Raw genomic sequence first — 288,358 nt, forward strand, 5'->3', positions numbered from 1 at the left:
ATCTCGCTCCATTTTCATGTACAAATGCACTCATCGCTTCTTAAATCCCTCAAGACATTCACGTCAACTAAAAAAAGTGACAGAAAAGAGGACAGAGATGCCTCTCCTCATTACTTCACATTATAAAACAACTATTTCTTAAACACAAATAGTCTGCTAAAAACAAAACTAAATTTTATACTTAAAAAGGATTAAGATTAATGTAGTTAATTGACTTCCCGTTAGTTATCAGAAAGGGCACTAAAACCCTATACTGTAAGCTGGAGTGAGTTATGAGAGGGGGTGGGGACAGAGAGGGGAAGAAAGAGGAGAGAGGTTGTTATTCTCAGTCTTTTATTAACCAGTTTCTTTCATCCTAGTGTGTCTTTATTATTTAGAAAAATAAAAATGATCTGTGACTCTATCCATTCTCACCTAAAATCCTGGAATAGGTGATGACTGTCTACAACCTGGTCTAACATATGCCCCAAAACTAAAACAAACAAACTCATTTGCCATACAAATTGTTTACGATTCATTAAAAAGCAAAATTGCATATCCTGGTGCTGGCAGCTGAGGCCGAGTCTCCACGGGCGGAGGGGGCATTCACTGAGTTGCCTTTGTATGCTGGGAGGACCAAGCCGGAGGCTCCCACTATGAGCCTGGAGTCTGTGCAGCCAGATGACGCATGAGGTAATTTTAAAGCTTTATTTGCCTTTAGTGTGAAACTCAGATCTTGTACTGTCCTTTGCTTAAAAAACCATATCAGCCAGGGTAAAGTTTAATGTTTTTTCTCAGTTGGGAAAAATTGTTTGGATGAGAATATGGAGAGAGAGAAGAGAGAGAGAGAGAGAGAGAGAGAGAGAGAGAGAGAGAGAGAGAGAGAGAGAGAGAGAGAGAGAGAACTATTCAAGGAAAGAGATCTAAGAGAAAATGTGAAATTTGTATTATTTTAATTAGTTCTCTCTCCCTCCATCAAAATTCTTCCTCAATTTCCCATCAAGAATGGGAAATTTACATTAGAATTATTTGTAACTGGTAGATCTAACGGGTTATAGTGTGCGGTCACCTTTTAGGGAAACAAACAAAAATTTTTTTTTTAAAATTTATTCCCTATGGTAATTTCTACAACTTTTTAAAAGAGTGGTCTGCTCTGGTCTGATTTCTCACACTTTTCAAAGCCAAGATCTAGAAGCGCTGAAGTTGAGAGAAACTTCCTTGTAACATGCAGTCCACACAGCAGCATGTGAGCTTTCAGCATTGTTTATTTTTAGTCAAATGCAGTGCTGAATGTTTCCACCACTTTTATATGTTATATTACTGGCGGTAAAACATCTGTAAAATAATTTTAAATGAAAATCAACTTCCAAGTAAACTTTACAAAAAAGGAATTACAGTTTTCCAAGTTTTCAAAAAGAAGCATTTGGGGATCTTTGCAAGAAACAAAAAAGATGACACAATTTGCCATAAAAAGTAACAGTCTATAAAATCTAGGAGCTCTTGAAATACAAGGAAGTAGAATGTTTCACCCAGAATATGACATCAGAAAGCAGTTTTTTTTTAAAGCTTACAACTTGGCCTAGAAAATAATAGCCAAAGCAATCAGTATATTCATTTTTAGTGTTTAACAAGCTGTGTAAGTCGAAGCAATAGTCAACATCAATGCATACAAGTAAACCTTGTTCTTGCTGGCAGAAACTCTAATTGGAAAATAAATGCCCTGAATAAAAGTTCAGGGCCAAAATGGATAGTCTATAGCCAGTCTCATTAGCTAAAGCTTCAAGTAACATTGTCCCAAAATCACTAGTAAAGTTTCTGATGTCTAGTTAAAAAATTGCAAGTTAAGACACACATGTACACACATACGCACAACACTTTTACTCAAGCCCTTGGAAAGGACACACCGCATCCCAAGAAGCAGCCGGATAGAATCCTGCAGTAAGTAGCTCACTTTTAATAGCCTCTCAGTCCTCCGAATTCCTAAAACTTGCCAAAATGATACCACCGTTGGTCCGGGAAGGGAAAGGAGAATTCTTTCTGCAGATCATACAGTGAAACCAACCATGCCCTGTTTTGTAATTCCATTCGCCAGTCTCTCCCTTCAGCATCACTCTCTCTCTCTTTTTCTTAAACTGATATCTATGTGAAATGAGCAGAAGTTCACGGTCCAGTTAGGAACGGATAATACATTCATTGTCCTGGCAGCAAACTTTTTTTTCACTCCCTGGAAGAATTCTCGCTTGCCGCAAGAATAATAATTACAGAAAACTAGAAATGCACTGCTCACAAATTAATCCTTAACGGACACCACCCTAACGAGGACAGTAATGACTTGAGGACTCTCTTCCTCACAGGACTTGAGTCTCCTGTGACAATGAGCTATTGTGCATCCTCCCAACTCACTACCTCTTATAGATCCCAGAAGTCAAAGGTTGCCTGGCCTCGTTCACCATGACATGTGGGTTAACTCCTTCTGCTGCCTCATGATAGAACTTTATTAAAACTTTATTTGTACTCAGAGTTACTAAAAGAAACGGTGTGTGGATCATTTCCACGCAGAGCGCAAGTTCCTAAGACACTGAAGACCTGCTCTGACATAAACTAGAGGGGAAAGTTAGATGTGATCTGAGTCCCCTGATGGAAGATGAGGAGTGGGGACACATTACTCTCACAGGTGATTTCAGGCAATCCAGTTACTGCAGCACGACCAGAATTCACTGAGGACTTGCTTGCGTCTTCCCAGTGTCCAACACGCATCCTCAGAAAATATCACAGCCAAGGAAAACCATGCACCCAAAAGTCCCCGAAAACAAAAAGGGCATGTGAAACTAGAGAGAGGGGACAAAACCTGAGGGGCAGGACAAATGTTTCCTTTTCTATTCCAAGATTAGCTTGGTTAAAATACCCACTTCCATCTTAAAACTTAAGTCTTTAAAAAAAAAAAAAAAGAGAGAGAAAACTCCAAATACTGTCCCCTGGAAAACAAGGGCAAGCATTTCTGGGAATTCAAGTTGCAGAGTGGCAGAGAGAGGGAGGGTGGCAAGAGGAAGCAGTGTGAGACTGCCTCACTGAAGAGTGTGAAAAAAATCAAATGTGAATTTGATGAATGTGAGGTCTGGGACATTTTGTCAAAGAGGGAGGGAAAGTAGAAAAGGAAAAAAAAAAAAAAAAGGCAGTCCTGGCTGCCAACTCACCATCCACCAAGTTCTGGCCGAGATGTCGTAGCAGAGCTGCCATTTGATGGAGCCGTCGGAAGCTTTCCCTGCCATTACGCTGTCAGCAAGCTTCATCTGATGCTAACTCACGGGAGATAAGACACCTAATTGAGAAAACATTTGCAGTAGCATGTGGGGTAACATGTAGTCCGGTCCATACCATATGGAATCATGGGTAAAAAAATCTCCTTGACAATGAACCAATCTCTCACAGACCCAGTGGCAAGGTGAAGTGGAGATGAAAAGTCTGCTGCTAGCACTGTCTTCTCCTCTCTCCTTTTTAAAAAACAAGAGCCCACTGCTCCACATCAAAGGGAGGTGGTTAAAATTAGGGCTTCATCACTCAGATGATTTTGGTCTGCAAGGTTTTTCCTTTCCTTCCAACAACCAGTTCCCCCCTCTTTTTTTTTTTTTTTTTTAAGGAGAATAAAGAGATTTAATAGGACAAAGGCAGGTAGTGGACTGCAGAGGGAGATCGCCACAGGCTATTAGCCTAAAATTTCTGCTTGACAGATGGAACTGCTTAGAGACTATCATGCAATGTTTTGGGCTTTTTTTTTTTCTTTTACCCCCCCCTTCGACTTTAAGTCTGATTCAGTATCTGTTTTTCACAGCCACTTTTCTCAAGTACGTGAGCTGTGCATTTAAAAAAATGTTTAATTCAGTTTTGCTGTCTTACACATCCCTGTTGGAAGCAAAGCAAAAAGTCTAAAACTAAATCTAGGAATAACTGAACAGGTTTTCCAAGGAGGAAAAAAAATTCCAGGGAAAATATTTCTCCTTCTGTACCTTATTTTTTTAAAAATTAATTCATTACTTAATGTAGTTGTGAAGGAACCTAAATATGAAATGACGATGTTCGGGTTCCTTGATTTTTGGTTCAGCTGGCAATGTGTTTCAATGCATATTTTCATGTGAGTAAATAAATACATTACTGATATGTTACAAGTTGTACCCAAGGCCAGGCTAGGCACCATCTAAGATTTTAGCGCCTTTAAAAAATTAATTCTGAACTTCTTATTCTTTGTGAATAAAGTAACTCGTCATTATCAATTCAGTTTAACACAATTCAGGCTAAACTTGACAGGAGTGCCTCCTTAATCAGGGAAAATCACCTCTGATTTCCTTACTGTAACTCAGCCATATTCTTTATAGGAATGTTAAAACAACATCCTTTTCTTTCTTTCTTTCTTTTTTAACCATGAAACAAAAAATAAGCTACAATATGGACTTACCAATAAGAAAGGCTATAAAATGATTTTTTTTTAAAGTGAGAGAAACTCTAGACAACTGCTGAATTTCAAGTCATTTTTATTCAAGACTAAAGAAGGAGAGAAGGGAAGAAGGCAGTAGGCAGAATGACTTGCATTTGGTGTTTGGTTCTTTCAAATTGGGTAGCATTAGGAGCAGTGGATATGCCATTAAAAGAGCAGCATACCAAACACATCCTGATTTTTTCAGCATATAGGTGATCCTTTGACTTGTAAACTTCTACTAGTGAAATTGTATTCTCTAATACAGGCCCTGAATGCAGGCACCCCGGATCATGGGAGAATTCGTCTGCCATCATTTCTCAGGGCAAACAAATTATGGTCATTAAAAAGTTATGTATTTACAGCCCAACTTCCTAATGGATTTTTTTCTAATCATATTTTCAAATAAGTAATATTTATATAAACTTTTGTGAGTCTTATTTTAAGTCCTAAAGTGGTTAAATTTGATGGTTTTTTGCTTTCTTATTTCTGATCTCTTCCTTAGTAGAAGGTATTATTTTAACCACTTAGCATCATGGTCATATATGTAATAGAGAGCTGTTCTGACAAAAATAATTGCATTAAAACAAGTCTTATCCAGTTGCACCAGAAATGTTTCCTAATCACAAGTGTGGCATGCAGACTTCGTCTAGGAGTGAACTATAAATATAATAAATCAGGCATTTCTTCTTTCTCATTCCCCATTTTCGTGTGATCTCTTCTAAGAATGGGGGCAGGGTATGACCGTGGGAATTATTATCAAATGTAGGTCTTGCTACATTTACTAGGAAGCCTTCTTTATTCTGTATCACCTTGGCTTCACCTCTCTTTTCCAAAGAGTTTGCAGTAGCCCAGGAAATACTGGTTAGCTTCAGTACCCTTGACTGGCCATGGTCCTTCTAGCCAAAACATTTAGAGACTTCTGTAGCTGCAGCATCTTACAATGACCTGAGTTCTCCATTTGGAAAAAGATAGAGAAAGAAGTTACAAATTATACATGCAATGTAAAATAGTCCCCACAAAAAAGGGAAAAGCAAAAGAAGAAAAGAAATGGGGTAATATTCTGTCTTTGAGTTAACCTCCTCTTCCATTCCATCCATCCCTACTTGCCTGTGACAAGCAGAGAAAACCAAAGTTTCCTTGCTTTTAAGCTCTCCAGCTTCCTCCCAGGGCATAAAGGCAAATGGATATCTTTGACTTGCGAGCCCACTGCTTTATAATTTCTAAGTCTGTCCGGCAGCAATGTGTGAAGTTGAAGGTGCCTCTTGTGCAAGCCGCTGCATTTCTGAGCCTCAGAACACCCATTATTTATGAATGAATGAGGCACAAGGCATACTGGAGTGCAGATTTCACTTTGTGAGTGATGGAATACCTGGGAAGGTTTTGCAGAGATGACCCAGTAGTTTTGAACAAAGACATGATAAATATTATTGCATAATAGTGTCTTAAATCCAGAACAATTAGGACATTTAACCTTATCACTGTTTTCTAAGAGGCTGGTGGAGGCTGTCTTTCCCTATATAGCAATCAGTGTTTTCACAGTGTGGCCCCTTCCTAATAGCTTTAAAACAAGATTAAATAAAACATGTTAAATATTGCAATTATTGTGGGAAATAAAATTATTTGGTGAGCATAATGGGGAGCAATTCAAGCATTTAACATGATCCAGGAAATGCTACTCCAAACAATTGCGTTGCTTTATGCATTTTTCCCCTTTGATTGCTGACAGATGCCTTTTTGGAAACAAACATCTAAATGGTTTGCCTTCAGTCAGAAAAAAATATAACAGAAAGTGACTACATGTTTTGAATTTAACTCTTGTCATTTGAATACTTCCAAGTGCACGTGAATGAATCTAAGGCAAAAACAGCACTCTCGTCAGGAAATGAGCGCATCAGCATTTGGGCTTTCTTTGAGTATATTGTAAGAAGTGAGAACACCCCTGGCCATGGAGTCCAGTGGTGAGGAGCAAGGTCTGGGCAATGGCGAGGGTGAGGACATATTAGAAAGGGAACTGATTTATTATAGGAAGCCTCAGGCAAAGTGCAAGCCACTTTCCAGCCTCTCTCTGGTTGTTGTGGCCAATGCTTCCCAAATAAACTCTCCCCTTTTGTTCAGTGGGAAGAGTCCAGAGTGCTGGCAGGCTGGAGGATTCCCTCTGGGTCTTTCTGCAGTACATATGGAAAAAAGGCCTTAGAGACTGTGCTGCCAACAGGTGTACACCACCGAGGAGCGGGTTTGGTTTTTGTTATCTGCCGCTGAAAGACAACGTGTGCTGGGATATTAATGATTTTCAGAGGCTTGGATAGTAGAACAGTTGAGAGCATTGTTTCTAAAGTCTCATATCCTGATTCTGCTGGTTACTCATGACCTCTCCCAGGTTACTTAACCTCTTTCTGATTCTCTGTGTCCTACACTAATCAGGAAAATAAAGACAATAGCATTTATTTTGTGAGCGGCATATATATGTATGTATAAATATACATGTAGTTATAGTTATAAGCAAAAAACATCCATAGAGTTATAGTCCCTGACATGTAATAAGTGTTCAGCCAGTTACTGATGTTTTGTTTCTATTATTCCCCTGTTGAAGGAAGCACTCTTTTTTCCCTTTCTGGTCCTGTCTTGTGAGACTGGGTTAGTTTCCTCCCTCTGTTCTCTCGTAATAACCTGTGCCTTGCTCCATTGCAGCTCTGAGCACCTGTTCCTGGAATCTCCTTTCTCCCAGGCTGTCTTCCTTTCTGCACCTTGATATTCTTTAGGGCAGCAACTGTGTTTTACTCATCTTTGTGGCTACAAGTACTAGAGAAATTGCAGGGACTCCTGAAATGATTAAAGAAATATAGTAACAAGGCACAGAACTCTAGTCTATTTGAGATTCTGTAGCATTCTCCTCACATATACACAGCTCCTTTTTTTTTTTTTAATTGTCTCAAGCTCTTCCCCCCTCCTAGAACATGAATGTGCCTTCCCAAGTTAGCACCCGTGGCCAGGACATCCCTGCACAGTGACCAACTCCTGTTGCTTTCCCTGTCTGTATCATGTATCATATAGACTAACTGTATTACTACCTGTCTTTGATGAACATGTATCTATTATCCACTCATTCATCCATTAAATAGTGATTTCTACAGTGCAAGTAATTAATTTTTTTCTCCTTTTTTAAGCTTTGTTTTCAGGATCCTTGGAAATGTGAAACTGTAGAAGAGAAACTTGATTTTGAATGCAGAATATAATAACAGCTAAAATGTTTTGAGTGCTTCCTCTTGACAGGTGCTGTTCCAAGATCTTTATGTGGTTTTTTTTTCCAGGTAGTTTCAGGTAGGTTCTTAGGAGACAGGACTTATTATTAACCCCATTTTACAAACAAAAAAACAGACTCCAGAAGGTGAAGCAACTTGTATATGGTTCCAGAGTTAGGGAGAGAAGCAGGATCCCATGAGTCCACAGCTATGCCTCCCAGATGTTGCCTCCTAGACCATGAAAGGATGGAAAGAGCAGGATTCAGCATCTGCTATGTACCAGGTACTTCTTAAGGTACTTCTGGGTATGATATGCTGTGAAACCTTTATAACTCTAGGAGTTGTTGTTTGCAGGTCAGAATCAAAAAGGTAAGAGTCTTACCTAAGACACATATAAAATAAGAAGAGCACATGTTTGCTGGGAGTGGTGGCACACACTTGTAACACCAGCACTTGGGAGGTGGTGGCAGAAGGATCACAAGTTCAAGTCCAACCTGGGTTACACAGTGAGACCCCATCTCAAAAACCCAGCCCCCACCAACCAAAACAAACAATAAACCTAAAACAAAACAAAACTCACCAAGAAAACAAACAAAAAAGCAAAGATTTAGCCCTAAATCTGCTTGATCAAAAAAAAAAAAATCTCAAGCTTTATTTGTTCCGACCAGCTATCTCTCAGAATACATTTTGTATTTCTTTTATAGACTTAAATGTCGGGCTTGACAAATGTGTATGGTCTTGAATCACCAGGATCTTGGAAATGATGAAATTCGAAATGTAGTCTGTTGCTGAAACTGTGGAGAAGTTTAGTTTAGGGTAATGAATATCTAAGATTTAAAAATAAAGAAAGGAAATAAATACTGATATTGAAGAAGGATTATCTATTATTAATACCTAGGTCTTTCCTCTAACTGTAATCAGGCAGAAAAACCTAAAATGGTGCTCAGGACATCACACTTAACTCTTCAAATGAGCATGGTCTCACTGGTAAACTTTGGGATACGAGGAAAAATCAACATAAAAAATTAATAAAAAGCCCAGAAAAAAATGTAAAAATGAAAAAAAAAAAAAAAAGCCCAGAAAAATGCCCACCTCTTTGGGGAATAATTTATCCTTTTTTTTTTTTTTCTTTGTGAAATTGGTAAAATCCTCTGCACAGCTACACGTCATTACTGGGTGTGAGTGTGGTGACTTAAACAAACTAGTGTCCCAAGTCACCTGGCATGATTTTCTCACTGTGTGGCAGAATTGAATGCCACAAAGCCGAAAAGGACGGTCTTGAAGAAAATACCAGGGGGTCCAGACAGCCCCATCCATTTTAACTATATGCCCAGAGACTGCTCAGATTTTTTATTTTGTGTGTGTATATTTTTTTCTTGAGAAAAATATTGATTTTTTTTTAGCAGAAAATCAACTGCCATGTCCTGCAAATAATAATTTTCTTCTTGGTGGCAGTTCTTGCACTTCATTTCCGTTTCAAAATTCTTTGACTTTTATTCTCCCTTTGCATTTTCTGTTAGCCAGCTGCCACCCAAGATTGTCCTAAACCCTCTCCCCTTGCTAAAAAGGAAAGGAAAAAAAAAAAGAAAAAAGAAAAAAAGAAAAATACACACAAACCCAATCCTCTAATAAGTATATTCACAACTTTTATGCAAGGCGCCTAAGAAAACTAAAAGGTTAATATATTCTAACTAGATGTTAGGTATAGAATGTCAGATCTGTCAAATTTCATTATAACTTGCTGCTCATTGGAAAAGATTTGATTTCTTTTGCCACTGTCCTACTATGTTCAAGTCACAGACGCCAGCAGCAGCCCACTGAAGACCACAGGCTGGCAGTGAGCGGGCTCGAGTGGGAAACCAGCCGCAAGGACCATCTGTTTCCGATTTCTAGCTGAGCCAAGATGTGCAGTGAAGTGCATTCCATTCACCAGGCCAGCTTCTCCCCTGCTCAAGTTATTAGTGTTACAAGTGAAATGATCTTTTCCAAACAGCGGGGGAGCTATAAGCCTTATGGAAGAGGACTTTAACACACACACACACACACACACACACACACACACACACACACACATACCAGTTAGACATCTTTTGTTAAAGTTGTGAGAAGTGCTGCTTATAAATTTAATTACAGCATTCTTCATGGGGTTCATAAAGTATGTTTTATTAAGCGTGATAACCTTGGAGACCACAGTGTATACATTGGCCTCATTTAGTCTAAGTGAATGATCAAATATCTTTGGGATGCTTTTTGTGGGAATAGTTAAAAATGATAAGAAGGAAGTATTTAAACTACCTTAAAATGAACTGGCTTTCAAAAGTATAATGGGATTTTAGGGTAATGGATAGGACCTCTTGCTCATCCAGCCCAGGTGAACCAATCTTATTCAAGGAGCCAGTGCTGAGGCTCCTCAGCTAGCCATTAAATCCCAAAGGTACCAAATGACTAGGATCACTGTATAAGTTGGGAGAGATAAGCTATGTCTTTATTATTTGGGGTTGACCTTCTGCCTAGCTCAAGATTGATTAGTTTTAGAAAAAATTGGAGATGAACTAGGGATGCTGGTTGATTGACAACATGGTAGAAATGGCAAGAGAAATTGACACCCTAAGTAAGTATGTATGAACGTGTATTTAGTAACAGGTGATTGCTACCCTCCAGGTGCTCAGAAACAAAGAAGAAAGGTATGGGGTGTGTCTCAAGGAGCTCACCAGTATTCACTGAGGAAGCAGATGTAGGAGCAGGCCCATTTTTACAGTGTGACAGAACCATGGTAAGGTAGCCTTGATTCTTCCACATATGTGATGCATGGCTCTGGGTTGTCACATGTTCTCTGTAGGCATCATCTGAAAATGGGGATGGTGAGGGTAATGGCTGACTTTTGGGTACTGCTGTTAGAATTAAATGAACTACAACCTATAAAAAGGAAAAAGGATCCTAGTAAACACTTAGCAGGTGTTCAATCTATGTTAGTTTCTGTTCCCTTCCAGTTATTCTTCAAATACTAGAAAACCTTATACATTATGGCAGGTTTCTCTTTTGTGGATGACAAGTATGTTGACTCTAGCAAGGCTGCATCAGTGGTAATTCCCTGCACCTCAGGCAGCTTTAGACCACAGCTTTTCCAAGGCCAAGGTCTGCAGAGGGCACTGTACAAAATCATGAATAATCAGACACCTAATGCATGCTTTTGGTTCATGGTGAATGGGAGAATGATCTTTCCTAAATTGAACTTACCTTTTTTTTTTTTTTCAAAATAGAGATCAAAGGCTGGGTGCCAGTGGTTCATGTCTGTAATCCTAGCTACTCAGAAGGCAGAGATCAGGAGGATCAAGGTTTAAAGCCAACCCTGGGCAAATAGTTCAAGAGACCCTATTTCGAAAAAAACCCATTACAAAAAAAGGCTGGCAGAGTGGCTCAAGTCGTAAGGACATCTGCCTAGCAAGCATACAGACCCTGAGTTCAAACCCCAGTGCAGCCAAAAAAAAAAAAAATAGAGATCACATACATTCATTTAATGTTTGTACATTAAGAAAATGAGTACTAGCAGAGTATTTGGTGTCACGGAACAGTTAATGGCAGGCACGGGCTCCAGCCTTGGGACTGTAATTATCAGTGACTCTGTGTGCATGATGGTTTCATAGTGGTTGAAGAACTAACTGTGTCCTGAATCTGTAATTGACTTGCATTCAGATGCATGTGAGCCCTGCCACTGCTGCTGCTTCTGCTGATTGTTTTATATACACCTGCCAATTGGATCTTTGCACTTCACTCATATTTACAGACAGAAATGGAGGTCATCTGCTAGCTCCCTTATTAGAGATGGAAAAGCTGGAACCACTGTTTCAGGTAGGTTCCCTGAAAGCAAACTGACACTTGTGTGAGACTTTGAAGGCTTGTGTGCAGGAGTTCATTGGGTTGACTGTCAGGATCAATACCTGCAGAGAGGTGAAGGAAGGAGGACAGGGCAGGGGGAAGAGTTAAAAATCATTAAGTTCTAATAAAGGTCCAGTTAATCATGCAGGGAATGTGGAAGCTGGAGTACCTTTGAAGAACTACCCCAAATTAGACCAGGGCCTTGTTCTCCTGCAATGACCAATCAACCATTGAATAAGAGTTGTCTCGGGGAAAGGGAAGAACCTGTAGGCTAGATGGCAAGCAAAGAAAACCCATAGGAGTTTCAGCTGAGAGCTGTTAGCCACCAATGTTCCTAGTAGTTGGCATAGCACCTGGATGGTATGTCAGGGACCCATTCATATCCAGAGAAGTTACACTGCCTACTTATGGCTGGACCATATGGTTCATAGATCTACTCATTTCTTTCCCAAACGACAGGAGGTCTTCATGCTCCATTTTAACAGAATCTACCTAATAGATGTAGTGACATCCCTTCTTCTTAGGAAACACGGTGGGGGGAGGGCCGACAAAAAAGGTAGATAAAGCAATGAGAATAATCCTGGGTATTTTTTGGCTTCTTCAGTGTCCAGTGATAGGTGCCTCTCATGGCAAATACAAAGGTTCAGTGAGTGAAGGAAAGGGAGATCGGGAGTGGGGCTCTCAATCCATATAGTCAGATCTCTCTTTGAGCCTCTATGGTAGAAGCAGGTGTTGGGACATTCCTGGGAAGTTGCAGCTGTGGAGAGGAGGATTTGGGTGAAAGGGCAGGGAGGGGGAGGAAAGGGCAGCAGTGGGGTGAAATTGGTGCTTCTTCTTCCACATTTACCTCTCAAAGTAGCTCTCCCAGTGAGTACCTGGACATGAAGAAACAAAGAACCCTCCAAATCTGAAGCATGGTGTATTATGACTAAACTCTCTGCTTCAAATGGAGAAATGGAGAATAAATCCAAACTCCCATGATTTCTTTACAAGAAAAAAAAATATGTCTGGCATGGAGCTGGAGGCTTTTAGAATTATCTACCCCCTCCTAAACCTCCCCATCAGCTCCTTAATTTCTTTTTAAATTTTGTATCCTCAGTTGGATTCTTTTACTTGCTGTGGTATATTAAAAAAGAACCATCTTAATTTTTGAGCTGTCACCCCATTTCTACATGTCATTGGCAGTGAACATGATATGAATGACTTGGAAATCCACAGGGCGCATCACAATCTCTAGTTGGTACTTTTTCCCTGGGCTTGTATGTGACAAGTTTGAGAAACTTGTTTCTGCCTTGTTCTTCTCTGTCCCAACACAAGGGACAGCCCCTTCTATAGAGATCATGGGCTGGGAGTATAGCTCAGTGGAAAAGCACTTGCCTTTTAAAGAGATCATGGACAGCCCCTCAAATGAATGAGATTTCCACATCGACTTTGGGCATTTTCTTCCACTTATTTCTTAATGGTCACATGTAGTCTCCTCCTCTTCTCTCTCTGCCTCTCCATGTCCCATTGAGAGCTTGTATTAATTTCCCTACTTGCCTCCCTCCCTCTTGCCTTTCCTTCCATGTTTTTCTAGCTCCTGTCATATTGCATACACAATGCTCACGACTAGGCAGTACAATTGTCATCGAGACAGAGCCAGCCTTCAAGGCACTTGTCCTTGGAGCAGACAGATAACCTAGCCATTCCAATTCAGTGTGATACACCCTACTTTGGGTGCTAAGGGAGAACAGAAATGGGCTTCTAACAGTACAAGGGTAGTGGTACGTGGTTGCATTTTCTGCAAGAAACAAGAATGAGGTTTGGCTTCAGGGATGACATGGAGTATGACAGACAAAGGCAGATATTTGGAGGAAGTTATGATAGTGGGGGTGTTGTAGACCCAAAGGATAACACAGAAGAGCCCTAAAGGAGAGTCCGGTAACATTATGCTCCTGAAAATTAGCTCATGGGGGTGGAGATTTGCACATTTCCTCATGGTTTCATGGTCATATTCTCTCTGCAGATGGATCTATAGTCCACCAGCTGTTTTCTATGGCCCACAGGCTAAGAATAGTTTTCATCTTTCCAAATGGCCAGAAAAAAATGAAAAGAAGAAGAATATATTGTGACACATGTGTGTAATAAAGTTTATAGGACACAGTCATATTCATTTATTATATGTATTGTTTATGACTGCTTTTGTGTTACAAGGGCAGAGAAGTGTACCTATGATGGAGACTGTGTAGCTTGAAAAGACTAAAATATTTAATATCTGGCCCTTTACAGAAAAAAGGTTTAATGATCCCTGGCTTAGGAGATGGGACTTAGGGTAACAAGCTTGGATTCAAATTTTGGCTCTTCAACTTCTGAAAGCTGTGTGACCGTCAGCAAATTTCCTAACCTGTCTATGTCAATTTGCTCATTTGAAAATGGCAATAATGATACTTTGCAAGCTTGTGAAGATTGAAGATGACGAGCTATTAATAACCTTTGTGATAAGATAAATATGATAACATTGTGAATTGCTATATTCATTGCCATAGTGACTGTTATGGTTTGGGTCTAAAATGTCCCCTAGAGGCTTATGAATTGAACAGCGCAGCAGTGTTCAAAGATGGGACTTTTGTGAAGTGATTGATCGTCTCATCAATGGATTAGTTTATTGATGGGTTTGTAATTTGATGGGCTAGTGAGAGATAGCAGAAACTTAGGAGGTGGGACCTAGTAGAAGGGACTGGGTCTTTTGGGGCACGCTCTAGTGACTATATCTTGTCCTGGCCTCTAGCACTCCTGTCTCTCTCTCTCTCTCTCTTTCTCTCTCTCTCTCTCTCTCAGCTTCTCAGCCACCGTGATATGATCAGGTTTTCTCCTCCACATGCTTCCTGCTATGATGTTCCACCTCTTTTCTGAAATCAAGAACCAAAAATCCTCCTTTAAGATAGTTACCTCAAGTATTTTGTCACAGTGACAGAAAGAATCTAACACAATGATTACTCTGGGAATTGTCAGTCAAAAATGTATTTTCTGTTAATTGATCAATAGGGAACATTTGTGAGAGAATAGAAAAATTGTCAGAACTCCCTAAAATAATGATAGCTTAAATTAATTGAGTGCCTACTACGACATGATGCTAATCATTCTTTCCATGCATTGTCTCTGATCCTCACTTCAGATCTCTGAGGTAGCTACTCTTGTCATTCAGTTGTGCAGATGAGGAGACTGAGGCTCGGCAGGTTAAGTAAGTTAGCTCAGATCCCACGGCAGAGTCGTGACTCAAACCCTGGAATGTCTGATGTCAAAGTTTCTGTCTTAACCATTCTCCTTCTGCATGTACCTGATGAGAAGCAGAAATTCAAGATTCAGAGACCACAGCTGTTCCTGCTGGCTGGCAGGTTGGAGTATCAGTCCTAGTCAAGTTCTGTGTAGTGTCAACACTGTTGCGACTGCCTGTATCCACTTTTGAGTCAATTTCTAGGAGAAACTGGTGAGAGCTGCAACCAAGATGACTTCTTGAGCATTGTCCTATTGGAGTGGTCCCACATACAATCGATTTCACACACTTGGGTGTGGGGATGTGCATATGGCTGTCTGGAGAGTAGACAAACAAGACTGTGTTTGACTATATTGCTGGGATGATGTGCAGTGATGAATAAATAAAATCTGCTTGGTTTTCAAGTATTATTTACTGACATGGGAATATGCTCCCAAATAATTCTACCAAGGACCAAACCATCAGAGACTCACACACATCTGATCTCAGTTTTGCAATTACCTGTAAATTATGTGTGTATTTTTAAAAAGATGGTAAAGGAACATACCAGAATATTCAGTAGTTGTCTGTCTCCAAGCCTTGAGGGAATAATGGTAAATATTATTATTTATATCTTTAGTTGTGTTTCCACAATTTTAAAATGTTTGCATAGGTGTACATAAATAAAATATCTGAGCAATTTGATACTATCAAAAGACTTAAAAAACTTCAAATTCTTTGACTCCCTAATTCCATCCCTGGTATACTACTATAAATGTGGCTGAGCTATACATGTCTATTTTAACATTGTTTGATATGGTGAAAAAATTAGAAAATAATGTTACATGTGGTATAACTACATCAAAGCATATTATGCAGCTATGAAAGAAAATGTTGCTAATGAATGGAAAATGCTTGTGCTGTAATAGTGTAAAAACAAGCAGGGCACAAAACTGAACATACAGAATGAACACAGTTCAGTGAAAACCCAACAATCTATTCATTAACAGACAGAAAGAAAACACATTCAAGTGTTAATAGTTGTGTATATAATTGATAAAATTACAAATTTTTCTTCTTTTTTTCCTTTTATGCAATTTCAAAAGTTCCTTGAATGATTGGATATTATTTCTAGAATGGAAATAAGTAGACATTAAAAAACTATTGAAATTGGAAATCTGTGTTTGCTGGTGAATAGTCTTAAAAACTCCCCCTCCCTCCACAGCCCATCTCCTATATCTTCATCTCCAGGGATTTCCCAAGTTAGGCACAAAAAGCTTAATGAGAACGCAAAAAACACCACACTGAGAACCAGGAGATGTGGATTCCAGCCAAGGCCATGCCACTGACCCACCTGCATGCTCCAGGGTGAATCTATTTTCCTCTCTGTCTCAGTTTCTTTATCAAGTGATCTTGTTCCTGGCTGCTTAGTGTGAGCTGTCTAATATCTGGGTACCTCTTAAACAACCCAGCTCAACACAAACAGTTCTACTTTTATGGTCTCCTTATTGGCTTTACAGAAAACTTTTAAATGAAGAATGATTCCCTTGTTAATTAAGTCTCAAAACCAATGGACTGGATGATCTAGATTGTGTCTAGATAATTAACTGCTTTAGAGTGCAGCTGCTGTTCATATCCTTTTTAACAAGTTTAAAATTTATTTTTAATTGTGATAAAGAACATATAACATGAAACTCACCTTCATATTTTGTTTTTGGTGGAATTGGGGTTAGAACTCAGGGCTTCATGATTGCTAGGCTGGCACTCTTACTGCTTGAGTCACTCTGCCAGCCCAAACCTTAAAATTTTAAGTGCATGGCACAGTATTGTTAACTACACATATTGTTGTACAGTGGTGCTCTAGAACTTTTTCATCTTGCAAGACTTAGAGTCTGTACCCATTGATCAGCAACTTCCCACTTCTTCCTATTCTATCCCCTGGCTATTGGAGCCCTGCTTTTTGCTTCTAAGAGTCTGACGACTTTAGGTATCTCACATAAGTGCAATTATGTAGCATTTGTCTTATGACTAGCATATTTCACTTACTATAATGCCCTCATAGCTCATCAGTTTTTAAAGACCAAATGATATTCCATTGCATGTCTGCACTGTACTTTCTTTTTCATTCATTCCTCAATAGACATTCAGGTTGTTTCTACCATTGACCTTCGTGAATAATGATGCAATTGTCAAGGGAGTGCAGATATCTCTTTGAGACGCCGATTTAAGTTCTTTTGGGTAAATACCCAGAACTGTGATTGCTGGAACTTTGGTAGTTCTATTTTCAATTTTTGGGAAACCTCCACTCTGTTTTCCATGGCTGTGATACCATTTTACATTTCCACTGGCAATGTATAAACTTTCCAATTCCTCCATGTCCTCCCCTGTACATGTTATTTTCAGGTGTGAGATGGTATCTCACTGTGGTTTGATTTGCATTTCCCTCATGATAAATGATGTGGAGCATCTTCTTATCTTATCTTGTGTTATAGTTATTTGTATGTCTTCTTTGCAGAAAGAATATTTAATATCTTTGCTAGGTTTGCAATTGATTTTTTGTTGTTTTTATTGAGTTGTATTTCTTCATACATTTTGAATATTAAATTATTTTCAGATTCATCATTTGCAAGTATTTTCCCATAATTTAGGTTGTCATTTCACTCTTTTGTTTGTTTCCTTTACTATGCTGAAATTTTACAGTTTGATGTAATTTCATTTAAAAAGTTTTACTTTTGTTTCCTCTGCTTTTATTGTTTTAGTCAAGAGAACATTACCAAAGTCAATGGTGTGGAACTTCCCCCCATGCTTTCTTTTAGTTTTATAGTTTCAGGTCTTATAGTTGAGTCTTTAAGCCAAATTGAATTGATACTTTTTTTTGTGGGTACAGTGTGAGATAAGGGTGCAATTCACTCCTTTACATACAAATGTCCAGTTTTTTATTTGATGAAGAGACTATTATTTTCCCATTTTGTAGTACATGCAATTTAACAGGGGACAATCTAATCATCATATAAGTGTGGATTTAATTCTGGGATCTCTGTTCTGTTCGTTTGGCCATATGTCTATACTGATGCCAAAATCATACTGGTGGAATTACTGCAGTCTTGTAATACGTTTTGAAAGTGTGAGGTCTCCAGCTTTGTTCTTTCTCAAGATTGTTTTGGGTATTCAGGGTTCTTTTAGGTTTATATGAAGTTTAGAATTGTTTCTGCCATTTGTATAAAAAGGGTGCCAGTGGGATTTTGATAGAGACAGTACTGAACCAGTAGGTCTGTTTGGGGACCTAATGATGTTGTTTTTTTCAACCTGTGAACATGAGATGTCTTTCAATTTTCTATGCTTTCTTCAATTTCTTCTAGCAATTTTTGTAGTTTTCAGTATTTTTCACCTTCTTAGTTGAGTTTATTTCTAAATATTTTATTCTTTTTGATATTATTGTAAATGGGATTTTATTTCTTACTTGCCTTTTTTTGGGGATGTTTGTTGTTAGTACAAAAGAATTCATCTGATTTTTTGGATGCTGATTCTGAATTTACTGAATTTATTAGTTCTAACAGCTTTTCGTGGAATCTATGGTTTTCTACATATATGATCATGTCATCTGTAAATAGAGATAATTTTACTGTTTTCCTGATTTGTGTGCCTCTTAGTTCCTTTCCTTGGCTAATTGCTTTGGCTAGGATTTCCAGTAGTGTATTGAATAGGAGTGCTAAGAGTGGGTGTCTTTGCCTTGTTTTTGATTTTAAAGGAAAGGCTGTCAGCTTTTCACCATGAGCTATGATGCTGACTAAAGGCTTAGCATATGTGGCCTCTATTATGTTAAAATTATTTTCCTTCCATTCCTATTTTGTTGATTGTTTTGAGTGAGTGTTGAATTTTATCAAATGATTGTTCTGCAGCTATTGAAATGATCATGTGATTTTAATCCTTTGTTCTGTCAATATAATGTATAACATTGATTGATTCCATAGATTAAATTATCTTTGCATCTTGAGAAAAAAGACCCCACTTGGTGTTAGTGTGCGATTCTTTCAATGTGTTGTTAATTCACTTTGCTAGTATTTTTGTTAAAGTTTTTGCATCTATATTCATCAGATATATTTTCCTGTAGTTTTCTTGTAGTGTCTTTGTCTTGTATCAGGATAACACTAGTCTCATACAACAAGTTGGAAGTATTCCCTTCAATTTTTTTGGAAGAGTTTGAGAAAGATAGATGTTAATTCTTTTAATGTTTGCTAGAATTCTTCAATGAAGCCCTCTTGTCCTAGGCTTTTCTTTTTTTGTTATTTATTTGTACATAATAATTTACAGGTGACATTTACGTATGTGTTTACAGTATATCTTAATTAGATTCAGCTCTTCCATCATTCTCCCTTATCCTTGCTTTTTAGAATCATTTCAGCAAGTCTCATTATTCTATTTTCATACACAAATATAAAATATACCAACCATATTCACCCTCCTTCACCTTCTCTGTTAACTTTCCCCTCTTCCACCAGTACCCACACCTGGACAGGTCCTGTTTTACTGATTGCTCAAGGGGTTTTGAGTTGGCATTTCAGACATGTATATAGTGTGCTTTAAACAGATTAACTTTTATTATTTTCTCTTTCTCTATCACCCTGCTCTCTTATTATTCCACAGCTTACAGTGCATTATGTACAATATCTTTATACACAGATACATTGTGTTTCACTATTGTTCACTCTCTTTCATTCTCTTTTCCTCTCCTCTCTCCCCATAGTCCCCTCAGACAGATTAGCATGATCATGTTGTTTCTTTCTCTCCTTTCCTTCTCTTTCTCTCTCTCTCTATTTATATGTGTCTAAGATCATCTATGTGTTTATGTGTACATTTATCTTATAGGTCTAGCTTCCATGTATGAGGGAAAACATGTAATCTTTGTCCTTCTGAGCCTGGATAACTTCACTTAGCTTGAAGTTCTCCGGTTCCATTCATTTATCTGCAAACAATATCATTTCATTCTTCTTTATGGCTGAATAATACTCCATTGTGTATATATACCACATTTTCTTAATCTAGTCATCAGTTGTAGGGTATCTGGGGCTATTTCCAAAGCTTAGCTATTGTAAAAAAACACTGCAATAAATATGGGTGTACAAGTGGCTCTATTATATCCTGGCCTACATTCTTTCAGATACATGTCCTGTTTTTTTTTTTTTTTTAACTTGGAGACTATTATTTCTGATTCAATTTCCTTATTTGTTAAGATTTTTCTCTTTCTTTGTGATTCAGTCTTAGTAGGTTATATGGTTATAGGAACATCCATTTTTTTTTAGGGTATTCAATTTGGTGGTGTTTAATTGTTCACAGTAGTCTCATATTTGTTTTTGTTTCTGTGATATCAGTGGTAATATCTCCTCTTCCATTTCTTATTTTATTTAACTGAATCTTCTCTCTTTTTAGTTAGTCTAACTACAGGTATGCTATTTCTGTTGATCTTTTCAGAAAACTGATTCTTAATTTTATAATTTTTTTCTATGATGTTTTATTTTCTTTCATTTAATTCTGCTTTAATCTTTTTTTCTTTGATTTTTGCAGTATTGCAGTTTGAACTCAGGGCAGCTCTCTACTGCTTGAGCCATGCCTCCACCCCGTTTTGCTTTGGTTATTTTTGAGATAGGGTCTCACTTTTTGCCCATACCTACCTGGATGGTCCCCCTATTTTAGGCTTCCTGCAGTAGCTGAGATGACAGGCTGTACTACCATGCCAGCTTTATTCTGTTGAGATAGGAGTTCACAAGCTTTCTTTGCCTGGTACCAGCCTGAAGCCATGATCTTCCCCATCTCAGACTCCCAAGTAGGTTGAATTATAGGCATGAACCACTGGTACACCCAGCTTGCTTTAATATTTACTTCTTCTGCTAACTTTGGGCTTCATTTATTTTTATTTTTTGTTCTACAAGGTATAAAAGGTATAAAGTTAGGTTGTTTATTTGAACATTTCTTCTTCTTCCTTTTTTTTTTTTTTTTTTTTGCTAGGCAGGTGCTCTTCTACTTGAGCCACTCCAAGCTCTTTTTTGGTGTTGGATATTTTTTGAGATAGGGTCTCGTGAACTATTTGCCAGGGCTGGCTTTGAACTGTGATCCTCATCTCTGCCTTCTGAGTAGCTAAGATTATAGGTGTGAGCCACCAGTGCTTGGCACCTGGCTCTTTCTTCTTTTTCCAATGTAGGCATTTATTATTTTGAAGTGCCTTCTTAGAATAACTTTTCTGAGTCACGTAAGTTTTGGTATGTTGTGTTTTTGCTTTTACTGCTGTCAAAATATTTTCAAATTTACCTTTTGATTGCTGTATGGCTCATTGTTTGTACAAGTGTGTATTGCTTAATTTGCACATAGTTGAGAATTTCCCTGATTTTAGTTTCATTTCATCATAGTTGGAAAAGATGCAATACTAGGTTTGATTTCAATCTTCTTAAATTTGTTGAGACTTGTTTTTTTCCTGACATGTGATCTACACTGGAGAATGTTCCATGTACACTTGGGAGGAGTGTGCATTTTGCTGCTACTGGGTGGAATGTTGTTTATATGTCTGGTCAGTCCATTTGGTCAACAGTGTTGTGCAAGTCTACTGTTTTCATACTGATTTTCTGTCTGGGAGTTCTATCCATTATTGAAAGTAGAATATTGTAATATCATACTATTATTATGTTGATATGTATTTCTCTCTTCATTTTGGTTAATGTTTGCTTCATATTTGGGTGCTCTGATGTTGAGTATATATTCATAATGTTTATATATATTTGGTGAATTAATCCCTTTTTTCATTATATAATACCATTATTTGTCTCTTGTCAGTTTGCTAGCCCCTTATGTTAATTAAAGTCTATTTTTCTAATACAAATTTAGCTGCTTCTGCTTCATTTGCACAGAACATCTTTTCCTGTACTTTTACTGTCAGCCTATGTGTATCTTTAAATAAAGTGAGTCTTTTATAGATAACATAGTGTTGGATCTTGATTTTTAAAATTCATTTAGCCACTTGATGTCTTATATTTGGGGAATTTAATCTATATTTAAAATAATTATAGAGAAGAACTTACATTACCATTTCATTGTTTTCTGTCTGTCTTGTACCTTTTTGGATCCCCTTTTTCTTTCCATTATGCTTTGATGATTTCTTTTGTAGTGACATGCTTTGATTCTTTTCTCATTATTTCTCCTCCTTCAGGAGTGGCCTTGAATGGGATCCTCCTACCTTCATCTCTTGAGTATCTGGGGCCACAGATACGTGCCACCATACCTAACCCTTTGTGTATCTTCTACAAGTATTTTATGTGTGTGTGTGTGTGTGTGTGTGTGTGTGGAGACAGGGTTTTGCTATGTAGACCAAGCTGACCTAAAGCTCACTATGTAACTCAGACTGGCCTTAAACTTGTGATCCTTCTTTCTGCCTCCACCTTCTAAGTGCTGTCAGGGCTGGCCAAGCAGCAATTTTTTTTTCAGTCTTCAGAATTGAACTCAGGGCCTTGCACATGCTACACAAACTCTACTATTGAACTGTATCCATATTTTTCCATGGTTACCAGAAACAAACATCTTGTATTTATAACAATTAACTTTAAGCTGATAACAACTTACCTTTGATCATATATAAAAACTCTATCTTTTACTTTCCCTTTACATTTTATTAATACAGCAAAACACATTTTTAATATTGTACCCATTAGCATATTTTTATAATTGTAATTGTTCTCATACTTTTGTCATTAGTTCTAATGCCACAATTAAAAGTAGTTTATTTACCATAATTACAGTATCACAGTATTCTATATTTGACTATATGCTTACCTTTACCTTTGAGATTTCTTCTTATGCTTTTGTGTTTCTGTCTAGCATACTTTTGTTTCAACTTGAAGGACTTTAGTATTTCCTGTAAATCAGGTCTAGTGGTGACAAACTTCTTCAGCTTTTGCTTCTCTGGGAAGGTATTTATGTTTTATGTTTGAAGGACTGTTTTGCCAGCCATATTGTTGGTTGGCAGGGTTTTTTTCTTTCAGCCTTTTGATTGCATCACCAGGACTCTTCTGGTTTGCAAGGTTTGTGATGAGATATCCATTAATATTCTTAGGGAGTCTCCCTTGTATGTGATAAGTCACTTTTCTTTGCTGCTTTCAAAATTCTCTGCCTTTGAATTTTGACAACTTGATTATAATTTATCTCAATATGTATTTCTTTGGACTAGTCTGACCTCGGGTTCTTTGGGCTTCTTGAATCTAGATATTCTTTTCTTCCCATAGATTTTGAAAGTTTCTACTACTATTTGCTCATATAATCTCTCTCTCTCTCTCCCTTCCTCCCTTCTCTCCCCTTCTTTCTTGAATTCCCATAAATGTAAACATTAGTTTGCTTTATGGTGTCCCATAAGTTTCTTAGGCTTCCTTCTCTTTTTTTCACTCATTTTTGTTGCTGCTTCTCTGACTGGCTAATATTAAATGACTTGTTTTAAGTTAATTGATTCCTTCTGGTTTATCAAGTATACTGCTTAACCTCTCTAGTGAAATTTCCATTGTATTATTGTGTTCTTCAGTTCTAAATTTCTGTTTAGTTATTTAAATTTTTTTAACCTCTTGTTGATATTCTCATTCTGTTCACTATCTTTCCTGAACTGTTATGACATCTACATCATTATTATTTGGAAATCTTTGTTAGGTAATTCATATACATTTACTTCTTTACAGTCCATTTTGGAAAATTTATTTTGTTCCTGTGATTGAGCCATGTTTTCCCATTTCTTTATGTTCCTTGTAAGTTTGTATTTGGAGTTATGCATTTGAAAACAGTCTATCTCTTTTAGTCTTTACATACTGGCTTTGTATAGAGAAAGCCAATCACCACAGCTACAGATTCTGGGGCCCTCTCAAACGTTTCTGGAAATGCATCTTTTCTGGGTTTATATATGTAATATCCCAATGAAAGTGCTTTGCTGGTTTCTTTTACAGAGGTTGTAGTCTCTTGCTCCCTCTAGTGTCTTTATGCAGTATTACAAATTTTATAGTGCTACTAGGTTTGCCATTAGGTCTTTGGGTCAGGTAATCCAGAAATCAGTCCCTCAGTATGCTACCAGAAAGATGAACTGTTTTACACAAGTTCCACTCATCTCTTTCTTTCCCCAAAGCCACAAGCTATGCACTTATTCCTGATTGTGGCAAGTGGTGTTGGTGTCTATCTGTGGGCCTTACAAGTTCTCTGGCACTACCACAGTTGCTGAGCTCACTTTTACTATCTGTGACATAGGCATGAATACACTAAACTAGGTGAGACAGAAATTAGTTCCTCAGACAGTTCTCCAAAAGAGAATGCTTTGGGCATACCGTCTACTTGTCTCTTCACCTTCCAAGGGAGAACCTGCAACTCTGGCTTTTCCCCTCAGAGATGTGCTAGCTTGGGGGAGGAGATAACATAGCTTATCCATTTTTTTCTGGCCTTGGACTCAAAATGATTCTGTGCTTCAGCCTGCTGAGTAACTGGAATTACAGGTGTGAACCATCACTCTGCTTACTCAGTTCTTTTTTTTTTTTTTTAAACTCAGAGCCTTACACTTGCTAGGCAGGCACTCTACCACTTGAGCCATGATTCCAGCCCTTTGTGGTTTAGTTGCTTTTCAAATAGGGTCTCATATATTTTCCCAGGCCAGCCTGGATTTCCATCCTTCTATTTATGCCTCCAGTGGAGCTGGGATGACAGGTGTGTTGAATTCAGGTCAGTGGTTGTGATGAGTTTCTTGCTCACTTTTTGACTAACTGACCTTGAACTGTGATCCTCCTGATTTTCACCTTCTAATTAGCTGATATTACAGGCATGAGCCACTGCACCTGGCTCTCTGACTTACCCATTTCAAGGTAACTATTATTTGCTTTGAGCTTGCTTGTGCTATTGGAAATTCCCAATTGATTTCTGGAGGTCTCATAAAAGCTTTTGCCCTTATATTGTTTTTCAGGCAGTTTTTCTGTGGGGCAATGGACTCTAGGGCTTTCTATTCTGCCATTTTGCTGGTGGTACTCTCCTATATCTCTTAAAAAATAAAATGAAAACGTACTCTACACTCATATGTATAATGACAAATATCATCCTTTCCCTTATTCTCTTATCTCTAGCCATCATTTTCTTTACATAATCATCTCATCAAAGTGACTTTTCCTCAACACTTGCCCAGCCAGTGTGCCTTGAGTTTCCATGGATAGATTTAGTATCATTTTAGTTGCAAACCATTGGGGCTCTTGCTTTGGACCTTGCATTGGAGGGCCATATATATCATAAACACAAAAGATTTGTTCAAAAACACATGGGCACCTCTGTTGCTGTGGATCTGGTGTTGAGGGCTCAAATAATCAACTAAGCATATGTTCTCATGACTAACACCTTGCAGACCTCAAGGGAAAACTTTTTAAAGCAATTTTTACTGTATAGTCTCAACACATGCCTTGAGCTTTATGATTTATGTCACTACAAATGTTAAAGACTGTCTCTAGTTTCTTTTTCAGAAATATATGGCAGATTCCTGTTCAATAAATAATTATTTTCCAGTGTGTGGAGGGTCCTTTTTCTTGCTTCTTTGTCTTTTAATGTGGCTCCTGAAATACACCAATTTATGTGCTATTTCTAACAGTTTCACGTGGCAGAAAGAGAACAATTTGTGATAGTTAAAATTCTTACTACTTTTAAATTCACTTATCTTCTATCAATCAATCTAATTATTTTTGGCTGTTAGGGTTTGAACTGAGGTCAGGGCTTCCAGCTTGCTAAGCAAGTGCTCTATTGCTTAAGCCATTCCTCTAGCTCTGGATATTATTTTTTAAATGGTGAAAATTATAGATAAGTGATAACTTATATAATGAAATTAAAACTTTAAAAATTTTATATATTAATTTATATGTAGTTATTTTATCATGTTTAAATGTCATTTATATAATTTGCATACATTTTAAAATCTAATTATTGCTTTCATAATATTATTGATAATCCCACCAACTTCTGCCTCTGAAGAGTGAGTTTTCCCCAAATTAAAATTAATATAAATTTAAGAACTAAAGTGACTCAGAATGATCTTGCAAGTTGGCATTACTTTTAAAAAAACAAAAGTTATGGAACAATTTTTATTATAATAAGTAAAGATTTTGCCAAAATGAAGGAAAGAAAAGTAAGTTTTGTGGAATTAATTTATACCAATTCATAAATCATTATGTCTTTACTGTAGGACTTGACAAACATCAACTGCCAATCAGTAGAACAGCCAGATATGAACAATAATAATTAAATTCTGTTATCTTTGATGTCTTGCTTATTTCAGTCATATAGAACCATAGCTTTACATATGCTGCTTTGATTTTTTTAATTTATTATTTATTTTTGTGGTATTGGAGATCAAACTCAGAGCCTCATGCATGCTAGTCAAACACTCAACCTCTGAGGTAGACCCCCAGTTCTTTTTTACTTTTGTTTCTATCAAAATGGATATGGAATAATTTTTATTGAACATTTTAGTAGCTTGATATGAATTTTAAATATTTATTCATATGCTACGTGGGGGTCCAGCTATCCTCTTGTCCTGAACTCATATCAAGTTCAGGGCTGCAAAAGACCAAAAATCGTACGTTCTCCCTCATAAGTGGACATTAGATTACGGGCAAACGCAACAAGGGGACTGGACTTTGATCACATGACAAAGTGAGAGCACACAGGGAGGGGTGAGGATAGGTAAGACACCAAAAAACTAGATAGCATTTGTTGCCCTCAATGCAGAGAAACTAAAGCAGATACCTTAAAAGCAACTGAGGCCAATAGGAGAAGGGCACCAGGAACTAGAGAAAAGATTAGATCAATAAGAATTAACCTAGATGGTAACACACATGCACAGGAAATTAATGTGAGTCAACTCCCTGTATAGCTATCCTTATCTCAACCAGCAAAAACGCTTGGTCTTTCCTATTATTGCTTATACTCTCTCTTCAACAAAATTAGAGGTAAGGGTAGAATAGTTTCTGCCAGGTAGTGAAGGGTAAGGGGGGGTAAGGGAGGAGGGGTAAGGAAGGGAGTGGCGGGAAGGGGGGAGAAATGACCCAAACATTGTATGCACAGATGAATAAAATAAAAATTAAAAAAAAAAGTTCAGGGCTGGATTGACTAGGTTGTGGCATGATGGTCAACACTTGGTGCCCTCCCACAGGACTCCCGCGTTACAACATGGAGCGGTATTGAACTTCCAGCTGCTTCTGTCTATGCAGCTATTTAAGGAGTGCTCTAGAAGCAGTGCTCACCCAAGGATAGGGCTGAGGGAGGGGGATGTGGTTGAGCGCCCTGGTATAGCAACTGCTGGTTGTAGAGATGCTCTTCAGTTATATCTGATGCTTCGCTTCCCTTGTGACCACTGTCCTCTGAATGTCCTCCAGCAAGCTACAGAACGACAACTGCAATCATACAAGCCTATGCACACCTTTGTCACTTTTTAAAACATTGGGTTTGAGAAAGTTTGGTTGATGTCCATACCCATTCACTTTTCAAAAGAAATTTCATCTTTACCTTTGCCAGTGAGAGAAGAAAAGAGGGCTCCTAGAATTTTATTTTTTTACAAAAACCAACTCAAAATGGATTAAAGACTAAAGTGTAAGAACTGAGACTATGAAACTACTAGACCAAAACCTGGGGGAAGGCTTCAGAATAAGGATTTCTCTTGTTAAAGATCCAAACACAAAAGTGAAAATAGACAAAAGAGATTACATCAAGCTAAAAAGCTTCTGCACAACAAGGTTACAATAATAGAGTGCAGAGACAATCTACAGAATGAGAAAAAAATTTGCAGACTATACATCTGACAAGTGATTGATATCCAGAATATATAAAGAACTCCAAAAACTCAATAGCAAATAATCAACTAATATTTCTCAAAAGAAGACATACCAAGGACCAGCAGGTGCAAAAAAAAAATGCTCAGTATCAGTAAATATCAGGAAAATGCAAATCAAAACCACAGGGAATATCAGTCTACCCCAATATGGATGGTTAATTATCAAAAAACTCAAGAAGCACTGATGAGGATGTGAAGAAAAGGGAATCTCTGCACACTATTTGTAGGAATGTAAATTAATCCAGCCATTAAAGTTTTACTTTTCATTGACAAATATTAATTATATTCTTTAGCTATGATTTTAACTGTTTCACTTTTTTTTCTTGTGGTACTGGGGTTTGAACTCAGTGCCTACACCTTGAGCCACTCCACCATCCCTTTTCCCTGATGGATTTTTTTCAAGACAGGGTTTGTGAACTATTTGCCTGGGCTGACTTAGAACCTCAATCGTTCTGATCTCTGCCTCCTGAGTAGCTAGGATTACAGCTCACATTTTTAATAGTTGTAAAAGTTGCTTAAATTTTTGTCACCTATTATAAAAGATGCATTTTTCATAGGATTATTAAAAGTTTGAAGAGATTTAAAAAAAATCTTGTTCAAAAGCTGCATATAATTATTTTAAGCACAAAAAGTCTGATAATGAAGTTCTAGTTACAGAAGCAAGTTTCAGTTTTGAATTGTAATTTGTAAAAATATTTTTAATGTTTTCTATAAATTATAAATTTGTAATCATCCTACTATCTTTAAATATAATTATATAGCAATGAAAATGTATTTTCTAAAAATAAATCCATATTTCCATAGGACAAGCACCCAAATTTCCTTCAATTTATCCCAGTGTGCATTGCAGCCATTTTCAATGAGTGCAATGACATAAAGAATCCATGCAAACACTACTTGACTACACTCTGTGCTAAACAGTAGTGCTTTACAAAGCACTCAGTCCCAAGTACTTGCACTCAGACTAAGAGTCTGATTGAATCCGTCTGCTCTGGGGCAGGATTGGAAACTCAGTGTTCCCTTTGTTCTTGGTGTGGATCTGAATGTCAGAGTGGGCAAGAAAGCTTTGACAACACAGATGCCTGACCTTCACTGTAGGCCACTGGGTAAGTATCTCTTGACCATGGGTTTTGGGCACCATATTTTCAAAGAGAACCACTGTTCAAGGTAGTGTCCTGCCCTTTTTTTCCATGTCGTAATAAGTCTAATTACTTAGCCTTCTACAAAGTGAGAAATGGAATGATTTTGGTTTAAGGTCTACAAAATACTGTCTTTTTTTAATATCCAAAGACTTGAGTCTCGTGTCACAAAAAAAATTAGGGGCATTGGGGCTGGTGGAGTGGCTCAAATGGTAGAGCACCTGCTTAGCAAGCATGCGGCCCTGAGTTCAAATCCCAGTACTGCAAAAAACAAACAAAACCCCAAAGAACTTAATGCATGTATCTATGAAGTTTTCATAATGCAACTCCCTTGTGCTATTAATGATTCCTTAAAAATATATTAGGAGTATTGGAGACTGAGTTAGTGTGATGCCAGTTTCTTTTCACTGGTGGATTCTGATGACATAAACAGTGTTTTCAACTCTGGCTGTACTCTACAATTCACTAGAGAGTTTTAAAAAAGAAAAACATACAAAGAAAAAAGAGCAGGAGGGTGAATAAGGTGCAAATGCTGTGTACCCATGTATGTAAATGGGAAAATGAGACCCATTAAATTTTTTTAGGAATGAGGAAAGGGAGATAAAGGAGAATGATGGAGGGGATGAATTCAACTGATATATTTGATATATTGTAAGAACTTTTGTAAATATCACAATGTACCCCAGCACAACAATAATTTTAAAATATTAAAAAAAACCCATAATGCCCGAGCATCACCTCATACCAATTAAGTGAGAGTTTCCTAGAGATTTTTTTTAAAACATCTTAACATGATTTTAATGAGAATACGAAATTGGGAGCAACAGGTGTAAAATAAAGGGGTGGGACTTGACTTCCAATGATTTCTGCTCCCCTATTTGTCCATCCCACTGTTCACTCAGTGTGCAGTGTCTTTACCTACTCTGAGCTCTGGTTCTTATTGATAGTAATGACATGGCCTTGCCATCTGCCCTCCTCACACAAGCCGTCTCAAACTTTTTTGGCTCAGCTCCTGAATGACTTTCATTGCAGTCTCCATTTATTGCCCCAGATTTCAATGACTGCTTCTGCAATTTCTTCCCTCCATTTCTCTCTCTTTCTCTGTACTGGCTTTTAAACTTAGAGCCTTGCACTTGGTAGGTGAGTGCTCTACCACTTCAGCCACACCCCTAACTCCTTTTGCTTTAGTTTTTCATTTCTCCAGTAGGGTCTCTCATTTTTGCCTGGATTGGCCTCAAACCACAATGCAGCTATGTTCACCTCCCAAGTGCTGGGATTACAGACAGGTGTGAACCACCATGCCTGGCTTGTTTTTTGAAATAGGTTCTCACTAACTTTTTGCTCAGGCTGGCCTCACACCATGATCCTCCTATCTCTACCTTCTGAGTAGCTAGGATTATAGATGTGAGCCACCACACTCAGTCCCTCTTCTCATTTTAATACACATGTCCACCTGTGGGAGCAAAGTCTACAATGGTAAATTTTCAGGAAATGCATGCTACTGCTCTTGCTGATTGTGCTTGCCTTAGGGATGGAGCAATAGAGAAATCCAAACTCTCATTAATCTCTGTTTTCCTCTTTCTATTTGAGGCATCTTTAGTGAAGGTGAGAGGCCAGGCTGTTGGAGAGGGATTCTATAGTGGCAGATCTCCTATTTTACCATCCTTCATCTATCCAGTATTTGTTAGATGGGGTGCAAAATTCATTATAGTGATATGTAACTTAAGTTAAGTATCAAATCACTGCCCTGGCTTGGGGAAGAAGGGCCTGGAATAACCACAGCTTGGGAATATATTTATTTCTCCATCTCCTTTGGCACCATCTGAACATCTGATGTTCTCTTGCTTGGAGAACCATTTTTCATATTCATCAGAATATAGCCCAAAGCTCATCAGAACCATTTTTCATATTCATTCCTTCATCTATTCATGGTTTATTGGTTGAGCACTTTGTGGGTCAAGGCCTTCGTTAGAAAGAGTCAGTGTCTACAACTTTCAGAGCTAGGATTTACAGACTAACAACACCATAGCTCTTTATGGAGTTTTTCTTCTTCTGTTAAACTCATTTAATTTATTAATGAAACACTTTAGCCAAATAGTGCAGGCCAAACACATTTTGAAGAATGAATCTTTTACCTAAAATTTAAAAAAAAGTAATCTTTGTGAATGTTTACTACTATAAGGTAAATAGATCCATATTCATGCAAACATGGACCTATAAATACGATGCATATGCACATACAATATGTGTCCTAATGCATATGCACACCCTTGTAACGTGTCCATTTCAACACTAAATATTTAAATTCTCCTCAAAGATACCAACAAGTTGCTAATTCATGGTAATTTCATTCTGCTGTAAAAGATTACAAGAGTTCCAAGTATAAGTGGTACATAATTTTCAGTGCTGATAGTGAAGCCTTAAGTTAGTAATTGGATAATTATCTGTCATTACATGGCTGTTGATACCTATACACATTGATACTGGCTGGAAAAGCACTTGGTTCATTTGGTACACTTATAAATTATTCACCTGTTCTGCTGGAGTTCTTAAATTTGCATTCATATAGTTAAATATTATTTTATGAATATTTGCACATGACTGAAAAATGATACAGTCTAATGAAAACAAAACCAAGACATTGGTCTTTGCTTCACAATGTTTCTGAGAAGTGAATCTCATTTTTAAAGTTATTTCTAATCTCTAGATCTCTTGGTGACCTAATCAATTCATTTGAAATTTGGAGGTTGATTTTTGTTTTTTGGTTCTGGGACTGACTTAGGTACAACAGACATAGCTCTATGAAAACTTTAAAAGGAATACAAACAGAACTACATTGAAAATACAGGCAAAGCAAAACGCATCCACCTTGGGATGCTACCATTCACTTGTATAGAGGGCATTAATTTTTCCCTGCTCATTAACCTCTGTACCTTCAGAGAACTATTCTTCCTCCATGACTTTTTGTCCTAGTGGGAATACCAACAAGGTGCTTTGGCAGCCCCAGGTTGCACATGAAGAGGCAGTCTACACTAATGCAATCTCAATACCATGCTCGAGAATTTGGATCTTCAGTGGAATGACAGAGGAATGAAAAATGAGTGGATTCATCATGTAGGCAGTGCCTGAAGAGACCAACCTACTGATAAGATTCCCCAAAAGACTGTGGTTCTTAGAGTTTCCTTTTGTTTATGTCTTTCCATATTCTTTCAACACATTAAGTATTCTTTGAAAGAGGTAGAGTGTTACACTATAGTGAGTTTGTTTTTGATTTTTGCAATCCAAGAACCCTAACAGAACTTTGAATATCGGAGCTTTTCAAGATTCTTGTTTTTTGGTGCCGGTGGTTGAATTCAGGGCCTTACACATGCAAGACAAGTGTTATACCACTGAGCTGCACTACCAGGCCTTGGTTTTTTGAGACAAGTTTTGGTTTGTAGTCTAGACTGTCCTCAAACTTGTGAGTACTGGGTTTGCAAGTATGTGTCACCATGCCAGGTGCACACAGATTTTTATATCTAGAATACACTCAGGAGATCATTTAGTCAAATTTTCTTATTTTCAGGTAAAGACATAGAAACCCAGAAAGGTTAGCTGACTTGTCCAAGGACATTCATATATTTAGTGGTAGAGAAAGAAATATATTTGTTCAGTTTTACCAATATGTATTATTGCAATTAGATCCAGAGATTCTAAAGAGATATTAAAAATTAAGAGAAACCGATACATTTATTCAATTGTAACTATGTTTTATTACCATCTTAGGGGTGAGCTGAGACTAAGCATTTGTGACTTGCACAGTTTTATCAAGGTCAGATGTTTTTTATTTTCAGTCCATGCCTATTCAGATTTTCCTCTGGGGATTAATCTCCCACAAGTTCTTAGTCCAGTGAGATTGATCCTACCCTCAGGGAGGGATACTTGAACTAGGTCTAGCCAGTCAAAATTCTGCATTTCTCTGGCCACAGTTATGGTGATCATATGACTAAAGCTATGACATGATAGCCAAAGATTATCAGTCTTGAGCCTTTTAGGGCATTGGGAAAAATTTCTTCTTATTTTTTTAAATCAGTATACCAACTGAACAGATGACACATTCAAAGTGGATGACTTAGGGAAGGCCTACTTACAAAGGGACTTCTACAAGAGTACTATAAGGGAAATTTCACTGTTCTGGAACTGTTGAGAGAAGAGGAGGAGCTGTCAAAGGAGTGAAGGAAAAGAGCATTATAAACAATCAGACGGAGAGAGTCATACAGAAAGGCCATGTTTGGTCATGAGATACACAGCCCAAGATGACCTTCTGGAAAGGAGCCAGTGTAATGAATACCTTGGCCTTGTTTTTGTCCCTCTCTCCTGCTACTACAGCTTGTTATTAGCTGAATCTAGCCAAGAGCTGGAGGACACAGGGATCTCTTTATATAGTCCATTAAACACAGCCTCTCAGGGCATAGAACAGGGTGAATAGGTTGGAGAATGGAAAAAATGGAGAAAATAGAAGATAACTGATGTAACTGTAGATATTAAGCTGTTAAGATTAATTTTGTTGGCTATTTGTGTAGGAACTCACTTAAAACAACTTCAGAGAAAGCAGAGTTAATAGGCAGGGTATATAGAAATCTGTGGTAGCTAAAGATCTAACTGGAAATTTTGTTCTGAGCTTTGTCCTGTCCATGAACGAGTAAAACTTTCATTTTTAGGGCAGTTTGAGTTTGTTAGTCTGGATATGAGTCCTAACTGATATATAAGGGGCCCTACAACTGTTAACTGTACCAAAAGTGGGATGAAAGCCATGCCAGAGCAGCACTGGGAGGCATTTTGGTCAACTATTCATTGTGTGGTTGAATCCCTTGATCATCACCCTGTTGGAACACTTGAGTGGAGAAGAACTTGCTGTTGTAGTCCTTTCCTTCTCACAGAAAAGATTATTAGAAAGTTCTTCCTTAGGCTGGGGATGTTGCTCAGAGGTAGAACAATTATCTAGCATTTGAGAGGCGCTGGGGTTCCATCCTCAGCTTGGGGGCAAGGGAGACAGTTCTTCCTTAAAAATGAGTCCAAACCCTATCTTTGATAATATTTTCAAATCCTCAATGTATTAATTTTGGGGACTTGGGAATAAGCAATCAGAATTCCTGGATATTCTCAACAGCTCATGGTACTTTTGGATTACTTCTAACATTCCTCATATTCTTTATTACTGAGAATATCTAAAAATGTGTTAATAAAAAGAAACAACACATTTATTGTCACTTACAAGGCACAGTCTATCTGAATATTAAACACTTGGAATCACCTGTAGAAATTACTGGAAGACTGAAATAACGTGACATGAGGATCTCCTACCAATGTTGAAATCAGTACACAAAACCATCTGTCAAAATTCCCAATTTAGGAGCTTATTTTGCTTTCTTCCAAAATTATGATTTCTTGGTACACCAATCATAGGATTTGTGTAAAGATTTATACTATGCATATAAAATTATTAATGATTATTTTCAGGGATGACTTTCCACTAGCATCAGAAAGAGCCACTGAAGAACACCTGTTAAATAATGTTGGGTATAAGGAAGACTGTTAGGCTGTGATCATTCCTCTGTGATGTGCTTTTGCCTTGATTCCCAGAAATGTTCCTTTGAATGTGACACCTGTAGATTCCTTTAAGTCATAACATCTCCATGCTGATTGTTAAACTTTCATTCTTATAGGAGAATTATAATATTCTTTCCCAGTTTTTTTTTTTTCTTCACTGGTTTTCTTGGAATTTAGGATTTGGAAAAGCACCACTTTCTCCAGAAATGCAAAGAAGGAAGTCTGTCATGGAAACAGTAGTGTATACATCATGTCTACCATCACAAGTTCTTGCTTAGGCAAAGAAGCAATATTTCCATCCATATTTTTCATACAACATGCATTTCAGTCATGCTTTTCTCTCGAAGTATTAGTGAGGAAGTGTTCCTATTGGCAAAGGATGGTCAGAAGAACTGAAGTTTAAGGCTCCCATTTTCATTGGACTCTGCTCATATGTACCATCTTCCTTTCTTTCTCATTCAATCCTTAACTTAATATAAGAGCCCCTATGAAATTGTGATACATTTTGTGTTGTAGTTCAGCTATCTTTAGTATTAGATTTTTGGTCTTGTTTTCTAATGTAAGAGACAAGGGTTTCTTTGAGTGTAGTCATAGAGCCTTTTTTTTTTTTTCTTTTGTGTGTGTGGTGCTGGTATTTAAACCAAGACATTATGCATACTAGTCAAGTGTTCTACCATGGAACCATGTCTCCAGCTACTTTGAACTTGGAGTTTAAAACTTAAAGCTCATCATTCCCCCCTAAAGTTTCCCATCACTCTTAAGAACAACAAATCAAGTCTTTGTATTTGCTAAAATGTTTCATGGTAGCAGCTAGTTGGTTATCCAAAGACTCCTTTTCTGTAGACACTTGGCTTTTGGTGCTGCAGATGGTGGTGTAGGAACTGTTTTCCACTTCATGCTATGAATTAGCAATATCCCTGTTATCACTGACAATTGAGTCATTAATGCCTTTTAATCTGGTCAGATAAGAGAAGCAGGTCATAGGCTAGTGGAGAGAAGTGCCTAGAGTGTAAAATGGAAGGAGGCCTTTGCCTACCTTGAGAGTGAGTGCCTCCTTAACATTTACCTCTAAGTAATCACTTGCCGTATCTTAGTCTCTGTACTCCAGATAATAAATTCCAGATTTCCATCTGCGAAGTTTTAGTTCCCTTAAACCAACTCAGTTTTCCATTGCTGCATAACAAATCACCTAAAAATTAGTGGTTTAGCAAGTAACTATTTACTTATTCATGATTCTGTGGGCTGGAAATTCAGATTGGACCCATCCGTGTGATGGCTGGGCTCATGCAGGTAGTTCCAGTTAACTGGTGGGCATCTAGGGGAGTGGCTGGGTTAGATGGCCTCATTCATTTAGCTGGGGCTCATCTGAGGTGGCTGAAAGAGTTGGGATGATTAGTTTGCTGCTCTTTGTTTTCTCCCTACCATGTGGTCTTTCATCTTAGGAAGGCTAGCCTGGGTTTATTCAGATAGAGGCAATATTCTAAGAAGATAAGAATGGGTTGGGCATTGCACAGTGGTGAGAGTAGAAGCAAAAAAACAAAACAAAACAAAAACAAAAACAAAGTCACAAGACCATAGATAAAAGAGATAGAGAAGTGGATTCCTTATCTTATTATTATTATTTTTTTTGGTGGTACTGGGGTTTCATCTCAGGGCCTGCATGCTTCCCAGATCAGTGCTTTACCACCTGAGCCATGGCCCCAGTCACCAGCCCTTTTTGCTTTAGTTTATTTTTCAGATAGGGTCTCATGCTTTTGCTTGAGTGCCAGCCTTGTGATGCAATGCTCCTACCTACATTGTCCTCAAAGATGGGATTATAGGCATGTACCACCATGGCAAGCTTGTTTTCTGAGCAACTGTCTTGCTAACTCTTTTGCACAGGGTTGGCCTTGAACCATGATCCTCCCATCTCCACTTCCCACATAGCTGGGATTACAATTGGATTCTTTATCTTGATGGTAATGTTGGAATTAAAGACCCTCTGGTGCTGAAAACAGATACACAAGACACAGAGGAAATCTTGACAAGGCAATTTCTTTTGATCAAAAGTATGTGAGCACATACTCACTCCAGCTGAGCAGACACACAACCACAAAATGGCCAACAGTGGCTCCTCCTTATATCCCTGACACAGTTGTACCTGCCCCTCACCTGGGATTTGTCCAGGTCAAAAGTTTACAATCTTTTTCGATTGGCTAAAAGGCTTGAGGAATGGGTTAGGGCACGTAATTTGGTAGGCATTTTTTGCAGGCAATGGGGCTATACAAGAATCTGGAAGAAGTAACAAGATCCCTTTAAACAATGCAAGTCACCTAAGATGGTGACCTGAGAATTTTAAGTAATCTAAGAGGGTGACATATACTTTGTTAGAAAAGATCATTTTTCTTACAGTAAGGACTTAAAAAAATTTGTAGCAATTCTCATCTTCCTCCCCTCACCAACTATATTCTCTGGTTACACTTATTTACATTACTCCCACATAAAAATATATCCATCCTCTCCAAAGATCATCTGAAAACTCCCTCCCACTATGGCATAGACTCAAAAGTCCATTATCTCACTATTTGCATCAGGTCTAGAAGAGATAAAGTTCCTTGACTGTATTCCCTGGGGGTGATTGCTCTTGATTCAGAGATCTATGAACTAAACAGGCAAGATATTTTTCCCTAACTCATGCAACATACAATGGTGGTGTCAGGACAAGGTAATTGCAAAGACATTCACATCAAAGAAAAATGATGAGGGGCAGAGAGCAGCAGCTGATCCATAGGAACTCTGAAATTCAGCAAGGCACATGTTGTTAGAGCACCCTATTCCAGTGATAGAGGCAAATGCCTTGACTAGAGTTCAGCTTTGCTACCTGAGTATAGTTTTCTAGTCGACCATTCTCTTTTGCTCTTGACTCTCTTCTTTGATAGAGTCCTTTGAGTTCTTTACTTTTTAATAAGAGATGGTTTGTGTATGCATCTGACTACATAATTAGCTTGCTTCAGTCCATAGATATATTGGGGCACAGAGTCATTTTGAATAGTTTCTTTTACTTTTAGTCTATTTTGGCAGTGCTTTTTATTTTTATTTTTTTAGTACAAGTCTCTTAATTTTTTTTTGTGGGTTTCCAATTTATCTTACTTGGGTTTGATTCCACTGGGGTTTAATTCCTTTCTGATAGCCATATTGCTGAGTGTTTTGGAGATATGCATCTGTTATGGGCAAAATGTTATTGGGTAATGCATTTAAGAGTTTCAAACCCCTCATGTTAATTGAGAAAAAGCAATTAACCATTCATTTAAATTTTCCTGAGATATTATTAATCATCTTTGCTGATTGGAAGGACTGAGGGAAATTTTATCTTCCAACTCAGCAAATCCTAAAATACATATGCATGTGCACACACACACACACACACACACACACAAACATACAAGTATTTATTTATAGCAATTTTATTTGCTATAAATTCAAAAACAGTTTTGCTTAAAACAGTTATTTATGTTCTCAGTTCACTTCTCTCTCTCTTTCTCTCAGACTGGGGCTTGAACTCAGGGCCTTGTGATTGCTAGGCAAACACTCTACTAGTTGAGCCATGGCTCCAGTCATATCTTTCTTAATGTATTTTATTGTTTAGATAAAAAAATGCCAGTTGGTGCTTTCAATATCCAGCTTGGTGGTAAATGGATGGAATTGGAGAACATCATTCTGAGTGAGGTTAGCCTGGCCCAAAAGACCAAAAATCGTATGTTCTCCCTCATATGTGGACATTAGATCAAGGGCAAACACAACAAGGAGATTGGACCTTGAGCACATGATAAAAGTGAGAGCACACAAGGGAGGGGTGAGGATAGGTAAGACACCTAAAGAGTTAGCTGGCATTTGTTGCCCTTAACGCAGAGAAGCTAAAGCAGATACCTTAAAAGCAACTGAGGCCAATAGGAAAAGGGGACTAGGAACTAGAGAAAAGGTTAAATCAAAAAGAATTAACCAAGAAGGTAACACACACGCACAGGAAATTAATGTGAGTCAACTCCCTGTATAGCTATCCTTATCTCAACCAGCAAAAACCCTTGTTGCTTCCTATTATTGTTTATACTCTCTCTTCAACAAAATTAGAGATAAGGGCAAAATAGTTTCTGCCGGGTATTGAGGGGGTGGAAGGGAGAGGCAGGGGGTGGATTGGGTGGTAAGGGAGGGGGTGGGGGCAGGGGGGAGAAATGACCCAAGCCTTGTATGCACATATGAGTAATAAAACAATAAAAAAAAAGAAAAGAATATTAAAAAAAAATCCAGCTTGGGAAGTTTTAAAGCCAGATCTGCAAATTTATTAGGCATATAGTCTATCTTTAAAATTACCACAAGTGACAGTTTTGCCATTTTATTTTTTCACCATCACATAATATGTTCTGCCCCTTATCTAGCCTCCAATATGATTTTGCTGCCAGATTTTTTAGCCTCCGCAGATAATGTCCCAATTGCCCATCCAATCTGTTTTGTTGCCCAGTCTTAAAGGTGACACATATTTTAGGTTTTATGTTATGGCTTCTGTGTTTTATGCAGAAATTTTCCTATAAGCCAAGGATCAGTAAGGAAAGCAGAACTCATGTGCTTGGATAAGGGTTTAATTATAGAAATTAAACTATACACTGCTCAGGAGGTAGAGATCAGGAAGATCACAATTCGAAGCCAGCTGTCCCACCTCCTTGCAAATAGTTTGCTGGACCCTATCTTGAAAAAGACCCATCACAAAAAATGGGCTGGTGGAGTGGCTCAAGTGGTAGAGCACTTGTCTAGCAAGAATAAGACCCTGAGTTCAAACCCCCGTGCTGCCAAAAAAAAAAAAAAAGCTAATCTCAAAAACCTATACACAATTATGAAAGGTGTTAATGAAGTGAAGGTACAAAAGGAAGATTGAAGTATCAGAGAAATATGGCACTATTCAATGTTTTGAAGCATTGGTGCAGATGGACAAGTTAGAGCTCTGAAGTACCTGAGGAGCCAAGCAAAACTAGCCACTGAAGTTGGATGTCAAGGGAGCCACTTGTGGTGAAATCAATGGGAAGCAGTTGCCTCTGTGTGGGTCTGCCATCAAGTCTTTAAGCAGTGAGCCTAGGGCTACTGCTGTTCAACATAGCCTATGGTGAAGAAGAGCTGGGGATGGAGTGAAGAGTGGTGACTAATTGGGAATCACTGGAACCTCTGTGTAAGTCTGTCATTGACCATAATAAGAATCTCCAGAGAGTAATTGTCCCATTTCACTTCTGCTGTTTAAGCCTTACACATGTTTCTTTTTTTGGCAGACTCTAATTCAGAATCATGTACAAAGGGGAATTCTGGGAAACAAAGTTCCTAGTCTAAGAAGTTAACAATAAAACAATCCAGCTAAACTCATTCGTATCTTACGCCATTAATAGTTACTACATCTATACACAGAAAGTTTTGAATTTCCCCCTGCTGTTAATATAATCTCCAACTGCACATATATCTCCTGTTTTGATTACTAAGACGTAAACTCAATGTTGGAAATCTTTCCATTGGAGAAAAAGGGCTATCCTTCATAAGTAGCCCACCAATTTTAATAGCACCAAGAGTGAATTTCTGTGTATTATGTACTCTCTGCTGGTACCCATTCAATTCTGAGTCCACAAATAGAAATGTCCAGAAGAGCCTCTCTTTCTATCTTAATTGAAAATTAAGCCATTTTACAAGGGTGTTCTTTCCTTATTTCCTCTGGGAGAAAGCTGCACTTCTTTTGCTGTAACCAGTTCCTCATTTAGTCTAAGGAACAGCAGAGGATATTATGCTTTCCCCATTATCTTCCTTGTGGTGAAAGTTCAACCTGCAATGAAGAATCCCTTCCCACTCCAGGAGTGATTTCAGAGAAACACGGGGCTTGGAAGGACCTCAGAGAACACCTAGAATAATTCTTGATTTATATAGAAGAGGAAACTACAGACCAGGGTGGCACGGCAACCCCACCAAGTAGGTATTATCATTCCATTCTTCCAATGAAGAAAGGCAGGATAACAAAAATTAAACAAATTGCCCCAAATCACATAGTCAGGTGCTGGTGAAGCTGGGCTGGGGCCATCGTGTTTGCTTTAAGAGAATTTTTAACTAACCCTTGCACTTGAACCACCAGCCTTCATTTCCACTCCTGACATACCTGAGCTATGTTTTGTGTAGACAAAGGATCCTCCCATGAACCCAAAACTTAGGGGTGGCAAGAGTAAGGTAAGCATTTTGGAAGTGTTCACTCTTCTTGCTAGAACCCTCCTTAGCAACTTCTAACTAGGTAACCATATTATGACTGACTGAATACTTTGCTGGTCCCTAAATTGTTGGCCTCTAGGGGATCTATTGTTCTAGCTATTCTTTGAATATGTTTGATGGTGTTTTATATTCTTTCTTTGGTCTTTGTGCCTGTATTAGAGTGGATTGTTTATTTAGGGTCTTAGACAACTTTGATACTACAAGCAATTTCCCCAAAACACTTCTTTTTGGTGATAGTTGGGTTTGAATTCAGGGCTTTGTACATCCTAGGTAGGTACTCTGTTATGTGAGCCATGACACTAGCCCTTTTTGCTCTTATATTTTATTTTTATTATTGTATTATTGTTTCCTGGGGGTATATTATGACATTTACAAAAGTGCTTACAATATATCTTAAATTCAGCCCCTCCATCATGCTCCTTTATCCCTTTCCCCCACTTAGAATAGCTTCAACAGGTCTCATTTTTCCATTTTCATACACAAGTACAAAATATTTCTACCATATTCTTTTTGCTATTATTATTTTTGACACTGTACTGTGATCTTCCTATTTATTGAACTTGCTGTAGCTGGGATGATAGGCACATACTACTACACTCAGCTTTTTCTGTTGAGATTGGGTCTTGTGACCTTTCTGCCCAGGCTGGCACCTCAAACCATGATCCTCTGATCTCATTCTCCTGAGGAGCTAGGATTATAGGTATGAATCACCGTGCCTTGTTCCTAGAAAACTTTTGTGGAATCCACAGTTTGAAATAATGTCCCACTTTCTGAGCATAACACATTTTATCTTTTATTTTAATGATTCAGTTAGTTTTCTGTCTACAGCTCAGATTATGAACTTCTGCAAGACAGGGATTCTATTCTCCACTTTTGCCTCCTCAGGATTAAGGTTAGGCCTGGCCCCAAGTGTGTGGAATAAATACTTACCAATGTGAATGGGCACAAAATACATACTCAACCAAGTCAGACTGGTCAGTCTAATAATCATTGTAGTGGACTTAGGACTTGTACACTGTTAGAACTTCCTCATTCTACAGATGAGGAGGCCAAGACTTGAGCTGAAATAAATGACTCAAAATCATACAACTGTATCTTTTTGTTTGTTTGAGATAGGGTCTCACTACGTAGCCCAGATTGTTCTCGAACTTATGATCTTTCTGCCTCTATCTCATGAGGGCTGGGATTATAGACATGAGCTACATATCCAGTTTCACATTTATATATTAACAGAACTGAGAATAGATTCTTTTCTAGATGGAGCCCCAACTCATAGAATCTTTCTGCAGTGATTATGTTTTTCAACCTTTTTAAAAATTAGCAAAGAAAGTCTTTGTTATAATGAAATGGTATCGAGTACACCCCTCAGAGAGCTGCTCTGATTGTTGTTGTTGGTATTGTCCAGGGTGAGGGAGGCAGATGGCAGGGCCTGGAGTCACATTTGCTGCTCTTATCAGCCCCGTCCTCCGCCTCCAGCCTTGGTGTTTTCAGCCTTTGGAAGGGTTCCAAGGAATATAGTTTGAAAAACACTATTCTTCATTATTGGCCTTATTTGCTTTCTTTTTCAGCTCTATAAATTGCTAAATAAATTCATGAGGGAAAAAAAATCTCTCTCTCTCTCTCACACACACACACACACACACACACACACACACACACACAGCCTATGATCCTTCTTCTCAGCAGGAAGTTGTGCCCACTTGGTAGCCCCAGCAGGGATCAGAAGAGTGAGTGTCATTTTCAGCCAGCAGTACAAAGTGCCCGTTCTTGCACTTTGACCGAAGGCAGTGCAGCCGGGTGGGTCTCCCTGGACACATCTGCAGGGCTGTATCTCACAGGAAGTGGTGCAGTCCTCAGAGATAAGTTTCACTGGGGAACAAAGAGGGGTTTTGTTCACTGCTTCAAGAGTAATGCATTGAACCTGGACCTGGACTGAGCTTTTTGATTCACGCAGCTAGAAACAAGGCGAAAACAAACCAACCTACTTCTTTTGTCCTCCTCTCAACTTGGAGCAATTTCCACATTCTCCTCCTTTTCTCTTCCAAAAAGGTTTAGAAAGGATTCTCTCCTCTTTGTTATGGCAATCATTTCTGTCTCTCTCCCCCACCAAGCTCCTTGAACTCACACTTGAACATTTACAATTGTGCTTACTTCACATATTTTTCCCCTTTGTAGAATCTGGAAAGTTCAACCTGTTGAAAATAAGATGTCCTAAATTGTGGAAGCCACTGTCAAGGATTTTTGAGCCTACTGTTTCTAGCAAAGTACCATAGAGTTGCACTGATACTGAGTTTTTTGCTTTGAGGAAAGTATGTTTGTGAATCAAGACAGAATTTGGTTTAAAGTCCGAATGCCTTTGGCTACATATTTGACCCTGACTTTGAGCAATTTTCTAGCCTCTCTGCTCCTGACTTTTTTAGTTTGCATTTTGTAGTTGCAATCCCTCTCTGCTGGAGATGTGGACAGGTAGAGTGGTTTGCCTGATATCCCACAGCAAGTTAGTGCTGGGCTACCTGGGCAAGGCCCTGTATGTGCTCTGATGGAGCGAGCACATGATTCTCAGCATTGAATCTCCATCCTGCCTTCAGAGGCACAGGTTTGACCACATTTGAGTTTCCAGAAACTGTACATTTCCTGTGAGATAATGAGATGTGGTATGGACGCAGGCAGGATTTATATGGCAGTTAAATGTAGTTTGGTATAAAAAAATATGATTGTGTTATTCACTGTGGCATAGCAGAGATCACCTCTGCCCTCTCTCTTTTGGCTGCATCAGCAGATGTAGACTATGATTAAGGAAACACTGTCAAATATTTCTTTATAGTCTAATTTTCATCTTACTCCCCATTGCCTGCAGTGCCCTTGCCTCTGGGGAAAGTGGTAAAATAAATAAGCCTTTTCTTGTTGTCTTTATCTTTCCTGCTTTTAGGGAGTGATTTAGGAGTTGAGTTTGGCTTGGCCCTGGGGGAGGATTATCATCTTTGGCATGTTGCATGTAGAAATAGGTTTGCTAAACAGGGATTGAGAATCTCCAGTCAAAAACCAAAGATTTTTGGCCTGCTGAGCTCAATGTCATAAAATGGGGAGATCACTTGCTCCCACAGCACCCTATTTCATTTCCAGAATGCTTTCATGGTTACAAGAAAGCACTCAATAATAATCAGAGAAGTTTCATGATGGATTGGGTGAAATGTGGAGATTATGAGCGCTTGGCTTTAGGAAGTGACAAAACATAAACAGAATGTTCCCTTTTCAGTGAAGCTATCAAAGAGACTCCTGCATGGACGTTAGGCAGTACTAGGTTTAAATATTAATCCTGATGCTGCTAAGTATTATATGCCCTAGTTTCTTCAAATGTAAAATTAGGCTAATACTGCTTACCCTATTGTGCTGTTCTAGAATAAAGTGAGACAGTCTATATACAATGCATATCATCTACTCCTCGATAAACATAGCTCTCTACTTCCTTTTTTATAGACATAGATATTTGATCTTTTTTTATTTTTTTAATTTTTTTATTATTCATATGTGCATACAAGGCTTGGGTCATTTCTCCCCCCTGCCCCACCCCCTCCCTTTAGATATTTGATCTTGAATTAAATAAGTTTACCAATGGAAATAATTTGTAAGGGGAGAGGTTTTTGAATCTGTGAGAAGTAGATTGGAAAATCATTGGGAATGATAATGAGAGGGTATGTGCCTGAGATCAAGTCTCCATGCTGGATAGAATAATCCATTTCAACCGTCTCGGTCAATGCAGAGTCATGTGATGCTCAGCAGGCCCAGTGGTGCAGAAAGTCTGAGTCTTTGTTGATGGATGGAGGTATTTATATAAGAGTGATACCATTAACTTGAAGTTGATTGGATGGAGTTTGCTTGGTAGGGTACACAGGATGAGAAGAAAGATCTTGTTGTGAACTTTTTAAGAAGAGTTTGAATTCTATAGGTCTTTATCACCTTTATACTTAGAGTAATTAGCAAGAAAGAAAATAAATGGGTTGGGAAAATAAAAAAGACAATAATGTGAAAAATCAGAGTTTATATTATTGTAAACAAGAATGAGAAAGAGGGAATGAGGAAGTTACACCTAGGACTTCAAATCAAAGTATTTGTGAAGAGAGGTCAGGGTTTTAGGGAAGAGGGGCCAATATTGCACAGCATAATCAATGTAACCAATAATAACGGCAGCAGAGACAGGGCATATTCTTGTAGAAGATATTCATGAGCATCGTAAGGGAAGAAGGAAGAGCAGGAGGAAAAGAAGGTAAGGGCAGAACAAATTTAACTTCCTTTCCTATACATGACAGTTACACAATATTTGAGATACAGTTAAAAGTTTAACTGAAACAACTTGTTAGGTAGGTATTACTGTTCTATTTACAGATAAGGTATTGAACTTCATAAGCAGAACACAGTTTAGTGTCACAAAGCTAGCAGAAAAAAAAATTGGCTTTGAAATGTGGCATGTGTAACCCCAGAGCCTATGCTCTTTCCATGCTGCTTCTGAGCTACATAAATCTCTAGAGTAGCTAAGGGGAAAGGACCAATGACAGTCTGTGGACATGTGGGTGGTCTCCTGAGTGAAGGAAAAGTCACTGTGCTCCCACCTTATGTAATTAAGTTGCAAATGGAGAGGGAAGGTGAAATCCATCCTGTTTGGGGAAGAAATTCCTCTTAGATCTGTACTCTTTAAAGTGTAGTCCCAAGATCACTGCCCATCACTGGTCTGTGATGGGAAAAAGACCTTGAGATAAACTAAAAATCAATTTGGTAGTCAAGCATCTGCTTAATTCTACTAACATACCTTTCTGTAGCAAGACTTTGTGCATGAAGCGAGCAATGCATGGATTTACATTGTACTTTTTTTTTTTTAAATCATGTCTTAGAGAAACATTTGACAGATTGAGTACTTTGCAAAAACTCTTCTTGCATCATTCCCTCACATGGACATGGCCGGCATCCTACCTAAGGAATAAGACCTCAGGTGCTCTACCATCTCTCTGTGTTGGACAAACTTACTGTGAGAAGAGTTCAGATCGCCTATGAAATAAGTAAGACTGGAGCTGGGGACCTCAAGTTTGTGTTAAGTCTCCGGAGAAATACAGTTTAAGACTGTGTGAAATGAGTGATTTCAAAGGGCCTGGATTTTCCCTCAAGTAAACTCCCACTAACTACATTAACCTCTCAATTTTATTCCCATTGTGAACAAATCAGACAGACTGCAATGTAGCCTGTGATTTTTGAACAGTGTCTTTCATTATTTTTAAAGCAGGAAGAATAGAGAATGTATAAGAAGGCTATTTCTCCTAGGAAATTTTTTTGAGCAGATTGACATTGAGGGCTGGCTGATGATCCTTCGTGACGGTGGTATTTTTTCCCTTAAAACAAACAAAGCACGTTAAGGCTTTGAAGTATTTTGGGGGTCAAGACAAATGCTTAAATGATAAGATGGAAGGCAAATGTATGCTGTTTTCAGGAGATACAAAGATGGGGAAAGAAATTCTATGTCAGATAATAAGTTCTGAGTTCAAAATGGTTTTGAATGACAGATTGGGAACTGACTTCCTTGAGAAAGTATTGTAGGAGAAAAGAATATAAAATCTTTAACTGCGATTAGCCAAACCTTTTCTCATCTTGTGGAGTTGATTTGCAGTGGGTCAGAACTTCATGCCCTTCTCTCCTTGCACTCTGGCATTTCCTGCTTTTGTTTCAAGATCCATCGTAAAGTTCACCTTCCCTGTGAAATTTTCTCCTTACCCAGGGAGAACACCTATCCTTGGCACCTGGATTCCTGCATTACAATACCATCTCAGAAGACTTTTACATTGACCTATGTGTGCTCTGCTAATCATGAACTATACCAAACATAGAGAAGATCTGTGTGGGTTTGCATCCTTGGTCTGAAAACAATGTAACTATGAGTGGCTTGGTCATTTAACCTTGGTACTTGTCATGCCACAGCTTACTTATATATAAACTGGGGGCAGTAATGGTGTCTCTAGTGTTTGAGGACATAATATGATAAATAAGGTGTATAAAAGACCTAGCTCATACTTAAAAAATAAAAACAATTTAATAAAGGTTAGTGGCCATGCTTTTGCTAATAATGATGAAACTCCAGAGAGCAGAATTGGGATCAGTAGTTAGTAGTCTTACGCAATTTATTTCAACAAAAGGGTAATGAAGAATTTTCTAATGAGAATTCTTATTCTCATTGGATAGAGAGAATAAGGGTATCTGAACTCTGAAGAGACTACCATTAAAAGCAGTGAGTTAAAATAATTAAAAGAGTGTGTAAAGAGAAGAATAAAATTGAGTCCTGAAATAAATCCATACACATAAAGTCAATGGTTGTTGGCAAAAGTGCCATGAACATTTAATGGAGGAAATAATATTCTCTTCAACAAATGGTGCTGGGACAACATGTATCTATGTGAAGAATGAGGTGGGATCCTTCCTCAATACTATATACAAAAACTAGCTCACAGTGAGTCAAAGATTTAAACATAGGAACTAAAAATACACAACTCTTAGAAGAAAACATAGGAATAATCTTTCTGACCTTGGCTTTGGCAATGATTTCTTAGACATCACACTAACAGCAAAACCAACAAAAGAAAAAGTAGATGTTAGTCTTTGTCAACATTAAAAAAAACTTTATTGCATCAAAGGACCCTATCAAAAGAGCAAGGACTCAGAATGGGAGAAAATATTTGCAAATCATATACTTGTAAGGGTCTAATGTTCCTAAAATATAAAGAATTCTTACAATTCAAAAGCAAAAGGACATTCAGTCTAGTTAAAAAAATACGGAGAAATAACTTAAAAAGAGATTTCCAAAGAAGATACTATAAGTAAATGGTCAATAACACACAAAAAGACAATCATTAGTCACTAGAGAAATGAAAATCAAAAACACAGTGAGATACTACCACACATAAGGATAGCCATAAATAAAAAATAAAGCAAAACAGAAAATAACAAGTTCTAGAGAGGACATGGAGAAACGGGAACCATCATCTATTTCATACATGTAAAGTGGTACAGCCGTAGTAGAAAACAGTTTAGTGGTTTCTTAATAAAGTTAAACATAGACTTACTGTTGAATTAACAATTCCACTCCTAAGTATATAGCCCAAATAACATTTTAGGTGTCAAAAAATGTGTGTAAGACTATTGGTAGCAGCACTGTTCATAACAATAATAGTTAAAAAGTGGACACCACATAAATGGCCACCATCTGACAAATGAATAAGTAAAATGTGATATGTCTATACATTAGAATATTATTCAGTCATACAAAGGAATGAAGTACTGACACATGTCAGAACATGGATGAACCTTGAAAACATCAAGTGGAAGAAGTCAGACACAAATACAGTATGATTCCATTTATATGAACAGTCCACATTCAGCAGAAAATAGAGATAGAAGCCAATTGGTGCCTGGGGGAAAATAGGAAATGACAACATAATGGGTGTGAAGTTTCTGTTTGGATTGGTGATGATCTCCTGCAACTGGATAGTGGTAATGTTTATACATGTTCATGAATACACTAAATGTCAGTGAACTGTATTTCACAACATGATAAATTTTACATGTATTTCAACCTAATAGAATAAAGAATTAGCAGGCTTCTTTTCATAGCAGGTATTTAAACTAGGGCTGAGAAGCTGCTCACTGGCTTATGCTGTCCAGAGACTGTACAGAGTGCTGAGGCTTGGAGAAGATGACTTCAAAGAAAGTCAGTGACTTGTGAGGAAGCAAGAGCCCTACTGTGGCATTGGTAAGCTGGGAGCCAGAGTGCCACTTACTGGCTCTGTGACCCCAGGAAATTTCCTTACCCCTCTCTGAGCTTCATCTGTAATGTGAGGACAGTAATTACAGTGTTGTTGGAAGATTTATGGTGAGAGCACGATGTCTGACAAATGGAAAGTGCTCTATTAAGGCCAATCCTTCTTCTGGTTTTGAGATTCTATAATTCCTGAAAGGAACCTTCCTCATAATCAAAAATACATTTTCAAGATAATAACGAAGTGTCTTGAGTGCTGAGGGATGCTCACAGAAATCAGAATAAGGTAAATCCCTCCTTTCTCATCTTCTCCTAAGGAAACCCAGTGCCACAAGTTTTCCTTCCGGCAGTTAAATATTGTTGTCCCTCATCTTTGTCTGTCTTTGCTCTGTTTTTTTTTTTTTTTTTTTTTCCAGTATCCATGTCTGGGTGAGAAGACAGTGGACCAAGACACTGTCAAGCCTGTAATGAGAGCACCTTCTTAGTTCCTTCACAATTGGTTTCTGGAAAATGTTTCTAGTTCAGCTTGCCTTGGGAGTCCTAGGGCCTTGTGTTTTGGCTTCATGGTTTCTGTAATACCTGGATTTCTTATGACCCTGATTGATAGTGGTCAGTCATTTTTACTTTCTCCAACTAATTACATCTGCAAGGACTTATATAGGTCTATGTCATTTTCAAAGAGCTCACACTTACAGATTTACCAGACACTTGCAATAGAAATTCAGAACACAGACATCTCTGACTTCTTAATTTCCTAATTTACAAAGGGAAAATATCCATGCAAGTTTGGCTCATGCTGGGCAAGTTGCTGGGGCAAGTGCCCTCTATGTAGTCTTGGGAAGGAGAACATTTCAACCTGTCCCTCTTCTCTTCTTACCGTGTAGACAGTTGCTGAGGAGTTTATAAAGGGGATTGAAGGGTGAAGGAAGACTGTTCTCTTCCACAGGATTCTTTGAGAACTCTGCATCTCTACAGGCATTGCATAATGATCCTCTATTACAGAGCCTGGAATTTTGGAATCATAACTGATTAGAAATCTGGCTATAACTTTAAAATATTATGTCTTATAACTGTGTTTCCTCATCTCTGCAGGCTTCAATTTGTTCATCTATAATGTGGAAGATAAATATAATTATCTTTACAGGTCGTGGCAAGGATTAAGTGAGATAAACATGTAGCATAGAACCAATAGTAGCTGACTTTTATTTAGTGCTTACTACATGCCTGGAACTGTTCTATGCATTTTGAAGTAATAACTTATTTAATCACAACAACATTAAGAGCACTCTTTGAATCCCCACTGTATAGATGTGGAAGCTGAGGTACAGAATAAAGAAATATGCTCCAATGTTCAAATCTAGAAAGTGTTTGGAGTCAGGAGTCCATACCTTGGCAGTCGGTCCTGGTACCCATACTCTAACTACGAAGTGAAGCTGTCTTTTCAGACATTCTTTTCTTTATACAAGAGATGATTTCCCACTATCTCAAAGTTTTCAAAATTGTTGTCAGGAGAGAGAGAGAGATGAGATATGTTTCTGAGATTCCTAACCTTAGTGCTGAAACATTTTTGCCTGTATTAGCACCTGGGCTTCTCTTGACTTTTGTGGGTCCTAGTGGGAGTCCAAATTGTGTTTACAGTATTATAGTTATGGAAGACTCATTGGCTATTCCAGAGAACAGATTCATACAAGATATTTTTTCACTAGTACTTATAGTAGTAGTAGTGTGATATTGGAGCAATTTTTTTCATTGTTAGTAAAGGGCAATATGTTTAGCATCACTTTTTGCTCTCTTAAAACATTAGATGCAGAGGGGAAGTGGAAAACTGGTTTTGGTTTGCTTTTCTGAAAGCAGAAAACAATGTAATTAGTGGGAAATTCACTTATAATCTTGATCTTCAAAATCTTCTGCCCTTTCATTCCATTAAGAGTATTTTTTTTAAAGGAAGGGAAAAAACAAAACATAAATATCCAGGCTACTAAGTTCTCTTTAATGACTGAAGCTAATAAGAAATGGCTCTGGTGTTTCATCCAGCCTCGCAAATAATGGCTTTGTTGTTTTGATCTCAAAAGTGTAAGGGAAGCTTTGTCCTCGGGGATGGACATCCCTGCCTCAAGCACCTGAGAGACTGCATTATATATTTGAAAACCATTTTACAATGTCCCTTCCCAGAGTGTGAGGCCATTGAAGCTTTGATGTGGCTAAGTAATTTAGTACAATCATGTAATAGATTAAATTAGATTTCAGCTTCCTTGAAAGTTTTGAAGAGTACACACAAAATGAGTGCGTTTGTAATCTTACTGCATTGGGAGCGTTTTCCCTTTCTCTATTTCTTAAATTTTTTTCCATAGTGAAGTACTAGTAGAGGAGGCAGCAGTCTCCCTACCCTTAATTTTGAGTAGAAGCAAAGCAGAAATTGCTGAATTTGCTTCTGAAATATCCATATGTGAATGGGAGAAAGAAATCAGTGTGGAGAAGAAAGGAGATTCTTTAAAGATAGAGTAGAACATAAAATGAATGTTATATGGTGTGTGTGGGGGGGAGAGCAAAAACTTTGTGTTTTTAAGTAGATGGATCTGAGTCTTAATCTTGAGTAACAGTTTTTTTGTTTCATTACTCAGTCTCCTTGAGTCTGTTCCCTTCTCCATAAAATTGAAATCACAATATTAAGCTTGAACTGTTACTGCAGGATTAAATGATATGCCACAGATAAAATGACTGTCAGAGTCAATATTTGGTAAATATTGTCTCCTTTCCCCTGATTCTAGATTAGCTGGATAACAAACATGTATTGAATATTTATTTTTGGACATACATTGTGTTGGGTGCTGGATACTGTGTTGAATAAAACATATTAAACTATCCACCTGACATTTCCAATTAGAGAGTTTAGATTCACCCAAACTTAAATATTTCCAAATGAACTCATGATATTCACATCTGTCAGTGTTCTTCAGTTTAGCAAATTGCCTCCTCTTCACCTGGCTGTTAACGGAAAGAAAGTTAGGAATCATCCAAGAAACTTCTCTTTCTCTCCCCTCTTGTAACCATATTCATCACTGGGTCCTGCTGGTATTTGTCAAAAATATTCTCAGATCCATTAATTTCAGAGAAACTTGTCCAATTTGACTCTTAGCCATGTCTGGGTAAAGCAAAATTTGCCCCTTTACCTGAGTCACAGCTATAGCCCTATACCTCTTCTTCTTGTATCTCTATTATCTTTCTCTAAAGTATTCTTTACAGAATTTCCATAAATGTAAACTTTACAATATTACTTCCCTGCTAAACACTTTTAAAAATTTCCTATTGATTAAAAGAGACAAAAATATGTTTTGTTTATCAATGTGTTACCAGTTCCCTAGCATTAAAGCATTGCACATAATAGTAAGTCACTGAATATTTGTTTATTTATTTATTTTTAATTTATTTTATACATATGTGCATACAATGCTTGAGTCATTTCTCTCCCCTTCTCCTGGCCCCCTCCCTTTCCCTCCATTACCTCCCTCTTCCCCCCTACCCCCTCACTACCAGGCAGAAACTATTTTGCCTTTATCTCTAATTTTGTTGAAGAGAGCGTATAAGCAATAATAGGAAGGACCAAGGGTTTTTGCTAGTTGAGATAAGGATAGCTATACAGGGAGTTTACTTGCATTGCTTTCCTGTACATATGTGTTACAACTGAATATTTGTTGAATGAATGTGTCTTTTTTTTAAAGATTGGTTTGACTGTTATGCAAAGAATGAAGTGGAGGAAAGTAAGAGAGCAACTGTTAGGTAGCTATCAATATGAAGAATGCCACGAGATGAAGAGATGAGGATATTCCACAAGGAGGAACATCAAGAGCAAAGATATGGAGTAAGAGGAACCAGGGTTCAGTGTAATGGAAGACAAAGTTTAAAGAGTCTAGAACTCTGGGATTATATTAAGGGCTGACATCTGACCTTTTGAAGCACCTTTAGGATAGTAACAATCAGTGTCTTTACTGTAGATTACTTAATTTACATGTGCCTACTCTCTGACTCCCCAAGATTTTCATGTTAATAAATAATCTGAGAGGCAATGTAAAAAAGTAAGTTATTATTTATTTTCTAGTGAAAAATCTGAGCTGGACTCCATGCTTTAATGTCATAATACAATGCCTGATGACATCAGGATAACTTGATAATTACATTTTGTTAACATTTTTCTCTTTATTTTCTGTTTATTCTCTCTGATAATTTGTTATGTTCCTTCTTATTTTCTTTAGACTGATGAGTTTTATTTTCAGAATTCAATTGAAATTTATCTCTTGTTTTTTTTAGTTATATCTCTTCCTATTGTCTTTTTAGTGAGTTGCTGTAGGAATTACAATATACATTTGAATTTTTGTTATTAAAATATTTTACCACTTCATCTCAAATGTAAAAAATGTGTAGGTCGATCCCACCCACTGAGACTCTAGAAGCTACAGTTTTTCATAAATATTTTATAAACTCCATAATAATAACACCATAGCTTTTGTTTTAAATGGTTGCATATAAAGAAATTAAGAGGAAATTAATCTTTTATATTTTCCCTGGCATTTAATATTTCTAGTAACTTTTTATTTCTTCCTGAAGATCTGAGTTTTCATGTTTTTGCTGCTTTCAGTCTGAAGAACTTTTGTGAGATTTAAAAGTTCATAGTTTTTTTTAATCTAAAGACATCTTATGATTGTATGTTCTGCATTTCTAGAAGTAGGTTAACTCTTGTTTTCAAATTGTTATAACTTTAATAATATTTTGAATCTGTCCTATAAAATTTGTTTGGTTTAAACATCAAAAGTCATGACAATTTGTTCTTTGACATGATTGCATTTTCCCTTTCTTCTTCATGTAAGATTTCAATAAAACTCAAAATCTGTTCAAAAAACAAACAAAAACGTTGTCTTCATTTTGTTTACATCCATGAAAGGTATTTTTGCTACGTTAGAATTTTCTTTTAGTACCATGAGGAGGTTGGGTACTGTCTTCAGGCTTCTGTTATATCTGGTGAGAGTCAGTAATGGTCTGAGTCATTTTCCTTTTGGTGGCTATGGTCCTTTCATTCCAGCTGCTGTCAAGATGGCCTCATCTTTGTCTATTTATTAGTTTAACCTTGACAAGGTCAAGGTGAGATTTTCTTCATATTAATTCTGCTTTGACAAAGGGAATGCGTAATATATTCAACAAAATAATAACGGAAAATTTCCCAAATCTAGAGAAAGATATTCCCATACAGATGCAAGAGGCCTCCGGGACACCAAACAGACCAGATCAAAATAGAACTACTCCACGACATATCATCATTAAAACAACAAGTTCAGAAACTAAGGAAAAAAATTTTGAAGGCTGTAAGAGAGAAAAAACAAGTAACATACAAAGGTAAACCCATCAAAATCACAGCAGACTTCTCAACAGAAACATTAAAAGCAAGAAGAGCGTGGGGTGAGATCTTCCGGGCACTGAATGAAAATAACTTCAACCCCAGGATACTCTACCCAGCAAAACTATCATTCAAAATAGATGGAGCAATAAAAGTCTTCCATGATAAGCAGAAACTAAAACAATATGTGACCACAAAGACACCACTGCAAAGGATTCTTCAAGGGATTCTGCACACAGAAACTGAAACCCAACTTAACCATGAAAAGACTGGCAACACCAAACCACAGGAAAAGAAAAAGCAAGAAAGTAGAGAGTAACTTCCACTTAGGTACACACAATCAAACCTTCAAACAACTAAGACAACTAAATGACAGGAATCACCACATACCTATCAGTACTAACACTTAATGTTAACGGACTTAATTCACCCATCAAAAGGCACTGCTTGACGAAATGGATTAAAAAGGAAGATCCAACAATTCGTTGCTTACAGGAGACCCATCTCACTGACAGAAATAAGCATAGGTTAAGGATGAAAGGCTGGAAGAAGATTTACCAAGCCAATGGCCCCCGAAAACAGGCAGGAGTGGCAATACTTATCCCTGACAAAGTAGACTTCAAACTTACATTGATCAAATGAGATAAAGAAGGACATTCCATACTAACAAAAGGGGAAATAGACCAAAAGGAAATAATAATAATCAACCTGTATGCACCCAATGTCAACGCACCCAATTTCATCAAACATACCCTGATAGACCTAAAAGCATATATAAATGCCAACACAGTGGTTGTGGGAGACTTTAACACCCCATTATCATCAATAGATAGGTCATCCAAACAGAAAATCAATAAAGATATCCAAGATCTAAAATATACAATAGATCAAATGGACCTAGTTGATGTCTACAGAATATTTCATCCAACCTCTACACAATATACATTCTTCTCAGCAGCCTATGGAACCTTCCCCAAAATAGATCATATCCTAGGGCACAAAGCAAGTCTCAGCAAATATAAGAAAATAGAAATTATACCATGCATACTATCTGATCACAATACAGTAAAAGTAGAACTCAACAACAAAAGTAAAGACAAAAAACATGCAAACAGTTGGAACCTAAATAACTCACTACTTAATGAAGAATGGATCATAGATGAAATAAAAGAGGAAATTAAAAAGTTCCTGGAAGTCATTGAAAATGAAAACACAACCTACCGGAACCTATGGGACACAGCTAAGGCAGTCCTGAGAGGAAAGTTTATAGCCATGAGTGCATATATTAAAAAGACTGAAAGATCCCAAATCAATGACCTAATGATACATCTCAAACTCCTAGAAAAATAAGAACAAGCAAATCCCAAAACAAATAGAAGGAGAGAAATAATAAAAATAAGAGCTGAAATCAATGAAATAGAAACCAAAAACACCATACAAAGAATTAATGAAACAAAAAGTTGGTTCTTTGAAAAAATAAACAAGATCGATAGACCCCTGGCAAACCTGACTAAAATGAGGAGAGAAAAAACCCAAATTAGTAGAATCAGGAATGCAAAAGGGGAGATAACAACAAACACCATGGAAGTCCAGGAAATCATCAGAGACTACTTTGAGAATCTATATTCAAATAAGTTTGAAAATTTTAATGAAATGGACAGATTTCTAGATACATATGATCATCCAAAACTGAACCAAGAGGAAATTAATCACCTGAATAGATCTATAACACAAAATGAAATTGAAGCAGCAATCAAGAGTCTCCCCAAAAAGAAAAATACAGGACCTGATGGATTCTCTGCTGAATTCTATCAGACCTTTAAAGAAGAACTGATAGCAACCCTCCTTAAACTGTTCCACAAAATAGAAAGAGAAGGAAAACTGCCGAACACAATTTATGAAGCCAGTATTACACTTATCCCAAAACCAGGCAAAGACACCTCCAAAAAGGAGAACTATAGGCCAATCTCCTTAATGAACATTGATGCAAAAATCCTCAATAAAAAAATGGCAAACCAAATTCAACAACACATCAAAAAGATTATTCACCACGACCAAGTAGGCTTCATCCCAGGAATGCAGGGTGGTTCAACATAAGAAAATCAATAAATATAATAAACCACATTAACAGAAGCAAAGACAAAAACCACTTGATCATCTCCAATAGATGCAGAAAAAGCCTTTGATAAGATCCAACACCATTTCTTGATAAAAGCGCTAAGAAAACTAGGAACAGAAGGAAAGTACCTCAACAGTATAAAAGCTATATACGACAAAGCTATATATGAAAATGGTTTCAGAAAAACTGAAACCATTCCCTCTAAAATCAGGAACTAGACAAGGATGCCCACTATCTCCACTCCTATTCAACATAGTACTGGAATTCCTAGCCAGAACAATTAGGCAAGAAGAAGGAATAAAAGGAATACAAATAGGTAAAGAAACTGTCAAAATATTCCTATTTGCAGATGACATGATCCTATACCTTAAAGACCCAAAAAACTGTACTCAGAAGCTTCTAGACATCATCAGTAGCTATAGCAAGGTAGCAGGATATAAAATCAACATAGAAAAATCATTAGCATTTCTATACACTAACAATGAGCAAACTGAAAAAGAATGTATGAAAACAATTCCATTTACAATAGCCTCAAAAAAAATCAAATACCTAGGTGTAAACCTAACAAAAGATGTGAAAGACCTCTACAAGGAAAACTATACACTTCTGAAGAAAGAGATGAGGAAGACTATAGAAAGTGGAGAGATCTCCCATGCTCATGGATTGGTAGAATCAACATAGTAAAAATGTCAATACTTTCAAAAGTAATCTACATGTTTAATGCAATTCCCATCAAAATTCCAATGACATTCATTAAAGAGATTGAAAAATCTACTGTTAAATTTATATGGAAACACAAGAGGCCACGAATAGCCAAGGCAATACTCAGTCAAAAGAACAATGCAGGAGGTATCACAATACCTGACTTCAAACTATATTACAAAGCAGTAACAATAAAAACAGCATGGTACTGGCACAAAAACAGACATGAAGACCAGTGGAACAGAATAGAGGACCCAGATATGAAGCCACACAACTATAACCAACTTATCTTTGACAAAGGAGCTAAAAATATACGATGGAGAAATAGCAGCCTCTTCAACAAAAACTGCTGGGAATACTGGTTAGCAGTCTGCAAAAAACTGAAACTAGATCCATGTATATCACCCTATACCAAGATTAACTCAAAATGGATCAAGGATCTTAATATCAGACCCCAAACTCTAAAGTTGATACAGGAAAGAGTAGGAAATACTCTGGAATTAGTAGGTATAGGTAAGAACTTTCTCAATGAAACCCCAGCAGCACAGCAACTAAGAGATAGCATAGATAAATGGGACCTCATAAAGCTAAAAAGCTTCTGTTCATCAAAAGAAATGGTCTCTAAACTGAAGAGAACACCCACAGAGTGGGAGAAAATATTTGCCAACTATACATCAGACAAAGGACTGATAACCAGAATATATAGGGAACTGAAAAAACTAAATTCTCCCAAAACTAATGAACCAATAAAGAAATGGGCAAGTGAACTAAACAGAACTTTCTCAAAAGAAGAAATTCAAATGGCCAAAAAACACATGAAAAAATGCTCACCATCTCTAGCAATAAAGGAAATGCAAATTAAAACCACACTAAGATTCCACCTCACCCCTGTTAGAATAGCCATCATTAGCAACACTACCACCAACAGGTGTTGGCGAGGATGTGGGGAAAAAGGAACCCTCTTACACTGTTGGTGGGGATGTAGACTAGTACAGCCACTCTGGAAAAAAATTTGGAGGGGCTACTTAAAAAGCTAGACATCAATCTACCATTTGATCCAGCAATACCACTCTTGGGGATATACCCAAAAGACTGTGACACAGGTTACTCCAGAGTCACCTGCACACCCATGTTTATTGCGGCACTATTCACAATAGCCAAGTTATGGAAATAGCCAAGATGCCCCACCACTGACGAATGGATTAAGAAAATGTGGTATCTATACACAATGGAATTTTATGCAGCCATGAAGAAGAATGAAATGTTATCATTCGCTGGTAAATGGATGGAATTGGAGAACATCATTCTGAGTGAGGTTAGCCTGGCCCAAAAGACCAAAAATCGTATGTTCTCCCTCATATGTGGACATTAGATCAAGGGCAAACACAACAATGGGATTAGACTATGAGCACATGATAAAAGTGAGAGCACACAAGGGAGGGGTGAGGATAGGTAAGACACCTAAAAAATTAGCTAGCATTTGTTGCCCTTAACTCAGAGAAACTAAAGCAGATACCTTAAATGCAACTGAGGCGAATAGGAAAAGGGGACCAGGAACTAGAGAAAAGGTTAGATCAAAAAGAATTAACCTAGAAGGTAACACCCATGCACAGGAAATCAATGTGAGTCAATACCCTGTATAGCTATCCTTATCTCAACCAGCAAAAACCCTTGTTCCTTCCTGTTATTGCTTATACTGTCTCTACAACAAAATTAGAAATAAGGGCAAAATAAGTTTCTGCTGGGTATTGAGGGGGTGGGGGGGAGAGGGAGGGGGTGGAGTGGGTGGTAAGGGAGGGGGTGGGGGCAGGGGGGAGAAATGAACCAAGCCTTGTATGCACATATGGATAATAAAAGAAAAAAAAATTCTGCTTTGAGTTCATTGAGTTTCTTGAATCTGTAAATGTATGTCTTTCAGGAAATATGGGGGAATGTGACTCATTTTTTTCTTTAGTTCTTTTTTTCTGCTTCTATTCTTTCCATTCTGCAAGTATAATTACATGTTTGTTAGGCAAGCTGACATTGTCTTATATGCTCTCAAAGCTTTATTTTTTTCTATTTGTTTTTCTTTATCTTCTCCAGAATGTAATTTTTCTATGTATTTGTCCTCAAGTTGGTTGACTTGACTGTATTCTCTATTCTGTTTTTAAGTTAATACTATGAATTTTAAAATTTCAGATATTGCATTTTCAGTTCTAGGATTTCCTTTTGTTTCTTTTTTATAGTTTCTGTTAATTTCTAATATTTTCTATTTTGTACCCTTGGACACAAACTATGATAATTTTTAAAAAGAATTCTAACTTCTGGGTCATTTTAGGGTTGGTCTCTGTTGATTGCCTTGTCTTGAGAATGGATCACATTTTTTTGTGTCTTTGTATGCTGCTGAGTGATTTTGGACATTTACATTATAAATACTCTGGATTTTATATATTCTTCTGAAAAGTGTTATGTTTTCCTCTGATAGAATTTAACTTAATTGTGCTCAAACTGAGAACTCTGCCCCTTTGTATACTTTGCAAACTGTAGTTCTGTTTTACCTGCCAATAACTTGCCATGTGTTCAGGATTGAGTAGTCAGCCAGAGTTTTAACAGTTTACAAATAGATTCTGTGGTTTCCCATTCTTGCCACTTGTTCTTTTCTTTTTGAGACATTTCCATACCAACAGGCATAGTTACAGTGAACTCTGTTCTCTAGTTCTTCAGGACAGAAAGACTGTAAGTTTTTTTTGGGGGGGGCTTCTAAGAGGGCTTTAGATATGTAGTTGTACCAACTCTGGCCTGCCCTCATGATTAAATCAGTTAAAAAATTAACTTCAGGTAGTTCTTTCTTCATCTATTGTATAGATGATATGCTTATCTGCTGCAGGATGGCTGGTTCATTTGGAGTTCATTCACACATACCACAAGAATTCCTTTATAGCAAACTTTTTTTTTTTTTTTTTGCAGTACTGGGGTTTGAACTCAGGTGGCTGCTCTACCACTCCACCAGTCCTTTCTTTGTGTTGGATATGGTTGAGATAGGGTCTCTTGAACTATTTGCCTGGGCTGGCTTTGAGCTGTAATTCTCCTGATATTTGCTGCCTAAGAAGCTAGGATTACAGGCATGAGCCACCAACACCTGGCTATGTAAAACTTTGAATGGTTCAAATTCACAGACAATAAAAATTAAATGTTACCACACATTAAAACATGTGGTTATGTATATATCTGATTTATCAGTGAAGTATAGGTTATTCACATTTGAGCTATAGTATGTTCATGTCAGAGTCTAACGTAAGACTACCAGATAATAAATTATGCATCTATCTATCATTAAATACTGCCTGGTTAACAAAACAATCCATAATATATTAAATTGATGTTGCTGCTAAACTAACAGTAAATGATAATTACAAAGCAAGAATGGCAGAAATAAAACTATGATCAGCTGAAAGCAATGGAAGTGATGCAGTTAACAAAGTTCCCTTAGTACACCTGTGAATTCAGGTGTTCTATTGATTTTTGTGAGCTACCACAGGAGCTGTGCAACATTGGACACACTGAGGAAACCAGCCTGGTTAGTAGAAAATGGAATTCACATCCTTGAAAAACTGTAGTAGTATGCTAATTTTAGTTTATTAATATTAAAATTTAAAACCTTTAATATTTTACTTAGTAGATAATTTAGTAAATTGAATACATGAAACTTTTACCCTTAAAAAGTATAGAAAAGATAAGTATTTTGAGGAGGTAGCCATCTAGTCACTGGGCTATCTCTAACTTGGGAAATTCTAGACTGTGGGATACTTTCTCAGTTTGGTACATCTTCCTTGCTCTGGGCTGAGAGGTCAGATAGGTCAAGGGCCTACTTTCACTGCACAGGCTTGAGAACTGAGGAGAGTAGGGTCAGGCAAATTAGAGTTTAGACTAAAAGGTCAAATGTATGGGAATATATGAAGAAAGAACTACTGAAGTTACTGGAGAATGAAAAACTGAAGAAAGATTCTGACTCTCTGACTTATGCCTTCTCTACTCTCAGTGAGTCTCTCCTTGACTTTGTTAAGAATTAAGAGTTATTAGTTTGCAGTAAGAAGTAGGCAAAGAGTAGTTTTCAAAGAGTAGGCTCTGGAATCAATTGCATATTTAAGACCATTCTCACCATATAGATGTATGAAGTTGACATTTCATTTTTTTTAGGGCCATTTTTCATCTGCAACATGGGACTGGTACTGAGAGGATCCATCTAGGGAGTTATTTGTATGATTGAATGAGCTAATGTGTGTAAAGCAGGGCTCCACTAGACTCTGTCAAGGCAGAGGGCACCTTAGCCTTGCTCACTTGCAGTGATCTTCTGGGTGTTTGGCACATGGTATGTGCTTAGTAAGTATTTAGTAATTAAGTCAATGAGTAAATAGGGCAGTGTTTGAAACAGGATTCATAATAGATGGAAGTTCTTTCCCTTTCCAACCAACTAGGGACACAGTAAAAAGGATAGCATTTGGGTAGGCACTGGTAGGACACATTTGTCAGATATGAGAAGGAGCTGGCTGCCATTCAAAACTCAGGGCAGAAGCAGCTGGCAATTGGCACCAGGAGGAAGACAGATCCAGACCTATGATGCTGGCCCCAGGCAAAATCGTGATAAATGTTAATCATTATTTTTTATAGCACCTTGCATGGGTATATTTTACATCTTTTAAAGTACTTTTTACAGTTATGATTTTGCTTTTTTGTTTGTTTGTTTTTGAGGATGGATCTGAAAGAAAAGCTGATGGCATTTCATAGACGCGTCTATGAGCGTATTATGTCTCTCTCTCATCTATATCTATATCTATATCTTTGTTTTTATTTGGCTTACAGTACTATGAAATATGCACAGGACTGAAGTCAGAGAACTTAAATGGTTTTGGCTCTAATAACTTTGGACAACTTATTTGATGTTTTGGTGGAATCATAGGTCTTATAAATGACTATAAAATCTTGGAAAAGATAATTCCTCTGTGCCTTTATTTCCTTATATGAAAACTGTAGCTAGTAGCATATATTTCATAGAGTTGTTTAGTTACTTAAAACACATTTATTAAGTGTTTTTGTATACCAGGTTACAGTCTAGGAGCTTGGGGGTATATTATTGAACAAAATGGGGTGAAGACTATTATAGGGTTGAATGGAGTTAACACATGCAAAACATTTATATCAGGAATTGTCATAGAAGAGCAATCAATAAAAAGTATTTATCTTAAAAAGGTACAGTAGTATTTTCCATGGTCTAAGTCAGCCTGAGTTTTGATATAAGAACCGGGAACTATTATAATTCAGAAAAACTATTTTTGTCTCACAAGTCCTGGCTTTTAAGAGTACTGATTTGCTAAGGATTCAAGAAAGCCAGTTTTGAGTCTATAAAAGATCAATTTCTTATAGTTTATTTCTTCTTTCCTGGGTTGATCTTTCTTACTTAGCCTCAATGTGATTTCCAGGGCAAAGAGATTTTTAAGGGAGTGGAAAAAACGAACAATTTAATAAGATCTCTATTATATCATGCACATAGTAAATGTTATTTGTAGTTATTTACAACTACAATATTTATTTCTCTTAGGAATTCCTAAAAATAATATAATAAAACCTCTTAAGACTTACCAATGATAGGACCCTTTGGCAATATGGTTCCTTGTTAGGAGGTGATTATTGAGAGTAATAAATATTCATAGGAAACCATGAAACATACTACAAAAGCCAATGGTCTAGCCAAAACTGAGCCCTGTCTCAGGAAATGGTCATCTTTCCCCAATAGACAATCCAATGAATTAACCAGGAATGTGTGGGAGAGGCAGCAAGTTCATAAATTTTGAAATCTCCTTCAGCAAATTGATTTACCCCTGTATTTTTAAGGCATTTCTACAAAGCACAGTTTAAGTCAATATATTTGACTTCTAATTCAATACAAATACCAAAGTTTTTGAACAATTTAATATCCATATGCAGATGAAAGCATTTGCTTGTTTTCTGCTATACTGGAAATTTAGAGGTGTGTTCTAGAAAGCAGTGATGAGGTTCCATGTATTTCTGGACTACTTTGCTGGTTATCTGCACAGGGGGCATCTTTGTGATCTATGTATTTTACTGAAATGCCCTCAAATTGTCTAAGTTCCTCTCCTTAGTTCAAATGACTAGTGTTGGCCTGACCTGTAGGCCATGTATACTAGATCTGAACAGGAAGTTGAGTGTGATAAGTAAAAAGAAGTCCCTCAGTATGCTTGGAGACTGGAATATGGTTCCAAGGCTGGGAGAACTGTGGACACCGGCAGGTTGAAAATAAGTGATAGATAGTCCACTTATTTTTGGAGTAATATATGAGAGCTGTCGTTAGCCTTCAAGTGTCTGCTTCAACTTGGTAACTGGGAAGGTGGGATTTTTTTACTGCTCTAGCATGAAATGGACACAATGGCGTTATGCTTATTTAAAAATTTTCCATTTAGCTATTTTTCACCATTTCTAAAAACCAAGTGGGATCTGTGAGTCCCATTTCTTTTCACAATTTCCCTATGATGAAAGGAACATATTTGCATGTAAGAACTTGCTATGATATATAATTATTTTTTTTTAGTAAAAAAAGTAACAATGGGATTGGGAGTGGTGGCAAATGCCTATAATCCCAGATACTCTGGAGGTATAAGCAGGAGGATTACTGTCCAAGGCTGGCCCTGAGAAAAATTGCCAGACCTTATCTAAAAATAAACTAAAGCATAAAGGGCTGGAGGTGTGGCCCAAGTGGTAGAGTGCTTGCCTTGCATGTGTGAAGACCTGAGTTCAAACCTCAGCATTGCCAAAGAACAAAACCAAATCCAAAAACTCAACAACCACAACAGCAATAAAAGTGAAGACTGGCATCAAATCCCATCTATCTGTGGAAAGCAAAGTGCTTATTCACACCTGTGAATAATGCCTCATGCATGAAAGACTCTCACTGGAATGTTAGGCAACAAATTCCTTCCACTGTAAAAGGAAAACAACTTCTGGGGCCCTCAGGGTTTTGGGGCGATTTAATACAATTGACTATTGAAATAAGAGTGGATGGGACAACAACCTTGCAGAATAAAGTAGTGGTTTCCAAATTTGTCTAATCGTCAGAATGGCCAATGGCCTCTTAAAATATAGATGCCAGACCCCACTCACGGAATTACCATCTCTTGAGATGGAGTACTCCTAAATTTGTAGTTTTGACTCTCTCTTTTTTAGATTCTTAAGCACATAAATGTTTAGGAACTAACGAGACAGTACATTGAAGCAAGTCCTCTCTATTTGTGTTTCCCCCAGCGTGGCCTCCAGTCCAACTGCATCTGAGTCTTGGGGTGCATATTAAAATGCAGATTCCTGGGCTTCATGCTAATTCCGCTGAAACTACATTTCTAGTGAATGCCTCAAAGTGGTGCTCATGTCAAAACAGTTTGAAAATTATGGCTGTGAGTTTTTCTGGGAGTGGACCATGGATGGGGGAGATTTGCATACTTGAATTGACCCTAATGACCAATGGGGTGGGAAATGTGTCATCTAGAGAAAGAGGAGGGAACAAGCTCTGTTGAGAGCTTACTAAATCCTAAGAAAGGTGCTTAGAAATTTGTCAATGTAATATAATTGTTTTTCTCGATAGCCAGGTTATGAAGTAGGTGTTAGCATATTCATTATAGTGGGCCTTATTTACAGTCTCAGAACTAGAACTCAAATCCATATAGTAATTTGGGTCTAATTGACATCAAAGCCTCATGCCTGTATACATTATATCAAATTTCTACTGAAACTATAGAAAAGTATGTGTAAACCTGAACTAATCCATATTCCCACTCTGATGGTGTCTGCCTCTGCAGCGTTAGCAATGTTTCTGGACCTCAGTTTTATCAGTCTTTATAACTTAACTGTTATGTAAAGGTATGGCTCTATTTTCTACAGGAGTCTTCCTTCTTAAATAGCTAATAAAATACATCGGATCTCAAAATAAAATCTCTCAGAATAGAGCTAGTATCTGAGGGTCATACCATTCTAGTCTCTTCTAAATAAGTTTATTAAGCAATTTAAAAATGTTTAAAAAAGAATTCTCTTTTCCACATGGGTACAAGCAGACTGAGATGGAAATCCAGTGGGTTGAAGATGTATTGGCATTATTTATTTATTTTTATAATTTAGAATGCTCCCAGTCACCTGCCCTCAAACCATGTATATTATCACCCCACAGAATCTCAAGAGAGTCTTCAGCAAGACTAGGAAAATAAAAAATGGCCTTGCATTTACTATGACTATTTGCCCTCTACATTCCTGGATAAATGATGGTCAGCCTCTGGGACCTTCTGTACACACTAAAGGTTAAGAGCCTTTTTTCCCCCTAGAACCCTGTTTTATTTATTATGGTGGCCGCCATAGTCTCTAGAACAAAAAGCCTCTGGGAAGCATCAGCAGTGGCAATCAGGAAGCCAGAATTTTTTTTTTCTGATGACTTCTGAAGTTATTTCTAATTGTGCCCACATGATTCTCAAAGCGATGACTGAAGCCATGACCCAGGATGCATTTCATGTCTTTAAGTCTGGCCCCCCACCATTGCATTTATACCCTAGGTTTTCTTAAGATCCTTGGCTTAACTTACTTTTTCATCTCCTTGCATCTCATTTTCCTTCCCATGACTCCACAGGATGCTGTCCATGCTAGTGTTCAGTGTTCAACATTCAGTTGGTGATTGACTTTGTTAGTTTCCCAACTTTTCCACAGCTCCCTGACCATCGGGTAATAAGATAGAAAGAACTCAATGAAGATGAGGATAACCATATACTGCTTTACCAGGAATAATTCTTCTTTACTTCCTTTCCTTGGCAGATTTATTAATAATATTCCCTTTCACTTTCAAAATGAATGATTAAATTATGTAGTTACTTCATATATAATGTTCTATGTTCCATCCCAGGAAATGGTCTTGTAGTCTTAAACTACTCTCAGTGTCCAAAAGATGCAGAACTACACAACAAATGAAAATTCTGCTCCTGATTAATTTTCATGCATTATGCAGCTTTTAAAAACAGAGGAGCTGTTTTTAGCACAGTTCCTGGTGCATTGCAGGTGTAAATTAATGGTCGATTGTGACATTAGTTGGTTAGTGTGGATAGCAAGCCCACAGTGGGCCAGCCTAGCCCAGCATCTGTAAGTGGTCACACTCATTTCTATGGTGCATGCAGAGCTCTGTGTTAAAGGAAGACTCCAGTACGTAACTTCCATTTTCAAACTCAGTGTTAAACTTTCCTGATTACTTTATACCTTCCATTTTCTGTTGCCTGATTGTCTGACTTACCAATTCTGCAATTTATCTTTTAGATAAAGATAAAATGACTTAAAATACTGTTGCATAAAAAAAGAACCAGGTGATGTGTATCTAATAAATGTTTAGTAGCTGAAGCAACCCAAGGTTAAGGAAGACAGCACATGAGAAGAATATCTACTAGAGTTTTGTTAGTAATGATAATTTAATTCCAAAAGCAGAGAATTCAAGGTGAAGGGGGTAAAAAAGATGGGGGAAGAGCTTTGCAAACCTTTTTTGGTTATTATTTGTTTTGAGATGTTTTTGGTTCCAGTAATAACATCTGTGTTTCAGAGGGTACAGAAAAAGGGTTCTCCCATCTTTGGCCCAAAGGAAGTGTGTGCTATCCAACTCTGCCAAATTCCAGTTCTTGGAATGAATGATAAGCCTTGGAGCAATCACATGTCCTCTGCTAGGAATACATTCCTGGAAATTTGTGGTCTCCCCATCTGGGTCGCAGGTGATGGATTAGAGCAAGGAGAAGGAAAAGGCCCATGAAGGGTTCTGAGACCCTGGACTCAGCAGGGGATCTAGCTAGATTAACAGGAAGGCTGTAGTCATGGCTAGGCAGCAGAATTTCCAAATCCTAACTGCAGTTTTCTTGGGTCAAGTGCTGGGAGCAGGTGGTGGCAGACTAAATAATCATGGAGGAGCACCTGCAATTTCAAATTAGTAGATTAGAAAACTTCCTAAGCAGCAAATGTCATTTGGAGGCAAGAGCAAAGTCACTAATAAAGAGACATCTTTTGGCTAAAATTAGCCCCATATTCTATATTCTGTGCCAGAACTAGTTACTTCAAGAAGGCTGCCCTTAAAAGGATTGGGTTCAAGTCCTAGGTCTGCCTTTACCTTCTTAAATGGATTTGAATATATTCATTTGGCCTTAAAGTTTCTCCAATTAAGAAAACTCCATATTTGCATGCTGTCAATATGGAGGGATACATGACTATTTAGTTTAAATTAGTTAAATTTAATTAAATGAAAAAAAATTCATTCCTCAATTACATTTCAAGTGGTCAAAGCTACAAGTGGTTTGTGGCTACCATACTGGACAGGTTATAAGCAGAACATTTCCATCATTACAGAAAGTTCTTTTGAACAATGCTATCCAAGTTATGTCTAACACGTTTCAGCCCTGATTTTCTCTGGTTTAGTTTGGGACGCATGAATCAAGCGACTATATGTCAGGAACTAAGCTAGCTGCCATTCCTGCCCATTCCCTCTATGAAAATGTTTGCAATAAAGTTCCTGCTTGGGCTGGTGGAGACTTTCTTGTGCTAAACCACCTAATCCTGCAGCAGAAGACTACCCCTGCTTACTGCTTCTTTTTCTCCCTTTCTCTTTTGCAGTCATTGCTCTCCATAAATCTCTTATAGTTCTAACACCATCTTGGCACCTGATTTTTGGAGGAGCTGAACTGACATGCCAGGTGATGTTCATGACAGACAATTAGAGTTTCTGAAGAAGTGGCCACAGTCATGGTCTGACCAAGTAATCAGGCTTTTCTGATTTATTAAGAGACCTTCATGGCACTTGATACTCTTCCCAGCCATGAACTAACTTCCTCCCTCCCTCTCTTTCTTTCTTTTCTTCAGCCCTAGGGCTTGAATTCAATGAACAATTTCTTACCTCTCCTAGTCTTTGTCTTCTGGGCTCTCTTACTCTGTCTTGCCTAGTCTCTTGGAGTAGATTCTATAACACAGAGCTCACATTTGATCTCAGACCACTATCTTGAACTTGATATTTTTCTGACCATATTTTTTTTTTTTATCTAAGGCCTACCCTTGCTCAGGTTAAAAATCTAAATTCTCCTTTCCTTTGAATTCCTTGGTTTCTGCCACCTGGTTTACTTATAGTCTTGGGTTTTTTAAATCCTGGTATATTAGTTACTTTTTCATTGCTGAATGAAAGATTTACTTTACCTCACAGTTTCAGAGGGTTCAGTCCATGATTACTTGGCCCCATGCACTTGTGCAGAACATCACTGTGGCTCAAGTGAGTAGTGGAGGAGAGTTTTTCAGTCACTTCATGACAGACAACAAAGAAAGGGGGGAGAGAGAGAGAGAAAGAGAGAGAGAGAGAGGTGAAAGTGGGTGGGTAGCCAGGGACAAGATACACTCAAATTCTTCCCCAATGATCTACTTCCGCCAGCTAGGTCCAATGTCGTAAAGTTTCTAAAACCTTCTACAATAGCTCCATTAGTTGGTGACCAAGCTCCAACACATGAGCCTTTTGCGGGGATACTTCATATCCAAATCTTAATACCCAGCTTGGACAAATCAGCAGAGACCTTCTTGCCTGGAAGGAAAGGTGGACAAGCCTGCAAGTGACACTCTATGCAAGAAAGTGGAATACCCCAAAAGACGAATGAAAGTCAGATATACCACTCCTGAGAAGCCAGTTGAGCCACAGAGGGTACTCAGAAGGGTACACACCAGTCGATAGGACTCCTAGTCATTGGAGCAGATGCTGGGAAAAACATGAAAGACCTTGGTGGAAGGCAATGATGGAGTGTATATCATTCATTCACTTATTTTCTTATCACATTTAATGATTATTTGTGCCATGCTAAACCCCCTGTTAGCTGGGGATGGAAATACTAATTAACAGAATCTATCCCATGGTGTCCATGGACTAGACTATGAACAAGATTAGACATGAAAACGAGCAATGAAATTGGAAGAAAACATCCTAAACTATGGGCTAGAGAGAACTGAGGCTCAGACCTAGGGGTTCGCTACCCCAAATCTCCTATCTCAGCTTAGGGTTTGCACTTGGGGCTCTGAGCAGCTCCATGTGGGAGAGACAAGAGCTGCAGAATCCAAGATCAAGGAAGCATCCAACAATAGAGATGCTACAGATTTCATACTGTTACAAACTCTGAGTGACATGCAAGCTATTGGAGACTCCCAGATGGGCTAAACTGTCTTTCTGATGATCATCCCATCACAGCTAGTGTTTGGAGATTTCTGCTATTTGTAATAATTGTCAACCGATTTGTAGAAGTATAACACTATAGACAGCAGTAAAAGGATATTACTGCATGTAATAGAAACCCAAGAGGTATATGTATTTAGAGGTTAAATTCTCTTTTGCATAAGTATTCTCCTGCAGTGTTGGCTCTACTTTATGCACTGATGAAGGGAGGAGCCAAGATCTTCTCTCTTGTTGCTCTGCAACTCTCAAACATGGTTCTTAAGCCCATAGTCCAAGCCTGTTCACTGCCAAGCTTGGATTCTACCTAGAAGAAGCGGGGATAGGAAGGGGTGAGTGTATCCTTTCCCTTTGGAAAATATCCCTGGATGCTACGTCTGTGCTCAGATCCTACTGGCCATGATTTACTCTCAGGGTCCTTGGAAGAGGCCATGTGCCAAGGCAAAGGTAGCAGATACCTTAATTCCAGGGGATCATTTCCTCTAGTCATGTACATGTCTGCTTGCTTAATTTACACAGTATGGTTCACTTCCAGCCCTGCCCTAGGTGGAGTTTCTAAGCTTTCTTTTGCCATCACAACCCTTCAGACTTATGTCTACCAATATCCTTTCACCCTGGATCATGGCTCTATGTTTATTCATTTTTGCCAAGTAGAAATTATTTGTGTCTGTTTTGTGCCACATTTGCCACAAAAATAGATGCTCAAAACACAGGATACCTGACTCAATAAGTGGACAGTGAATGAATGAAATCCTTTAGACATGAAATGTTACAAAATCCCTGCACGAAAAAAGACATTCAGCAAAAGTCTCCACCCCTCCCTCCTTTCCTACTAGGATAGGCTGGGTTCAAGCACACACACACACACACACACACCATATATGTTTATATATTTGGCAATTTTGGAGGATTAAAAAATATCATTATGTATTATGTGCTGATGAAATATCTCACTAGATATGGAAGTCAGGGATTTGGCATCCGTGTTTGCAAAGGTCACTGTGAATTTTATCCTCAGACCTCTCTAAGCAAGCACCTTCCTTCCACTCCTCAGTGGATAGGGGTTGGGCAGCTTTTCTTGACTTGGTTATACCAAGTGAAAATAACATCCTTTCCCACCCCCTGCCACATCAAAGAGGCCCTTGGAGCAGGGAGGAGTGTTATTGTGGCTTTTCACTTCAGGAAGCAAGTATAATGGTGCTATTCATGGCATTAACAGCAAAAAACTATCATTAAGTCTTTGAATGTCTTCTAATCATAGGGAAAGGAGCTAATACTTTGGAGCTCCAGAAATGCCAAGCACTTTTCAAACCACCGTCTCTTTTCATCTTCTCAATATTCTATGAGAATGGTAATTTGAATCTCCATTTTGTAGATAGGGATCATCTCAGAGATAAAATTATGTGCCCAGAGAAGTACTAGTGCTGGGGTTGAAACTAGGATCTGCCTGTCTATATTAAGTGGCTGTCCCTTATATTCCTAGAGAAGTCTGTAACATATAAAGTGCTTTTATAACACCAACTCCCTTGGACTTGACACCGATCCTGTTAATATGGTGGTGGGGTTTTTGTCTGGACTTTGCAGATGACGAACCCCGGTTTGAAGAGATTCATTAATTGACTTACTGCATTTCAATGCACCAGTAAGTGATGGCCAAAACAGGTTTTTAAGTTGAAGGCTCTTTTTCCTGTCCAGACCTACCATATGAAATGTATGTGGTTGACAGGAGTAGAGGAAAGAAGCTCATTCCTTAAAAATACCAAACACTGTCAAAATGGAGTCGGAAGGTGAACAACTCATCCTGACTTTCTAAGACTTTCTTGGGAATAGTAGTGAAAGTCCTGTGCCCAGGATTACCCTTAGTCCTAGGCAAACTGGACTACTGGTCCCCCTAACTGGTACATTTTTGTTTGAATCTCATAAAAACCAATAATTTTCTTTGACAATGTCATATTAATGGAACAGCATCATTATGACACTAGATTTCTGAAGAATAATGTAGTCATCATTGGCCCAAAGTTGTCTATTAAAAATACTTAATTCCAATATTTCACATTTTGAGAACTTTCTCTCAGCTCAGCTTTATCTTGTGATTGTCCTTCTGTCCCCTCAGTCTTTATCTTAGAGCCAAGGACACTTTGTTCTGCCTGTGGCTTTAGCTATGAGTAATCCTTAATGTTTACTTTCCATAGAATCAGGTGGAGAACTTGTTAAAACACTAATTGCCCTGGCCCCAAAGATTCTAGGGGTGTAGCTGTGAACTGGTCCCTCTAACAAGATCACAGGTGATGCTGATGGGCCAATTATAGAGCAGTCCGTGACCAGTCCATTGTCCTGAACTGGGAGTGCAAGGCAATCCACTGGGATATGGGAAGAAAAGGGAACTTTTATATATTTTTTCTTAAAGTTAACATTTTGTGACTAAATAAGTGTAGTATTATAGTTAAATTTATGTGTAAATGACTATTCATAATCGGAGGTGCATGTCAAAAATAGCTTGACTGAATTAAACAATCAGTACTTCTCCCATATGGCAGGGTACACATCAGAGTCATGTCTATGTTCTGAACTTGAATCTGGGAGAAGAAGGAGTGCATTTTTGACTGGCTACCTGACTCTAGGCACACTTAAATTTGAGAGCCCTGATATAAATTCTGGAGTCCTTTTTTTGGACCATCAGGTTTCAAAGTATGGCCCTTAAGCATTAGCACCATCTAGCAATGCTAAAATGTAAATTTTCAGGCCTTGCCCCTCGCATACTGAATTGAATGCTTTGGGGTTGGGCAGATAATCTGTGGTTTAGCAATCCCTCCTGGATATTCTGATGCATGGTCAAGTTTGAGAAACACTGCTCTGGACAGGGGTCCTTCTAGGAGACTTAGACCTAGCGATTCAGTAAGGGTTGGTCTTATGGTCCCACTGCTTCTGACAGTTTAACTTACAGTCACATCTCTCTCGAAGTCTGAGTTTCCTGAGAACATGAATTCCTGGTGACTTTCTTCTATCCTAATTTCTGGCTACTTTCTTTGGATTTCAGTGTAGCTCTGAGGAACTGCTTTTTGTTTGCTGAATGTGTTTTCTCTCTCTTTGAGTTTGGGGTTGCCAAGTTAAGTTTGAAGACTACATAACCAACAAACAAATTTTAGTACAACTGTGCTGTGCAATATTTGGGATATACTTATGTTCAAGAGTTTTTATTCTGAATCTGAAATCAAATAAAAATTCTATTCTTTTTCTTTTTCCTTTCCCTGGCTATGTGCTTCCCTCCTACAAGATCACTGTCTCCTTTGGTGTGCCTTCAAACACCTTCAGGCCAAGACTAGTTCCCCTGTGTTGTGTGCCTCAGGATATCACTTTATTGAAATTCTTTATTTGGCAAATTTTCTTGCTAGATGGAAGCTTCCTAAGGGCAGGGACTGGATTCTTCTTATTGGTCATGGTATCCAGTATCTAGAAAAGAAGTGCAGATATTCAAGTTTTTGCTAGGTAAATAAATGGATGGTCCTTTGTGAACCCTGGGATTTCTAGAAGCAGAAGCAGATGCTGGTGGCACTCCTGATGCCATCTGCCTGCTACTACCTGCTGAGCTGAGATCATGGTCCTGACTGACACATGCAGTGCATGTGCTGTGGCAGAGAGAACTGATGGCAGAGGCAGGAGTGGAGTAAAGGCCTTTGTCATGTGATCTGCCAAAATCTAGATGAGTCTATTTTTGATCTGTGAAGTGGTAGAGTCCTAATAATATCCTGATTGTGACAGTTCCCTGAGACAATGGGTAAGGATGAGGTTTTGACATCATAAAAAACTGTGATTTAATGCATGTTAATAAAAGTAGCAATAAAAGCAAATTATGAAAATACTAATTTTTGATTTTGAGTTCTGAATTTCTGGCTCACAGTTTGTTCATTTCTCTCATCATGTTCATCTCTACTTACATTTTCTAATTCTTTTATTCTATCTATAATAGATAGCTTTTACCATTGTGTGCTAGGCACTCTGATACAGTTTTGCATGCATTATTTTTAATCTCTACCAACGAGAGTGTATCTCACTTTATAGACAAGTAGACCCAAACAGTTTACATAATTTTCCGAACAAATAGAAGAGCTTGGGTGTAAACTCAAGGATGTCTGACTGCAGAACCAACATACTTTGAGTCACAGAATATAAAACCCTGACTCTGGTTGCCTGATTAGAGAGTTGACCTTGCTTGTCCCTTCAGAGTCCTACCTCCCTTAAGGCAGCCTATCTTCTCTGGCTCTGAGCTCTGGTTTGGACAATGTCTTCGGGATTGGCCTTACCCATTGGAGTCAGCTGATGCCAGAAGCCTAGGAGAAAGACTGTAAATATCACTGCTGTACTCCAAAGCAGTTGCATTTACAGTTCTGCCTCAAACCTCATCTGAAAGTTTAGATTTTAAGAACTTTGTCTTTCTATTTTTAGCACAACTCACACAGCCTTGGGAGCCTGTCCTAAGCATCTTAGGCTGCCTTCTATTCTACTCCTTAAAGTGGTGAATGCCATGCTGTAGCACATTGGCTGCCCACCCCACAGCTGTTCCCCTTCGTGCTGCAAGAACCTGATTTTGTTCAGCCGCTGACCTCTTTCCCAAGTAAGTCAGAAGAAACTCCACTCAACTCTAGTAGTAAGTCATGATTGTCTGTTCATGGCAGCTCCATTCTTCTTTCCAGTCATTGGGTTAGGGGTGGCTGTTAATATAGTAATGGCCACTGGCCTAAGAGGACAAGTCTTCTGAGGGCTTTGGGGAGAAAGAGAGACATACAAGAAGATATGACGTGCTTCCTCTGTTCCTCTGCTTCCTCTGTTGACTGTATGTGGGTTCTCGGAACTAACACAACCACATTATCTTTACAAAAAGAGATAGCATATTGGAATTCCAATATGCTGAGACTGGAAAGAAGCTGAGTTTTTATAATATCGTTGAGACATTCATAAACCATTCTCCAAAGAATCCTACCTTGAACTTGGAGGAGTTGATAAAAGCTCCATAGGGATCAAGTTACATTTTCAATGTGGGTTTGTATTTCCATTATTTGTGACTAGTAGCACTATAACTGTCCATTTTCTTCTCTGTCTCCACACTAGACTTCTGAAAAACAGGGAGTTTTTTCATGTTTAGAGTTATGTACTTCACATTTAATTGACACACAGGTGGTGCTCATCAGATATGACTGAATAAACGAGAACTCTGTTCTGGAAATTCAATGTGAAAATTCTGTGAGTCAAGCCGAAATCAAAGCTTGAGGAGGTGTATGTAGACCTGTGTATTAGTCAGCTTTCCATAACTATTACAAAATATCTGAGATAATTAACTTATGAAGAGAAAAGGGTTTATTTTGGCTCATAGTTTTAGAGGTTCTAGCCCATGATCAAGTGGACTCATTGCTTTTAATTCTCTGCAAGAGGTGTCAGATGACAGTGGGGAGTTCATGGCAAAGTAAACTGATTACTTTATGGCCAGGAAGCAAAAGAGGAAGAGAAAGAGCAGGTTCTGATAATCCCATAATCCTCTTCAAGGGCACACCCCCAATGACCCCACCTCCTAAAGATTCCATCATCTCCCAATAGTGCAACCTTGGAGGCCAAGCCTTTAACACATGGACTTTTGAGGAACATTCAACGTCCAAGCTATAGCAGCCAGTGAAAGTTTCTGCTGGATGATTCTCATGTGGAGTTGGAGAATTCTTGAACAGCAGAGCAGGAAAGGGTCTTGCATGTAGCTATGCTAAATAACTTAAAAAACAAAGATAAGAAAATGAGTCCCAAAGAAGGTAAAAAACTTGTCCAAAGCATGTATATTTTCATGACTCTGTTCTGTTAACCAGCTCAACTCTTACCTTGCTACGTGACTGGGATCCATCACGTGTTAGTATGTTTTTTCCAACATACTAACAGAAGGTAATGATTCTGGTTTGCTGCTTCCAAGTTCCTGCTAAAGACAAACATCGTAACAGAAGTGGAAGAGTTATGTTAATTGCAACAGACACTAAATATATGTGTATTGAAGTATAATGAAGGAAGGAGCTGTAAACAGGGCTAATAGGCCTTGGTGGCATTTTTAGGGAGCATGAAAAGACTCAAACAGAAAAGTAGAATGAGAAAAAGGTTGGAATGCAAAATTGTCATTGAGAGTTGGTCCTGGGCCCTGTGCTAGACACAATTTGTCGACTATTTTGTAAAATCATTCCACTAACCCTGAGAAATAGGTGGTTTAGTCTTTACCAGTGAGGAATCTGGGGATGTGAAAGTTCCAGTGGCTATTGAGATGGCAGATGTTTGAGTGGGATTCATACCTTCATTGCCTGGCTCAGCATCCAGGATTTTTCTCCCACCCTCTGGGTCACTCCAGAAACACAAGGGCATTTATCTAGCAACCCAATGTGAGGTTCTTCTGCCCCCGAAATGTCAAGGCTCTCCACTCTCCCATAGGTCCTTCCTGACTGCGCAGAGATGTGGATATTTCACAGATCAGCATGTAGATGTTCATGGTGTCAGCAATTGCAATCTCCCCCCATCCCATTGGCCTAGTTCATAAGCACCTTGTCATGGATAATCAGTCTTTTTCCCTTTGTTTCATAGGTCATGTAATTTGTCTTCACTTTAGTTGTGTTTGATCTACAAATATGAGCCCTGGGACAAGGACAACAGGAGCTAGTGTTTGTGACTCCAACTCAGGCCTGGGTTTAAACCTTAGTGCTCCTGTTGCTCATTTGGTGGCTGTGTGAAGATGTCTTATGGGTTTTAGTTTACTATATATTTTTTCTGTTACTATAATGAACTAACCAAGACTATATATCTTATAAAGAAAAGTGGTTTACTTAGCTAAAGTTTCAGAGGCTAAAATTCCAAAGAACATGGCACTGGCTCTGGAGAGGACTTTATGGCCTCCCACTGGAGGCCTTCTTAAAGATCCCACTCCCCTTTAACAACACCACACATGAACTCTTGGGGAACAAACTCAAGGGTGTCCAAAGATAGCATTTGCTTACCTTATCATGGAGAGAATATAGAGAATATCTTCTTTGTTGTATTATTATCTGTAGTGACGTTGAATGTGGTTTCCACATACAGTAGATACTCAAGAAATGATAGGCATGTTTTCTATTTGTAGAACAAAAGAAAAAAAAATCTTTTAAGCGTTTTCCCCTCCCTGTTAGTACTCCAGGTCCTTTAAATGCAATTTTTCTCCTTTTTTCTGTCTCCGTACTTTGGTTTTGTTCTTAAGTCAGTTTGTGTTTCCCACAATTATGCTGTGACAGGTCCTTCTCCATAGGCCTCTGCTTTCCTTTCCTGGTTCATGTGCTTCCCCAAGTGGATTCTTTTGGCCTTGGTGCACCCTCTCCCCTTGCACTCTACAACAGGGGTCTTTTCACCTTGGGCCTCTTCGGTTTGGTTATGAGGACCATTGTGTTTGCCTTTCACTTGTTTCCAGCTCCAGTCAGCATCCAGCCTGCTCTAGGAATTTTTGAGGCCAAAACATTTGGCTGCGGAAGTGACTCCCATGGCATCGCTGAGGTGCATCTGGATTCTGCAGTTGCTTTGAAGCCCCACAATGCATCTGTTTGCGAAGATTTTTGGCCAAAAAGGAGCTCAATTATCTATGCACTTTTTTTCCCCCAATCTTTCTTTCAATCTGTTAAAAACATCCAGATTTCTGGGGTTCCATTTAGAATGCAAAACTATAACCACTTGGGAACTGTGATAGTAAACCTTTGCTGGTTCCCCAGTGCCTATGGGATGGATGCTAAATCTCTCTGCAGGCAATCAAGGCCCTGAGTCCAGCCTCACATAGAGCCTTTAATCAGGGGTTCTTAATCTGGGGGTTGAGAGTCCCTTGAAGTTCCACGCAAAATTATTTATGTACACTTTTTGCTATTCTGGATAGAAAATCCAAAGCTTTCATCAGTTTCTCAAAGGGGTTCAAAAATCCAAATGATTAAGAACTCATTAATCCTTGCCCTTGATTCAAGTCAAGGCGTGGACATATTCAATTCTCATTTTATAGCTTTCATTCCCATGTACTTGTCCTGCTGCAGCCATACATCTGCCGTCCTAGTCCCCATCTCCCACCTCCCCTCACTTCCCTGTTTTCCTCTCCATAGCACCATCCTGATATTCAAAGCTGACCATTAGTTCTATTTCTTGATAATGACTAGCTTGTCTCTTTATGACTATTTCCTGATACTGTCTTAGTTTTTGCTTCCCCGCAGAGGCAGACCCTGGGACTCTTAAGTCAGGTGCAAATGGTATACTAGAAAACATCAGAAAGGGAGTGGAAAAGTGACACAAGGTAGAAAAGGAAGCTGATGGAGAATCATTATCAAGCAATTAACAATGCTAGCAGCTGAATGAGTCCTGCTGGGCAGCATGTGCCTCAGGGTTTCCCCTCCCTGAGTAAGGGTACTGGGGTATTTGTACACCATTAATTATTGCTTGGGGAAGGGACAGAGAAAACAGCAATTCCTTAGCATTCTGCCTGCCCAGGATGGGGGGCAGTGGGCTCTGGCAGCCTCTCATAGGGGCTAGCAGTTGGAAGTTGGGCATTGAAAGGCATAGGCTAAGGGGATACTGGTGGGGCCCAACAATCTTAATGATCTCAACTCTTCTGATGACCTAGACTTTTAATTTTTATTTTTTATTTTTTCCTGTACTGAGGATTGAACCCATAGCCACTGCAAGGCGAGCAATCTTATTACTTGAACCATGTCCCAAGCCCATGAAGATCTAGACTTTTCATAGCTCTGGATAAGTTCCCTTTTAAGTCTGGCCTAGTTATTGGGCTCCAGTTCTTTGCAGAATGAAATACTCTTGGGTTTGCTGTCTCTTACTAATTCCCAGATGCAAACTATTGCCTTGCCTCTCTGATTTCTCATGTTGTTCCCTTTGCCTATGACTTACTTATCTCTCCGTTCCTACCCAAGACTGAGAATTAATACAAGGCCAGGCTCAAATGCTGTCATTTCCATGAAGCCTTCACAGATCTACCTAAAATAGCCTCAAATCTGTCCTACTTGTTTTATTCCTAAACATTTCACATTTGCTTCCCTGCAGTCAGATGTATGACTGTACTCTTTCCTTCTCTAGAAAGTGAAGTCCTGCAGTTAAAGATTGCTTGATCAATCTGTGACCAGGAAACAATGCAAATGTTTGGCACACAATAGGTAGATATTTGAAAAAGATTTCCTGAGATGAAATTAACAATATCCAAGAATACAGTTCTTGATTAAACTACATCATGGCATTGGAAATGGACTGTATCATTTGTTCTCTGAAATCTGACTCCATGTGTGGTTCAGTTGAAGGAGAAAGATTTTTGTTCTTGCATTAATCTATTGCAATTATCTTCATATTTAGTTGCTTCTCTGGAAATCAGTGCTTCAGGATTGCCCTAAATTTAGCCTACAGAGCAGGTTGTTAATTAGCGCAACAAGTATTTACTTAGCCTTAACTCTATTCAGGCACTGAAAATCCCCACCTCAAGCACTTTCAAGGAACTCTGTGTCTTTACTACTTTTTACTTTTACTTATATGAACATGGATAAGGAAAATTTTACCTGCCGACTCACTTTTCTTTAATAGCATTAAGTTCTCTCTCTCTCTCTGTCTCTCTCTCTCTCTCTCTCTGTCTCTCTCTCTCTCCCTTCCTCTGTGTGTGTGTGTTTTGTTGATCAAATCGAGAGTCTTGCACATGTTAGGCAAGTACCCTACCACTGAGCTATAGGGGCTCTGATTCAATAACTTTTTAGAACTCTGGCTCAGAGACATTCTTGATAATGCTTAGAAAGATACTTTCTTTGTTTCTTTTATCTCCTACTTTTCTTTTCTCAATACCACACCAAACTTACATATTTAGAACCACAGTGTCTAGCCTGTACTTACAGTCTTGTACTGCTCCTTTTAACTGCTCTGTGTGTATATAGAAGTCTACTCTATATGGCCAGATTAGGAACTCATTATAAAACTGCATGCCCCAAGAATGCATGCTCCAGAATGCATGCACTATACTGAGTTATTATCAAATGAGGGACTAATCTCCACATTTTTTTCAGTGCTGGAGACTGAATTCAAGGCTGTTTTCATGCTAGGGAAGTGATGTACCACTGAGCTATGTACCAGCCCCATACCAATAATTTGTACAGAGCTTTCTAGGTTCTGTTAAGATGTGTCCTTTGGGTGCCTTGGAGCATTCAGATTGGGTTGGGAATATATGAAGTGGACTTTTAGTATCTGGTAATCACTATTTATATTAAAATGGTTGGCTTTATTTCCAAGTGTTCAACTAACAGATACTTGAGGTCAAGCGGCTGTATTTGGATTTCTTATGTAAGTTTTCAGTCACTGTGAATGACATTATGCTCATGTGTAGATGCTTTCTCATTTTGGGAGGAAAATTCCAGCGGTAGGTGAGTTCCCCAGAAGGCCTGCCTTTAACATCTTCCTCTCCCCTTCGTCCATTCAGTCTGTCACTGCTTTCCTTGATTGATTTGTGGAATAGGTTACACAGAAATCTAATGAATCTTCCTCTCCAAAGTTCACAGTATGTCTAGGGATTGCTAAACCTACTTAATCTCAAGACATAATTGTTCACTTTTGTTCTTTTATTCAGAGAAGGAAGTGCTTTATGTTTTCTGGAGAGGTGAGAGAGAGACTCCATGTTATTTAATTGAAAGTAAGTTGGTGAACATAAAACCTTGATGAAATATGGTGGGGATGGTTATGCAATGTCTATTTTCTGAGTATTGATTATTTTAGAATTTGGATGGATTTTTAGCTTTTGATTTGTCTTGAATCATTTTATGACCTTTTACATAGTATTTCCTTTGGTTTTAATTTATTTCCCTGTGATTTTCCATGCTCCCAAACATTTTGGTGCTGAATTTAAGGGTTTAAGAGTATGTTTAGGCCTTGTCTGTACCAAAGGATGAGCGTGACAAAGAAGCCTAGGCTGGATGTTGAGATCAGTTACCCAGGGAAGCCAGAAATAAGATGGTCAACAAGGAGAGGAGCAGAGCCATCCAAGGTCAGGATACCTAGGTCTCTTTATTACAAAATGGCACTATAAGTGGAATTGGGAGGGGAGACAAAGGTACGAACATGAATTAAGTATCAAAATAAGATGACTACTCTGGATGGAGCAGTGGGAAGTGTTAGCACAGAAAATAGAAAGTAATTAAGGAATAAAGTCTTGAGTGGAAGAAGCTACTCTCATACAATCCATTTAGGTGATGCTGCATTTATGATGTAGAGGTAGGTACAGTACTTTAAAGAGATCCTTGTCATCTGGACAGAAGATGCAGACAAAAGGTGGCTATTGATAGGGTTTGCCATCACTCCATGGCACTTTTGACCCCAGAAATCTTTTCCAAAGTAGAGTGTTCTGTCTGTGGGGAGAGTAAATATTTTAGGCAGTCATGCCTTTTATGATTTTCCTCTAACCTCTATTTCCTATGCATTTGGATTTTACTTAAAAAAAAAAACCACAGATCTACCATGCTTGTACTTCTGTGTGGTTTGTGAGCCTGTGGGATTGCTATGAAAAGTTAAATATGAAACAGGTGCTCAGGCACTGAAAACACGGAAAAGTAATGCAAAATTGATTCCAGGACCATGCAAGAGACACCCCTCCTTCCAATTTAACCCCAGATGCTGCCTCTCTAGCCACCATCCCTCTTGTTGTGGCTTTGACCCTCCCACACATGTGATGCATGTTATGGGTTTGCAGAACTCACAGGATGGGTTCAGTCCCCATGCAGTTTAGCTCTCACAGTTCAGCTTTCTCTTCTCATACCAATGCTGGCACTACTGCCTGAAGAATGAGTGCATGCTTCTATCCCAGATGGACCACAAACCCACATTCCTTTTTAATATTTAAATTTCTTCCCTCACAAGATGCTTGTCGAAATGCATGCAACCTCTATATCCATTGTCTATAAACTTGTTGAGCTATTCATCAACATCAACTCTAATTTGTCTATCTAATAAATGACATTAATTGATATGCAATTTCTGAAAACCGTGGACCAAAACCCAAGACCTTAACTTAGTAAGTGGCTCTTAATTTTATATGGGGAGTGAAATAAATGGAAAAAATCCATGTCTGTCTGCAGGAAGCTTAGTCTAAAGTGATTCAATGTACGTTTTCTGAACATAGGTACAGTTAGGGTCTGGGAAGACATCAGACATGGTTTAGACGTGGGTCCTGACTTCCAGGAGCTCACACTCTTATGAGGAAGGTATTTGAGGGCATTGTCTACAAATACAACATGGCTGGTCTTATCCTTTTGGAGGAAAAAGTAAACATTTCCAAATTTCAATCCTATGTGTTGCAAGAAGGATTTTCTTATCAACTCAGAGTCACTCTTGCAATTAGGTCAAGGATTGAAGGAGCTTGCTTATTTCGAGGGATTAGTCTTGATAACTGTTACCTTGCAAAGAAAGGATAAGAAATTCTGAGCAGTAACCTGCATGGTCCTGGTGTCTGCTGAAGTATCCTTATGGAGTATCACTGCTAAGATAAAGCAGTTTAATTATGTATGAACTGACCACTGCAGAGTACTGTGGGACCATAGACATAGTCATGAGGACCAGAGGCACCTGTCACTGGGAGGTCAGGCAGTCAGGTGTAACGGAGAATTGTCTTTCTCTCTCCTCACCATTGTTGCCTAATGGGCATAAAGCTGTCACCAGTTTTGAGTTTCTGGAACCAAGAAGGTAATGTCTTTGATGTTTCTTCCATATTAAGGAGACCTTCAGATTGATCTAAATGTTGAAGTGGAATTGCTGTGAAGGTTTTCCAAAGACAAAAATACTGCAAAAGGCTGGGTGTGGTGGTTCAGATATATAATCTCAGCCCTCAGGAGTCTGAGGCAGGAGGATAGGAAGTTCAAGACTGTCCTGAGCTATATAGCTCTTAAAAAAACAAGAGCCGGGGATGTAACTCAGTGGTAAAGTGCTTGCCTAGTATGCCTAGGGCTCTTTGTTTGATCTCCATCATGGCAATCTATCTATCTATCTATCTATCTATCTATCTATCTATCTATCATCTATCTATATTAAGTATCTATATATGTACTGCAGAAGGTACAGAATGGAGGGACACAATAATAAGTTCAGTTTTGGTCATATTGATTTAGAGACCCATGAAACATCTGAGAGCAAATTTTTAGCAAACATTTGGATATAAAGGCCTGCAGCTCAAGAGTGGATGAGCTACAGATAAAAAATTATGTTATCCTGATCATTTTATTAATTCTATATTATAAATGAGGTTAAGTAAGCTGCTTATAGTTGTACAGTTCCAGAGTTTCTCCTGCATCTTACCTAATCTCTATCTCTCTGTCTCAGTCTTTCTGTCTCTATTTCTGTCTCTCTCATTCCTGTGTCCCTTAGTGCCTAGAAAAGTGTGTTTCATACAGCAAATATTTTCACATATGTTTCCAAGAAATATGGGGCTTGTATGAGGTCCAAGGGCACTCGGACAAACGGGGAAAACAAGTCTTTCGAGTTGTGGTTAATGTTCTGCCTGTCTGAAGACCCAACCCACTATTACCTTATGTCTGAACTACTGGAACTTTAGGATACTTGTGTTTAGATTTCATGAATACAAGTGTCAATATTTTTTTCTTAGTTTGGGTAAATAAATCCTGGTTCAATGTCTTCAAGGCTCATAATGTGAATTGGAGATGGGCTTCTGGGTTTGGAAATTAAAGACTGGCTTTGTATGTTGCTTATGACCTCTAGATGGATATGACCTTGGGCAAGTAACTCTAGTTTTCTGAGTTCTGTTTCTTGGCTCCTAACAGGATTAACATCACTTTTCTCCTGGGGTAGCAGTGAGAATTTAGTGAGATGGCCAGTGTGAAAGCACCAGCAGGTTTAAGCACTGCAATAATCCACTCCTGCAAGTTTTGGGGAGCTTAATTCTTTTTGCTCATTTTCAGCTGGGGAACTTCTTGTCCCACACTTTACACTGTCCATGGATGAATGGAATGGCTCTGTTTAAGACAGTGCACCTGAAATAAAACATTAAATCACCATAGTTGTCTCAGATCGCTCTGTCTCTCCATAGTAGCCCTTTCTTTGTTGGTAAATTTCCTTTGCTGTCATGATGTGTTTCAGTAGAGACCCTTGGCCCTTGACTTAAATGATTTCGAATTCCCAATCCTTTTATCCATACTTGTTGATATAGGAATGTGCACAGGATCCACGTGGGATCCAAAGTCTTTCTTTGGAAATTTTAATGACCCCAAATCTCTTCAATTTTTCTCCTTTATACCTTAGTCTCCTTCTTACGTCAGTTTCAACAGGTTTAAAAATTCTATATTCATTCTTGTATAGAGAGTACATCAACCATATTCACCTTCTTAACTTCCTTCTTTTATCATCCCTCTCTCATATGTGACCTCCCTTTAGCGTGACCTGTTTTTCATAATATTGCTGTATTTGTATTAGGTCTATATTCTACATAAGAGAGAAAACATGCAGCTTTTGGCCTTCTGAACCTGGCTAACTTCACTTAAGATGATGTTTTGTATAGATACCACATTTTCTTAATCCATTCGTCAGTGCTGGGACATCTTGGCTGTTTCCATAACTTGGTTATTGTGAATAGTGCCGCAATAAACATGGATGTGCAGGTGCCTCTGGAGTAACAGTCTTTTGGGTATATCCCCAAGAGTGGTATTGCTGGCCATTCACTTTCTGGCAAGCAACAAAATTTCATTCTTCTTTGTGGCTGAATAAAATTTTTTTGAATATAAATACACATTTTCTTAATCCATTGATCAGTAGTGGGACAGCTTGGCTAGTTCCATAACTGTTGTAAATAATGCTGCAGTAAAAATGGGTATGCAGGTGCCTTTATTGTAATCTGACTTACATTCTTCAGATATATCCCTAGGAGTGGAATTGGTGGATCATATGGCAGATCTATTTTAAATTTTTTGAAGAGCCTCCATACTGTTTTCCATAGTGGCTGTATTAATTTATATTCCCACCAACAGTGTATGAGGATTGCTTTTTCCCGCATCCTTGCCAACATTTGTTATTGTTTGTGTTCTTGATGATAGCCATTCTAGCAAGAGTGAGGCGGAATCTTAACATGGTTTTGATTTGCATTTCCTTTATGGCCAGGGATGTTGAACATTTCTTCATGTGTGTTTTGTTCATTTGGACATCTTCCTTTGAAAAAGCTCTGTTCAGTTCATTTGCCCATTTCTTCATTGGGTCATTGATTTTTCTGGGAGTTTAGTTTTTTGAGCTCCTTGTATATTCTGGTTATTAATCCCTTGTCAGATGTATAGCTGGGAAAGATTTTCTTCCATTCTGTGTGCAACTTTTTCAACTTAAAGACCATTTCTCTTGTTGTGCAAAAGCTTTTTAATTTCATGTAGTCCTATTTGTCAATCCTTTCTCTTAGTTGCTGAGTCATATATATATATGTTTGTAATAGTGGAACTGTTTCAAGGGTCTAGGGGAGGAGGGAGAGGAAAAGAGGATAGATAGTGAATAACCTTGAAACACATTGCATCTGTGTAGGAATATGGCATAATGAAATGCACTGAAAGCTCTTGAATAATAGTTGTTGCATAAGGGTAAGCGAGAATAATGGGAGGGATAATCTAAAGTACAAAATATTCACAGGTGAAATACCATGATGAAACCCCTTTGAACAATGAATATACACTTAACAAATGAAGGACAGGCTGGGCGCCAGTGGCTCATGCCTGTAATCCTAGCTACTCAGGAAGCAGAGATCAGGAGGATAGCAGTTCAAAGCCGTCCCTGGGCAAATAGTTTGTGAGACCCTATCTTGAAAAAAACTCATCACAGAAAAGGGCTGGCGGAGTGGCTCAAGCAGTAAAAGCACCTGTCTAACAAGTGTGAAACCCTGAGTTCAAACCCTAGTGCCACAAAAAAAAAATGATGAAGGACAGAAATGTAAAATAGGTCCTGTTAGGGGGTTGATACAAGTGGGAGAGGGAAAGGTGAATGGAGAGAGTGAAGGAGGGTGAATATGGTTGGTGTAATTTATATATGTCTATGAAAACAGAACAGTGAAATCTGTTGAAATTGTTTTAAGTAAGGGGGGAAGGGGATGAGGAAGAATGATGGTGGGGGTGAACCTAACCAAGGTACATTGTAAGCATATATAGAAATGTCACAATGAAACTCCCTGTGCAACTAACATATGTTAATAAAAAAATTAGAAATGAAGGTTATTGGATGAAAGCAGATGGAACATCTTCAAGGTTAGGTGGAGTGGGGTGAAGCATGCTACATTTCTGAAGCTTCTCTGACCTCATAGCTCCCTTTCTTGAAATTCACATTTGTGCTATTGTCCTGTGGCAAATAATTTGGAAGTGAGAGCACTTTTAGTGGTCTTACCTAAAGCCTGGACCACTGCCTCAATGTCCCTGTGGGCATTCCTGGTCCTTAATTGAAAGCTATTGGTAGAAACTCAGAGAATCTAGCTTGGCTTTGGCTAGAACTCTTCTTCTGGGTGCTTTATTCTGTGTCAGACATCTCATGGATGGACATTCTTCTCCAAATTGCCTGAAGCTTTCAACAATGATGCCAAGTGTCCACCAGAATGTGAGAATCACCCATTCATCAGATTGGACATAAACCACTGTCTGCTCAGTGTTTCTGTGCTAGCTGGACTCTTCCTGACAACTAAAGATAAAGCTAGCTATCATTTACCAAGGAATTATCCTAGTCATGTCCTGGGTTAAAGTAGTCTCAATACTTAATATTGGCTTGAACCACATGAAAGTACTATTTTTGTAGATTGGAAACAGTTAAACGTTGGAAATTCTGTTGTTATACCTAACTCTTACTCTTTATAATGTTCCTGTGAGTGAAACCTTAGTTGGGTCAGATCAAGGGCATTGTGGCAGACCAATATTCTGTGCCTTTTTGAACTGATCATCTAGCACTTACAGAGTCTGAGTGTAGTTTGGGGGAAGTGAATAAAGGGAATTCCTGTTGGCCACACCAGCCATCCTCATATTTTACACAACAATTAAGCTCTGGCCTAAGATTTCATAAAACCCTCTGCTAAACAAAAGTCTTATTGTTCACTAAACACACCTGTCCTTAGAAGGTGGCTTAGTAAATATATATTGTTACTTAATACCGTCCTGCTTCTCCCTGCAATTAACTAAAATAATCCTTCCAGCTAGAGATTCTACTCTTTGTGAAAGAAGTGCTAGGAAGTATTTTTTCATCTACTTCATTCCATTTTCAATGATGTTTAATGTATCACAAATAACTCAGTGGAAGTGTAAGTCCTGATAGATTTCCCCTGGTTCTGGGTATATTATTTGCATTTTGTGAATGAGGAACTCAGAGTTCAGATGGGTTTTAATGAACTTTGGGCTACACTTTGAGTATGCATTTGAAATGGAGGACTCCCAGTCCAATTATTGTCTTAATAATACAGAGTTCAGCTCTATCTGTCCACAGGCCTAGTTTCCCTAGGTAAGTTACCTAAAAATATGGTGTTTAAGAGTCTGATGAGCCTGAGCTTGAATTCTGCTCTATCACTGACTAGTTGTGTATCTTGCACAGTAATTACTTAACCTCTGTATTTCAGTTTCTTCATTTGTGAAATAGAGATAATAAAGATATACCTTTTATAACGTTAATGAAAATCTGATGACTTAAAAGATACTAGCTATTGTTACCATTACTGTTACCTTTCCCCACACTACTTGTTTCTATCTTTTTTGCTTTTTCCATTAACTTGTGCTGCCAAAGATCCAGGATGTCTTGGGCTAGACTTTACTTGATCTGGAGCCAGGCTATTTGACAACCCAAGAAATTGCATCCTTATTCCTTTCTTCACTTGCAGTCGATAGCCAGGAATTCTGACTGGCCACCATTAGGGGATTGGATGATACAAATTAAACAGCCACCAACAGTCCTCTAGTGTTCACTTTTTAGATTATGTCAAATATTTGCAACTACAAATACAAAGAGCAGAGACAGTGATCAGAAAATGACTCAGACAATTAAAAGACTAAGAATCCGAATATGTAAGTAAACCAGGGACAGACCTTATATGACAACAGATTTCTGACCTACAAGCTCTGCAGCAAGCAACTTGGAACACCAAACCATAACCTCTTCAGCATCTGGCTCAGGACTTCATCAATAACTGCCAACTTCCCTAATTCCTTGGCCCCACTTCTAACTCAGGACCCACAAGTGAAAGTCAAATATGCTCCCCAAACCAGTGACATAGGTGTCTTTCTTCTAGTTAGCCTGTCTTATGCTTTCTATGCTGACAAGTGCCAGTGAGAGCCTTTCCTGTTTTTATTACAAAAATTTCCCACTTTCCTGCCTGTCATTGAGTCTTTACCAAATTCAAGCAATGGCTACTGAATCTCTTACTAGACACACTGTTAATAAGTAGATGCTGTTTGTTCTAATCTGAGAAGTCTTTATTTCTATAGTTTTTCTGATGGTTCTATCCATATATGGGCTGCACTGCCTGTCATCTTGGATCCCAGGCTTCAGCCACCTGTTGTACACACAAAAGCCCTTATTCTTGTGCTCTCAGCTTGTCTAGTCAATGCCTCCATGGAAAGTCAGCTCTGGGTCTGAACTGCACACTTGAGCTCCTTGGCTGTCTATTCTCAGGTTAGAACCCAAGTTCTGTTGTTGATTCCCATTTGTTGAGCATCCTTGATATAATCAGACCCTCCTTTTCCCAGCTCTTTTTTTTTCTCATTATTATTTCTTACATATAACCATAGGTATATTGCTTGAGCCAGCCTCACAGACTGGTGAGTTTGTGGTTCTCATCAGATCAGCATCCATACTAGCAAATTTAGCTGTGTGTGACCAACAAGACTGAATAACACTCTCCTTTCATCTAGATTTTTTTTTTGCTCCAAGAGCTTGGCTTTGATCCAGAGATACCTTTTCTCTGGTTCTATGCCTGCTGAGGGTGCTACCTGAACTTAGATGCAGCTGTCAAGTTGGTGTCCTGAAGTATGTACACCAAGTCCAAAGGCATCATCTGACTGACTGTTGCTAACACTTATGGAGTTAAGTAGAAATTCTTTTCAACTTCAGGACAAATCCTGTACCCTATTTGTGCTTTTATTATAATTCTAATTTTTGTACTTATGTCTCTAAATAGTATAAATTTAATAGGCTTATTTGTGCTGTCACTGGCCACTCCATGGAATTTTTGAACTGGAACAATATTGTTCATCAGAGGGATGCTTAAGGGAGGTTAAAAGGAATTGATGCTTCTCAGGCCTGATGGGTAGTATTACTTTTCCACAGTCCTGGGAAATGAACCTAGGACTTTGTGCATGTTGGCAAGTTGTTAGCACTTTTTGCTCAATTGGTATATAGAGGTGCCTGAGACATGCATTTTACAAGAGCCATTATAAAAGAACTCTATGAGACATTATTAAAGCCTCAAAAAATGAACTGTGTTTGCCCCCCAAAATTTCCAGAAAGTTCGAAAGCACCAATGACACCCTTCTATTAAACTTGGGATAATTAGAAAAGCTTTCAATAAATCTTGGGCTCCCATGGCCAAAGGTACTTCTACTAGAACTTATGGCCAAATAGTCCATCCTCTTGAGGACAATAAATTATCTCTTATGAACTGGTAACTGGAAAGCCCATGAATTAACGAATTTCACTTCTAATACTTGACTCTGCCCAGTTGCATGAAGACATGGCAAAATATTGCAAGGGGCCCATCTTCCTACAACATTTTCCTAAGTGAGTCTTTTTGTGATTTCCAACTAGGGGATCACATCTGTTGGAAGAGAAATAAAGGAAAATCTGTACCTGAACTCCATTGGAAGGTACACTAACAACAACAAAAAGAACAACAGTGCAATTCTTTGAAGTTTCCAACTCTAAAACATGGTCATCCTTGATTATATAGGCCCTCTACTTGTGAGAATTACTTATTTTTTTATGTGAGCAATCAGAACAGGGTTCCCAATGATGAGAATCAGACAAATGTAGAAAAGACTGTAAGAAATTTACCACTAACTTTAAGAGAAGTTAATACCATTCTTGTCCTAAACAACAATAGATCTTGTTGGCAGTAGTAACAATGGACAATTGTATTGTTCTACATTTCTTACTGGTTATCCATGGTGGTGTTTACTCTAGTGCTAATACTTCTTATTTACTTAGGTTAAGAGAGTAGGCAAGGTAGAGTAGATTATACTTCACCTTAAAGAAAAATTGACTATGGTTCATCCTTAGGCCTCTGAGATTTGTTCTCTTTGCTTGAGGTGGACAGTTGAGGTTCCAATGTCAGCCATCTTAAAAGGACTATTACTTGTTCTTGTTTTTGTCCTGATGGTTATAACATTGGTTCATTACAATCTATTAAATGCCTTCTTTTGTAGTTAATGTTGGGGTTTTTTTGTCTTACAATGTAGCCTAGGCTGGCCTTGAACTTGCAGTCCTTTTACCTCAGTCTGCTGAGTGCTGGGATTATACACATCGACCACCATGCTCAGCTTTTCTTAAATGCTTCTGTGCAGTGGTCCTTTCATCAACCAATCCTCATGATGATACAATGATAAAAAGGTCAAGATTTTGTGATAGTTGACTAAGGAGACAACTGGATAATATACCATTGATAAAGGTCTGTATCTCTTATATTCCTTGAATTTATTAACTCTTGCAAGTGAGACAATGACTGGAAGGGATAACTGAGGGATCTATTCTATACAAATGGACAGTGGTCAGATCATATATGATATTACAACCCACAACCTCTGTAGCAGTTGGTCCAGGAAGCCAAACCTCAACCTTTGTCTCCAAACAGTCAAAATTTTGTTCAAGGACTATAGCTTCCCTGTTTTGTCCCCAGTTATAGCTTACAGCCAACCAGAAAAAACCAAATATGCTTCTCCCCCCGCAAATCACACAATACATCCCACTTTTAACTACCCTGGTTTCCTTACTCCAACAACCTCCACTTAGGACTCACTTGAATTCTTTCCTTGTTCTATTTTTTTCACTGTAAAGTCTTCCCACTCCTCTGCCTGCCTTTGAGGGCCTGAGAAATGCAAGTGAAAGTGGCTGACTCTCTTGCTATAGCAAACTGAATAAGAAGCTTCTGTTTGTTCTAATTTTGGTGATCTGTCTTCACTCCTACAAGAAAACAATAAAACCTCCTTGAAATTGTGTAAAATGACCCAAAACCTTAAAACACCAGAAAACTGCTATAATGACATATAGAAGGACTAAGTTATTCTTCATTTAATATCAAGTAAATAATTTTGTTTATGGTGCTGTGATAAGACTAAGGTCTGATCATCTTTTGTTAGCAGGGCTGCTTAGAAGAGCCTTAGGCATCCAAAGGCAGAGAAGAGTTTCTCTTCAAAAATCATGAAAGAAGAAAAATATCTGGGAAGACGAAGCAGTGGGCTATAGCCAGTATGTGTAAAAAATGCACTGCTCTGGACTCCACAGCTTTAACTACAAATGGAAGAATTTCTTGACATTTGTACACAAAACAAGTCACATTGAGTCCATCTACAGGTGGTGTGCAATTCAAATTTGTTTCATTTGGTATTCCCTGAGATCAATTCCTGTGTCAAATAAATAGGTGGTAATATTTTTTGCCTGAAACCAGCCCTGGCAAATAGTTTGTGAGACACTACCTCAAAACAATCTATCACAAAAAAAGGGTTGGTGGGGTGGCTTAAGTGGTAGCATGCTTGCCTAGCAAGTGCAAGGTCCTGTGTTCAAGCCCCAGTACCACAGAAATGACTTTTTTGCTTATTTATTTATGCTTTTGGGTAAAAAAGTTATTAGACTGCAAAAGAAGACCTTGTATGATAAGGAGTATATAATTTTTCATGAACTGTTATGGAAGAGTGTGAACACTGAAATCATTATGTTAGGTCAGTTGACCATTTATAGCTGGTTGCATAGCTAGTAACTGGCAAAACTCAGATGAACCAGATTTTCTCTGAGCTGTTAAAATGTTGCATAATGTCTCCCTACTACCCACTGGAGGACATTCATTAGTTTGCCTTTTGCTCACTAAATACCCTTGGGATCTTAGGCAAATAATTTGATTAGTTTAACTATGTTTTGAGAGCTGTGAATATGGAGATTGGACTTGATTAGAGCTTAGAACAGAGGTCTGCCAACTTTTCTATAAATGACCAGAGAGCAAATGTTTTAGGGCTATGTAATTTCTGTAGCAACTAAAACAGTCATAGACAAAAGTAAGCGAATGGTCATGGCTATGTTCCAATAGAACTTTACTTATAAAAACAGGTGGCGGTTCATTTGACCTACTGGCTGCATTTTGGTTTCCTTCTCTATAAGTGAAAAAGTCTCCTGAGCCTTCGTTGATAAGCAGAAAAAAATAGAAGGGAAATCACATCCACAGAGTTAGTACTATGGACTAGACATTGTATGCAGGGCTTTCATAGGTATATCATTTAATCCCCAGAACTTGGTCCCTGTGCTGTAGATGAGAAAATAGAGTTTCAGAAAGTTGCAGTAGATTGTCTACAATTACACAGCTGGTGGAAAGCAGGAACTCGGGACCCAAAGGGCTCTTTCTTCCCATCATTGCAGCTTCCCTTATTTACTGTCTGCATCTTCCTAGCATCTGTGTCCATACTTCCTTCTGACTTTATGATAGCATGGAAAGTGGAATAATTATAATTGCAGCTAAGCTTTATTGATATATATATGTATATAAATCTCTACAAATCTCTCTGTGTATGTATATATTATGTCTTCACAAGGCTTTTAATGATGTTTAAGTACATTCTCCCCACTTCACAGATAGTGGACACCAAAGTCACAAAACTGGAAATTTGCAAGTCCAGGACATGAACTTCCATTCCCTAACTTCACTTTATTTCTCCATCAAAATTTGTTTGACACAAGAGGACATTTTATCCTCCCTGGACCTTTCTATTCTGATGAACAGAAGTAGCTGAGAGTGGATTAATGGTTTTGGAGGGAATATCAAATTCAAGCCCAATGCAATGGAGTCCTGTTAAAGTAGTATGGATTGGTGTCCAGGAATTATCCAGAACTCTTGTGCTTTGTTAAGAAATTGGCTATCCAAGTTATGGAAACAGCCAAGATGCCCCACCACTGACGAATGGATTAAAAAAATGTGGTATCTATACACAATGGAATTTTATGCAGCCATGAAGAAGAACGAAATGTTATCATTCGCTGGTAAATGGATGGAATTGGAGAACATCATTCTGAGTGAGGTTAGCCTGGCCCAAAAGACCAAAAATCGTATGTTCTCCCTCATATGTGGACATTAGATCAAGGGCAAACACAACAAAGGGATTGGACTTTGAGCACATGATAAAAGCGAGAGCACACAAGGGAGGGGTGAGGATAGGTAAGACACCTAAAAAATTAGCTAGCATTTGTTGCCCTTAACACAGAGAAGCTAAAGAAGATACCTTAAAAGCAACTGAGGCCAATAGGAAAAGGGGAACAGGTACTAGAGAAAAGGTTAGATCATAAAGAATTAACCTAGACGGTAACACACACGCACAGGAAATCAATGTGAGTCAACTCCCTGTATAGCTATCCTTATCTCAACCAGCAAAAACCCTTGTCCCTTCCTATTATTGCTTATACTCTCTCTACAACAAAATTAGAAATAAGGGCAAAATAGTTTCTGCTGGGTATTGAGGGGGTGGGGGGGAGAGGGAGGGGGTGGAGTGGGGGGTAAGGGAGGGGGTGGGGGCAGGCGGGAGAAATGACCCAAGCCTTGTATGCACATATGAATAATAAAAGAAAAAAAAAAGAAATTGGCTATCAAGCTGAAGACCACCAGGATCCTTTTGAAGGAACTCCCCAAGTGAAAAATGACTTCTCAGAACATCTGATTCTTAGACTTCCTAGAGTTCTAGGCAGGAGAAGCCACTGTCTTTGGCTGCCTGTTGCCAAAATATAAGCTCAGAGGTTCAAATTATTTTAGTTTTTAAAGCAGCCTCAAAACTATTCCCAGTTGACCCTAAAACTCTTTAGCCTTTTTCTTTGCAGCCCTATGCTGGGCAGTTGTTTGCTCTGACTTGAGGAGAGCATCCGAAGGAGAAAAAAACATGCCTGTCTGTGGCCTGGACCTCCTAGGGCTGGTCTCTGAGTCCCAGAAACTGGCTCAGATTGATAAAGCAGGGAAGGTGGTCAGTAGAAGGGACTGAGTATCTCACAGTGTTATAGACTGCCACCTCACAGGTCTGCAAAGTGACTTTCATTGGAACAAGGCTGATGAGGAAAGTGCTGTCTGACCTCCCAGCACTGCTCAGCTATGTTAGGCTCTGACATTGCATGATCAGGACAGCAGAGGGAAGGGAAGGAGGAAGAGGGAGGCGAAGGGGAAGAGAAGAAAGGACAGGAGAGCAGACACGTCCACTTGTGTTCCTGAGATCTTTGTTCCATTCTATGTTTTAGGTGCAAATAAGCATTTCTGCCTTTTTAAGGAGAAGCAGTTTTATCCTCCAGCAAGATCCATACCAAGTAGCCAACTTACATGATTAATGGCCATGGCTGTTTCATGCCCCAAAGCCTTGGTCTTTACAAACTCTTGTTTTCTAAGGAATCCTCTAGTAGCATTATTTCTGGAGGACAGCCTGAGCCCTGAGACTTTCTGTCTTTGTCTTCTAATCCTCAGAACCCTTCTCTCTTGGGGCTAATGAGTATCCACAGACTCCTAGAATCTCTGCCATGGAATCACCAGATGGTCACCTAGATCAGGGTTTCCAAACATTGCTCTGAGTAACCACAGAGTTTCCTTAGATGAAACTCTTCTTCTCTTACTCTCCTCTCCTCCATACATCTGTTTCCATGTGAAGCAGATCAGCTTGAAACTATTTTGCACATAGTTCTTTTTTTTTAAGGTCATATTAGGGTTTGAATTTAGGGCCTTGTGCTTGCTAGATAGGCATTGTACCACTTGAGCTATGCCCACAGCCCTTTTCACTTTAGTTATTTTTCAGGTAGCAGCTCACATTTTTGCCTGGGGGAAAAATGGAATGACAGGCATGTACCACCATGCCCAACTTTTTTGTTGAGATGGGGTCTTGATAACTTCTTGCTGGAACTGACCTCAAACTGTGATCCTCCTAATTTCCACCTCCTGGGTAGCTAGGATTGTAGGCATGAGCCAGCATGGATTTTTGCTCTTTTAAAGAAAGATGTCATGTTTAAAAACATTTGGTATTCACTTGTATAGACAAGCCCTTCTAATGAATGTGTCTCATTCATTATTTTAACCATGACTCTTACCATGGGGCCTGATACAACAGAGGTGCTTAATAAATACTTGTCAGTGTCACAAGTAAATATTTCATTCTCTCATTCATTCACCATTCATAGGAGAAACACTCATTCAATTCTTATTGGGTTGTGAGCACCATGTACCCATCATGACTATTGACTGCCAGCCAGCCTTGAGACTAGAAAGTGTCTCTTTCTTCCTTCACTGCAACATCTCTGTTCAACCCAGGCTGCATTTCAAACCAAATCAGCCTGAGAGTTAAAAGTGAGGTCATGCTAACGGTGACAAACGTCATTATCATTAGTTTTTGCCTGTCCCCCCATTTGCTATTGCACATTTTCTCTAGTTGGTTGTCCTCTTTTCTCTTTGGGACCTGCTTTACTACCAGCCTTGTCTCCTTACTAACACAAGAAGTAGTAGGAAGTACCTCTTGTTGCAAAGACTATGGTATTTTAATAGAATGTGTATTTCAAAGTAAAGGAAACTTTGAACAAAGGAAACTTCTCTTTGAGGACCAGAGATTGTTATTAAGTAGGGCTACACACCAGTACCTGGGCACTTGTGAGAAGTTTAGGAAGCAGAAAGAAGATATTTATCCATAATAGTTCATGTTGTTAAAAAGTACTTCATGGACAAGTCTCAGTCAAATCTTAGTCTTCCCTGGAGAAAAGCCTTAGCGACTTATGGTGTCTTTATTTGGTCCTTTATTGAGCTATACTGTGACTCTTTGCTTTTAGCTCACATTTAATGAGTGCTTTTTAATGTTTCATTGGTTCATCCATTCACTGATTCATTCCACAAATCCTTTATGAGTTCCTGTTATGTGCTAAGGGTTAGCAGTAAGTAAACAAACAGGAATCCTGGCCCGTTGGAGCTTATGTTATAGTAGTGGTGATGCACAGTGAAAAGAGATAAAGTTGTAGACATAAATGGAGTAGAACAGAGAAGAGATGGAGGGAGTATTGCGGAGGGGAGTGGGATGGGTAAGTTAACATGGCCTAGATAGGAAAAACATCACCACAGGGATGACAGCAACTCTAAGAACTAGGTGTTGGTTCTTTTTTAGATATGAAGCACTTTGACACAAGTTGGTGAAGTGACTTGGTCAAAGTCACTTAGGGAGTTAGTGGCTGAGTAAGTTTTTGGACCCAGGTATGTATGACCTCAAAGCTAGGCTCTTTCCTAATACTAACCACTTATGCTTTTTCAACTATTAAACATTATGCTGGAGGATCTGGGACACAGAGTCTGTCCCTTCTGACTTGAACACTCCTTGCAACAGTGGATCTTTGCTGAGAGACGCAGAACATTCCTCCTTGCTATCTGATGCACTGTTTCCCCTCTCCTGCTCACCTTGGAGTAATTGCTGGCTAGAGATCTGGTTTGAAAGTTAGATCCTCAACTTGCAGACAGTCCTGAAAACTGAAAGTGGGAGGGACTTCCTGATGTTGAATGATGCTGTTAAAATTTGCCACTGTGGGAGGCTCCATTGTCATTTATGGCAATTTTCCATGAAGACCCTAGAAAAATAATGCTGAAGAATTTTAAATACACAAGATGCTAGGGAATTCTGGAAAGGCTTTGGTGGGGTGTTAGAGCACTGAGGGCCAGTGAATCCTTATATAGGCCAGGTCTTATGTAAAGGGCACACTGTTGGCCACAGAGCCTCCAGAATCGTAAACTCCATCCATGAGGACAGGGGGTCTTTTCATTCATCTCTGTTTGCTAATACCTGATGTTCAAGTAGAGTTTTAATATGTGTTTAGTGAATGGTAATGACAAGGAGACTCCAAACTATAGAATACAAAGGATAGAAGAGGGCATTGAGAACATATATTGCTTTTTTCTTATTTCCTTATCTACTTCCAAACTTCACTCTTGCTTTCTAGGATTACCTCCTAAACAAGTGGCTAGAACACAAGCCTTTCTTTTAATTCTGTGTTGCAAGGCAAAATAAACTAAGCCACTATTTAATCTCTCTGTCTTCCAACTCTTATCTTCATCTATACATTGATTCATCCATCTAACTGTCTGCTGCCCTTCTATCTGATGTGTGTGTGTATGAGAGAGAGAGAGAGAGAAAGTTGCATCCAAACAGTAGATCTGGTCATCTCTTAAAGAAATAAATGATAATAATTTGAAAAGCCTGACTGTCTAGTATTTTCATTAATGCTTTGCTAATTCCTATGTTGTCATATGCTATGAAAGCCCTATTAAAAGCTATCCAACCCCCTTTTGAGCTTTCTCACAGCTAAGTCATTATCCCTTGATTGATGGAAAAGTAAGCACACCTTGATTGCTCATGTAATTTTGAATTTAATTACATTACTTCCAGATTTGTATATTATTGAGGGAGGTGCTTATTGACTCGTTCTGATTAATGTATAATAACTTTATGATATACATAGAGGCTTTAAATGCTTAAGATATTATAACTCCCAAGGTTCCATTCATTCCTTCATTCATTCAATTGACAAATATTTATGAAAGTTTTAGTTGTCAAGGTGCTTTGGGAGCTTGTGTGGTAATGTAGAGAATGTATAATACCTGTTGCCTATATCCTAAGATGGGAATGAAAGACATACAGATAACCACAAGTGAAAGGACAACATAACTACTTATTTTCTGTAGTTGTCTTCATGTGAATCAGCCCAAGTAAGGAAAAAAAAAAGAATACTTTGAAACTCAAAGATCTGCAAGAACAGGAAGCTCCTTTCTCCTGTGGTCCAGAGGAATCCAAGGACAAGTGTATTCTGAAGCCAAAGGGCAGAGGTCACCAAAGAAAATAGGGTCATGGCAGACTAGTGAAATAGGAGCTGGAGCCTTGGCAATGATGCAGCTCTTGAGCATGGAATGGATCTGAAGCAAAATAGCCTGAGATTTGCACAGAACTCTAGGATTAATTACTGCTTAATTCACTTAAGTGCAGAAAGAGTGTTCCCACCCTGCAGAAACTGCATACAAAACCTTCCCTTGGCTGGGGAACTCTTAGTATGGTGTGTGTGTGTGTGTGTGTGTGTGTGTGTGTGTTTGTCTAATGTGCACACCTGAGACAGGGTGTGGGTGAGATTAGACAGACAACTATCCTAGAAGAAAAGAGAAACACAGATTTCTCCCAAGTAGTGGATCAAATGGAGATGATCCTGTGGCAAGCTGTCTGCCATCAAGGAAAGAAATTTGGAAAGTGAGACAGAGGATCAAAACTTACTTTATGATTAAGCTGAGGATCCAATCATTAAAGGAGTAAAAATACAGCCATACTGGGAAATACTTAGTAGTTGCTAAATCTATTAATGAATTACTTCACCAAACATCATTTAAAAATTAGCTATGAATTATGGACCAGGTCAGGTGTGGTTACTGGTGATAACATGAGTAAGCACAGACTCTTGGCCTCAGGTATTTTATAGTCTAGTAGGTAAGAAAGATGTTTATTTTTATAATAATTGAGAGTGTGGGTGAATACTAAGTGTGATGAAGTACAATAATGGAGCTGTAATGGTGCAGTTTAGGGGATGCTGATCTCTCCTGGAGGTCAGGGAAGGCTTCCTAGAGGAAGAAGCAAGTTACCCGGAATTTTTAAATATCACAGGGCTAGGAATAAAAAGTAGGAAGAAAGTGTGAGGAAGAGTGTTACAGGGACAATAAAAGAGACCTGCAAAGATCCTGGGAGGGGACAGTCATTCCAGAGTGACAGGATGTGGTGAGAAGCAGACTCTTTCATTGGAGTTTTTCAAACAGTTTAATCAGTGTGGTTGAGGGGTCTCATATCACACCTTTCAGTAATCTTTTAACCCTAAAATCAAATGATTTACAGCATTTAATGGCTTCCAATGTTGGGTTCAATCCAAACAGAGACACTTTGAGAGATAAAAGAACAGTGTGTGACAATGTGCTTTGGTAAGGAGAGCATAACGAGTTGGGTAACCACTGTGACAGCACATGGTTAAGTACTACAGTGAGGGGTCCACATGACTGGGAGAACCGGGGGTCAGGGAGGAAAGCAAAGTAGGATGGGGCTTCCTGTTGTCACGTCTCCTGATCAGACAGCTGGAATTCTCCCCTCTGTGAGAGAGGGGCTGACTGAAAAGGAACATTCTTGGCAGCCAGTGGGTAATCCACGTATCAACTGTCAGCTGTGCAACTGTCAGGAAGGAGCAAGGACACTGGGAGCATTGTTGTCGCTCTGTGCCAGGTGCTTTGTATGCATTGTCACAGTCTCCAAACAAACCCAGGAGGCCCAAGTACTATCATTCCCATTTTTCAGATAAGGAAACTAAGATTTAATGATTTAAACCACATGCCTGTGGTCACACAGTTAGGAAGGGGCTGACCTGGGATTAGAACCTGCTTCTGTCTGGTTCTAACTCAATGCTCCTACTACAGTCCTAGACATTGTTTTAAAACTTTTTTTTTAAACAAACAAACAAACAAACAAACAAACAAACGTGTGTGTGTTCTTCCTTTTTCTCCTATCTGGAATATCTGTTCTTAATGGAGGAAGATGAAAGAGTACATGTAGAAAAGAAGTTTTAAAAATCTGTTATGCACCAAATGATATGCATACTAATTACATAGAATATTTCTCTTAATGTTCACACAAACTGCATGCTATGTATGATTCCATTTTACAGATGAGGAAACTGAGTTAAGAGTTTGGTCTAAAATCGTTCATTTATCAGGGGAGCAAGCTACGTTTGGATTCCAGGTGTGTTTGACTCCAAATTCCATGTTCTTTTTAGCCTGTCACAGTGTTTGGGCCTCCATTGTGTCACATGCTTCCTAAAGTCCAGTAAATGTTTGCTCATTTATTTATTCATTTAGGAAACATTGTATCTCAGCTCTCTGGAGGCAGAGGCAGGAGGATCAAGAGTTTGAGGTCAGCATTGGCTGCATAGTGAGACCCTGTCTCAAAACAAACAAACCCCAAAACAAACAAACAAACATTGTCCTGAACACTGTATTAAGCATAGGGAGTGGATTCCAGTTTTATTCTTTCAGTCAGTGCAAAACTGTGTGACACTTACTTGTTCTCAGACTGTTTCTTGAATTTTTCTTAGTGTATATTAGAAATTAAAGTCAATTTAAATATCATCTAGTTAACGTTTCCATGCTTTAAAAATTCTTGCAATCAAGGCAAAATTCCACATGAGATACTGCATAGAAGAAAATAGCAACCTATTGACGAATACTTCATCACAAGGATAAGACATTATTTCAAGAATCTAAGGGAAACACAGTATAAAAAAATGAATGTTAATAAAACTCTTCATAATAATAAATCTAATGACAAAACCTCTGCCATCATTCTTCATAAACAGTGGAAGACAATTGAGTAACTCAATGCCACAAGTATCTTTACACAACAATTATATAAATAAAACATTATTATATGTGTAATCACACTATGCATATGTCTATATGCATACAATACATAGCACACACTCCTGAAATTATACCAAAGAAGAGCTGAACAAATAGAAAAGCACATACCACTTGAGTAGGAGACTCTACTTATGAAAGAGGTATTTTTCTACATAAACTTATAAATTTAATTCAACACTAATAAAATACCAAAATACATTAAAATTTTAAACATTGTTATTAGTGTATGATAGCTATACAGTGGGTTTCGTTGTGACATTTCCATATGTACAATATTAGACCTCAGTTTGTTTCATCCCCTCCATTATTTCCCCTCCTACTCCATTCCCCTTCTTAAAATAACAAACAGGAATCAATGTTCCTTTTTCATAGATGTGTAGAAAGCATACCAACAGTATTCATCCTCCTTTATCCTCTTCATGTAGCCTTCCCATCTCACTAGTGCCCTCCCCTTAACATGACATGTTTTACATTCCTGTCCTTCATTGTGTTTCTGCTCATTGTTCAGTGGAGATTTTGCCTTGGTATTTTACCTGTAAATCAGGTAACCAGTCTTAAATCAGTCTAACCCCCCACCTCCAGTACTCTTCCTCACTCTTTCCCTACCCTGTATTGTTCAACAGTTTTCATTGTGTTTCCTTGTGTCTTGTTCCTACACAGATGTGATGCATTTCATTATTATTTACTCTCTATCATTCTTTTATTCCTCCCTTAGTCTCCTCTAACAGTCCTACTTTTGGAAACATGTTCTGTTTATATGTATTTATACGTAAATATGATAATGCTTGTTTTTGTATTGGATCTACCTTCCATATATGAGAGAAAACATGTGACCTTTCTGAACCGGGCTAACTTCACTTAAGATGATGTTCTCCAGTTCCATCCATTTTCCTATGAATGACAAAGTTTCATTCTTTTTCTGTGGCTGAGTAAAATTCCATTGTGTGTGTGTGCATGTAAGTGTATGTATATATATGTATACATATGTAGATCTATTTGTATACATATATAGGTCAATATATGTATATATATATATATATTATATATATATCACATTTTCTTAAACCATTCATTATAGAAAAAGAAACAAGAGTACCCTGAAAACATAGGAAAAGAAGGGCTGTGACGGAGTACCTCTTATAGGAAATATTAAAACATGTCATAAAGCTTTAATAAAAAGCAAGATATTTGCTGAAAAAGAAAACCAATGGAACAGAGTAGAAACCTATGTATGGAACTCAAGCACATATGGAAATTGATATTCTATATTATAAATATAATATACATTATATATAAGAAAATTGGCAGCATAAACTAATGTGCATGTGTGTATAAGGGAGGACTTGGGGACAGACTAGTTTAATTACAGCAAATGGTTGGCCATTTAAAAAATTATATTCACGTTCACACTGTATATTGACATAAATTCCAAATGAATCAAACATTTAATATGAAAAGTGAAATCATAAAAGTAGTAGAAGAAAACATGTGATAATTATTACCTAGAAATAAGAAAAATCTTTTCAACTATTATATAAAATATGAAAGTCGGAGAAAAAACCTGATAGGTCTTACTTTATGTATTTGAAGTATGCATGCCAAAAGTGCTACAAGCACAGTCAAAAGACAAACGACACTACACAGAATATCTGAAACTTCTTACAGACAAATGTCTAACATCTCTAACATAGAACGCTCTTACAAATCAATATGGAATAGATCATCAACTCACTGGGAAAAATGGGTGAAGGATATGCATAGACAGTTCAGAGGAAAGGAAAATTCAAAGCTGGAGACTTTTATAAAAGGGAAAGTCATTTGACTCTTTTGCATAACAGAGGAAATGGAAATTAAGATTATGCTCATATACTATTTTCCCCTACCACCTGGTTAAAACTGAGATATTTGTGATGTCTCATGTTGCCAAGAGTGTGTGAAAACATTCAGATGCTGCTGGTGTGAAGTAAATTAGTACAATTTAAACAGTGTCAAATGAAATTACAAATGCATCTATTTGATCCTATAATCCCACTGTTAGAAAATTAAACTATAGATGTATTTGCCTTGTGAAAAATGATATGTGAAATATTATTTTTCATAGAAAAGGATTAAAGATATGGTAAATATTTGACTGAGGCCTGGTCAGATAGAAATATGGAGCTGACACTCTTTAGGAATCAATATAGGAAGATCTCTGACTTGCATTTTTGGGTGAAAATCAAGATGCAGCCTGATGTGTATAGTAAGGGAGGAAAATGGTAATAGTAAATATGTTTGCTTCTACAGTCATTAAAATATATCTGAAAGGACAGGCAAGGAACAAATGATAGTGGTAAGTTTTTTGTTACTATTTTGTTTTGATTTTTTCTTTGGAGAAAAGTATACTCAGTAGGTGAAGCATGTGAATAGGAGAAAGATTTTTTATTTGATAATTTTTTTTTTTACTTTAGGAAGTTTGAAGCATGGCTAATATATAATTTAAAAAAAATAAACTCTAAAAATATATATGAATGAACAGCTCTCCAAATTTCAGATTCTCTTTCTGCGAGAAGTTTGGGGCATGGTCTCAGTTTCATCCAATTAACCCTTTTCACTTTTTTTTGTGTGGTGCTAGGGATCAAACCCAGGGCCTTCTGCATGCTAGGCAAGCACTCTACTGCTGAGCTAGCTCCAGTCATCCCCTTGCCCTTTCCACTTCAAAATGACCTTATAGCCTTTAAAACCAACTTTAAGAATCAGATTTAGTATGTACAGAGCAACAAAAGACCTGGTGCATAGTGATTATCTTGTCTAAATGTTAGCTATTATTTTTATTTTTAAACTTTGCAAGTGAGCAAATTGAGTCATACAGGTAGGCAGAAATAGTCAACAAGACTTAGATCTTCTTTCCTAGTTCTCACACGGCGCTTATCAATGTCTGGACACATAGTAGTTAGTAAACAAGCATGTGATGATTGATTACCTTACTCTGTGGTACTGTCAGTGATTAATAAAGGAAATATTGTGGGGGGAGACCAATGTGGATGAAGGTAATAGATGGCAAAATGTAGTAGCTTGTTCTGCTGGGGGCCTGAGGATCTTCACCTCCTCAGAGAAGGCTATTATTGAGCAGGCAGACTTTCATTTCAAATCACAACCTAAGGAGGCACCATGGCATGCTGGAAAGTACAAGGAATTTGGAGGCAAAAGATCTCATTTAGTTGGTTCACGATTCTTTCACAGAGTAGCTTAGGAGACACTGGATAGGTATTCTCACCTGTGTCAATCCTCAGATCCATCCCTGTGATATCTGCCTCCTCTCCTCATAGGTTGCCATAAAGCTTTAAAGACCTCACTGTACTTGAAAGCAGAACTGCAAAGTATATAGACATGTATAGTAGAATACATGACCATTTCATAAAAACATAGGGCCCTTTGCTGACTCTTTCTGCATAAATGTTGGAGGATTTGTAGCTGGTGAGGACAGTGTTAAATTTACAGAGCAACCCAAGGAGAGACTCACTTGCCATAAGGGGAGACCCAGGACTGATGGTAGGCACTTAACAGCATGTTCCAATTACAGCATTTAAATCTAATTGCATACTCTGTTAATCTCTGTCAGTGCGGCATCATTTAATATCATCACGGCAGCCTCTAATATCATGAGCAATGTGAGCTGAGCTGAGACTATTGAAAAAGTTCAGTCCCAGGTCTTCATATCCCCTTTAATTCTCTCTGTCAATTATGCTGCAGCCAAGAGTTCAAATAAAGGTCTTGAGATCCGGGGTTGGAGCTACCTTTTGAAGAGAAGTCTCCTATAAATATACAGATTGTATCAGGAGCCTCCAATTCCTTGCTCTGGGTATTTTTGACAGGTTAGTTGTGGTGACTAGTCTCTGGGGTATAACTTACCATAGGCTTCTTTCAAACAAATATTCTAAATGCAATCTGTTCTGTAGTTTATGATTCTGGAAATAATGTGATATCACTTGCACATGTGTTTTTCCCCTCTGAAATCCTTCTGGCTCAAATAGAGGTGGTGGGGAAAAGACCAGACACCTACTCAGCCCATTTCTTCGCACCTAGTAAACTTTTTATGCTTGTTTATTCTTATTATAAACGACAGTCGATTTAGCATAAGATCTGGTCAGAGACTAGGATTTTAAAGTGTAACTCTTCAATCATAAAACCAAATTTATGAATACCATAAGCTATTTAAATCCTATGTGGGATTCCATGAATTATTGGCTTATTTGAGGTTCCTGGCAGCCCTAGAGTTAGATAACATTGTTATCCCATACTATAGTTGAGGAGACTGAAGCACAGAAAATTAAGTATTTTGCCCATGGTCTGACAGCTGGGAAATAAGAAGCAGGGATTTAACCCTAGGAAATAGGAATCCATAGGTGTGTTCTCTGAGAATAACTCCATGCCTTCAAGGAGTGTTGATCAAATCTTGCTGGGGAGATGAGACTTACCAAAAGGAATAATCAATCAGCCAAACTCATTCATGTATAATTAAATACCAAAGAAATTGGTGTCAATACAGAATGTTAGAGAAGGAAAGAAAGGGCAAAATTTATGGATACCTGGAAAGAAGAGATGGGACATGAACCAAGTATGTCAGTACAGGTAGAATTTACAAAGAGAAAGAGGGGAGAGATCAAGTCAGGCAGTTTTTTTTATAGAACAAGGGACTGGGCATGTTTATTGGAAGACTGTGAGACCAGTTGCTCAAGTGCACCGAGAAAGAGACCCTAAATCACATGATGGAAACATGTTTTTCTTTCAAAGAGTACTGAACTGTCCAGTCTCATCTGCTTTACATGAGAGCTAAATTCCAGTCTTGGGTTTTTCCCACTTGGTTAACACAATGTGCAGTGTAGCAGCTGTGTCAACCACTTTCTGCCTGTGAAAACTTGAGCAGGTTATTTTCTCTTTGTTAAAGTTTTCTAATCTGAAAACTAGGTGTAATTATATATTTTTTATGCATGTACATCTTAGGTCCTAAGCTCCTAATGCTGAATGGATTGAGAGGCCTTTGCAGTGTTGGTTTGGGGTAGATGATTTGGTCAAAATAAATTAAAAAGTGGATGAAAGGATGATTTTTCTCTTTAGAAAATTTTCCCAGAACCTTCCTGGTTGGGGTTTCTTTTGGACAGGAAAGGAAAAAGAGGTTACAAACTCTCATTGTGCTACTTCTTTAAGGACTGTTCATTACTCTTCAGTGCTAAGGTAAGAAGATTGTCTCAAGCCTCCTCTTCCTGAGGAGGTAGGACCCTATCTCCAAAGTTATTTAATGAGGATGGAACTCATTAAATAAGCTTGGAAATGGATGCTCACGTCTGAAAAAGATTTGGGAAATATCACAGACAGTTGAAAGGGACTATGCTAATAATGGTGTGGCCTTCAGTAGGGGTTAGTGAGGGATCATGGGGAGGAGGAAAGAGTTAGAATCTGTGGATTCAGGACTTCCATTTGGAAATCCAGCAAATTCTAGTGTCTCTCATTGATGAAACCAACAGAGGGTTTTGCAATTATATCAATAGTTGTTCACTAGGGCCCAGAACAATTTTGCAGGCTGTTGTGAGCCACTTCAGTGCATTCTGTAAGCCAAGGTCTTTCCTGAGGACAAGGAAGAACTCCATGAGCTGGCCATTTTTTTTTAACCTCACCTAGACTGGGGCAACTCCCACAGGAACTTGATAACATACATTAAAAATTTTTAACATCCTCCTGTTTGCTGTTTTGATAACTCCTTGCCTACTTCTTGTCAGTGATAAGCAATTAAAACCTCTATAATAAAAAGAGCTAATAAGCCTGCCTTCTGGCAGCAGCATATATTTAAAATAATATTTAATAATATAAACCGAGTGAGAGGTCATTACAGAAAGGCAGAGGTGACTCCACAGATGAAGGAAGATCTGTAGTAGTAGGTTTGGGATGAGATAAAATAGTAGTGGCAAAGAAACAAATCATCTTGCATTTGAATTTTACTTTGGAATTTATTATCTGCGTGATGCTGAAAAAATGATTTAACCTGTGAGAAGCACAATATCCCCATTTATAATAAGTATCTAATCATCATTATTATATAATCCTATAAAATGCTTATCATAGTGCTTGGTCCACAGAAAAATATTTTATGGGGAAGTAGAATAGTGTGGGGGAAGTTCACAGTTACTTTGTAGATGAAGCTCTTCAAAATCAAAGAAACACCTGCTGTTAATGCCTAGCACTGGCCACATGTAGGCTTTGCATAGCATGACAGAACAAAAAACTGTATGACAACCACTCCTCATTGTCTAAACAGTGAAGTGGAGTAGGATGGGGAAGCACTTTGGAGGATTAATTTCATGGGGAATGTTAAAGTTAGCCTTCTTTCTCCTCTGTAATTGGGACTTCTGCAGGAAGGGATAATTGGTTCATTCTCCAGATGGTTGTCTACTAGGTTTAATGCATATCCCTAGGACCCTGGAGTTAGGAGACAGAGTGGAACAGAATCTTAGAATGGGGCAAAGCCATGCCACCTATTATCCTGTGTTCTTGAGGAACAGCAGAAAATTCCAACTGCTTCCAGAGGTCTTGAGTTTGGGATGATGAATGTAAAGAGATTGTTAGTCTACAAGTTCACTAGCAACTAAAATGGATATTAGAGAATACAGGTTGAAGTCAGACTGAAGAGGTTCCTAAGTGTCTTGAGGGGTCACCTGCTTAGGGTGACCATCCTGGCTGAAGCAATTAGTGCCTACTATTCTAGATAGAGTGTACAGGCCATGAATGGATAAGCAGTGAGAAACAATGAAGATTACTGGAACTCGTATATTTGCCCTCACATTCTCCTGGGACACAGACTTATCCCCTACCCATCCTATCCCCATATTAGCATAAGACATGAAGGAGAAAGAATTTCATAGGTATAAAAATGAATGACCCAGGGAGAGCATGCTCCCCTCCTCTCCTGTTCCATCAGTCTGTGCAGTAGCCTAGAGGAGGATGAAGGGATGGGAGAGGATAATTCATGTAATTGAATTCTTTCCTGAAATGAACTTCAGCTGATAATAATTGGATCAATCCACAAATTGCTGAATTAGATTGCATTATTAGAAGAAGTAAGATACTACTGGCAACCTTAAGGTATCACCAAAACTCCAACCCTGTGCTAGCACATTATGGTGGTACTGATACTTGAAGAAGCAAGTGCAGCTATTAGAAAAAATAAAACAGTCTCACTCTGTATTTTCTAGAGTAGATGCTTCTTGGCTATAGGTATTTCTCAAGAACAAATTAAAATTTAGCTATGATTTTTTGATTGCTATTGTTTATCCTTTCCATATTTATTAACAGCCCAATATTTGTCAGGAACTTTATTATTATAGGCTAGGAATAGAGATAAAAGGTTAGAGTGTTTGCTTCAATGAGCACCTCACAAACCTGAATAACCAGAATATAAACAAAAGATTATAAAAAATGGGAAAATAGTGTGATAGAAATCTGTAGGGGTTACTATAGGCAAGTACACAAGCCGAAAGTGAGGAACTATGCCCATGGACTGTGTGAGTACCACAGTATGGCTTTCTGGAAAGAAAGCCCTGATCTGTAGCATTTGCCAATTTCTGTGGTATAAATATTCCTAACATAGCTACCAATAGGATGTTACAAAATGAGGAGCTGAAAAAAAATGTGAGTGAGGTACTTCCAGTACACAGTGTGTGTGTGTGTGTGTGTGTGTGTGTGTGTGTGTTCATGCCTCTGCATGTCATTGTCCTTTCTGGGAAAAGTAACCCTTGATGTGAGTCTGAAAGTATGAGTAAGAATAATCCAGGCCAAGAAAGGTAGGAGGGACACCCCAGGCAGAGGAACAGTAGGAACAGAGAAAGGAAACATAAAACATCATGCTTTATTAAAGAAATATTCAGAATACTTTCTGGTGGTTACTGATGGACAACCTGTATTCAATTATGTTCTTTTATTGACATAAGTGATATGCATGCTAACTCAAGTAAGTTACTGTCACATTTAAATCTACTTATCTTATTGATTCATCACTCAATTGTTTAAAACAACAAACATTTATGAGAGCCTATGTCATGTAAGTAAAGACTGAAAGATGAGTAAAGCCAGTGCCAGTGGCTCACGCCTGTAATCCTAGCTACTCAGGAGGCAAAGATCAGGAGGATGTGGTTTGAAGCCAGCCCAGGCAAATAGTTTTATGAGACCCTATCTCAAAAAAACCCTTCACAAAAGAGGTGTGGTGGAGTGGCTCAAGGTGAAGACCTTAAGTTCAAGCCTCAGTAGCCTCTCCCCCGCAAAAGTAAACATGGTACCTGTCCTGAACACACTCATAGTGCAGTTGGGGGCAGATCATTATGAGATACGAATAACACAGCATGGTGGGTGCACTAATTAAAATATGCAAACATGATTAGAGGTGGTGATAGGCTGAGTAAAGGACTCCAAAGATGCCAGCCTGTGAATTTTGCCTTACATGAAGAATGGGACTTGGCAGATGTGATTAAGTTCAGGGCTCTGAAATGAGGAGTTATCTGGGATTGTTCAGGTGGCATCTAAATGTAGTTGCATGGTCCTTGTGAGAGACAGTGAAGATGTAAAGGAAGAGGAAGAGAAGATGTTACATTCTGGCTTCGAGGATGGAAGAAGAGGCCATGAGCCAAGAAATGTTGGCAGACGCTACATTTTGGAAAATGTATGAAAGCAGATTTTCTCCTGGTGCATCCAGAAGGAACACCTTGATTTTAGCTCAGTGAAACTAATTTCCAAATTCTGATCACCAGGCTACCAGGTAACAAATCCATGTTGTCTTAAGTCACCAGATTTGTGGCAATTTGTTACAACAGCCACAGGAAACCCACATAAGGGTATTAAAGACAAAACATAGTGATTAAGAATTTTGATCTGTTATTTAGATTGCATCTTTCACAATCATGACCTTATCTATTCACAGTTTTGTAATATTGGGCAATTTATTAACTCATTTTCTTTATCTGTAAAAGGCGATAATCTTGCAGGGTTAGAGTGTGGATCTGTGATATTATGTCATATTGTGCTGAGCACATAGTGGGCAAACTGTAAATGTTACTTATGCTTTTCCTTTTGACTCTTTCCTTTTAGACTATTATTAAATTTCCTCCTCTTCTCTAAACCCTGATCTAGGTAACCATCTCCCAGGTTGGTGAATATAGCCAAATATGTTGAAGATTAAATAGACTTTTTTGGTTTGGGATGGATAAATGGATACCACTTCCATTGTCATTTTTATGGGCAAATATGATGTCAGTTAGAAAAACCAAATCCATAATAAATTTTGGAGCTATGAAACAGTTTTATTTCTAAGTACTGTCTCACTTCTTGAAAGTAAACCATCACATTTGATCAAGCCAATAAAAGGGTTAAGAGTTTTGTATCTTTCCTATCTCCCTGCCACCCAGCCCCCAATAAAATCCCTTTTTGTGCACCTTCTTTTTGGCTTAGTGTTATTCTCCATATTTGGAGTCAGCCTGTCTGTCCCCTTACCAAGTAGGAGCAGCTGAACAGCTGTGAAAACAATGGAGAGCCTAGGAGAGCTATGATTAGCGGAGACGTGGGGCAGTCTGGGAGCCACTAGGCTCCTTTCCCATGTCAGTGTGCAGCCATGGAACCTGAGTATCACATGGCCTGCTCAGCCTCGGTGGGCCTGCTCCCAGGCTGGGGCTCCCACCGCTCACCCTGCTCTTGGGCCTCCAGACACAGGTTTTTGTTTTCTTTCTCTTTTTCCCTCCATGTCCTGGGGACCCTTGCATAAACATAGTGTTGCTAGGCAGCTTTAAAGCCTGCTTTCATCCTGGATCCCAGGAAATTCAGTTCAGGCAAATGCACCAGAGTGGAGTGTATACAGCTGAGGTTGTTCTCTGAGCCAGTTCTCTCTGGCCCCAGGTTTTTCTAGTAGCAATTCCCAGTACCCGTCTTGTACATTAATTAGGCAGGTTTAAAGATCGCCCTCCCCTTCATTAAGTGGCCCTTAGTCTGGGGGCTGTGAATATAAAACACCTAGCTTGATCATAGCCTGTGCGAATCAATCCCAGGTTTAATGGAGAACAAAGAATTTCCTTCACTGCTCCATTGAAATACGCTGTGACCTCCTGAGTTCCCAATTCACTCCATTTTTTTCTCTTCTGCAGAGCTCACCTTTGTGATTTATTTTTAAAATTAGTTTTTTAAAAAAAATCACGTATTTTAATTCCAAGTATTTTAGTATAGCTACAGAGTTATATAATCAAATCAGAATCTGATTTTACCTATTTAAATAATGTATTTTACTTATTTTTAAAGGGTAAATAATATTTGTGTCTGTTTGGGGGGTACAGTATGACATTTTAATCCACATCTGTGTGATGGAAAGAATCAATCAAACTCATGAACATAACCGTCACCTCACTCATCATTTTTATGTGGTCACATTTTTAAGCTTACTTTTGCCACACCTCCCATGTGCCTGCTCTCTCCTGGTTTTCCTCTCAGCAGTGCAACAGTGACAGTCTTTCTTAGGCCCTGTGTTCTCTTCCTAATCCACAATAGTGTTGCATTGCAGCAACCAGCACAGAACCTGGGGCACATGTGCTTCAATAAGCATTCTTAGGGCAAAGGAGTGACAAAAGTACTGTTTCTTATTGGTATTTTCATTTTCCCTTTGAAGCATAATGTTGAAAAATCTTGCTACCATCCTGACCTAGGATTAATATCTTCTCTTCTGGATTGAGCTATGATTATTCCTAGTTCCTAGTTGATAAAAGTAGAATCTACATATATTAAAATGTTGATAAATAATTATTAAACATTAAAATAGAATTTTACAAAAAAGTCTCTTCTTGAGGAGATGAATGGATATTTTTCCTGTGTATTTTATGTATCTATGGATGGACACAATTTAATCTTAAAACAAGAAAGGCTTCTATTATAATTTTCTGCTTTTAAAATATTTTATGTCATTGGAACTGAAATTTCAAGCATTCAGTAAGTAGAGAGACTAGTATAATATAGTTATCATTTGTTTTTTGTTTTTTTTCTTTCAGTACTGGGTTTGAACTCAGGGCTTTACACTTGCTAGGCAGGTGCTCTACTGTTTGAGCATACCCCCAGCCTTTTTTGTTCTGGTTATTTTGGAGATAGGGTCTCACTTTTTGTCCAGGCAGGCTTGGACCACCATCCTCCTATTTTAGGCTTTCTTCTGCTCCTGGGATGGCAGGGGAGTGTCACCACCTGTTGAGATGGGGTCTTGTGAGCATTTTTCTTTTTTGCCAGGGCTGGCCTGGAGCAGTGATCATTCCCATTTCAACCTCTTGCACATAGCTTTAGGATGGCAGACACGCCTCACCACACCCAGCTATTGGTTGAGATGTGGGGGGGCAGCTCATGAAATTCTTCCCAGGCTGGCCTTGAATTGCAGTTCTCCCAATCACAGCTTCCCAAGTAGCTAGGGTTACAGGTGTGAGTTGCCAGTGCCTGGCTTTATTTGCTTCTTTCTATGGTTGCCTATAAATTGTACTGTCTAGTTGTATATAAACTAGTTAGTGTATGTAAGTTTTGATCAGCTAACTTGTACTGAGTGCATGCTCTGAACATCCGACCTTATTTGACCTCTTTAACTGTTGTACACAAAATGCCACTCTTTATTAGACTGTTGGAATGTTAACTATATGACTACATGTGTGACAATAGGCCAAATAGATAGCCTCTTTGCCCTTATTCCTTCTGAGAGGCCTTGGTAGATAAATAAGAGAATTGTTTTCTGCTAGGCTTCATGCAACTCAAAATCCTTCTTAACATGGTGCTCTGGGCAACTCATACCAACCATCCAGGATGGATGTGACAGCTGAAATCAACTTTATTTTGATTAAACTTGTATCAAAATATTTTGTAAAAGAATAGTGTCTTTCTTTTTACCAGTATGGTACATGGCTAAGAATAAAAATTAAGCAGTAGTGAAATGTTCATAGAACTTTCATCCTATTGTGTCTTTTTCCTTGTTATTATTCCCCAAACAAATATAGTAACTATTTATATAGCATTTACACTGTTAGATATTATAAGTAATCTAGAGATGACTTAAAGTATGCAGGAGAATGTGTAGAGGTTATATACAAACACTATACCATTTTATTTAAGGCACTTGAGCATCTGTGGATTTTGTGTATGTGGGGAGTCAAGCAACCAATCCTTGTGGATGAGTGATGACTGTAATTGTATAAAAATGTGATCTTTCTGCAAGTGCCATTTAAATAAAATATATAAATTATTTATTTTTTTTCTTGAACCTAATGGAAGGAAAAATCAAAAGAGATCACTGAGTCTTTGAATGCTTCTTTATAAGGAGAGGTACCATTCTTAAAAGGGTATGTCAAAAGCCAACAAAGTATTATGAAATACATTAAGGCAATGAGGAAAAGTTGTTTTTAAGTTACATGATTCAGATTGGGCAGTATCTGTTAGTTCAATTTTATAAAATGTGATAATACTTGGCCATCCATGTCTCCTTATCTGCTCTCCACACCTGCAATTTTTCCTTAATAAAATTATGTTACATAGCTGGAATTTATAATATTTATATCCGTAGTTATTTAACCTTAATTCAAACTCAAGCCCTTTCAGTGTTCAGTACCAGCCCTTGGATCATGGCTTTTCTTCATTGAAGAGCTCTTTTATTTTGAAGCATTGTTGGTTTCCTGGTTTGTGATCAGATACCTTTTTCAATAAAAGGCTCATAGGTATTGTATTTTGAGGTTTGACTGTATTTGAGAATGGCGTCATCTTTATATTTGAAGGAAAGATAATTAAATCACCTCCATGATTCTTTGATCCAGACAACAAAATGATGGTTCTATTGCTTTGTGGAGTGACTTAAGAATGGCCAACCTAAATTCTCAGTGTCAAGTGATCCTTGGAATTCTGCCTATGGTTAGGAAGGGGTGAACCTCTTGCTCACAATGAGCACAAGCTACATTGGGAGTTCCCCTTCATGTTACTGTCTCTCTCCAATCCTCTTCCTGCTCTTGACTCAGACAAATACTTTTTCTTTCTTTACTATGTGTGTCATAATTTTGGTCTTACTCCATCCATTGTGAGATTTAATTTCTTTAGCACCTGCTCTTGAAAGATCTTGTTTGTCATAAAATTTCCTCTTTCCTACTCACAAGGAAAATGCATTCTGTCTTTGGAACCTCTGAAAATTGAAATAAATAATATCTACAGGTTTGGCTACTTATTCCATTAAGATATTAAGTTTTTCCTTGTTATTTTCCTCTTTAGCCAGGTTCATGATCTAGCTGCTTGCCTTAAGCAGTTGTAAAAATGAGGTGTTTATCAGAAACCTGTTCCCCACAGTTCTGTGGTGTTCAGTGATTCAGTTTCGTGACTGATTAGGACGTATAACTTGGTTTCTACCTTGGGCTCTTGTTCTCTAAATTAAATAACAGAGGCCTTTTTCATTAGCATAGTAGAAATTCAAAATATTTTCACCACAATCTAATTTTGGGCAGTGCCTGCTTTGTTAGTCTAACAGTGAAGACAGAAAGAGAAAGATTACTTTCACTGGATGACAGGAGGAGGAGGTGGGAGAAGATGAGTCAAATCTGTTAGGACTTCAGGGAAGATGTCAAAGGATTTGCTGTTTGGAGAGAGACTTGAAGATCAAGTTAGAGTTTGTCAGGAAGTCATGCTCCTGGGAAGAGTACAGTGAAGAACAAAGGATGCACAAAGTAGTGGCACCAAGGAGCAGTATGGTGGTCTGTGGGTACCAGCAATTGGTTGGTAAGGCCTGGAAGGAGGTGAGCTGCGCTCTGTGGCTGATGAGGTAGGCAGAGCCATCTGTACCATGTAAAAGAGTTTTGATATTATTATGAAGCAAGAGAAGACAGGAGATAATTTTTAAAGGGGAATTTGATACAATCAGATTTATATGTCATGGTGGTCACTCCTGTAGGAGTGGGGCCATTGTCAGAGAGTGAGCCTGGAGATAGTGAAACAAAAGGCTACTGTTACTATGTAGGTAAGAGATGACAGGTGTGCAGGTGACAGGTGATGGGAATGACTGAGTCTGGCTGACCAGGGAGGTAGTGGATGTGGGGGAGAAGATGAAGCCACTGTGAAAGACTTTTCTTCGTTGATGTTAAGGACAGAAAGTGAGGCATCACAGGAAGGACCAACTCTGGTTATATCTGACTTGTGTGGCACATTGGCCCTGCCCCTCATTGACTGTAGGGTCATGGGAGACTTTCCCCCAAATCTCTTCATCAGTACATAGGGATGCACATGCTCAACCAGAGATCATTATGAATAACATATCTGAGGCCCTGGAAAGAACACTGCCTGGTGACCCTTCAAATTGAGTCGGCTCCACCCATCCCCACTGCCTTGCCATATGAGGTCCTTTGTCTCTGGGACAAATTATATTGTCAACCCTCTGAACAGTAGAATGAAAATTCTATATTCTGGGCTATCCTAGAATTCATCTGATATTGCTAAATAGTTCAGACTATGTGTTGGAAACATGAAATCAATCAAATCCTTGCTGAGTAAAATTTTTATATTACTTCCTATTAGTCACAGGATGAATAGCTACTTCAAACAACCTCTGTTTGCAGTTTCTCAGGGCTGGAACCCAAAAGGAGAGTAGAGTGGGAAGGAAGCATAACTACTCACTATTATGCCATTACCAAGGGCTAATGTTTTGGGATCTAAAATGTGCCATGCATTGTGTGCCAGATATTTTAATAACTTTATGTCACAGAATTGTCACAATAAACTTAGGAGTAGGAATTGATAATCTACTTTATGGACAAAGGTATTGAGGCTAAAACACTGTGAGTAAAGTGCTCAAGGTCTTGACTAGAAAATATAACTCTGTAGAGGGAAATGTATCCCCTAACTTTTGTGGAATCATGAGCCATGCTGAAATGTGGTAGCTTCAAATAACTTCTATTTATTATTAATTCTGAGTCTAAGGGCCAGTTGAGTATGCTGATGGTCCAGGTTAAGCGTAGCTGATATTGCTAGGCTTGATGCTCCATCTGGGCTCAAATGGGGAACTTTCAGAGACTGCCTCATCTTGAATGGCCTCGCTGGCTGTTGGCCAGCTACTGACTGGAACCGTGGGGATGTCTGGGTCTTATCAACAGCAGGCCAACCCAGAGTCATTCATGTGGTCTACAGAGAGCAGTCCAAGACCAAGAGCAAATGTGAGTAGATATTTTAAGCCCAGGCTCGGAATGTTTTTTTTGCTACATTCTTTGGCCAAAGCAACCCAAGTGCAATAAAGTTATAAAGGATGGAGAAGCAGATCTCACCTCTAGCCGGAAGAAGTGCAAAGAATCATAGACATTGTTATTTACATAAGCCTAGGTGCTTGGGGCTCTAAAGTCAATTATCCCACAGAATAGGACTTTATCCTTATTTTAAAGAAGAAAAACTGAAGTTCAAAGGTACTAAGCACCTGGATGAACGTCTCTTGGCTGATGAGTAGCTGAACCATGATGTGAAGCCAGACATGAATGACTCCAAAGCCAGCACATCTTCCCTTTTCTGTCTCTCACCTTCCTTCCTTCTTTCTTTTTTCTCTTTCTTTTTCTTTTCTCCCCTCTTCCTTCCCCTCTACCTTCCCCCTCTCCCTTCCCTCTCTCCTTTCCCTCTCTCCCTTCCCCCCTACCTTCCCCCTCTCTCTTCTCCTCTCTATTCCCCCCTCTCCTTTTCCCCTTTCCCCTTCTCCCTCTCCCTTCCCTCTTCTCCCTCCTACCTCCTCTCTCTTTCTTCCTTCCTCTCCCTTTCCCTTCCCATCTCTTTCCTTCCTACTCCCTTTTCTTTTTTGGCAGTACTGGGGATTGAACGCAGGGCCTTGTGCTTGCTAGGCAAGCTATAACTTCAGCCACATCCCTAGTCCTTTGTAATTTTTTTAGTTTGTTTTTCAGAGAGTGTCTCACCTGCCCAAGCTGGACTTGGATCATGATTCTCCTTCTTCAGCTCCCTAGTACCTGGGATTGCACACATGAACCACTATACTCAGCTTGTTTTTGAGATAGGATCTCACTAACTTTTTGCCCAATTGACCTCAAACTGCAATCTTCCTGTTTCCATCTCCTCAAAGTCATTAAATTTCTGCTGTGCCTGGTTGTTGCGGGTTGGAGATCAGTCTTTGAGATATAGAGCCATTTGTTTTTGGTGGAGGGAACATTGGAGGTTGTCTGGTCCATTAGCTGATAGGTTTTTGAATTTCATAGTCCACTATAATTTTAAAACACATATTGGCAGCCAACACAGAGTTGTCAACCCTTTTTTAATGCCAAGTAAAGGCACTAAAAAAAAATCATTTCCTATTACCCTCATTTCATTAGAACAGGGAAATTTGAACATCAAAAGCATAATTTTTGAAATTATTTAAATTGAACTAATACGGCATTGTGAAACTTTCTATTTTGTCTCATTTTGTTGTGGGCCAATGATAGCTTTACACTGGTCCAAGGACTAACATTCCAGATCAACTGATCTAGCACATTATCATTGTCTGCTGGAACTTGAATCTCCAACATTCATAATATGTTGCCTTCCACTCATTGCCTGCGTACTTCTAGCCCCAGAGAGTGCACTGTTATCCCTCTTTGGACAGGATCCTTTGGCAGGATTTTTGAAGCAAAATCCTTCTTTCAGTGACTGTATCCATTAGCTAAAGTTCATCTTTTGGTGATCAACTAGAAAAGTTGAATGCATCAAGGTGACTTCCCTGTGTTGTCATTAGTCTTTTGGTCTCTACTTACATAGCATTGGTTTTGAGCACCATCTGCTATTGTTTTGTTCTCAGGCTCCAGCTATATTGGTCTCCATCTGCCTGCATGTGGATGTGGAGCCCAGTTGCAATCTCTGGTTTGGCCTAGTTCACTGTGGTAGATTAGGCCATCCATTGTTTTTTTCTATGTATGATTTTTTGTTCTGTTAATGAGACTTAAGATCATATTAGCCTTTGCAAGAAATCTTATCAAGCTGTTGACTCAAGGCTCAAGTTTAAGCTTCAATTTGTATATGAACAAAATGTGAGCACCATAGAACTATTTCCGAGACTCAGTAGGTACTTATCAAAACCCAACACAGCTTCAGAATCATTTAAAGATATCTATTATGGACTTGTTCCCTTGATAGATACTGTGAATTTAAAGAAGAAAAGTCAATTTCCATTCTCAAGAAAGTCAAAGTAAAAGAAACATGAAAAAATAATCAAACAACAAATTATCAGGTTTTCCAAGTGAGGTGGGGGATGGGAAAAGCAGCATGGATGCCTCTGGGGTTTGTCGATGAATATGTAGCTAGCATCTGACCCAAGAGTTGGAGATGGTGTAAGATTGGCCAGGTTTCTCTCCTTTGGGGGAGGTAAACACCATAGAGACTAAAGAGCACAGGCTTTGGAAACAGCTAATCTGGGTTACATTCTTAGCTATGGCACTCTCATGGGTTAAATCACCTCTATGAAACTTCCTTCCCAAAGACATTGTTGCTCCCTTTTCAATGTTGTGAAGTTCTTGGCTTAATTCTGGTACAAATATGTGATTATTCTAAATGACATAGGTGACTCAAATGCCAAATACTCCCAGCTCAATGGTGGAAGTCCTTTAACTCTTACCTCTGTACATGGCAGTAAAGAATGCACCCAGACTACCTTCTTTATTTCTCAGGATCTTAAGAAAAAGGCTTTGGAAAGAACACAGAGGTAAGCCAAGAGCAGCTGTATTTAGAAGTGCTGATATATATAGTCTGAGGCAATAAAGTTCACATTTCTGTTCTGAAATGTGAACAGAAACCCAACATGTTTTTTTTTAATTCGTTTATTCATATGTGCATACATTGTTTGGGCCATTTCTCCAAACAATGTATGCACATACCTACCCCTTCCTTCTCCCCCACACACTCCTCGCTTCCAGGCAGAATCTGTTCTGCCCTTATCTCTAATTTTGTTGAAAAGAAAGTATAAGCAATAATAAGAAAGACAAAGCGTTTTTGCTAGTTGAGAGATTCCTAGCATTGCTTCCATGTACAAATGTGTTACAACCCAAGTTGATTCATCTCTAACTGACCCTTTCACTACTTCCTGATCCCCTTCCCATATTGACCTTGTCACTTTAAGGTTTCTGTATCATTTCCTCTGCAGTGGGGACATCAAATACTATTATGTTTTGGGTTTCTTTCTTATCCCCATACCTCCTGTTTGTCCTCTCCCCTTATCGTGTGACCCAAGTCCAACCACATTGCTGTATTTTCCCTAGATCTAAAGTCCACATATAAGGGAGAACATACAATTTTTGGTCTTCTGAGCCTGGCTAACCTTACTCAGAATAATGTCCTCCAGTTCCATTCATTTACTTGCGAATGATAAGATTTCATTCTTCTTCATGGCTGAGTAAAATTCCATTGTGCATAAATACCACATTTTCTTAATCCATTCATCAGTGGTGGGACATCTTGGCTGTTTCCATAACTTGGCTATTGTGAATAGCACTGCAATAAACATGGGTGTGCAGGTGCCCCTGGAGTAACCTGTGTCACATTCTTTTGGGTATATCCCCAGGAGTGGGATTACTGGATCATATGGCAGATCTATGTTTAGATTTTTAAGAAGCCTCCAAATTTTTTTCCAGAGTGATTGCCCTAGTTTGTATTCTGACCAGCAGTGTATGAGGGTTCTTTATTCCTCACATCCTTGCCAGTACCTGTTGTGAGTGGTGTTTTTGATGATGGCTATTCTAACGGGGTGAGATGGAATCTTAGTGTGGTTTTGATTTGCATTTCCTTTATGGCTAGAGATGATGAGCTTTTTTTCATGTGTTTTTTGGCCATTTGAATTTCTTCTTTTGAGAAAGTTCAATTGCCCATTTCTTTATTGGTTCATTGATTTTGGGAGAGTTTAGTTTTTTGAGTTCCCTGTATATTCTGGTTATCAGTCCTTTGTCTAAAGTATAGCTGGCAAATATTTTCTCCTACTCTGTGGGTGGTCTCTTCAGTTTAGAGACCATTTCTTTTGTTGTGCAGAAGTTTTTTATTTTATGAAGCCCCATTTGTCCATCCTTTCTCTTAGTTGCTGAGCTGCTGGGGTTCTGTTGAGGAAGTCCTTGCTTATACCTATTACTTCCAGCATGTTTCCTGCTGTTTCCTGTACCAACTTCAGAGTTTCGGGTCTGTTATTAAGGTCCTTGATCCATTTTGAGTTGATACTAGTATGGGGTGATAAATGAGGATCTACTTTCAGTTTTTTGCAGATGGATAATCACTTTTCCCAACAACATTTGTTGAAGAGGCTATCTTTTCTCCATTGTATATTTTTAGTGCCTTGTCAAAAATTAAGTGGGCATAGTTGTGTGGTTTCATATCTGGGTCCTCTATTCTGTTCCACTGGTCTTCATATCTGAATTTGTGCCAGTACCATGTTGTTCTTATTGCTATTGCTTTGTAATAGAGTTTGAAGTCAGGTGTTCTGATACCTCCAGTATTACTCTTTTTGCTGAGTATTGCCTTGGCTATTTGTGGTCTCATGTGTTTCCAAATGAATTTTAGGGTAGATTTTTCAGTCTCTGTGATGAATGTTATTGGGATTTTGATGAGAATTGCATTAAACATGTAGATTGTTTTTGGTAGTATAGCCATTTTTACTATGTTGATTCTACCAGTCCATGAACACTGGAGGTCTCTCCACCCTCTGTAGTCTTTCTTGATCTCTTTCTTCAGGAGTTTGTAGTTCCCCTTGTAGAGATCATTCACATCCTTTGTTAAGTTTACTCCTAGGTATTTGGTTTTTTTTGAGGCTATTGTAAATGGAATTATTTTCATATATTCTTTCTCTGTTTGTTGTTGGTGTATAGAAAAAACTAATGATTTTTGTAAGTTGATTTTGTATCCTGCCACCTTGTTGTAGCTGTTTATGGTGTCTAGGAGTTTTTGGGTAGAGGTTTTTGGGTCTTTAAGGTATAGGATCATATCATCTGCAAACAGGGATATTTTGACAGTTTCTTTACCTATTTGTATTCTTTTATTTCTTCTTCTTGCCTAATTGCTCTGGCTAGGAATTCAGTACTATGTTGAATAGTAGTGGGGATAGTGGCACCCTTGTCTCATTCCTGATTTTAGGGGAAATGAAATCCAACATTTAAAAAAGCCTTAAAAATTGAAAGAGAGCTGAGTGTGGTGGTGTACACCTGTTTTCCCAGCTACTTGTGGGGTAGAAATTCGGAGGATCATGGTTTGAGGTCAGTTCTGGCAAAAAGTTTGTGAGACACCCCCCCATCTCAATCACCAAGCTGGGCATAGTGGTGCATTACTGTTACCAAGCTATGCAGTAAGAACAGACCGAAGGATCATGGTCTGAGGCTAGCTCTTGCCAAAAAATGCGAGATTCTATCCAAAAAATAACTAAAGCGAAAAGGGCTAAGGGGTGCATCTGGAGTTGTAAGCATCTGGGAAGCAAGTGGGAGGTCTTGAGTTCAAATACCAGTACCACCAAAAAGAAAAAAGGACAAAAAGAGAACAACTGCAAACCTGAAGAAAAATCACAATACGACTGTGCAAATGATTCCCATGTGCCGTTTTACCCAGATTTCCTGTCGTTAACAATTCTCCCTGTTTGCTTTGTCATTTCCCTTCCTTCCCTCCTTCTCCTCCTCCTCCTCCTCCTTCTTCTCTCTCTCCCCCCTCCCCAAGTGTTTGTCTGTCTTTCTCTCTCTCACACACACACCATTTGAGGGTAAATTTGTATATATTGTAGTCGTTATCTTAAATACTACATTGTGTATTTGCTAGGAATAGTGCTGTTTTCTCTCATAGCCACAAAGAGGTTGTCAACTTTACTGAATTCTGATATCATTCCTTGATATAATTACTATTTCAATTTTGTCAATTGACCCAATAATATCTTTTATAGCAATTTTAGCTCCATTATAGGATCCATCCTAAATTCGCACATTGCATTTAATTGCCATGTATCTTTAATCTCCTTAAATCTGAAACATTTCCATCTTTGTCTTTTATGATAATTGTCCTTTAAAAAAAACACAGCTTCCATCTCTAAAATAGAAAGTACCTAATTTGAGAGATGACTGATGTTATATTTCCTCATAATTAGCTTCAGCTTATGCATTCCAGGCCTGAACCCTACAAAGTGGTGCAATGTCTTTTACAGGCCTTCCACTGGGAAATGTACCCTATCCTCATCCGTCTTGGGGGTGTTTACTCTGGTTACTTGATCAATGCAACATCTAGTTTCTCTGCTGTCTAGTTAGTATATTCTTTTTTGTCTTGCTAATTAGCAAAATGTGGGGAGGTATTTTCATGACCATGTACCTTTCCTTATTAAAAATTTCCCACTGACTTAATATCCATTGATGATTCTTTGCCTGATGCAATCTTATATTGATGATTACAAAATGATTTTTCTAAATTCAGAACTTCATATCTATCTATCATTTATTATCAAAATGGAGTAATAGATTCTTTTTTTTTTGAGACAGAGCCTCTCTCTGTAGCCCAGGGTGGCCTTATACTCATGATCCTCCTATGTCAGCCTGCTAAGTGCTGGGATTACAGACATGTACTACTATATCTGGGGCTCAAGTTATCCCATATTTGGTCAGTGGGAGTCCCTTCAAGCTGGCTCCTATTTACTTATAACATGTTCATTATCATTTTTGAAGAACTCTTTACTTCCTGGCCTGTGTTTTTCCAGGCTTATATTTTTAATGCACATATCCTTTTTATTGAATTGTACACATCTTGTGTCAGCTTTGAAATCAGCCATTTTTCTCTGGTGCCATTTCTTTCAGTAGAAAATGGTATTAGAGACCATAATCTGGGTGCTTATACATGCTTATTGCTGCAGGGGTATCTTTGCTTTTTTTTTTTTTTTTTTAGTGGAAGTACTAGGGTTTGAACTCAGGGCTTAGCACTTGTTAGGCAGGTGCTCTGTAACTGGAGCCACACCTCCAGCCCAATTCTTGGCCTCTAGAACAGAAGGAGTTGGGAAAGGTATGTATGTGCCTATACATATATATTAAAAATTCAGAATCCATACTAAAAACCCCCAGTTCTAATCCATTCCTATAGGATGTTTTCCTTCTTCCAGTCCCTACTTAAACATCCCTTTTTTTCCAGAATAAAAACCCAGAAACCCAGCAACATCAAAACGTTCATTTGCTCACTCTATAATGTAGCTAAAAGTTTCAGAATTGCTTTACACAAATCATGACAAAAACAAACTCATTAACAAGAGTTCAGAATTGTTTCCTTCTCTCTACCCTGCCTAAAACTGAGTGTATATGTAGTTAAATGGAGTATTCATGTAACTAGAATTACTCTTATCTATTATTCTCCTCTCACTAAAATTATATTAAGACATAGTTAGGTTCTTTATTCTGCTTTGCTTTCAGATTTTTCCCTTCCCATATTTATGAATTGCATTTGTTGTGGTGCTAGGGATCAAATCCAAAGCTTCATACTGCTAGCTCTACCACTGAGCCATATCACAGCTCTGCTGATTGCATCTTATCTGTTATAATATGGAGAACATTAATATTCTTCCAAAAGTCAAACCTGTGCTCAGAGGAATGGTACTCCATTTTCTATCTCTTCCCTCCTCTTAGGTTACCCACTTATTTCCTGATTTATTTTCTTTATCTTGGGGATAAAGATAAGCACAGACATATATGTTTTCCTGTTTCTTCTTTTATTTTACACCAAGGTAGCATACTATATATGTCATTTGACATACTGCTTTTGATACCTAACAATATCTCCTATAAACTACTCTGTATCAGTGTGTAGAGATCACCATTGTTTTTCATAGCAGCATAGCACTCCAATATGTATATACACTGTAGCTTATTCAACTAATTCTTGAACACATTGGTACTTTCCAATGTTTTGCAAATTAAAATGAAGCTTCACTGAATAAATGTATGTATCATATCACTAAATTTATATATTCAGAGCAAGTTCTTGAAAGAGATACTGCAAGACTGAAGGATAAATACAAAAGTAATTTTTTTTAACATATCACCAAGTTTTCCTCTGCAGAGTTGTGCCATTTTGCTTTTCCACCAGTAAGAACACACATGGGAAACTCAACATTTTGATTTATTCTCACTTGGCGATAAATTAGAAAGGATTCTAGAGCTACAACAGAAGGCTATGTGTAGAAATGAGTGGAGGAAAGGATGTCCAGCACAAAATCAATTCACAAAATGCTTTTCCAGACACCTGGACACCATCTGCATTAGGGTAGGGCAGTCTGACTTAATTTTTTCCATAGGGCGAGGCATCTCGTGGTAGACATCTTAGTAAGATGCCTAGCATATAACAGGTGATTTATAGATACTGACTGTCTAAGTGGGCAAAACTCTGGCATTGCCCATGGGAATAAACAAGACTTGCTGGGAAATTATTTCGAAGGGACAAAACTCATCTTCTTTCTCTCTTGTCCTCCTAGACAGGTACTTCCTTATGCAGCTGCTTGTGGGTCCCAAGCAGTTTGAAATTTCCAAAGAAGAAAACATGTAAACAGTCCCTGCTTTAGGAGATGGGCTGCACAGAGGCCTATTGTCTGTAGGACACTGCAAGCTCTGTGGTGAGCGGGGAGTGTCCTCCACTGTGGCCTAGTCTCTTTAGCATGAGCATGGCCTTTTCTCTCTGGAATGTAATATTCTACTTGTGCCCTAAGAATGGCATTGTGCAAGAACCGGGTCAGGAGTGCCGAGGCTCAGACTGGGAAATGATCTCTGTCCAGGCAACCCAATAAGGCAGAGCACCATCAGAGGACGCAGTCAGGATTGGACCTGACTTGAATAAGCGCATTGTGTAGGTGTGGGAGGCACTGGCTGGAGAAGCACTTTTCCTCTTGCAGCTCACCTGGTGGTTGACAAAGCAGCCTTTCAGGTCTCAGGCCCCATGGCAAACACTGTGCAGGTGACTGACCTGCTTTCTTGCCCTGCAGGGACCTAGGATCGCATTTCTGCCTGCTGTTTCTTGTGAGTTGCCTTTTGGGCCCGTTCTCTCTCCAGGATTATAGGGGTGAGGGTGACAGCAGGGCCAGCCCATGGAGAGACAGGGCATCTGTTTGGAAGCCAGATGGGTCACTCTGAGGAACTTTTAAAAGAGTCACAGGGGAGCAGTCAGAGCTGATCTAGGTTTCTTGTAATGCATGGTGTGGTCTGCACTAGCAGGCAGTCTTTGCCCAGTCCTCTGGATGTATAACATTTCTTTTCTCATTTCCTCTCCATTGTGATCTTGGGCAGTTCACAGGACAACTGTTACATGGGAGAAAATGGAGCCATGATGAGCTGAAGTGGATGCAGAAGGGTGGAGTCTTCTGATTCCCAATTCAGAGTTTGTCGTGGACACTCTCATCCAAAGTATCATGCCAATTAGTGGGATGATGGGGGTAAAATTATATGCTGAAACATTATGTGGGGTTTTATTCTGGCTCCCCAAGAGACTTGAAAGGACAGGTGGTGCATTCCTCTTTCAACACAATAGAAGAGCTGAATCCCTCCGTTCTGAGTTTGAGTTACTTATCTAAGCTCTTGTTAATAGTTTTTATGGGTCAGTGTTGAAAACAGAGATTGTGCTGCACTGGGAGAACACACATAATTCTATTTTGGCGTGAAAATTCAGAGAGAGCCCTATGTTCTGGTGAAAGGAAACAGAAGAGTTCATCCAGAGGTGAAAGGCTGCAGTTCCCTTGTCTCTGGCTGAGACAGGGTTAGTTTGCATTTTTGGTGTTTGTAATAGTGGCAGAGCTCCACTGCCTCCATGTGTATAAAGCATCAAACATTAGGAGATGTCTGTAAGAGGACTGTGAAGGCCTCTTGCTAACACTGAGGAACTTCAGTGTTGAACAGAGAGGATGCAGTGACAGTTGCCCTGAGCCCACTTGGAGCATCATCACCTGCCAATAATGGAGGACCAATTTGTCTGCTAGCATCAGGCACAGAACAGACAACTGTGCGGCAATTCCTCTTGTTGTGGATACATCATGAACCTCTAAGATTGTTTTCAAAACCCTAAAAAGGAAGGAAATCCTATTTAAAAGTAACTGAAATTGAATCCTCCCCATCCTTAGCAAGTGGGGGCTCAGAACCAAATTTAATTTGCTTAAGGAAAATGAAACAAATCACCCATTCATTCATTCAACAATATTTATTGAGTTGTTACCATGAGTCAGTATGATCTCAAAAGAATGCCAGAATATTCTTCCCTGGACATCTTAAAATTTGATTAAAATAGATTCATTTGATAGTTGGCCTCTATAATCATTCTTTTTTCTCTGTTGCTTCCTCTTCATGAGTCATTCCAGCAGTGTTTGCATAAATCCTTACTTCAAAATGTGACTTACTTTCTGTTTTGCACATATTTTTCTTCTATCCAACCCATAAATGAAGATTAAGATGCAAGCAGGTCTTGTTTCAGCAGGGGCCATGTCTGTTTGCATGTCTAGGCGTTTCTGAGAACGATGGGAACACCTCACATCTTGATGGAAGTCTACTTGGGGAACATTGAGTATCCTTCTGCAAGAGAATTCATGATTGTTCCACATGTGGTATGCAAACAGTCACAGCCGAGGGGATCGCAGACTCCTAAGAAAGAACTAATGCTCTAGGTGTCATTTGGGTTTGTATACTAGCCTGCCTTACGGTTTTTTGAACAGAGTTGTTACCCATATAAACAGAAATAACTGTTTTTTAAAAATCTTTGCAAACTTTGTTGTAAAAGGCATACATTCACATTCCTCCCATTCTTGGAGGGTTACATAAAAGGCACAGAAAGAGTCTTCTCCACTTGACCATAATATCATCAATTTTTTGAAACTTTGTTACATCAAAGCCTCTGGATCATTGAAAATGAGGCTTGGCAGAGCAAAAGTGAAACAGTCATGGACTTGGAAAATCGAATGAAGATGGCTGCAGTTGGGTCAAGAGAGAGAAGAATTTCTCTATGAAATTCTGAAATCACATCGGACAGACACTATTTTCCTTGTGGACACAAGTTCCTCATCTCTAACTGTTTGTAAGTATGCACTACAAGATTCCAGGCTAATCTTTTCCAACCCTGTGACTTCTGTTGACTTGCTGTCTCAAACACTTATTGCTTTTTGATAACTCCCTTGTGATAGCCCTCACGTATAGCTTACAGCCTCAATCTAAAAGTATGCAAAACAACTTGTGGAACTAACAGGGCCTATAACCAATTGTTCAAAGTGAGTGGCTTTACTTCACCTCATTGTTCCCCCTTTTTCCCTTTAAAAACCCAGTCCTCTTTGACTTTGGAGGAACACTTTTTGGTTTCTAACTGACATGGGTCTCCCAATTTGCAAATATATTTATACCCAAATAAAAGCCGTCTTTATATTTTTGTTTTAGCCTCTTTATGATTTATTGGTGTATAGAACCTTGGTCCAGAGATAGGTTGTATATCAGAGAGGAATAGGAAGCAGCACCATGAAGCCTAGTGTCAGGTGTGAAGCCCTGCATAAGTGGAGTTGTTCAGGAATGAGATTCCACCTTTGGAAGTCTAGAAGTTACTTGAAAAAGTCTTGAAGATGCTTGAAGTCCTGTGTTAATCCAGTGGGGACAAAAACGCCATACCATTTTTGATAATTCGGGGTGATGTGATCCTGCAGTAAAAAGTATGGGTGGAGGAATGATGGAGACAAGACTGAAGAGGGCATAGGGAAAGATCGTGACAACTTCAGTTCAAGTCCAAAGCAGCTTGAATTTATCGTGAAGACTAAGATTGGTTTGTGTTTTAAGAAGATAATTCTCAAGGCTGGCAGACAACTGATTAGACAGTGGTAAACATGAAAGAGGAGAAACTGGTAACTAGGCTGCTACAGACCAGGAGCAGCTGCTTTTCCTCTCCCAGGGCTCCTATTGGATGGGCCAGCTGGGCACATAAAGTCTTTATCTTGAATTCTCTTTTGATGACTGTTTTCCAGCTATTAAAGAGAGATTTGTTGAACAATTTTTTATTTTATGAGTCTTCTTAAAATCCAAACTTCTGTCTCAAGAACAAATTTCTGTCTATATTATAGATTTCTAGAAAATATGACAATTCTGAGAAAGTAGTTGCCAAGGAAATGGCAAATGAAATATAATCCCTTCACTGAGATTCTCAACACTTCCACAATTTTACTATTTTACTCTGAAGTTATAAGAATGCTTACTTGCTTACTGTTAGCTTTTCTGTGTACCTAATAATATTTATCAGCCTTCAACTACCCCTTGACCCAAATACAACACACACACACACACACACACACACACACACACACACACACACAACACTTTATGACTCATGTTCCACACTTTCATCAGAAATAGTGACTCATTTTGGGAAAAGATGAGGAAATTTGAAGAGGTAAGTCAAGTTCTTTGGATAGTTACAACTGGAAATGTTCCTGTTTCTAGAATTACCCTTTTCAGGATGAGGCCTATTGACCATTGTACCATTTGTACCTACTCACGTGATCCAGCTACACCAGTCTTCAGAAAAGCAACATATTTACTTAATTACCTTCTATGTACTGCACATAAGAATTTTACACATGCAGCAGTGGAAGATTATTGTTATATTGTCATCCGTTTAAAATTACATTTGGATAAACAGAGGATGCTTTCTCGTGGCGCTTGGTGAAGACGCAGGATTGTGAAGGATGGTTTGATGAATCATATGGAGAGGATAGGAGGGCAATTTATCATGGATGATTATAGTAACAATGAGGAACTATCTGGTTGCTAATAAATGTACGGTAAGCCTGCCATATTTGTGGATTCATTTCATATGTTTTTGACTAAGTGTGGTTAAAAAAAATTTAAAGAAATTTCAAATCCTAGTATTCTAAATTCCCACATGCACATTATGCAGCTCAGTTGGTGTGGAGAAGCTTTCGGTCAGTCTTGTGTTATTGTCAGTTGTGCTTAAATTGTTGCATGATCTGCTTAGTGTTTCTCTGCCTTTGATTTTGTGAAAATTTGCCTTCCAAAAAGCAAAAGGTTCCCAAAAAGCAAGGAAAAAGCAATAGTAATCCTCCCAAGCCAAAAAGAGCATGTAATGTGCTTAATTAAGTGATGAAGTGAAAGTTGGAGGTTTGTTCAAAGTCACCATGTCATTAGCAAAAGTTGGGCAGCATATGGAAAAAGAGAATCAAGCACCTGCAGTATTTGAGATAAACAGCATGAAATAAGATCTAGTTTTGTGAGCAGTTTTAATGTGTACAACAGTAATTTTTGTGACAGTAATGGAGCTTACTCCATGTGATTTCAAGTTATAGATGCTCAGACCTACTGTACGTACAGTATAGGTAAATTAGAGTAATTTTAGAGTATTGAGAATTCTTGTTTTTTCCTCAATGGTGGCCTTTTTAGAACCATATAATTGTGGATTCCAAGGGTCTACTGCATTATACTTCTTATCTATTTATATGTTTTTATGAGATATAACTATTCTAAAATATTAAATTGAAATTGGACCATTATATAATTATCTTTTAAAAATAGTTAATTAAGCTCCTTAACATTTTGGATAGCTAACTTTAAAATTATTTTTAACCTAGAAAAGCTCAGAGCTGGAACACTTCAGTTAAAGAAATGTATTTGTTCTCTTTATACATGCTTTTTTCCAGAAAACATTTAAGAAGTTAACTTTAGCATTTGCTCAACAAGACTATGAAATACATTTTTATTGCCCATATTAGAGTTTGTTTAAATGGCCAAACTTCTTGTCCCTTTAAAAGTTATTTTAAATAGTAAAATATTAAATAAGCTAAAGGAAGAAATGTGAACATGTAGTCAACTCATTTCAGTCATTTGATTTTCTCCAGCTGGGAATGCATATGTGAAGGAGTGCACAAACCTTCCATAGAGTTTCAAATCTCCCTCTACTCAAACACCTTATTTACTCAGAAATAGTTGAACATTACTTGGTCAAACCATAGTCAATCCTAGAAAAGAACCTCCTGTGTCTCATTTCTATTCACACGAAAATGGTTAAAAAGGGACAATACCATTTTTTTTATTCTGAATAGTGACTGCCACCTATTAAAATGCTAATTTCCATATATATATAAAGCCAAAACAGGAGCCAAAGACAGCCAGGAAACAAGAAGAATGAAATCAACTGAGTGATTAATCATTTGATTAACCAGGTAAGTCTCTGGCACATTACTAATTAGTTCACTTACAAAGCCCCAGACTGAGCAGCCTGGGTTTGATTAAAGAGGTGCTGAGCCATTTACACCCTGATGCTTGAGCTTTTAAAAATAAAACGAAATGCGACTTTCATGCTAAACTCATCTCTTTAATCCAGCCCCTGACACTCAGACCTAGGCACATAAATCAATGAGCAGGAAAACGGTCCTCATGAATGCTCAGAGCATATATTCTGTATTTTAGGTTTCTTTATTGTAAAAGGAGGATGTCTGCTTTCTGAGGCTCCAGTAACTCTCTGCTGATTGTCTTAAAGCTGTGGCCTTTGATGACCCATTGGATTATCTGGAGGCATCAGTGGAAGACTGCCTCAGTGGGAGGAGATAAATCTGCTTGCAATCCACTCTCCTTCTGGTAGGATTTATGAGATGTAAAAAAGGATTCTTGACATTAATAACAAAGATCTCAACTTTACTGTGAAGTCTGCCTTTAAAATATATTTCAGTTTTATTTCTTCTTGGTTAAGTTTTATTATTCTTAGCATTTTAATTTTTTCCCCAGATGTCATCTTGACTGCCTGTAGAGTTAAGGAGGTTCAGAAGGCTCTTCCCAATCCAGGATTCTACTTTGGATTCTTATACAGGATCAGCCTTTCTTTCTTTCCTCCCTCCCTCTGTTCCTTCCTCAATCCCTCCCTTCCCCCTTCTTTCCTTCCTCTCTCTCACTTATTTAGTGGTACTGGGGTTTGTGAACTCAGGGCTTCACACTTGCTAGGCAGGTGCTCTACTGTTTGAGCCACACCTCCAGCTCTTTTTGTTCCAGTTCTTTGGAGACAGGGTCTCACTTTTTGCCCAGGCCCTCATTGGACTACCATCCTCCTATTTTAAGCTTCAAGGGGTTGCCTGGGATAACAGTTACTTGCCACGATGCCCAGCTATTATCCATTGAGATGGGGTCTTGTGGGCATTTTTGCCTGGTCTGTCCTGGAACTGTCTTCCTTCTGAATTTAGCCTCCCAAGTAGCTAGGATTACAGGTATGAACCATGATGCCCAGCTTCTTTATTTTTAAGCTTGCTTAAAATAACTGACTCCTTTCTCCAGCCATGTACTGTACCAAATGAACTCAGGAGCTCCTTTGTAGTTTCCACTATGACTGTTGCAGAAATAAAAAAGCTAATAGAAACATTGGCTGAGTTAGCTGAAGTACAATGTTAGGACCAAAATCAAATTCCTGACTAAGACTTTGATATTCAAGGTTGATTACATCATGGATGGATATTGTCTCCATTCTGCTGGATATCAGCTGCTGCATTTTGAAGGGATATTGACAATTCAGAGCTCATCTGGCAAAGGCCAGCAAAGGAAGAGACACATTGGGAAATGTCATTGGGGAATAGGCAAGGAACTGAAGAATAGATTAGATTGGATTTGGAGTGGAGGGACATGGCACCTGTCTTTAAATATCTGAAAGATGGTGTGAAATGTATTTATCCACTATTACATCCTCAGCACATGGCACAATGCTTGATAAAGGGAACCATAAGTAATAGTGATCTACATTTTTGAGCACTCACTATGTGCCAGCCATTGTAGTAGTGGTTTGCTTACCTTAATGCAAGTAGAAATTATTATACTCAATTTCTAGTTGAGGAAACTCAGCTTAAAATGATTGAGAAGCTTGGCCAAAGAAACACCATAAATATCTAAACTAGAATGAAAGCTGGGTCTGTCACTGGGGTCTGTTTGCTCTTTTCCATACTGGCCTGACTCTCGTGGCACCAGTTTCGCTACCACAGTGAGGATGACAGTCACAGGGGTCTGAACTGGGGCTTTGGTGACCAAATCTTATCCATTTAATTTTTTTCTTTATGGATGAGGAATTGAGGTGGGGGAACTGAGGTTTGCATAGTGTTTTTCAAAGATAACATTAAAGCCAAAATCTGCCTTTTTGTTAAAATCCAACCTTTTGATCCATCATCTCCCTGCTACAAACAAACTCAATACATGCTTGTTCCTATTTTGAGTGGGATCAGGTACTGCTGTTTTCAGCTGGAATCTCCTTTATATCTTCCTTCCGCTTAACTTTTGAAAATGGAGAACTCCATTTGCTGCGGTAACTGAAGTCCTGGTTCACCCTTAGCTAGTGTTCTGTTTCTCCCTGGAGCCTCCATCTACTACGTGCTCTGGCCAACTAACCTCTGGTGATGAGGCTAAATATAATCCCAGCTTAGCAGGTGTTTTGTGTAGATGTCAAGATGTCAGATAACCCAGTACTAAGCTGAACCTCTCAACATTTAAATATTCACTATAACAATCCCATGAAGAGAATTGTTGTTTCCTGTATTTTTCACAGATTAGCAGTTAGAGTCCCAGAGAGGTTGAGTGCTTTCCCAAGGCCACACAGCTAGTTAATTAATGGACTATTCAGGCTAATAATAATTAACAAGATGTTCCTTCTATGATCTTCCTTCTAACAATGCTATGTTCCTCTTATGTGCATACTAATATATTCCTTTTCCATTTCTCATCTTCTTTTGTGAAGAACATGAAAACCCTCTAATTCGCCAGTGCATCACCAGGTATAAGTACTGTCATCTTTATCATCACCAATTTAAGTATAGGAAGAGAAAAAACATGTCACTTGATTCTTAGAGATAGGAATTATTGGTTAAGTAAGGAAACTGAAATTTTTAGAAATAAATTTTTTCACTCTATGATTTTTTTCTTTTATTTATTTATTAGCATATTATAGTTGCACTGGGGTTACATTGTGACATTTACAAAAATGCTTACAGTATATCTTAGCTAGATTCACCCTCTCCATATTTCTCCTTTATTCCCACCTCCCCTTCTTCTTAGAACAGTTTCAATAGGTCTCATTGTTCCATTTTCATACATGGATACATAGTACTTCTAAATTCTCCCTCCTCACTTTTACCTTATGCCTTCCCTCCTTGCTCTGGTACCAACCCCCATACAGGACTTGTTTTACCTTCCTGTACTTCATTTTTTTTAAAAGACATTTTTGTTTGTTTATGATGGTTATATGGGTAGTTTCATCGTGATGTTCCCTTACATATATGAAGTAAATTCTTTTGTACTGCTCTTCTGGTGAGAAGGCTATGCCTTGATTTCAGGACCTTAAAATTTGGAATGGTACTAATTTTGAAAGAGGAACAGGTGGATAATTTAGATATTAGTGAGTAAGGAATAGATAACGATGATGGAAAATGTTTAAGGAATCTACAAAAGATGGTCAATGCCCATAAAATGTTTTGATAGCCTCAGAAAGGCATAAATAAAAAAAATCCTCTAGTGATCTTAAGGAATTTGATATTAAACTATGTTTCCCTTTGAATTCAGAGGATATTTAGCTAGGCTGTCTTTCTGGTTAAGGAAATACAAAAATTAAAGTGAGTCTGCATCTAGAAGTAGGCATAACTGGACTTAGATCCTTTGGCATGGAGTTTTCAGGTAGGGATAGGCTAGTTTGCCTCTTAGATGGCGGTTCAGATGTCCAAACATCAGCTCCCCATGGTATGAAGTAAGGGAACCTGGCAGAGTGGACTGGACCAGACCAAGATGTGTTGGCAAGAAAGACCTTCTCTAACAGCCCAGTGACCTCGAAGAGTAATTCACTTAGAGGACAGAGAAATATGACTGCTGGATTTACACCTCCGGCTTCAGTTTACTAAAGCTCAGATTTACAAATCCAACCTGATAGCTCCATTAAATAGGTCCAAAAATAATCTCTAGGTTCTGTCTGCTGAAACCTTTCACTGATTTCCTACATTGCTCAGAGCATAAGTCAGTCCTTACATGACCTCCAGTGCCCTCTGTGATCTGATCCTTGCTTATCCCTGATCCCTTGATTCTCCTCTTCTCTACTTGATTCTCTGTGCTTCAGCCACACTGACCCTCTTGTTGTTCTTTAGCCATGACAGGCATGTTTGGCTTTTCTTATCACTATCTGATAACACACACATTCACAGGCATATTCATACTCAGGTTCTGTTTTGTCTTTCTTTTGGTATCAGAGAGAGAACCTGAGCGTCACACATGTTAGTAAGAGCTCTGCCACTTGTTTTTGTATTTTGTTTTTGAGATAGGGTTTTGCTACCTTTGCCTGGGCTGGCCTCAAATTCAAAATCCCCCTACCTCTGTTCCTGAGTAGCTGGGATTACAAGAATGCACTTCTATATTGCTCATTGTCTGGCATCCTCAACTAAGAATGCAAGCCATTATGTGCTCTGCCTAGAGCACACAGTAGATACCTAATGGGTACTTGTAAATATTTCTAAATGAATGAATTGAATGAGGCACTGGGCATGTGACACTTGTCAGCCCAAGGATCTAAGCAATAGTTTTATTTTATTTTGGTTTGTGCTTGAAACAGGATTTTGCTACATAGACTAGGCTGGCCTTCCGCTCTGCCTACCTGGAGCTGGGGTTGCAGGCTTGTGCCATCACACCCAGCTGTGTCTAAGCAGTCAATTTTGATGACTCCTCTCCAGGGAGATGGTGTTGGGGTGGAGGGCTGGTAGTGGTCCAGAGGCTGTCAGATCTTTTTGGTTTTGCCTGCAACAGTGACCCCATGTGCTTGAGAGACACTGGTAGCAGAGGGTTGACTTTAGACTCTGTAGGCTACTCTGGAACTGTCAGAGTAAGTAGGACTGAGAAACCAGAGGGTTTTTTGTTTGTTTGTTTGTTTTGTTTTACAATTCTAGGTGATGTTTGTGGCTTAATGTATGTTCTTGTAAGGTAATACATCTACATGCTTTAAAATGCAAAAGCAGTGAAAGGTACATGGAAAGACAACTCTTTCTCTCCTGTCCCTAGTCTCCTGAGACCCTCCTTTGATTCAACCAGTGTTGCTAGTTTCCTGCGTACCCTTCTGGAACCATCCTATACGTGTATGTGTATGTAGGGAGTTATAATACTGTTCTGCATGTTGCTCATGTATTCGCTCTTAAAATAAGAGATAACATGTTCAAAAAGTGCAGAAATTTTGTGTACAGTGTGATGAATTTTTATACAAGTATATACTCACGTGGTCAATACCTAGATCAAGATACTTAATTCTGGCATCCAGTATTTCCCCTGTATTTCTTCTCATTCCCTGCAGAGGTAATTGCTAGTCTCACTTTTGGAACCATCTTTTAGTTTCTTCTGGTCAAGAATGCCATATGGAGTCATGGAGTATGTGCTCTTATGTTTTGGTTATTCCACTCAAAATTGTGTACTTTCTTTGTAGTGCTGTAGATCAAACCCAGGGCCTTGTGAATGCTAGGCAAGTGCTCTACAATTGAGCTATATCCCCAGATTTTGTTATTTTGTAATGGCATCTTGCTGTATAGGCCAGGCTGGACTCAAACACATGATCCTACTGCTTTTGCCTCTCAATTGCTGGGATTGCATATGTATACCACTATGCCCAGCTAAATTGTGTACTTTTAACATAAAATTGCATCTTGATTATTTATTTCACAAGTTAAAGGAATTAAGGAACTTTGTCATCCTCTTTTATGATTTCATGGTATTTTATTATAAGAATGCACTGTGATTTATTTAACTACCTCCTCCTGATGTAGATGAGGCTTGCAATAAGACAAACACAAGCATGTGTGCAAGTGTATGTGTTGATTGAATATAAGGAAGTGGAATTTCTAGCTTAAGGGTTATGTACCTGTGTAATTTTGATAGGCATTTCTAATTTGTCTTCCTTATAGCCCTTGTAGCAATGGACAATTCCATCAATAACATCTCAGAGTGCATATTTTCCATCCTTCACCATCTGAGTGCATTTTGAAACTTTGGACCATTGCCAACTTATAAGAGACAAATGGTATCTCTGTGTATTCTTCATTATGAATGTCATTGTGCATTATTTCTTACCCAAAGACCCATTGGTATTTTTCTCTAACCTGTGAACATATAATATGACCATTTCCAATTGAGCTAGTGATTTATCTTATTGATCTCTGAGTGTTCCTTATGTATCAGGAAAAGTATCCCTTTGATGTGATTGAAAATATATTTTTCCAAATACTTGTCTTCTGATGATTTTTTTAGTCATTATAAATGTTTTATTTGTATGTGGTCAAACATTGATTTGTTTAAAATTTCAAGGTCTTGTGTTATTCTTTGAAAACTATTCCCTACTCTTAGGTTGTTAAAATCACATTTATTCTTTTTATAGCTTTTATAGCTTTAAATTACTAAAAGGTTTGATATTTCTAAAATCCATTTTGGTGTAAGATAGAAAGTAGGGATCCATCTTGTCCATCCCAGATTGCATTCACCACAATTGATGCTATTTATTTATGGATCTATTTTTCCCTTTGCTGAAATGTCACGTAAATTCCTTATACATTTGGGTTTATTTCATAATTTGACATTTTTACTAGGTTCTAGTATCTAGAAAGCTTATAAATAGGGATATATTAACACAGAGCTACTACTTTTCTTCTAATAACAGCGGGGGCTTCCTAGCAATTAATTATAATAATAAAAGGAGCATTACTATATTTGCCTTGAAATTGGGAAACGGAACAAAATGGTTAGAGAATAAAGTGTAACAATGAAAGAGATCTTTGACTAACATTCCAAAATACATCCCTAGTGTCTCCTCTCTTTTCTGCACCCCCAGCTCATGTACACACACACACACACATACACACACACACACACACACACACACCCCTTGACACAATGACTTCCTGGAGTAGTGGATTGGTGAACAGCAACATGAAAATGACAGGTAAGGGCTTGATCGTGGAGGGGCTTCCTTTACTCTCGGTTTTTCAAAAGTGATGATATAAACAACAGATTTTATAATTCTACTTTCTTAATAATTTAGAATTTTATTTCATCTTAATTTATGGTTTAAAAAATTAATTGATTGCTTACTTTTTAGAATGGCCAAAATCCAAAACACAGATAACACAAATGCTGGTGAGAATGTGGTGCAACAGGAACTCTCAATCAGTAACAAATGGGACAGCCACCTTGGAAGACAGTTTGGCAGCTTCTTACAAAACTAAGCATACTCTTAGCCTATGATCCAGCAATCATGCTTCTTGATATTTACTCAAATGAGCTGAAAACTTATATCCACACAAAAACCTTCATACAGATGTTTACAGCAGCTTAATTCACAATTGCCAAAACTTGGAAACAATTAGGACGTTATCCACTAAATGGATGAATAAGTAAACTGTGGTATATCCTGACAGTGGAGTACTATTCAGCACAAAAAAAGAGATGAGCTATCAAAGCATGAAAAGACATGGTGAAATCTTAAATGTGTATTAATTAGTAAAAGATAATCTGAACAAAACTATTTACTATATGATTCTAACTTATGACATTCTGGAAAAGGAAAACTGTGGAGAAAGTAAAAGGGGTGAGGGGGGAGGGAAGAATGAGTAAGTGGAGCCCAGAAGATATTTAGGGTAATGAAAACACTCTACATGACACTAAAATGGTGGCTACATGTCATTTTACATTCATCCAAATCCATAGAATACAAAACACCAAGAGGGGACCTTCATGTAAACCATGGGCTTTGGGTCAAGTGTTCATGCAGGTTCATTGATTAGAATAAATGAAGGATGATGGTGGTGGGAGGGGCTATGCATGTCTGGGAACTGCAACTTCCACTCAGTTTTATTATGATGAACTTAAATTGCTCTAGAAAATAAAATTTATGAAGATTTTAAAATATTTACCTACCTGTCAAAGATAGTTGGGATTATTTTTAGTTTTCTCTCTTTTTTCTAGCTAAATGTTTGTAGCTTTTATCTTTTAAAACTTCAGTGTAGCTAAAAGTTTATAGATTTCGTTAATCTTTTCAAAAACCTGACTCTTCATTTCATTGATCTTTTGCTTTGTTTTTTAGGGTCAATTTCAGTTATTTCTTCTCTGATATTTATCATTTTATTTCTTCTAATTTTGATAGAGATTCTTCTTGTTTTCTAGTTGCTTGCAGTTTATTTGAGATCTTTCTTTTCCTTTTGTATAGGCATTTATTGCTGCAGATTTCCCTTTTAGAAATGCTTTACTTTATCCTATAGTTTTGGTGAAATTGTGCTACATTTTCATTTCTCTCACAAACTTTTTAAGTTCCTTTTTAAATTTCTTTATTGATCCATTGGTTATTCAGAAGCATGCTTTTTACTGCCCATGAATTTATAGTTACCAAAGTTCCTCCTGTGACTGAATTCTAGTTTTATATGATTGTAGTCAGAAAAGATAGTTATATAAATGATTTCAGTATGTATAGATATATGTTTACAGTGTTGTTGATAGAACTCAGGATAGAACTCATGCCTGCTAGGCAAGCACTCCATCACTGAGCCACTCCCCAGTCCTTCAACAGTCTTCACATTGTTAAGGCTTGTTTTGTGGCCTAGAATATGTCCTACTTTGGAGAAGGTCTCACGTGCAGTTGAGAAGAATTTGCACTCTGCAGTTGTTGGATGGAATATACTATAGATGTCTATTAGGTTCATTTGGTCTAGAGGAAAGTTTAAAATCCAATGTTTCTTTCATGAGTTTCTATGTGAATGAACTGTCCATTGCTGAAACTGGAGTGTTAAAATCCCTTATTCTTCCTGTGCTTTAGTCAATCCCTTTACTCCATTAATATCTGCAATATATGTTTGTGTATTCTTGTGTTAGGTACAGATATATTTACTGCTACACTCTCTTGTAGAATTGATCCCTTTGTCATTATATAATGACTTTCTTTGTCTCTTTTCTAAGTTTTTTGTTTTAGGAGTGGTAGAGTGGCTCAAGTGGTAGAGTGCCAGCCTTGCAAGTGTGAGGCCCTGAGTTCAAACCCCAGTCCCACCAAAAAAAGTTTTGTTTGAAATGTTTTATCTGATATAAGTATAGATCTTGCTCAATTTTGGCTTCTATTTGTGTGGAATATCTTTCACCCTGTCACTATGCATGTTCTTACAGCTGAAGTGAGTCTCTTTACTCACTTCATGTAATTGGGTATGTTTCTTTAATCCATGATTGACTATATTTCTTGTAATTGGAAAATTTAATCTATTTACAATCGGGGTAATTATTGATAGCTAAGGTTTTACAACCTCATGTTGTTAATTGTTTTCTAGATTATTTCTAGCTTCCTCTCTTATTGTCTTCCTTTATAGTTAGGTGATTACTCTAATAATATATTTTGATTTTCTTCTTTTTATTCTTAGTGTATCATGAGTTTGTTGTGATTAACATAATGTTTACAGAAGAATAGTCTTATAACTCATTATTTTAACATGACAAGAACTGAAATTTGATTGCAACAAAACAAAAGAAAACAAACTTTGCCCTTTAACTCCCCCCATTTCAATTTTTTCATTTCACCATTTACCTAGTTTTACATTGCATATCCTTTAACTAATTGTTGTCATCATCAGCTTTATTAGTTCATCTTTTAATCTACATAACTGAAGATATAAGTGATTCACACACCACTATTAGAGTATTCAAGTACTCTGAATTTAATGGTGTTTTTACTTTTATAGTATGCTTTATACTTTCAGATGTGTTCATGTAACTCATTCCCATCCTTTTCTTTCACCTTGAAAGACTCTCATGAGCATTTCTTGGAAGACAAGTCTTGCTGAGATGTACTCATTCAGCTTTTGTTTGTCTGGGAAAGTCCTTACCTTTTCTTTAGGTCTGAAGGACAGCTTTGCTGAGTATAGTTATGTACTCTGGCACTTCCAATATCCTAGCCACCCTCCCGGCTTATAAAGTTTCTGTTGAAAAGTTTCTGCCAGGCATTTTGGAAATCCCTTATATATGATTTGCTTCTTACCTCTTGTTGCTTTCAGGATCTTTGTCTTTGATCTTTGACAGTTTAGTTTGATATGTTGTGCAGTAATCTTATTTGAATCTTACTGAAAACTTTTGACCTTTCTATACATGGATCGATCTATCTATATCTATCTATCTATCTATCTATCTATCTATCTAATCTATCATCTATCATCTTTCTCCAAGTTGTAGAAGTTTTCTGTTAGTTCTTTAAATAAACTTGCTACCCCTTTTTCTTCTCTTTTTGACTTGCACATTTGCTTTTATTGCTTTTTGTGTCATAAATCCTTTAAGCTTTATTTCTTTTCATTCTTTTTTTCTCTGAGTGCATATTTTGAAGTAACTTGCTTTTGAGTTCATAGAATTTTTTTCCTGTTTGATTAATTTGTTATTGGTGCTATTGCATTTTTTTTCATTTTACTCTTTGTATTTTTCAACTGTGGAATTTCTATTTAACTTACCAAATTATTTCAATCTCTTTGCTAAATTTCACTGTTAAATTCCTGTATTTTTTCTCTATATTTTCTTGAAGTTTGCTGAGTTTTCCTATTTTTATTTCCTTATCAGAGGTCATACATCTCTAACTCTTTAGTGTCATTCACTGGCACCTTGTTTTTTTTTTTTTTAATTTTTCTTGATCCTTGTGTCAATGTCTGCTAAGAAGGAGGTGCTTACCCCAGCCTTTGCTATCTGTCTTTATTTTGAGTGGTTCTTCAACAGTAAACCTGTCCAGAAATTCTAGGCAGTTGTCCTATTGGGGTCCATAGACTATGACTACTGAAGTTGTTGCAATGTTGGAGGACCCTTGAGCTCAGGGCAAAAATGGGAGATGCTACACTGGACTACCCTCATTTAGCTGCTGAACTGGTGCCATGCTGGCATGGAACCAAGCCCACAATGGCTGAGGTCTTCCTTTCACTGTGAGTTATTCTAATCCCAAGGTCACTGTAATCAGTCAGTGGTGACTTAGGTCAGAGCTTAGGTCCACTTCACAGTGGCTACTGGTTCCTGTACTGTGGCTGCTGATTTCTGTATGGTGCTGGGACAAGTGTAAAATTTCAGCTTGTAGGTACCATCTTGGAATCAGGGTTATGGAGGTTTGTCCAGGGCTGGGTTTTTACCTTGATGGGCCTGACATTGGGTTCCAAGTCAAAGTTCTGTGCTTACTTCCTTCTCTTGCCCCAGGTGGACAGTGTTTTTCTCTGTGCTTTGCTGCCTGGGGTTGGGGAGGGCGATGTGGATAATGTAAGACTGTCCTTTCCATCCTCTTTAGTACATCTTTTTGTTATTATGTTATTACCAGATATTGTGATTTCTCAGCTGGTTTCTTTCACTCAAATGAAATATGTATGCATAGTTACTTAAATTGATGTTTCTGCTGACAGACAATTACAGGAGAGTCGAGTTTTATCCTTTTGTTCTGTGTCTTTCCCAGTGGTTCAGATTAAATGGTAAACAAGACTTAGATAGTATCTGCCCTCATGGAGCTTGTGAGCACTGACTTAAAGTTTGAGCGATGTCTTATGAAAAAAATCCTAAACATTCTGAGAGTAAACATATGAGAGTTGGAAAGGGCTTTGGTGGGAGTCAAATGAAGTACATATTCTAACTTCTTTTGAAGTTTGACTTTGAGCAATTTTGAGACTCATTTGCTTAATCATAAGGAGATAAAACATATCCCTTATAATACTGTATTAAATAATAAATGTAAAGGACCTGGGGTACCAACTGACACATAGTACATAGTTGGTGCTTACCAGACAGTCAGTCCTTTCTGCTGCTTTCATGTGCCATTTCACCTGGACATACCAAAGGGCAACCTAGTGTAGGAAAGTGTAATAAGTATAACTCTTCTGAGAGCCTGCATAGTGCTGCCAGTTTGCCCTAGAATCCTCCCAGATTACACAAGTTCTTTGTAGACACAGACTAAACATTCATCCTCCACTTCCATCCATTTTTCCCTGTCTTCTAATGTTTACTCTCTCTTCTTCCCCATGACTGAAACCTTGGCTTTGTAAGAAATTTCATGCATGAAATGCTTTTGTTTTTACCAAGAAGGTAGATGCTTTTGACAACTGCACATCGTTGTGATTTTTATACTACATATAATATTCCTAACATCTGCTTCTTTGTCAGTTTCCCAAGGCCTAACTGACTAATAACATGACAGGATGATATAGTCTACTGTGTTGCTTTGATGTGCAGCTCTGTGTTGGGAGGAGACACTGGAGATCAGCTCTGAGTATTCACTTTAGTATTTATTAGCATGAACAGAGATGAAATTATGCAACCCTGACAGGAAATGAGTGTCATTCTTGACACTTAGATTGGATTCAACGCTCTCCTGTTTTGCTCCTAGAGTGCCATATTTGTCCCTGCAATAGTAATCTTAGGTAGAAATTAGATTCTGGAATCTGACTGCTTGGTTCAGAGCCAAGTACCACCACTGAAGGTGCTCAGGGTCTTAAATTGTGTATCTGTTCTATACCCTGGTTTTCTGGTCTGTAAAAGGGTCTATTAATAGCACTTGCTTCATAGGGTTGATATGAACATGAAATAAATTACTGCATAAGAAGCACTTTTGTGTGATACCATTCATTGTGCTTCCTATGCATTAATCCATTCAATCCTCAAAACAGCTATATGAAGCAAGTACTGTTATTTAAAAAAGCTCAAAAATGCTTAAATTATTTTAAGGTATCAAAACTCTTATCTCACTGAATTGTAGATGTATGTTCACTTGTCTGTCTTTCCCACTAACCTGTGAAGGTTTTTTTTAACCTTACCTTATTGAAGTATAATTGACAAGTAAAAAATTGTGTAAGTTTAGGTTGTACAAATTGGTCGGGTTTTTAAAAAATATTTTTGTGTGTTTTTCTTATTTGGTTTAGTGAGGGTATTGCTACGCAGTTCAGGTGCCTAGAACTCACTATGTAGCCCAAGCTGGCCTCAAACTCACAATCCTCCTGTCTCAGCCTCCAAAGCACTGGGATTAAAGTTGTATGCAACCACACCCAGCTCCAAAGTGGTGTTTTGAGTGTAACTAGTATTTGCTGTCTAATGAGTTCCACAATCAGACTAATTAACATATCTGGCACCTCATATAGTTACTATTTTTGTGAGGCTAACACTTAAGATTTATTCTCTTAGTAAATTTCACATACAATACTTACCTATTGTTACCATGCTGTTCATTACATCTTATGAGGTAACTCACCTCATAAATGAAAATTTGTATTCTTTTAACAAAATGTTCCTATTTCCCCCTTATCCCATCTCTGAAAACCATCATTCTACTCTCTGTTTATTAAGTACAACCTTTCAAAGATTTCACACATAATTGATATCATGCAGCACTTTTCTGTGTCTGAATTATTTATCTAAGTTCATCCACACAGTCACAAATGGCAGGATTGCTTCTTTCCTTCCTTCCAGCCATACTGGAATTTGAACTTGGCCTTGCGTTTGCTAAGCAGGTGTTCTACCATTTGAGCCATTCAGCCAGTCATTCTTGCTTTAAGCTATTTTTCAAGTAGAGTCTCCTGTTTACATAAAGCTACTCACATGTAACTGGGATGTCAGGCAGATGCCACCATGACCAGCTTTCTGTGAATTGGTTCAGATGGGGTCTTGTGAATTTTTGTGGCCGAGGGTGGCCTAAAACTGTGATTCTCCTGATCTCTGCCTCCCCAGTAGCTAGGATTACAGGAATGAGCCACTGAGTCTGGCTAGGATTTCTTTCTTTTAAATGGATGAACAGTATTCCATTGTATATATGTGCACAATATGGTACACCTACGTCACAGTTATTTATTTATCTGTAAAAGGACACTTAGATTATTTCTATATCTTGGGTATTGTGAATAGCACTGCAATGAACACGGGGATGTAGATACCCCTTCAAGATACTGACTTCCTTTCTTTTGGTTATAAACCCAGAAGTGGGATTGCTGGATCATATGGTACTTATATAAGTAATTTTTTGAGAACGCTCCATACTGCTTTTCAAAATTGCTGTACCACTTTACATTCCCATCCCTTACTGGTATGCAAGGATCCACTTTTCTCTATGTTCTTGCCAGCATGCATTCATAATAGCTTTCCTAACAATCACATGGCTTTGATTTGCATTTCTTTGATGATTAGTGATGTTGAGCACCTTTTAAGATACCTGCTTTCTATTTTGTGTATTCTTTGGAGCAACATTTATTAAGGCCCTTTGTTCATTTGAAAATTGAGATATTTGTGTTTCTTGGTATGGACTGTATGAGTTCTTTATATATTTTGGATATTAACACTTTATCAGAAATATGACTTGCAAATAGCTTCTCCCACTCCACAGGTTGCCTTTTCACTTTGTTGATTGTTTCTTTTGCTGTACAAAAATACTTTTTTGGTTGATATACTACCTCTTTTTCAATACATGAATAGAAAAAATATTCTAAAATACATAGGGAACCACAAAAGGCCCTGAACAGCCAACATAACCTTAAGAAAGAAGAACAAAATTAAAGTCATCATACTTCCTGATTTCTTACTATATAAGAAGGTGTACTAATCAAAACAGTATATAAACAGATACAAACAGACACATAAAAATGGATCAGAAATCAACTTGTACCTACACAGTGAACTAATTTTTGACAAGAGCAGTGGACAGAGGATAGTCCCTTGAATAGGGAAAACTGACTATACACATGTTAAAAAATGAAACAGGACCTTATTTGCATCATACACAAAAATCAGCTAAAAGTAGATTAAAGACTTAAAATAAGACCTGAAACTGTGAAATTCCAAGAAGATATAGGGAATAAGCTCTCTGATATTGGTCTTGATAATGATTTTTTTTTTTTTTGGATTTGACACCAAAAGTACAGATAACCTTTGAGATTTTGATGGCAGGAAATGGTTTGTTGTTGCATCCCTAGAAGTTAACATTGGGCCTACAACATAATATGAGCTCAATATTCATTTAAAAATAAATTATTGGGTAACATATTGTTCTGTGATTCACTAACTCAATAATTGTGAGGAGACTGAGGTAGCATGGTATGAATAGGCAGAAAATGTTACTATAAAAGCCATCCTGGTTGTGCACTAAATAGGCCCCATAGCTATCATTAAAACAGACCATACAAAACAGTGGCTCTGAAAAAGACATTCTTAAAAACTATGAAGGAATAATTTCTTTTCTACATTAATAATTGTTCATGAGTTGATTTTGATAACTAAAACCATTGTAAGACTTAAAAATTAGTTTTTATATAAAAGCTATAATTTGAATAGGACTCAGAGATATGATGTGTGCAATGTTCCTTTTTCTTCTCTTAGTCATCTAAATTTTAAAATCAAACTTAGGGGAAGTGCTGGAATAATGGGATGTGTCTCAGTGGGCTAACCAAACTATAATAATGGCACTTCTCCTTGTCTGACCTCTCCACTCTCTTCATTCAGTGGTGAGATAAGAATTGGCTTTATGACTTCAGAAGGATGAGGATGGAATTAGGGAGGCTAGATGGACAATTTAATAGCTATCTGATTTTGGGAAAGTCACTTAACCTTTTTGTGCCTTGGTTTTTGTCCTTAAGGACTGTTGTGAAGTTCAAATCAAATAATGAATCTTAGAATTCTTAGGGAACTGCAGGAGATACTTAAATGTAGAATTTCCTTATTGTATATGTATGTAGGGTAAAATGGGGATATTTTGCCTCCCATGTTTCTGCTTAGGCCTGCAGGGAAATAATAGCTTAGACTTTCTTTCTTGTTCTTCCAATATCCTGTTGTGTTGGTGAGAGATGAAGATTATCTTATAGGATGAGTCCACCATCCTAGTGGGAAGGAGACGGTTCCCGACAGGCAAAGGGCTTAGTCTCTACTCACTGTCTTGTATTTTCTAATGTTGTATCACCATCGTTCCTTCACAGGGCCTGGGCTAAACAGGTGTTGGAATGGTTGTCTTTCTTTTTGGCATCTTGATGGATCTTTCACTTTAGTTTTGCTTTACACATTTTATCATCTTAGATACAGTCAGAAAAAGTGGTAAGAAAAATTTATACCATCAGCCTCAGCATATACTTCACTCCAGCTTCTTAGAGAAACACGGACTTCAGCAATCACTTATTTGATTTTTTTTCTGAATTTTTTTTGTGTGAACAGCTTTCTTAGTTAGGAATCCTGAAAAGGAGGAGAACTGAATGTTAAAATTTAAGAAACAAATCCTGCCCTCAAATTGCCATATGCCATTATCCCTGAAGTGCAATGAAAAGATAAATATTACAGAAGTTAAAGGCTCAGATTCTAGAATCTGAAGATGTATATTGAATCCTGGTTTAATTACTATATGACTTGGAAATGTGTTTTAACCTTTGTAGCCTGAGTTTCTTCACTGTGAAAAGGGGAGCTAATTTGAAGCAGAATTGTTCTGCAGATTCTGTATGATTGGATATTCTGAGAGCCTACCATACCGAGTAGCTAAATAAAATCATTTTTCTTAGCCCCCAGTGTTGAAAGCTGTCAAGACTATCAATAACCATGCTGTGTGTATGAGTGTGTGTGTGTGTGTGTGTGTGTGTGTGTGTGTGTAAGTATATATGTGTATATACTGAGATTTAAATCCAGGGCGTCACACTTCCTAACCAGGTGCTCTACCACTTAGCCACAGTTCCATCCCTTTTTGCTCTGGTTTCTTTGGAGGTAGGCTCTTGTTTTTTGCCCAGGTCAGCCTGGACCACAATCCTCCTATTTTATGCTACCCACCATAACTGGGATGACAGGTGCATACTGCCATGTCCAGATTTTTTCTATTGAGATGGAATCTTGCAAACTTTTTTTCTCAGACTCTCATGGAACTGCAATCCTTCCAATCTCAGCCTACCAAGTAGCTGGGAAGACAGGCATGAGCCACTGGTACCTGGTTCCATGCAGTGTATTTTAACTCTAAATGATAACTAAATTCAATTAAAGATAGATTTCACCCAAAGCAGGATATTGAGTTAGGTGTGGATTTTAATGAGTTAGGTGTGGATTTTAATAGTATGTCTTTCTTTTCATAATATTGACCATCTCTACATGTCTAAGTTTATTCCCCACTGCTTTTCATTTGATATATTTTTGTCCTTTCCCATGAATATGCTACGCTTACTCATACTTCTGTTGCCATATTATAGCAATTCTACTGTTTGTGATGCTGTTCTCTTTCCCCTTTATTTCAGTTTCCCAAAATTTCTAGGAAGTCTTTCAGCATCTATTCCTAGTGTTACATAATTGGTTATATGGTATCTAACATTATTTGACAATTGCAAGCATGTTCAATGACTAACTTCATAAGTATAGAAGTCATCATGCTTATTTCTTTTTGATTCTTTAAAGAAGGACAGAGAAGTGCATTGAAAGAAGCCTGGGCTTTGGAAGTAGAAGGTGGGGATTCTTTTAACAACTAATCTCTGATGATAAGAAGAGGACAGTCATGTTTTCTTTAGATTACATTAGGGCTTAATCTCTATATGTGCTGCTATGTGATATCTTAGGGATAAACTACCTACCTTTGCTCTGAGTAGAAATCTGTGACCTAGAATGTATCCATTTTTATAGACTCTTGTTTGGAAAACACTTGCTAAACCCTATCCCTGTAACTTAAGATTTTTCGTTGTTAAAAATACGTGTTCTTACATAAAAACCAAATTTTATTTAGTAGAACTACTTCTCATAGAATAAGGAAGCCTAGCTAAGAGTAGAGGGTGAAAACTAAGGAAAGCAAAAGACAGTGAGGGATCTTTTCATAATATGCATACCAAACCTTTCAGTACAGGCCTTTGTGGCTAAAGAGGTATATAACAGAAATATGGACATTCATGACTTGGTCCAGTGACAAACCCTGTTTGAATCCCCAAACATGGTCAGAGATCAGTATGATCAACAATGCAAGGCTACACAGGCACATCTAGGAGATCAACTAAGCCAGACCTTCAGAATCAGGAATGGAGGAGATGGTATCTAAGCTGAGGTACAACAGGGAAGTGAATTGCAAATCTGAGTGCAATTTGCAGGTGGAGGGTGCTGGGCAACATGTATACCCTTAAGAGAGAGAAAATTGAAGTGTTGGGGGATTTGAAAATTGCTTACTAAATTTGGAGGTGAATGAGAGAAAGAAGCATCTCTAGATGAGAATCTGGCCATTGGCCTGGGTTAGGACATACAGGGTCTTGATAACAATGATGAGTGGACTTTCTAGCAATGGCAATAGAGAATCACTGAGAACTTTTTAACAAGATCAGGGGCATGGGAACGTGTTTTCTTTAGAACAACCTTTCTGACTACAGTGTGAAGAATGGGTAAAGAAAGAGTCAGTGAGATCACTTAGGAAGTAATTGTAATGAGTTGGTAAGAGATGATGGCTCATAGACATGTTGCTATTAGCAACAGAGGAAAAGCAGGTGGATTCAAGATACATTTTAGAGAGTTAGTGTATATAGCCCTATGATTTATTGGATCTAAAGAATAAGAGATAAGGAATCCAGATTTAAGCAATTGGGCAATGTGGGTTTATTTAAAGTAAGAGGAAACGAGTGTATTTTGTGGGAAAGAAAAGAAAATTCTTGGACATGGTATATCCAGGCAAGATGAAAGTCAGGAGATAAAAACACAGAAGCCAGGGGAAAAAGGCTTCTTTAGAAGGTGGAAATAACCAACACTAAATGCTACCAAGGAGTCAAGTAAAAAGAAGTAGACTTGAAAAGTCTGCCAGAAAGATCTAGGTTTCATTAGGAGAATGAGGTAGAATTACGAAACAATTTAAAGTTGTAAGACAGTGAGGCTTCCATGGAATCAACTTTCCAGTGTGCAGGTTGGGAGAGAGGCAAGCAGGAAAAAACAGGTCTGTGAAATGTAAAGCAGGAACATCATGAATGTTATGCAGGGTTTACTACATACTATGGGAAGTGCTTTTACCCACATTACTGCTTTTGATTCTCATGTTATCATGTGAAATTGTCCTCTTGTAGCCTCCCCTTTTCAGATGAGAAAGCTGAGGTTCTGAGAGACTAAGTCAATTACCCCAGGTCAGACAACTAGAAGGTATCAGACTTGAAGGCAGACCTGTATAACTGATTCCTGCCACCTGAATATCAGACATAACCATTATGAAAAGCAGAATATAGGAAACCAGAAGTGACCACTTGAGTTTTGAGGGTTTGATCCTGTAAATCGCCTCATTATGATTGTTTTTGGCCAATGGGAGATTTGTGGGCAGAAGAGAGCGGTCTCTCTGTTTGTGTGTCCCACATCTGGTAATAGCTGCATCCCTCTGGCTGACCTCTCCTCCTTCAAGGCTCTAGTTCTGGTAGAAACAGTAACTGCTTCCAGCTGTTGCTAGTCTCTTGGAACTTCACCATCCCGTTTATTCCTTTAACTGAACCCACATCTCTTCAAAAAGGGGCTTATTAAAGTCTCCCCATTTGAACCATCTGGGAATGAATTATGTCTCCTGCTGTGATCCTGCATGATACAGACAGTAGCCAAGGGTAATGGGGACATGAGGACTAAGAGATTTAACTGGCAGCAAGGCCCATATACTCCGTCACTGTAAATAATGATGATAAGAGTTATAACATTCACTCACAATTGTTGGCACCTTACAATTTAGAAAGTGCTTTCACATAAGTTATATCATTTGAGATAAGAAATAATACCAAACAGTAGGCCTATTATTTTTGACAAGCAGGACTAGGGCTCAGAAAAGTTAATTTGTCCAGGGTCTCCCAGGTGATAGGGCTGAGCTCTGAACCCAGGCCTCCTGAGACCAACACCAGTGTTCTTTCTACCCCCTCACCTGCTTCCCATTAGTTAGCTAAATGACAAGATGCCTTTTCTATAAAGCCTCCTGCAATGGGCAGGCAAAGACTATCTAAAGCACGTCGGAAATCCCCAAGGACTCCGTGCATTTCACACATAGCTAGATTCACATGAAACAAAACTTCCCTCAACCTCCTGGGACTGCCTCCCCCGATGTGGGTTGAAGAAGACAAATAAAGCATGCCAACTTCACCAACAGGATCCGTGTAGAATGGGACTGGATAAAAGGTCTCCAGGGGCTGAAAATAACTGGACCAAGTACTAAAAAAAAAAAAAAAAAAAAGCTCACAATGCCAAGAGATGCTGATGATTTTATTGAACATATTCTTTGGGTCTGAATCCTCTTTTCAACACATTGGACATTTCCCTTACGAACTTTGCTTATTTCTCAGTATTATACTAGCTGACTATGGATTCACATCTGACAGGTTTTTTTGAGGGCCTACTTTGTGCCAGATGTTTCACATTCATTATCTCATCTTAATTTCTGTATCAGCACAGACTGATACAGAAATCCAGGTCTCCTGGTTACTTTTAGAAGTCGTCTATTGAGTCTGCTGCTCCATTTTAGGAAAAAGTTGCCCAAATTTCTCCTTCTTTCTTTCCCTTTCCTTAGACATTCTTATTGGGAACTTAGATGAATCAAGTCCATTGAGTGTATCTGTTGATTCAGTCCAGAAGTATATGGCAGGGGCTGCCCCTACTAAATGAGGGATAGGGCTGGTGGCATGGAGATTTATACTGTCCAAAAGCCAAGTCTTCCTTTCATATTTCTCTAGATGCTTAAAGAGACAGGGGAGACCAGGACTTATTTTTGTGACCATGAGGCAACTTTCTGTGCCTGGAAAACCTCTCCTCTAAATGTAGCCCCTGAGGAGGCTGGGCTCTAATTCAGTGCTGGAGTCTGAGCAGAATGACTCCAAGGAGTGACTTGGACAGTGATGATCAATAAGATTATCCACTGTTCTTTTTATTATTGTGTGTTGCCTAAAAGATCACAATAGCATGACACCCTCAGGGTTTATATCTTCTTGATAGCTAGTGGTTCATCCAGATTGTCCTTCTTGACGGGAGGCTCCCATCTTCCAGTTATGAAAATAATTCCTCAACTAGGCAATGGAGAGACAGAGAAGGGAACTAGTGAATAAACTCCTAGACGTTTAGCTGGAGTACAAGGCTGCCCATTTTGACTCAAACTTACTCTCTTGTCATATAACCTGCCTCTGATTCCCTATCTTGTACCCTGAGGTACAGTTAAACCAAACTGCTCAAGTTCTTTGAACAGACCATACATACCTTCATGCCTCTGTGTGTTCTTCCTACAGAGAATTTCCATGATTTTTCCATTTGAGCAATATCTTCATCTCTTTTAGCACCCAATTCAAAGATTTTCTTCTCTCTGGAGCCTTCCCTGATACCCTCCCTTCACCCCTACTGCTCTAGAACAGATCTCTTCTTTCTCTGTACTGTGTCACAAATGACTTCTCCCCTTGTGAGTAGGGCTTATCACTTACAGAATGCGTAACATGTGCATCACTTAAGCCCTGATAAACTCCCCTCAAGGGCAGTGGGTGTTAAGAAGTTGGCACTCAGTAAAATTAAAGCCTGGGGAAGGGATTGAATTCTTGTTCTCTGAGTGGTGGATTCTAGAATTTGATTATTCTCTGATCCTCAAAAAAGCATTCCAGACTGTGGTTACACAAGTGCAATTTATATCTTTGCTCTCAGATAGACCAATCTTTGGCTGGATGCCTAACAATATAGTGGACATAAATTAGCAGTGGAGCAATTTACAGTCTGTCATGTCTTATTGCTTAATGAATTTGTCAAAAATCATATTACTTAGAAAATTATGGCAAGTAGGGTCCATGGGGCTTATGCCTTTAAGAGGGAGATTGTTCTAGCCTCACACAAGCAAAATTGCCTGACCACTTCTTTTTAATTCAAACACCAGAATCTGAGTACTTATGCTTATTTATCAAATCTCTGTTGACCTTCAGATTGCATTAGGACTACCAGGGATGACCTTGGCCAGTTTGCAAATCCCCAACCCCAGTCCACCTGCTGTCAGATCCAAATAGGATTTAGGAGTCTATCTTAAACTCTGGATTCTATGCTAATATGATGTCATATGTTTCTGCCTTACACTCACCCCAGACTTCATTACTCACTTTTCAAATACAGCAAAGTCTTGCTCTTTATAATGAGGGTACTAAGCAGAGCCCCTACCCCAGTTCTTCCCCAATTTCTCCCCAATCTTTCTTCCTTCCATTTTCTTTATCTTTCTCTATTCATTTGCTGCTCAGACCTCTCCCAGCTGTTGTTCTCCTCTGTTTCTCAAGATATAAGTTCTGTTTGGTTGATTCTACTTTGTAGGATAAAAGTCAGACTTGATTTCCTCTAGATATTATTTTCCTCACTTGTGAAATGGAATCAGTAAGAGGTAACTCACAGAACTAGTGTGAAGATTGGCATGCCTAGCTATCATTCATTTATCATTAATCCATCCATCCATCTAACCATCCATCCATCCACCCGTCTTCCATCCATTCATCATGTATCCCAAATTCATTCATTCACTTTGTAAATATTGTTGGAGTGCCTAAAATTGAGCAGGCCCTATGCTTGGCATTAAGGATACACAGTGGAACTCTCGACCCTACTGTCCAAAGAGTCTACTAGGATGGACAAATTAAAAGACAGCTAAAAACTAAAATGTGAATTTCAATGATTGAGAGAGACATGGAATGATCAGAAGTCATTTTTCACAACATCTTCATGCGCTCTTATGAGTGTGTAGATGGTTGTCAGGGCTCTGTTCTTGGGGGAGAACTGTTTTGGGGTTTGAGGTCACAGATGATACCCCAAAATGATAGTAGAGCTGCTTGTGGGAGTGGCAACACTGCAATAGTATTTTTGATTATTATTTTCTCTGTCAGTATGTCCTTCTTTCTCTCTGCTTCCCTTTCAGTTTCTTTCTGCATGTCTCTCCTTTCTTCATTTTTTATTTTACCTCTCTTTTTTTTTCTAGTTTTCCACCTTGTTTATTTTGTTTATTTTATAATTCCTTTGGAGACATGTAACTATGGTTAACTGATGGCCAATTAAAACATAGTTGATTTTTCTTTGTGTGTGTTTGTGGTGCCAGGGATTTGAACTGAAAGCATTGTGCATGCTAGGCAAGTACACTACCACTGAGCAATACCTCTAGTCCTGAGTTGAATCTTTTTATTACATGTTTTTCCTAAGGAAAAATTGTTCCAATGGCACCTGAACATATGGAAGAGCCATGGCTAGGTTGCCAACCGCTAGGGGCTGCCCCATGAAGGCGGCAGATGCCCTGGGGCACCTCCCTGGCTCATCTTGTGATCTGCCTGGTTGGCCAAATGGAAGCAGGCCAGCCACCTAACAGTTAACTGTGATTCCCCTCCATCCTATTTCCTTTTAATCTCTTTGTTCCATGCAACCAAAGAGCTAATGGCTGGTGAATTTATTATGACCCATTGTTTGGCTTGTGGAATAAACTGATTCTTTCCTTTTCTATGTTCTGACAACCCCTCTTTGTCTGCAGTTTTATTTTATGGTTCTTTTTGCACACATCCAACACATGCTGAGGTTATTGAAAAGCACAAATTACACAGAATTCAATTTGCATATCTATGGAGGGTTCAATCCCAGAGTCCTGAGTAGGCAAAATGCCCATTGACTCTTACCTCCTTTCCTCTGCTCCTCCTTGGCACTGAAGCCAGCAGACTGCCCCCTCACTACTCCTGGCAGACCCAGTAAATGGCCTTCATGAGTGGCTTCTGCAGTCACACTGTAGAGGACAACAGGCAGGGCTTTTGCGAAGTTCTAGCAAAGTCACTCAGTGTGCCTGAGTGGACAAGATTGGGGAAAAGGGGTCAATTTAGTACTAGGGTGGCTGAGAAAGTACAGACATTGAAGCCAAAAGGGTTGGGTGTGAATCCCAGCTCTGCCAACTGCTTACTTTTTTATTTTCAGTTAAACTTCTTATTTTGAGATAGTTGTAAGTTCTATGAAGTTGTAAGAAATGATATGGAGAAATCTTATGGACCCTTCATTCTCATGAATTCAGTTTCTCCTACTATTTGCTTTCTGACCTTTGACTACTTACTTAATATAAGTCACATTTTACTTATCTGCAAAATGAGAGTAATAATGGTAAATACCACATGAGATTGTTCTGAAGACCATCTGGAATAGCACCTATGCACATTACTTGTACCTAGTCTGCCTTCAATAAATAGATACTCCCTTCAGAACTAGTTAAACAATCATGGCCACATAATGCTGATTAATGAAGGAATATTAATATGAAGAGCCTTGAGCATTCTGCTCACAGTTTTAATCTAAGTCCTTTCATGAAGAGTAGAATATTTTAAATTTTTAATATAAAATGATGTTTTTAGTAGAAGATTAAAGAAAGAGAAACAAAAAGTCAATTGAAATAGTTCATATACCTAACACACAGTTAAACATATTGCTAATGTTCTGTTGTATATCTCTCATAGTTATATTTTTAAATAGCAAAAATGTGAATATACCTCTCATATTCCTTTCTAACAATTATAAAAATGTAGCAGCCTATTTTAGGACCACATAATATGGTGACATGAGTACTACATTTTGTTTATTTGAGAGTTTCTTTTTCCCCTCATTCTTTTATTTCCTCCTCCATCTCATGCCTCTCCTTTTTTTCTTTCTCCTCCTTCTTTTTCTACTTATAGAAAGAAAGAAGTGTATTAAACATCCTTGTAAACACATTTTTTCACTCATCTATGATTATTTCCCCAGGAACCATTTCTGGGAATGAATATTTATGGCTTAAAGGGTATGCATATTTGAAGTTTTTTGATACATGGTAAGCCTCATTATTACCAATTGCTTACACCAATAATTTTTAATCAGGGTGAATATCAGAATCATTTGAGGAGCTTTTTAACCCTATACATTCCCAGCCTCAACCTCTGGAGATTTTTGTTCCAGGACATGGCTCAAACCTAAAATATCTGCATTTAAAAGATACTAATACAAGATGTTCCCCCAAGGGATTCTGGGTACATATCTCGTTGACTATGACTAGTTGAGAAGAAGACAGAGGTAAAATACCAACAAAGTTTTCTAGTGGTATGATGCTGGAAAGAAGTATTAGTTGGGAGAGAGTATTGGGTTCCCCAAAGATGTCTATGTGCTGGGCTCAAGAAGGAATGAACTGAGAGCTCTTCATATATGTTGAGTACCTTCTGTAAGCTGGACACTGTTGCCACAGGACATTCATCATCTTAATGATCTCCAGGCAGGAATATGTTATCTTTTACAGATGAGGGAACCGAAACTCAGCGAGTTCACTTTCTTGCCCAAAGCCAGCATTTTCAGAGCCATATTTTGAACATGTAAGTCTTCATATGTCCAAAGTCCATGCTTCTTTTTCGCTACAAATCTTCATTGGTGAATTTAAGATGGATCAATTAAATGTTATGGACTTGGACATTCAAAAACAAGTGCCTACCATGTATCTGTGCCACCTGGCCAGGGCCCATTAATCTTTTTTGTGCAGTGCCTGTTCTTTCCTTTTCTTTCAATAAAGCTTTGCTTCTGCTGTGCAACAACAACAATACCACAAAAACAAAAAGCAGCATATAACCAAAAAAACCAAGTACACAAAGAATGCCGTAAAAGTGATAAACTTTGAAGCACCTGTGAGAAAGATTTAAAGCTGTGTTCATAAGTGAAATCCAAGCATCAGGATTATTGAAGAGAGGGAAGGAATGCTAAAATTTATCCTTTTTTAAAAGATAAATCATTTTTTTGAGACAGGGTCTCTATTTATATGTAGCCCAGGCTGGTCTCAAATGCTCAGTCTTCCTGCCTCAGCCTCCTAGTGCTTGAATTACAGGCATACATGGCTGACTTTTTTGAAAATGCAGATTTTTGAGTCCCACCATATGTTGTCTGAATTAGGATCTTTACACTGGGGCTAAGTGCTCAGGTGCTTCTGATACACATCAAAGTCTGGGAATCAGTGGTTAAGAGTTTTAATTAAACTTGCATTTAATACAAATTGTCAGGGTAATATGCCTGAAAAGACAAAGAAATCTTTATGTGAAATTAATTTACATTGATTAAGGAGCAGACACACCTTTACTGTTGAAGTCACTTTTGAGCAACTCAATTTGAGGTTATTTAAAATATGCAGTGCACACAGAGAAGAGTAATCAGTTTGGTGGACATTCTTTTTTTTTTTTTTTTTTTTCATTTTTCTTTTATTATTCATGTGTGCATACAAGGCTTGGTTCATTTCTCCCCCCTGCCCCCACCCCCTCCCTTACCACCCACTCCGCCCCCTCCCGCTCCCCCCCTCAATACCCAGCAGAAACTATTTTGCCCTTATCTCTAATTTTGTTGTAGAGAGAGTATAAGCAATAATAGGAAGGAACAAGGGGTTTTGCTGGTTGAGATAAGGATAGCTATACAGGGCATTGACTCACATTGATTTCCTGTGTGTGGGTGTTACCTTCTAGGTTAATTCTTTTTGATCTAACCTTTTCTCTAGTTCCTGGTCCCCTTTTCCTATTGGCCTCAGTTGCTTTAAGGTATCTGCTTTAGTTTCTCTGCGTTAAGGGCAACAAATGCTAGCTAGTTTTTTAGGTGTCTTACCTATCCTCACCCCTCCCTTGTGTGCTCTCGCTTTTATCATGTGCTCATAGTCCAATCCCCTTGTTGTGTTTGCCCTTGATCTAATGTCCACATTGGTGGACATTCTTGATGCAGTTGAAGGACTTGTGGTTACTCAGCCTTGAATAGAGAAGCCTTGAAGGTATAAAAGAGGTGCTAAGGTGGGATGTGAGGGCTTCTTTTTTACCCTCTCCTGCATCCCCCATCAGTGAAATTGGAGATATGGACAGGGAAGCTCATGCTCCGTTTAGCAGAGTAGTAGAGGATATTATTTCTGAAATATCTGTGGAAGTCTGTCTCTAGCAGGAGGAGGGGCTCCCCATATAACATGGACCCAGGCAGCTCCCCTCCACTGTCATGGGAAGTTGAGGACTACAACTGCCAAGTCATCCTCACTGTGTCTTTTTGTCAGATAACTTCATGGAGCCAAAGAAGGTATCTTCATATAGACACCTTCTGGAGGGTATTGCATTGCCCATCATCTTCTTTGTTATTATTGACAATGTAGTATAAAGTGGTATAAATAAACAGAATGAGAGCTTCAGTGATAAGGGAGCTAGGTTTGGTTCCACTTTTGCAATTAATGAGCCAATTAAAATAGGACCCTTAACTTCTTCAGAGTATTTGTTCATGTACAAAATGGCAATCATTATGGCCACTCTTCATCCTGGGATTTCTGAGAGGTCCAAATAAAAATGGTATGGCCATAATACACTATACAAACTTAGTTATAATTACAATTATTATTCCACATTTAAAAATATGTATTTAAACACCTATATTATTTGCAAAGTAGGAAAAAATTGTGCATTAACCTGTACTTATCAGAAAAGAATATGCTGAAGTAGAAAGGATTGGGCCAAATTAACTGTTAAGTACTTGCCACTTTACATATGACCTTATTCTCTACATTCCAAAGTTGTGACGTTTGGGTGTGTTGTACAAGGAAGGCCCTTGAATCTACAAAACATAGTTTAAAAATGATGATTATTAAACATATTTCTACTACAGTTCTTGAAGAGTGACTGTTGGAAGTCACCTATGCTGAGGAAACCGAGGACTAGAAAGGACTGCCCACATGAAGATATTGTTGATATTAGGCAGTTGCGATGCGAGACGGTGTGTTCTTGTGCTCTGATATCATTGATGAGAAAAGGTGCCATGCTTTAGACAGATGTAGTGTCCAGAAGGGTCTCAGAAGCAGAGAAGCTGTCTGAGAAGTAGTCCAGGTCTAAGACGACTTTGTGTGAATATTGGCCTTGTTTCATGTGTATTTGTAGAATTCTGCTCTGAGAACACACTCCACTATTTTCTGGAGCTACAGACAATAAAACATAGTTCCTAGTATTAAAATCCTCTCAGTGCTCACAGACAGAGTTTACATTTATATCTTCTTGCTGTAGCTCTGCTTCCTCTCTTCCTCCTTTTTTTTCCTCCCTCCCCAAATTCTGGGCCAATAAAAACACTGCTAAGGTAGACCTTAGACACCTTTCCTCTTCTCTTCCAGTCCTCCCTTGTCCCTTTGTCTTCATCTTAGTAACATTTCTTTTATATTTACTATGTGCCAGAATTTGTGCTACACATTTTAAATAGATCACCTAACTTAGTCCTAGTGACAATGCCATGGGGTAAATTTTATTATCCCATTAAGAAAAATAGATCTGGAATGTTAAGCAATTTCTTCAAAACAGCCTGTTAAGGCCAGTTAATATCTGATCTGGTCTTGAAGCCTAGGCCTTTATACTCCAAGTGCATCACACTTAATGGGATGTAATGTCTGCCTCCGATCACCATGTATATATGTTTTCTGTTGGCATGGATCGTCACTTTACTAGAAATTAAGAATAAAAGGTTAACAGCTTCTGGGAGCCATATTTTAAGAAAGACAATGTGCTATAAACATGAGCATTGTAAATATAGGTTATATGACCTGGACTTATGTACTTTTATAGGCAAAAATGGGAATGACTACTGACATGCTGTCAACTTGTAGCCTGTAGAGTTAGAAAATTTGACTTCATGAGTCTTGATTCTAACATTTAGTTCATTGTGACCTTGGAGATTTTGTATACTTTTGAGTCTCATCTGAATAATAGAGTAGTAATTGTGTCAAGCATATGGTAGTTAAGAGGAGTTGAAGTGCAGCATGACTCCCAGTGTATGGTAAGCAGGGTAATACGTTGTTTTGCTCGTAAGTATGAGTATTATAATTAACCCTTTAATGTTTTTTCAGGTGCTGTCAGGAGTTTTGTCTTGTAGAAAGAAGATGCTACCATTCTTCATTAATATGTACTCAATAAGCTTAGAATGGACGGAAATCTGGTGAGTTATTTAACGCTACTAGAAGGGACTGCCTTTTCCCTATTCCTTTCTCTATGTACTTAGTCTCTGTTATGGAATTACTCTGTTCCAGAAGAATTGGCAAGGCTATGAAAAAATGTGGCAAGAATAATTGGTGATGTTCAATTCTTTTTCCTCTTGGAAGGAGCAGGACTACTCCTCTACAGGTAACATCTCTATTTGGTCACACTGAGTGTCATCTGAGCAGATCTTCCCTGGTTATTCCAGCTGTAACTCAGCCTAAGTTGCTGGCTTTTTATTTTGATACTATGAAAGCTATTCTGGCTCTCGTTAGTGTTTAATTCTCCAACTTACCAATACAGGTACTAAAATTGATCTTTTCTTAAAATTATTTTTATAAGTTCTAGTGTCCTACAGCATAGTAGGGTGACTATAGTTTACAACATATATTTTATAAAGAACTGGAAGAGAAAGAATCCTTAGGATAAAAGCATAAAGAAATAATAAATATTTAAGGAGTTGGGAATGCTCCTTACCCTGATTTGATGAATCAGCCCTTCATATTGTGCCCTGTAAATATGTATAGTTACATTGTGATGATTAAACATAAATGAATTAGAAAGAAATTATTGACTTTTTATAGGATATGGTTTTGCAGGGATACAGTATTAATCAGATAATTAGAATAACATATGATAAGTGATATGCCAGTTAGTGAGGCTGAAGGAAATGGGGTTACAATAGCTACTGGTAAAAGTTGAAGTAAGGATCTAGGAACTCAAGCTGCATAGGGAGAGACATGTAGCTTTGCGATGAGAAGTAGAGAGTTCTATGATCTGGAGGAAGTACTGAGTGAATATTTCTATTTTGGGAAAATTGATGTTATGGTCAGAAGGTAGAGTATTTGGATGTTTATTTAAAAAGTATAGAAGTTCCAGACAAAAATCTAAGTTTTTGGTGTAATGTAGGAAACGATGGCCTGGAGGAGAAAACTGCCCAGGAATAATTCAATAATCTGAGAGGTCAGAAGCTGAGGTTGCTCATTCACACAGTACTAATATGACTTAGAATAATCAGAAAGTCTATAGAAAACTAATTAAATATCTCAAAAAGTTAATTGTTTGGCCTTCTTCTGCCACTCTTTTGCTTATTATCTGATTTGGTCAGGACTCAGGGAGACACAAGGGCTGCTATTTATCATGGGCGCCATCAGAGATTCCCTCCAAAATACCACTCAGTTAATGTGGCAATATAATGTGGCAATATTTAATAGACAACTTGAGTGAGGCATGCATTGCAAGGAGTTTGTAAATCAAGACTGAAAAGGGCTTACAGTATTAGGTAAAAGGTAGGACTTAACCTATGGAAACACACAGTCTCAAATGACATTAGAGGTAGTGCAGTCAAACCACAAAAGGGCAAAAAATGGAGTTGATGTTGTCTGGAGTTGATTGGAGCAGTGGGGTTTGAGATGTCTAGAAGAATGGATCACATAGTACTGGGAAATGATTGGGTCCTGGAGTTTCAGAGATTTTGATTAGTGCCCAGAGTGTGTACTAGGTACCATGGGCAAATTGTCAGTTTTGTCTTTAGTCACTGAATGAGCTTGGATAAATGAATCCCCTTCTCTGAACTACAGTTTCATCATTCTTAGAATAAAAGCAGTAATTTTTTCCTTGGCTGGCAGTTGGGAATCTTAATGAGACAATGGATAGAAGGCACATATTCCAATGCCTGGCACAGAGTAAAAACTTGATATGTTTTTACCAAGTTTTGGTCATTTGTTATGACCAAAGACTAAAGTGGGCTGCATGTGAATGAAGTGGCTTGCCTACAGCCAGTGAGCCTTGTTTTTCCTTTCTATAAGGGAATTCTTTGGACTCTAATAATAAAATAAAGCACTATTCATTTTTAAATGGATATAGTCATTATTCAGCAGATCAGTTTCCACCCTTTAACTTGTAGTTGCAAAATTCTTTCACCTCTTTTTTAACAAGAAATGTAAATACATAATCATGACCAAATTTCAGGTCCAATGTCTTATGCCAATTACTACACTTATATTCTAAAATATTAAAGAATGGGATTACTAAGTAACATTTTATGAAATTAGGAGTTGCAAGAGATTCCATCTGCCTCAATTTCTTATTATACATTCTCTATCAAAATCTTATTTCCTGACAACAACTTAATTGCTTATTATTATTTTTGTGTATTTTAGAATACTTTAAACATGGCCTTTGGGTGAAAATATTCATATTCTTTGATAAGAGCCAGTTCACAACTAGAAAATAACAAACGTGCTATTAAGAACAGTTAACCTCTAATCAAAATCAAATGTGCAACATGAAGGACATCATTCTGACATTTCACATGAGCCATGTCAGTGAGAGGTGTGGGCAGCCTGGCCACCCCCTTGGTGATCATTGCCACCTACACAAATGGCTTCCAAATTTAGACCTCCATCCTAGAATTCTGTTCTGCATTCCATAACCACTTGGCTAATTCCTGCTGGGCCTTTCCACCAGGATATCATGGAGAGCTTGATTAACATGCTCCCAAACAAACTTTATTCTTTCCTCTGCATCTGTTCTTTTCTCTGTCAGGAACTGAGTGGCATGAGCATTGATCCAGTGGGCAACTAAGCTAGAAACTTTGGAGTCACATTTGTCAGCACAATGTTAGGATGTAGACCCAGAGGAAAGACTACCTGTTCACTAGTTATGGCAACATGGGTAAGTGATTGAGCCTCCCTGGGTACCATTTATCTCATCCATACTATGGGGATTATAGAAGTCCCAGCTTTGTAAATTTAGTATGATAATTATAAGAGTTAATATTTCTAAGTGCTTAGAATAGTGCCTGGCACATAGGAAAAGTTATGTAAATGTTTGTGAAATAAATCACACAAGGTATTCCCTGAAAGTCTTTTAAATTCACACCATCCTCTATATCTCCCTGGATGCTGCTTTAGTTCAGATTCAGTCTCCTCTGGAACAATGCACTGATTCATTTCCTTGGTGAGGCTCTATGTATAGTCATCTCCCTCTGGTCTATACTGTTTGTGGAAACTAGAGCGACATTTACTGAATTCAGAGCTGATCATATTAATGCCTAATTACAACATTGAGTGACTCTTCATTGTGTTGGCTCCTGCCTTCCCATGTTCTAACAGTTCCAAATTAATTCTGTTCCCCTAAGCCTGTCTTCATTTATTCTGAGCTCTGTTAATGGAATGCCCTCCTCTACCATACTCACCTTTGGGTCTGGTTTAATATCATTCTCTCTCAAGATATGAAGATCCCTTGACTTTTCTACCAGGAAGAATTCTTCTATTTGTATTCCCCTTGCATAGCTGATTGTTGCACAATATCATTCTTTATTGCATATTCTGTTCTACATCTAGCTCCCCAACCAAACAATGAGCTCTGTGGGCATGTGTACACCCCCCCACACACACACCCACCCCCTCCCCACACACTTAATTTTAATTAACATTTTTTGTTCTATTCCATTGCCTTCTACAATATCAGATAGAGGGCAGATGCTCAAACAGTAGACATTGAGTAAATGAAGAATAAAATGCAAGATATTTTATTGATCATTTAATCCAATCTTTAATTTTATAGATGAGAAAACAGGCCCAGGGATGTTAGTTAACCTCTTTTATTTAGGTCACTCAGCTGTGCAGCAATAAACTCTAGATAATACTAACTTTCCAGTCCCTTCTGTGACTACACAGTCTAGGATATTAAGGCCCTTTGGGATCAATTGAGCAATTTTAAAGTCTAGATTGAGGAAAGGGTTCCCTGACCCCATTCTCCCAAACCATCCCCATTAGAAATATTTCTTGATATTCTGGATTCAGACCTTGCAGTTAAGAATGTGAGGTGAATTCCTAAAGCACTCAGGGCTTTGAGGCATGAGTTTGACTTGCCTACCCTCCCTCCAGGCACTGGAAGTGATTTCTACTGTTTAGCATTTCAATTGGAATCGAGGTTGGGGCAGGGGCAGTGGCCTATTTTTGAAATATAAATGTGGAAATTCTTTTTTTTTTAAATGAATTATTTTTTCCTTAAGAGACTGTGTCTGTGTGTTGGTAGTAAGTAACTTGAGAGAGTGGATCAGGGGCAAAAACACAGGAATAACTTGAATTTTGCATTCTTGTTGAAAAGTCATCCGGAAGAGTAAGGTCAACTCTAAATTCTGCCAAGTTTTGCCTTCAGTGCTGCAGAATGAAATGAGGTAATGTACTTTATGAACTGTGAAGAGCTACAAAAATGTGAGGTGTTTTTAGAATTGGTGATTTATGGAACAAGAAGGCCTGTAGAAATGAGGTGATCCTCCACCTTCCTCATTTAGCAGAGACAGGATTGATCTCCCAAGGTCATGGCTGGATGGTGGTGGTGTTGGGTCCTGCTTTCTCCCAGGGCCATGGCCCAGTAGTCCCTGCAGGCCCTTTTATCTCTTCTGACTATCGTGGCCCCTCCTAGGCTGGGAGCTTCCCCCTCCTCTGTGTTTAGCACATGCTGTTGGGATGGTCCTTTATGGCTACTAGGGCCTCTTCTTCCTATTTGACTATGCCTTGCTTGATGCTCCTCTAGCCCCTGAGTTCTTCACTGCTGATGTCTAGTCACAAAACACCACATATAGGAGACACAGCTCTTTCCATAAAGGGATTTACAACAATCTCTTTCTACTTCAAAGGGTGCCCTAGAGTGCCATCTGTCTCTCTGTAGCTGCAACTTAGCTGGCAGGAGATGGCATAGGGGTCCAGAGGAGGTCCTCTGAGACACATGATCCATCCAAATCATACCTTTAGGGCCACATTCTACTCTCCCAATACTTAAGGTCATTTGTAGGAACCATTTACATTGGGGACCTAGAACTGCTTGCAGTATTTGTCAAGAGAATGTTCACTTCTCAGGGAAAGATTAAGTTACAAAGAAGCAGATTTTGAGCTAGCTTCAGGAAGCCAATCCTATCAGTAAGGTCTGGACACCCATGGAGAGGCCTGATGTAAGGTGGTGGGGATTTCCCACAGCCATGGTCATGCTTAGATGGACTCTCAAGTTTCCATCTGGTGCTGGAATCTTGATAGTGACAGAGTATCCATCCCATGTCCAGGATTGCAGATCAGGGTCCTGATCACATGAAGTGAAGAAGAGATTTTCTTGTGGCTCTCCAGAGGTGTGTTATTTTAATCGAGATTCAAGACCAAGTGAGGGTTTCTTGAATTGTTTGAAGAGTCATAGCTGTGGTATGAGTATTGAGGGAACAGCAAATGCAGATTTGTCATTTAATTATCTTCCCATTCTTTTCCATTCCATTGGATTGGAAATTCATTTAACCCATTCACCAGATTCCTCATCTTTTCTACTCTTTGGAAATTCATTCAACACACTCGTATTGCACATCTATTCTGTGCCTATTTCTAAGCTTGATGTTTCTGAGCTTGATGTGCAGATTAAAATGGATTGAGTCTGTCCTTAACTTGTTCAATTTAGTGGGAAGGAGAGTGTCATGCCCTCTCATGCCCTCCCCCTTCCTTGTTCGGCCTTCAGCTGGCTTAGTTCCTCCTTCTGTTCCCAACAATGTGAATGTTTGCTTAGAGGAAATATATTCATGAATTCCCCCCCTTTATGTATTCCCATGTCTACATATCTATTTGGGTCCCATTGCAGGACCTACAGAATATGTGTCTTTCACAGGTCCAGAAGGAAATAGATGGCATGGATCAAACTGAATGATTAGAAAAGAACTGAATAAAGATTAATTTATAAAGGTAAATTTCCCTAGGGCTAGGGAAAGCTGGCTAAGTTTACCCTTGTGTGTGAGACAGACACACACAAGGGATGGCGAAAATGGGATGGGGACCCTCTGGCAGGAAGTATAACCTTCTGCTAAGGACACAGCTGCTTGAGGTGACAGCAAAGAAGGGAGGTCAACCCAGTTTTCCTTCTCTCTAACCTATAGTGTCCCATATTGCTTGATTCAACTGGAAGTCAGGGAGGGAGCCCTTTGAAGAAATGTCAACATGGTATACTCTCAGGGCACAGAGCTGGTGATGACGGGTTGGGAGTGGATCTAGAGGAACAAATGGGAGATAAACACTTTATTGCATTAGATAAAGTAAGCTGTTAATCCCGCAGAGACACTCCCAAGATCCCCCTCTCTGATCCATGCACTCATCTATCCACATGCCCCATATGCATCCTCCCTGCCATTGAAGAGGCACCATTGGAGAGCATTTTCTGGTTCCAGACACTGCGTGAAGCATATCACCTACTTTATTTTCTCATTTTAGCTTCACAATCATGCCTCACAGTAGGAACAGGAACAGACAAAAACGTGAATGAAATCTCTCTGGCTCCAAAGTCCGGGGCATTCTGAGTTCCTGGTTATTATCAGCGCATCCACTTTGGGCTTGGAACATTTCTTGGGGTATTCTGTGTAGGAGGACAAACTCCCCTCTGCTAACTATTTGACTGGACATGATGCTTCGCTCCTGGCTCACATGGAGTTTCTCTTCCAGCAAGCTTTCTAAGCTTTTCTGATAGAGTCCTTGTCTTTGGGTCCTCATTCACACTGGTCTTGCTTCTAATGTAGCACCAGTTCCATTGAATTTAATCATCTTGGTTGTTTTCACATGAGATTGTTAGATCTTTGAAGTCAGGGAACATTTCATTTATATGCCTATAAAAGTCACAGTTTGTCACATGCACCAGGGTTCAGTAAATATTTCTTAACTGAAAGATTGGAAAATGAGGACTTTGTGTAATTAAACAAGATCAGGTGAACAAAAAAAGTAAAGTACAGAATAGCCTTTATTCCTCAAAGGTTCAGGAACATTTGATACTCAAGAAACCTGGTTGATTCTGTAACCAGATAGGCTAAAGTGATGTCGTGAAAATTTTTACTGTTATCATCCATGTGAACACCATCTCATTGCAGTAAATGGAAATAAATGTACCATTTAGTACTTTAAATCATAAAGCAACATAACTGCCTTCTATTTTCAGTGACCTTCTGATGCCCTCATTATTTTCTCACTGCAGATGTCTGTGCCTGATCTTGTTGACTCAGCACAAGGATATGCATCCGAAAGGCATAGGTGAAATGTAGAGAGGTGAGGGAGTTAGGGAAAAAGGAACCTGGAATGTCCAAAGGAGTGGGAAGGATACCCATGCTTTGCACGTGACTTATCATTTTCCCAATTGACTATGGCATCCTGAGGACTGGTACCAAATTTGATTCATCTCTGAATTCTTAGTGCCTGGCATCTGTTGAATATGTGATGTGTTCAGTGAGTATACAACTTATAATGACAGATGACTGAATGCGTGCTTGAAGGACTAGGTTCTTTTTAATCTCTAGCTCTGATTTAGGAGAGTTGGCTGAAAGGGTGGAGGAAATTAGGATTCTGTGAAGAAGACTATGGTTGCATTTTGGGGAAAAAAATTCCAAAGAAACCAAGAACCTTTTATTTTTCTCCCTGATAGTCCCCTGTACCCTTTGTGATTGACATCCTTCACTGTCAGATCTGGCACTGTCAGTTCCATGTGTGTTTGTTATAGTCAATGCTTTGCACAATTCTTAACCTATACTTATAGCTCAGTGAGTATTTTCTTTTTCTTTTTGGGCAGGACTGGGGTTTGATCTCAGGGCCTCATGCTTATTAGGCAGGTGCTCTACCACTGAGCTACTCCTCCAGCCCCCTCAGTGAGTATGTTTAAATAAAATTAAAATCCCTTTCTCTAGGCTTTTATTCTTCCTTTCATAGTCAGTCCCTTCCTACCTTCCCTCCACCTCCAGTGTTGAATATACACTCTAAGCTGCTTTGCCTCATAGACCAGGCTGGACTCTCTTGACATTACGCTTTCCATTTTATAGACAAGGAAACTAAGGCCTTAAAGAGACTTGTTTAGAGTCATAAAAGTTAGCATCACTCTTGGCATTAGCAAATGACTCCTTGGTCTCTTCATTTGGTACCCTATTTTGACCCCAAAGTTCTCCAGATTCAATGATCTCCAATTTTTTGTGAAGAATTAGAAATCTCTTTGTTCAAAGGAAATATTATCCAAGAGCTGAGTATGCAGTATAGGTGAAATCAGTGTTACTGTGGTTAAAGTAGTAGTGGAGATATTCTTCCGAAATTCAAACACAAATGGTTCCCATGAGTCTGGGAGGTGCACATTTTGACAACTGTTGATGTAGCAGAGTGTCTGAGTCTTTACTGAGAGCATTCTGTTGAGACTGAGGGAAGACCAATGGAAACTGATAGCTGCACAGTGGCTATGGCAACTTGAGCATCCTGGCAGGGAGGGATTACAAAGAAAGCAGGGAGACATGCTAAACTGGAATAAGAATTCAAGTCGGAGTTCTCAGGTTCAAGGCTGAAATTTGCCAGTTACTAAGGGCAAAGTTGTAAAATTTCCCCTAATTCAGCCTTGGTTTTTCAAGATGCCAATGAAGCTTGATAATACCTTTGGTGAGCAAGTTATTTTCTTTTAATGCTAATGTATAAAATAAAAAATGTTTAAGTGCTGGTTATTTAAAAAAATTCATAGTGAAAATAATTTTATTGAGTTCTAAGGGAAAACATATTCTTATAACCTATATTGCTTCTTTTATTAAATAGGAGACTTTCAATAAGAAACTTAAGCTTTCTAAGCCACGAAAATTATATCTTGGCAAACTTGAAAAATGGCAAGACAGAGACAAGTTTCTAATATTCTATCTTGAAGTCATAAAGTAATTTAGCATTCACATTTTCACATGCACTATCTCTGTTTATTAGTGGAAAATCCTGAAATGTCCATACAGTTGACGAGCAGACTCAGAAGTAAAGTCATTTTTTCTAAGTCATTCAGCAAGATTGTCACAGAGCTGAAACTCGAAATAGTTAATTCCAGTTAATGTAATGTTTACAAATTATATTAATGCAGACATAGCAGCTGTAATAAATAAATGTCTACACCTTAATGTTTAACACTATAGAAGTTTTTTTCACTTGATAATCCGAGAGCCCAATGTGCACACTTATGTTTGGTGGGTCTCTCCTATGCAGTGAGCCAGGGAGCCAGGTTCCACCCATCTGTGGTCTTGCAGTCTTAAACCCATGGTTCTCCCAGTTTATATGGGGGTTATTTACATCTCTTTCTCCTATAAAGGGAGAAGCACAGGGAGGATTGCATGAAAGACAGTTTCATGGAGCTGGTCTGGAAATGACTCACCATGATTGGTCATAAGTCAGTCGCATGATCATTTCTAACTAGAGCTGTCAAATACGCTCTGTGTGTGCTGTGAGGAAAATGGCATGACAATCTGCCACATTGCGTTGTGAATGTTTTGAGGGCTAGGGTCAAACCTTGTTCATCTTGGTTTTTGCACATTGCTTTTGCATACAATGATGTATTGTGAAACTTCCTATCACCTGAATCTTGCTTTGCTGGTGTTGAAGTGTCCTGTTGGTGACATGGAGCATAAGATCCTAATTTCTCTCCTTTCTCTTGGTAATATCCTCTCCCCTCTCCATACATATGTACACAGTGGGGTTACCATGATGTTGAACTTGTCCTTGCTTATTGGTGCTGACCAAATGGAATCCTCCAATAGATGCCTTCTGTGGGATTTTTTAAGATTTAGTGGAGGAACTGTGTAGCTCTTTAGAGATGGAATCTTGTAATATGGGGATCAGGAGGTTTTGGTGGCCATGCTTTCCACCTTACAGTAGAAGACAGTCTGCAGTGACATTCCAAGAAATCAACAGTACAAAACTGGAGAACTACCAAAAAGAGATGGACAAAATCTTTATGGGTTATGTCCCAGATTTTAATCACTCCAGGGCCCAGCTATAACCACTTATTCCTGAAGTATGATTGTTCAACACTATCTTAATCTGTTTCAGCTACTATATACTAGAAGGGTGATAAGTTGGGTGCTCATAAATAGCAGAGATTCCTCAGTTCTAGATGGTGGAAAAATCCAAGATCAAGGTGCTAGCAAATACATTGTCCAGTGAGGGCACACTTCCTGGTTCATAGATTTCCTCAAATGTTATGAGGGGAAAGGCAACTCTCTCGGGCCTCTTTTATAAGCATACTAATCCCATTCAGGAGAGTGCTACTCGTCACATAACCAACCCCCAAAAGCAACAAATCCTAATACTATCACCTTGGTGCTTATGATTTCAACATATGAATTTGGAGCGGAGGCATAGGCATTCAGCCATTAAAAAAACTTCTCCCTACATGAAAGACCAAGTACCCTTCCAATAAACATCCCCTTTGTCTGGCCTAATCTGAGTTGGGTGTGTATCTAAAACAATCACAGGAGGCCTAGTCACACTGTCATACAGCACAGAGGAACCTGAACTGAACTTTGCTGCTCTTCCAAAAAGCCTTTCCCATGGGGCTAGTCGTCACTCTAGTGAGGTACTACAACTCATCCCCACTCTGCAAGCCATTCCAGCCACAGTGGGGACAGTTTCAGTCCCTCTTGTGTGACTCTCCTGGGAGGATTTTATGCCTGAAGATCCTTAAAAAGTGTTCTCTACGGTTGCACGGCAGACTTTCCCCCTCTCTTTCATCTGCCTCCTGTAAGCTGAATGATTCTGTTCCCACGTAGATTAAGGGTCTTATCAGGAGCTACACGGGTCAAGAAAGCACGAATTCAAGGTCCATTCCGATCCACCCAGATGATCATTAGGTCCTGTCTCACTTGAAACTTTGTGCCAGTGTCATGCATGAGTTGAGATTGGAAAAATAATTATTTCTGAAGTACTTCTTCATTTTCAAAGCCACTCTCCCATACATTTCTCTTTAAACCTAAAAGGAGAAAAATGATTCTATTACACATAAGCTTGGTACCTAGTGATCTTTAGCATTTTTGTTTTCTCATTTATGAAATTAGCTCTTAGTGAAGATTATATTATACTAGTGTGTGGAAAACAGGTAGCACAGTGACTGGAACTTCCTCATGTTAGTTTCTTGTATCGTCTGGAATCACCTTATATTCAGGGCTCTGAGCACATGGAGGGGGCTTAAGAGATAGGGGATGTAGTGGTGTTGTCCAAACACTTTAAGGAACCATGGCCTCATCCCCACCCCTTTCCTTCCTCCTTTCATGATGCTTCTGTTTCTTCTCTACGTTGCTGTGTCCTTGTTTTCTTCCACAACCCTCTTTCCACTCCCCTTTCCTCTCCCCTGCTCCAGATAGCCCCAGCTGCTGGTGTGGCTGCCTGTTCTGATGCTATTGATTTTGCTCTATAAAAGATTGCTCAATTCATTTTCTCCACTGCAGCCCAGCACGAGACCTCAGGGGAGGCCTCCTGATGATGGAGGTTATTATGTCTACAGCCTCCCTGGAAGGACTGCAACCACATTTCCTCTGCACTCCTAGGCAGTATAAGACAGTGAAGGTGAACATGATTCATCAGCTCTGAAGAGGTAAACAGAGGGCAATGGACCCTGTCTTACCCATCTCCGTGTTTACAAGACCCTAGCACAGGACCTGGCACCTACTTGCTATTAATAATGTTTGCTGAAATTAAATGAATATCTTCTCTTAGCTTCACAGCATTCTGAGCACACAAGGAGAATCATCATTGACTTGTGATTACCTGCAGCAGAGGCTCACAACCCTGGCTGCACATTAGAATCATTTGGGGAGATTAAAAACAAACCCATAGTCAGGACTTCCCACAGACAAGTTAAACTCAGAATGAGCATTGCTTCAAGGTTGAAGGGTACTGTGTTATGTGGTCATGTTGCCCTATAGAACAAGACTATTCCCAAGCTGCCAAATAAGCACCTTTGTGTCTTGGCTCCTGCCCTATTCCAGCATCACCTTTTCACCTTATTCCACACACTCTAGCCACTGTGGCATTCATGTTCTTTCTCTGAGCATCACTGTATGTCTCTCCACATGCTGCCTCTCCTTCAAGGTTTGTGCTTTATTAACTCCTCTGCCCAGCAAGCTCCTAGCTTCCTTGCAAATGCCACCTTCTCTGAGGTGATGTTTTCAGTATTTCACATCCCTGTTGCTCCAGATTTTCACTTCTGCTATGTATTCTCCTTTCTGGGTGGATTTTTGCTTGAAAGCCCTAATTTCTGTGCTATTGCCTTGGATTTTGTTCCTTCTACTCTGATTGGCTGTCTGATAGTCTAGGTATAGTTTTTACTCTGCCCTGTACTCCAGCTTTGTTCTTGGGCACAGATGTTTGGAGTCTTCTTTGGTTCCAGTGTCTTCTAGTTGTCCCCCTTCATCCATCTTTTATAGACTCCACATCCCTTGCTGTGGCATAATGGTCTAACATGTCTTAGAGAGACATTTATGTACAAGTTGAACTGGGTAACAGTGACCAATATTTGTTGAGTATTTTCTATGTGCCATATTCAAGGACTTCACTGCATTATTTACATAATCCTTTGTTGGTGGGTCACTGGAATTTAGAGACCATAAATAAATTATCCAAATTTGAACAGGTAGCAAGAGGTAAGGCGGGGATTTTCATCAAGTCTAACCGTTTTCAAAGCCCATGTTTCATGCCTGGGTGATACTCTGTGCATTTTGTTTTTAAGTCTGTTATTAAATTTTCAATGTTGTGTCATAATTTATTAGCATGTCTTGCTTACCCTATGAAACTATGACCTTCACAAGGATAGGGAATGAAATATTCAAGTATATATTCCCAGCACTTAGCAAATTGCCTGGCACATAAGAGAGCCTCAATAAATGCTTGTGGCCTGAATAAATTAGTGGTAACCATAGCCTTGAGAAAGATCAGTAGGGAAAGGAGTCAGGACAATCTAGACCACAATCTGACCCAAACATCCACTCTGCTATTGCCCTGATTCCTGCAATATCTGATAGGCAGGAAGGCAGATGGGTGGAGGAGTAGGGCAGCTGTCCTGAGGGTGCCTTTCCCTGATTCTCTTGAAATCCAGCGTCTGTCCTGTCCTATCACCAGCAGCAAGAGAACATTTGTTCCCTGAAGGGTCGGCACTGTGCCAATAGCAGGTGGTGGTCTGTCCACTGGGAGGGAGGGAGGCAGCAGGCAGGAGCACTGATGTGTGCCAGAGACAAGATGCTGAGAGTCTGCTTGTGGCTCAGTGGACACAGCTGCTGGGCCAGGGTTGCAAGTCACCATTCTGTAACCATTAAAAACCAGTTGCTGTCCCTTTCACAATAATAAATTAAAATATCATTCTAAATGGTTCTGGTTTCTGAGAGTAAAAAGCAAACAACACCACCAGCAACAAAAGAAAAAAAAACCCTGCAGAAACTCACCAACCAGTGTTGAAGCATGTGTTATCAGTTGGGTTATCTACAAAACTGAGAGGTTTCTTGGTGATTACAGAAAAGCTTATGGCTGCTTTTTGAGATGCAAGTTTTCATTTTTTTAATAGAAAAATGAAATGATAACTGCAGCCAACTGACAGCACACACCTTTGAGAACAGGAAGATGAGAAGGACAATAGATGCAAAGTGTTTTTGTTTGCTTATTTGGTTGCTGGAGGATCTTAAGTGTTGTTATTGAGTCAAATCTTTAGCATCTTCTCTTCTTGACTCTCAGATTATGTGGGTTTAATGCTAGGGGGAGCACATTGGATACCTGAGATTGACCTCAATGACCCATGTATTTTGGCTTTCTATAGATCACTTGTTAATTCAATGGTCAAATAAAGTAGCTTGGAGCCCCTTTTTTGTCTACAGTGGCATTTCTGGTGGGGATTCATGGCACACCTGCTTATGATCTCTTGTTGTAAATTTTGGCTTCTGAATCAACCAACTCACACTTTTGCCACCTGTGGCTGCTGTCCTGCCACTCTCCACTGTCCCATGCATTGACAGTCTTCTCCACTTTCCAAAACATCCCTAACCGAAGGTAACATATATATGAAATAAGCATTTACTCAAAATTTGGAGCTGACTACAGTGATTATATCAAAGAACAGGAACCAACCTCAAATGGAAATCAGATTACTGGAAGTCTCAAAACATGCCAGCCTCCCTTCCCACTGGGAAACCTTCAACTTGCTAGGTTTCTGTTCAATTGTTGCTTACAGATCTTTTTCATCAGCCCATGACTTCAAAAGTCTTGTGACTATGTGCAGAGCTCTGTTTTTTTGTAAATTCTTACTTATCCAGAGCAACACAGAAAGCCTTGCTGTTATATAAACTTTTTATTTTTGTAAATAAATAAAAAGCCTCTGAATTTTATTCTAATAGAGAGCAATCTTCTTTTATTATACTGTCTAAACAATGGAATCTGTTAAAATAATTTTGATATCAAATTATTGCTATACTATTACTGTTGCTATTACTACCAACTATAAGCATAAGACAATTGGGTTGTTTTGTTACCATATCGTGGAGACTGTGAGCTCATACTTTGAGCCCTAGTCTGGGCAGTCTAGTCACAGTAATAGGGTAGCTCTGTAGTTGTAACAGAAATGTCATGCACAATAATCTATTTGCAGAGATTTTCTTAGCAGGGGGCTATGTGTATAGCATATATTTAAATTTTCAGCCTGTTTTTCAGTAGGTAGAGCTGGTTTTCTATATGAAGAGGATGACACTGATATCCTGGTTGCTTAATGGTTTGCTTAAAAATTGGGTGGAGGGGAATCACTCCATGGCATACAAACCCTCTCCCACACTTGAAATCACCTCAAATATATGAAATTATTGTGATATCTTCTTTCTGATGCATCTAAATAAGTTCTTCAAGGTAGTGGTGGAAGACAACAGGACTTTGCATTCTTTATTTTGAAATCTTCTGTGAAGACTGGCAGAACAGCTGTCATATAGTAGGCACTTTACTTCCTAAATGAGTAATAGAACAAATGGCATATATTCCTGTACCCTGAAAATGCATCTCTTAAATACATCTCTACTTCTCTTCTCCTCTCTTTCCTCCCTCCCTCCCCCCTCTTGTTCTGTCTTTCTCTCTCATTATATAACTTCTTGTAATTTGTTATAATATTCACCATATTTGCCCCTTGTATGTTTTTATCACATTTGCAATTGCATTGTTTAAGTATTTATTGTTATGGTTGCATGTGATTATTTGTTGAGCTCTTTCATTCTTCTCAATACTTTAGGCTCCCAAGGGGAGACTATGCCTGTGGTAACTGCTATCTTTCCAACTATAACAGATTAGGCAGATGTGGAATAGCTTTCAGCAAACCCATTTCTTCTTCATGGTTATGATCCAGACTTCTCACTTGCTACTAAGTATGGTCGTTTGATGGATTTCTAGCCAATGAAATTGGAGTGAAGGTAATCTGTGTCACTTACCTTTCAAATCTCCCATGTGGAATCTTTTGTGCTCTTTTCTCCTACCACTGCTTCCAGGAAACAAGCACAGTGATTTTAGAGGTCACCTGTTTAAGGTGGTGGACACAGGAGATAGAAGGAATCTTGGCTCCTGAATCATTTCTTAAACTAAAGCTATCACTAGAAAATTCATCTATTGGAATATAAGCTACCTATGTGGGTTATACTTCCTATTATTGCTTATACTTTCTCTTCAACAAAATTAGAGACAAGGGCAGAATAGTTTCTGCCTGGTAGCGAGGGGTAAGGGGGGGTAAGGGAGAGTGTAGGGGGAAGGGGGGAGAAATGATCCAAACATTGTATGCACATATGAATAAAATAAAAGTTAAAAAAAATAAAGGAGAAGTGTTTATTGTGTTTGAGTTTTTATATGTTTTGGAGTATTTTTGCAATGGCTAGCATTACCTCATATCATACATTACTCATTATTTGTGGATAGAATTCTTAGATGTATAAAGAAAAGCAGGTATCAAGGATATAGATTGTGTCATTAGAAATATTGTGTGGTAATATTCAAGGTATAAAAGACAAATGATTTCATGAGTAAGAAAAAGGAGGTACCTCAGCTATCATTCTCTTTCCTTGCAATAAGTCCTTTATACTGAAGTCAGAAGTAGATTGTCTCCCCCTTGCACCCATAAAATTACTGCTTTCTCTTTTACATTCACAGGGAAGTTATCCAATTTTTGGAGGAAGGGAAAATGGTCTTTAATTGTCAAAATACTAAAAGTAGATTAAAATGAATCAAGGAGTATGAAGCTAGTAGCTTATACTGTAATCATCCTTAGAGTTTTACATTCTCTATTCAGAATGGCAGAAAAGAACGGACAAGGGAGCTTGAGATATCGATAAAAATATAGACTGCCTTGCTAGCCTTGGATGGCAACCTCCAAACTTCTTTTATTAGAGGAAAATAGTTCTTAACAGAAATAGATGCCAGTATTTTTTTCATGAAAATACAGTGCCTGCAGAATAGTGGATGCCAAGAGAATAAGGAGAGTTGAATATGGATGCTATGGGGCCAGGAGGACTACTTAACAAGGACTATATATTACATAGCTTTAAGAGATAAGGTGCTCTGATAACTGAGGACAATTCTACGCATAGACACCCTACTTCAGATATAGGGGTTGGGGGAACCTGGTGATGAAAGCCAGACTTGAGTGACCATAATAATCTGTAATATCCTTTCCTAGCTCCCAGGTCTAGGGACTAATGACTCAGCCTGTACAATAGTAGAACATTAAACAACCATTTATTGTCATGAATGAAGAGATCCAAATAAGGTATGTTACCCACCAAGCCAAAATTTAGTCAAATCTTAGCTGAGTGTAGTGGCCTTGCTTCCCTTATGAGTATTGTTCTACTTTTCCCCTCTCTCTCAGAGTATGTGGATATGCTTGACTAACCAAAGATCTTAGTTCTGAAGCATACATAGAATTAGAACCTTGACTTGCAATCCAGTAAGGGGATGTCATCAGATCCTGCCAGCTCTCTTTCCCTATTCAGACAGGCTAGAGTCAGACAGACTTACTTGATTCAGAAGTGAGACACCTATTTTTTTTTGGCTCTCTTGAACTATAACTTTCTTTTTTTTTTAATTTTTATTTTTTTATTGTTCATATGTGCATACAATGCTTTGGTCATTTCTCCCCCCCCCACCCCCTCCCTTACCACCCACTCTGCCCCCTCCCTTTTCCCCCCTCCCCCTCGATACCCGGCAGAAACTATTTTTCCCTTATCTCTAATTTTGTTGTAGAGAGAGTATAAGCAATAATAGGAAGGAACAAGGGTTTTTGCTAGTTGAGATAAGGATAGCTATACAGGGAGTTTTCTCGCATTGATTTCCTGTGCATGTGTGTTACCTTCTAGGTTAATTCTTTTTGATCTAACCTTTTCTCTAGTTCCTGGTCGCCTTCTCCTATTGGCCTCAGTTGCTCTTAAGGTATCTGCTTTAGTTTGAGACACCTATTGACAATGATCTGTCCCTTCCTAAAAGTCACTGAATATGTTCCCCACCGTTCAGATTCTTTGGCTACCAATATTTATTTATGCTTCTCTCTGTGGCTCTGTTACCTACAGTCCTGAGCATGTCTAACTCGTGTCCATCCATTCACCAGTGTTCAGCTTGGAGATGGACTCATGAAAGGTTCTCAGTAAGTCTATACCGAAGCAAAAAATTAGTTCATGAGAAATGACCAACCCTTGCTACTCTGATTAATTTTTCTGTTTCTCATTCTCCCCACCTTATGGCCACATAATCAAAACCATGCAGAAATGGGCCAAGAGATACAGAAATAGAGACCTTCACAACTGAGAGGTTTGAAAATGTCAAACATTTAAAAATGCAAAAGAAAATAAAAGAAATAAGAACCTTCTACCATATTAAACATTTTGGGTAATAAATATTTCTCTTAAAGGGAAATTGAGCAAAGAAAACTTTACATGAGGAAGATGAGAAAGTTGTTTACATGGGAAAGGATTGAAGAGAGACAAATATAAGATTCTGACATATAGTGATCAAAATGTGGACAATGAATCCTAGTAACATTTCAAAAGTAATTATATCTACCATGATAGCTACCATAACTATTTCCATTAAAACCTCTTTTGTGCCCATTACCAACACTATTTTCTGAACATCTAATATCTGTGCATAAGCTTAATGATTTTACCAGTATTGCCTCATTTGATCCTTACTATAAACTTAGGTGAGGGAGAGGTAGAGAGAGAAAGAAAGCGAGCGAATGAGAGAAGATCATTTTCTCTATTGTATAGATCAACTGCAAGCCCTATATAAAAGGTTAAATAGGACATGGAAGAGATAATACTAGGTACTCACCATGGCATTTTCTGAGCACACAAAAAGAATATACTTCCCAGCCTCCCCTGCAGTTAGACTTGGTCCCAAAATGGTGTTCCAACCAATGGAATGTGGGCAAACATTAAGTAAGCTACTTCTAAGCTTGGTCTTTAAAAACCTGTGCACAAACCTTCAGTTTTTTCTTGTCCATCTATGGTGACTACAGAGGTCTCTCTCCAAGATGTCACTGCAAATGGAGGAAGACTTCTAGTCACATTGAACTGAAGCATAAGCAAATGTACTTTTTCATTATATTGAGCAACCAGTCAGTTTAAGAAACTTGCCTAAATCATAAAACCAATAATTGAAAGAACTGTTATTTTAATTTCTAAAAATTATTTGATGTTTATTCGGTGTTTTGCTGAATGCTGTTTGTGTACACTCATTTTTTGTTTTGATTCTTTTGGCCAGGATCGTTTGCTTGATGCTGCTGATATCTCTTCAAGAAGATAGCCTGACAACAGTTGTGTTCTTACAGGCTCCAGAGGGGATATTTTGATCTTAAGTCTTGTGGTCACTTTTGTGGCAGGGCACAAGTTGTCATGGTGCACCATTTGTTTCTAGTCCCTTACATCAGTATAATAGCTCCGCTGTGGGGAGTCACTGCTGCTGCTGAGGCAGGAAACCCTGTGGAGCCCTGAGATTCAGTGGGGTACATGCATACTCATACACCGGCAGGCACATCATGGTCACACTGCATGCTGGCTCACCACGGATGGACTGCAGGGCTGCAGACTGCATACATACACGCAGAGAGAACTGTAGGCTCATCCCCAGCACTGTGACTCACACCTGAGATACTTCCAGAGATCTAACTTTAGGTATCCAGGGATCTGACCTCCCAGATGTTACCAAAGAATTGGGTAGTACAGGATAGATGTGTGAGGGATTTAACATTCCATGGGATGAATTTTACCAATTCTTTTTTTTTTCCTCCATATTTAGCTTGGACATAGAAGCAGTAGTTTCATAGGAAATCTCAGAAGACATCCACGGGCCTGAGCTGTGAAGAGCTTAATAATGCTTTCCTTATAATTAGCTTCATTCCTTCTAGGCCTTATTCATTTCTCCCCCCTCCTGCTTTGCTGAGACTGTAATCCCCATGCCTTCTGATCTGCTTTCTATGGAACCTAGTCTGAGACTTCAAGCCTCATTTTAGGCTAAGTGTCTGCTAACCCGCTTATATTGGAATAGTTGAACTGTATGAATACAGTTGTATTAGCCAGCTTTCCATAAGTGCATCAAAATATCTGATGCAAACTTCTTGTGAAGTAAAGAGAGGTTTATTTAGCTTACAGTTCTGGAGGTTCAAGACCAAAACCTTTTTGGTTTGGGTCCCTGGTGAACGTGACATATCATAGTGGGAATTTGGATTGAAGTGAGTGTTCATTTCTTGAGCCAGGCAGATAACAGAGAGGGAGAGAGACAAAGACAGAGAGACAGGGAGAGAGGGAGAGAGAGAGAGAGTGAAAGAGACAGAGAGAGAAGTTCCCATTAGGTCCCACCTCTTAGGGATCTGCATTTCCCGATACTGCCACCCTGGGAACCTAGCCCTTCTATGTGGACCTTTGAGGAACATCAGTCATATTCAAAACATAGTAATAGTTATGGATAAAATAGCTTGAAAACATTTAATAATATTTATCTTACTTTCTTCCAATTATGAAATATATGTGTGTTATTGAAAAGACAGCACATACAGAGTTTTCTGTAGCAAAAACACTAATAAACTCATTCTCTGACCTTCTTCACTCACCTACTCCAAAATCCAAGTACTTGATTATTAGGCCAAGTACTGTGGTCACCTTTGTGGCAGGGCACAAGTTGTCATGGTGCACGATTTGTTTCTAGTCCTTTATGTCAGTATAATAGCTCCTGCTCTGGGGAGTCACTGCTGCTGCTGAGGCAGGAAACACGACAGAGCCCTGAGATTAATGAAGGAAGTTCTGATAAATTCATCCCCAAAGAGCCTCTTGGGAAGTTCTATGTTGTCTTTTCCAGAGAAAAGTTAGTATATTTTCAAAATACCACTCCCTTAAAGTGGAGCTAGCAGGAAATTCAGGCAGAAGAGTTCAGTTAGTGGGAGCCACAGTTTTGGTGAGGGCCTCCAGGACCCTAAAGCTTTGATATCTTGCTCATGGCCCGTGTGTGCTTTAGTTGTGTCCCAGGTATAAGAGTACTTGGTGTACATGAGAGGGTGTCTGCACTGGAGATGAGCAGTAAGCAGTAAGTAAACAGCAAAAGAAAACAGGAAAATTTTGCCAAGTTATCATTTCCACATTACCCTCTTCCCTTATTTTCTAGTGAGCTCCCACAAGGCAGGAGCAGGGTGATTTGGAAAATGGTAAGTTGCTAGTCACAGACTTTTTTGCCCTGGTTAGTCACAGTCACACTATATCTCTTCTTTCAAAGTATGCATGCCTGGGAGCCCTTTGTGAAGGGAATCAAGTCCAATGGTACTCACATTCTTTCCTTTGTCAAGGGAAGCTTTTCATGACCGCAGGAGTCTTTAACAGACATAGCTTAAGTTAATGTAAAGGTATGGTGAAGCTGCCAGTGTTCAGAACACCTCCTAAACCACCTTGGTAGTAGGTAGGATGTATGGTAGCTGCACAAAATGGATTGAAATTTCCCTTGGAAAAGTAATCAAGATACCATTTCTGTCTGGTGGCACCCTCTGAAAGCAGGGATAAGAGGCTTTATAGGAAGAGATCAGGTCAAGTTTCGGACTGTATTTGTAGCAACAATAGACAAAAACAAAAATCCTTTCCTGATCTGCAGAATTTAAATGTCTGGAAAGAATGGATCAGATAAATGACAGGAGTTCTAGGCAGAGGGAAGATTTCCCACAGCCCAGTCATCATGGGCTCAAAAGATATTGAAACAGCTCTGCACAGCAGAAAAAACAACAGGTAGGAGGAAAGGAGTCAATATATTCCAATAATCATTTAGAAGCCAAGAACTCATAGGGAAGTACAGCAATTTTGTAGTTATATAGACCAGCACTCTCTGTCATTCTGAGGAAGTGATGTCCACACTGATTCAGTTTTCTCTGTATTAAAACAACATCTATTTCACTGTGTGACCAAATCTTTCTTGCAGAGTGATATGGCTTAAGAACATACATAGTGCTATGGTTTGGATTTACTTTATCCCTTCTGAAACTTGTGTTGAAATTTGATTTTCATTGCTGTGTTGGAAGATGAGAGCTTTAAGATGCAATTAAATCATTCAGAAGAATTAATGCCATTTTCTTGAGAACTGGTTGTTATAAAAGAAGCCCAGTACCTTTATCTGTCTCTGCCACATGTGCCTGTTTGCCCTTCCACTTTCCACCATGAGTTGAGGCAGCATAAGGCCCTAACCAGAAGCTGAGCAGATGTCAGTACCATGCTCTTGTGAGTCAAACAACCTCCTTAAAAACATTAATCACTGAGTCTCAGGTATTCTGTTATAGCAACAGAAAATAAACTATGACACATAGACTCTGAAGTCAAACTGAAACCAGATACAGGAATTACTACTTACTAGTTGGGCAAGCTTGAACAAGCTCATTAGGTTTTTTAGACTTCAATTTTATTATCTGGTGAGATTAATAGAAGTATAGTTATTTATGTTTATTTCATTTAGTCGTCATTATGTTTTGGAGCCTGTTAGGTGAGAGAATAGGAGTAAGGAAGTTCTTGGGTCATGGAAAGCCTGGCAGTATGGAAAATTTTGGAGAACAGAAATGAGAGTAAGAGTATGGAGTAGATGCAATGGTTGTCCACAGCCATGTCACAGGGCCACAGTGCCAACATTGACTCCCAGTGTCTTGGATTGGGAAGACACCTGTCTCTTGACTTGCTGTCCTGTTTCTAAATCTCTGAACTGAGCATATAACTCCCCAAGTAGTGTCATGAATGGCTCTCAATCCTTCCAGAATAGGGCCAGACCCTTAATATGGCATTCAAAGCCCTCACTGTCATCCCAGGATTCTTATGTTCCTACTGCCACAACTATTCCATGAAAACCTTTTTCTTTCCCATGCCAACTTCTTTGTTTCTTCAGTTATTGAGCCAAAGCTTCAGGAAAGGGAAAGGGAATGACAGAACTAGGTCATGGGCGTATGCTTTAGCTGCCAGGTGGCTGGGAAAGAGAATAACTTCATCTTCACCTCCAGGAAAAGCTTGTGATGCAAATCACTTTTCCCACACTCCACTTCATGCAATGGCTGACCTCTCCAGGGACATTTGTATTTGAAGGAAGTAGCGAGTTTTCACCATACTGTTTTAATTTATTGACTCCTGTTTCCTATTTGCTTTTATTTTTTTATTATTTTTTTTTGTGACATTCAAACACGAATTTATTACCTCATTTGGGACACTGAGATGTTTATTTGTCTCTATTATTTTATAGAAATGTAAATTACAAGTACCTATTTGCTTTTATAAATTAATAAAAATATGTTATTTTGTGTCATATTCACATGGGGTATTATTGATGGAAATAATAACATAAAGTTGGAAATGACTAAAATGTTGCATGATTAAATGTGTTAGAGCTGAAAAAAATCAGAAAGTAGAAAAATGCAAAAATCAACTTGGAATATAATCCTCTTTGGAAGTAATAATCCAATAAAATTACTAAAGGCTAAAAACAAACATGGTAAAAAATTTTATTGACAAAATGTTGATGAATAAATAAAACCATTTTGACAAAATATATAAATGCAAATTTGAGTGAAGGAAATTAGATCATGTGTAAATAATAACCACTCCCCCAAGAAAACACACAAAGAGGGAAGCTATTCTCATTCAATTTAATGTTGAAAAATTCAGTGAATGAAAGTATAAATGGAAAACAGGATGTTAATAAAATAATTTTAATAAGTTAAAAATAAAGATGGAAAATATAACTAAATAGAAGATCAGTCAAAGGATTAAAAGAACCTAATTCTACCAGAGACATGTTTGTTCTTAGGGAAAATTCAATATTGTTATAATTCTGGGGTAATGTTTGTATTTGTGGACATTGAGTTACGATAATTTGGGGGTCACTGTATTTTTATTGAAATCAACAATTGTCAGCCAGAAATTATATCATTCCCTTCCTGGCAACAGCTTTCTGAAGCTACATTAGAAAAAATTACATTTGAAAGCAACTTTTGGCTAAATTCTTTTCCTGAACCCCAGATAACTCCATTTTTGGGAGATTTCCATTTCTTTTGAGAAGATAACTGAATTCTTCAGTGCAATGGGCTACTGACATTAGTTGGTTCCCACTGAAGAGGATAATAGCTTTTACTTGGTGCTGAAAAGAATCAGAAAAGCTTACCTTCTTCAAGGCAGTGGGTGGTGGGCACACAAATACTGTCTAGACAGATTCTTGGAGTCCAGAGAAGTCTCCAACTCTCTCACTCTCTTTTGTCATTCCTCAAATAATTTCTCCTCTCTGTTACTGGGAACACAAGTAGAGCAAGGAGTGCTAGGGGCCTACCCTTATGATCGGATATGCAGTGCCATGTATGATATATAGGTCCTGCCTGATCAGAAGTAGAACTCAAGGAGCATGTCCTCAACAGACCCACAGATGCTGCCTGCTGAGTTTCTTTTCTGCATCTATATCAGCATCTACAAGCATTTACTGGAATCTCTTTGTGAGTGCTTTATTGTGACACTGGCCTCAATGAAAAGAACAGATGTGGTGGGCCAACCTCCAGGGGTTTGCAGTCTCAGGCAGAAGGACAGACAGTGTGAGCACAAATGAGCACTCAGGCATAACCTGCAAACCAGGACACAGGTACAGCAGTGGGGATTGACACAGCACTGAATGGAATCACGGCAGCATTCTTCCCTTTGCATAAGGATGCTTCTTTTTACACAGGGTTCCCTTCAGGGCTCCTCTAACAGCCGGCCCTTTTTGTGCATTTCTAATAAGATCTGATTTACAAAATGCTTTGAAAACAAGTTATGCAGGGACATATACACTGCTTGCAGCTTGTGATGCTGGTACACATAGGTGGGGCAAATATTGAACTGACCAGTAAAGAAATACAAACTTGTATTTACATGATAAAAATCTGAGGAATTCTTTTCATTGTGATAAACACACACACAAAATTTGGTCCATTTTGTGTCAAGAAGAACACTCGGCATGTGGTATTTGGTAAATAGATACATGAATGAATTAAAGATAAAATTCCATCCCCATTCAGAGGTAGGATATGTAAGACTCATATCCAGTTTATAGTTTATTTTTATTCTCTTTCCCCTCCTTACATTTATCACTTTTAAGACTGAAGTTATTTTAGTCTATGGTAGAAGATGATTCTCGACATATTTTCCCAGAGTAATAATAAATTCTTTAATTCCATTTATTATTAAATAGTGCTTCCTTTGCTCACTGATCTCAATTAGTAAACTGGAGACTCTGACCTCAGGAAGGTTAAAAACTATGTAGCTGCTTCAAGGCAAGGTATAAAGATATTTTTGAGTATATGATGACATATAAGCGTTTATGCTACTAGTGAATTTGCATTGCCCCACTTAGCACCTGTCATACTCTGAATTATGCCCTTCCTCTATTTGTATTTTGAAGTTCTAAACCCTAGTACATCAGATTGGGGCTATATTTGGAGGGAAAGTATTCAAGAAGGTGAAGAAGTCACCTTCTTGATGTCATTAGACTTGGCAATAGTAATAGTGTAATAGGTCTCTCTATAAGAGGAAATTTGAACCTAGACGTACACATAGGGAAGACTACTTGCAGATATGGGGTGATGACAGCCATTTACAAGGCAAGAAGAAGGGTCTTATACCTTAATCTCAGATTTTAAGTCTCCAGAACTGCAAGAAAATAGATTTCTGATGTTTAAACCAGCAAGTCTACGGTACATTGTTATGGTAGCATTAGCAAAAAAATTTATTTTTCATGGAAGTATCTATCTGTGTGCTGTCAACTTATTACTCTGAACTATCTGACTAGGCTTTCAAATTAATGTCTTATTTTAAACGTGTAACATGCACATTAAAAAAATCCTGAAGGAAATATAAGAAAATGTTAATCTTTTAACATTTTCTGGGCATGAGATGATGGGTTATTGTATTTTTTCTTTGTTTCTTTTGATAGTTTTAAAATTTTCTACAAGGATCATGAATTATTTTCCAAAGTAAGGTAATAAGCCATTTAAATTTATATATATAATGGTCTTCTGTGTTTATAGAGTGGTAGCCTAAGAAGTGAGAAAGATGAGGTTTGCATGCAGTTGAGTTCTGTAGCCTCTCAATTCTTATATAGTTTTGAATTAATGTAACCTTGGCATGTTCTGTAAAAACATGCTTATTTCTGAAAATAATTTGTTTGGAAAGACCCCACTCTAATTTTTTGGCTTTTATTGCATAGTCACAATGGGAGGCATTGTTCATAGACAAAGGCAGAGTTCAGGCTTCTATTCCTGTCACTGACAGTATTATTTGCAACTGCAATTTTTTTAGCCTCATCTAATTTCCACACTACCACTTATTGTATTTCATTAAAACTAGTTTAGAAATGCAAGACAGATAATTAGATTGAGAAATATGCTATCGATTTAGTTTTCCATTATGATGTTATCACATGTGCAAAAAGAAGTCATTTGGTTCAATTGTTATGATTAAAACCACAAAAGAGATCTATTATGGCAGACTTGGTTTTCAGTGCCTTATGCAGTGTAAAATATGAAAGAGGGGTTAATCTGTTTTCATTAGAGCTGCATATGTCATGTATCCATAAATGCCTATAGGGTAATAATTTCAATTGAATCTTTAATAGATGAGAGGTTTTTTAGGAAGTGATTTTAAGTAAAAGTCAATCAATACATAAATACTCTATTTCCAGCTCAGCACTGTGTGCAAACTCATACCCAATTCTGTATAAGGCAGGTTTCTACTGCAAGAAGGCTGGGAAGGGCAAAGACCATGGCTTTTTGAGTCAGACAGAAGTAAGATCAAGTCACAGTGCCATTGCTGCCTAGGAAAGGCTGAGTGACTAGTAATAGTGAGTCTACATGCATGAGGCATTAGTAGACATCATTCCAGTCAATTCTAGCAAAGCTGTAAAGTGATTGGCCTAACTTCATATAACTAGTAGTTGAAAGGATTTTAGTTCCCCTTCACTTCCAAAAGTCTATGTACTTTCTGCAACAAACACTCTTATTCTCTTTTCTTGAGTGATTTTGGATAACTTTCCTATTGACTCTGAGTCTTGACTTTCTTATCTAATAATTAGAAGGTAGTTTGTTTGATGATTAAATGAATTAATATCTCTATAACACTGAGTATTGTGCTTGGCATATAGTAGGTACTCAGTAAATGCACTTCCCCTTTTCCATTTGTCAGTAAGTACTTCACAGTCCTGGGGTAACTTGAGGGCTGTGCTGAGTCGGAGAAATGATACTAACTTTCCTCACCCTTGTCTACACAGGTGACAAAAAAGAAACATATAAGTCAATACTACTAATATTGAAAGATTATTGTTCCTTAGAATAACCTGGAATTAATTTACAGGTGTGATTCTTAATGGTTTTAATCTATATAATGGACTTAAAATATTTAGTAAGTACATAGAGTAATGCAGTCAGAAACATTCTCATCTATTATGCTATTTAATTTTTTCAACTACTTTATGTGGGAAATAGTTGAAGTAGAGACACTGAGAGGGTCAGATGATTTGAGCAATGACTTGAAGGATGAGTACAATTTCCACAAGCAGAAATGAAGATGTATACAGGGAACCTACATAAAAGATGGGTTTATCTTTGAGCTTTCTAGTTGTTTTGAGTAAAACAGTCAAAATGGTATGATAGAAAGCGAGTGGCAGATCTGGATTCTAAACTCATCTCAATGTTTGCATGTTAGATAGTTCTTGGATACATACACCGAGCCTCAGATTAATCAACTATAAAATGAGGTTATTTGAAGTACTTCATATACATGTATGAAAATAAAATAGCAAAACCTGTTTAAAGTTATTTTGTAAAGGAGGATAGAGGATTAGAAAGAGTAATAGAGGGGATGTGCATGTGTGGAATATCACAACAAAACCCCTTTGTGCAGTTAATATACACTAATAAAACTGAAGGATTTCTTTTTGGCAGTTCTGGAGTTTAAAGTCACGGCCTTGTGCTTGCTAGGCAGCCGCTGTACCACTGGAGCCATATCACCAGCCCCAAATAGCCCCCAGCTTTACTTGACAGTTGCTGTAAGGGTCCCAGAAAGCAACATTTGTAAAATAATTGCTCAATCCTAATTTGAAACTACAACAATTAATAGACAAAACAACCATTCTTATCAACATTTCAAAGGCTTTTTGGCAATGACTTATTGAAATGTAGATAAACATTGGATACTTTGGTTGCAAGGGTCACAGCACATAACTGCAATATCTAGCATAGGATTTCATTCTGGCTTAATCTGGTAGCTCAGATCAGGTCACTGGGCTCTTGCTCTGTGGCTTCTTGGCTTTGCTTGTTTCTGGTTGCTTTCATTTTCAGGCAAGGTGACTCATATGCCTATCCCGTCAGCAGCTTCAATGTTGGATAGCACTGCTCTCCTGATACAGAAGATTTCCAGGGACATTCCCTGATTAGACTTATTTGAATTGTGTGGCTATCCCTGAATTCGCAGCTGAATCTAGAGGGATGGAATACACTGATTGGTCAGGCTTGGGTCACAGCAGCCATTCTGGACATGGGGGACAATTTCACTTGGCCAGAATCCATCAATGGATTGCTGTAAAGAGTGGTACAGCAGATACTCTCAATATTTTATCCCTGTTTTGTAGATCTCAACAGATTTTGCCTGTATATTTTTGTCAGGGGGCTGCCTTCAGGATGCCAAAAAATGCTTGTCCTGTAGAGCCAGGGGATTTATGTTTCCCTAAAGGCAGCTTTTACACAATGAATGGTAGGAGAGAGGTATAAATGCTCCAGAGCTTCTCTTGATGGTCTAAACTGTCTCCAGAGCTCCTGTGTGAAATTGAGCTAAAATCATCTATTTGGGACCAGGATATTTCTTGTTTCCTAGCTTCACTTAGCCAAACCCTCATAGGCTTATCTGAGAATATGTCTTCATAGTTCACTTTTCCAAAAGTGAGAGTCTACTTCTGGTGAAGCTAAGATGTTTATCCAAGGAAAAATTGGATACTTTAATTATTCAGTTGTTGCTGCAATAATGCTGGATAAAAAGACATCAATATCTCAGATGCTTATCGCAGCAAACATTTTATTTTCACTAGCAGGCTGTCTAGGAAAGCTCTGCTTCAGAATATGGATCGAGTATAAACCTGCTCCACATGTCTTTTGATTTGGGACCAGGAATGAGCTAAAGCATCCTTTTCTCAAGACAAAAGCCAAGCCAAACTAACACATTTAAAGCCTCTGCTCGAAGCAAATCACATGACCAAGTCAAGCATCAGTGGGCTAAGGAATATCCTCTCTTACTCTAGACATATGGCAAAGGGCATGGATATACAATTCTATTAAGGGAGAAAATGAGGAATTGGAACCATAACCCAATCTACTACATTTCCATTTGGAAAGTAAAGGGATACTGTGCAGGCAAACACAGCAGATGTCTACTCTCATTTACAAAAAGCCATGCATGGTAGGTTGAATAATGACCCATAAAGGTGACTATGTCCTAATTCCCAGAACCTGTGAATCTATTACCTTATATGGCAAAAGGAACTTTGCAGATGTGATTAAATTGAGGCTTTTAAGAAGGGGGATTATCCTGGATTACCTAGGTGAGCACAATGTAATTACAAGAGTCCTGATAAATCAGAGGGAAGAAGTCAGAAAGGAGAGAAGATGTTGCTCTGATGGCTTTGAAAGTGGAAGAAGAGCCTGTGAGCCAAGGAATGTTAACAGCCTCTGGAAGCTGCTGAGACAAAGGATGGATTATTTTACAGAGCCTCCTGAAAGAACTAGTCCTAGCTCAGATTTCTGACTTGTAGAACTATAAAAGAATAAATGTCTTTAGTTTCTGTTGTTTGCCAATGCATAAATTTAAGAATAAACTCGGAGAACTCTAGACACTTTTAATGCAGCAGGAGGAAATGGGGCCAAATGTAGCATCTTTAACAATTGCCTTTGGTTTTGGGAGTATAGCCTGCATGTTTTACTTTGAGTTCTCTGGCACATAGTGATGAATTCCCAGGGGATGAAGGGATGAACTGGTGTCCCTTTAAAATTCATATGTTGAAGTTCGTAAGTGATGCAAGTGCATTTGGATAAAGGGCCAGAAATGTGAAAAATAAATTTCTGTTTAAGCCACCCACAGGCTGTGGTATTTTGTTATGGCAGGCTTAGAAGATTAATACAAAGGGACATCTGGCCTCCTTTACCTTTATGGTAGCTTTAAATCATGTATACTTTTTCTCAAAGTTTGAATGATTCCTGCCTTTTATAATGCTGACTATGCAGACTTTATTTAAAGAAGGAAGTTACATAAATTAAATTAAATTACTGGGAATCAAGAATAGGTTATCTTGGATGAGCTGGGGAAGAAAAGGTCTGAACAATGAGCAGGCAAGGGGAAGAATATGCTGTAGAAAAGCCCTGTTTGCTTCCTTTCATTCCCATGATACTAAATGCTCACCCACTGTAGTTGTCATTATTCACATTAATGTGTGCAGCAGTAGGGCCACAGACACATCTTGAGGGCCTTGGAAAGAAAGAAAATGTGTGGGGAGTCATTCAGTCAGCAAGAGGATCCCCCATTCCTAAAAAGACATTAAAGACATTGCAGTGGGCAAGCATGTAATATTTATTGAATTCCAGCTGTGCCATGCAAGATGCTAAATTATTTATAGTTATTATTTGTATAGTTTTTATTAATAAGAAATATAATATTTTATTCACTAGGACAATTTTAGTGTTGTAACAAACAATTGCCAAATAGTTAGTGGGTAAAGTTAGGAGAAACTTATTTATTGATCACAATATAGTCCAAGATAGCATTCCTGTTTGGCAGTAGGATTTTTTCCATGTGGTTCTTCGGCAATCAATGGTCCTTTTTTGTTGTTATTGCAATACTGGGGATTGAACCCATGTTCAGGACTGCAGCATGCTAGGCATGCGTGATCTACCATTTAAGCCATGCCACCAGCACCTTTGTTTTATATTTTGTATTTAAGATAGAATTTCACTTACTTTGCTTTGGTGACCTATAATTCATGGATTTTCCTACCTCTAAGTACCTGGGATTATAGGACTGTACCATCATGCCGGGCTCAATGCTCCTTCTTTCTGCTCAGTCATCTTTGGAGTCTTCCACCTAGGAGAAGGGGAAAAAGAAGGGGAAGAGGCATACTGACTTGCTTAACCATCATTGCTCATAAGTGATGCTCTGTAATCTGATATATCATTTGTTCAGACAGTTACATAGTATAATTAAAAATTCATGCTTTTTCTTCAGCTGTATAGAGTTGTCACTGGAAGGTAGCTGTCCCAGTAGGTATTATTGAGTGCTGTTTTGCATAAACCTGGAGCCATGTGACTAGTTGTCAAGAAATAAATATGTATGAAGTGATGTATGTTGCATCTGGGCCAAGCTGGCTAAATGTAGCTTTCACACCCTTTGTTTCTTTCCCAGTAAGTAGGCCATGTGGCATGGCAGAGCCCCAAAGCAAAGGAACCAGGGTCTCTGGATGACTGTAGGGGATGCTTCCCAGCCTCTCACCTTGACTGCTAGTATTTTGTTGCTGGAGAATTGAAATACACTATTATTATGTTAATACACAGGCGTGTTGGACTCTCTTGGCCAAGGTGGTTAAGGCCACTCTAACAAATACATGTGGCCTCCTCTGTAAGTAAGAGAGAATGGGAAATACTACTCCTGGTGGGGCCACCACTTCTCCATGAAAAAACGTTTTGACGCAGGAAATAGGAATGAAGCTCACAGTGCTTATTAACCTGCCTTTGCCCAAGTACCTTTCAAAATGCCTAACATTACTGAGTGGGTAAATGGCCTGTAGTTAAGTGATACCTTCCTTTGAGAAGCTCTGAGCACCTTGATGTAGCTATTAAAGACTGACCACAGTACATTTCACATACATGTTATTTACCTATATCATTTTATTTAACACCAATGATAATCTAATTAGGTTCCATTTTACTGTTGTCATTTATTTTTTTAAAATCTCTTTATTTATCTTCGTTCTTGAACTGTGGAAGTTTTGTTGTTAGGATTAGCATCTGACTTGTCCCTGTGTCCTCGATGCCTGGCATAGTGCATGATACACAGCAAAGAATCAGTGTCTGTAGAAATACATGAATGGCTAGACAGATGGATACAAAGCCAGATGTGTGTGATTTACAAATGTGATAGTTGAGAGGAAAAACAGAGCAGGAGAAGGGCTTTGGAAATAGACATGCTTGCTTAGTGAAGGGTGGTTGCAAGATGGTAAACCAACTTTCAGACACTGAGAGAAATCTCAGTCAATAAATTAAAACACAAATCAGGAATATGTGGTTTGGAGCAATGATCTAAGCAAGTGATGAGTGGGACTCTAGAATTAAGGGACCTAGGAGTTTTCTTTAGGTGTTTCAGGGAGATGCTTATGAATCTGCTGGGATAGAAATCTCTGGCCTAAAAGTTGCTGATTAGTGAAAAAAGAAAAAACCTGTGTATCTAAAATATGTCATTATCTAAAACTGAAGAGTAATCAAACTTCTCTGGCTAATGTCAGCACTTTGTTTTAAACCTCTGATGAATAGAGTTAAGGCAGTCATCCTCAGTCTGCTTCACTTTCATCACTGATGACTGCCCTTCTAGCAGTCTGACACAAAGGAAGTTGTAAAGTCAACTGTTTATAAGTTGAGTTGAGCATGGAGGTTCACACCTGTTCTCCAAACACCTGGGAAGCTGAGGCAAGAGGATCACAAGTTCAAGGTCAACCTGGCTACATAACGAGAACCTATCTCAAAAAAAAAAAAAAAGATTTCCTGCATTGGAGCTCCAGTTTAATAATTTACTCTGCCATATGCATAATGAAACCTTAGGCAAGCTGTATAGGCACTCTGAGACTCAGTTTCTTAGTCTTTGTATGAATATTTGGTGAAATAACTAGATGTAAATGGGTATAGTATGAAGTTGATCAGTACCTGGCAAAGTGTGATAATACACTCTCTAAAATGTTCATATTGTAGGGCCAGGCTTGGTGGATTATATGGTAATCTCAGCTATTTAGGAGGTGGAGATCAGGAGAATTCTGGTCAAGGCCAGCCCAAGCAAAAGTTAGAAAGACTCCATCTGAAGCATCAGTCTAGGTGTGATGGTGTGCCCCTGTGGTCCCAGCTATGTGAGAGGTATAGGTAGGATGTAGTCTTTGGTCAGTCCTGGTAAAAACACAAGACCTTATCAAAAAATAGCTAAAGCAAAAAAAAAAAAAAAGTGTTAGGGATGTGGCTTAAGTGACAGAGCATTTGCCTAGTAAACACAAAGCCCTGTGTTCAAACTCCAGTAATGCCCAAAAAGCACATATTGTAGTTTAAATGGATGGATTTATAAATCGGTAAATATCATCATCTACTTTTTCCTATTGACCACCAAAAATTTAGAATCTATCCCTTTTCCTGTACATGTATCTATTTTCATCATTTCTAGTTCCTGCATAATTTTCAATTCTATGTGAGGCTATTTAGTAATCATTCGTTACCTTAATATAAGACAACTCTGTTGCCTTCAAATCCGTCTGTGATAACACTGCTACAAATATCAACATCTTAAGATTTTTCTGCATGGTCAATACTGTGATGACATTATTTAAAAAATATTTTCATTAGTCTGTAATAGTTATATGGGGAGTTCATTGTGACATTTCCATATATGCATACAATGTACCCCAGTTTAGTTCATCCCCTCCCCCATTCTCCCTCTTTCCCCTCCCCCATCTTGAAATTACTTTGACAGGTTTCAGTGTTCCATATTCATACATGTATAGAAAGTACATCAATCACATTCATCCTGTTTTACCCTCTCTCTCCTGCTAATAACTGCCCCCTAACATGACCAGTTTCACATTCCTGTCCACAATTGTTCAAATGTCTGTTCACTATTCAGTGTGGTTTTACCTGTAAATATATTGTACCTTAATCAGTCTAACCCCCTCTATCACTCTTCCTTAACCTTTCCCCCATCCCATATTGTTCAGTTTTCAGTGTGTTTTGTTGTGTCTTGTTCCTACATGGATGAGATGTATTTCAATTTATTCATGCTCGATCATTCTCTCCTTCTTTCCCTCATTCCTAATCTCCTTTAATAGTCCAACTATTGAAAATGAGTTCTGTATACATATATTGTCTATATGATAATTCTTGTATTTGTATTTGACTCTATCTTCCAAATACAGGAAAGAAAATAGGCAACCTTTGTCTTTCTGAACCTGACTTACTTCACTTAACATGAGGTTCTACTGTTCTGTCAATTAACCTATGAATGACAAAATTTCATTCTTCTTTATGACTGAGTAATGTTCCATTATATATGCACATATTGTCATATTTTCTTGATATATTCATCAGTTGTAGGGCATCTGGCTATTTCTCTATCTTGGCTTTTGTGAGTACTGCTGCAATAAACATGGGTATGCAAGTGACTTTATTGTATCCTGACTTACATTCCATTTTATATATGCCTAGGAGTGGTATTGCTAGATCATACCGTAGTTCTAGTTTTAGTTTTTTGAGGAATCTCCATATTGCTTTCCATGGTGGTTGTACTAATTTAGATTTCTTCCAACAGTGTATGAGGATTCCTTTTTCCCCTGCATCCTCACCAACATTAGTTGTTGTTTGTGTTCTTGATGCTAGCCATTCTAATAGGAATGAGGTGGGATTTTAATGTGGTTTGATTTGCATTTTCTTTATGGTCATGGATGTTAAGCATTTCTTCATTTTTTTTCTTTGGCCATTTAAACTTCTTCCATTGAAAAAGTTCTGTTCAATTCAGTTCATTTTTCCATTTCTTCATTGAGTCATTGATTCTTTGGGAGTTTGGATTTTTGAGCTCCCTGCAAATTCTGGTCAGTAATCCCTTGTCAGATGTACATTTAGCAAAGATTTTCTCCCATTCTATGGGATGCCTCTTCAGTCTAGTGTCTGTTTTTTTTTTTTTTCTGTACAGAAGCTTCTTAATGTTATGTAATCCCATTTGTCAATTCTCTCACTTTATTGCTGAGCTATTGGAGTTCTATTTAGGAAGTTATTGACTATGCTTATAAGTTTAGTATTCCCTATTCTTTCCTTCAGTAGTTTCAAAGTTTCAGAGCTTACATCAAGGTCTTTTATCCACTGTGAACTTATATTTGTACAGGGTGAGAGATAAGGAGCTAGTTTCATTTTCTACATGTAGATATTCAGTTTCCCCAGCAACATTTTTTGAAGAGACTGTCTTCAACAAATATTTTTAGCACCAAAACATGTATTTTTGGCATCTTTATCAAAAACCTGGTGACTTTAGCTGCATGGATTTATGTTTAGGTCTTCTGTTCTGTTCTGTTGGTCTTTGTGTCTGTTTTTGGGCCAGTACCATGCTGTTTTTTATGGCTATGGCTCTGAAGTATAGTTTGAGGTCAGGTGTCATGATACCTCCAGTGTTGTTCTTTTTGCTTGGTATTGCCTTGGCTATTTGCATATTTGCAGTCTTTTGTGGTTCCATCCGAACGTTAGGGTTAGGTTTTCAATCTCTGTGATGAATGCCATTAGAATTTTGATGGGGATTACAGTGAACATATAGATTTCTTTTGGTAATATAGCTATTTTTATGATAATGAAAATTATCATGAAATTATCATTCGCTGATCCATGAGAACATTCTGTCTTCTGATGTTATCTTTGATTTCTACCTTCAGTGAAGAAGTCTTCTACTTCCTTTGCTAAATTTATTCCTAGGTATTTTATGTTTTTGAGGCTATTGTAAATAGAATTGTTTTCTTAAATTCTTTCCCAGTCTCTACATTGTTGGTATATAGAAAGGTTACAGATTTGCACTTTGATTTTGTATCCTGCTACTTTGCTGAAAGTGTTTATGATTTCTAGGAGTTTTTTGGTGGAGTATTTAGGATGTTATAGGTTTAAGAACATGTCATATGCAAATAGGGATAATTTGACTTCTTCCCTGTCTATTTGAATTACTTTAATTTCTTCTTCCTATCTTATTGCTCTGGCTAGCAATTCCAAAACTATGTTGAATAAGAGTGGAGAGAGTGGATACCCTTGTCTCATTTCTGACTGTAGAGGAAATGCTTTCAGTTTTTCCCCATTTAGTATGATGTTGGCTGTTGTTTTATCATATACAGCCTTTATGAAGTTGAGGTACATTCCTTCTATTCCTAATTTTATCAGAGCTTTTATCAAGAAAGAATGTTGAATTTTGTTAAAGGTATTTATTGTGCTGTTGAGATGATGACGTGATTTTTGTCCTTAGTTCTGCTTATAACATTTGTTGATTTACATATGTTGAACCGTCCCTGGAATGAAACCAACTTCATCATGGGGTATGATCTTTTTGATATGTTGCTGAACAAAATATTTGCCAATATTTTATTGAGAATCTTTGCATTTATGGCCATTAAAGAGATTGGCCTATAATTCTCTCTTTTTTTTTTGTTGTGTCTTTGTCCACTTTTGGGTTGAGTATGATAGTGTTCCTTACCTTTTAATTTCATAGAATAATTTGAAGGCTACTGGTATTCTCTTTAAAAGTCTAGTAGAATTCAGCAGTAAATCCATTGGATCCTGGGTTATTCTTTTTTTTGGGAGACTCATTATTGTTGCTTCAATTTCATTGCTAGTTATATATTTAGGTGTTTTATATCCTCTTGGTTCAATTTAGGTTGGTCAAATGAGTCTAGAAATTTATCCATTTCTTCTAGATTTTCCAATTTATTTGAGTATAGGTTTTTGAACTATTCCCTAATAATTCTTTGGATTTCATTGGTATTTGCTGTGCTCTCCCCTTTTGCATTCTAATTTTATGAATTTGGGTCATTTACCTCCTCCTTTTAGTCAGTTTGGCTAAATGTTTATCAATCTTATTTATGTTTTTGAAGAACCAACTTTTTCCTTCATTGATTCTTTGCATGTTTTTTTTGTTGTTGTTCTCTGTTTTGTTGATTTTGGCCTAATTGCTATTATCTCTCTCCTTCTACTGGTTTTAGATTTAGTTTGTTCTTATTTTTCTAGGAGTTTGAGATGCAGCATTAGGTCATTTATTTGAACCCTCTCTGTGTTTTTAACCTAGGCATTCACAGGTACAAACTTTCCCTTTAGCATTGCCTTTACTCAATCCTATAGGCTCTGGTAGTTTGTGTTTTCATTTTCATTGGATTCTAGGGACTTTTTAATTTTCTTCCCTATTTCTTCAATGACACACTGGTTATGCAGCAATGTGTTGTTCAGACTCCAAGTGTTTGAATATTTTCTTTTTTTTTTTTTGTTATCGAGTTCTAGTTTTATTCTGTTGTGGTCAGATAGGTTGCAGGCAGTTATTTCAATTTTCTTATATTTGTTATGACTTTTTTGCACCCTAAAATATGATCTATTTTGGAGAAATTTCATGGGATGCTGAGAATGTGTGTTGTGTTGTTGCTGAATGAAATACTCTGTAGATGTCTGCTAAGTTTATTTGATCTATGGTGTCATTTAATTGTGAAGTTTCTTTGTTGACTTTTTGTCTAAATGACTTATCTATTGGTGACAGTGGATTATCAAAGTTTCCTATTATCATTGTGTTGGGGTCTATCTGTGCTATTAAATCCAGTAGTGCTTGTTTAATGAGTTGCGTGTGCTGACATTTGGTGCATATAAGTTAACAATTATTATTTCCTCTTGATGTATTGTCCTTTTTTTTGTTTGAAGTGACATTCATTACCTCTTCTGAATAATTTAGATTTGAAGTCTACTTTATCATATGCAAGTATAGCTACTCCTGCCTATTTTGGGGGACCATTTACTTGGAAAATCTTTTTCTGCCCTGTCACCCTAAGCCAATGCTTGTTTTTGTCAGTAAGATGAGTTTCTTGTAAACAGCAAATCATCAGTTTTTAATCCAGTTTGCCAATCTATGTCTTTTGATGGGGACTTGAGACAAACAACATTCAGTGTTACTGAGAACTAAGTGGTAATTCCTGCCACTATGTTGCTTTTGGTGGGTATGTGTGTGTGTGTGATTGATTCTTTGCTATTCTACAATTGCTTATCTGCTCATCTTCTGAGATTTAATTATTTCTATCATTTCATGGCTAAGTTTATCTTCATCTTCTGTGTGTAAGATTCATTTGAGTATTTTCTGGAGTGCTCCTTTCATGGTCATACATTGTTTTAGTTTCTGTTTATCATGGAAGGTTTATATTTCTCCTTCAATTATGAATAATAGCTTTGCTAGGTAGAACATTCTAGGTTTGAAATTAATTTCTTTCAATATTTGAAATATGTCATTCCATGCCCTTCTTGTTTTTCAGATTTCTGTTGACACATCTGCTGTTTCTTTGAGGGGTTTACCTTATAAGTGAGTTGACATTTCTCCCTTGCAGCCTTCAATATTCTTTCCTTGTTCTCTGTGCTTAATGTTTTAATCATAACATTCTGTGGCATGTTTCCTATCCCTTTGATTGCACCTCTTCTCCTTCAATGCCCATGATTTGTAGTTTTGGTCTTTTAATGGAGCCATAGAGTTCTTGCATATTTTTATCATATGTACTCATTCTTTTTTCTATGTATTCATCTATTTTTTCTATCATATCTCTTTTTTCTCCAAGTCCTAAAATTCTGTCTGCCACTCATTCTAGTCTACTCCAGTATCTTTCAATGTATTTTTTAATTTGACTTAAGGTGCTTTTTAGTTCCATGGTTTCTGGGTTCTTTTAGATTTTTTGTATCTATTAAATTCTCCTTTCACATCTTGAATTGTTTTCCTTATTTCATTTATCTGTTTTTTGTCTTCCTTGAATTCATTCAGATATTTGTATTCTCTTTGAGTTCATTTAGTTTTTTCTATGTCTTCTTGAGCTGTTTATCAATTTTTTCTTGAATTTCATTGACTTGTTTTCACATGTCATCTTTAAAGTCCCTAATCATTCTCATCATAATTCTTTCTGAGTTTAGAAACTGAGGTTTCATATCATTCACTATACATCAGATCATTTGTTGTATGGTTGTTGATATTTTGAAGAGTAATATTACCCGTTCTTCTATTTTGAGATTTGTTCATATTTTGTTGATTGCTTGGTGGCAGATTTTAGTTATCTGAAGTCTTTCTCTTGAATTGATTTGTATTTTTTGGCAAGATTGGTCATTCACTAGGGTGTTATGTTGTTTCTGTCCACTGAAATGAGGATATAACTTAGAAATAATAAATTCACAAGTTCAGTACCAAACCAGATAGTTATATGACATATAGATAGATGTTTGACTGTATTATCTTTAAACAGATGGGTGTTGGAATAATAAAAATTGTTTGCATAGAGATTAAAATTAGGCAGTAAAAATAATGGGAGTGGGACAGGACACAAAGAAAAAGGAGAATGGGAAGATGGTGAGAAGATGTGTGAAGTATGGGGGCTACAGGTTAATAAGACCCTAATGTGTGTAGAGGTATAATTTAGTTGTTATGGAGGAGGATAATATTGTCAGGGATTGCAGAAGGATAGAAAGGATGGGAATAATATAAAAAGAAGGAAAAATAAATCACTAGTTGAATAGCTTGTGAAGAAGAGATAGGGAAAGTGGGGAAAAAGGAGAAGAAAAGCAGAAAAGAAAAAGGGGAAAAATCAAAAAAGTAAGGAGAAAAAATTGAAATAAAAAAGGAATAGAAAATTGAAATGTTAACAAAAAAAGAAAAAAGTTTTAAGTATGAATTTCTTCCTTGTTGAGGAGAGGAGTGGGTATCTTCTGTGCTCAAATCTGTGTACTGGTTGCTGTCCTCCAATTTCTGGTCCTCAGGTTTTGTCTGTAGTTCTCATGTGTCCCTTCAAGGTGCTGCCCCTTCCCAGCTGTGCAAGTGTGCATCTCTTTAGACAAAGACTTTCTTTTGATCCCTGCCCCTCCTTAGGATAGATATACTAGACTGAGTGGAAAGCAGCAGTGACCCTCCTGCACTCTGCAGGTTTGAGGGTTCTACTCAGACTGCTTATCCAAAGGATTCTCTTGGTGTGTGTGGGGGAAGGGGGACAGTCAGATTCAGCTTGCTTAGCTAAGAGGCTTCTCAGAAGTGATTGCACTAGGCTGAGCAGGGAATGGTAGTGTGCATCCCATTAGGCAAATCTGAGAGTTTTATCTCATGCTGTGTGGCCAAAAGTTCTTCTCTGAGGGGCAATCAGATTCAGTTTACTATTAGGCTTCTCAGAAGTGCTTGAGTGAGTTATTACTTCCCACAGTTTGAGTTCAGGCTTGGCTCACCTTCATCCTCCCTGTCTTCTTTTGTCTAGGGACACAAGGGCTGAGCCAATTAGCCACCAAGAAGGGTGGGAGATTTAATTCCCTTTATTAGGCCAAAACTTTCTTCTGGAGAGGAGCATAAGATTCCCAAGAGCTGAGATGGTCAGTGTGGTAGCCCTTAGGAATAAAAGCCATGAGTTCATATGAATGTTTTGTAGGCTTTCTCCAGTATATGCAGGATCCCAAGGTAAGGGGTCAGTTATTGTTCCCTTTCTCCATAGTCTTTGACTTCTCATGGTCCTGTAAATCTCACAAACCCGTGTCAATTTTTAGCACTTCAGGTGGTCCTTGTGGACTAGAGGCTACTCTGGTTCAGAAAAAAGGAAAAAAAAAAAGAATACCCACAAACAAAACTATGGTGGTGGCTGTGTGGTGGGTTCTTGGTAGCACCCCATGTGATAAAATTATTACTTAAGTTTTCTTATAGGTCATTTTGTACTGGGATATACCTATATCATTATTGGAATTATTTTTTAAAAGGTATTTATACTTGCAACATAATTATACTTATTTATGGGGTACAGTGCAATAATTTGATACAATTATAAAATGTATAATAATCAAATCAGGTAGTTAGCTTTCAGTCTCTTTAAAATGTATTATTTCTTGAATCTATGAACTCCACTACTCTAGCTCTTTTTAAAATACATACAGTGTTGTGAACTCTAGACACCTTACTATGCTGTTGAACGCTAAAGCTTGTGCCTCCTATTTAACTACATTTTGGTACTTATTACATAATCTTTCTTTATTTTCCTCTTCTCTACCCTTCCTAGTTTCTAGTGAGCACCATTAGAAACTCTTCTTTCAAACATCAACTTTTTTTTATCTTCCACATATGAGTGAGAATATGTAGTATTTGTTTATCCATGTCTGACTTATTTCATTTAACATAATGTCCTGCAGTTGCATTCATTTTGCTACAAATGATTGAACTTCATATTTTATGGCTGAATAATATCACATTCTTGAAAGGTATCATATGTTCTTTATTTATTCATCCACCAATGGCTACCACTACTGGCTCTATACATTGGCTATTGTGAACTGTGCTGCAAAAAAATAGGAATGTAGGTATCAGATATGCTGATTTCATTTTCTTTGAATATACACCCAGAAATGGAAATTAATCACCACCAGACTTTCCTTAAAGGAAATGCTTAAGGGACTCTTATACTAGAAGTAAAAAGACAATAACTACCACTATGCAAACATACGAAGTATAAACTCACTACTGAGGTAGATACACAAGAGAAAGAAAAAAGAATAAAACCTTTTCAACACAGAAGCCCCTCGAACTAAAAAGATGAATAATAAGAAAGGAAGAAATGAACAGACAATATACAACCAGAATAAATTAACAAAACATGACCAGCGTCTGTCAGTACTTATCAACAATAATCTTGAATGCAAATGGATTAACTTCCCCAATTTAAAGGTTCAGACTGGTTGGCTGGATTAAAAACAAACAGACAAACATTATGCTACCTACAGGAAACTCACTTTACTGGTAAGACACATATAGACTGAAAGTGAAGCAGTTGAGAAGATATTCCACACAAATAGAAATGAGAACCAAATAGGATTATCTAAATTTAGATAAAATAGACTTTAAATCAAAATCCCTAAAAGAGTCAGTACAAAGATATCAATCGAGAGAGATTCCAAGATGGGGGCAAAAGGAAGGAAGCAGAAAGTGTGTCTCCTATAGTGAAATCTTAGAGAGACACTGGAGACACACCTTGCAGGCAAAACCACCGAGAAGAGGCAAAACTTTGACCCCTCCACAACTCCAGCCGGCACACAGCATCTCCACTTCACATTAAACAGAGAAATCAGGAGGGCCCCCGGGCTGCCAGTCGCCTGTGCCCAGACAGCTTGGGAAGACGCAGACAAGGCAAGCTTAGTGGTACTGTGGTACTCCCACAGACAACCCTGGTCCACAGCAGCATAGCCCCCGGACAGACCGACCCCCACCCGGGGTAATAAGCAATAAGAACAATAAAGACACGTGGAAAAGAGGGTGGGGTGCCCTGAGTGCCAAAGATTGAGGGAAGGGAATCCTTCCCAGAACTGTAAATAAACAAGCTGGGTGGGCCGGAGAGGCTCTGGTGGGAGCAGGGGTGTGCGCCCAGCAACCAAGAGCGGGATAGCTTGTGAGAGTGGTGGAGGGAGGAAAACTCCACAGGTGAGGGGGAAAGACCCACCTCCCACGTGAGCTGTAAACAAACACGGCAGCTGGCAAGAGCAGCAGCACCACCCAGTAAAAAGGAGAGGAAAAACTTGTAAAAGTGGCAATGGGAGGAAAACTCCACAGGAGAGGGGGGAAGACCCACTTCCCACATGAGCTGTAAACAAGCACGCAGGCCTGAGAAAGCAGGTGCAGTGTCACCTCCCCCAGTGTGCTTGGAAAGGGGAAAGCTTGTAGCAGAGGCTCAAGCACAGAACTCTGAGTAAACAAAGCCTGCAGGGCCAGGTGAGTGTTAAGCTCATCCCTGAGATCTGCATAAATAACGCCGCCAGCAACAGCAGGCTGATAACAGTGGGCAGGCAAGCCATAGCCGCAGATACCATTCACAGAACTGTCTCCAGACTCTTTTTTTTTTCTCTCTCTCCCTACCTTTGATGAGAAAACAACCAAACTACACTTGCATGCTGAAATACTTACTGAAACTGTATTGCATTTGAACTTGGGACACTTTGTGGTTTTTTTTTTTTATGTGCAGTTTTGTTCTACTTTATGCATCCCCTTTGATGAGACAACTACAGAACAACATCTGAGGCACCATCTCCAGGACTGGAGGCTGAGGGACGAACACAAAAATTATTAAGACTGAAACTTCATTGCATTTGAACTTGGAGGTTTTTTTTTTCTATTTTTAATTTTGTTTTATTTTATATATATATATATTTCTTTCATTTACTTATTTTTTATTTTTATACTTATCTTTATTCTTTTTATTTTTTATTTTCAATCCTCTGTCTCTCTAATGCCTGTTCAGCTTACTGTCGATTAGTACACTAACTTTTTTGTTTGGTTCCTTGATTTGTTTTTTCCTTTTCTTTAACTTCTTGCTTTCCATCTCCTCTCACCCGTCATTCTAAATATTACCATTGTTATTATTACAAGCTAGAAAATACGTAATCGCACACAGTACAGAGACAGTAACAACACCAAGGACAATGACGGGAAGACAGAAAAAACAGGGAAACCAGTTTCCCCACAGCAAAAAATTAGTACAGGAACCAGAGGGGAATGAAGAAAACAGATACTCAGATCCAGACTCCAACAGAATGAAAATAAACTATGCCAAAGAACCCAATGAAGCCCACAAGAATAATTTAAAAGAAGACATCCTACAGGTACTCAATGAGAATTTTATAGAGATGATACTGGATATGGTCAACCAAAATGTACAGGAGACACTCAAGAAATTCCCAGACAACAAAAATAGAGAATTTGAAAAGCAAAAGAAGAAATAAAGAAAACCATAGAAGCACTGTATAAACACCAAAGTGAAACAGAAAACACGATGAATAAACAGATAAATGAACTCAGGACAAAAATAGACAACATTAAAGAGGAAAACACCCAAGATATGGAAAACCTCAGAAAAAAGAATGAAACAGAATTGCAAAACAAAATGGAAGGCAAATCCAGCAGAATAGAACAAACAGAAGACAGAATCTCAGAACTTGAAGATGAAGTGGTAATTAAAGGAAACTGAAGAACTATTAATTAAACAACTCAAGACCTGTGAAAAGAAAATGCAAGAACTCACTGACTCCATCAAAAGACCAAACTTGAGAATCATGGGCATCGAAGAAGGAGAAGAGGTGCAAGCAAAGGAAATGAGTAATATATTCAACAAAATAATAGCAGAAAATTTCTCAAGTAGAGAAACATATTCCCATACAGATGCAAGAGGCCTCCAGGAAATCAAACAACCAGATCAAAATAGAACTACCCCAAGACATATCATCATTAAAACAACAAGTTCAGAAACTAGGGAAAGAATATTGAAGGCTGTAAGAGAGAAAAAACAAATAACATACAAAGGTAAACCCATCAAAATCACAGCAGACTTCTCAACAGAAACATCAAAAGCAAGAAGAGCATGGGGTGAGATCTACTGGGCACTGAATGAAAATAACTTCAACCCCAGGATACTCTACCCAGCAAAACTATCATTCAAAATAGATGGAGCAATAAAAGTCTTCCATGATAAGCAGAAACTAAAACAATACGTGACCACAAAGCCACCTCTACAAAAGATTCTTCGAGGGATTCTGCATACAGAAAGTGAAACCCAACTTAACCATGAAAAAACAGGCAGCACCAAACCACAGGAAAAGAAAAAGCAAGAAAGATGAGAGTAACCTCAAATTAGGTACACACAATCAAACCTTCAAACAACTAAGACAACTAAATGACAGGAGTCACCACATACCTATCAGTACTAACACTTAATATTAATGGACTTAATTCACCCATCAAAAGGACCGCTTGATGAAATGGATTAAAAAGGAAGATCCAACAATTCATTGCTTACAAGAGACCCATCTCACTGACAGAAATAAGCATAGGCTAAGGATGAAAGGCTGGAAGAAGATTTACCAAGCCAATGGCCCCCGAAAATAGGCAGGAGTAGCAATACTTATCTCTGACAAAGTAGATTTCAAACCTACATTGATCAAACGAGATAAAGAAGGACATTCCATACAAATAAAAGAGGAAATAGACCAAAAGGAAATAATAATTATCAATCTGTATGCACCCAATATCAATGCACCCAATTTCATCAAACATACCCTGAAAGACCTAAAAGCATATATTAACACCAACACAGTGGTTGTGGGAAACTTTAACACCCCATTATCATCAATAGATAGGTCATCCAAACAAAAACTCAATAAAGAAATCCAAGATCTAAAATGTACAATAGATCAAATGGAACTACTTGATGTCTACAGAAGATTTCATCCAACTTCTACACAATATACATTCTTCTCAGCAGCCCATGGAACCTTCTCCAAAATAGATCATATCCTAGGGCACAAAGCAAGCCTTAGCAAATATAAGAAAATAGAAATTATACTGTGCATACTATCTGACCACAATGCAGTAAAAGTAGAACTCAACAACAAAAATAAAGGCAAAAAACATGCAAACAGCTGGAGACTAAATAACTCATTACTTAATGAACAATGGATCATCAATGAAATAAAAGAGGAAATTAAAAAGTTCCTGGAAGTCAATGAAAATGAAAATACAACCTACCGGAACCTATGGGACACAGCAAAGGCAGTCCTGAGAGGAAAGTTTATAGCCATGAGTGCATATATTAAAAAGATTGAAAGATCCCAAATCAATGACCTAATGATACATCTCAAACTCCTAGAAAAACAAGAACAAGCAAATCCCAAAACAAATAGAAGGAAAGAAATAATAAAAATAAGAGCTGAAATCAATGAAATGGAAACAAAAAAAGCCATACAAAGAATTAGTGAAACAAAAAGTTGGTTCTTTGAAAAAATAAACAAGATCGATAGACCCCTGACTAAAATGAGGAGAGACAAAACCCAAATTAGTAGAATCAGGAATGCAAAAGGGGAGATAACAACAAACACCATGGAAGTCCAGGAAATCATCAGAGACTACTTCGAGAACCTATATTCAAATAAATTTGAAAATCTAAAAGAAATGGACAGATTTCTAGATACATATGATCATCCAAAACTGAACCAAGAGGAAATTAATCACCTGAATAGATCTATAACACAAAATGAAATTGAAGCAGCAATCAAGAGTCTCCCCAATAGAGAAAAGGCTAGATAAAAAAGAATTAACCTAGAAGGTAACACCCATGCACAGGAAATCAATGTGAGTCAATGCCCTGTATAGCTATCCTTATCTCAACCAGCAAAAACCCTTGTCCCTTCCTATTATTGCTTATACTCTCTCTACAACAAAATTAGAAATAAGGGCAAAATAGTTTCTGCTGGGTATTGAGGCGGGGGGGGGGGAGAGGGAGGGGGTGGAGTGGGTGGTAAGGGAGGGGGTGGCGGCAGGGGGGAGAAATGAACCAAGCCTTGTATGCACATATGAATAATAAAAGAAAAAGGAAAAAAATTAGCATTGTACATACATGGAATGTATCTGACTACTTTCATTCAACATGATCATTTTGACATTCATCCACATTGTCACGTATATTTGTTTTCATTGCTAAGTAGTATTCCATGGTGTAGTACATTTGTGTACTTGCTAACTTGTTGATAGGCTTCTTGGATTTTTTTAATTTTTGGATATTCCAAATAATTCTGCAATGGACATTCATGTGCAAGTCTTTTTGTGGACATATGTTTTTTTATCTTGGGTAAATGCCTAGTAAGAATGGTTTGTTTATAGCATATTCATAAACATAACAAAGTTTTTAAAATAGTTTCTATAACAATTCTATAATTTTATGTTCCAACCATCATTGTTAAGACAGCACTATACCTATACCAACACTTGGTGTCATCAATCTTTTTATTTCTGGTTGTTCTGATGAGTTGTATCTCATTGTGTATTTATTTTTATTTCCTGATCGCTAATGCTATGTGCTGTTTTGTGCTTGTTGGCCATTTGAACATCTTCATTTGTAAAATGTCTTTTCAAATACTTTGCCTTTTTTGAGATGCTTTTCTTAATTTGGAAGAGTTCCCTGTGTATTCTGGGTACAAGTTTTTCATCTGTTGTTTATTTTGCAAATATTTCCTCTCAATACTAAAGTCCATTTTATTATATTTTCTTATGTTATTCATGGTTTTTACATCCTAGCTAATGAATTGCTGTCTATCAGTTAGTTACAAAATTTTTTCCTTTGTCTTCTGATAGAACTTTTTTATTGAGGGTCATCTTTATTACTTAAGGTTACCACACCTACAAAACACGTATCCACAGCAACGTCTAAATTAGTGTTCAGATTAAATAACTGCCCAGCCAAGTTCACACACAAAACTATAACCAGGGACAAAACTGTCTCCCGTGCCCGATGGGCATGTCATTCCTACAGCACATGTGCTCACACAAAGAGAATTGCGTCTCACTTTAATAACTTCAGCTCCTCATCAGCCTTTTGTCATCCCATAGAATTTCTATAAGCTTTTATTAGCCTTTCTAGTTAGGTAGCTTATTCATTTTGAGTGAATTTTTAAATGATGTGAGATAATGGTCAGTGGTAATCCCTCTATGTGGATATTTAATTCTTCAACCTGTTGAAAAAGTTATTCATTTCCACTGAATTGCTTCAGTTATCTTTATCAAAATTTTACTGGCCTTGGGCTGGGTGTCATGGCATACACCTTTAATCCAAGTAACTAGCTACTTGGGAGTCAGAGATAGGAGGATTGATGTTTGTGGTTAGCACAGGCAAAAGTTAACAAGACTCTATCTCAAAACTCAAGCTGGGAATTGGTGAACATGTCTGTAATCCCAGTTATTCATGAAGCAGAGAAGATCATGGTCTGAGGCTGGCTCCAGAAAAAAGCACAAAACCCTATCTGAAAAATAAATTAAAGCAAAAGTGATAGTGTACTTGCATAGCCAGTACCAAAATAAAAGTTTAACTGGCCATATAAGTGTGTATTTATTTCTGTGTTCTCTATTCTGGTCCACTGTCATAATCACTATTTTAGTTTATTTTCTTTTAGATTTAAATTTTGCAATGACTTGTCAATGTGCACAAAATGGCTGTTGGAATTCTGTTGGGATCGTGTTGCATCAAGACGTTCATGAGGGAATTAATTGACATGTCTTAGAGTATCACATCTTTTAATTCATGAACATGGTCTACTTCTATATTGAAGTCTTTTTAAAGCTAATTTTACCTAGCTGTTTCTTGGACATTTTATTGTAGAGGTTTGTGTGTTACTTGTTAAATTTATTCCTAAGTATTTCATTTATTTTTTGATTCTACAATAAATGAAATTGTTCTGTAAATTTAATTTGTCTAATGTTTACTACAAGCATAAAATATATAATTGCATTTCTATAAAAAAAAAAAGAGTCTCCCCAAAAAGAGAAGTCCAGAATCTGATGGATTCTCTCCTGAATTATATCAGACCTTTAAAGAAGAACTGATACCAACACTCCTTAAACTGTTCCACGAAATAGAAAGGGAAGGAAAACTGCCAAACACATTTTATGAAGCCAGTATTACACTTATCCCAAAACCAAGCAAAGACACCTCCAAAAAGGAGAACTGTAGGCCAATCTCATTAATGAACATTGATGCAAAAATCCTGAACAAAATAATGGCAAACAGAATTCAACAACACATCAAAAAGGTTATTCACCACGACCAAGTAGGCTTCATCCCAGGAATGCAAGGGTGGTTCAACATATGAAAATCAATAAACGTAATAAACCACATTAACAGAAGCAATGACAAAAACCACTTGATCATCTCAATAGATGCAGAAAAGGCCTTTGATAAGATCCAAAACCATTTCATGATAAAAGCTCTAAGAAAACTAGGAATAGAAGGAAAGTACCTCAACATTATAAAAGCTATATATGACAAACCTACAACCAGCATTATACTAAATGGAGAAAAACTGAAACCATTCCCTCTAAAATCAGGAACCAGACAAGGATGCCTACTATCTCCATTCCTATTCAACATAGTACTGGAATTCCAAGCCTGAGAAATTACGCAAGAAGAAGGAATAAAAGGAATACAAATAGGTAAAGAAACTGTCAAAATATCCCTATTTGCAGACGACATGATCCTATACCTTAAAGACTCAAAAAACTCTACTCAGAAGCTTCTAGACATCATCAATAGCTATAGCAAAGTAGCAGGATATAAAATCAACATAGAAAAATCATTAGCATTTCTATACACTAACAATGAGCAAACTGAGAAAGAATGTATGAAAACAATTCCATTTACAATAGCCTCAAAAAAAATCAAATACCTAGGTGTAAACCTAACAAAAGATGTTAAAGACCTTTACAAGGAAAACTATAAACTTCTGAAGAAAGAGATTGAGGAAGACTATAGAAAGTGGAGAGATCTCCCATGCTCATTGATTGGTAGAATCAACATAGTAAAAATGTCAATACTCCCAAAAGTAATCTACATGTTTAATGCAATTCCCATCAAAATTCCAATGACATTCATTAAAAAGATTAAAAAATATACCATGAAAATTATATGGAAACACAAGAGGCCATGAATAGCCAAGGCAGTACTAAGTCAAAAGTACAATTGTGGAGGTATCATGACACATGACTTCAAACTATATTATAAAGCAATAACAATAAAAACAGCATGGTACTGGCACAAAAACAGACATGAAGACCAGTGAAACAAAATAGAGGACCCAGATATGAAGCCACACAACTATAACCAACTTGTCTTTAACAAAGGCACTAAAAATATACGATGGAGAAAAGACAGCCTCTTCAACAAAAACTGCTGGGAAAACTGGTTAGCAGTCTGCAAAAAACTGAAACTAGATCCATGTATATCATCCTATACCAATAGTAACTCAAAATGGATCAAGGATCTTAATATCAGACCACAAACTCTAAAGTTGATACAGGAAAGAGTAGGAAATACTCTGGAATTAGTAGGTATAGGTAAGAACTTTCTCAATGAAACCCCAGCAGCACAGCAACTAAGAGATAGCATAGATAAATGGGACTTCATAAAACTAAAAAGCTTCTGCTCAACAAACATAAGGGTCTCTAAACTGAAGAGAACACCCACAGAGTGGGAGAAAATATTTGCCAGCTACACATCAGACAAAGGACTGATAACCAGAATATATAGGGAATTTAAAAAACTAAATTCTCCCAAAACTAATGAACCAATAAAGAAATAGGCAAGTGAACTAAACAGAACTTTCTCAAAAGAAGAAATTCAAATGGCCCAAAAGCACATGAAAAAATGCTCACCATCTCTAGCAATAAAGGAAATACAAATTAAAACCACACTAAGATTTCACCTCACCCCTGTTAGAATAGCTATCATCAGCAACACCACCAACAACAGGTGTTGGCGAGGATGCGGGGAAAAAGGAACCCTCTTACACTGTTGGTGGGAATGTAAACTAGTACAACCACTCTGGAAAAAAATTTGGAGGCTACTTAAAAAGCTGGACATCGATCTACCATTTGATCCAGCAATACCACTCTTGGGGATATACCCAAAAGACTGTGACATAGGTTACTCCAGAGGCACCTGCACACCCATGTTTATTGCGGCACTATTCACAATAGCCAAGTTATGGAAACAGCCAAGATTCCCCACCACCGACAAATGGATTAAGAAAATGTGGTATCTATACACAATGGAATTTTATGCAGCCATGAAGAAGAACGAAATGTTATCATTTGCTGGTCAATGGATGGAATTGGAGAACATCATTCTGAGTAGGTTAGCGTGGCCCAAAAGACTAAAAATTATATGTTGTCCCTCATATGTGGACATTAGATCAAGGGCAAACACAGCAAGGGGATTGGACTTTGAGCACATGATAAAAGTGAGAGCATACAAGGGAGGGGTGAGGATAGGTAAGACACCTAAAAAATTAGCTAGCATTTGTTACCCTTAACGCAGACAAACTAAAGCAGATACCTTAAAAGCAACTGAGGCCAATAGGAGAAGGGGACTGGGAACTAGAGAAAAGGTTAGATCAAAAAGTATTAACCAAGAAGGTAACACACATGCACAGGAAATTAATGTGAGTCAACTCCCTGTATAGCTATCCTTATCTCAACCATCAAAAACCCTTGTTCCTTCCTATTATTGCTTATACTCTCTCTTCAACAAAATTAGAGATAAGGGCAAAATAGTTTCTGCCGGGTATTGAGGGGTTGTGGGGGAGATGAAGGGTTGGAGTGTGTGGTAAGTGTGGGGGTGGGGGCAGGGGGAAGAAATGACCCAAGCATTGTATGCACATATGAATAATAAAACAATATAAAAAAGAGGTGAATCAAAGATGCACCTGCAGACACAGTAGACTATTTATGCAATTATTAGAAAATAATTGAAATTATTTTTGTTTTTTGTGTGGTTATCTAAATTGGATTGAACATGGAATAAATATGAGGGGTATCAATAAAGATATTGTCAAAGTAATATATGCAATAAAGGTTACTACAAAAATCTTAAAAAAAAGATATCAATCTATTTGACAAGAATTTATATTTATTACACAAATTGTTTTAAATTTTCTGAAAAATTTGGGGTTAAATAGATATTTAAAAACCAAATGTACATATTTATGGGTTACCATGTTTTGTTTCAACATGTGTATACATTGTGAAATCATCAAATTGGACTAAACATATCTTTCTTTCCAAGCATATCACTGTCTTATGGTGAAAATATTCAAACTCCTTTCTTCTAGGTTTTTGAAATATACAGTATATTTTTGTTATGTATAGTCAGACTACTGTGCAATAGTGTACTAGAATTTCTTAATATTAATCAATTATATCTTAGTACCTATTGAACAACATCCCTTACTCCCTCCTACTCTCCCCAGACTTTGGTAACTACCATTCCATTCTATTCTGAACTCCATAAGATTTTTTTATAGATAATATCTTACATATCATGCAGTATTTACATAAGAACATGCAATACTTATCTTTGTACCTCATATATTTCACTTAACATAATTACTTTCAATTCCATTCATGGTTTTGCAAATGACAAAATTTTACTTTTTTATGACTAAATAGCATTCTATTGCTTATATGTGCCATTTTATTTATTCATCAGTTGATGAATATTCAGGTTGTTTCTATCTCTCAAATATTGTGAATAGTGCTGTAATAAATGCAGAACCAGAGATATTTCTGTGACAGACTGATTTTATTTGGATGTGTAACTAGTAGTGGGATTGTTGGGTCATATGATAGCCCTCTTTTTAATTTTTGAGAAGCCTCTGCACTTTTTTTTTCCGTAACAGCAGTACTGATTTGTACATTCCCAAGAAGGTATGCGAGAGTTTCCTTTTTTATCCTTTTTTTTGCACATCTTCACCAATTTTTATTATCTTTTGTCTTTTTTGATGATAATCATTCTTACTGGAGTAAGGTGAAATCTCATTGTGGTTTAAATCGAAACCAATGCAAATCAGCATTTCCCTGCTGATTGTTGAGTCATTTTTCATATTGGCTATTTCTGTGTCTTCTTTTGAGAAATGTCTATTTTGGTCTACTGTTCATCTAATAATAAGGCTATTTGTTTATTTACTTTTTTGCTGCTAAGTTATTGAGTTCCTTACATATTGTGGATATTGACCTCTTCTCAGATATGTATTTTGCAAGTATTTTCTCCCATTCTTTAGGTTGCATCTCCACTCTGTTGATTATTTCCTTTGGTGTGTGTGAACTTTTTAGTTTGAAGCAGCCCCATTTAGCTATTTTTGCTTTTGTTTCCTATAATTTGGGGGTCTTGTCAAAAAAAAAAAGTCCTTGCCCATTACAATGTTCTGAAGGATTTTGTTTTTAGCTTTCTTCTAGTATTTTCACATTTTCAAGTAACAGTTAAGTCTTCAAACCATTTTGAGTTATTTTTTCATAATACTTCAGTACTGGAGTTTGAACTCAGGGTCTCACACTTGCTTGGCAGGTGCTCTACACATGACTTTTTTTTTCGTGCATTAAGATATTCATATGGTTTTTGTCTTTCATTATATTGATGTTTACTGACTTGTGTATAGTGAGCCATCTTTGCCTGCCTGGGATGAATCCTCCTTGATCATGGTGAAAAATCTTTTCATTGTGCTGTTGGATTTGGTTTGCTAGCATTTTGAGGATTTTTTTTGTTCATCAAGGATATTGGCCTGCAGCTAGCTTCCTTATTTCCTCCCTCTCTCCCTCCCTCCCTCCTTCCCTCCTTTCTTTCTTTCTTTCTTTCTCTCTCTCTCTTTCTTTCTTCTCTCTCTCTCTCTAGTATTTGTCTGATTTTTGTATCATTTTAGTGTTGGCTCATGAGTTTGGGAGAATTCTTTCAGTTTTTGTAATTATTTTTTAAGGAATTGATAATAGTTCTTTATGTATTTAGTAGAACTTAGCAGTAAATCCATAAATTCCATGGCTTTTCTTTGATAGGAGCTTTTTATTACTGATTCAATTTTATTACTTATTGATTTGGCCAAGTTCTTTTTCATTTCTTCATGATTCAGTCATAAAGATGTATATAGTGTACATTTATCCAGGAATTTGCCATTTCTTCTAGGTTATCAATTTTTTTGTAATATAAGTGCTCATAACTGCTAGTAATCCTTTGTATTTCTGTGTTGTCAGTTCATTTCTGATTTTCTTTATTGGGTCTTTATCTTTTTCTTAGTTGGTCTAGCTAAGAGTTTGTCAATTTCATCTTTTTTTGTTGATCTTTTGTATTATTTTTGGTCTCATTCATTTCTACTGTGATAATTATTTCTTTTCTGATGCTAATATGAGTTAAAATAAAAGATGCATTTTTTCCATTTATCTTCAGAAAAACTTTTAAAAAGAATTGTTTTATATTTACAGAAAACTTGTGAAGATAATAAGAGACTTTCTGAACCCCATTGTCAATATCATACATTAGCATGGTACATTTATCACACTTAATGAACCATACTCCTTCATTGCTGTTAACTAAACTCCATGAATTTTTTTTTCATTTTCAAGGGCGATTTATTTAATCTCCTCTGAACTATAACATCAGGTGACTTATTTTTGATGACCTTGGTAATTTTAAGGAATACTGATCAGGTATTTTTAAGAGTGAGTTACCAATTGTCTGATGTTTGCTCATGGTTAGACTGAGTTATGGTTTTTGCAGAGGGACACTACAAAACATCATTTTCATTACCTCATATCCAGGATATACACTACTAACAGGGCATCAGTGATAGTATTAACCTTGTTCACCTGGCTAAGATAGTATTTGATAGTCTTTGCTATTAGAAAATAACTTTTTCCTCCTTCCTTTCCATCCTGTATTCTTTTCAAACAAGTCATTAAACACAGTGAACACTCAAGTGTAAGGATTTAATCTCCTTTTCCTTGAGCGACAATATCTGTATGAATTAGTCATAATTCTATACGTTATATTTGTCTCTTCTCCATTAATTTATTCATTATTTAATCATTTATAGTGATATTGATTCATGGATTGTTATTTTATTCTTTGGGTTATAATCTAATACTACTTTATCTATTTTGTTCTTCAAATAATTCCAAGTTGGACATTGGGAGCACTTTTAGCTGGCTTCTGTGTCCCCTTGACATATTCCTGTCATTGTTTTTTGTTTATGTACATATATGTTCATTTGCATGCTGTCACTTTATTTTCTGATACTACACATAAGATACTTCAGGTTTAATTTGTATATTCTCTGTCACCATCATAGAATCAGCCATTTTCCAATGAATCTCTGGTTCATTTTATTGGAAAATGATATTAAAAACCAAAGTCTGGAAATTGCATGTGCTTATTGTTGCTGAGGAATCATTGCTTCCAGGTCTTTTAACCAGGCAGAACTAAGAAATATGGGCATGTATATTAGCCTGTGTACACACATATAACAATAATCATATGTTATCTTTATAATTACTTCTACATACAATTATTTCTATCTGTATTTATATTAAACATGAGTTGATACTGCTATTTCCAACATTAATCCAGTGCTCACAATTCATGGTAGCCTTTTCCCCATGCTACTTTGTAATCTCCCAACAGAGAGAAATATGGCTCCCCCCAAAATATACATTTTTAAATTTGTTTAATTCCAGTATACCTATAGAGTAGTTTCAGAATTGTTAAGCATACCTTTGTAAAAAATGTCCTGACCTACTAGAGGTAGTGTTTATTCCTGTAGTCTTATAGATCTCAGTCATTTTGAAATTTACTTAGGTAGGTATTTTTTTACCCTCCTTTCAGTAAGTGCCATAAATTTGTAATACAGTTGAATATTTTTGTTTCAGTCTGCATTTTGTCCTAGGATTAAGGCTTGGATTTAAAAAATTAAGGTTTGCTTTTCAGGCTCTTAAGGTCTAGCTATAGGTTTTGACACACGCACATTGGCGTGAATCCACCAACTACAGTAATACACAGAAGAATTTCAGTGCCTAACGATCTCTGTATTTCTCCTAGTCAACATTTGCCCTCCATCGACTCATAGTATCTACTGATTGTTTTTTTTTCTCTATGTTTTTGCCTTTTCTAGAATGCCATATAAATGAAATCATGCAGTATGAAGCCTTACAGATTGGCTTCCTTTACTTAGTAATATACGTGTAAGAATCATTAGGGTTGTTGTATGGATTAATAACTCATTCCTTCCTATTACTAGGTAGTATTTCATTGTATGGATAAGTCAATGTTTGCTTATACTATTAGATATTGAAGGACATCATGGTTGTTTCCGATTTTGGTAATTATGAATAAAGTATAGGTAAACCTTTCTATGCTGATTTTTGTTTGTACATTGTATGTACTTATAAAATAAAACTTGGATTAGTGTTTTGTCATATTGCCATCTGATTTTGCTATCAAGTATACATTAGCATCATAAAATGACTAAAGGTAGTTTCACCTTTTTTTCTATTTTTTTAAAAAAATACTTGCTTAAATTGAACTGTTTATACCTTGAAAAATTATGATAATTCACCTGAAAAACTGTCTATGCTTGTGAATTATTTGGGAAGGGAAAGATTTTGGTTGCTATTTAATTTTTAAGAAAAATATTACTGATGCATTCAAATTTTCTAATGTTCATGTGTCAGTTTTAGCATGTAATATGCATATTTTTCATATTTTTTGGCAGTACTGGGGCTTAACTTCAAGTCTTTGTGTTTGTAAGGCAGGTGTTCTACTGCTTGAGCCACATTCCCAGTTTATATTTTATATTTTTCTAGAAACATCTGAATTTTATACAGCTTTTCAGAAGTATGGTTATTTCATTAAAATCTCTTTTTAGTTCTCCTTTTCTTTTGTGTGTGTGTGTGTGTTTCTAAGTTTTGTCCTTGCTAGAGATTTATCTGCATTAGTATTACTTTTTTGTAGAAAAGAAGGTTTTGGGTTACCTTTTTTTTTTTTCTGTTTTCAAGTATATTTGCTCAAATTATTATTGTATATTTCTTTTATTCTTTGTTCTTATTCTGATATTTTTTCTAACTTTTAAAATCAAATGTTTAGTGTGTTTGTTTTAAATATACTTTATTTTTTAATAAATTTATCCATAGGCAAATTTTTCCTTTAAATACTTTTCCTTATTTGTGGTACTGGGGATTGAACTCAGGGACTCATGCTTGCCTTTATTACTTGAACCATTACCTCAGTCCTGTCATCTTTGGTTTGTTTTCCAGATAGAGTCTTGTTAACTTTACCCAATTTAAGTTTCCCTTTGATATAATCTTCTTTTGTGGTCTTTTTTTTTATTCATATGTGCATGCAATGCTTGGGTCATTTCTCTCCCCTCCCCCCACTCTCTCCCTTACACCCCACCCCCTCCCTCTCCCTCCCACCCCCTCGCTACCCAGCAGAAACTATTTTGCCCTTATCTCTAATTTTTTTAATTTATTTTTATGTTTTTATTTATTTATTTATTTATTATTTATATATGCATACAAGGCTTGGGTCATTTCTCCACCCTGCCCCCACCTCCTCCCTTACCACCCACTCTGCCCCCTCCCTCTCCCCCCCACCCCCTCAATACCCAGCAGAAACTATTTTGCCCTTATTTCTTTTTTGTTTTGTTTTGTTTTAAACATTTTCATTTTATATTTTTCTTTTATTATTCATATGTGCATACAAGGCTTGGGTCATTTCTCCCCCCTGCCCCCACCCCCTCCCTTGCCACCCACTCCACCCCCTCCCTCTCCCACCCACCCCATCAATACCCAGCAGAAACTATTTTGCCCTTATGTCTAATTTTGTTGTAGAGAGAGTATAAGCAATAATAGGAAGGAACAAGGGGTTTTGCTGGTTGAGATAAGGATAACTATACAGGGCATTGACTCACATTGATTTCCTGTGCATGTGTGTTAACTTCTATGTTAATTCTTTTTGATCTCACCTTTTCTCTAGTTCCTGGTCCCCTTTTCCTATTGGCCTCAGTTGCTTTTAAGGTATCTGCTTTAGTTTCTCTGTGTTAAGGGCAACAAATGCTAGCTAATTTTTTAGGTGTCTTACCTATCCTCCCCTCCCTTGTGTGCTCTCGCTTTTATCATGTGCTCAAAGTCCAATCCCCTTGTTGTGTTTGCTCTTGATCTAATGTCCACATATGAGGGACAACATACGATTTTTAGTCTTTTAGGCCAGGCTAACCTCACTCAGAATGATGTTCTCCAATTCCATCCATTTACCAGCAAACAATAACATTTCGTTCTTCTTCATGGCTGCATAAAATTCCATTGTGTATAGATACCACATTTTCTTAATCCATTTGTCGGTGGTGGGGAATCTTGGCTGTTTCCATAACTTGGCTATTGTGAATAGTGCCACAGTAAACATGGGTGTGCAGGTGCCTCTGGAGTAACCTGTGTCACAGTCTTTTGGGTATATCCCCAAGAGTGGTATTGCTGGATCAAATGGTAGATCAATGTCTAGCTTTTTAAGTAGCCTCCAAATTTTTTTCCAGAGTGGTTGTACTAGTCTACATTCCCACCAACAGTGTAAGAGGGTTCCTTTTTCCCCACATCCTCGCCAACACCTGTTGTTGGTGGTGTTGCTAATGATGGCTATTCTAACAGGGGTGAGGTGGAATCTTAGTGTGGTTTTAATTTGCATTTCCTTTATTGCTAGAGATGGTGAGCATTTTTTCATGTGCTTTTGGGCCATTTGAATTTCTTCTTTTGAGAAAGTTCTGTTTAGTTCACTTGCCCATTTCTTTATTGGTTCATTAATTTTGGGAGAATTTAGTTTTTTAAATTCCCTATATATTCTGGTTATCAGTACTTTGTCTGATGTGTAGCTGGCAAATATTTTCTCCCACTCTGTGGGTGTTCTCTTCAGTTTAGAGACCCTTATGTTTGTTGAGCAGAAGCTTTTTAGTTTTATGAAGTCCCATTTATCTATGCTATCTCTTAGTTGCTGTGCTGCTGGGGTTCCATTGAGAAAGTTCTTACCTATACCTACTAATTCCAGAGATTTCCTACTCTTTCCTGTATCAGCTTAAGAGTTTGTGGTCTGATATTAAGATCTTTGATCCATTTTGAGTTACTATTGGTATAGGGATCTAGTTTCAGTTTTTTGCAGGCTGCTAACCAGTTTTCTCAGCAGTTTTCGTTGAAGAGGCTGTCTTTTCTCCATCTTCTATTTTTAGTGCCTTTGTCAAAGACAAGTTGGTTATAGTTGTGTGGCTTCATATCTGGGTCCTCTATTCTGTTCCACTGGTCTTCATGTCTGTTTTTGTGCCAGTACCATGCTGTTTTTATTATTATTGCTTTGTAATATAGTTTGAAGTCAGGTATCGTGATACCTCCAGCATTGTTCTTTTGACTGAGTACTGCCTTGACTATTCGTGCCCTCTTGTGTTTCCATATAAATTTCATGGTAGATTTTCCAATCTCTTTAATGAATGTCATTGGAATTTTGATGGGAATTGCATTAAACATGTAGATTACTTTTGGGAGTATCGACATTTTTACTATGTTGATTCTACCAATCCATGAGCATGGGAGATCTCTCCACTTTCTATAGTCTTCCTCAGTCTCTTTCTTCAGAAGTGTATAGTTTTCCTTGTAGAGGTCATTCACATCCTTTGTTAGGTTTACACCTAGGTACTTGATTTTTTTTGAGGCTATTGTAAATGGAATTGTTTTCATACATTCTTTTTCAGTTTGCTCATTGTTAGTATATAGAAATGCTAATGATTTTTCTATGTTGATTTTATATCCTGCTACTTTGCTATAGTTATTGATGATGTCTAGAAGCTTCTGAGTAGAGTTTTTTGAGTCTTTAAGGTATAGGATCATGTTGTCTGCAAATAGGGATATTTTGACAGTTTCTTTACCTATTTGTATTCCTTTTATTCCTTCTTCTTGCCTTATTGCTCTGGCTAGGAATTCCAGTACTATGTTGAATAGGAGTGGAGATAGTAGGCATCCTTGTTTGGTTCCTGATTTTACAGGGAATGGTTTCAGTTTTTCTCTGTTAAGTATAATGCTGGCTGTAGGTTTGTCATATACAGCTTTTACAATGTTGAGGTACTTTCCTTCTATTCCTAGTTTTCTTAGAGCTTTTATCATGAAATGGTGTTGGATCTTATCAAAGGCTTTTTCTGCATCTTTTGAGATGATCAAGTGGTTTTTGTCTTTGCTTCTGTTAATGTGGTTTATTACGTTTATTGATTTTCTTATGTTGAACCACCCTGCATTCCTGGGATGAAGCCTAGTGGTGAATAATCTTTTTGATGTGTTGTTGAATTCGGTTTGCCATTATTTTTTTGAGGATTTTTACATCAATGTTCATTAAGGAGATTGGCCTATAGTTCTTGTTTTTGGAGGTGTCTTTGCCTGGTTTTGGGATAATTATAATACTGGCTTCATAAAATGTGTTAGGCAATTTTCCTTCCCTTTCTATTTTGTGGAACAGTTTAAGGAGGGTTGGTATATTTCTTCTCTAAAGGTCTGATGGAATTCAGCAGAGAATCCATCAGGTCCTGGACTTTACTTTTTGGAAAGACTCTTGATTGCTGCTTCAATTTCATTTTGTGTTATAGGTCTATTCAGGTGATTAATATCCTCTTGGTTCAGTTTTGGATGATCATATGTATCTAGAAATCTGTCCATTTCTTTAAGATTTTCGAATTTATTTGACTATAGTTTCTCAAAGTAGTTTCTGATGATTTCCTGGATTTCTATGGTGTTTGTTGTTATCTACCCTTTTGCATTCCTGATTTACTAATTTGGGTTTTTTCTCTCCTCATTTTAGTCAGGTTTGCCAGGGGTCTGTCGATCTTGTTTATTTTTTCAATGAACCTACTTTTTGTTTTATTAATTTTTTGTATTGTTCTTTTGGTTTCTATTACATTGATGTCAGCTCTTATTTTTATTATCTATCACCTTCTATTTGTTTTGAGATTTGTTTGTTCTTGTTTTTCTAGGAGTTTGAAATTATCATTAGCTCATTGATTTGGGATTTTTCAGTCTTTTTAATATATGCACTCATGGCTATAAACTTTCCTCTCAGGACTGCCTCCCTTTGATAAAATTTTAATTTGTGAATTATTTGTAGTAGTAGTAGTATTTTAATTATTAGATACTTGGAACTTAAAAGTTGGTCTTTTGCAATTTCCTTATGATATTATATTAAAGCAATAAAAGACACCTTACATAATGTTGATTATCTGTTTTTACTGAAAGGTCAATATTTGGCTAAGTTCTATGAATGTTCTAATAAGTTTCAAAAACTAGGTAATCTTTAATTAGTGTAAAACTTTCTTGCTATATTAGCTAATCATATGGTTGAAATTATATGTAGTGTTTACATATTTGTCTACTTGATTTCTCAGTTTCTGTGATTAAAAACTAGATATTTACTATTAAAATTTAAACTCCATTATTTGTCATCATGAAATTGTAACTTCTTATCATCTAAGGCTCTGTTATGAGGTACATACATGTTTGTGATGATCTATTCCTACTTTATAATTGCTTTTATACTCATAATTTTTTTAGAACTTGAATTTAATGTCTCTGGTTTTCTATGTAATTTGATGCTCTAATATTCTATTTTTCAGTATTTGCTTGGCATATACTTTTCATCTATCAATAACCATTTTATTTCTGTTTGACTTAAAACTATCTCGTATTTGATATTTCTGGATAAAAAAACTATTCTGAGAATATCTTTCTTTGGAATAAATAATCTATTTTAATTATTATAAACAGTAAGTCAAAACTCTACCCTTTCATTTATATTTATAAGGTGGCATAATGTCAGTTAATTTTATTTACCTTCCCTTTTTCCCTCCTGTTTTCCTCCTTTCCTTCTTAATCATAATTTCCTTTACTAAGATTTTATCTTTTCTTATTGGTTCAAATTTTGGTAGTATTCACCCTGATATACAAAATGATAATTCAACTGGACATGTAATTTGTTTCATGGTCTTTTCTGTGAAGACAAAAGTTTTATATCATTTTTCTTAAGTTAGTGTAGTTGTTCTTAAGACCTATACCTACTATTAGCTTGACTATATTAGGTAAATCACATAGTTCTCTGGAATTATTATTTTGTAACTTTCTTCTTTTGAGAATGAGTATTTTGCAAATACTTTTCAAATATATGTAGGCATTAAAATAATCTATCTTTATCTGAGTTCTGTATTGTCTTTTTATCTGAAGAGTCATATAACATTTCATTATGGCTAATTATTGGTAACTATTGTTTAAATTGATTTTTCCCTCTTTTTATTTATCTCCTGCTGGGACTAATATTAAATGCTGACTCTTCTGTATCTCTCTTCTCTGTCACTGTTTGTTCTTCTTATTTGAATTTTGTTAATCAGGTAATTCTGTAGTGATTTTTGACTGAATCTTTAATATACTCAGTTGCTTTGACTCTACAATCTGTTAGTCTACCTATCCATTGGATTTTTTAATTTTAGCAATAATTTTTTAACTCCAAATAAACACAAATAATTGTTTTCAATAATTGCTTATTCTCAATTTGTTCTTCCATTATGCTCTCTGTATCATCTTCTTTCTCTCTGTAAATATTTATACTGAACATTTACTTTTATTTATTCTGCTGTCACTTATTTACATTGCTCAGTTTTTAGTTTTTCTTTCCTTTTATCTATCACTTTCAGTTGTCTCATCATTTTCTCCTAAGAACAGTATTTCTTTGGCTGTCCTGTTATTTTGATCAATGCTGTGTTCTTACAAGAAAGTTAACATCTGAGCCGGGCTCTGGTGGCTCACATCTGTAATCCTGGCTACTCAGATGGTGGAGATCAGGGATTCTGGTTTGAAGCCAGCCTAAGCAAATAGTTCATGAGACCCTGTCTTGAAAAACACCCAACACAAAAAAAGGGATGGTAGAGTGGGTCACGGTGTAGACCCTGAGTTCAAACCCCAATAGTGAAAAAAAAAAAAAAAAGTTGACATCTGGACTCTGCCTGTGATTCCCAAGTAATCTGTGTTGGAGGTAGCCATGGCGAAAGCCTATCAGGTAGCAATCTAGTCTTTACTATTCTCTCATTACAGCTCTATCCCTCCTTGACTTGGAACCCTTCCTTTTAGGAAATCTTAGCTCTGCTCTTTCTTGAAGGTTGTCACACTCTTCCATGTCTCCTAACTCAAGGATAAGTCATGGAAGGAAGATGAAGGAATAATAAGAGGATCTTGGATCTGAGAAAGTGTAACAGGAAGGGTGCATTCATTTGTACCCTATCTCTACTAGCAGCAGTGGTGAGTGGACCAAATCAGATTTTGGTTTGCCTTTGGCTATGACTATTGCCCCAAACCTGATCTTCTAGTCTCTGTTGGGAGGCCACTGACTATCTATCTATCTATCTATCTACTATCTATCTATCTATAGCTATCTACCTATCTATCTATCTATAACTATCTATCTATCTATCTATCTATCTATCTATCTATCTATCTATCCATCTATCAATCCATCCATCTGGTTACCTGATTTGTTTAAGAGACCCAGATTGTTTATCTTCTGCTAGTTCCCATGAGTCCTAGCTACAACAGTAGGTACTTTAACCTTTTATAATGCATTAGCTTCAGAAATTAACCAGCATACACACACACACACACACTCTCTCTCTCTCTCTCTCTATGGGTTTTTCAGCTCAAAGAAACTTTTTATAGGCAATAAAAGATTGAGATGTAATATTTTGTTATGATGTAAGGGAAGAAAAACAATTGGTGTTGTGAATGTATTGCTAACAAATGACTATTTTGAGTAATATACACAAACATGTTGGAAATTAGGTGTTAGGGAGAAACATTACTTTGAAACAGGTGTCATATACCACTTTCCCCCCTAATGAGTACATTTACTTGGTTTCCAGTGGAGCCTCTGCCTCCAATGTGAAAGAAGAAATGTGGAAAACATTTCAAAGAGTGTAGCTGTTTATTTTATTTGTTTGTACCTCAGTCGTCTTTCCTAATCGCAGAAAAAGCCCTGTCTGATTAATGAGCAATTTCTGGCACTGTTTCGGAATCTGGCTGCAGGACATTTGCTATTTGACATCTGAGATATATACAACATGTTCACAGTGAATTTTCCAACTGAAAACAGTAGAGTTCAAATAAAGTCAATTAATTCACAGAGCGAGTGGATTGAAGCCCAGACTCGCATGTCTTGTGGAGGCTTTTTGATTCACTTGCCAAAAGATATCTGTTTATAAATGCAGTAAACACAACTAGTTGATATTTATGGCAGTAACAACCTGATGTGATTTCCCTCCCCTCCCATGTTATGGCTGAACTGAAAAAAACTTGAGCTACATTTTATATACATTCCAAACACTATTTCTTTTATTCCCTCAACTCATAATTCACACGTTCTTCCTGCTCTAACATGTACATCTTCTTCTCTGTCCTCATGTTTTCCTCACTCTTTCCCTCTTTTCCAACTCCTTTGTTCCCCTTCCCATTTCTCTTCTTTTGCTCCAAATTTTTCTTCTAGTTCTCTTGCTTTCTATGCTTTTCTTCTTCATCTTAGCAGTTTCCTTTTTCCTTCTTGCCTTCCCTTCCTTTGTCCTTCTCTCTAGTTCTCCTCAGCTGGAGTCTCTGAAATTGCTCTCTTGTAGATATGTAACCCACAGTTCATTAGGAGTCTTACTCTTCTTCCACTTCTATTCCCACAAACTCCTTGCATGGTGTGGCTGAGGATGGCTCTCTGAAATGAGTGTTCATTGGGGATCTGGTTCACCTAACTTGCTCATATGCCTTGACTTTGTGCCTGTAGCTGATTTTTTTAGTTATTGGTTTCCTTCTTTTTGCTCCAGTTCCATACTGGGTATGAACCCTGGCTTTACTTTCAGGCAGCTTGGCTAATGATTAGACATATACATATAGAACAATTTTTTATTTGGATGCTGTCCTGATACAAATAAAATAACAAACCAGAACCATGTCTTGAAAGACCCAGTAATCAGGGCTCTAAACAAGTCTTTCCTTTGACTTTAATTATAACTATCTTCCTAGAAATTACTGGGATGTCCTACACATGATATTAAATAATACTTACACTTTCTTTTACACTGAATCCAGGCTTTATTTGATTTTGCTACACCCTCTTGGATACTTTATATTGAATTGAGGAATACTCTATTTAGAAATCACTAAACAAGGGTGTCAGCTGCCCATTTTCCTCCAATCATCTTATTCCTATTCTTCCCAGCCCTGCATATTTCTTATGCTTTTAGTAGAAAAATTAGCAAGAATATGAAGTAGGAGAAAAATTGCATATTCTTTTATGGAAATACAATATTTTTTAGGCTTTTTGTCCAATTTTTATTTTTTTCTAACTCCATTGTCCTTTTGTTTTTAGTGTTTCTTGCCAACATGTCATCTCTACTAGACCTTTAAATATTAGAATTAATTCTTATCTTGGTACCCTGTTTTCACTTTTACTTTCATTGTTCTTATCCATTCCTACTGTTTCATAAGCCATTTTAATGGGCTATGCCTAATGATTTTCTCAGTACTTCTGAATATGTTAATGGATCTGAGTTCCCAGATTATAAAGTTAATATCTTCCTTAGCATTATTGAGAGTCTTCAGTAACATGCATTTGTAAAATTTCCCTGTAAAGTATAAAATACTAGTTAATAATGGCTGACATTTTCTGAGAAAAAGTCACATTCTGAAACTCCTTTAAACATCACAACTTCCTATTGACAAAAATTACTATTGTCCCATTTTATGGGTAGGTGACTTACACTAAAGAACAATTGTTTAATCTAAGTACAAATTGGCAGAATGAAGAAAATGACATTGTCTGATTTAGGAAAAAGGAACTTATTAAAAGAATTGACATGTTGATTAGCAAATCAGTTTCAGAGGTCACTCAACAAGAATTCTACCCAAAATCAACCCCAGAAAACTGATTCAGAGAAGGAAATGTTGCTGCTGTCACCATTAAGATAGTGATTATAGCAGATGTTGGAGGTCAATATTAAAGTAAGAATGCTCTCTTGCAGTAATAATCTTTAAAGTAAATTCTCTGTGGCCCTCCTTCTTTGGGTTATAACATTTCCATGTGAAACTCATAGTGGCTGCTGCTGTTTGAAGATTCAGATTCAAATGACTTAGTCTTGTCAAATATGGAGGCTACAAAAGCAGCCTATAGCAACTTTAGCTTCTATCCTGAGAATTAGGCTCTGATCCCATCAGCATTTGTAATATGGAGAATACTTCACACACAGGAAGGAGCTTAGATAATAAATAATTAAAAAGTGTCAAGTGTCCATTACAAGTAACTTGGCCAAAGTCAAAATGCTGAGAGCTATTCAGGGAGGGTGTGACAAGACACAAGAGTTAACTGCTGTACCATGCTGCCTCCCAGGCTAGAAATTGGAGTTAATAGAGAAAAATGTTTAGATAGCACATTGGAATTCTAAAAATCCAAATGTTGGAAGAATCCTCAGAAGTGACTTTGACTGGAATTCCTTGTAGAGTCCCCACTCCACCAGCTTCAGAGAAATTGTCTTCATTAGTCACAAATTGGGCTAATTCTGTTTCTGCACATTGTTATGGTGCTATCTGACTTCTACCACTATTCCCTAATCTTGGCATCTGAGTTTATGGTTTGGCACCTCTCTCCTTGATTTCTGAGTTTTGGCTCCTTGTTGCTTTTGGCTTGCATTACTCTTTCTTGGGTAGATAACATTGTCTTTTGTCAGTAAATGTGCTTTTCAAACAAACATATAGTCTCCTCTAATCTCTCAGGCTCTTTCTCACATATTACCTCATTTAATCCTTATAAAAAATTTGTAAGAGGCATTATTGTTGCCATGTTTCAGATTAAGACACTAAGGTTTAGAGAGTTGAATAACTTTCCAAATTACTTCACCTTATAAACAGAAAATTTTGGATTTAAACCAGTATTGTCTGACTTCTGAGTGTGTTCTTAGTCCAACATGTCATTTCACTATGCCTTTTAGTTTCACTGTTTGCAGCTAAGGGAGTAACTTCATGTCCAGTGGGCATCCCTTGACCCCATTCACTCCAGAGAGGTGGATCAGATTTAGAAAGGTAGAAGTAGCAATAATTATAGGATGAAAGAGAGTTTTGACTAGAAAAGCTCCAGAAATGTACATAGAATGTACATAAAAAGGTATAGAAATGTACCTTTGAATCTTTGTCTTAATTCTAATCTATTTGGCTATAGAGGGGTATTTCACAAGGTTGAGCAAGAGCTCATACTGGACAGAGAGATTTTGAATAATGTTTGGCTAGAGTAGAAAGCTTGTTGAATATACAAAGCAATAAGCAGGGAGTGACACTTTACAGCGTGAATAGAATAACAGCAACAGTAGAGGACATCATCCTACCAAAGTTTAAAAGAGAAAACTCAAAAGAACCAAAATTTTCAGTAGCTTCATTTTTGGCCAAAAAGTCCTTCAAATCTATAAAATGATAACACCAATACTCAAACATTTAATAACCCAAATCCTAATAAAAATATTCTAGATATGTGAAGAAGTAACTAATTTTTATTTATAATTGGAAGAAAAAATAACCAATAGAAGCAGAATCAGAAATGTCTGACAAGAACTTTACTTATATCTCTTCTTATTAAATATCAAAAAATGTACTACAGGTCTTAAAAGAAAACAAAGACACCATGAGGAAATGGATGGTATACATAAAAAAGAATAAAAATTAAACTTTAAGGGATGAAAAACATAATGTTTTAATTGCAAAAGAAATATGCTACACGGAATCATAGTGCAGATTATAAAATGTAGGTCAGTGAACTCGAAATTTTGAAATGAAACAAGGCAAAAAGCTTAAAAATGAGCAGAGATAGATTTTTACTGCTTTTAAGGATGGAATAACAGGGACTAGGTCAACTCTCCACCCAAAACAACTAAGAAATGTATGACAATAACAGTAAAACCAACAAAAAACCCAAAATAACAAACAACGATTTTCAAAAGATAAGAAATGAATGAAGCAAGCCTACAATTACTCTTAGTAATTGTAGTGTCTCTTAGACACTCTTAGTGTCTTGAGAGAGTTTCCAGGCTGTTGCACAGGGAGTGGGAATACAAACAGAGCTTGTTGGATAACCTTGAGTTGAGTAGATGGTGTTGCAAAGCCTGAGGATATCAAGGCATTGAGAGTTTGCAGGTCAGAGTACTGGAGAGAAAAAGTTGAATTGAGAGTGAATTCCAGAGATCAATAGAAGATGCCCCTTGAGTGTTCAACAGAATAATCAGCCAGTGCTTGTAGCAAATTCACCTGAGGAAAGGAAAAGAACCATCTGAAAGGATAGAGAGAACAGTGCCTTGAACTCACAGTGCTGGGAATAGTGCTTCTTTCTAATAGTCAGACTGCAACATCTCATGATTTATTGGAATTTGGGTACAGTACCCAAGGAATTCACATCTATAATGGAAAATAAGTAGCTCCATACTGAGCACTGCTCTGATCCCACCTAATGAATCTTCAATGAAAGATATGAAAGAAATAAACTGTTTCTACTTAATTTCATCCAAAAAGAAAATCCATAAATATTGATTGGCATAGAAAAAATGTACAAAACAAAAATTGTAGTTTTTGACATCCAATTTAAAAAATATTTTTGCAACAAAGAAGGAGAAAACAGGCAAGCAACACATGAAGCAAAGAATTGATTTATTGATATTAACCGGGGGCTAATAAAAATGAATATTACTAAGCAAGTGTATTAAAACACTTATAAACACATTCCTGAGTTAAAAAAGTTAGGTAGAGACATGGAAAGTATAAAAATGCTGCAGTGAAACTTCTAGGATGAAAACTACAATGAGATGAAAAGTATGTTTCATGGTAATAATAGATTTAATATTACAGAAGAAAAGGTTGGAGAATTTGAAGACATAGCAATAGAGACTATGAAAAACAAAACAGAAAGAAAAAGTTAATTTGTAAAAATGAAAAAAAAAATCCCATAAGCTGTGGGACAACTTCAAGTGCGATAACATTAGATATTGTTGGAATCCCTGAAAATACAGAGAAAGGAGGGGCACAGAAAATATATTTGATTTTATTTAAAGATACAATCTCCAAAATAGTTCCAATTTAATGGATTTTAGAAAAACACAGACTCAAGAAGATCAGTAGACCTTGAATACAAAAAAAAACATGAAAAAACCCACACCATGTAATATTGTATTCCAATTGCTCAAAACCAGTGACAAAGAGAAAAAATTAAATTAGATGCAAAAAGAGGCAGATATAGAGAGACAAAGTTAAAGATAGTACAATATTACTTATCAGAAACACTGAAAGGACAGAACACTATTTTAAAGTTTTGAAAGAAGGCAATTCTCCCCAAAATGACTTAAATTCAACTCAGTACCAACCAAAATATCATCAGATTTTAAAAATATAGAAATTATTTTATGATTCTAACATTTATGTGGAAATGTGAAAGAGTCTACAATAGCCAAAATAGTTTTGAAAAAGAACAAAATTGGAATATTTACACTTCTTATTTCAGGATTTATTATAAAGCTACAGTAATCTACAGAATGGGTTGATGGTATGAGGAGAGCACATACATAAATGAAACAGAAGAGTCCATAAGTAGACATAGTCTTTATGTTCATTAATTTCCAACAAAACTTCTAAAGCAATCACTGGGGGAAATGAGCTGTTTTCCATAAATCATATATGAGCTGTTTCCCATATATCCACATTGGGAAAGACCAAAACCCAAGGGGACTCTTACCTCACACCATACACAAAAATTAACTCAAAAAAATTGATCATAGACCTAAAGGCAGTAGTTAAAACATAGGAGAAAATCTTTGCAAATTTGAGGAAAGGAAATATTTCTTAAATAGGATTCAAAAAAAGTAAAACCATAAAAAAATGAAAAGATAATTAGACTTCATCAAAATGGAAAATCATTGCAATGAAAACATTGCTAAGGAGGGAGAATTCCAAGATGGAGACTAGAGGGAGGAAGCAGAAAGCGTGCCTCCTAAAGTAAAATCTTGGAGAGACACTGGAGATACACCTTACAGGAAAAACCACCAAGAAGAGGCAAAACTGACTCCTCCACACCTCCAGGCTGTGCATAGCATCTCCACTTCACGTTAAATGGAGAAACCAGGAGGGCCCCTGTGCTGCCGCCAGATGGCAGCGCCCAGACAGCTTGGGAAGACGTGGACCACAAGGTGAGCTAAGCGGTACACGGTACTCCACAGACAACCCTGGACCAGAGCAGCCTAGCTCCCTGGACAGACCAATCCCTACCCAGGGAAAAAAAGAAAAAGAAAAACTGAATAATAAGCAATAACAAAAAAGACATGTAGCAAAGAGGATGGGGTGCCCTGAGCGCTGAAGTGGAGGGAGGGGAAATCCCTCACAAGCCGGCTGGAGAAGGCAGGAGCCCCCGCACACGCCCAGCAATTAGGAGTGGGAAAGCTTGTAAAAGTGGTGGAGGGAGGAAAACTCCACAGGAGAGAGGGGAAGACCCACTTCCCATGTGAACTGTAAATAGACATGCAGGCCAGAGAAAGCGGGTGCAGTGTCACCTTTCCCAGTGTGCTTGGAAAGAGGAAAGCTTGTAGCAGCGGCTGGCCCACAGGAGAACTGTGAGTAAACAAAGCCTGCGGGGCCAGGTGAGTGCTAAGCTCACCCCAGAGATCTGCATAAATAACACCTCCAGCTACAGCAGGCTGACAGCAGCGGGCAGGTGAGCCTCAGCCCCAGATAGCCATTCACAGAACTGTCTCCAGACTCTTTTTTTTTTCTTTCTCCCTTTGATGAGACAATAACCAAACTACATTTTTTTTTCTTTCTCCCTTTGATGAGACAATAACCAAACTACACCTACATGCTGAAAAACTTACTGAAACTATTGCATTTGAACTTGGGACACTTTCTGGGTTTTTTTTGTTTTTTGCTTTGTGCTGTTTTGTTTTGTTCTGTGTTTTTAGTTTTTGTTCCTCTGATGAGACAACGCTAGAACTACTTCTGAGACACCATTTCCAGGATTGGAGGCTGAGGGACAAACACCAAAATTATTAAGACTGGAACTTTATTGCATTTGAACTTGGAGATTTTTTATATATATATATTTTTTTTCTTTCTTTTTTCTTTTATTTACTTTTTACGTTTCTTTTCTTTTTTTTATTTTTTATTTTAAATCCTCTCTCTGTCTCTCTAATGCCTGTTCAGCTTACTGTTGATTAGTACACTATCTCTCCCTGTTTATAGCTTTGAAACTTTTTTTGTTGTTTGTTTTTTTTTTCTACTTATTTGTTTTTCCCTTTTTCTTTAACTTCTTTGCTTTCCATCTCCTCTCACCCTTCCATTCTAAATATCACCACTGTTATTATTACAAGCAAGAAAATACTTAATTGCACACAGTACAGGGACAATAACAACATCAAGGGCAATGATGGGAAGACAGAAAAAACAGGGAAACCAGTTTCCCCACAGCAAAAAATTAGTGCAGGAACCAGAGGGAAATGAAGAAAACAAATACTCAGATCCAGACTCCAACAAAATGAAGATAAACTATGCCAAAGAACCCAATGAAGCCCACAAGAACAATCTAAAAGAAGAAATACTACAGGTATTCAATGAGAATTTTATAGAGGTGATACTGGATATGGTCAACCAAAATGTACAGGAGACACCCAAGAAACTCCAAGGCAACAAAAATAGAGAATTTGAAAAAGCACAAGAAGAAATAAAGGAAACCATAGAAGCACTGTATAAACACCAAAGTCAAACAAAGAACACAATTAATAAAGAGATAAATGAACTCAGGACAAAAATAGGCAACATTAAAGAGGAAGGGACTCAGGATATGGAAAACCTCAGAAAAAGAATGAAACAGAATTGCAAAACAAAACAGAAGGCCAATCCAGCAGAATAGAACATACAGAAGACAGAATCTCAGAACTCGAAGATGAAATGGTAATTAAAGGAAAAACCGAAGACCTTTAGAGAAGAACTGATACCAACCCTCCTTAAACTGTTCCACGAAATAGAAAGGGAAGGAAAACTGCCTAACACATTTTATGAAGCCAGTATTACAATTATCCCACAACCAGGCAAAGACACCTCCAAAAACAAGAACTATAGGCCAATCTCCTTAATGAACATTGATGCAAAAATCCTCAATAAAATAATGGCAAACCGAATTTAACAACACATCAAAAAGATTATTCACCACTAGGCTTCATCCCAGGAATGCAGGGGTGGTTCAACATAAGAAAATCAATAAACGTAATAAACCACATTAACAGAAGCAAAGACAAAAACCACTTGATCATCTCAAAAGATGCAGAAAAAGCCTTTGATAAGATCCAACACCATTTCATGATAAAAGCTCTAAGAAAACTAGGAATAGAAGGAAAGTACCTCAACATTGTAAAAGCTGTATATGACAAACCTACAGCCAGCATTATACTTAACAGAGAAAAACTGAAACCATTCCCTGTAAAATCAGGAACCAGACAAGGATGCCCACTATCTCCACTCCTATTCAACATAGTACTGGAATTCCTAGCCAGAGCAATAAAGCAAGAAGAAGGAATAAAAGGAATACAAATAGGTAAAGAAACTGTCAAAATATCCCTATTTGCAGACAACATGATCCTATACCTTAAAGACCCAAAAAACTCTACTCAAAAGCTCCTAGACACCATCAATAGCTATAGCAAAGTAGCAGGATATAAAATCAGCATAGAAAAATCATTAGCATTTCTATACACTAACAATGAGCAAACTGAGAAAGAATGTATGAAAACAATTCCATTTACAATAGCCTCAAAAAAAATCAAATACCTAGGTGTAAACCTAACAAAAAATGTGAAAGACCTCTACAAGGAAAACTATACACTTCTGAAGAAAGAGATTGAGGAAGACTATAGAAAGTGGAGAGATCTCCCATGCTCATGGATTGGTAGAATCAACATAGTAAAAATGTCAATACTCCCAAAAGTAATCTACATGTTTAATGCAATTCCCATCAAAATTCCAATGACATTCATTAAAGAGATTGGAAAATCTACCGTGAAATTTATATGGAAACACAAGAGGGCACGAATAGCCAAGGCAGTACTCAATCAAAAGAACAATGCTGGAGGTATCACGATACCTGACTTCAAACTATATTACAAAGCAATAATAATAAAAACAGCATGGTACTGGCACAAAAACAGACATGAAGACCAGTGGAACAGAATAGAGGACCCAGATATGAAGCCACACAACTATAACCAACTTGTCTTTGACAAAGGCACTAAAAATAGAAGATGGAGAAAAGACAGCCTCTTCAACGAAAACTGCTGAGAAAACTGGTTAGCAGCCTGCAAAAAACTGAAACTAGATCCCTATACCAATAGTAACTCAAAATGGATCAAAGATCTTAATATCAGACCACAAACTCTTAAGCTGATACAGGAAAGAGTAGGAAATCTCTGGAATTAGTAGGTATAGGTAAGAACTTTCTCAATGGAACCCCAGCAGCACAGCAACTAAGAGATAGCATAGATAAATGGGACTTCATAAAACTAAAAAGCTTCTGCTCAACAAACATAAGGGTCTCTAAACTGAAGAGAACACCCACAGAGTGGGAGAAAATATTTGCCAGCTACACATCAGACAAAGGACTGATAACCAGAATACATAGGGAACTTAAAAAACTAAATTCTCCCAAAATTAATGAACCAATAAAGAAATGGGCAAGTGAACTAAACAGAACTTTCTCAAAAGAAGAAATTCAAATGGCCAAAAAACACATGAAGAAATGCTCACCATCTCTAGCAATAAAGGAAATGCAAGCTGAAATCACACTAAGATTCCACCTCACCCCTGTTAGAATAGCCATCATTAGCAACACCACCAACAACAGGTGTTGGCGAGGCTGTGGCGAAAAAGGAACCCTCATACACTGCTGGTGGGAATGTAAACTAGTACAACCACTCTGGAAAAAAATTTGGAGCCTACTTAAAAAGCTAGACATTGATCTACCATTTGATCCAGCAATATCACTCTTGGGGATATACCCAAAAGACTGTGACACAGGTTACTCCAGAGGCACCTGCACACCCATGTTTACTGTGGCACTATTCACAATAGCCAAGTTATGGAAACAGCTAAGATGCCCCACTACTGATGAGTGGATTAAGAAAATGTGGTATCTATACACAATGGAATTTTATGCAGCCATGAAGAGGAATGAAATGTTATCATTTGCTGGTAAATGGATGGAATAGGAGAACATCATTTTGAGTGAGGTTAGTCTGGCCCAAAAGACCAAAAATCCTATGTTCTCCCTCATATGTGGATATTAGATCAAGGGCAAACACAACAAGGGGATTGGACTTTGAGCACATGATAAAAGCTTTAGCACACAAGGGAGGTGTGAGGATAGGTAAGACACCTAAAAAACTACATAGCGTTTGTTGCCCTCAAAGCATAGAAACTAAAGCAGATACTTTAAAGCAACTGAGGGAAATAGGAAAAGGGGACCAGGAGCTAGAGAAAAGGTTAGTTCAAGAAGAATTAACTTAGAAGGTAACTACATGCACAGGAAAGCAATGCAAGTCAACTCCTTATATAGCTATCCTTATCTCAACTAGCAAAAACCCTTGTTCCTTCTTATTATGGCTTATACTCTCTCTACAACAAAATTAGAGATAAGGGCAAAAACGTTTCTGCCGGTTAGCAAGGGAGTCGGGGGAAGAGGGAGGGGGCGGAGGGGAGTAAGGGACGGGGTGGGAGCAGGGGAGAGAAATTACATATGATTAAAATAAATAAATAAATAAGAAAGAAAGCATTATTAAACATGTGAAAAATAAACCAAAAATTGTGATGAGTATTAATATTACTATGTCTGGTAAAGGACTGATATACAGAATATATAGTGCAGTTTTACAACTAAGTAATAAGAAAAAAGACTGATAAAAACAAGTGTTGGTAAATATTTGAACCTAAATATCTTATGGCTGGGTGGGGAGAATATAAAATCTTACAACCAGGACAGTGGTGGTGGTGAGATTGAAGTGAGCTGGATAAAATCTTGTAGACTAAAGTTTCTTTTTTGGCTACTAATATACCATTGTCCCATTTTCTGCAGGAAAGAACTATGTTTTTTGTTGCCTTTTCTTGCGAGATACTCTTAGTTCTGTGTAGACAACCAACATAGGAATAAGAAATCACCTTTTTAGAGACTGTTTCAGAATTGTTTTGACTTTCAGTTTGAGAAGTTTTTTTGCCAGCCAGCTATTAGCTTAGCATATTTTAACAACCAGATGAAAGATGTTCTGAGGCTATTTGGATAGTTAGTGTGTATTGTTTCCAAGTCTGACCTTAAAGAACCCCCAGCCTTGTGAGGACAGCAGACCATAGCCAAAGGAGGATTTCAGTACCCTGTTTCATGTACTAAACCCAGCGGCTGCACCGGTGTAGGTGAAGGCTCCTGACTTGCACTGGTGAGGAAATTTAAAATTAAAGAAGGCTTTCAAGAGGTTGTGCCTGAATGCTGAACTGGTGTCTGCTTACTGAAGAAAATGGGAAGGCCCCCCTCAAGGGTCCTCATCTGCATGTAGGCAGGGAGTAGTCAGAACTCTCAAAGGTAGCTGTAGAAATAGTTAGTTGACACTATCATTTTTTAGCATTTTTTCTCATTTTGAACTCATAAGAACACCAGGGATTTGAGAGTTTTGGTACAATATAAAAAAAGATAATATAAAATAAAATAATAAAACAGCCGAACACAGGGGTTAAATACAAGATTGAACAAAATTAATTTTTTTAAGTTATGGGTTCTCTCAGAGTATTTGGTATACTAATATGAATTCTTATTTTTCAAGATGGGATATAAATACAGTGTGTAACATTTTCTAGGCTTATCTGATCACAGAACGTTTTTGTTTCTTCTTATTTTTTTTTCTCTCTGTTATTGTGTAACATCTATAAACATCTCAACTATGCCTCCTGGGAACCTTTTAGAAAACACTGTACCCTGTTCATTTCTTAACTTTTTGTTGGCATCTGTCAAGGATATGGAAAAGATATACTCGTGTTCAACTTCTGGTTCTCATTCTGACTCTTTCTCAAATGACCAGAATCTCACACTGAATTGGTTTCAGACTTCTGGTAGGAGAAACAGATTATTTCCCCACAGTACTGCAGCAATCACACCCCAGTCTGGGTCTGATTAGAAGGCCCAGTGCCATGGCCTCCCCAGGGCCAGGCAAGAGCCTTGGTGCATTCCCAGGGGATCATCACTCCAGACAGAGGTCTTCTTCTCAGGGCTCAGCCAGTTCTTGTGCTCCAAGTCTCAGAACCTGCCTGTGGAGTGCCCATCCCTTTTTTCTGCTGCACTTTCAAGCGTCATTAGAAAGGAATGTAGGGACCTAATGCGTCACAAAAATTCTGACATTTGTCCTTTTCCAGCTCAAAGTCATCTTTGAGGAACTGAGCAAAGTCGAATACTTAAGGGCTGTATTGCTGGAGGTGGAGAAAGGAAAGAGAGTTTAGAGAGCTCAAATGATTTGTCCAGCTTCTCAGGCCCAGGTTAAGATGAACGCCAAAACCTGTGATCTGAATCCCCACCTTCTGTAGTCTTCTGGTCCCAACCGTTCATGGCCAACTAGCGTTCAGGGTTGGTTTTGAATGCTGTTTGAATGCCTCACAGTGTAGTTCAGACTATTTTTCTTTTTTCTTTTTTTTTTCCCCTTTCTAAAAAGGATAATTTCCAAGAAATTGCCTTGAGAATACCTCCCAACATCCCCCATCCAAATTCTTCTAAGTGATGAAATCTATTGACATTTAGTGACTATTTTCAGCACTGCCTTAAATGTGCCCTCTAAATTTTGTGTGTGAAATTAAGGTCCCCAAGTGTACATTCTGAACATCATCATAGCACTTCCCTGCCAACATTTCTCCACAGAATCCTCTTACAGTCCCTACATACTGCTTCTTACATATTCCAAGATATAACCAAAATAATTGCTTTACTGGATGAATATTAGTATTATGCACTGGATAAAAACCATGTCTTCCCAGCACCTTAGTAAGTTGTCATAGCTCAGTTTATTATTATTGGTGATAATAACAATAATAGTTTCTGATGGCATGAATGAAAACATTCCTTATGTTCTCTTGGGTCAGAAACTTCTGCTACTAATCAGATCCCTCTGAATATTTCACATCTAGTTTTGATTTCTGTGCTATCCCCTTAGATAAAACCATGTACTTCTAATTTGATCATGAAGGTAACTGTCAGAGTAGATTTGTTTTGGACTTCAGGCATTTTGGTAATTTAAATTGACTTAGACAGTATAAACCAGTCTCCTTGACATTCCAGGGCCTTCAAGAGTCAATGACTTCTGGCTACCAGCCATGTAGGCCTTACATCAGCCCTACCACACCCATTCCTTAGAATTATGTGCATACCATGTAATTTTGATAACAATCTTTTAACATGAGGCCAGAATACCCATTGTTGTAACTTGCTGTTGAAAATATTTTTTCCTTATCATTCTTTTCTGAAAGCTTCTAGTCTTTTTATAGATCATGGCCTTTTGTGATCATATGGGCTTCTATTTGTTAATAGATATTTTGTATCAGATAATTTAATTTCTTTATATTCTCATAGCATAGCTACAAGGTAAGTATTATGTGCTCTATTTTATAGGTGATGAAACTGTGGCTAGAACAAGAAGTGACTTGTTCCTTAACTGCTATTAAATAATATTTATAAGCTGGACTCAGTGGCTCATATCTGCAATTCCAGCTACTTGGGAAAGGAGAGAGGAGGATTAAGGTTCAAGGCCAGCCTGGGCAAAAAGGTTAATGAGACCCTATCTCAAGAACAAGCCACTCATTGTGGCTCATGTCTGTAATCCAAGTTATGTGGGAGGCATAGGTAGGAGGATCCAGGTTCAAGGATGGCCCAGGCTAAAAGCATAAGACCCTATCTGAAAAATAACTAAAAGCAAAAAGGCCTGGGATCATTGCTCAAGTGTTAGAGTGCTTGCCTAACAAGCATGAGAACCTGAATTCAAAAACCCCAGTTACCACCAAAAAGAGAGAGAGAGACCTAAGATTTAAACTAATTTACTAAGTTACAAAATTAAATATATTCTTAAAGTATAAGCATTTACTATTTTCTAAATTACTGTATTCTATGAAGTTGAAGCACATGAGATTGTTGACCTTTCATCTACAAAATAGCAATTTCATTTGGTTTAACCTAAGGTGTCTCATTTGATCTGACAATAGTCTTAAACTGCAACTGTTGCTAATGCCATTTTGTGAAAGAGGAAACTCAAGGTTAAACAATATGCAGTCAAGCAGTCAACAAGTGGTGTTTCTCCCCTCCCCACACCACGCAATTTTTCTTCCCCACGAAGTGCTGAACATGATGAAGTGATATGACTCTTATTGTTCACGAGTGGTAGCAATTCTGAGTTTGTTAGTTCACACATTTCATTCACTACATTAAGCACATGCTGTGTGTGCAAATCATATATATTAAATCTCCAAAGACACAGGAAGGAGCGGGGGATCAAGCTAGTTAGTCCATTTTTTTTAAGAAACTGCAAAGCAAAGCCATGTAAAATAGGTTTCCTCAGTGCTTATATAAGTAGGTCTTGAGGATCGGTCATGAAGCATTCAGAGGTTGGTTATTCCTGGAGCTGTGTATAGCCTTTCAAAGTGTTGATTTCTAAAGTAACTATACTGTTTGGATAGTGCAGTTCTAGTGTGTTCAATAAGGAGTCACTCGTTCTTTGCTGTCTGCCTGTGATGCCCTGTTCCTAACCACAAGATCTTTCAAGTCTCACCTCAGTGGTCACTTTATCCCTAAACACCCTCCATTTCTTCCCAGTAAATAAACTGTCCCTCATTTTGACTCTCTCTGCAATTTGTTCTCACTTTTCACATGGTGTCCGTTCTAAGTTACATTTATTTGCTTCTTCAGCATCCATCCATCTATCATTTATTATGTATCTAGAAAGTTCTAGTTAGGGTCAGGGGCCCTGAGGATACGGAAATGAAAATACCCAGTTCCCACGCTCAAGGGCTTATTAGGGGAGACAGGTAAGTAAGTAAAATATGTCACTACAACTAGAGTTCTCTTCATTTTAGCTCAACGCATCTGAAAAATTCATCATTCCTGTCATCAATCGTTGCTCATGGTGGCTATAATTCTGGTAAGTGGCAAGGACTAGCAGACAGGGAGAAGAAAGAAATGTGCTCCGACCACGTCAGAATGTGGATGGAAAGTGCATGCTTCCGTCTTTCTAGTCCAGTCAGCCTCCTGAGCTGAGATTCAGCGTGGCAATTACAGTTTTACTGCCACAGAGAGAAAGCATATGTTCATCCCATACTTGCAGCACCCATGGCAGGACGGCAGGAAAGATTTCTGGGAGGTGGTAATGAATGAATCTGAAAATGAGTACAGGTTCATTATATGAGTAGGAAAGAAAAGAAAAGTCATCCAGAAAGTGTGTGTGTGGTGGGGGGGGGGCTGGTTAGCACTTGCAAAAGCATGCATGCAAGGAACAGACAAAATGCTTTCACAGTTATGCTCTCTCTCTTTCTCAGAATAAGATGTAAATGACTACAGGGCAAAGTTGGGGGGAGTGGCAAGAATTGGCTGGTTGAGGGCAAACCGTGAAATAATAGCATTTTTATAAAGGCATACTTAATAGTTTGGTGAACGGGATGCTCTTATCTTCTATCCTCCATCAGACTGCGATGTCTGAGGGTGGAAGAGATATTTGTGCTGTCCATTTTCAGGCTTTTGAACATAACTCTGAATGCCTTAGACCCCCACTGCATTGTATCCACAGCTTGGACATCACCTCCGCTCCTGCATTGTGGGGAGGCCAGCTTGCTGGACAGTGAATAGCAGGAGAATATTCTCACTCATGAGGGAGACACAGGGGAGAGAGAGAGGCCCTGGGCTATAGGGGAGAGGATATGTTTGAAAGAAATAAAGGAGGCTCAAATCCATTATCATGAAGACACTAAAGTACAGCATTTCTTCTCTGAATGATATTTGTTCTTGTTTACTTTCTTCCTTGCGGCACTGAGCTGGGCTGCATTTGCCATTTAGGCATAATTACTATTTTATTCTTATTTTTTTCACAGTTAAGTGGAGCATTTGAGCACAGCTGAATTGCTGGGAGCCTTGGTGGAAGAAATCTATTAGTGATATGGCTTGAAACAATACACAAAAGGCCGCTGCGTGTGGTCTGCTATCCACGCTTTCAACTTCCTTCGGTGGAACAATAAATCTCCCAGTCAGCTAGAATGCAGAGACTCCCATCCAATGAGAACTGCATTTTTATCTTTTATTCACTGGCAGAACATTAGCTGTAGGAGGTATTCAAATCACACTTTTATTTAAACAAACACAGCTGGATCACAGCCTCTTAATATAGCAATTCTCTAATGAAAAATAACAACATAGTATTTATCTCTTTTCTTTTGTGTGACTCTCAATTTGCTAAAATTAGGCAGACTTCAATCCCATAGAAAATTGGCATGTTTTCATGACCAGAGCTCATCGCAACTAACTGCAAAATTATAATGGGGATGTAATTATAGGAGGGCATGTGAAATACACATCCTTTTGCTGCTGTAAGCTATATGGGGTTATACAATTATGTTGTAATAACGTCATTTATCTTAAAGGAGTCAGACAGCTGACTTCATTTATTTAACTTGAGCACTCCAATTATGTGCTGTGTCAGTTTAACAGAAATGTCTTGCCCAAAGAACATGGTGTCACAATAATGGTAACAGCAATAATAATAATAACACACGTTGTATAGGGCTCTATGGAATACAAAGCATTTCCCCAATTGTCATCTTCCTGGAGTCTCATAACAGCCCATAAGATAGGCATCTATGCTTGTCATTCTATGTGCCCCATTTTGCTGATGAAAAAACTGAGGTAGAGATATCAAGACTGCACATTTAGGAGGTGGTGAGGTATGGTCTTAAAAATCAGGTTTCTTGATTATATGCAGAGGTCATTCTGCTGTCCTCACTTATGGTACCAGACTGGACACTGTGCTGTTTTGGTCTCATCTCTTACTCTGTTTTCTTTCACAGCAACCTTTTAAGGCAGATAGAATAGTCTGGGGTTGTGGAAATAACAGATACTCATCCTGTAACATGGGAAAAATTAAATAAATTTACTAGACCTCAGATTCCTTGTATGAAAAAACAGAGGTTAATCATGTACATTGAGCAAGATTCTTTTAAGAACTAAGCAAAATAATGTTTGTGAAGTGCCTGGGCACGGGTGCTTAAGCTAGCATGAATTAATTCTCTTTCCCTGTAGGACAAGAAAATGAATTCCATTTTCACATGACAAAATTGTTGTTCATTTATTTTACTTAACTAACTGTCCTAACTCACCAAGTTAGTGTCAGGACAATGACAGAAATTCGCATCTTCCTATTTTAAGTCTACATGTCATTATTTTGACTCACTTTGCAATATTTTCAAATGTTCTCTCTCATTCTCAGTTTCTTTTCAGTTCATTACAAAATTCATTTGCACAAATATGCAAAGGTGAAATAAAATACTTGTGCTTTATTTGAATTAAACTCGCAGTGCTTTTTGGTATGAGTGGGAGACCCTACAGGTAGGGAAGATGCAGATGTGGAGTCTGGACGCCTGTGCTGGGCCTCTGGAGGCAGAGTTCCTGAACTGTTAGTTGAGGCCAATCCTTTAATTTCTCTTAGCCTGAGTGAGCTCATCTATAAATGTTATTTCAGTCTGAACTTCCTGAGAGGAAGCCTGAAATACATATTGTTTCTGGGAGAGAAGAAAAGCTTGTAAAATAATAGACATAGTTTATGCTTTGCTAGGTACTCTTAGTACATCGCTCAAAATACACTGCCTCACTTAATCTTTATGACAACCCCAAAGGATGATTTTGCTCTGTCTTACAAATGAGGAAATGGAGATCAAAAGATTTTTCAAAGAGGTGTAAAATTTAACTTTGGGGGAGTCCTACTTAATGGTTTGAGGGAACTTAAATTTCAAGTTTTCTAAATAATTAAATAGAAAAGGTGAGTGGGATCTGTTTGAAAATACCTTCACTTTACAAACTGCAATGTTTTATAAGCTTTATAATTATCATGGTTCATATAAGAATCACCAAGAATATAGTTTTCAAAATGTCAGTGTTTCTAACTGAGCCAGCAAGGATAAGGTGCATCACCTAGGAAAACTGCCCTTAGTGAAAGTTACTTAAAGCATCTCACAAACCTCAACTCCAGTATTAGGTCTCAGTATTTTGCAAGTGGGTTGGTGGAGGTTCCCAAAGATAAAATTCTTAGCCAGGAAGGAAAGGAAAAAAAAAATGGATAGCTGTATCAATGTATTCTCTCTCTCTCTCTCCCACTCTATTTGTCTCTCTCTCTCCCTCTTTCCCTCCCCCCTTATCCATTCATATATTTAATTTGCTAAGATTTGAGTCAAAATATGAAGTCTTATTCTTACACATTCCAGGAGTTTGCCCTGGGAGAAACCACAGCAGCGCAGAGAAATTCCAGGGAGACAGGTGTTATTACACGACTCATGCATGATGCTATGTCAGGATCATGTGGGTAAAAGATCCAGTCAAGGTTAAACAATGAGTTTTAATGTTTAAACTCATTAGTTTGGCTAAGTTCATTAGTTTGGCTTCAAATCCATCTTGCAGCCAATCTTTGAGAAATTACTACTTGTTGAATTTTCATGAAGAGTCAAAGAGCATAGATAAAGTCCTCCAATTTCTTTTTGTATAACCAATAAAATCAATGTATCAAAAATAGATAGATTATAGCTACATATATAAAAATCTGTTTTCTGTGAAGACAGGCATTAAACAAATTCTTTAAAGCCTCTTTCTCATTAATTGTTTGAAAAAATATTTTTTCATTAAATATTTTATATATAAGCACATATTAATGTTATTGGTGAGTTAATAAGTAAATATTCAAAATTATTCTCATTTTAAATTTCTACATGACTAATATTAATAGATAAAACTAACATAAGTAAATGGTTTTGTAGTCCACAATAATTCGTAAGGCTGGTATAGGATTCTGAGACCAAAACCTCTGAGAACTGTTGCCCTAGGTGACTACTATAGTTTTAAATATGGATGTGGGCAAGCAAGGTGGGTGAGAGATGGAAAAGCATTGCAGTGGAAAGACCAGGAGGCAGAGGCAATGGAGATGGAAAAATGGAATATGTGTAATAGATGATGGAGAGACAAAGATGAGGAAGAAAAGTTTTCTGCCAGGTAATCTGATGCCTTAGAAAGGTTTTAAACTTTAGGAAAGCGTCTAAGTAAACCTTAGAAAGGTTTGATGTGGTTAGATTTGAGTTTGGACATGGCGCATTGTTGGCAGTGTGGAAGATGGGTAAGCAATGGGGTAAAAACTAGAGACAGGGAAACAAGTTGAAAGCTGTGGCAATACTTAACTACAGAACATACAAGGCACTGAATTAAAGCAATGTTGTAGGGATGGTAAGAAATGGGTATGTTGGAGAGAATTTTAGGAAACAGAATCAAAAATAATGTCATCCTGATGGAGACTAATACATAGTAGATTTCATAGCTAGAACCTTGTAGGAGGTGAGAGGTTACGCTTGAAAAATATCAGGGATTCTCTAACATGGGTGGTTCCTTACAAAGCACTTTAGGGGAGTTAAGCCTAAATCCTAAGTTCCCAGGTTTACTTTTGCAAAGTGGTTCTATTAGTAAGGAATAGGTTCAGCTTGGAAATACCAAACAGTAATACTTTAAATAAGAACTTATCCCTCAAGCAAAAAAGATTCAGGGCCATTTTCTGCTTCACTACCATTAGCATATTGCTTTCCTTCTCAAAGTCACCTCCTTGTCCAAAATAACTGGTGGAGCAATGTCTGAATGTCCTCAGAATTCTAGGATGGCCAAAAAAGAATCAAGACACAACAGAAGGGTCCGGTTTCCTTTAGCAGAATCTTTTAAGTCAGCCTCCTTTAGCAGTTTTTTTGCTATTTTTACTATTTTTCTTTATCCAAATCTTTTAAACTTTACCACAGTCCAATAGAAGGTTAGGGAATACAGTCTTATAACTGGGTTCATCACTGTCTCAAATTATATTAGTGTTTTTTTTTTTTTTTACCATGAAAGAAGGAACTTGTTATCAGATGGCTTCCATCAACCTTTGCTATAGAGGTCTAGAATCCTGCTCTTTCCCTAGAATACTGTTATCCAAAACTCTTTCTCTTTTTCTTCTGTTATGGGATTTCTTGGGAAAGAGAAGGACACCTATTTTTTTTTTTTTAATTTGGAAACCTGTTATCAGGCAAACCCAAATTTCCATAACACAATTTGAGAACTGAGAATAGAGTAAATAAGCCTGGGAATCCTCATATCTTCTTTTTTTAGAGGTTACTAGAATCATCTCCTGACTGCTGGATCAATTTGTTTTCATCTTTCACTCTAGTTTTCCCTACACACTGTGTCAAGATAAATTATTATGAAGTATTGGTCAAATCATTCTATTTAATTTGTCAAAAATCTTAACTAACTCCTCATGGCCTACTGAACTCACAAATGCCCAGAAAATACTCGAGGTCTTCTTGAAATTTTAATAAAAACATTTCCAAGCACACCTCCATACTATGTACTTTAGCCAAATGAGAACTAACACACTATGATGAATCTTACCTCTGTGGCTTTGTTCAAGTTACTTTAGCATTTTAGAATTCTAGCTGTGCAACTATATGGGCCAGTGAAGCTTACAGAGGATACACAGGACTTCGTGAATCCCAGATTTCTATGGACAGCAGTCATTATGATACATCCAAAGACTGAACTCAGTCACCATGGGTACAATCCACACTTTTGCTCAAAGAGCATCTTCCTTCCTAGCCAGAGCAATTAGACAAGAAAAGAAACAAGGTTCATCCAAATAAGAAAGGAAAAGTTAGATTATCTGTTTGCTGACATGCTCATATATAGAGAGAAAGTCCTAAAGATTACCAAAAACTGTTGGAACTGATAAATGAATTCAGTAAAGTTGCAAGATACCATATTGACATGGAAAAATCAGCATTTCTATATTTTAACAATCCAAACCAAATGTCCAAACTCTCCCTCTCTCTCTCTCTGTCACACACACACACACACACACACACACACACAAATACTTGGATATAAAATATTAACTCAAAAATACTTAGAAATAAATTTAAACAAGCAGTTGAAAGATATAGTGAAAAATATAAATTATTGATGAAAGAAATTAAGATGCAAATAACTGAAAGAAGTCCTGTGTTCATGGGTTGGAAGAATTAATATTATTAAATTGTACATATTACCCTAAAAAACCTATGAATCCAATGAAGTCCCTATCCAAATACTAATGCCATTCTCTACAGGAATAGGAAAAAACCCTACAATTCCTGTGAAACTACAGTAACTCTTGAATAGCCAAAGAAATCTTGTGCTAAAACAAGCATGGAGACATCACATTAATTTATTTCAAAACATTACAAAACTATAGTAATCAAATCAGCATGGTACTAGAATAAAAATGCACAAATCAATCAGTGGAACAGAATAATGAGCCCAGAAATAAATCTCTGTATGCATATCTAACTGGTTTTTAACAAAGGTTCTAATGGAGAAAAAACAGTCTCTTTAATAAATGGTGTTTGGCTGCTGGGAAAACTGGTTAGCAGTCTGTAAAAAACTGAAACTAGATCCATGTCACCCTATACCAATATTAACTCAAAATGGATCAAGGATCTTAATATTAGACCACAAACTCTAAAGTTGATACAGGAAAGAGTAGGAAATACTCTGGAGTTAGTAGGTATAGATAAGAACTTTCTCAACGAAACCCCAGCAGCACAGCAACTAAGAGATAGCATAGATAAATGGGACCTCATAAAACTAAAAAGCTTCTGTTCATCAAAAGAAATGGTCTCTAAACCAAAGAGACCACCCTCAGAGTGGGAGAAAATATTTGCCAGCTACACATCAGACAAAGGACTGATAACCAGAATACAGAGGGAACTTAAAAAACTAAATTCTCCCAAAACTAATGAACCAGTAAAGAAAATGGGCAAGTGAACTAAACAGAACTTTCTCAAAAGAAGAAGTTCAAATGGCTAAAAAACACATGAAAAAATGCTCACCATCTCTAGCAATAAAGGAAATGCAAATTAAAACCACACTAAGATTCCACCTCACCCCTGTTAGAATAGCTATCATCAGCAACACCATCAACAACAGGTGTTGGCGAGGATGCGGGGGGAAAAAGGAACCCTCTTACACTGTTGGTGGGAATGTAAACTAGTACAACCACTCTGGAAAAAAATTTGGAGGCTACTTAAAAAGCTAAACATTGATCTACCATATGATCCAGCAATACCACTCTTGGGGATATACCCAAAAGACTGTGACACAGGTTACTCCAGAGGCACCTGCACACCCATGTTTATTGCGGCACTATTCACAATAACCAAGTTATGGAAACAGCCAAGATGCCCCACTACTGATGAATGGATCAAGAAAATGTGGTATCTATACACAATGGAATTTTATACAGCCATGAAGAAGAACGAAATGTTATCATTTGCTGGTAAATAGATGGAATGGGAGAACATCATCCTGAGTGAGGTTAGCCTGGCCCAAAAGACCAAAAATCATATGTGGACATTAGATCAAGGGCAAACACAGCAAGGGGATTGGACTTTGAGCACACGTTAAAAGCGAGAGCATACAAGGGAGGGGTGAGGATAGGTAAGACACCTAAAAAATTAGCTAGCATTTGTTGCCTTTAATGCAGAGAAACTGAAGCAGATACCTTAAAAGCAACTGAGGCCAATAAGAAAAGGGGACCAGGAACTAAAGAAAAGGGTAGATCAAAAGAATTAACCTAGAAGGTAACACACACACACAGGAAATCAATGTGAGTCAATGCCCTGTATAGCTATCCTTATCTCAACCAGCAAAAACACTTGTTCCTTTCTATTATTGCTTATATTCTCTCTTCAACAAAATTAGAGATAAGGGCAAAATAGTTTCTGCTGGGTATTGAGGGGGTTGGGGGGAGAGGGAGGGGACGGAGTGGGGGGTAAGGGAGGGGACGGAGTGGGGGGTAAGGGAGGGTGTGGGGGCAGGGGGAAGAAATGACCTAAGCCTTGTATGCACATATGAATAATAAAACAATAAAAAATATATATATTCTAAATTTAAAAAATGGTGTTTGGATAACTGAATATCCACATGATAAATAATGAAATTGAATCTTTTTTATATACCATATATAAAACTCAACTCAAAATGGATTGAAGACTTTAATTAAACTCTGAAACTAACAGAAGGGGAAAAACTTCCAAGACACTGGTGTGGGCAATGATGTTTTTCAATATGACCTTGAAATCACTAGGCAACAAATGCAAAAATGGATAAATGGGATTGCATCAAACCTTTTTAGTTTCTGCACACCAAGTGAAAGAATATCAGAATGAAGAGACACCTCATGGGTTGTGAGATGTTTGCAAACCATACATTTGATAAAGGGTTGTGATCCAAAATGTATAAGGAAGTTAGTAACTCAATTTTAAGAAAACAAATCTTAAAGATGTAAAAATAGGCAAATGATCTGACATTTCTCAAAAGAAGATATCCATATGGGCAACAACTATATGGAGAGTACTCGACCTCACTTACTATGAGGTCAACGCATCAGGTTTTAAATGTAACTTAAAAACACAATGAGGTACCACACAGCTATTAAAAAATGAAAGATAACCAGTGCTGATGAGGATTGGAGAAACGAAAACCCTTCTACACTGTTGGTAGGAATGAAAATTTGTGTTGTCATTGTAAAAAAGAGCATGGAGTTCCATCAAAAAATTTACAATAGAGCTACTGTATGATCAGCAGTCCACTGCTAAACATGTTTTGAAAAGAAATTAAATCTGCATCTTGAAGAGACATCTGTACTACCACACCTGTTGTTGCATTATTTATAAGAACCAGATCCAATATATGAAATTAGCTAAAGTGTCCATAAATGGATGAATGGACTTAAAAATATGAGCTATGTCTCTCTATATACACATATATATAAATGTGTATATATGTATAGAAGATATATATATATATATATATACATACATACAATAGAAAATATGCAGCCTTAAGAAAGAAGGCAATCCTATTATTTTCTACACCATGAATAAGCCTTGAGGACATTATGGTATGTAAAATATACCTAGGACAAAAACACAGATACTGCATGATTTTACTTAGATGTGTAATCTAAAAAGTCAAACTCCCAAAAGTAGATGGTACTTAGAATGGAGTAGAAACAGAAACTCAGCCTGGAGGGAATGGTGAGATATATGGTCAAAAGGTACACTTTTTCACATTGGAGGAATAGATTTTGGAGATCTATTGGATGGCACGGTGACTATGGCTAATAATAACGTGTATTTTAAAATTGCCTCAGAGTAGGTTTTAAAAAGTCTCACCACAAAGAAATAATTGTGTGAAGTGATAAATATGCTAAATAGCTTAATTATTCCATAATGTATACCCAAATCAAAACATCATACAGGACCCCATAAGTATATACAATTATTTGTTAATTAAAAATTTAAGGGAAAAGAAAAAAGAGGCATCCTTCTTTAACCCAGAGCAACTGCCAAAATTAGTTTTGGGAAAGGTCAGGTGCTTAGAAGAGCAAGGGTTTGGTCATGTGCATAAATACTGGCCACATCTCTTACATGGGATTCTACACTGTGCTCCTAACCTAAGCCATGTGGTCATTAATTGGACAATTTTTATTGTTGTTGTTGTTGCTCATTTTTATCATTGGTACCTTCTTTGACCTTACACTTAGCAACTCATATTTTTCTCATCTTGAGATCAGACACTTCTTCATCATCTGTACACATACCTCTCTTTTTGATCTAGCATAAAGAGATTAACCTTACAAATTAATCATCAACAGAAATGAAAAATCTGGGAGGATTACTAAGTGCTGAGGGCTTCTTATTAACAGGGAAAACTTTGCTTTTAAATTGGCAAACTGATAGTCTCATTTGCTCTGGGCTCCTTTGCTAGCTGCCAGGGTACTCCATCCCTTAAAACATGATCTACTCCTACCAGATGGAACTGTGTAGTGGAAACACAGTGGACTAGAAGGAGGACACCTGAAATCTCTTCCCATTTTCCTCAAGGTCTATAGTAAAGTGTATTTTAGGTTGGGCAGATAGGTCAGAAGCTGAATCAAGTGTGTATACTACACAGTTTTATAGGATTGGGAGCAGATCTTTTAATATTTTGAACTGAATTTCCTCATCAATATATGGAAAATAACAATTATAAAAATAATTTCATTTTCTCCCTGGCAATAGTTCTTTGAGAACATTAGGGAAATCACTGTTAGTTTTCACCTTTTAAAAGGTTCAGTCATGTTAGATCATTTACTCAATATTGCTTTCTAAGTCAGTGTGAGTAAATGTCCATTTTGAGATTTCATTCTCCATCTCTTGATTTCAGTTTTATCCCTATAGAATAAACACAACATGCTGATCCTATATCACTAGACAAGAAAAACAAGGTGTGAAAAATTCTGCCTCCTGGTAGGTTCTCACAAGGGATTGTTCTTGGGAAGTGTTGCTAAGTTAAAAGAGAGGTTTTACGGAGATGTGCATTACTTCTCAAACATTTGCAGTGACTACCATCTTCCCTGCTGTGTTCTAGGTGCTGGAATTGCAGAGATGAGTAGGCCATGATTCCTGCTCTCAATGGACCACGTAGGTTAATATATAGAACAATGCTTGGCACACAGTAGAGTACAATAAACATTAAGTGTTATTGTTATAATGATGATTTTGTTATGTTCATTCTTATTGTTATATTTGCCTTATCCATGGTTACCAAGACAGCCAAATTAAACATTCATGCTTTATCTGGTTGGTGTGAAGCCAGAGCAACAAAAGTGGGGGAAGAAAAACAGGGCAGGGAAGGATGGGAAGCAGTGTGATGTTAAGTGCTATCACTCAGGTCAACTGTTCAGGGCAAATGATGCTACTCACAGCAGATCACTTGTTAGACATGTTCATTAGGCCTTGCGGAATGTCTGGATAGACAGTGAAGAGAAAGCTTGCTGTAGAGCCATACTTAAGAAGGAAAACAAAGAGAGAATTAATCTGTTTGCTTCTCTCCAATCTCCTTTTGCCCAATGGTCAAAATTTGTCCTATAAGCTATTAATTCCCCTGTTCTTTTCCATGAAGGCAGCTGTTGTCAATGTTAAATTCTTATTTGTGTGTGTGCGTGTGTGTGTGTGCGTGCGTGTGTGTGTATGTGTGTGTGTGTGTGTGTGTGTGTGTGTGTGTGTGTGTGTGTGTGAGACTTGGGTTTGAACTCAAGACTTTGCACTTGAGAGGCAGGTGCTCTACCACTTGAGCCAATGCTTATAGACCTTTTTGCTCTGGTGATTTTGGAGATAAGGTCTCACTTTTTACCCAGCAGGCCTGAAATACAATCCTCCTATTTTAAGCCTCCCTTCATTGCTGAGATGACAGGTGCATCACCACAGCCAGATTCTTTTTCTGTTGAGATGGGATCTTGTAAACTGTTTTGCCCAGGCTGGTCTGGAACTGTGATATTCCCATTCTTAGTCTCTCATGTAGCTTGGGATGACAGGCTCATGTCACCATGTTCAACTATTGGTTGAGATGGGGTCTCATGAACTCTTTGCCTGGGCCAGCCTCTCAACCACCATGCTCCTGATCTCACCTTCCCAAGTAGCTTGGATTATAAGAGTGAGTCACCACTGGTACGAGGCTTCAATATCAAAGTCTAACATACATATGCATCTCACTCTTCACAGGCAGTATAACTGCATTTTACAGAAAATAAAATCTTCATACTATTGTATGCTTCTTATTCTGCCCAACAGTCAGTGGGGGTACTCTGAGATTTAGACAGTTAGGTGTGCAAAAGATTTATTGGTGATTATAAAGGAAGATAAAAGGGGAGGAAAAAGAAGTAGGTAGGAAGAACTCTCAGACCATAATTCAGGTCTAATATCTGTGAAAGGAAAGAAAGAAGGGAGGAGGACTTGGAGCAGGTGCATTCCATGAGCATAGTTTTGAGAAATCTTTTGGTTGACTGCTTGGGAGCTGCCAAGCAAAATTTCCCAGGAGAGCTATCTGGTCTAGGGCATTAATGACCTGGATCTCATAATCTCTCCTGTCACACTCAGTCATTGGGTGGGACCAGATGAGAGGAGTGAGGCCTCCATGGAAATACCACATCGAATCTATGAGTGTGACAACAGGAGTTTGCAGCAAAACAGTGCTCCCACTGTGTACTCTCCAACCAGGAGGTCTGGCTACCACAAAATGCAGCTGCTCTTTCATATTTATAGGTATCACATCTGCAGATTCAAATAATAGGGGTGAAAATATTCTAAAAAAATGGGTTTGTATTGAACATGTACACATTTTTTTCTGCACATGCCATTAGTCTTTAAACGATATACTATAATGACTATTTATATAACATTTACATTGCATTAGTCATTACAAATGATTTAGAAGTGATTTAAAGTGTATGGGAAGGTATGCAAAAACTGTATTTGAATATACATCTTTTTTCAATTTTAATGGGTTATTTATTTTTAATTTTATTTTATCATTTTTACATTTACTTACATGTAGTAGGGAATTTATCATCAATGGATTTTGGTATCCTTGGGACTCCTATAACCAATCCCTTAATGAGTACTGAGGAGCAACTCTATTTTAAACTCCTGGAAGAATGTTGATTGACTAGTCTGAGTTGAGAACAGAGATTACAGTTATCCACATTTGAAAGATAACTATAAAGAATTGAGGATAGTGTCCTACTTTCTATCCAGATTTACTATGTGTAGTCAAAAATGTTCCTGACACAATCCAGTTACCCAACTCCTTCCTTACCTAATTCCATATGAGAAAAACATATGTTCTGAGTCTTATGAAAAACATAATATTTTTGTGTAATTACCCTTTCTTTGAACACTAAGAATTGTGGTAAAAGTGAGAAATAGCTCTGGGGAGTTATTTGTAGAGACTGGAGGAACTACAAGATGTACAAGATGTGGAGACTGGCATTTTACTCTCTGGATAAGTGAACTTATTAATAAAAAAGTCTTTAGCCTTATTTGAATGTTGTTTTGGAAACCTGAAAATGTTTGGAAATGCTTGATAAGTGAACCTGGAAGGTTGGAGATTACTTGCTCACAGAGCATGGTATAATTTTTCTTTATGGGTTTTCCTGACTATAATATTTGCTGCAACAAAATGAATTATGAAATCAACCAGAGGCTATAAGTTTGTTCTAATCCTAAGGAAAATGACAAGGAAGACCTTAGCAGTTCACATGGCCCCATGTGAAGGAAGCCAAAGAGTAGTGAAGCAGCAGGGTCAGTTGAGGAGGTTATCAAGCATTGAGACATTCACCCTTGATGTTATCCAACTTGTTAAGTTGTAATTTGTATTCATAGAGAGCACACTTCAGAATGCACCATTGGCGTGGCTGAAGGAGACTGGTGGTCCCCTTCTGATGGAACCTTTTGGGATGTGTGAGGTTAGAAGGAAGGTCAACTCTACTCTAAGAAAGCCATGTAGGCCACCTACATAATAATCACTATATCTTCTACTTATTGGCCATGACTATAGGTAGAAAACTATCCTCCTTATTACAGTTTCCTCATCAGTAAATTGGGATGAACATTGCAGCTGATTTTACAGTATTACTGTGAATATTAGGCAACTTAGTACCTCTAAAGTGCTCTGAAGTGTTTAGAACAGCATTTTGAATATTTTGTATTCCATCAATTCTAAATTGTTAGGCTCAACATTTTTTATACACCATTAAGAGAAAAGTTCTTATGATTAAACTATAATATACATCATTAATTATAAATCACATTGCTGTTTCCAAAATATTAGAATCTGAAATAATGTAAATTAGAATATATGAAATATGATAGTCAGTATTTGGGGAGCAGTACATAGTATCTTATTTCAATTATAGTTATAATTTTTATTATTGTTTTAATTAGTTGTAGGAATCACCAGAATTAGATAGACATAATTAGAATGTCTTAGTTCGTTTGAGCTGCTATAATAACTAGACTAAGTGGCTTATAAGCAGCAGAAATATATTTCCCACAGTTCTGGAAGTTGGGAAGTCCTAGATCAAAACACTGTCAGATATGGTGTCTGGTAAGGGTTCCTTTCTTGGTTCAAAGACAGCCATATTGTTGCTGTGACTATCATATTTTATCAACATAGTAGAAGAGGCTAAGGAGCTTGCTGGGGTCCCCCTACCTTTTTCTTTATAGGAACACTAATCTCATTCATGAGGCAGAAGCCTTCCAAAAGCCCTTCCTCTAATACTATCACAGTGGCGATGAAATTTCAGTATATGAAATTTGGGAAAACACAAACTTTGAACATATGGCAAGCTCAAAGATGGTTTCCCTTTATTGATAGTGTGGCCTGTTGTACAAGATGACTCTCATTCCCTCAACTGTTCTTTGGGTTGCTGTTGAGTCCTGGAATGATTCTACTGAAAAATAAAATAGAAGACAATATTCAGGGCTTCATTATATGGATGTGCAAATTGTGTATTAGACAATGTAGAGGGAGTGGTTCATATGGCATACCCCATGAATGCTACTCCCTAAAGTTAAGCACTGAGTATCTTGCATGAATCTATGTGGTTCTCCTACATAGATCTCATAGCCAAATCTACCCAGCCTCATCACTGACCTTTTCTTCTGAGAAGTCATGGTCATAGGCCAACAGTTAGAAGAAAAAGGAGGAAACTAATGAGTTTTTAAATCAATGTTGAAATTTAGAGTTTTAAACTGCACATGTAGAAGGAAAAATGACTAGAAATGATGTGTTAAGTTGTTAATGGCTAAATGGTAAAATATATTTATGATGAGAATTCTCAATAATATGATTGCATAAAATTGGAGAGCTATGTCTTCTTACGCAGAGGAATCTCCATTTCTTTTAAGTGAGACAGAGAAATAATAATGAGCAAAGTTGTACTGAGTGCAAGGATGTAGCAAGAGCAAAGAGAAGGCAGGGATTTGTCCTGCAAGGACAGTGGAGGAGATTTCTGTGAAAAGTTAATTTTTTAAACATGGCCAAAATATGACAATTGAAACCCCAAATCACATGTGATTTCTGTTACTGGTAAAAAAAAATAAATAACCTTCAGTAATTCATGTGTTATGAATTCAGTGGTTGCACTATATCCCTTAATTCATATGTGAAGCCCTAATACACAATGCAACCAGGGTTGATGCACTTTGAAGAAGAGGAAGAGATGCCAGAGTTCTTCTCTGTGCACATTCAAGAGTAAATGACATATGAAGATAAAGAGGATACCTGAAAGCCAGGACAGAGTCTTCTCTGGGATCCAAAGCCTGCTGGACCATGATCTAGGACTTTCATCCTCTAGAATAGGGGAAAAATAAGTTTTTAGGCATTAAGTGACTCAGTTATGGTATTTTCCTATGGCCAGATCAGTGTAACATGTGTACTCTGTATTCTGGCTCTATTTCACTAATTCTATCTCATAATGATAACATTAGTCTGTAATTTCTCAAATAATATGGGATAGCTTAGTTTTTGCCTTGCTTTTTATCCATCAAATTTCATTAGATTCTCACAATACTCTAGTGAAAATAACTTATTTTCAAGTGAAAATTTTAAACAACTATTCACAAATGGAAAGCCCTGAGTCTCAGAGAGTTTCAGCTAATAGGACTACTCTAGGTTCATTGTTATTTTTACTCAGTTTCTTCCTTCTTTCTTCAGGTTCATTCCAAGTTTTGCCCAAATTCAAATACTGCTCTAAAGTCAAGTAGGAGTCAGGAGGATGGCAATCTAAATTGTTTCTTTTGTATCTCTCCTTCCAGCTCCATGCTGAGGTGATTTTATAGAGGAAAAAAATGACATAAGAATTTTTCTAGAAGAGCAGAGCTTCCAGAATTTTAACAACTCTTTGAAATTTGTTACCATAAAGTTGTTGACTTTATTCAGGAAGCAGGAGGGAGGGGAGTGACTGTAGAGAATAATACTAGAACATATTTGATCTATAGTCTATTCAAACTATTCTTTCCAAGGAAGTGTTTTCCAAGTAATTATACTAAAACATCGATTAAGATCTTTCTCAGGTATGGTAATGCCTCAGGTGCAATTCTGAAAGTGCAATTATTAGAGTGTAAAGACAGCCTCAGTGAGTCATAGTATTGAAGTGAAAATAGCAGCCTTTGACATTTGGAACTATTACCTGAAAACTCTTGTTTGGGTTGGTCTGGGAGTTCAATTTCTATGCAGAAATGAGAACTCTATTTCTGAAGGACCATCCCCCATCTAGATTCCTGGTCATCTCCAAATCAACCTCAGTCCATCTTCTTATTCCTCGTTCCTCTTGCCCACTGAACCACAGTAGGGTCCTTGAATGTTCACTGAGATTACACTCTGGAGGGACTTCAGCTAATCTTCTCTGACTATGTTTTTTTCTTGCCATTTTTTCAAGCTATGTCAGTTTGTCACCTGTATTGGTTATTGATCCTACTAGAGCACACTCCACTCTTTAAAATGTCGTGTGCTTGCACATAGGTCTGGACTGCTGGAGCAGAAGGATTTAAGGAAAAACAGGCTTGCCTTGAATATTGATAACTGCACACATTAGAATGTCCCAGCTGAAACTTAATAGGGTGCCCATTATTTGTGAAGCCTTGTGCAATTTACAGAATACCTTCTCTTATGCAATCTTAGGTTTTTCTTTTCCTCTTCTTTTTCCTTCCCTCCTTCTCCACTCCCCTTTTCTTTCTCTTTCCTACCTTCCCCACACCTCCTTATTTCCTTTCTGTCCTCCCTCCCTTCTTTCCTATTTTTCTTTTCCCTTCTCATTCTTTTCTTCTGAAAACACTTAATGACTACTGGGCACTGTGCCAAGAATAATGTGCACTCAGAGCCAAAAGACTGTTAGTTTTAAAGAGCTCAACGTTTGTGGACTGACAACAAGTAACTAGGTGATTCTAATATAGATTGATAGGGCTATGCTGGAAGCATCACGTTTCCTAAACAAGAAGTCCTCACTATAAGTGAACTGGGTGGCAGGCTGAGTAGGAGTTTAGGGAAAGCTTTCTGCAAAAGGGTACTCTGAGTCCCTTTGAAAGAAGGAATTCAATTTAGTTAACCAACAAAGGGGAGGTAGAGCCTTTGAGGAAAAGGTAGCAACAAATGCAAATGATTGCCAGTAATGTGCTTTCTTTGGGGAAGTACATATGGTTTTGCATAGCTGGGATTGATGTGGAAAAAGGGTCACATTGAAGGACAGGATTGGGAGGTGAGGTTCTGGTCATATAGGCAATGTCAAGTCATCATGGTTCCATGTGCTGTGGAAAGGCATCAGGATTGAATCCTGATGATGGCGGAATGTTCTAAGAAGAGAAGTGATACACTTCAGTCTGGTTAAACTCTAGTTAGGTTTTTAAGCACTTGCCTGCCTTCAGGTTGATCCGAAATGTTCAGAGTGCCATTGGATTCCTAGGCTTCACCTGACCCGCATGCAGTTCCTGCTTTGCAGAAAGGAGAGCAGTTGCTGAGTTAGCACTCCTGGGAGTCATGTACAAGGAACATGGATTATTCATGGGGCCTGTGCACTGTTCCAGGTGCAGCCGGGATTGCCCTGAACTGGGCCCATTTGTAATGCAAACGCATGGCAAGAAAACCCATTTTCTCCTTTTTAGAGCCAATTTTATCACCATGTTCCTGTTCATGTTACAAATTTATATTGATTACGTGAAACAGGAAGCAGAAGAGAAAGTGCAATTTCTGATGGCTGTTTGCAAAAGGATTTTTTTAGAGGCCCATTTGTGAATTCCTTTATTTGAAAGATGTAATGGTTAATCTTGATTGTCAACTTGATTGGATTGTTTAGTGCCTTTGACAATAGTTAAACATACTTCTGAGTGTGTCTGTGAGGACATTTCCAGAAAGGATTTGCTAAGGGGGGAAAGACCCATCCAGAATGTGGACAATTCCCACCCATAGGCCAGGTGGAATAAACAGATAAAAAAGGAGAAAGCCAGAAACTGCAGGAATTCTGTCTCTGTTTCCTGACTGTCGTGTTGTGAACTGTTCTGCTCTGCCCTCCCTTCCATGATGAACTGAAACCATGAGGTAAAATAAATCTTTCCTTCCTTAAGTTACTATGCTCAGGTATTTTTTCACAGTGATGAAAGACTGACTAACACAGAAGGAAATGATTCAGAGAGATTAAATCTTGATACCTTTAGATATAAAACAATGGAGAATGAGAGTTTTAAGTCAGACAAATCTGAATTTGAGTTCTGTGACCATGAGAAATTCAGATGGCTTTTCTGAACCAACTTTGTTGGTAAAATGTGAGTAATAAAAGTAGGAAGTAGAATGATTGACTCCAATTTTTCCTCCTCTTCCTGTACCCTTGACCTTCACCTTGTGACCTTGCAGTTGTTTCCATTAGAGGAAGAACATATTTTTCCTTTGGGTGTGGGTAGGTGACTTGCTTTGGCCAGTGGAGTATGGTGTGTGTGTCTGGAGGGAGAGCGGGAGAGTTTAACAGTGTAATAGGCTCAATCTTGACCTTCAAAGTTACCACATGGTTCTTTTTTGTTCTTGCACTTCTTCTATTTCTGTGAGAAGTTTCCTAGTATTTTGAAGCCTCCTCAGCATAAACCCCAATGAGCTAACTTGTATGCATTCCACAGCAAGAGCCAATACCAAGGGAACCTGTAGCTCAGCCATAGTCTACTTTTCCCATAGACGTAAACAAGGATGCATAATTTTATTTAAAGCCACGGAGTTTTGTGATGACTTTGGTGTCTTGTTTATATCACTTAGGTATCCCTAAGTAACACATATGCTATGGTGGGTTCCTTTAAAAATGGCTCCCAGTGGTCCTTTCCTGATATAGTCATGTTATTGTGTATTTTCATCTCTGTATGTAGCTGGTCCTGCTGACCTAGGGACTTGGTTTTGACTAATGGAATATGGTAAATGTGCTAAGATGTCACTTCTGAAATTAAGTGATAAAGGGCCATGTCTTTTACCTTGATGAAGAAGAAAGCTGCGGTATGGAGAGATTATCAAGACTGGAACAGCAGTGGCCTGTGGCTAACATCAGTCAATAGCCAGGAGGAACAGAGCTTGAAAGCAGATCAATCTCCAGCTGAACCTTCAGATGGGACCATAACTTAAACAGGAATTTTGATTGCAGCATGTAAGCCACCCTGAAATAGAAGCATGAATAAATCTCAGGCAGAGTCAGGATCCTGTGAGGAAACTGAGGAACTAAATGTTGTCATTTTAAGCTACTAAATTTTGAGGTAATTTTTTACACAGGAATAGACAACTAATACACTTACCTTGAGGAGTAATAAATGAAAAAGCATATAGGTTGTCACAGGCAGAATAATGGTACCTCAGAGATGATCACACCCCTAATTGTAAGAATCTGTGAATATGTTAGCTTGAATGGTTTCAAAAGAGACCTTATGAATGGGATTCATATTCTAGACTACAATAGAAAGATTTTCCTGGGATATTCCAGGGGCTCAATATAATCCCATAAGTCCTTAAACACATGAAATAGTTTTTCAAATATGATGAGAAAGAGAGAGAGAGAGAGAGAGAGAGATGATGATGATGATGATGATGATGATGGCAGAAGTGTCAAAGAGCTGCAACATGGTGAGGAAGACTAAACCTGTTGTTGCTAACTTTGAAGATGGAGAAAGGAGGCTCTGAATCAAGGAATTCAGGCAGCCTCTGTAAAAGCTGCAATAGGCATAGAAGCAAATTTTCCCCTAGAGCCTTCAAAATAGGATGCAGTCATGTTGACACCTTGATTTCAGCCCAATGTATGACCCATACTGGAATCTGACCCTCAGAAAACAGATAATTAATCTGTGTTGTTTAAGCACCAAGTTCTTGGGGATTTTTTTGTTGCAGCAGCAATAGCAAATGAATACATATTGTAATCTATCAGGGCTGAAAGAATATGTGATTTTCTTTTTTCTTTTCCCAATCTTCATTTTTGAAACAAGTAGATTAAACTTTGTATAATGCATGTAAACTTGATGACATTATCTCAGCATTACTGGCACATTTAGAAAAATGCCTGGCACATGTAAGCAGTCACATGTTAGATGTTATCACCTGCATGGTTGTTATTGTTACTGTTATTGTTTAGAGGCTTTGGTTTCAGTTCCCTCTTCCATTAACATTATTTACCTTTCTGCGACTGTGACAAAATACCTGAGAAGATTCAACTTAAAGGAGGAAAGCTCTACTTTGACTCACAGTTTCAGGTTTTAATCCAGACTTCATTGCTTTGGCCTGAGGCAAGGAAAAACATTATGATGGCAGAAACATGAGGCAGAGGAAGCTGAAGAGAGAGAGAAAAGAAAAGAAGAGGGGGAGAGAAAAGGAAAAGGGAGGGAAGAAGGGAGGGAGAGAAGGGAGAGAGAGGGAGAGAAGGAAAGTGAGAAAGGAAGGGAGGGAGGGAGAGAAGAGGAAGAAGAAGCAGAAGGAGTAGGAGAAGAAGAAGAAGAAGGAGAAGGAGAAGGAGGAGGAGGAGGAGGAGGAGGAGGAGGAGGAGGAGGAGAAAGAGAGAGAAACAAAGAGAAGAGAAGAGGAGGGGCGAGGAGAGAAAAGCACCAAGGACTGGGGCAAATGTTCCCTTAAGAGAAATCCCCAGTCACCTACTTAAAGTTTCTGCCACCTCTCAGTAACATCACCAGCTGGGGAATAAACCTTTAATATGTGAATTTTTGGAGGACATTAAAGATTCAAACCTAACAATTAGGGGACAGTGTTCTTTGTTCCACAAGGAGTTAAAATACAGCCAGCAGTGGAAAGTGTTGGGCATTTTATTTTTTTGTGGAAATTATAACTCTGAAACTAAAAAATTTACTACTAGAATGTTTAGGTCACTTGTTATAAGCTTGTATGTCCTGAAAAAAACCCGTAATTTGAGATATTTCCTCTTATTGCTAAATGGGCATCTCAGGGCATAAGAACTGTCTTCAGATATCAAGGTGGCAGAATGCACCCTCATAAGCCCCAAAGAGATAATATATTCTACCATTTAGCCTAATGAAATAATCAGAAATATAGAGATGTATGTGATGATTTTAAGTAAATTTTTAAAGGGTGAATAAAATGATTTATTTATCATGTACAACATTTTAAAATATTTTTACATTATGGAATGACTAAATTGAGCTGATTGACGTGCTACTGAAATAGTTGTTATTTTTGTGATGAGGACACTTAAAATCTACTCTCTTAGTGATTTTTATGGGTACAATAAATTGTTATTAACTGTAGTTACCATGTAGCACAATAAATATACTAGATTTATTTTTGTGTTTAACTGAAATTTTGTGACTTTTAACTAGCTTTCCCTATCTGATCGGGCAACTACCATTCTATTCTATTTCTTTTTTTTTATTATTATTTTTTCTTTTATTATTCATATGTGTATATAAGGCTTGGTTCATTTCTCCCCCCTGCCCCCACCCCCTCCCTTACCACCCACTCCACCCCCTCCCTCTCCCCCCCACCCCCTTAATACCCAGCAGAAACTATTTTGCCCTTATTTCTAATTTTGTTATAGAGAGAGTATAAGCAATAATAGGAAGGAACAAGGGTTTTTGCTGGTTGAGATAAGGATAGCAATACAGGGCATTGACTCACATTGATTTCCTGTGCGTGGGTGTTACCTTCTAGGTTAATTCTTTTTGATCTCACCTTTTCTCTAGTTCCTGGTCCCCTTTTCCTATTGGCCTCAGTTGCTTTTAAGGTATCTGCTTTAGTTTCTCTGCGTTAAGGGCAACAAATGCTAGCTAATTTTTTAGGTGTCTTACCTATCCTCACCCCTTCCTTGTGTGCTCTCGCTTTTATCATGTGCTCATAGTCCAATCCCATTGTTGTGTTTGCCCTTGATCTAATGTCCACATACGAGGGAGAACATATGATTTTTGGTATTTTGGGCTACTCTATTTCTATGAGTTCTGTTTTAGAACTGTTTTAGTTTCCACATATAAGTGAGATCACATGATATTTGTTTTTCTGTACTTGGCTTATTTTACATGATATAATGTTCTCCAGGTATATACATGTTCTTGCAAATGAAAGGATTTCTTTCTTTCTTAAGGCTCAATAGTATTCTTTCAATGATGTTTTAATACTTTAGTTATAATAGCCAAAACAAAGTAAATTAAAAAACTATTTTCTCATAGACTGTAGAGAAAGATTGAGTAAATTAACACATGTCAACTTACTGAGTTATTAATAGGCATTGTATATGATTCTATATGAAAAAATTACATGACAGGGAAAAATCTAGCCCAATTTTAAAGGCAAATAATACAGGGAATTATTTATTCAATAAGAAAACTATGTAAAACAAAGTAACAAACAAAAGTACGTTCAGGGGGTGGAAATCCATATATACATGTGTATATATATGTGTGTGTGTATATGTATATGTATAAACATATTTATATATACATATATAAATGTATATATATAAATATATATACATATTTATATATATAAATATATATACATATTTATATATGCATATAAATATCAGAATTAAAAGATTTTCTCTTGGAAAGAGGAGCTCTGAGTGAATCTCTTCACTTTTTACACTTTTATTATACAAATACATTTTTATTATGTGCAAATCTTAACTTTGGTTTGAGAATATAATATGCTGTGTTTAAAAAAAGAATAAAAAATGCTTTCAGAATTCCTTTCTTCCCTTATATATTTTTATAATTTCTAGGGGACTCTAGAGATGTCACTATGCTCATACACACAACCACTAAAAAAAATTTGCTGTGAAAAACTTCAAAATGATAAATTGTTTATGTTTATATATGTTTAAATAAATATAAATATCAAAAGAGGGTCAATCCTTATCTCTTAAATACTGACCAAGTATAAGTTATGAGAGTGTTAGCATTGGAGTGTTCATCCATTCTGAGTGGTAGGAACAGATTACGAAGACCCCTTTTTTCAGGACCTGCTACATGGTGGACACCTAACATATTCACTCACTTTGATATTCACAAGCAACATGAAAATTAAATATTCTGTTCTCAGTGCAGATGTAAATGAAGACATAAATGAAGACATAAATGAAGTTTGCCCAATGTTTTCTAAACTGGAAATTTCTCAGTTAAGAATATAAATCATGTCTATCTATTTCTAAAAGTCTACCTTTCTATCCCATGCCATTCTTAAAAAGAATATGTAGTACACCATTTTCTCTGTTCTGACCCCAAACATTAATTTTGTCTTCTTTTGAAAGTGGTTGAGACTTCTCATTTCTCTGCTACATGATGTTTCTTTATGAGTTCTTTGCTGCTTCCTTAGGGGATCAGGCCAACACAGCTTGGAGTTACATTATGCTGTTTTGGGTGTTGACGTTTCCCAACTATTTTACTCTCCTATTCCTCTAGGCTCCACATAAATACACTGTTCATGAGCCTCCCAGTTCTACTCTCTTATAATTATATTGGAGAGGATTTTTAAAAATTTAATGTTTGAATTAGCAGAAATTAATAATATGAGGGATTTCATTGTGATAATTCATGTGATAATTCCATACATGTGTACAGTGTTCCTTGAAGAAGATCAGGCAAACTTCCGTTGTATTTCCATCCCCCCTTCCTCCTCCTCCTCTTTCAAACAGTGTTTGGTGGAATCATTATGCTTTGTCATATGTACGTATGCACCATGATTCCATCCTCTTCTCCAATCAGTACCCTTTAATTTCCCCCTCTTCTTCCACTGGTCTACCCTAGACAGTCCCCATATACATTCATGTCCCACTGCTATTAATATTACCACCATCATCATCATTTTAGATCCAAGTTCTACGAAGGAGTGAGAACATGTGATATTAAGTCATTTGAGCTTGACTTCTCTCACTCGGCATGATGTCCTCCAGTTCTATCCATTTTCTTACAAATGACATAATTTCATTTTCTTTATGGGGTTGAGAAATATTCCATAGATATGTAAACACACACACACAAACACATATATATTATATATATAATATATATATATATATACACACATACACACCCCACTTTTTTTATCAGTTCATTGTTTGTTGGGCACTTAGGTTGTTTCCACAGTTTGGTTATTATGAAAAGAGCTACAATAAACTTATATATTCAGCTATCTTGGAGCAGAACTTTTGAGACACTACTTCCTTACGAGACAGTTGCCTTTGTGCCTTTAGTATGTTGCTTGCAGCTGATAAGCTGGTGGTGGGCACTGGCTCAGGACACTGAAGAGTCTAGAATAATAGGTCTATTCAATGGGAATGTGAATCTCCAAACTAGCTAGTTAGATCCAACCTCGTTGAATTTCAGTGGGATGCATAGAGAAAAAGACAGTGATTAATAGTCAGAGCACAAGCCATAATGCACAGAGGATGGGAGATAGTAGGAGTCTGAGGCCATAAGAGACATGAGTACAAAACCATGAATAAGCAAGAAAGGAGACTAGACAGGATTTTTCAGTAGCAACAGGAGGACAATGGGTGAGTCATGGTAATGGCAGCCATTAGGGGCACTGGATTTTTGCTGCTGATGCAGTAGCAATAAGAGCAGGTCACTAGAGTAATCTCCCAGTTCCTGAGCAATGTTCTACCTATCAAAAGACTGGTATCTGCAGCAATGGAAACTTTGTTATTTTTCCTGTGAATTCTTTAACAATAATAACAACAAAGAAAAAACTTATTAATGTAGTTCATGTGTGTGTGTGTGTGTGTGTGTGCGCGCGAGTGTGTGCACATACCCATTTATTTTTGGTCATTGGAAATAGCCCCGTCGCCATGTACATCTGGCTGAAGGATGTAAGGTCCCTCACAGAGCCCAGAAGGCCAACCACATTAAAGGATGGATAACTGATAATCCAGAGCTAGGAGAGCTCCTTTCAAAACCCTTTAATTCTGGAATCAGTCTTGCTGGGGGCAAGAAAGAAAAGGAGAAACACAAAGGATACCACCTGTTTTTAATCTTTCTCTAAACCTCAGGCTTTCTTATTTGATGTTTTTCATTAATGCAGTGAACAATGGATGCAGGTAATAGAGCAAATGCCTCAGGTCATGGTCCCATCTGTCTGCCAGATAGATTTGGTGATGGAGTGAGGAGGAGTATAAGATTAGGAATTTGAAAACTGAAAGAAATGACCTACTTGTGTCTGTACCAGCTGTGTGATCCCTGGGATCCCTGGCAAGTTACTAAAGTCTGGATTTCTGTTTCTTCATATGGTAAAATAAGGAGAATAATAGTCCCTGCCCTTTGAGCCTTTAAGATTTTATTCAAATTAAATATGTAATGAACTTTAAAACTATGAAGTAATTGAAAGCTAATATTTTTCTTATCATAAAGATACACTGTATGAGTCAGCTTCTGCATTTGAAGAATTTTAGTAAGAAGTACTTTGAAATATAAACTTAAGCTGTGCATGTTCAACAAGAAATGAGAGAGAAACTTCTGGAGACTATTGGAAAGACTCTAACAGTTTTCCTAGTCACTGTGCATGGGTTGGAAGAAACGTTTAGAAGAAGGCAATACCACCAGAAAGCAGCTGTTTAAGGTGTGTGGTTTCCTAGCAATTTGTCTGCGTCCATGTCTTTTTAAGAGTGTCACTGACAAACCTGCTTGAAAACCTGAGATGCAGGTCAGAAAAGGCAGTTACTTCTTTCATGTTGACTTTTAAAAGCAGGCCTTTATTTAGGCATCTAGTCTCCATATCTTTTTTTCCTTCCGAAGGCCTTTGGTTTTGGTTTGCTTATGTTTGTCTTCTTATCATCATGAAATGTCTTTCCTGGTTTCCCATAGGTAAGAATAATCTCTTTTCCCTTTCAAATTTCCTAATGCTTTATCTATTCTTCTTTTATGGCACTTAGTACTATTTGCATTGAATTTAGCATATATATGGGTACATATATATGAATACATTTAATTTTCATGGTAAGACTGATACGTTACTTGAGGATGGGCTCTGTTTCTGTTTCATCTTTTAATGATTAGAATGCAAGCTTTACTGTCAGGCACAGAGCATTTTCTCAGAAAATGACCAATGAACAAGTAGGGAATTTGAAGAACACATACAATCTAGCTGAGTGATGAGGTTTGTGTTGGAAGCACTCTGCAAGTCAGCTCATCGATGCTTGGAACTTCATTTACCACTTGAAGAATATTATGTACGGTGAATGTATTGTCATAGTAGTCCTCCTCCTTGGCCTGAAAGTATTCCAGTTTTTGTACCCATTCTTCTAGTCACCATAACTTCTTTGAGTTCCCTTTTCAACTATTTCTTCAAAAGCTCAAGAGATGAGCTTTATCTTCTAGACATGGTCTATTGGCTTGGTGCTGTGGGGATAGTTGTATGGATGGGCCTCTACCTGCTTTTTCCTCTTTTGCTTCCCATAGACTGACCCTGCCATCCTAGACTGGGCCTGAAAGTCAGATGAGTCAGCCTTGCTGTAATGCCCAATAACAAACCAGCATACAATAGACCCAGTCCCAGTTAATAAATCCAAGTTTTTGGTTTTACATACTCCTTTATTTTCCTCCAGTTAATATATCAAGTATTCCAGTCATCCTCTGTTGAAGAATTTTGTACAGGAATTTTTATGCTAAGATCTTTGTATACCTTGTCTCCTTTAATTCTCACTTCAAATTTTGAGGTATATACTAGCAGGATTTCTGCTGTACATAGATGAAGTGTAAGCTTTGAGAAGTTATGGGGGAGGGGGTGAATTCCAATATGATATATTTGATATATCTTATAAAAGTAAGAACTTTTATAAATGCCACAATGTGTCCTCAGCCAGCACAATTTAAAAAGACAAAAATAATATTTCAGATCACTTGCTAGTTAATGGTATAGTCAGTCTTCAAACCTAGACAGGTTGCCTTCAAAGTCAAGTTCTGTGAACTATGCTATTTCATAGAAGATGGAAATGTTCTTTCAGATGTGGGAAAAAGTCAAGATAACTGGACAGAGGTCATGCTCTGGGTCTAATAGAATAGGATTGGAACCTGAGTTCTTTGGTTTTCTATCTCTGAGATCCTGGGCTTAATCGTAAAGAACATGTTCCTCCATAAAAAAAATAGATGGGATTAACTAAAAGTACTTCCTTTTGAATAGAAAATGAGATAATGTACTTCAAAGGTCCAGATCTTTGGTTGTTGAAACTACTCAGGAAATAATTCATTTTTGCTTTTCAGTAATTTTTCTTTCCATCTTTCCCTCCTGCTGTTATGTTTACATGAAGTAGGTGACCATAAATACCTGTTTCCTGGCATAAACAGGAACAGTCCCTTTTGATTCTGAGTTCCCCGCTGGGACACAATGAGTTACATAGTCATGCCCTGGGTGACAGTAGCAGTCTCTCTGCTTTTGCTGTCTGCATCCAGTAGAATCTTCCTAATGGAAAATGTGATTGTGTCTCTTCTCGCTTAAGACTCCTTACCCAGTTGCCCTGGGGATCAAATCTAATGTCTTCATAATGGCATATGAGACTCTTCATGATCTGACCTCATGCTTTGGTGTCTTCTTCTCATACTTACCCCAGCCTTTTATTCTAAGTGCTGGTCATAACCATTACTTGCCATTTCTCAAACCACTCATGCTCTCTGTTGCTTCTATGCCTCAGCAAATGTCTAAACGTGTCTGGGATATTTTTTGTTGCTGTCACTCTGATATGTATTCCTCCTTTTTCTATGATTAGTTTCTCTTTCCGAGTGTAGGAATCTTCCATTTTAAGATATGCTATAGGGCAAAGACTGCTTTACTACTTGGGGGATTCAAATATCACTACACAAACCCTCTTGTAGCTAAGACTCGGTACCTGATCTAGGCTCTGCTCATTAAGAAGCTGTGACACAAGAGGGAACGAATAGTTGTTATTTCTTATTTTCTGACAGGAAAAGGCAACAAGAACAGGATTATGGCCACAAACTGGAGTCCTAATCCTTTCCATCCAAGTTCTTAACTATTTAATCTTTTATAAGTCACTTGACTTCCCTTTACCTCAGTTTCTCCATCTCTAAAATGGAGATAATAATAGTGGCTACTTCAACAGGTGCTTGCAAGGATTAAACATAAGTGCATTGTGGTTAGGACAATGCCTTGCACAGAGTAGGTGCCCATAAAATGTTAGATTTTGTTACTATTATTGCTACTAGTAATACAATAATAAAATAATAGTAAACTAACTTCTGAGCATTAGCTTTGACTTCTTGCATCTAAATATTTTGTGATCAAAATATCTCCCATTGTCTAGGCTAATTTGGACTTATCCATAACATCTAAGTTCAGATACTTGCTTATAGAAACCTTTCTTAAATTGTCTGCCACATTAAAGACCACTGTTCTGGACAATATTTCATCTTTAATAGTAGCAGAGAAGCTACTTTATTCAAACACCACAGCCTTTTCATTTTCTCTAATTAGACAGTGAATTCCTTCTAGGCAGAACTGTTCACCTGCTCAACTTTGTATTCCTAAAGGCAATGTCTTGGTAACTTGTAGAGGTTCAGTAAACATTTACTGTCTGAATGGACAAATAAACAAATAGCCCAACAACCCCTGAGATCCTGCAATGCGAGAGTCAACCTAGCAGGGAGTGGCTGATTTCTATTCACATGTTCCAGTCCTTTCCATAGGTTCTCCCCCTGTGGCTATATTTAAGATTATGACAGTCAACGTTCACATTTGTGCTGGTGATCCTGAAATATCCTTGACAACCTCAAGAGATTGAGGATCACTGTATTTACTGCTGCAGTGTTCCTGCCTCCCACATCTGGCTCAGTAAATGGAGCTCATCTAGAGGTTTGATCTCAATCAGTGCTATTGTGCTCCCCTTAGGAAAGTACCCCATTAGTCAGATGGATGCAAGACAGTTCCCCTGTAAAGATAGTATGTGCTTCTTTTTCTTTTCTGTTACATTGTTTGTAGACATAATGGACTGGGTGCTCCTGTTTGCTCCTCACTGAGTCAGTGACCTGATAGACCATTTCCTATGGGGTGACCATCTATATCTTCTTGCCTTTGTCTATACTATTGGTTCCTCACTCTTCAAAGGATAGTTTTAGCTATTTAGATGACATTCAAGGCCCTTGCCAACCTCATTAGCTAACTCTAATGCTATCTCCTCCCATGTCTTACCAGACATCTGAAACTCTGTGTGGTTAGCCATTTATCCTTTCCTTTGTTATAATTTAACAATAACTGACAGACAATAATGTAGACATGGTAGTAACTCTAATGGTATTCCAGTCTAATAATAGAAATACACATTTTTTTCCGATGCTAGGGATTGAACCCATGGTCTTGCACATGCTAGGTAAGTGCTTTACCAGTTGAGCCACACACCCAGCCCTTTTGTTTTGGAGATAGAATATCACTTACCTTTTCCAGGCTGATGTAGAACTTTGGATCCTCTTGTCTCTATCTCCCTAGTAGCTGGGATTATAGACATACACCACCAAGCCTGGCCTAAAAACAGCCTACATATATAAAATAAAAATGGAAGTAAAACTGTGACAAGTACCCTGAAGTCAAGTTATAAGAAGGAGCTCAGAGTGACAAGAGACTTAGGTCATCATGGAAGGATTGATGGAAGTTAGGAGACCTTTCAGGAAGGCCTTTAGAAGGTTGTAGAATCTAGAATTGCTCTGTGTCATTGCTATATCAAAAAGACTCATTATCAGACCCAGGACAGAGCAGGCATTCAAAGAATAATAATCAAATAAATGAATGAATGAAAACAATGACATTGATAAAGTATAAATTAATCTGTATACTATCTCATAACCAACCTCCATTTGCCATTTTTTAGGTAACAGTTACAAAAAGATGCACACACATTTACGAGCTATGTTAATAGAATTATATATTAATTAGTACTTTGTAGTTTATAATACTTTTCTGTGGAACATCTCAATGAATTACATTTAAACTGATGAATGTAGGAGATAAAATTCTTGCATTTTTTTTTTTCATCAGAAACTAAGACTGAAAGAGTGAGTGCCCAAGAAAATTAAGTGGCAGGGGTAGCCATATCAGTTTGGTCTTCTGGACTTAAGTTTAGTATCTCATTCTTCTTTTTTACAAAGAAATAAAGGTGGCATGATGTGAATAATGCAGATGTTTACCACCATGCTCAGATTATTTGTTGAGATGGAGTCTTATTAACTTTTTGCCTAGACTGGCCTCCACCTGTGACCCTCCCTATCTCTGCCTCATGAGTAGCTGGAATTATGGGTGTGTGTTACGGTGCCTGGCTCATTTTAAATTTTTATTTAATTGAAAATCATATATGGAGTAATGGATCTTCACTTTCATGGAAATTACTTTCTAGCTTCCAGTAGGATTCTGATACAGGAAGGATTATCATATATAAAAGGACTTACAAATATATCACTACTATTGACTAACAACATGGACTAAGATGAAGTAGTCTATTAATAATATTACTTATACTATTATATCATTAAATTATATTACACTTCGTAGTCAGTATAGTGATTATTTCTGTCATATAATTTATCATATTATTTATATTATTAATAAATAATTATATTACACTTACAGTATTAGTTAATAATGACAAAACAATAAACAATATATTTACTTTTATCAGTCATCTGTACATGAACATCCTGTATTCTAATAATTAGCCCATGGATTGTCTCAGAGTAGGCACTCAAGTTTACATAATGAATGAATAAATCAAAATCTAACCTTTCAGTACCGCAATCACTCTTCTCAGTTATCTCTAATTTATCAACATCAGTTGAAAAATGTGAAGCCTGCAAATTGACACAGTGGTTGTAAGAGTACTTTCAGCAACAATGGCTCCATTTTCTTGCAGAACTGATTCATAAGGCACTTGTCATCAATAAACCTATAAATCTATTTTCTCACTAATTTGCTCTTGTTCCAGGTTATTCCCTGCCCTGGATTTGCAGAAATGATTTTTAGAGACTCAGTATTATAACTGTCCATATTAATTAACTCATATTAATTCCAGAAACATTCTTATAGTGCCTATTGTGTGTCAGACACTGATGTAGTTATTCAAATGAATATACACTTTATTCATTTTGGCCTATGAATTAAATTGCTTGAGTTATTTTTGGGTTGTTCAGCTTATCATTAAAATATTATGTATTTCTGTCAGCTGGTTGTCACCTGAAAATGGACAAACATATTATGTGCATAATTACTCAAGTCGTTGAGGGAAGATGTTGAATAGAATTGGGTCAAATAAAGAAGATGGTGGAAAGCACTGGAATATTCTTTCTAATCTGTCAAATTCCTATTCTCTTCCAGCTAGGGCTGAATGTTGAACAAATATGACATGGCAAATTATCATACTGGGATGATTTAAGGATAGTGTAGATTCTCTTGATAATGTTCAAGAGGCATGGAAGAATAAAATAGATGAAGTTCTAGCCCAAAGGGAAAGAGGCAATGCCCAAGAGGCATCTAAAGAAGCAGCAGATAGGACAATAGCTATTGTGGGGATAGTGAAGGGAAAGGGAAATGATAAGTTAGGCTCTTAGAGATGGAAGGAAAAAAATCCATTAGGAACTCCTAGGAAAATTGTAGGTGTCCATGCCAGACTTTTTTTTGACCATTCAAAGTCCATCCTGAGGAGTTTGCTAATTCCTTTTCATTGGGTAAAAAATGAATGGAAATAAGTTTACATTAACCTTTAAATGAACTGTCTTTTATTCTGTAGAATATGGTTAGATCCTTACTTTATCTCAGTTACTGTAAAAGAATGTTAATTAACTGTGAGAGTATAAATAGATAGAACGAGAGCTGCCACTTCTTGGATAAGCGGTTAAAGGGCTTTTCTGATGTTCTCAGCTGGTACCTGTTCCAGAGTTGCATTGTTTCAGGGTCTGGTCTCCTTTGCTCTTATTTCCTTAACATCAGGAGTTTTTCTGTTCTGGTGGGAGGATGCAGAACTCTCAATGCCTTGCCCTTGGGTACTGGGACAAGGTATAAGTGGGAAACATTGCAAAATGCATCAATTCAGTAAACATTTACTGACCATTGACGATGTGCTAAGCATTCTTCTAAATACTTGTAGTATATCAGAGAGGAAACATTGCCTCCATTGCTGTAGCAAAGAGAAATATATGATAAACACTAAAACCAATCAACAAGTAAATAATATGGATTATTAGAAGCTCATAATTATTGTGGAAAAAGGCAAAGAAGAGGAATAAGAGAGGTGAGATGTTTTTATGGTAGATGAACAGATTGGTTATTATTAAGTAAATGGATTGAAGATGTTTCAGTGAGGAAGTGAGATTATGGCAACAAGAAGTTCATGCCAATAATTATAGCTGTTGTACCAATTATTATTCAACATAATAGCTACTTTTCACTTCTATATCTTGTCCATAAGAATATCATGAGAGATGTTATGTGGCATTAGACTGTGCTACAAGACAGATTTTGTGATATTTTGTTACTTGTCAGATTTGTTATTTGTCACATTATCTTTCTGTGTGGTCTTGTCCTGAGGTTTACTTGGTACAATCTACCTGAGCAAACTCATAATGTCTCTGTGTGATCATTTTTCTTTTCCCACTTGCTAAGGAATATGTCTATGTGTCTTTTCCAGAGATAAAGTCCTGCTTACCCATCTTAATTTCTTGGGAATTGCTTATTTTTCCTCTTTTGAAATCATTACAGGCTTAATTTGCCTTTGGTGTTTTGGCATAGCTCCAATTCTCCATGATTTTCTCATGTTAGTATGAATTTGAATTTTTTTGCACAGCTTTTCATTAGCACAATCTCAAATTCAGAGTTGGCAAAAGATATACTTTTGAGAAAAAATAGAACTTTCCTATTAAGAAAGAAGCCTAGGATGGCTTTCTGACATATGTTACTGTATTTACAAAATAAATTGTTTTTAGAGATCAGTTTATAAATTCAACATAAGGTTTAGCATTTCCTTTAATTCCATTTAACTTTCAAGTTTTCTTCTGTAGATGACACAGGAAGCCACCTGAATTTTAGTCATAGTCTATTGGTAAAAAAAGAAAATGCAGTTAATCCTTTTGCATGGTTTAGTGGAAAGATTGTGACTTTGGGTTAAAAATCTGGGATTGAATCCTTATTCTGTACTAACAAATTCTGTGATCTTAGAGATCATGTATATTCTTGTAAATTGCTTCTCACCATATGCCAAATCATGAATGCTGTATGGATTGCTGCTTTTTACTTTCTTGACAAAGTTATTGAGTACGTTCTGTGTGCCAGGCACCATGTTAGACACTGAGCAAGCAAGATGGAATAGTAACAGTGTGCTCAGAAAACCAGTAATGGATGTATAAACATACTAAGAATTAAATATGGTCATTTCTGTAATTAAAGGATTACATTATAAATGTATCATTTGAATGCACATGAGAATTTTGGGCTTAAGTCTGCAAAAAATTCTGGATTCTCCTCATGTGTAAAGGTCTTCAAATATATTAGGAATTAAAAACTGCAAAGTCTCATCAAACAGCTTAGCTGCCACGTGGACATGAAGAATATACCATTTAATATAAGCTTTTGGCTACATTCAAACCTCTTTTGAGTTAAGAAGTCACGGATGAAGCAACAAGCTCTTGTCTTTATGGGACTTAAACTGAACTGTGACGTCAACTGCAAATTATATTGGAAGACAATATTAAAGACTGTGAAACAATATTTGTCCTAATAGATTAGATTTCTTTAATCTTTCAAAATTTTAGGATAATGTGAAGAAATCTAATGGAGATCATGACTAAAAATATATACTTTGAGGTTAAAATGTCAATGAGTAACTCTGTATTTGTCTTTGCTACTTGTACAATCTTACATAAGCTATTTAAATTATCTTTCCTTATCTGTAAAATGGAGAGTGATACCATTTTTTACTAAGGACAAAGAATAGTGCCTGGATTATAGTAATTACTATATATGGGTGTTTGCTACTATAGCAGTATTTGTGCTATTAGTAACATTGAAAATCTGTAGCACTGATAATAAGCTTAATATGTCTAAGTTAAGGAATCTGTATTCAAGTTTCAGGCACTACAATAGACAAAGGAAATATGCTAAAAGCACAAAGATTAAATATTAGGAAGTAAAACAACTATTACTTGAAAATGATATGACTATCTATGTTAAACATCCAAAATAATATACAGAAAAAATATGGGAAATAATGAAAGATATTAGCATGACAGCTAATTGCTATTTAAAACTTCATTGCTTTCCCATATCCATATACTAAAATAAATATTGGTTCTAATTGTGTTCTTAAATAACTATGAGATCTTGGGCAAGTAATGTCTCCTCTTTGAGGTTGCCATTTTATGAATCTATAAACTGAGGTGGTTTCCTTCAGTCTCTGCTCTACTTCTCTCCACTTCTAATATATGATGGGTCACCAGATTTTCTGCTTTACTTCACCTTGCCAGTGGTGCCTTTCAACTGAAAAATATGATCTGACATTTGCTAAGTGAAAAGTGTTATTTTACATGATAATTTTGATATGTTCATTGTCTTCACTGAGTTTATAAGCTGTGTAACAGCTTTTGTTGTTATAGCAACAGAAATATTAATATTATCTAGTATTTTCTTAGCTCATCAAAGTTAACAAAGTGATTTCACTCATATGATGAAATAATAAATACAAGTACATAAATAATGTGAATCCCATACAGAATATATGAAGCTCAATAAAGGGTAGAACATAAAGAGTCTTAGAGAGAATTTCCAGTTAACATTCACTGATTTCATTTATTTATTTATTTTTGGTACTGGGTTTGAACTCAAGGCCTTTCATTTCCTAGGCAGGCACTCTACCACTTGAGCCACTCCACCCTTCATTTCTGTAACTTTAATGTAATTATAGTAAATGATTAAATGAAAAACAATAATCTATTACCCTGTGAAAATAACGATTTTTTTTTTGCTTTTACTTATTTATCTCCAGAGCTTAGAAAATACCTGGCACTTGCTGGACACTTAATATAGGTTGAACATCTTTAATTTAAAAAATCCAAAGTCAGAAATACCTCAAAATCTGAAATGTTTGAAGCAATAACATGACACCACAAATGGAAGATTCCATATTTGAACATATATGATGAGCACAGTCAAAATGTAGGGGCACTAAAAGTATTAAATAAAATTACTTTCAGCCAAAATGTCTAAGGTGTTCATAACACCTGAATGAATTTTGTGCTCACATCTGGCTCCATCCCTAAGATCTCACTACATATTCCAAAATCTGAAAAGATCTCATCTGAACTGGATCTGGTCCCGATCATTTTGGGTAAGAAATACTCAACCTATAAGTGTTTATTGTATGAGTGATTGAGTGAACATCACAAAGAACAGAGGAGAAGCCACCAGAAGGTGGGATAACTGAACAACTCATAAAAGGCAATGCAGGGGAAGAAGTCTCTTTTCAGTCATATGGTAGGTTAACCTAATTGACCTTTCTGCTGAAAACAACTAGAAATTCTAGATTTTATGTGAATCTTTTAAAATAGCTAGTAAGGAAAGAAGCGACAGGGGCAATAAGAAAATAGCAATCCAAGAGGATAAGCATGGCACTGCATGCTGTTTTTGCTCTGAAGGTATTTCGTGAACACAGTTGATCTTAGTTTGCCTGGTGTTTAAAGGTATCATGGACAAGCTAATTAAGCCTGTAGTAAAAGCACAATAATACACGAACTTCTCCCTTTTTATAAGTGAGGATATTTCCTTGTAGATACTTTGGTTAAGTTTGGACTTCCTAACCCTGAGGTGACCGCAAGGAAAAATGTTTCAATATTTTATGTATGTTGAGGAGAAAAGAAATTTATTCTAATAATTTTAAATACAAGTAGCTATCATTAAAATGTGTAGCCAACATCATCACTAAAAAAAAAATCTTTAAAGTTTAGTTTAAAAGAGTCCTAGATTTATAGTATCCAAATGATGCATGACAGAGACGAATGTAACTATTCTTTACAGAAGTCCTCAAAAGATGCCTCCATAGTGTCTAGTTTTAAGAAGTATAAATTAACAGTTATAAATTAGAAAACATGGAAGTAAATGCATACCAGAAGAGCTAGCAGAAACTACAGATGAAAGAATGAGACTCACCCAGTGAATTTCAGAGATTAGAATTATCATACAGATTATAAGATAAATGTATAAGTCTGCCTTTTATAAGTGTATAACGATGACTTCAAATTTCAGTGGCTTGAAAAAACAAGAATTGATTTCTTACTAAGGATTTGTAGGTAAGCTATAGTTCTTGGTGTTTATGGGATCTGCTTGGTTTGTCTGAACCTGACTCCAAGCAAAAGGTTAGTTTTAGGTCTATTTTAGGGGATTCTAATTTTGGAACTCAGGCAAAAGATGTATGACCTAATCAGGGCATGATTTTCTTATACTACTGTAGTAGTACGAGAAATGCAAGCACATTTCATTCCCAGCTCAAACACAGTGTATGTCATGTCTGTTCATGATCCATTGAGTAAATGAAGCATGTCACAGGCAAGTTCAAAATCAGTGGAGCAAAGAGGGAAACTACCACAAGTTAGAGGGAGAAGAAATTGAGTATTCTGTGTACTATAATCCAATTTGCTAAAATAAGCAAAATCAGTATTTTTAAATAAATTAAAGAAGATATTGAAAATACCAATTCAGCAGAGTAAAAAATGAGCAAGCTATTTAAAAATAATCCACTTAAATTATAGAAATAGAAAATGCAACATTTAAAAAAAAGGCTCAATGGAAATTGTTTTAGAAAGAGAAGAGATTTTTTATTTTCATCTTTAAATTTTCCATCATTTTCTTTCTTTTTGCATTAGTGTATATTACTTGTCTAAAAGGGTTTCACTGTAATGTTTCCATATATGCTACAATGTGCTTTTATTGTACTCACTTTATTCTCTTTCTTATTCCTCCTCCTCTTCCCCTCTACTTTATTTTTTTACAATGTTAATGGGATTCATTGTGTTGTTTTAATGAATATATACAATGTACTTTGATAATATTTACCCCTTCCCCTAACAACTTTTCATTTCCCTTGGCCCCCTGTTGTTGGTTCCCTTCTCAAACAGGCTTACTTTTACATTATGTTTATATATATTTTGGGTTAGATTCCACATATTACAGGAAAATGTAATAGTCTGAGTCTAGTTTGTTTTGTTTATCATAATGATCTCCAGTTCCATTTTCAGTGGAAATTTTATAGCAGATTAGACATAGCTGAGAAGAGAAATAATACACCAGACTATAGACCTGAAGCAATACAGGGTTAGACTGATTAACATACAGTTGCTTTACAGGTAAAATATCAAGCCAAAACATCCATGAACAATGAACAGACACTGAAACAATGAAGGACAGGAATACAAACAGGTCATGTTAGGGGAAGGTATTAGCAGGAGGGAGAGGGTGACTGAAGAAGGTAAAGGAGGGTGAACATGGTTGAGGTACTTTCTATACAAGTATGAATATGGAACACTGAAACTTGTCGAAGTCATTTTAAGAAGGGAAGTGGGAGAAGAGGGAGAATAATGGAGGGGATGAGCCAAACTGGGGTACAATATATATGTATATGGAAATGTCACAACAAAATCCCCTGTGTAACTATCATATGCTAATAAAAATGTTTTAAAAAGAAAGTTCTCTCTCTCTCATTAAAACAGTTTCATATTTAAAAAGAAAGAAAATCAAATGTGAATAAGAGGCAAGAAGACATGGATAGAGTGAAATTCAGCAAATATTTGGTTAGACTAGAAGAGAGTGAAGGAGGAATATTTGAAGAAATATTAGCTGAGAATCTCCCAGAACTTAAAGAATTTAAAAAGTCTTCAAATTCAGGAAGCCTAATGAATTTCAAAGAGGAAAAATAAAAATAAATGTATACCTAAATGCATAATGCATAATCTGGAGTAAAATTCTCCTCATATTAAAGTCGTAGTTCACAAGAGACAGGGACAATGTGTTCAAAATGACCAGAAGAGAAAAAAGATTGTCAACAAGGAAACAGTGATTATTCTCAACTAACTTCCAAACAGCAGCAAGAGAAGCCAGAAGACAGTGGTATGACAAAGCTGAGAGAAAACACGTGTCAAATCAAAATTATATAATCAGTGAAGCTGCTGTTCAAAAACAATGGCAAATTCAAGGTATTTTCAGATACAATTTGATTTTACCAACAAATTCTTACTATATAAAAGTCCAGATTTTGAATTTCAAGGGAACAGAATTTATGTCAGAACAAAGGTTTGAGATGTAAGGTGGCAGGAGTAATAAACAAAAATTGATAACCAAATAAATAAGTATTGACTGTAAAATAAAAATGTTTTAGTAGTGTTAAAATGGTGCAAGATGAAAACACACAACAATAATACCATATATAAACTGGATGAACATTCATAAGAAGAAACATGGAAGTACTGATAAAATTTGGCAATTGGTAATGAGTATGCATGCTAAATTTATAGGTGAAAACTTAAGGAATATAAATAAGATAGAGAGTAGGAAGGATAATTTGAATAATAAAAAAGCAATCCATCTAAAAGTAGAGAAAAAACATAAATAGAATCAAAAGCCATAAATCAAAGAGAAAGTATACAATAACATCACAGTAATAAATTGAAATGAATAATTATGTCAAATATAAATGGATAAAACTCTCCTTTTTAAAGATAAAGATTATGATTGTGGCTGCATAACGTAATCAAACTCAAGATAAATACTGTTTCCAAGAGCCATATCCAAAATACATAGATAAGAAAAATTCAGTTAATGGATAGGAAAAGGTAAATAACAGATATGGAAACAAGTCTCTAATATTTTTATGTTTGATATTTAACCAAAAGATTGCTTTCTCCAAGCTGCAATGGGCATTAGATTCAAATGTCTTCTCCATCTGTAAAATGTGAATCTGGCCATTTATTGATGTGACTATGGACCCTATCCCTGATTGGTTGAATTAAACTTCCTTGATATAATGCTGTAGGGTAGTTCGAGTAAAATATTTCCTAGGCACAGCCCCATGCTGTTAGTTCATCAGAAATAGTATTCTGCCTTTGGGGATGGCGTTTGTATTTTCTTAAGGGCCTTACCACAACGGGTACAACATGAAATTTTCAAGCAAGAAAAGGATTTTTATGAATGGGTTTTTTTTTGGCGTTTCTTGAATCTTTTAGTGACAGCAGTCAGGTCTTTTCCCTTCGTGTGAAGCGGTCTCTGATAAGGAGATAGTCATTTTGTTCATTATCAACCTGACATGGAGAGTCAGAGTAGGAGTGTTTTTGTTTTGCATTGTTCCAAGATTAGTCTGCTAACTTTTACTTGCTCTGTTTGTGAGGAAGTAGAGTTCATTGTGTAGAGGAGTGGTTACTGTGCATTTAGTTATGTTCGATTAATAGATTGAAGGACTTGTTTATAAACATCTACATTACAGAGCATATAATTTAAATTCATGCTTCAACAAAATGATAAACTGCTTTGTACTAAAGTCCCTGTGGTTCTACAATGAATATGTGGAAAATGTTAGAATTCACAGGGCTATGGTTCTACTGGCGCTTTGCTGCTTCTTGCTTTTCTAACTCTGGGGTCACATTTTTTAATTTATCTTAAATAATTTCCCTAATTCTTTCTCCTTCTCCTAATTAATCTCACACATACTCACTGTATTAATTTTCTAAAGCAAAGTCCTGATCATGTTTTTTTTTAAATCTTCCATTGTTCTTTGATGTTTAAAGACAGTAGTCAGACTAACTCCTAACCTCTAAGACTTTAATGATTTGAGTATTCATTCTTTCAAATATTTTGTCATCCTTATTTCTTTTTCATTCTAAATTTTTGTCAAAATTTCTACTTGTTATTCATACAAATCTTGTTTCCTTCACCTTGCTTCGCTCATGCTGTGCCTTCTGTGCTCTCACTTCTGTAACAAATCCTATTAATGTCTGGGAAATTCTGGGAAAAGTTATCCTCGAGTATCATTATAAATAGGTTGAGACTTGAATGTTATACTCAAAATAATCATGGCCAGAGTGGGCAATAGCTAGTTAAATGGTCACCTTAGAATTCCTTTTAGCCAGTAAGTTGTTCCTGAATGTGTTGGATATTGCTTAGATTAGCAGTGTGTGATGTGTGTGTGTGTGTTTGTGTGTGTGTGTGTGGGAGGGAGAGATCTTGTGAATATACACATGTAGTTACAAAAAAGTCAACATATTTTTTTCTCCAGTGTCTGATTTTAGTGGATAATATTAAGACTAAGTTAAGATTTGTGTATTTTTTTTTTTTACTAATCATGAGGTTTTACTCAAATTTTTAGAAAGGAAGGTGAAATAAACTCTTAATTGTACCTTTTTCTATGTACAAGGGACATTGGTGGGCTTCTGTTGACAGTGTAGAAGAACTGAATATCAGAGAAAGAGTCCTTGGAAGGAAGTAGGTATTAAGTGAGTGATCTCCTACTGGTCAAATCTCATTTGTCTAAACTACTTTGTGATGGTTAATCTTGATTGTCAACTTGGTTGGAATGAGAAGTGCCTATGAGATTAGTAAAGCATACCTCTGGTTATGTCCATCAGGGCATTCCCAGAGAGGATTAACTAAGAAGGGAAAATCTATCTTACACATGGGCAGTACCATCCTATAAGCTGGGTGCTCAGCTAGAATAAAAGGGGGAAAAGGAGAAAGCCAGAGTGTGCAGGCATTCTCTCTCTCTCTCTCTCTGTCTCTGTCTCTCTCTTTCTTCCCATCTTTCTTTTTCTCTCCCCCTACTCTGCCCTCTCTCTGTTTCCTGGCTACCATGATGTGAGCTTCTCTGATCCTCTACGCTCTCCTTGCCATAATGGATGGAAACCTCTGAATCCATGAGTTAAAATAAGTCTTTCCTTTTTTAAGTTGGTTTTCTCCAGTGTTTGGTCACAGTGACTCTAAAGGTGAATAACACTTTCTTCATTTCTGACTTAAACCTAGTAAGAAGAAAGAAACAAATCAGGGAGAAACACTTGTCATTCCATTGTGAGATATGAGTGGGAAAGTTATTACTGATAATATAGACCAAGATATTTTCATAGATATTTTCCCTATATAATTTTGGAGTTTCTGAAAAATATTTTACAGACCAAGTGAAAGGGAAGGAGGAAATTGTTATGGACTAAATTGTTGCCCTCCTCCAATTCATATGTTAAGACCCTAACCTACAATGTGACAACATTTGGGGACAGTACCATTAAAGAGGTAATTAAGGTTAAAAGTGGGTATCTAATCAAATAAGACTAGGGTTGTAATGTGAAGAGGAATTATTTTATGGCAGTCATGGAAGACTACTATAGAGGTCAAGTAGATAGTTCTTTGCATTCCATTTAGAGCCAGTGGCTCACGCCTGTAATCCTAGCTACTCAGGAGGCAGAGATCAGGAGGATCATGTTCCAAAGCCAGCCCAGGCAAATAGTTTGCAAGACCCTATCTCGAAAAGAGTTGTTGGAGTGGCTCAAGGTAAAGGCCCTGAGTTCAAACTCTAGTACTGAAAAAAAATATATATATATACTGAGATTGGCACATTCACTAAATTAAAATTAACCAGTTATTGCTGGATCTCACTCCTGCACTTTCCCTACAGCTCATAACAATAATAGATATCAGTTTATACATCTTATTCCTCGTACTGCCCTTGAGGTTGGCAATAGTCTTTTTTTTTTTTTCATATGAGGAAACCAGGTCACAAAGAGGTAAAAGTAATTAAAGCTATACTGATAATAAAAAGGACTTTTAAGTTTTGAATTGTCCATTTTATTCTGTATTATTTCCCCTGCTTTTTATGTGCTTAGCTATGAAAAAAAAAAGCAAAAGAAATGTATATTTACTGGATGAATAGTCAGATATAAGTCCGTATGGTCAGTTATAATCAGGTCCAGATGGTTAGTGCTCTGAGCTACTGGAGACCCCATTTGATGCCCCAGTTACCTACCATCATGCAATTAGGATGGTCATCCACTGATACTTAATAAAAGAGATGGCATAATTTGGTGGAAAGAACATGGGCTTTGAAATCTGTCCTGGAATTGGTTTTCAGCTTTGCTATTCAAATGTTCATGGAGATGCTCATCAATGAAGAGTTAATGTCTTGAGTCTCCGTCTCTATGTGTGTAAAATATGAATAATAGTAACAACTACCCTATGAGGGTAAATGAGATAACAAGTGGGAGGACGTGCGATTGCTCTTGACTCGAGCAGGTACATAGTAGGCATTCAATAAATACATAAATACTAGCTGAACCTTAGTCTTAGTGTTACACACTAAAACAGGCCATGTAAAATTCAGTTTCTTCTTGTTATGGTTCAAAGGTGTTCTACACATGTGTGGGAAATTTAGTCCTCAGTGTAACAATGTTGGGAGGAGGAGCCTTTTGAAAAGTGTTTGGGTGGGGCCCTCATGAATGGATTCATCTTGCTGTAAAATGGTCTAGAGGGAGGGACTTGCTCTTTCTTGTCCTATCTTGTGCTATGTGAGGATGGAGCAATACAGCCCTCATCAGATGCTGGCACATTAATCTTAGACTTCCCAGTCTCTAGAACTGTGAGAAAAAATGTACAAATTGTTTAGTCTTGAGTATACTGTTATAACATTACAAAATGGGCTAAGACTTCCTCAGGGGTGTACAAGTTAGTTGTTAGATACTGAAGAATGACATAAAGGCAGCCAAAGCCAAGGGACAAGTGAAAGGAAATGTACAAATGAGCGGAGGAGATTCTTGAGGACTTAACTTCTAGTAGGAGGTCAGATGGAGCTGAGTTCTGAAGAAAAGCAAGTTCTTAATGATATAGTCTGAGAATAGGAGAGATAACTTTATGAGAGAAAAATGCACAGTTGTATATGGGAAGAAGAATAGATTGCTATGGTGGGTTAGACATAAAAGAAGGTGTTTTATATACTGTGTTTGACAGTTTATGGAAATGTTCGCATTATTAGAACCTCTCTTAGATCGAAAAGGAGGACAGAATGAGTTTCACTATCTCATTTTAAAGAAAAGATAAGGATGGAATAGCCACTCTGAGAGATGAAGTGATAAGACTAGAGAAACTATGCAAAAATTTGTGACTTCCAAAGACAAGGGGCTGGAATCTTTATGCTGAGAACATAGAAAACTACAAAGCCTTAGGACAAAGAGTGCAAAGTACTGGTGTTGAAGATCAGTCTGGGCACAGACCCTGGGGTAGACGCAGTTCTTTAGACAAGGCAGTGTTCTAGAATCTACCTCTTCTGAGACCATTGTCAAAATGAGTTTTAAACTGAAGATGGTTCTGTCCTTTATCCATTTTGGAAAAAGCCCTCTTAATCAGGGAAATGGAGCTATTAGCAAACTGGCAGCCTTTTCTGTTCTGCATTTTAAATTGTTAATTTAATTTATTTCTGGATAAAATATCTGTGTAAATCAAGCCAGTTTGCAAAACTGACAGCCCCATGGAAAAAACATTGGAGAAAGAAAGATCATATGCATGACTAAGCTATATTTTAATTTAAGCAAGTGTTCTGATTAAATCAAAAAGGGAATGAAAGTGACATCAAGGGGACATCATAACTCACTGAATTGGGATCGGGTTCATCTCCCCAGACAGTACCAATGCAAGGAAGCAATGTGCTTGCTGGAGAGATTGAGCTTTTGGAGCAGGTCATATCTGGGTTCAAGTCATGAACATAGAGTCTAAAAGGCCAGGGATTTCTTTGTCACATATATACACCCAGCATCCAGGACACCATCAGAGTCAGAGTAGGTGCTAAGTAAGTCTTTGTCAAAATTAGATGAGCTGAGAACTCAGCCCTACCACATAACAACAGGGAAACTCTGGGAAAATGAGTTCACTTTAAGTGTGCCTCATCAGTAAAATATTTACTTTATAGAATGATTGTAAAGGCTAGCAGCAATGAAAGTGGGCAAGATATAGGCTTGTAAATGAGAAGATTTATGTACTTACTCTGTGCATGGAGGTCATCATCTGGAGTTCCCCTTTAATGTGTTAGCCAGCATGATTTTCTGGGTTGAGCCAATGTCTAGGACTCTAATTATTTAGGCCCTTTGCAGGGACTGATAGGAGAAATCTACTTATTGGTTCTTAACTGTGGAAATTAAACTATCGAGGATGGTAGAACTTTGAACCAAATTATTCCTAATTACCAATTAGCACATTTAGGACAATGGATGGTTACATAATGGGTACGCTGTAAAAAATTACTGTCATTCTACTAGCTCTCCCACCAAGAGACACTATTCTTTTTTTGTCTTTTTAATCCTTATTACAAAGTCTCTCTTGTTTTTAAAACAAAGGTACTTCCATTTTGAAGAGGAAAAAACAGACTTGTAGAAATCAAGGGACAAGTTCATACTCATGCATTAAATAAACAGAAGAACTGACATTCAAATAGGACTTTTGAGATCAAAGCCACTGTACTTTATAGGCGAATTCCATATTCATGTGTTGATTGAACTAATGGGAAAAGGACAATCATACTCAGTTTTAACTTTCCTTCAGTCTCATGATGTTCTGTTAGCTTCTGGTATGAAGATATTAAAAACAAGAAATGTGGCTTTGGTTCAGTCGTGAAAAGCATGGGTAATCTGAAACTGGTAGATTTTTGTTAAGACTGCTGAGAAGTACATATCAGTCTTACATGAGCAAGGGCATTCTTTTGATTTATTGTGTAGCCTCCTTTCCACCACAAGAAAGGAAAATAAAGTAAAATATAATGAAAATGCCAAGATAAAGAGGCTGTGAATATAATGTTCATAACACCAATAGCTATCATTTGTTTTATACCAATTGTGTAACACCACTTACACAATGTGCTTTACAATTCGCAATGGCCCTCTAAGGGCATATTGTTGTCTACAAGTTATAAAATAAGAAACTGCTCAGAGCTCTCCATTGGCTTCCTGTCTCATTCAGGGTAGTGCCAAGTTTCTCACCGTGGCTCACGAGGCCCTCCATGACCAATTTAACAATTATAAATTGAGTGTAGGAAACACAATATTGAAAGTGAGATTCACACGTGTTACTTCTGCACTACTGTGGATATTGGGATGCTCAGTGGAATTGCACAAGAATATTGCAGTCTCCATTCTTTTGCTTAATGTGAGGAAAAGTACTTCAGTTTGGACTCTGGCCAGGACAGATGAAAATCTTTACAGTTCTGTGGCCTGTTTGTGAAAACCAAAGCAAAAAGGGCAGCATATTAACCTCACACTGCACATAGCTCAAGGTGAGCAAAGAGGACATATGTAGTATGACCAAAAAGACAAGGCCTTTCTCAGGAAACAAATGCGTAGGGGCAGTGCTATGGGTTGAATGTGCCTCCCGAAGTCCATGTGTTAGAACCTCAAACCTCAATTCACCAACGTTGATAGATGTCACCTTCAAGGAGTGATTAGTTCATGGGGGCATTGCCCTCATGAATGCATTGAAGACATTATGGTAGGAGTGGGTTAGAGATAATAAGGGCAGGTTTGGCCCTCTCTTGCTTTCTGACTCCTGATCTCTTTTTCTTTTTCCTTCTGCTACAGGATGACACAGCACAAAGGCCCTCACCAGATATAAGCCTCATGCGCTAAGATTTACCAGCCACCAGCACCATGAGCCAAGTATATTTATGTTTATTATAAATTATCTAGTCTGTGATATTCTGTTCTAGCAGCAGACACAGACTAAGACAAGCAGTCACTGTGTGGAGCACATGTGAGGAAACAAATGTCCTTAAGGATGATTCTGATGAAAAAAAATTAACAAATCTCTAACAAAAACAGAGAGTAGTTATAGAGACAAAGGCTTGTCCATAGCTATAAGAAATAAGAAAAGCCAGCCCTGGTGGCTCACGCCTGTAACCCTAGCAACTCAGGAGGCAGCGATCAGGAGGATCACTGTTTCAAGCCAGCCTGGGCAAATAGTTCCTCAAGACTCTATCTCAAAAAACCCTTCACAAAAATAGGGCTGGTGGAGTGGCTCAAGGTAAAGGACCTGATTTCAAGCCCCAGTACTGCAAAATAAATAAATAAATAAATAAATAAATAAATAAATAAAGGTGGAGGGGAGAGGAAGAGGCACTGCCTTTTTGTAACACTAAAGTTCAAAGTTCACTTGAGAATGATGTTTTAGCTTTCAAGAGGGTCTATTTATCTCTTTTTTGTGCCTTTCTGAGTAAAGTTTGTTTGGAACACAGTTCACTCTTACTTTCTCTGAGGACCATGCAGAACAGAATATGAGAGATTGAAAAGAGGAGACTGAGCTGCTGGTGGGAGTGTTCTTATCTATCCTCCACAGGGATGAGGAGGACAGTAGCTCCATAGACTGTCAAAAGATCTGTGTGGTGAGGTGAGTAGGGTGTGTGCCTGGCAGCCACCATCCTGGGTTTGGTGTTTCTACAAGCTCTCTAATCTCTCCTTTTCCCACTCCTGACAGGTAGGAAGTATATTTGCATAACAAACTGTTTAAATATTCAGTTTTTATCAGGCTTCAAGGCACTTTTTGTGCTTCCAGTTCTAATGGTTACTGACCCTTTCAAAATCAGCATCATTTGTCAAATCAAATTAGCCTTGTTAGTAACTGCAAGGCAGTGACATTCATCTTTCCATGCTTTCAAACAAGTCTGAGGTAAAGTTGTCCTATGGAATGGGGTTTAGTCTGTTGTGTGAGTCATTTCTTCAATAAGGCAATTGTCAGAAAACTAGGAGACTTAGCTCTAAGGTAAATACTGTTGGGTCACTTGCAATGTATGCAGATTTGACATTTCCCTTCTGATTAGCATGTCTGTACATGAAAGTTTGTCATTTGTCACATCTGATAGTTCAGATGCTAGGGTAATGTCAGTGAGCACTTGGGAGAAACTTTATTTTGCTTCTGATGAAGAAAACAGGAAGATTAAGGTGTGCACTTTATTTACAGTCATGCATGGAATATATAGAGATTATTCAAAATAAAAGTAGAATGATGGGAAGGAAAACAACCTCTGTTATGTGCTAGTTGCTTTAAATATGTGTTACCTAATTTAATCCTTTTAGGGATTATGATTTTCAATGAATAAAAGAGAGATTTAAAGCAATAGGCCTAATGTCAAAGAGTAGAATGGCAGAGCTGGGAGTTCGATCCCAAGCCTGTGTGATTCCTAAATCCACATTCCTTAATGTAGCATGTGACCTCCAAGAGTTATTAATACCCAACCTAGCCCTGACAGCATTCTGACTCTGTCATTCATTTGCAAATATGAGAACAGAATTCAGAGCTTCTCTGGTCTTTCTTGTTCCTTTTGTAAGTAGTAAATATTCAATTCCTACTTGAACACTTCCAGTGACCAGGGGCTCACCATTCACCCACAACTGTATTTATTTCTAGATTTGTTCTTATGCCAATAGTTCTTGTATACTTACATATGCAATCTTATTATAATTTAGAGTATTTTTCTCTTTTCAGTTTTTTAAATGATTTACGCCAATAAGATATGACCTATTATTACCCCCATTTCATAGAAGAACTTGGACCTAAAGAAGCTGAGTAATTTGTTCAAACCATTTAACTCAGGGGTAGTATGTTCAAGTCATGTATCACCTCCCAGATTCATATTTTCTTCTATTGCAACGTGAATTCACAATTCACCATGTGCAGAAGGAGCACTACCAAGAGAAACTTTGGCAATTTTTGCCTTTACTTTGAAGTTGCCTATTTAATCTTACCTTCTTATTTAGTACTGTTAAAATCCTATAAAATATAGAATTTGCCAACCACATTGAAAAAGCACTCCAGATAAATCCAGGCTTTAGAGCTCATCTGACATAAGTGCTATCTCTAGACACCTACTGTATGTTATCAGATCACAGGCTGGCAAATTGTGGCCTATGGGTCAAATTCTGTTCCATGTCTGTTTTAAGACTAAAGTTTTATTGCAATACAGTCATATTCACTCATTTACTTACATCTGTGTCTATTTTTTCACCAAAAGGGCAGAGTTGAGTAGTTGTGATAGCGGTCCTTTATCCTGTAAAACCTGAAATATTTTCTTTCTGACATGTTAGAAGAAGTTTGCTGTTCTGCATTAAGATTCTTGCTTAATCCTTCATGCCAACTCATAGGAAAGGTGTCAAAAGGGATTAGATGGTATCATAGGGGTAATAGTGTAAACTATATGGAAAATGCAGAGTAATAGCAAAAATAATACTTTAAGCTGGAGAACCGAGATAAAGAAACTTTATTCACAGTGTATTTTATTCCAAGGCCTCTGCTATTGACAAAGGGATTCTAAAACAAGTCTTTTAATCCTCACTGGAATATAAGAAAATATTAACTATATTCACTTGTCCTAAATCTGCCCTGGAAATCAGTGATTCTCAATCTAAGATCACACACACACACACATACACACACACACACACACACACACACACACACACACATTTATTGAGTCACTCATAGAAATCCCAAACCTACTGATTTAAAAATTCTTAGAATGAAACCAGGATATCTATGTTTTCAGTGATTTATTAAGCAGCCAATGTCTGTCTCATTGTCACAAACAACTACAAATATGTTAATTTCCTCTTATAGACCTTTGAAGATAGTTATCATTCTCCTAGTTTTGCATGTTTCTATTTGCTTATTCCTTGACCTTGACTTATTTCTGAGCTTCAGACATAGTTTTTTCACTTTCTACTGGGTATTTCCACTTACCATTTCAAACTCACCTGCTCTAACACAAATTTTTGATTTTCCCTCCAAAGGCATCACCTTGTATGCAGTTGTTTATAAATTCAAATTCTAAAATGTCTCCATTATTCTTTTTTCCTCCATCCCTCGTGTTTCAACCATCTAAAAAATTAAAACATATCCTGATGATTGTGTCTACCGCTCCCCATCTCTCTACCAACACAATAGGCCAAGACACTATTATTTCTCAACTGGACTACTGTGAGGATTTCAGATCTTATCTTTGCTTGGATTTTTGAATTTATGCAATCCACACTCTATTTTCTACAAGACAGCTATAATGATGTTTCTAAAATTATATAGAACTACTTTGTTGCTTAAAGCCCTGGAGTGATGTTGCATTGCATTTGGAAAGCAATGTGAACTTTTCACTGTGCCCTGCAAACTTTACATCTTCTGACTGTTGGCTAACTCTGTGAATCCAATTTCATTACTTTCTACGTGGTAATTCTTCTTCGCTGCATGTGTCTTCTTCCTTTCTTTGAAAACCAAGACTGGTCATTTCCCAAGGACTTTCCACTGCCTGGAAAGTTCTTCAGGCTAGCTAGTTCCTTCGTATTATGTAAAAGTCAGCTCAGAGAATTCATCCCTGACAACTCTATATGAGGAAACTATTTTAAAGTAATATGTCACTTTTATGGTATTGTTATGTTCTATTTCCACAGAAGCTCTTATTAATATATAAGATTATTGTGTTTACTTGTTTGATTATTTATCTGCGTTCCTGCAATAGAACACAAGGTCTACACGAAGAACTCAAGTGCCTAGAACTATGAGCAGTGCAGAATTGTTGCTTAATGTTTGTTGATCAAATAACTACTGCTTTCCTCCATAATCTATTCTTCTTCAGGTTAAATCTCCCTCTTTATTCTTTCAAACACTTAGCAAAGTACACTGTGTGAGTACAGTGTGAGTTTGTTAACTGTTATAATCAGTTTCCTGGTCACACACTATCTATTCTAGCCAACTTTCTATACTTTCTAAGAGCAGGAGTGAGTCTTCACCTCCCTTTAAAAGTGTTATATGCATTTAGTACAATAGTGTGTACATAGTGGGTATTGAATAACTGTTGATGAATGGCCTATATAATGGGTTTGGGGCTCCATACATCAAGATTTTCTTGAAGGGTGGATAATTACTTCTACTTTATATCTGACATTTTAATATAACTGGTTGTGGTCATTATCCTTTGGAATTGCATCCTAGTCAATTCTTTCAAAAAAAGAGAAGAAAATAAAGCAAAATTACTTTGTGAGCAATCCACAATTGGATTTGCATTTAAAAATTGTTGACTGAGCACTCTGCCTGATGGCCAAATGAAATTAATCTCTTTAACTCAAGGTCTCATCTATTCAAAGAGAGGAAGGCTGGATTTAAGGAGTGCTGGTAGCTTTCTAAATGATAAAAGTCATCACTGTCATTATTTATATTTATAGGGTGCCTACAGTGTTCTCCTAATCTGCTACCCAGTGGAATTATAGAGATGGCTAAGAAACTGCCTATTCTGGAGCTCCCTCCCACCTCCCCATCTCTAATTTATATGATCAGAATCCCTGTCCAGCCTGTGCACTACTTCTTCAAAGAGTTTCAAATTCTTGTTGAAGTGTTGGGCCAAGTGACCATGTTAATGTTAGTATATTCCCTCTTCTAGACATATTTACTGGTCTTCTGCTGAACACCTGACCTAGAACAGTTATATTTTGTTTCTCTAAAGATTGAATTAAAGGAAAAAAAGCTGACTGGTAGACTGGCTCAAGTGGTGAGAGTGACTGCCTAGCAAGTATGAGGCCCTGAGTTCAAACCCCAGTGCTGCAAAAAAAAAAAAAAAAAAAAAAAAACCAAGAGAGTTGGCCCTGGATTTATGTAAATGGAACAACAGAGACATCTATGAATTCCTGTTGCTTTGGTCACTGGGAAAGCCTTACTCTTGACATTCTTAAGACCTGAATGTTCATCTTTGCTTTTGGATTTCAATGAGACCTTAAAGAATTTGAGTGGGCTTTTTGTTTCTTGCAACAAATTTCCATGGGAAATGTATTTAAATGAGGAGATTTATAAACCAAAACCTCTATTTCAGTGTGATCAGTGGTGAGGTCAAGATTTAGACAGGGTGCTATGTAAACCAAGAGGGGGTTCTTTAAACCTGGCCAAAGAAATTCAGAGGAAGTTTTCAGGAGGAGTCAGCTAAACTGTGTATGAAGGAAGAGTTATAATTATCATGGAAAAAACAGGATGTGTGTGAGAGGGGGAGAAAGAAAGGTTTATATAGCACGAACAAAGCCAGGAAAGTATAAAACGGCAGGTATATTCTGGGAAGTGCAAGTTTAGTGTGATTGGAGCTCAAAGTACAAGGTGCTGAAGTGGCAAGCAGGGCATGTAGAGAAGCCGGGAGAAGTTACACCTTTCTTAAAAGGTAAAGAAATTTAGGCTTTGCCTTATAAGTTTCTCATTTGCTGGATGACCAGTTTTGAACTTTTCTCTGAGGAGCTCCAAATCACAGTCTCAGACTTCTAATTATTTCATAATTCTGTTTTAGGACTAGCCCAATAGAAAATCCAAAATTGGTGGTCCAGGGTTTGCACCTCTGTTCTTCTGCTTTCTAACTGAGTAATATTGAGCCAGGCATTCAATCTTTCTGTACTGCCTTTTCCTCTTTTATAAAATGGAAGTGTCCTATGTATTTCCTATGTACTGTGGTTCAGATTCAACATGTGTGTTTTTGGTGCTCTGACATATGGAAATTTCCAAGCTTATTCTTCCATGAGTAGCACCTCACTGAGTTATGATCACCTTTTGAGTAGACATTATTTTCTTCTCATTCAGATTGGGAAACTGAGACACAGGGAGGCAGACCCTTGTTGGATTTCATACTCCTAGAAGAGCTAGGATTAAAAGCCATATCTATTGGGCTTTATATCAAGTGTGCCCTTTCCTCAAACCATAGTTGCTTTATAAGAAAGCAAGTGAAAATTGTTAAAACAATGGCATTTTAGCTAAAAAAGAAAGAAACATTGCACACCTGCTAACATACTACTTATGACTCTTCAAGTAGGTAAAGTCCACATCTTCTGAACTCTTACCTCTTTTCACAGAGCCTCCATCTCTCAGATGCCCTGTGTCATCTTGGACTTGTTTCCTGTTATAGACAAAATGCTTCTACTACTAGGGGCTCTAGCTGGGCAGTTCACCAAGGAATCACCTAATTCAAGGCTCTTCATTGACTACTTATCCAAATTGATCTTTTCTATGTATTCCTTTGCATTGGGATCTTGGTAAAAATCTAAATCTACTGATAAATTGATTTATCCTAAAACATATCAGATTTTATTAGCTTATTTTGTTCCCTGCATTGCATATTTCTTTTGCAACATGTTCCTTGATGCTTCCTTCCCCTAATCCAGAATTTCTTAAAGCCATTCTTAGAATGTAAACTAGTACAACCACTCTGGAAGAAAATTTGGAGGCTACTTAAAAAGCTAAACATTGATCTACCATTTGATCCAGCAATACCACTCTTGGGGATATACCCAAAAGACTGTGATACAGGTTACTCCAGAGGCACCTGCCCACCCATGTTTATTGCAGCACTATTCACAATAGCCAAGTTATGGAAACAGCCAAGATGCCCCACCACTGACGAACGGATTAAGAAAATGTGGTATCTATACACAATGGAATTTTATGCAGCCATGAAGAATGGAATGTTATCATTCAGTGGTAAATGGATGGAACTGGAGAATATCATTCTGAGTGAGGTTAGCCTGGCCCAAAAGACCAAAAATTGTATGTTCTCCCTCATATGCGGACATTAGATCAAGGGCAAACACAACAAGGGGATTGGACTTTGAGCACATGATAAAAGCGAGAGCACACAAGGGAGGGGTGAGGATAGGTAAGACACCTAAAAAATTAGCTAGCATTTGTTGCTCTTAATGCAGAGAAGCTAAAGCAGATACCTTAAAAGCAACTGAGGCCAATAGGAAAAGGGGACCAGGAACTAGAGAAAAGATTAGATCAAAAAGAATTAACCTAGAAGGTAACACACACGCACAGGAAATTAATGTGAGTCAACTCCCTGTTTGGCTATCCTTATCTCAACCAGCAAAAACCCTTGTTC

At 37.6% G+C, this 288,358-nt stretch overlaps 1 long non-coding RNA gene and 1 other non-coding gene across 2 annotated transcripts; one reads left to right on the top strand and one right to left on the bottom strand.

The window, feature by feature from the left end:
* The first annotated feature begins 230 nt into the window (after positions 1-230).
* On the top strand, positions 231-160,182 carry LOC141424928 (uncharacterized). The gene is made up of 4 exons (XR_012449888.1): positions 231-672; positions 157,378-157,466; positions 157,558-157,651; positions 160,052-160,182. It is a non-coding gene; the product is annotated as an uncharacterized lncRNA (long non-coding RNA).
* A 4,902-nt stretch (positions 160,183-165,084) lies between these two features.
* Positions 165,085-165,162, bottom strand: Trnai-aau (transfer RNA isoleucine (anticodon AAU)). Its single transcript has one exon. It is a non-coding gene; the product is annotated as a tRNA-Ile (tRNA).
* Positions 165,163-288,358: the final 123,196 nt, after the last annotated feature.

The sequence above is a fragment of the Castor canadensis genome, chromosome 7 (assembly GCF_047511655.1).
Source record: "Castor canadensis chromosome 7, mCasCan1.hap1v2, whole genome shotgun sequence".
NCBI lineage: Eukaryota > Metazoa > Chordata > Mammalia > Rodentia > Castoridae > Castor > Castor canadensis.